Source organism: Pteronotus mesoamericanus, unplaced genomic scaffold (assembly GCF_021234165.1).
Source record: "Pteronotus mesoamericanus isolate MK-2021 breed Mesoamerican mustached bat unplaced genomic scaffold, CSHL_Meso_final scaffold_582, whole genome shotgun sequence".
NCBI lineage: Eukaryota > Metazoa > Chordata > Mammalia > Chiroptera > Mormoopidae > Pteronotus > Pteronotus mesoamericanus.
This window is the reverse complement of record NW_026555323.1, coordinates 666662-886100: the sequence shown is the minus strand read 5'-3', so window position 1 is coordinate 886100 and position 219439 is coordinate 666662. Positions and strand designations below refer to the sequence as shown.

The window sequence follows — 219439 nt, the reverse complement described above, 5'->3', positions numbered from 1 at the left end:
ACTCTTCAAAATCAATAAACTATATCCTCCAGTGAGGATTAAAAAAAAAACAACTGAAATAACAGAGTGTTTTCTATAGCCACAATGAGAATAGTAATAACAGAAAGATGCACACTTGGACATTAAACAGCAATACGAGGGGAACCCAAAAATAGAATTATCCTCTGGAGGGCAGGTCCCTTGTAGGACAGGCTTTCCTTGCAAGGTGAGTGTTCTAGGAATCCATCTGTATCAGTGGACTAGCTGGTGTTGTTGTGAGAGGTTGCGTTTGGCTTTGGTGGATTTTTTTTTTAAGACTCTTTCAACACATTTGTCCATTTCATAATGGGTGATTTACAAGTGCACCTGACCACACGGCACTGAGTGTTCAGCAGTTTTTGACCAAAAACCACACTACTCCTGTGCCCCACCCTCCCTATTCACCGATCTTGCTCTAAGCAACTTTTTTTGTTTCCGCAGATAAAAAAATTTCTCAGTGGGAAACGTTTTGTCGGTGTGGAAGAAGTGAAACAAAAAACAGCAGAAGCACTAAAAGACATCAAAATCAACAACCTCAAAAACTCTTTTAAAGCACTGGAAAAAAAGTTTCAATAGGTGTATTGCATCAAATGGAGAGGAATTTGAAGGTGACTGAAGTTTAAACATGTAAGAATAAATACACAATTTTTATAGATAAGTTCCAGGGTTTTGTTTTTTTCTTTTTTGGGAGGGAGGTTCCCTCTTACACTTCTAAATAATCCAGGAGTCAAAAAAGGAAGTCTCATCATAAATCAAAATTATACGGAACTGATTTAAAATAAAAGCATATCACAATTTGTGGTGCACAGCTGAAGCAGTGATGAGAAGAGAATTTATAGCATTTAAATGTTCATATTAGGAGAAAAGGTCTCAAATCAATAATCTAAGCTCTCATCTAAATAACCTAGAAAAAGACGAGCAACCTAAACCCAAAACAGGCAGAAATAGGAAAATAATAAGCGTAAGGGCAAATCAATGAACCATAAAAACAACAGAGAGAATTAGTGATGCAAAGATCTGTTTCCTTGGAAACATCAGTGGAATTCACCAGCCTCTGGCATGACTGACAAAGAAAAAAGGGAGTACAGACCACCAAAACCTAAAATAAAACAGAATGTCAACCCAGTGTCACCATAGAGCCTGCAGACATGAAAAGGATAATAACCGTACACTATGCACACAAATTTGACAGGTTAGATAAAAAGAACAATTCCTCAAAAAGCAAAAATTAGTCCAACTCACTCGACATAAACCTGATGATTTGAATAGCCCTAAAACTATTAAGTAAATTGTATTTGAATTTTTAAGTTCCCAAAAAGAAATCTCCAGGCCCAGGGGGGGAAATTCTACTAAACCATTAAAGAAGCATTAACACCCAATATCTTCCAGAAAAATTAAAAGTGAGGAACACTTCCCAGTTAATTTTATGAGGCCAATATTACCTGATACCAAAATTAGAAACAATACCAGAAAACCCTACAGACCAATGAATGTGGTGCAAAAATCCTTAGCAAAAAATAGCAAAAGAAATTCAGCAATATATGAAAAGAATTATACACTGTAACCAAGTAGGGTTTATTCCAGGGATGTATGGCTGGTTCTAAATCCACAAGCAGATCAGAGCTAAATGTGGGGCTACCACACGAGGCAGTAATTCCACTCCTAGGTGTACACGCAAGAGACATAAAAACCTATGTTCACACAGAAACTTGTATATTAATATTCATAGAAGCATTCATTATTCACAATACTCAAAGAGGGGAAATAACTCAAATGTCCATCACTGATTAATGGATAAATAAAATGGGGAAGAGAGCCCTGGCTGGTGTGGCTCAGTGGACTGAGCGCTGGCCTGCAAACCAAAGGGTTGCTGGTTCGATTCCCAGTCAGGGCACGTGCCTGGGTTGCGGGCCTGGTCCCCAGCAGGGGGCCCGCGAGATGCAACCACACATTGATGTTTCTTTCCCTCTCTAAAAATAAACAAATAAAATCTTTAAGGAAGAAAAATGTCGAAGAGAATGTTATTCTGTAATAAAAATGAATAGCATACTTATGCATACCAGAACCTGGTTAGTTAAGTCAAGTGAAGGAAGTCAGTCACAAAGGGGAACGTATTGCCTGATTCCACTTCCATATAAAATCTGCTGAAGAGACAAGTATGTATAGACAGAACGTAGATTGGCAGTTGCCTAGGGTCGGGGCAGGAGGGCATGGGTGAGGGTAATGAGCAGCTGTTAATATGTATGGGTGTTCATTTTGGGGTTGGTGAAAGAAAATGTTCTGAAATTGACTGTGCTGATGGTCGCACAATTCAGTGAATATACTAAAAAGCACAATTCAGTGAATATGGTAAAAAGCACTGAATTGTACCGTTTAAATGAGTGAATTGTGTGGTGTGTTACGTACGTCTCAATAAAGGTCATATCACCCTTTATTGATAAACATCAATCTCCCTGGCTGGTGTGGCTCAGTGGATTGAGCACCGGCTTGCAAACCAAATGGTTGTTGGTTCGGTTCCCAGTCGGGACACATGCCTGGGTTGCAAGCCAGGTCCCCAGTAGGGGGAGCATGACAGGCAACCAATGAATGTTTCTCTCCCTCTCTTTCTCCCTCCCTTCTTCTGTCTCTAAAAATAAATAAAATCTTTAATATATTTAAAAAGATCAATCAATATAATCTACCACATTAAGAAGCTAAAGAAGAAAAATCATACGATCATAGTAACTAATATAGAAAAACCATTTGACAAAAATGTAGTACCCGTGACAAAAATTCTAATTCTCAGCCTGATAAAGAATATCTACCAAAAAACCCGTAGCTAACATGACATATAATGGTGAGAAAAATGAAGCTTCTGGCCAAGATCAGGAACAAGACAGGGATGTTCACTCTCATCATTCTTATTCATTATAGCACTAGAAATGCTAGCCAGTGCTATAGGGCAAGAAAAGGAAATAAAGGCATACAGAGCAGGAAGAAAGAAATAAAGGCATCCCAATTTGCAGATGGTATGATTGTCTGCATAAAAAATCCCACAGAAGCCCTGGCTGGTGTGGCTCAGTTGGTTGAAGCATCCTCCCATAAACTAAAAGGTCTCAGTTCGTCTCAGTTTCAATTCTGGGTCAGGGCACATGACTGGGTTGTGGGTTTTGTCTCTGGTCCAGGCACGTTCAGGAAGCAACTGATTGATGTTTCTCTCTGACACTGATGTTTCTGTCCCTTTCTCTCTCCCTCCCTCCTCTACTCTCTAAAATCAATGAGCATGTCCTCAGGTGAGTATTAAAAAATAAAATCCCAAGGAAACTACAGGGAAAAAGAAAACCCCATCATGGAACTAGTAAGTGAATTCAGCAAGGTCATAGGATATAAGACAAATATTTTAAAAGCTACAATATTTCCATATATTGTCATTAAACACTTTGACATCAAAATTAAAAGTCAATATCCTTTACAATTGCTAAAAATAATTAAACATTTAGGTATACATCTAGTAAAATATATACTGTCTCATAGGCTGGACACTACACAACCATGAAAAAAGAAATCAAAGATCTAAATAAATGAAGAGATAAGTCGTATTTGTGTATTGAAAAACTTGATATAATCAAGATGTTAATTCTCCCCAAATTGATATACACTTAATGGAGTGTTTATCAAAAGTCCAGCAAGGATTTTTGTAAATAGAAAGAAGATTATTCTAAAATTTACACGGAAGAGCAAATGGTTTAAAATAACTAAAAACAATCCAGAGGAAGAAGACTAAAGTGGGAGAAACTAGTCTACACCATTTCCAGACCTGCTTTACAGCTACAATACCCAGGAGTGTGTGGTGTGGGTAGAGACACACATGGATCAATGGAACAGACAGAAAACCCAGAGATAGGGCCACACAGATAGGCCTGATCAATTTTTCCAATTTACTGATTTCAGAGAGAGGGGAAAGGAGAGAGACACAGAAACATCAGTTTGTTGTTCCAGTTACTGATGTCTTCATTGGATGATTCTTGTTTGTGCTCTGAGAGGGGATCGAACCCGCAACCTGGGAGTATCTGGAGGACGCTCCAACCGACTGAGCCACTCTGCCAGGGCAGTTTGCCCGTTCCTTTAAAGCTAACTACCGCGGCCCCAGGCACGCAGAGCAGACGTGGAGAGTTATCGCAGGTAGATGAGACTTCCTTTCACACAGCGACCTCCACAGGAGCGCCCGGGTCGCTGGGCCCGCGGCCGGCGGGGCGCTTGAAGGAACCGCGGCGCCGCTGAGCCGCGGAGTCCCGCGCGGCGACGAAGAGGCGCCAACGGTGGATGCTCGCGACCACGTGCCTGAACCTACTGAGTCCAAGCCAAGCGCCGACTGAAACAAAATAAAAAGCTCACCCCAAGGTTATACTGCATGAATCGCGCGCATCGCATTCTTGACAAAAATTCGGAAACGGGGAGGAGTCGGCGGCTGCCCGGGGTTAAGCAAGGGGGTGGGGCAGAGGGCTGGGGGCGAGGCTATGAAAGGGCGGCCGTGGGGTGAGGATGGGGCGCGGGGGGGGGGGCGGCTCTGGCGGAGCTGACGACCTCCCTGCGGCGAACACGCGGACCGTGACGTTGTGATGAAGTTTTACCAGCCGTCACTATGGGGCAACTGGGCGAGGGCGCGCAGGGTCTATCCGTAGCATTTCGCACGCCCGCCTGTGCATCCACAACTACCGTGCAATCAAAACCGTAACCTCCCTACCTCCCCGAGTCCCCTGGTCCGCGGCCCGCCCGGCCACGTCCCGCCCAGGAAGCGCCGCGTGGGTCCTGAGCGGTGACAAGCTGTCTGAGCCCCTTCGTCCAGCCAGGCCTGCATGGCGGCTGCGCCCAGGCCCCTCCTTCTAACCGAGACTCGCACCGAAATGATCAAGGTGCCACCAGCTAGATGATGGTAGCCGACAACTGAATGTTCCAGTCTTCACGTCTGGCCCTCAATGCATCCATCTGGGCGCCGCAGGGCCGGTCCTTGGGCTCTGCTTCCTCCCCACCCGTCGGCAGCAGCGCGCCCCGCCCCCCGCTCCGGGTCCTGCTAGGGCCTCGCCCACCGCCTGCTCGGGTCCCCCGCCCGGCCCGCAGCCGCCGGGTCTGGGAGAGCCCCCGACCCTCCCGACCCCAGCCAGGGGGCGCTGCTCCACCCTGGGGGCTCCTACTCCACAGGTGCCCGGGGTGCGGGCGGGGGGAGGGAGGGCGCAGGCGGCGACAGCGCTGGGTGCAAGGGTGGCCAGGGGACGGCTCACAGAGGCTGCCCCCAGTTTTGAAGGTTTGAGGGGGGCTGTGGTTCTGCCTCTGGGCTCTGTCCACTTGGTCCAGCAGCCTTTGCTCCAGGCCTGAGGAATGACCCAAAAAGGGAGGGGTCAGAATACGGACCGTGGAGCTGCCTGCGCCCCGCTCCCCCCGCAACCCTGGCCGTTCCTGACGGCTCCGAGGGCAGAGCGGATCTGGGCTTCGGAGGGCAAGGCGGGGTTTGTCGGCATTTACGCGGCTGAGCCCAGGTTCGGTGCAAATGAGCAGGAGGGGACGGGAGGGCGACCGAGGCCCCAGGAAGCTGCCCGCGGTGCCGCTCAGCCCAGCCAGGCGGCTCCTGAGATACCACCGGGGACGCGGCGCCTCCTTCCGCACGGCCACCCGCTGAGCCGGCTGGGCCACGGCCGGAAGGCGGCGACCGACCGGCGCACGGTGGCGCGCGAACCGGCGGCGGCGGCGCACAGCAGGCGGGAAGGTTCCTCCGCAGACTTAACCACCCGCTGTCACCTCACCGACCCTCGCTACGCTCTTCTTCAGGCCCTTTAATCGTTCGACGACTTACGGCAACGAAGGACAGGCGAGGCAAACGTAGACGGGCCGCTGGGAAACGTCGTTATTAAAAAGGAATCTCTGCACAGTCAGTCCTCCCCTCCGTGCACAATGTTTCAAGTCCTGAGTAAACAGCCCGCTCATCGAACGTGCCCCACGTGAACCTCCCTTCCCGCGAAAGTCTCGCTCTCAGCGTGCACCTCTCCGGACGGCTGCGTCCCCGGGGGTGGGGCTGCGTCTGCTTCGGGGGCCCGGTCGCTCCTGGGGGCGTGGCTGTGCCCGCGGGGCCCAGGCTGCGTGTGCGGCGCGCGGAGGGCGCGGGGCCGTCTGCGCACGGGCGTGACCGTGTTCCCCGGAGTGTGGTTGTGTCTGTTGCACACAGTTCAGCCGAGGAGGCCCAGGGAGGGGGCAGGCGCGGCCCGGGGGACGGAGGAGGCCAGGGCCCGGGTCCGCTTCCTCCTCAGCCCCCTGCGCAGAGACAGGCGAGAGCGCGCCGAGCGCAGCGCGGCGGGGCGCGCTGTACCCTCAGCCCCTTGCGGACTGTGGAGTCGGATGGGTTCGCAAAGTGTGAATTGGTTAATAACTCCTAGAACATTCGACGAAATAGCACTGTTTGCGATCCCTGGTGCTCTGGTTTTCAAAAGGCGTCTCCCTCTGTGCCTGCGACAGGAGCCGCGACCGTCGGGACTTGCCCTCAGGCCTAAGACCGCGCCCTCCCCGGGCGCCCGGCCAGAGCGCGGCCAGAAGCGGCGGCCCCGCAGCCCTCACGTTAGGCCCTTTCGCTATTTCTTTGTCGCCCTGTTGTTGGTTTTCAACCATCCTTCAAACCAGTTTGGAAACTGTGTCCTTCGCTCCCCAAAAGAAGAGACGTGCGCTGGGACCCGAGTCCTCGCTTCCGCTGCTCCTGGTCCCGCGCGGTGCGCAGTGTGGCCGCACCGCTGAGTCCTGGCCATCGCGCGGCGGCCGGCCCGCCAGAGGAGCGCGCTTCCCCAGGGTGCGTCCGGCGGCCGGCGGCACCGAGGACGAAACCCGGTCAGGTGACTCCCAAGTTCCCCTCTACAGGCCAGGCCCCTGTGTCCCGCTACCTTTTTGTCTCCCTTGATGTCTCAAAGGTGCCCCAAGTCCTGAGGCCGCTCCTGGCCCTGCCTCCCTGGCCACTCCTGGGGAGGGTGGGTCGTCAGGTCCCTGCGAGGGTCCCACCATCCACTCAGATGCGCACATCACAAATGGGGCGCCCCCTGACGACCCACCCTCACCTAGCAGACCCCTCACGTATCAAGTGTCCCCTGCCCTGGCTGTGACCACAGGACTAGAGTGGCCTTCTCCAGCTGGCGAGCTGCTCCCTGCCACCCAGATCCGACCAGGTGGCCTCCAGCTGAAAACCCGTCCCGGGAGTCTCGGGTGTGGGCGCCGCTGGGTCTCCAGGGACAGCCAGGGCCGCCCGCTCCTGCGTGACGCCTGATGTCCTCAGGCACCAGCCAGGCCCCAACGGGTTGTGACCTCCTCAAAGAACGGAATCGGGATTCGTGAACTAAATTTGCAATAACAAGCGGACTGCGTGTGCCCTGAGAGTTTACCTAGAGCTTTCGCCTCTGTCGATTCTAGCGAGATTCACTCCTCGTGAGCAATCATGTGAGAGCTGGTATCCCAGATGCATGCGAACTCCCAGACCGCACGGCCCCACGCAGGCCTGGACCCGCGCGCCCGGACAGCCGCCCCGTGCCCCCCCCGACAGGCACCCCCCAGGGGTGGTCTCTCCGAGGTGGTTCAGATGACAACGGACTGCCTTGTATTCAGGGCAGGGCAGTGCTAACGGCCCCCTGTTTTCTCTCCCAGAAATCACTGCGCTTTTCCCAAGTCAGAGCTCAGACGGCTTCCTGGGGAGCCCCTGGCCCAGGCCTGGGTCTGGACGCCTACGGATGTTAATTAACAGCCATGTCCTTGGGAAAAGCTGGTGACATTAAATCCGCGTAATCCCACTGTGTGTGGCCACATGAGAAGCAGCGTGGTCACTCTGCCGCGTTAAGGGATTTGAAGGGCGCATTCCGTTCCCCAGAAACGCCTGACCGGCGCTCACGTGCGAGGCCGGCGCTGGGAGCGGAGCCGCAGGGCAGGCCGAGCAGAACCCAGGCTGGCGAGCACTTCCCGGCCTCTGCCTCAGCGCCCGCACCCGGCGGACCCTGCCCTGGGAGCCGCGCCCGTCCGTCGGAAGATGGGTGCTGCGCTCACACGCACCGCTCGCTCTCTCTCGTCTTACCACCGACTTTCCCAGCCCCGGAAAGCAACGACCCAGCGCAGGCTTATGAAAGCCCCGCCTGCTCCCCACCTCCCGGCTCCCAACTAACCTGAGACTTGATCTTCTTCCACAAGCGAAGTTTAAGGTCCAAACTGCTCGCTGGGAACCGCGAGGGGAGCGCAGTCTGGGAGGAGAGCGCTGCGCGAGCCAGGGGCGCGCGGGGCGGGGCGCTGGCCTCCCGGGCCGGCTACGCCCACGGGCGGCAGCGCGGCCACGCCCCCCGAGCGGCCGCCGGGCGGGGAGGAGGGGCCCCTCACCCGGGGGCAGCTGGAGAGCCATCGGGAATTGGAGAGGGGCTCCAGACCCCCCTGTGAAAGCCGACGGCAGTGGGGACGCGCCGTGCGCATCTGTGGCACTTCTTATAGAAGGCGGTCAAGTCCTCTGGGACAGGCGCTCCCGAGGAACAGGAATGGGCACCCCGCTGGGGCCACCGCTTTTCCCCTGTCGTGCATTTTAGGAGTCGCTAGCGCTGGCGAAACTGACCAGCGTTCCTCTCATTTTCTCCTTTACTCTCCCCCTCCAGCCAAGGGCTGTTGCCAAGGTTACACTCGCGGAAGGCTCTCTGCTCCCCTACAACACACACACACACACAGCGACACACAGAGACACAGACAGACACAGAGAGTCACACAGACACAGGGACACACACACACATAAACCACACATGGATGGGGCTCATATACGGACACTCATTCATGCACACAAACTACACAACAGCACATAGACAAGTACACGCGTAGAAACGCACCTCACAGACACACACAGAAACAAAATACACACTAATACACTACACAAGGAAATGCAGGCACACCGATACACACGAACTACACGCGTGAACATACACAGAGGCACGAACACACCACGAGCAGACACTGCACACAGACATATCAACTACACTTAGAAATATGGATGCACAGAGACATAGAAACAGGCACATACATAGCTGCACAGATACCAACACATGCGCAGAGATGCACGAGACACACAAGCGAACAGACGCAGGCCCCGGGCCCACGGGGACGGGACAGGTCACTGGGTCCTGCTCTGGGACCGGCGAGAAGCCGGAGGCTGGCGGCCGGTCCATGATGCTGGCCGCCCGGGAGAACCATTTATGCCTGGACCCTGAGCACGCTGCCTATTGGGGAGGCACGGGCTGCAGAGGGGACAGGGACGCGGGGGGCCCCCAGGCCGCGCGGAGCACCGAGAGCGGGCGCAGCGCAGTCTCGAGCTGGCGGCGACCACGCGACCACGGCGCGGCCGAGCGCGGGGCAGGTCCAGGGCCGTGCCAGTCGACGCCCGCGTTCAGACCGCGGTGCGCGTGCAGCGTGCACGCGGCGGGCGTGGGGTGACCGCGTGGGGGCAGGGGCACCGCGGAGGCTATGACCGGCTGAAATGCTGGCGCGGCCACGCTCCTCCCTGGCCTCCAGGGCCTCTGTCACCTGTGGAGCGTGAATGTGCGGGCTCCCTGAGCAGATGGAAGGTTCTGGGCGGCCGTCGCCCCTTTGGAAAGGCATCCACGCCTCGGCGAGCCTGGGTGTGCAGGCCCATAGACCCAAAGGAGGGTCGCGAAGCCCCCGCAGGCCGCCCGTGGCCACACACGTGGCCCCCAAGGCCAGCTTCACTCACGTCCACGTGCAGACCCCATGCGCCCGGCTGGTGGGGCTGTGTCTGTCTTTCCTTCCTCCCTCCTCACACGCTGCCGAGGACCCTTGTGCAGCTGGGAAATGTTTGCAGTGGATCAACCCCACCCACCCCCGCTGCAGGGACGCGCACAGGAAGGGAGCCAGCCCCTGCCAGGGACTGTCATTCCCGGGTCCCACCCGCAGGGCCCCAAAGCCCCCACAAGGCAGGCGGCCAGGGGTCTGAACCTCGGACTCTCCGCCTCTGGGGTCCTCAGTCGTTGACCACCCCCCACCCCTTCGCATGGAGCTCAGGCCCTGCGGGAAGGCAACGCCACCCTGGCCGCACTGCTGTGCGCAGGCAGCGGTCCTGGTTTCCTCAGTCACAGGCGACTGGGGCCTTGCAGGGACCAGGCGCCGATGCCTCCGTTGGGGGAACGAATTTCACCAAGATCTGACCATGGGATCGCGCTTTCCTCCGACAGCTCGGAAAATTCCCAAACAGAGGCGCCCAAATAGGGCAGCATCGTTGGAATGGGACGTAAAGGGGCCTTTACGTCCCATTCCAAGGAGGCTGTTCCGGGCCTGGAAGGCATCCTTTCGGGCCTGTCTACAATGACACCCCTTTGCTCACATTGTAAGCAGTGGTGGGTTTTGTGTGCACGTGCAATTGTGCGTATTTTACATGTTTGTGGGCGATGCGGTGAAGGCGCCCCAGCCTCTCGCCCTCCACGGACAGGTGTGACCCAGCATCACCCGCCCCAGGCCCCCAGCCCCCTGTTCCCAGGGAAACCAGTCTGCCACCCCGGCCCAGGGGCCCCGTGGTCCCCAGCCTTTGCCTGCTTGGACTGCGTAGCCCGTGTGTCCTGTTCGGCACAGCTGCCCACAGGTGGCGCAGCCCTGCACTGTCCCCTAAGAGATGCGGAGGACAGGGGACACTGGGCAGAGCCAGGGCGGCTTCCTTCGGCCTCTTCGCCCAGGTCAGAGAGTGACCTGAGAGAGACTCACGTGGGTGCCCTTTTACCTACTGCGGTGGCAGAAGTGGCGACCGTCTCCCCACGTTCCCGGACGCTGGAGGCCTGGGATTCGGAAGGCACCGGGGAGTGGCTGGTCTGCACCTGAGACCGGGGCTGGAAGCATCTGGCCGCGCACGCATTCACCGCACTCACCCTGGGGCGGGTCCCCCGTGTGGCCTCTGCCCAAAGCAAGCTCTGCACCCAGGACGGGCAGCTGTCACTTCTGCCGCACCCCTGGCCAGGCCGGCACGGAAGCCAGGCTTGAGGGGACGGACGCAGCCCCCGGTTCTCAACGGTGGACCCAGCAGAGCCGCAGTGGGGATGAGGGACAGACGGCTGGGGACCAACCGCATGCAGCCTGTGGCCGGGACGCCCACCTGTGCGCCCTCCAGCCAGTGTCCACGCTGCCCGTTGGGCCAGGCCAGGCGGCTGCAGGTGCGGGGGTCTCAGAGGGACCCCTGGTCGTGGATCCCTGTCCTGACTGGCCAAGACAATTTGCCATCAGATGGACCTAGGGCTAATAAGGGCAGGCAGGTGACCGCTCTGGTGGTCCTGAGCTCCCACCCCCCGGGAGCCCTCTCAGGCCTGGTGCCTGGGGACTCCCGCCTTGCTGTCCCCCTAAGTCCCTCCAGATGGGACTGACTCGTCAGTCTTGTCAGAACAACAGCCGCCAAGCAGAGAATGAGCTAGGAATCACCGACATCCCCATTCCCAGGCGGAAGGGACCCCAAGGGTCCCCACGCTTGGCTGCTTGACTTGCATGAGGGCCCAACCCGGTGCCCAGACCACCTGAGACCAGGGCAGGTGACAGCGGCCGCCAGCTGAATCCAGAGCAACTCAGAGCTGATTTCACAATGAACTCTGACATTTCAAGAGGAGTGTCAACTTCAGACGGCTCCCTTCTCTTCAGCTGCTCCCAAATCCAAGTCCGTGGCCTGGCTTTGCAAGGCAACGTGGCTCGCACGCGCAGGGACTTAGCAGGCTCCCTGGCTTTGCCAGTTAACCCGTTGTGCGCAGTAACCCCACACTGTGCTCCATGCTGGTGGAAATGACACCCCTCGGGGGTGTTCATTGTTGGGACACTGTCAGGCCTCGCCCCTGGTGTTTGCTCAGCGCCACCTGCGGATGACGCGATGCTGCTTCCAGATGTGGGCCTGCCAGCCTGGAGCCCAGGACGGGTGACAACGGAGCCAGAAAAACAAATACGATGCATCACACCATCTAACTGCCTCCAAAGGGAGTATAATTCACAACTCAAAACCCCGTGGGACCTGCCGATAAAATCAAGTGGCCCTTGTCAATGAAACTGGCATTTCTGCCCTCAGTTTACCTCCCGTGGGTCCTGCTGCACAAATCGGCCAAAATGAACATAATTTAGGCTTCATGCATCAGACAAAAGCGAAAAATTCAAGATGGCAAGTAACTGTCCTGAGATTTCGTCTTGAAATGAAGAAACATCATGAATACCAAAGTCCATCTTTTTTTTTTTTTTTCCTGTGAGTGGAGAAGTTGGAGCAAATAGATAATCCTCCAGTGTTTCTGGAGTTGGAAAAAATAAAAAAGATAAAGGACCCTGGCCAAGTAGCTCAGTTGGTTGGAGCGTCGTGCTGCACACCAAAAGGTTGCGGGTTCGATCCCTGGTCAGGTCATGTACAGGAGGCAACCGATCGACGCTCCTCTCTCACATGGACGTTTCTCTCTTTCTGTCTCTGAAATCAATAAATCTATCCTTGCTGAGGATTAAGAAAAATAAAAAAGAGCCCAGGAGTGTGTGTTAGGTGGTTGCTTCCAGCAGTGGAGACTGAGGGGCTGTCGTAGGTGAGCAGCGACCTGGCTGTGCGGACCCCGTGGGAGGCGTCCCCGTGGAGACTCCAGGTCTCACTGTGCAGCAGCACCTTTGGTCTCAAGACCCTTTCCACTCAAAAGCTCTTTGGGATCCTCCATTTTTTTTTAAAGGTCATGGATTTCGGTTCATTTTTATTTTAAAAAATTACTTATTTTTAAACAGAGAGGAGGAGAGAGGGAAACATCAACATGTAATTGCCTCTCGCGCGCCCCCTACTGGGGACCTGGCCTTCAACCCAGGCATGTGCCCTGACTGGGAATTGAACCGGTGACCCTTTGGTTTGCCGGCCAGCACTCAATCCACTGAGCCACACCAGCCAGGGTTGGGAGCCTCAGTTTTTATCTGGGTTACCTCCATCAGTAGTACAATACTGGAGTTAAACCTGTAGTACAATACTGGAGTTAAACCTGAAAAACACTCATTTTAAAATAAAAGCAAACCTACTGTTTATTAACATACTATTTTGAAAAATTACTTTTTAAAACAAGAAAACCCATGAACATGGCATTAATCCTTTTTATCGGTCTCTTTCGGATCTGCCTTATGCGAAGTCTACTTGAGCTGGAGTCTCATTTCTGCTTCTGCAACACACGAATTGCAGTAAGTTGTTGTGGCTGAAAGATGGGAAGAAAAGGTTGACTCATACAGATTTATGTGGTTGGAAAAAGGGAGGACCTCGAGGTTGCTCTAAAGGAGGCCTGGGAACCCCAGGGATCCTCGAAAGGACTCTAAGTAAACTGTCGTCCTAGAAGCAGAGGACCCGTGCCAGCCCCCTGACCCGGGGGTTGGGCTGTGGCGGAAGCCCGTGCGGCCTGAGTGCAGCCAGCCCATCTGCACTGGGTCTCCCGGGTCGTCAGAGCGCACGCTTGGCGACAGCCCCACCCGCAGCCTCCCAGCCAAGACCCGCTGACCCAGGCCCCTGAGGTAAATGCTGCCTCTTGTACGCCACCGACTTGGTTATGCAGCAACAGCCACTGGCAGCAAAATAGCTGGTGATTAAAAACAGCCGTGGCGATGTGGCTCGGTGGGTTGGGCAGCGGCCTGTGAACCGGAAGGCTGCTGGTTGATTCCCGGTCAGGACACGTGCCTGGGTTGCGGGTTCAGTCCCCAGTCAGGGCGCGTGCAGGAGGCAACTGATAGATGTTTCTCTAGCACATCGAGGTCTTTCTCTCTCCCTTCCCCTCTCTCTTAACAATAAATAAAATCTTGAAAAAAACACCCAACCGCTTAAGAAAAGTTCAGACCTACGAGGTCGTGCCCAAGACCCCAGAAAAAACTTCCTCCTCTCTGGATCTTCTGATGTAAACCGTGGGGTCCCTGAATAAATAAAGTCTCCCAACATGAAACACCCACTGTGGTGCTATCTGGTACCACTGGCCTCAGGTCCAGGGATCTAGGCCTGTCCCCAGCCCTCTGCACACAACTGAGAACAAACAACACTGATTGCACCCCTGGCTGAGGGGGTCCCGGGCCGGGGGACGGTCAGCAGAGCTGCGCAGGCAGACAGGGCAGAGGACGGGGCGGGCCCTGAGCACCCAGACCTCGTCATTCCCCTAACAACCGCTTCTTTGTCACTGAGTGAGTTTGTTACTAAGGGAGTGGGTTTTGCTACCAGAACAACATATAGCTGCAGTGGAACAGCTGTAACTAACGTCCCATCAGACACAAACTCGTTGATTGGCAAAGGCCTGCTGCCCGTGCTAGGCTGACCAGGTAAGACACTGGGGCTCGGGGTGCTGTGACGTGTTTTATTTATAGGGAATTAAAATGAAGGCATATACTGGACACCAGCAGGAGGTACAGTGCGCTTTCCGTGACAGGAGCGTGACGGCGCCCGGAGGCCGGATCCGGGCCACCCCGCCGTGCGCGGGGTTGTGGCTGTGGTGGAAACCACCCCTGGACGCATTCACGTAACGCTGATCACTGCATGTTCCGAAAGGGTTTATAAATTCAGGGTGGAATGAATTATTTATAGCGCGACTGAATGGTTACACAGTATTGCCGATGCACCACACTTGAAAGGAAGCACACACACTCTACGGCGCCCACAAGTAAAAAGGCTTTTTATTCATTTCTGGGAGGCTGCAAGTCAGTATGTATATAAACATTTACACTCTTTAGTAAACACGAGAGTCCGCTGTGTAATGCAGCATTGCGGTGAGGAGACCCCTCGAGTCTCCAAGACGCCAGTGTCCACACGGGCCCGCGGGCAAGGCAGACGCCCAGCGGCGCTCCGGCCCCGAGCCACGGGCCCCTGCCCCTCCCTCCGGGAAGGGACCCCACCCCCGCACACGACGCCCCTGCGCCCTCTGCTCCCGCTCAGTGTCCCGTCAGGTAATCCTGTGTCGAGTCCGAGGCGAACGACTCTGCGTCCTCGCTCTCCGAGTCCCCGCTGCTGTCCTCGGCGGCCGGCTCCCCCGTGAGGGCGATGCGGGCGTAATCGTCCGTGTCTATGGATTTGCAGAAGTGGATGGCATACTTCAGCTTCTCCTCCAGCACCTGCTTGCAGGAATACCTGGGCAGCTTCAGCAAGAAGAAGCAGGTGTAGGACTCGGGGAGGAAGTGGTCAGGAGGGTTGTATTTGTCCAGCACCTGTTGATGAGAAACGGGAAGTAGCCAGAGCCGGGTGGACGACAGACTCGACCCACTCGCAAAGCCCAGCACCTTTCTAAGAACAAACATCGGGAGCTACATGATGTAGCTAATTTTAGAGATCAAAAAGGAATGACTCATTACTTCCTAGACTTGTAGTAACAAGCAGCGATTGGTTACTGTGATGGCTACTTTTTCCCCAATGGGTGCTTGAATAGGACACCGGGTGGCGGGCCCAGTTTCCACCCCTACAGGTGACAATGCTACGGAGCCAGCAAGGATTGTGGGCAAAACCCAGAGCTGCCTGCGTTTGAGAGAATAACTCCCGTGCGCTGGGACAGCTCCCCGAGAGATGACGGTCAGGCTGCGCTCAGGGGGGCCTGCCCCTAAGTCCTCGCAAACATGCGGGGCCCTCCACCCCGGCCCCACCCCGTTCAGCCACAGAACTGCTACCAAGAAAGTCTGGGGGTGGAGGAGAGGCGGTCACATCACTCTGGTGACCAGCAGGCAACCACAGCCTGTTTCCCACCACCAGACCGTGCAGTTCGGATGTAAAGCGAAACTGTCCGCTGTGTGATGAGCACGCAGGTTTTCCTTAGGAAGCGGTGTCAGGTGGTGGGTCACCGCATCCCCCCAGGGAGCAGACGGGCGCGCCACACGGCGCGTGCGTGCGCGTGCGCACACCCCGAATGCGCTCACGGGACAGCAGTCAGTTCCGGCAGCGCCCACGCACATTTTTTTAGGTAGAGAACACTACCCAACAGCACCTACAGCCATAAAAGCCTGAGCTCTTACACCAAAGCCGTGGGGATTTTTCTTACCCCCCCCCCCAAAAAAGAGAGGACCACGCGACGCAGGAGACCGGCTCCGATCCGCCGCAGGGCCGAGCAGGCCCCCCCCACCCCGCCCCCCGCCAGCCCCGCGGGAGCCGCACCTGGATGACGAAGTCCCTGCCCCGGAAGTCGGCGATGGTCCTGGGCAGCCGCGTGCGGCCCCACACGAAGCGGAGGAAGAGGGAGCGCTCCGTGTTGGAGAAGGACTCCATCACCTCCCAGAACCACTGGGTCAGCGACGCAGACGGCTCCACCCCTTTGTACGTGGCCACCGACTTGAGCAGGTGCAGGGGGATGTCCGGGCTGCCGCACACCTGTGGGGGGGGACACGGTCAGGGCGCCGGCACGGCCCGTCCTCCGCTTCAGCACGGGGTCCGTCCCACTCGCTTCCTACCCGGCCCTGTGGGGGGCGGGGCGGGGTGGGGACAGGTCCCACGCGGGTCCAAGGGGACATGCGCTTTGCATGCGACCCCGTGGCCCGCCGTGGGCGCACATCTCAGACCTCCAAGTGCACGATGTGACTGAGATAAACACGGTGGCGGGGGGAGCTCTGATTGGGGGGTCACCACGTAGAAGGCGGTCCCCAAGGGCGGCAGTCGCGCAGGCCGACGTACCATTGTCTCCAGCTCGTACCCGGTGAACAGAGAGAGCAGGGGCACAGGCACGACACGGGCCATCCCCTCCCGCACGGCCGCCGCCTGCTCGTCAAACTCGTGCAGCCTGGAAGAGAACACGCGCTGAGTTCCTCCCCGACGTGGCGCAGCCCTGCCCTCCTCGCAGCCGGCGTCGCCCCACAGACGACCCGGGCGCGTGCTTCTGGGCTGGGGCCTCAGTGCGTCCCCATCCCGCGGTCGCCCAGCTACACACCCAGGGTCCCAGGCGGCCCTGCCTCCCCGTCCTCCCTTCCCGACACGCAGCCGGCCCGGCAGCCCCCGCGGGAAGAAGCCTCTGGAACCGTGCTGCCTTCAGGGCCCTCGCGACTGGCGAGTCAGGGCACCAGGCCGAACGGGACGCAGCGGGCAGGACGGGCTGCCTGCCAGGCCCACCCGCCACCCCAGCCCAGCAAGCGAGGCCCACCCGTCCCAGCAGCAGCTCGGTGCTCCGGGGATCAAGGGCTGCACCACGCAGGCCCAGCCGACAGGGGGCAGCAGTGAGCAGGGAGGGCGGGTGCTGTTGCTGACCTGCTGCAGCAGCCGCGCTCCAGCGCCAGGGTGAGGGCCACATGCGGGCAGAGATGGCCCGACTCCGTCCTGCCCCAGCAGGGGTGACAGAGGACGGGGCGGGGGCAGCAGCCTCCAGCGAGCACAGCGAACCCCCGGGCCCTGACCACAGGGCCGGCTCTGAGGGCCACAGGCCAGCAGCACCCGCAGCCGAGTCCGTCAGCGCCTCACGCCTGTGACCTTCCGAAGCCGAGCCAGCGGGCGCCCCCCCGCCCCCACACTGTTTGTACAGGGAATGCGATGCCCACGCACCTGTAGTTTATGGCCAGCCGGACATACTCTGCGCGGTTGTCCAGGGTGATGTGCGTGTACTTGGAGCTCAGCTGGATGTCCTGGCCGCTGGCACTCGGCACGGTGAAGGGCAGGCTCATGGCCTCGAACTCCTCCGACGTGGCTTCGTTGTCACGGATGTACATGAGCCCAGGGATGAAGTCTTTGTCCACCTTTCAAGGGGCAACGGGGGTCTGTGTGTTGGGTGGGGGCTGTTCTCACACCCAGGCCTCGGCTCACAGCCCAGGCCAGGAAGTAAGAGGCAGCAGCAACAAAAGAAGGGGCAGTTCAAGGACGCTGCTAAGCTGAAGCGCCACAGAGAGAGGCCCACGGCAGCTGGCGGCCCCCTACCCGGCTCTCCCACAGCGGAGCCCGGGGGCCCCGCCTGCCAGGCTGGTCTAGTGGGGTCTCGCAGCTGACCGGCCGGTATCCACACACGCCTTGGCTGCTCTGCGGGACGGTGGCCTGTGGCCAGCACCCTGACTGCCATGGCAGGGCCAGGCCTCAGGACAGCCTGCGCCTCGTAAGCGACCCCCGGGACCCCGCTGTCCCCGCCGCCTGCGCTCTGAAGGTTACCTCACTGAGGTCCGCGATGGTGAGGCTCATGCCCGCCAGCTGCTTCCAGACGGGCTCGGCAAGGCTGAGGCTGAGGGGGCTCCCGGTGCGGATGGCGATGCCCAGCAGCACCCCTGCGTGTTCAGGGCACAGAGACGGGGGGTCAGAAACCGAGGGCAGAACACCCAGGCCATTCGGCCCCACAGAGACCGGCTCCCCCAGTGAGGCCTCGGCACCTTCCAACCCGCGCTGCCCCGCTTCACGAAGCCTGTCGTTAAAGCCTCTGCCCTGGTCCAAACTCCTTCAGGCTTTTAGTGCCCAAGGGCCAGTGTCCCACCCTCCCGCTCTCTCCAGCCTCAGCAGGCGCCACGCCGAGGCCCAGCCCCGCCACCCAGACAGCAAAGCGCACAGCGGCAGCTGCAGGGCCCGGCCCTGAGAGGAAGAGGCGGGAGGGACGGACCGGCCGGCCAGACCCCTCAGCTCTGACCCGCAGCTCCGAATGCAGACTTTTCACTCCTCTGAGCGCCAAAGGCACCTCCTGGGCCCCGGCACGTGCCAGCCACTGCACCCCAGAAAGGTAAGGGCGACACACAGCAAGTCCACTGCCCTCCCCGGACACGGCAAACGCTGGGCGGAGGGGGTGCGCACGGCCCGGCCTGGCCCGCCACCCGAGTCGCGCCCACAGGAGAGGCGCACCCAGGAAGCGGAACATGTTGGTGTGCACGGGCGCCCTGGCGGCGGGGCTGAGCAGGTAGCAGTCGCGGTTGGCCCCCGACTCGTCCCTCCCATTGGGCGTCACGATCAGCAGCGGGGTGAGCCCGTTCTGCAGCTCCTCGCAGATCTCGGCGATGGACTCGCTGTAGCCGCCACCACAGTCGTCCACAGACTCCCCTGGGGCAGGGGTGGGGGGAGAGTCAGCCATGCAGGGCCTCCCCGGCCGCGCTCCGGCTGCCCGCCCCGAACCGCACGCCCCGCCCGCACGCAGCCCTCACCCACAAACTTGACTTTCCAGACGCGGTGGGGCAGGAGCAGGCTGTCGGGGCTGAAGGAGCTCATCTTAGCGCACATCTGCCCGAAGACTGACTTGGTGCCGTCAGGGCCAGCCAAACCGCCTTTGCTCCTTGAACGTTTGACCTGCAGGGGAGCGATGAAAGGGGCGGAGGTCACGGAGGGGCACGCGGGGGACAGGCCGGGGGACGCTGCTGGTCAACGCCGAGCCCTGCGGCCACTTGCGGGTCACCACCCTGTGCTCCCCGCCCTGGCCTCCCGCACTTGGCTGCAGTGGAGCCCGCGGACAGCGAGCGTACTCCATGTGGCGCCCCTCCCGCAAGCCACAATGAGGAGCCCCGAACTCCCGGGCAAGGCGAGGGCTCCTAGGCTGGCCGCACGTCACTGAGCCCAGGGCTAGCTCACTCCCGGGCTTCCTCCGGGCCTCACACGCCGGAGGCCCACTGCACGGGCACGGCCCGCCCCCTCGGCACGGTGCTGCCCTGATCAGCCTGTGTGTCCAGTGACCACGACCTGCATGCGTCCTCGTCGTGGCCTTGGCCGGCCACCTCCCTACGAGGCTTCCCTGAGGGAGCGGCCCTGCCAGGCAGAGTCCCGGCTCACGGCTCTGAGACCCAGCTGGGCACACAGGCGCTGCCGCATCTCTTCCCTGTATGTCACTCGGCCCTTGGGGTCACTTGTCAATTTTTTTGAGGCCTCTTTCAATGCATCTGCCCATTGCATGATGGGTGATTTATGAATGCACCCATCAGATCCCTTTTCCCACCTGAACACCTCAGCCTAGTCTAACACCTTCAACCAGGTCGGACGACAGCCCCACGGCCCTCACGTGGCGGCGACGCCGTGGGGACGCAGCCCAGACGCAGCCCAGCTGCAGCCGCGCTCAGAACCACCTGGGTGCTCTGTCAGAGACGAGGGCAAATGACAAGGATGAAACGACTATGAGACCGCGCCTCTATGTTGACTGCTCCGGCTAAACACCCAGCACCCTTAACCCTCCCTGAGCCCTAGGCTGAGGGTGACACAGCTCATGCCCCTCACTGCACAAGTTTTGATGATAGTGACAACAGACACCTGTGGGATGAACTTCCCCAGCACCGGACAGTGGGCTCTGTGGTCCCCGAAGTTACCGCACTGAGCCTCCCAGCAGCTCCATGGCAGGAGAGCCAGACCTGCTTCCTGCAGGCGTCGCATGGCGTCCCCGTCCCAGGGGACAGAGATGACTCTCTCAGCTGCTACAAAGGAGAGGAGCTCCGTGATCTCAGTGACGCCACAAGGACAGCGGCCAATGAGCTGATGGGGAGTGGGGGGCAGGGGGCGGGGGGCGGGGGAAGGCGCCTCTGCGCCTCAGGATCCCAGAGGATTGTCACGGAACTTTATCTTCAGAACCGAGCGTGCATAAATCCTGCACTAACTCTAAATTTTTCAGACCCTGCTACAAGGCTACGTCTAATTTGAACAAAGGAAACCCTGTGGGAGCACGGCCTACGTTCAGTGTCTCAGACACTTTTCACGGTGCATCCCCACGGGGCGGAGACGGGTGCCCTCAGGTCCCGCAGCCGCGCCACCAGGGCAGGAAGGAGCCGACCTGCCTTTGTGGATCGTGCGCTCGGATTCCCCTCCCCTCCCCCCAGCCTCGGCTCTATTTTGGAGATAAAAGCAATCCCACTTCCCTCTCTGGGGAGGACCTCCCAGCTGCGCGAGGCCGGGCAGCCCCTCCGGCCATCTGTGCACATGGCACCAGAGCTGCGAGTTACTTGCCCTGAAAAGATGCCAAATGCAAATCCTGTTGCCCTCTACCCGCCTGCTTTCAACACGCACAGAACACGCCCCTAACCCAGGCCCCTGTAGGAGGATGCGTGGACGAGAGGGGAAGAGGCACCCGGCACACGGATGAAACACCCAAGATGAGACACAGAGACAGCGCCCGGCGAGGCACCCGGTCACCCCACTGCACTAACGCCCGGAGCCCCGCCCAGGAGCCCGTTCGTGGCTGAGGCGGGCACATGATCCAGGAACACCATGATCTGTGGCCACCGGCTCAGACTCCAGTATCCAAGACCTAATAATGCAGAGCCAACCAAACGATCCTCCAAGGTGTGGACATAAAAGCTTTTTCATGAGCCTCACTCAATGGCCTTTTGTTCGCGGCGCGGGCTGCGTGGCCTCCAGCGCAGCATGAAGGACGCTGACGTCCGGGAACGGACCACTTCCATCAGCGCGCCCACACGTGTTCTCCAGGAAACCACGGGAGTTTGTATTTAGTGCAAAATGCCCCAAGTCTGGGAAAGCTTCCAGGCATGAGCCCACATCAGGGTAGAAATCATGTGTCAACGCAAAGGCACAGGAACAAACAAGCTGTTCTTCGTGGCTCTGCTTCCATTCAACAAGCAGGGCCGCTGCCACGTGGACTTGAAACGCCAGGCGCTGCCGCCGGGCTCCCTGCCTGCGACAGTTAGTGACTGACGGCGCCCACCACATGGGCGGCAGCTGGAAGGCAGAGGGGCTCCACGCTGTAGTTCAGTCACGGCCGTGAGGCACGTTAGTGCCTGGCTTGCAAATTGGCAAAGTATGAGGGGAGGACCCAAAAAAACCTGGAATTATCTTCTGGAGGGCGGGCCCCTTGTGGTCCAGGCTCCCCCTGTTGGGTGAGTGTTCTGGGAGCCCATCTGTGTCAGTGCACCAGCTGGCGTTGTGGTGAGAGGCTGCGTTCAGCTGCAGTGAATTTTTTTGAGGCCTCTTTCAATGCATCTGCCCATTGCATGATGGGTGATCTATGAATGCACCTGCTCACCCCACGCTGAGTGTTCAGCAGTTTCTGACCAACAACAGCAGGACCCCCGTGCCCCACTTTCCCTATTCATCTGATCTTGCCCGAACAACATTTTTTATTCCTTTGTTTCCCTGATGAAAAAAGTCCTCTAAGGGAAATATTTTGCTGATTTGGAAGAGAGAGAACAAAAAATGGCAGAAGCACTAAAAGACATCGAAACCTTCAAGTTAAAAAACTGTTCTGAGCAATGGAAAGCCATCACAACGGATGTGTTGCATCAAACGGAGAGGGCTTTGAAGGGGACTGAAGTTTAAACACATGAGAACAGATACACAATTTTTTTATCAAGTCAATTCTGGGGCTTTTGCCCCGCCGCCCTGCCCGTGAGCCCCGAGAGCCAGGGAGCGTGTGAGGCTGGCAGCTCAGGGACGAGACGGTCTCCACGGGCGCGCGATGCCTCTGACAGGCCCTGCTTCTCAGCACCTCACCCCACGGGGCGGGGCCGCGGCGCCCGCCGGGGGCCAGAGCAGGAGCGCGGCCTGCCCGCCCGGCCCAGCACGCGGGCCAAGGAAGCCCGGAGAGCGCGGGCAGCTGTCGGCACAGCCACTGCCCCAGCCGCTGCGGGGCACAGGGGGGCACGGCCAGTGCACGGGGGAACAGCAAGCACAACAGAGTCGCCCAGCGGGGCAGCCGGGAGCCCAGGCCTGCCTGCCCCGCCTGCCAGCAGCCGTGACCGCCACGGGGCGGAAAGGCGGGTCGTGGCTACTTTTCCCTTTTTGCTTCTCTGTCCTTGCGCTTCCGGGTTCCGGCTTCCTTGCTTCTGCCACACAGGGAATGATTCCCCCCCGCACCCGGGGGCCTGGGCACACAGGGCAGCCGCACAGGCCGCGTTCGGTGCCCAGGCTCGCCCACCCCCACGGCAGGGCCTGGCCCGCAGCCACCTCCCCGCTCACCTGGATCCGGTTCAGCTCCACCACAGGGCCGTGCTGGCGGTCTCGCACCATCGTGGCTTGAACCACTTTCCGGAAAGCCACCTCCTAAAGCAGGACAGGCAGAGGTGAGGAGCTGACGCAGAAAGGGCTGCCCGCAGGCAGATAAACAGTGACGTACTTTTACAATCTCCTATTCCGCAAAGTCCTATTTCTCACCAACAGGTAACTACGAACTTTCTGTTCCGGGTCGTGAGGCGGCTCCGGGAGTAGCTGGCCATGATGCCCACGCAGGGTGCTCAGCACCCCCCACCCCCGACTACCCTCCACTGCGAGGACGGAGGCCCGGAGCTGCTGAGGACCCGCTCTGATCCGGGGCTCGGGCGAGGCTCTGAGGACAGACTGGGAAGCCAAGGCTCCCCAGCCAAACCCGAAGTCCCCTAGACTTGACACCAAACCATAACCACACCCCAGTGTCGCTGTGCCGAGTGAGGGACAAGCCACAGAGCAGCAGCAGGACCAGGGGCCCCCGGAGCGGGCAGGCTCAGGGCGGGGACAGGACAGCGATGAGGGAGGGACATGCAGACACCGCACGCTGAGGGGAACCTCGAGTGACCAGGGCTGAGACGGTGAGGAGAGGAAGCGCGGCACAGCGTCAGCTGGGGACGTGCAGGCTGGCTGCGTAGGCGTGAGCCTCAGCGCAGGGATGTGTGGCCGTGCACATGTGAGGGTGGCCGGGCAGGGGGCCCAAGGGACACTCAGAGGAGATCGAATTAGAGGGAGTCCCAGGTCTCTGCCAGGTGGATGGTGCCTTCCTCCAGGGGCGGGGCTGCGGGGGCACAAGGGACCCAGGGCTGGGACCGATCAGAGCCCCAACCCCCGAAGGCAGGAAGGGCAGACACCAGGCAGCCCAGGGTGCAGCCCCGCGGGGTGATCGAGGGCGGCAAGGAGAGGCCCAGCCTACAGGGGCGCCCCCACCCACGTGCCGCTCCCGTCCTCCCCGCCGCTGGCCTCTGCCTTCCGCGCCCCCGGCTGCAGCCAGGCGGCCCCTGCTGCGCTCTGAGGGGCGTCCTGGTCGCAACGCTCCAGGCGCCTCCCAGCGTCCCCGCAGAGGCGGCCACCCTCACGGGACCAGGCCGGGCCACCCGCACAGGCCTGCGGCTGAGGGCGCCTCTGAGCCCCTCCCCCCCAGTCTCCGTGGTCACGCCGTGCCCCTCACTGTCCTCAGCCGACGAGGACAGGCTGCCCCCTCGCTGCCCAGAGCCACCTGCGCTCGGACGGGTGAGCAAGGTTGGAGCACCTCTCCGGTCAGTTTTTCCTGGTCCCTGTCATCGGCCAGGCCCTGCTGTTACCACGTCACACCGCCGTGCACCTGTCTCTAAATCACACGGGACGACGAACTGTGCGCCGTCCCCGTCAGCTGGGTGGGAACAGGGCCAGTCCTACACATAATCTGTGTGGACAGGACTCCAAACGCCTGAATTTTATTTCAGTAAGGAAAGACCGTCACCCCGGGGAACCACACACATCAGAGAAGCCCAGCCTCGTGGGACCAGGGCTCCCAGCCTCTGCCACACTGACCCGTCCAGCCGCCCGCCGGAAACTCGATGACTTCCAGTCACAGGAAACCCCGACTCCCGAGTCGGGAACCCCATTTCTGGAAAACTCAGATGACCACAAGCATCGATGGGCCACATGCTACCTTGTGCCTCTCACAGATGCCCCTTCATGATTCTACCCCCAGGCTGCCAAGTCGGCCCCCGGCCGCAACCTGCACAGCCCGGCGCAGCACTTCCGCGGAACGTGCGGGGACAGCAGCGCTCACAAGGCCTCGGGGCCAGGGAGGCAGAGGGCACTGCAAGAACCAAGGCTCAGTCCCGCAACCCACGCCCGCGCTCAACCCGTCTGGGGAGGCGAGGGGCAGAGGTCAGGAGGGGAAACGTGGCAGAGACACCGGCTCCCCACCAGCAGAGGTGCGGTCTGTCTGCCGCAGACGCGCTCCGACAGCTGGAGCAGAGCCGGGCACAGCAGGCGCCCGTGAGCGCTGGCCGAGCGAGCTGCCCCCGGACCCTCCCAGTGCGAGCTCCTGCTGGGTTACCTTTCCCTGGGATATCAGGATCCCCCGCAGGGTGTCGAAGCCCACGGAAGGCCCGAGCCCAGCCTCGCCGAGGGCGCCCTCCAGGTCGAACATGGGGATGCAGGGGCAGAAGAGCTCGGACAGGTGGTGCAGCAGCAGCAGCCGGTTCCGCAAGGCGACGATGGGGATCTCCTGCAGGTGGTTGTACTCCATGGGCACCTGCAACACAACCGCTGTGAGGTGCGCCCGGCGTCCAGCGCGCAGCCCCGCTCGCTCTCTAGGCGGGTCTGAACCGCTTTCAAAAACAGATGCACCCGACTTCGGAGCTTGGTTTGAGAAATCTCACTGGCATAATATTCTGGCCACTTCGCTTCAGACAAGTAACGTAAACCAAGAACGCTGATAAAATCAGTCTACGGAGACACAGGCACTGAAGAACAGGAGCGGCCTGCACTACCAGGATGGTTTTAGACGGTTCGTTATGTGAATGAAGGTGGCACATTTCATGGACACACAGACTGCTGGATGGCGTGCGCACTGAGTTCTCACAGCACTTCTCTCGACGCGATGCACCTGAAAGGTCTCCAGCGGAGCGCCCGCCCGCCTGCCCCCCGCCGTTCAATACAGAATCGGGAGCTCTGCCACGGTGCGCAGGCCCGAGCCCGCCCGCCCTCCCGCCAGCACCCACCTGTGCGGGGAGCTTCCCAGCGCTGGCGGGCTTGCTGGTCGACCAGGCCAGGGTGTGTGCCGAGCCGCAGGCCACGCGGTTGACCTTCTTTCCCTGAAGGGCCGCGACCAGCCGAGGCCTCTGGATGGCGTTGGTTGTTCCATCCCCCAGCTGCCCCTCGTCGTTGTCACCCCACGTATACACTTCACCTATGACAGCAGGTTCAGAGCGGAACGTGGACACCAGGGCCGATGAGAGAACAGTGTCCCCCGTGTTTCCATCACAGATGGTCGGCACTGCCTCTCATCGCTGGGCAACCTCAAGAGGACCAGGGGGTCTGCTCACAACCCCAGAGGTGCAAGCCTCTGGGGCTTGGTGGGCAGCCGCTCTGAATCAGATCAACACATTAAAACCAACGGTAGGAGCGGTTGACTTCCGGTCAAGATGGCCATGGCATAGGCTGACGTGGCTCGCCTCTTCCCACAACCTCGTCAAAATTACAAGTAACACAGACAACAGCCATCACTGAGAACTGTCAGAAATCAAGTTGGATCGAAGTCTAACAACTACAGAATGAAAGAAACCACATCCATCTAGACTGATAGGAGGGGCGCAGATGCAGAACAGGTTGGTCCCACACCTACATGTGGTGGCTACACATTCAGGAGGGATGTCTTGGGAGTGAGGAGTCTCAGCCCCACACCAGACCCCACAGCCCAGGGTTCCAGTGCAGGAAGGTAAGTTCCCACAACTTCTGGCTGCAAAACCAGCAGCGTTGAGTCGGTGGGAGAAAATGCTGGAGCCCTAAGCAGTTCCTCTTAAAGAACCCGCACTAGGGCTCTCCTACTCGGACTCACTCCCTCTGAGCTCCAGCACCAGGGTAGCAGCTGGAAAGGCACCTGTGGTGCACAGGGAGAGTCTCAAGTGTCCGGCACCAAGGCGAGCAGAGGCCATTGTCCCTTTTCTAAACCGTCCCTGCAAAGAGCCAGCAAGCTGGTGCCATATTTGAGATTCCATCAACCTGGTTAACACTGTGTGACCAGCCTCGGAGATCCCCAGAGACTCCACGGCACCCAACTTACAGGCCCACCCAAGCTGCTTTCCCCTATGAATGGCTGGTCTTGCCTCACACTTCACAACTTCCTAAATCCTCTCACACAAGCAGCAGCTGGCCTCAGGGAGCCCCAGGCCCAGCACTAGCAGCAGCAGCCTAGATTCACAGCCTGGATTCCCCTGGGAATCTCCCGGCCTGGCCCAGCAGCCGCCATCTCAGGTTGCTTTATAGCTCAGGCAGGGTGGCCCTGGGCAAAACACAGGTGGGGGCTGACCAGGGCCTGGGCCACCCGGGAAACCCCAGGGCCAGCACACCCAGTGGACACCTACAGACCACATCGGAGCACCAGCACCCTGCCCCTGCACAGCTGATCCTCCACGAGGGCGGAGGAAGGTGGTCAGGGGTCGGAGCCAATCCGTGCAGCTGACTGGCCTGGGGAAATCCCTGCCGTTGATCTGCCAGCAGCAACCAAGCTCAGCTACAAAGAGGAGGGCGTACTCAGCCCACCCAAAGGGCACACCTTGAGTACCCAGCTTCGGTGATAGGGGAGACTATGCCACTGGACCCTACAGGACACCTACAACATATTAGGCCAAGCTACCAAGACACAGCGTCAAAGCAGTTCTATCTAATACATAGAAACAAACACAGGAGGCTGCCAAAATGAGGAGACTAAAGAAACATGGCCCAAATGAAAGAACAGATCAGAACTTCAGAAAAAGAGCTAAACAGAATGGAGATAAGCAATCTTTCAGATGCGGATTTCAAAACACCAGTTATAAGAATGCTCGAGGAACTTAGTGAGGACCTCAGCACATAAAGATCCAGTCAGAAGCAAAGGATACACGAATTGAAATAAAGAACAATTTATAGGGATACAACAGTAAAATGGATGAAGCTGAGATTCAAATCAATGCTACAGAACATAAGGAAGCAAAAAACAACCTATCAGAACAAGGAAAAGAAAAAAGAATCCAAAAAAAACGAGGATAGTATAAGCAGTCTCTGGGATAACTTAAAGATGTCCAACATTAGCATCATAGGGGTGCCAGAAGGAGAAGACAAAGAGCAAGAAGTTGGAAATCTATAATGAAAGGAAACTTCCTTAGCTTGGTAAAGGGAATAGACGCACGAGTGCAGGAAGCAGAGGGAGTCCCAAATAAGATGGATGCAAAGAGGCCCACTCCAAGACACATCATAATTAAAATGACAAAGGTTAAAGATAAAGAGATAATCTTAAAAGCAGCAAAAGAAGTTAGTTACCTACAGGGAAATTCCTATGAGACGGTCAGCTGATTTCTCAAAAGAAACTTTTCAGGCTAGAAGGGATTGGCAAGAAATATTTAAAATCAATGAAAACCAGGGACCGACATTCAAGAATGCTCCACCCAGCAAAACTATCACTTCCAATCCAAGGGCAGATAAAGAACTTCCCAGACAAGAAAAAACTAAAGGAGTTCATCACCACCAAACCATTATTATACGAAATGTTAAAGGGACTTACCGAAGAAAACTAAGATCAAAACTATGAACAATAAAATGGCAATAAATACATTATCTATCAACAATTGAATGTAAACAACAAACTAAGCAAAGAAGAAGAAGAGAGACAGAATCATGGGTACGGAGAGCGCTTTGATGGCTGCCGGGTGGCGGGGGGAAGGTGGCGGAGAAGGGGTGAAGAGGGAGGGCATGAAGACGTACAAATAGCTAGTTCGTGAATAGCCACGGGGATGTTACGTGCAGCAGAGGAATGGGAGCAGCCAAGGAACCTACACGCATGGCCCAAGGACATGCACAATGGTGTGGGGACTGCCTGAGGGAGTGGGGGTACAGCTGGGTGGAGGGAGGAAAGGGCGGGAAATCAGGACAACTGTAACAGCATAATCAATAAAGTATAATAAAAAAAAAAAAACAGAGGATAATAGCTGAAGCAGCCCAGACTGAATCTGTGTGCTGCACAGAAGACAAAAACTCAATTTTTAACTAAACAAAGCCCATGTTTAGTTAAGACGTATCCCCAGAGCTCCATGTCGCCAAGGCGTCGCCCGGCTGCCCGTGCGGGGGCCGTGGGAGGACCCGTTTCCTTGCTCACTTAGTTCTCTGCGGGACCGTGGTCCTGCCTCCTTGCTGGCTGTCAGCTGAGAGCTGGTCTCAGCTTCCACGGGCCACCGCACCGCCTGCCAGAAATGGCAGCTCAAGCACCCCTCACACTTGGTAAAGCTGCCCTTCCTGGTCTCCCGTCCCATCTGTCACTGGTCTCCTGACCGCTCCTCGCTCTCAAGGGCCCCGGTGACTCCACTAGGCTCACCCGAAAATCCGAGATAACTCCCGTGCCACACGGCCAGCTGGTGAGTGATCTCAACTCCATCTGTGAAGTCCCTGCGCTGGGGGGTCCCCACGACCACCCCCAGGTTCGATGACTGGAGGCCTCACAAGGCCCTGCATGCAGTCAGGCTCAGTGGGAGGACGTGGGGCAAACTCAGCAAAGGGACGGGGCACCATGCGAGGACTGGGAGACACCAGCCCGTCCCAGTGCAGCCCCACGGGACGCATGCGCCGTGATGGCACGTGGGAGGCGCCGGCTGCCTGGGAGGCACCGCAGGGACCCAGCACCCAGGGGTCCACAGGGCTGGTCGCGAGGACCCCTCTGTCCGGACCGACCCAGCTCCGGACCCCAGAGGGAGGCGGGTCTCAGCTGAGACCACACTGTTTGTGCAAACAGTTGAGCACAGCGAGGCCTCCCATCATGTAGGGAGTGGGGGCGGGGGACACCCACCCGAACGCCCGCTCCCAGAGGCCGGCGCAGGGCGCCCGGAGCGCTCAGGCCTTTGAGGCCAGCAGTGTGGGCCCGCTCCGCCAGCTCTTTCCTGCGCGGCTGTTCAATGCAACCTGTTCACGGGGGCTCACACCGGGGCTGGACCCGCTCTCTCGGGATACAGGTGACTGCCCCCTGCCTCCTGCCCCGCCACAGCTGCGCAAGACCCCAGGCAGCCTCAGAGACCTGGGGCCCCCCGCCTACCATCTTCCGTGCAGCACACGCAGTGCAGGGAGCCCGTGGCGATGGCGATGACCTTCTTCCCCTGCAGCCCCTGCACCTGCCGCGGCCTTCTAACGTGGTCGTCGGACCCGTGGCCCAGCCTGTGGTAGTCGCCTTTGCCCCTGCGCGCAAGGGAAGATGGGGCTCAGCAGGGCGAGGCCACCGTGTGACCGCCCCGCCCTGCCCCTGCCACAAGCGCTGAGCTGCAGGCCCCCAGTCGTGGAGCCCACCGTGGAGGCCACCAACCATCCACAAAGGGCCGCGAACGTGACCTCGGGCTCGTGGCCTGGTCCCGGGGGGTCGCGCGGGCGTGCCTACCAGGTGTATACAGTGCCGGACTTGGTCAGGGCGACGGAGAACTGGGATCCGCACTCCACTTTGACCACTCCGAGGCCCGTGAGAGAGTCAATCTAGAGGGAAACGCTCAGTGAGACGCACGTCAGCAAGGCTCCGGCCAACGGTCTCCCCGGAAGCGTGAGAGCCTTGCCGCGTCGCCTGCTGTTTTATTCCTCACCCGAGGGCATGTCTGTTGATTTGGGGGGAGCGGAGAGAGAGGGGAAAAAAAAATCAATGCGAGAGAGAAACAGCGATCAGTCGCCTCTTGTATGCGCCCCAACTGCGGCTCACACCCGTCACCCAGGCGTGTGGCCTGGGCGGGAACCGACCCCGCAGCCTTTTTGGCGCACAGGGCGTCGCTCCCGTCAGCTGAGCCACCCGCCGCAGTCGCGTCAAATGTTCATCGCAACTGAAAACCCGCCTCCCCCGGCAAAGGAAAGGTTCTCGGGAGGAGCAGGTGGCCGGTGACACCAGCGCCCACAGGTGGCCTTGCGCCTGTGCCCCTGCAAATGGACGCATCACGGTGGAAACTCTGGGACCTCTTCCCCCAGACTCCCCTCTCCCAACTCGGTTTCTCTTTGGAAGGCAGCGGCCTCTCCCCCGCCGGCCCGCACTTGTCTGCCCACGGCCAAGGGCGCCAGGGCTCTGCCTGCACACGCGCCCATCACCTTCCCAGGCCAACCCGCCGGAGACGATCGGTCAGGCCAGGGCGGGAGCCCGCCCGGCCCTCACAGCCGGCACCCGAGGGCGCCCTGGGGCCCCCGACCTGGTCATCGTCTCTCCTTACTACCTGGGACCGCTTTCAGACTTCAGTTCTCATATTCGAATCTACATTAATTAAACCCCCTCCTCTTAGTTTTTCCACCAGCTGCACCCTCGCTGCCGGCACACCAGCCCTCACGGCCTCCGCCCGCTCGAGGCCCGGCATCCTGGTCCCGGAGGGTGCGAAGCTTTTCAAAGCCTTCTTACCATGAGGAGCCCGCAACGGTCTTTTCAGACACGTGGAAGCCTGAGTATGTTCCCTCACCTTAGGCTTGCAGGGAGAGCGCGCGGAAGGTGACGTGACAAGGGGCCACCCCTCGTCCCCGGCTCCTCATGCCCTGGGCCGCACGGCTCAGGGAAGAGGCGCCGCGCAGCTCCGGGCCGGGCTCCTGTGGCTCCGAGGGGCTCTCTGGCGGCGAGCAGTCCTCAGGGGGCCAGTCAGGGTGTGGGTTCTGCACTCCTCCCCCCGTGCGGGCCCAGAGCCCCAGGGAGAGGCTGCCACGCAGGCAGCTTCTCGCCCCCTCGCACAGCACCCACGCTCCCCAAGCCGCAGCAAAGCCCGACCCCTCAGCCACGCTGACACACTCAAGCGCGAACGGCCGCTTGGCGCTCAGCACGCCACCTAAGCCCACCAGCGACCCTGACCTCCACCGGCCACCCATTCACGGGGCAAAGGAGCCCCGCAGGCCAGGGTGTCGCCCAGCTCAAGTGGGGAAGGGCCGCCTGAGCCGGCCTGACCCAGGCTCCAGCCTCTTCCGTGGCTTCTCCGGGGGCCGCGTCTCAGCCAAATGCAGCAGCTCTGGCGCCACGACTGGCCACGGCGCAAACTGTCGTCCTTTCCCTCAAAGGCCTACACCCTACAGCCCTGGCCGGTGGCTCGGCTGCTTGCAGCGCCGTTCTGTACACCCGCAGGCTGCGGGGTGATCCACAGTCAGGGCACATACGAGAGGCGACCAATCAGTGCTTCTCGCTCGTTCTCTGTTCTTGCTCTAAAATCAGTGAATACATCCTTGGGAGAGGTGTAAAAAAAAAATATTCTACATACTACATGAAACCACAGGAAACCACAGGCTCGGAGGCACCCGCTACATTGTGTAAACTTCCCACTAGGGCACAAACAGCATTTCAGATATTTTTGTACTGTTGAGCCTTTCACTTGCTCTGTGCCCCAGTAACTCGGTAGACTGTCTGCAAAGAAGGCAAAGGCAGGGCTGGGCCGTGGCTGAGAAGCACGCGGCCTGGGAAGGGGCGGCAAGCCCAGCCCCGGGGGCTGCGCGCTGGAGACGGCGCCTGAGCTCCGGGTAACCTCGCCGAGGGGGACCCGGGAGCACCAGGCAGGGAAGTACCTTCATGGGCACTTTGCAGCCGTCGCTGCCTCCTCTGCCCAGCTTGCCGTAGTCCCCGTCCCCCCAGGACCACACGGTGTCATCATCTGTGAGGCAGAGGGTCTGGGCGTCTCCGCTACCGCAGGCGACGTCGACCACGCGGTGGCCCTGCAGCGCCTCCACCTTCAGAGAAAAGCGACATGGAGGTTCCCCAACTGTAGCAGGCAGGGGCCCACGTAAGGGGGTGCTTTTTGTGTGGGGGCACGTACTTAAGTTTTAACAAAGACTGGGAAATTGTAATAGTCCTGCAGGACAAAACAGCAACCTCCTCCTCCTGGATGAACGCAGGAGGCAAGTGGCCACGCCCCTGGAGCCGGAGGCCACGCCCCCAGAGGCGGCCCCACAGGCCAGGAGGGCCGCTTACCCACCACTCTGGCCACGCGGGCCTTCTGGAACGCAGAGCGTTTCCCGGGATGCTATGTATCATTTGGTAGTATAAATAAAAGGACATTTCCAGTACTATCCTGTTTAAATGACCCATGGAACAAAGCCAAGATGGTTTTCATTTCCACCAAAAATAAAACCCACTCGTAACTACTGAGCTTGTGATCCTCAACTCAAACAACAGAAGCTGCCACCCCCGTCCCCAAACCCAGCGCCGCCTCACCAGCTTTGGCTTTAACTGGTCCTCACTGTCGCTGTGCCCCAGGCGGCCGTACCGCCCTTTGCCCCACGTGTACAGGTCCCCGGCTGAGGTGACGCAGGCGCTGTGGGCTCCGCCGGCAGCAACGTCAACCACCTCGATGCCTCTCAGAGACTCAATGACGCGAGGCCGGTCACACGGGCTGCAAGAGAGGTCACAAATATAACAGAAAGACACTTGAATTCTTACACATTTTTAAGTGGTAGGCTTACTTAAGTGTTCGCTGTTCAATGGAGACTTCTCCGTCTACATCCTTCGACTCAATTTTTTTGCTTTATTTTTATTTTTACTTCTTAAAAGTAATTTATTTTTCAACTTCAGTTGCCATATGATATTATATTAGTGTTCAGTATACACCCTGAAATATTAGACATTGTATAAGTAAATGATCATCCTGGTAAGTCTAGTACCTATCTGGCGCCAAACGTAAGTTATCAGAGTATTACTAACTATACTCCCTAAGGTGTATTTTACATCCCTGTGACTATTCTGTAACAACTAATTTGTCCTTCTTAATCCCTCCCCTTTTTCAACCATCCCCCCAAACTCCCTCCCAGCTGGTAACAGTCAAAATGCTCTCTGTATAAGTGTTTCTGTTCTGCTTGTTCATTTTTTGTTTTTTAGACTCAATTATTAATAACTATGTATTTATTGCCATTTTATTGTTCATATTTATCTTTTTCTTCTTCTTCTTCTTCTTAAAGAAGACCCTTTAACATTTCTTGTAATACTGGTTTGGTGGTGGTGAACTCCTTTATCTTTTTCTTGTCTGGGAAGCACTTTATCTGCCCTTCAATTCCAAATGATAGCTTTGCTGGGTAGAACAATGTTAGTTGTAGGTCCTTGATTTTCATCACTTTGAATATTTCTTGCCAGTCCCCTTTATAGCCTACAAAGTTTATGTTCAGACAGTTTTACGGGAGCTCCCTGTTTTTCTCTTGCTGCTTTTAAGGGTCTCTCTGTGTCTTTAATCTTTTGCATTTTAATGATGATGTGTCTTAAGAGCGGGCCGCTTTGAGTTCATCTTGTTTGGAACTCTGCATTTCCAGGGCTTCTGTGTCTATTTCCCCTCACCAGGTATGGGGAGTTTTCTGTCATTTTTTCACATAGGTTTTCAATTCCTTCCTCTCTCTTTCTCCTGGCACCCATATGGGAATGTTTGTACGTTTGACGTTGTCCGAGAGATTCCTTAAACTATCCTCATTTTGAGAGATCATTTTCTTTTTGCTGTTCTGATTGGGTATTTTCTGCTTCCTTATATTCCAAATTTCTGATTTGATCTTCTGCTTCATCTACTCTACTGTTTATTCCCTGTAATGTGTTCATTTCAGTTCATACATTCTTCACTTCTAATTCTTTGTTTTCTATCTCCGTTTTCACATGTCCCATCTCTTTTGTTGAAGTTCTAAGTTCATCAAGCATCCTTATAACCAGTGTTTTGAGCTCTGCATCCATCTAGTAAATTGCTTGTCTCCATTTTGTTTAGTTCTTTTTCTGGAGTTTCGTTCCATTCTTTCCTTTGGCCCATGTTTATTTGTCTCATTTTGGCAGCCTCCCTGTGTTTGTTTCTATGTGTTAGGTCGTGCTGGTACATCTCCCGGGCTTGGCAGAGTGGCCTGATATAGTTAAGTGTCCTGTGGGGACCAGAGGCACAGCGTCCCTGACCACCTGAGCTGGGCACTCCAGGTTTTCCACCTCCTGCTCCAACCCAGTGTGGGCTGTGTACACCTTCCTGTTGTAAGTGGGCCTTGATTGCTGCTGGCATGTTGGTGGGAGGGATTCACCCCCATGCTGATCAGCTGCGAGGACTGGCTGGGACCACCGTGGAGGGTCAGCTGTGTAGGGGCTCATCCCATGGAGCAGTGGGGCTCTGGTGCCCCTTAGTCTGTCCCTTGCATATGTCACTTGTAGAAGTGGTCGGGTGATGCTTTATTGTGGTCTGAAGCTGCCCACCTGCAGCGCTGGCTCTGGGGCCTCCCGGGAGGTGCAGGCCAAGGTCAACCACTGCCTGGGTTCTATCCAGGGCCACCCGCCACAGGCTATAAAGTTGCCTGCAGGTGGCTGCTCCTTGTACTGGGCTTCAAGGTGTCCAGGAGAGGCGAAGCAGTGAACCGAGGCTGACTGCTTCAAGTGCTGGGCCTGGGGCCACTGCGGGAGAGGTGCACAGCATGTCAAGGCCAGATGCCGCTTGTCTGAGAGATTTCAGGAAGCTGAAGCATGAGCCAAGACATGCTGTTCGTATGGAAGAGCCACTGGGAACAGCTTGGATGGGCCTGCAAGTTGAGTGCGGGCGGGGTCTCAGGGAATCACCAGGGCAGGGCAAGGGTTAGCCAAGGTTGACGGAGACTCAGATACGGAGCCCACCTGTTGGTTCTGTGAGGGCGGGGCTCAGAAAAGGAGCCATAGCTGCTGCCAGCACTTCCGTCTGGGAGGAAGCTGTCCTTCTGGCTCTCGCCCTGATGCCAGGCTTCAGTTCCTCCCTGTATATCCTTGGTGCCTTTAAAGCTGATGCCCATCACTGGTGCCCAGGGGTGAGTCCAGGTAAGTCTGTGTGCGGGCCCTTTTAAAGGAACTGCCTGGGACTCCAGAAGCCTCCATCCCATTCAGCCTCCATCCTCGCTGGTTTTCACAGCCAGAAGTGACGGAGGCTTCTCTTCACTGGACCCCTGGGCTGGGGTCCTGGTGTGGGGCTGGGACCCCTCACTACTCAGGGGGGACTTCCACAGCTGAGAGATCCCTCTTGATTTTTATCCTTCACGTGCGGGTGTGGGACAAGCTCATTTTCTGTCCTCGACCCTCCTATCAGTCTCGATGTGGTTTCCTCTTCACACCCTGAGTTGCAGGACTTCTGTTCAGCTAGATTTCAGGAGGTTCTGAACGATGGTTGCCCTGCAGTTTAGCTGCAATTTTGATGTGGTTGTGGGCAGGACGTGAGAACCACGTTTACCTGCTCTGTCATCTTGACTGGAAGCCAAGACAATTTTTAAATCAGTCAAGCAGAAGCAGTCAGACCTGAACTCAAATTCTCATAATTTACCACCTACTTTTTTTTTATTATTAAAGATTTTATTTATTTTTAGAGGGAGAAGTGAAGGAGAAAGAGAGAGAGAGAAATACCAATGTGTGGTTGCCTCTTGCACGCCCCCTACTGGGGCCCAGGCCTATAACCCAGGCATGTGCCCTGCACTGGGAATTGAACCAGCGCCCCTTTGGTTCACAGGCCGGCGCTCAATCCACTGAGCCACACCAGCCAGGGCTACCACCTACTTTTTATCCAAGCTGCCCTAATGGCAGAGCACGGGGACTTTCAGTCCAAATCAGGAGCAAGGTAAATAACACCCACTTGAGGGCCAAGTCTAGCCGGTGGCCAATTTTTAAAGGCCAGTGAGCTAAAAATGGGTTTTGCATTTTTAAAAAGTTTCAAAAAAAATTTGAAAAGAAGCACTTAGAAAAGAAACTATGTGGCTGGCCTAAAATATTTATTACTATCTGGCCCCTTATAGAAACAGGTTCATTTAACAATCTGTACCATATGAATGCCAACCAGCCCACAATGTGGCGAGCATTGATAATGAACTTGTTTTCTTATTAGTGAGTGTTGAAAACGCTCTCTAATAATTCTAAATACATAAGATCCTAGATAGAGGATCATAAATATGCTTCCCCAGGCTGTGGAATATCTTTTCAATGGCTTAATAGTGTCCTTCAAAGTGCAGAAGTGAGTAACTGTTATAAAGTCCATGTTACCCTATTTTTTTAATTGGATTGTGCTTTTTAAGTTCTACCTAAAAATCTCTGTTTAACCTAAGGTCACAAAGCCTTTCTCTCATACTTCCTTTTAGTTTTACATTTTTTCGCAAATATTTTTCATAAAGATTTTATTTATTTATTTTTAGACAGAGGGGAAGGGAGAGAGAAAGAGAGGGAGAGAAACATCAATGTGTGGTAGCCTCTCGCACGCCCCCCACTGGGGACCTGGCCCGCAACCCAAGCAAGTGCCCTGACAGGGGAATCAAACTGGCGACCTGTTGGTTCGCAGGCCAGCGCTCAATCTACTGAGCCACACCAGCCAGGGCTTAAGTTTTATATTTACGATTATGAGTCATTTGAGTTAATTTTGATCATGGTGCAAGGTAAGCATCTAAGTTCACTGCTTGCCACGAGGTTATCCAACCGTTCAAAACCATGTCATAAGCGGCCTTTGCACTTTAATGAGCTGTGCATTGGAACTGAGAGGGAGAAACCCAGTTTCGTTTTCCCCACAGACGCGGTGTCGATGTTGTGGGTGCACCGTGACCCCCTACTGGGCCCTACTCTGCTCCTGTCAATGTTGTATCTGTGACTGCACCCACGGCGGTAGTCATCTCTTCACACCAGTATCTGCTGTCGTCTTGGTACCTGTAGCTTTTCAACAAGGCTTAAAAGTAGGGAAGCGTCCAACTTTGCTCCTGATTTTCCAAGCTGTTTCGGCTTTTCTACCACTTTCCATTTCCACTTGAGGTTTACAATCAGCTTGTCAGTTTCTACAGAAATTTTGATTGGGAAGGGCTTGAACTGCAGGTTCATTCGGAGGAAACCGACAAGTCAACAAGGCTGAGTCTTCCATCCATCCTCCCTCTCGTCACCATGGAGCACAAAGGAGCCCCAGAACTTACTCATTTTCTACCTGGGAGTTTGTGCCCTCTGACCACCTCCTCTCCAGTTCCCGGCAGCCACCAATCCACTCTCTGACTCTTCAGCTTTTTTAGATTCCACGTATTAGCGAGAGGCATGCCTGGTCGTTTTTGATTAGACGAAGAACATCGTGAAGTCTATCTTGCTGGGTATTTGATACGTCTGTATTCATAAAAATATTCTTGAGCTCTGCCCTGGCCGATGTTGCTTGACTGGAGCATCCTACATAGACTGAGAGGTCATGGGTTCGATTCCCCGTTGGGGCACATACCTGAGTAGGTTGTGGGTTTGATCCCTGGTGAGGGCGCATATGAGAAGGCAGCCAATCAATGTTTTTCTCTCACATTGATGTTTCTCTCTCTCTCCGTCCCCCTCCCCATCTCTTTCTATCTCTCAAAGCAATGGAAAAAAAATGTCCTCAAGTGCATACGTATATGTATACGTATACATATACACATATGTATATGTATATAATTTTGAGCTTTGATTTCTACAATATGGTCAAGTTACTCAGGAACAGTTTAGTCCTTCCAGGTTTTGCTTCCAAGCTCCGCTGTTGGTCCAGAGCAACAGCCAGTCTGTGGCGCATCCTCCCCTCCGCCGCCCCAGCGCCCTGTGAATCACGAGGCCCGGGGAGCAGGCTTTGCCTCTGGGAGCTCTGAGGACTGTCCTGCAAATCCTTGGGGTGGCTCACTCCTCGGCCTCACACTCACGTGACTGTCGGCACCCGCCTCTGCAGACCAGCGCGTGCACTTTATGTTCTGTATGGCCTACTAGCCAATGCCTTAGAGCTGCTGTTTCGTATACTGTGGCCGGTGCTTTTGTTATTTTAGATACAAAGGTCTCTGTTGCTCCAACTTGGCAGGCAGTCCCCAATAATTTTTTATAATAGTGACTTAGGTTGTTTTTTCTTTTAAACTGTCATTTGCGTGTCGCTTCGCCCTCACTACGTCCCCTGCGTCCGCAGTATCGGTGCCATGCACGTTACCAACACGCCACTGTGGTTGAGTGGACGACTCGGGATCGGGGGACGGGGACCTGGAGCGGGGGGAAGGACATAAAGAAGCTCATCCTACTTAGTACCTAGAAATCGAAACACTGAACGGATCCCTGCAGTCGGGGATCCGCCCACTGTCCTACGGACTAACTTCTGCCCTAGTCATTGCCGTGTAAGCAGATCGCCGCCAGTGTCGCTCTGAAAAGCCCAGCGCCGACACCGCACGCAAGCATTACCGCCACAGGGAAAGGAAAACGCAGCGCTGGAGCAGGCTCGCGCGGCGTACCTCCTGTTGCCGTGGCCCAGCTTCCCGTCTTCGGCCTCGCCCCACGAGTACACCTCCCCCTCTGAGGACAGCGCCAGGCAGTGCTTCCCTCCGGAGTTCACGGCCACCTTCTTAATGAGCACGTGCTGGATGGACTCGAGCAGCGTCGGGGTGGACACTGACTCGGTCCCTCCCACTCCCAGGCGGCCGCCGGCACCGTACCCGGTGGCGTACAGCTGAGTAAGACAAGAAAGAGCAACGGGGGCGTCAGACTGTATCCGAAGATAAACCCAATCAATGCTCCAGGCATTTCTACCACCGAGAAATGAAACTGGAGATGAAAAATCACAGGAATGTTAAGGCTTTATCTGGCCTTTCTCAGAGCTCTGACAATGAGAGAAAATGTTATGACTGTTAGAGGTACTGAAGTCACAAAGTGTAATTTCGAAAATAAGGTCTTTTTCCCAGAGGCATTTTCACTTTTGTCTAGAATGCAAACTACAATTAATATGACAAAAACCAAAAAAGATTTAATTATCTACCACATGCAAATCCCTGATAACAGCACCCTAAGAAAACACCCACAGAAAAATTATAAATCCTATTTCAGCAAGGCAGCATATAAATCGCACACTAAAACACACTGTTTTTTCTTTCACTCTAAGTGGGTATAATTGTTTGGAGACACAAAACATCTTTATCATCACTTTAAAAAGAAAACAGACCGCCATTTCCAAATGCAAGTCAAACATCCCTCCTATAAAGGTTTAAATGTGGTCGCACGCTGTCCCCTGCGCGGGGCTGTGTAGGAAGGGAACGAGGATAAAACAGGAAGTGAGGCCAGGAACGCAGGTGGATGAAGGCCAGCTGCCCCCAGAAGACAGGTCTGCAGACCCCAGCATGCGGGCTGCGAGGGGTTAAGTGTTAGGAGATTTTGGAGGGGGCGGGGGGGGGAGGGGTGGAGGGCATGGCTCCCAGGAGCTCAGACTGTGAATGAGAACAAGGCCCAGAACAGAGAGAGCTGCCCTCTCAGCTCCAGCTCTGAGGGAGGGAAGGAGGGAGGGAAATCAGTCTTGAGTCATAGCCACAAACACGGATCCTTACGCTGGTTTTCAGGCTGAATGTACGGTCTAAATCTCTGGTAGAGAATTTAACTTACAGTATCTTAAGGTGGATAATCCCCAAGGATTACAAATGCCCTTTTGATGACTGATTTAAACTAGACCTGAAAGAAGTTCTATGTAACATTTTCCAAGAAAACGGTCAGCTCACAGTTTTAAACGCGTCATGAGGAAGGGGAGGAGGTGCCATGAGTGAGTGTCAGCAGAACAATGCTTTGATCTCACGTCAAAAGAAAGAAAAGCTGGAAAGTATTCCTAAGGAAGGAGACTACAGAACACCCCAAAGCAGAACTTACAGAAACCAAAAAGATATTAATGGAAATCAAAAACCCAGATGTACGGAAGAGCAGATGATAAGCAGGTGAGGCGAGATTACCGACCTGGAAGGTAGAGCGGAAGCAACTACAGCTCAGCGACAACGGGCGGAAACAGGACGGGAGCGTCAGGGAGGTAAAGTGCAGGCCCCTCTTGGGCAGAAACGGGACTTGGAGGCGCAGGCGGAGATCGCAGACAGAACACGGGACAGCAGCGTTTGAAAAACACCTTGTCTAGGAATTTACCACAGCGGTCGAAAGACCTCTTGTCAGAGCCAGGAAGCCCACCCCTCCCCCCAACCCTGGAAAAAAACAAAAAAGGACGGCATAAATTTAAAAAATTGACATATAAATATATCATAATGAAATGGCAGACCACTAAAGAGAGATCTCAAAAGCGGTCACGGAGAAAGATTCACTATCTTCATTTGGGTAAAAATTATTCTGCCCACAACAACGAAGGCCAAAACTCAGAATAAAACTTTTAACAGGCTGCCTGAAAATAATGATCAACAGGAACCTTTCTCCTCCGGAACAGGGGGTGGCGAATTACGGCCCAGGGCCCAAGCCAGGCCCCTCCCACTTTGTAGGAAAGCCCCACTGGGGCTCAGCTGCGCCTGCTCATTGACGGATCGCCCATTGACGCATTGCCCACCGGTCTTTGATACTGGTGACAGGGCCGAGTGAGCCACGCAGCTGAAAATGCCACTGTGCCCAGGATGGAAAGGGTTTGCAGCCCTTACGCTGGAAGAGGACAAGATAAAGATGCTTTCAACTTAAAAACAACCCGAGGATCAACCAACAAAATGCCCCACGTAAGGAAGTGGAACAGTTATGCTTAAAGCAGAAGAAAAACGGTCAGATACAGGAGACGAAGCAGTGAGGGGGAGCAGAGACGTGCGCAGCCCTGGGGCACGCCCGCAAGAACTGCGCTCCTTACAAAACCACCACCATGCCTGTCACCAGGTTAGTGCCAACACACGGCACAACGAGGGGTCAGTGTTCGTATTATTTGGGCGGAGAGTAGAAATACTAATTAACATGAGGTACTAAATACTTGTATGCAGGTTAAAGTACCCATGAAACAACTTAAAAGACAGAATTCTCCAGGAAACAGGGAAAAGAGAGCCGCACCGCAGCCTTTTTGACAAGGCCAGCACCCGACACTCCTGGTGGCAGCCCCAGGCGTGGGTGCCCGGCGTCCCTGCCTGCAGCCCCCCACCCCGCTCCTTAAGCGCGGGTGGCGCCTACCGATGCGAATGGAGGGAAGCGGCGACAGGTCACACGAGGCTGTGACCGCTGTCTCGCTGTCAGTCCCCTGCCCCCCTCCCCACGCACTGTGACAGAGCCAGCTGCGGCGCTGAGACGGCCCCGGACGGCCCAGCCTCCGGAGTCCTGACCCGGGGAAGGGGGCGGCGATCACCCTGACCCCCCACGCTCGTCCACTGAAGGACAGAACATCGGGGAGTGTTTTTAATGTAGAAGGCGTGTTTGGCAAAAGCCAATATCCACTCACAAGCAGAAACAGAAGGGAACTCCCCTGATCAGATGGAGCCACCCACGCAGACCCCCCGGTGCGTGTGGGACGGACTGTCGCTGCGCAGCCGGGACCCCGACAGGAAAGGCTGTGCAGGCGCCCCCCTCAGTGGCACCCTCCAGCCCCCACCCAGCACCCGAGGCCCCCTCCCACGCAGACGGGTGAACCGCAAAGGAAGGAACACGATTCACCGACAGATTACGGCTCTCTATAAAGGGGACACGGAAAACCTTGAAATACATAAGAAGCAGAATAAAGCAGCCAGATGTAGAGGGAACATGTAAACATCAACTATTTCCACACAGCAGCCACAGTTTCTTAAAAGACAGCATAGCGAACGACAGCGAAGAAAAAAAGGAATACACCCCACGATTTATTGACACGCAAACAATTCTAACACTCTTGTATGTACGCTGTATTTCAAAATAAAGAGCTGTGAAGTTTAGAACACGGGAAAGATCATACAGGAATATCTCAGGGTAAATGCTTCCGGCACACTTATCAGCCCTGAGAGGGGGTTTCAGGAGGGATCCCCACACGCACCGCGAACGCCGCCCTGCGCTCCAGCCGCGGTGTCTCGCAGAACACGCGCCCTTACCTTCCCATCGGCCGTGACCGCGAACAGCGTCTGTTCTCCGCCGATCAGCTGCACGGGTCGGAGGGTTGCCAGGGCTTCGCACGGAGTGGGCACTTTAACCTTTGCGCCTTCGATGCCCCCGAGCTGGCCCCTGTGGTTATGTCCCCAGCCATAAATGGTGCCACTGCCGCCGGCCGACAGAGTCCAGTCATCTGGTCGCCTAGAACCCACGGGAAGCGAACAAGAGACATGGGCGAGCCCTGCACGGGAAACGCTGTCTCGCACGTGGCAGCTCCTTGTTTCTCATGTACCAACCTGTTCATCCACTGCACAAGTTGTTCGTCTTGCTCCCTTTTAAAAATGTCGTGGCTCTCGTGGAGAACATCCATGTTTTCGCTGTCTGCCATTAACTCGCGGATTTTCTTAGCCACCTAGACAACGTTATTATGACATTATAAATCACACGCTCCTCTCTCGAGAACAAAACAATACTGAGGTTAGGAGACAGGAGAGGCCTCCCGCAATAACATCCGGGAATGTCAGCCTCGCCGTGATCTCATGGTTAACAAGCAAAACCAATGATTATATCAAGTGTAAGATATTAAAAATACCGGGGTAGCATCAATTTATCTTTAGTTGACTGAAACTTCAATTGAAAGTCATAGGGTCAGTTAATTCCCACCCATGTGCTTTTTTCTTTATGGTCTATCTTGGCCCGAGAAAGATTGCTGTGTCTTGTGGCAGCGACACTGTTTCACACTAGAGGCGTGAGAGAGGGAAACAGGGTGGCGTGTCTGACGTGGTTCCAGAGCGGCGTGCCGTACCTCGTCGAGAAACAGCCGGGGCAGCGGCGCCCTCTTGTCCAGGGCCACGGCCACGCGGGAGGCCATGCAGTACCTGCGGAACCAAGCCCACTTGTGCGTCTCGGCACAGCAGGGAAGGGTGTCCAGTTCCAAGTCACAAGCCAGAGCCACCAGAACCTACAGCCAACAAAGGGACACTGAGAATGGCAGCGAAAGCCCCCGTCACCCACACTGCGTGCCACAGACGTTCACCGTCACAGGGCTCCGCGGGACCTCATTCCGGACCTCCTCCCGCCCCTGTGCTGCGGGCGATGCACCCGACACACAGGACCTCAGATCTGGTGCCACTGCAACACTCCCGCCTCAGAGTGCGCGTGGCGAAGCGCGCTAACCCCTCCGGGAGAAGGGCTTAGATCGCAGTCACTTGTGGAACGTTTTCAGACTACACTTCAGCAACATCTGCCTCTGTCCTCAGGTGGCTGGAGAGGGGACGCGCCACGCAGGGACAGCTTGCTGGCTCTCCTGCCACGCAAACCAAGTTTACCTTAAAGAACGGGCTGTGGAGCAGCTGCTTGCCCCCTCTCACGATGGGATCTTCGTACTCAAACTGCCTCTCCAGAGCTTCCGGAAGGCCCTTCACCAAAGCGGCCAGAGCACTGCCTGTGAAACTCTAAGAAAACCACCCAATTACAGCCTCGCCCGTGGACCCAAAAAGCAGGCAGAGCAGGTGTCTTGTCGCTAGGACGCACGTTTTATTATACTGGAACCATTCACCCTCAAAAACGAGTGCTGATATTTTCAAATAGGAAAGGAAAAGCTGAAAAGGACCTGGCGAACACTAAGCAAAAGGGGGATTAAAAATTCACCTCAGGGTCCCCGACATCAGAAAAGCAGCTCCCGCGGAACCCATTCTTTGCCGGCCCGCACGCCCCCCGCCCAGCATGGTTAGAGTCGGGCGGGTGCTCCTTCCACGGCAACGACCTTATCCAGCAAAACGAAGACTCGCTGTGCAGTCCAACAAACCACCCTATGCTCATGGTCATCGAGGCGCGCCGTTATCTTTAAAATCAAGGTCCCACCCCACTCAGTGTATATGTCCCACATAAGAGGGTCTGCACGTGACAGAGGCCGGCTTCTTCTTAACGCGGGATTTCCCACCTCTTCTCCACGAGTTAGAAATTTAAATGATTAAATGCACCACATTTCCCTCCCAGAGGGTCCAGCGTGGGGACCCGCACGCACTGCCCCGTACCAGAGCTCGCGCTTCCCCGTCACTGTCTCCCAGCAGCCGGCTGATGTTGATCGATTGTCCAAATTCAGTTGTCAGCAGCTTCCGCAGCCTCTGAAGGGCCCACATTCTGTGGCTGGCGGCTGAAAAGGACAGACAGGAAACATCAGAAGCTTGACCACTTTTCCCATCGAGCGCGACAGACGTGACCATCAAGGCGCCATTTACCTAAGGCGCTCAGCTGTGCGCACGCTGCTAGCGACGCGGCCAGGCGCGGGACGATGCTTCTGTTTGAGGCCAGGTTGAGCCGGAAGTCGAGCAGACACGTCACCAAGTCCATGGAGGGACAGGAGAGGACGCAGCGATCGGAGAGGAGGTCTTTGGGGCCTGAGGAATGAACACCCTGAATGTCACGTGTCGGGCAGGCCAAAGGCACAAGGACACTCACGCCATCTGATGGACGAGGAGAGGGCCTTGTCCACCACGGACCTGCCACGGTCCACGTCACACAGCTAATCTGTACTCTGACATTTTATCGGAAAACCAAGTAACCAGAGAACCACGCCCAGCAGCAGCCGCGGGTGCGCAGGCAAGGACGGGGCACTGACTAAGGACGGCTGAGGGCTCCCCGCTGTGCTGGCCTCGGCACCGCGCGCCTGGGCAGCGCCGGCTCCCTGCGTGGCAGAAGGCAAGTCGCAGGCCCCGGATGAAAACAGGGCGCCCACACCGCTCCGGTCAGACGGCCCTGGGCGCCGCAAGCCCCCCTTACCTGCGGCCGGCATGATGGGATAGACCGTGAAGCGCCAGCCCCACCCGTTCACGGACCCGTCGCTGATGAACTTCCACTTGAGCTCGTCTCCGGGGATCCGCAGCTCACTGGACCAGTCAGACCACTCTCGGCCTGGGGGCGGGAGGCACAGCCTGCCGTTAGGGCCGCTCCACCGGCCCATCGGCCTGGGCGGCTTTAGGTACAAAGCAGGACCGTGCACGCGGTGTCTGAGGAACGCTGCATCTTCCAGCCCGGGCTCTCCCCCAGTGCGTCCACACCGCCGTAGGTGAGTCCTGCTTTAGCACACGCATCCTTCCACACACACTGTACCACGTACTAGGGAAACTGAGGCAAGTGGGCGCTGTCCTGACAGAAACGCACACACTCAACTACCGTGTAGGATGAGAGGCCTGCACAGCCCATGCCCAGGTCAGGGGTCACGGGGGGCCCTGGGGAGGTGTGTGGCTGTTACCCAGGCCACGAGAGAAAGAGCCCCAGCTTCCCCACAGAAGGTGCAGGTGTGCCAAGGCCTGAGCACCCAGGTCGGCCTTAGGACCCGGGGCAGCTCCACACAGAAGAGCCACCCTTGAGGGAGAGGCGAACAGCCCCGCTGGAGCCCAGGGCCGGTCCGCAGTGGGCCGCCCCCGGCCAGCCTTCTGCTTGGCAGGGCCCCCTGGCAGCGCTGTGGGGGTGGCCTGGTAAGGATTCCCGCTGACAGCAGAGGAAACAGGCCCAGCCCGCAACGCTACTCATACGGCGGCGGCATTTGTCAAGCTGCCAGAAAAACATCGTGCTCACCCCTGGCTTTACCCAGAGGCGCAGACCAGGGTTTAACTAAGGAACCTCGTGTAAGACAGTCCTGCCCGGACTCGGCCAGGCCCTTCACGCACTCAGGCCGTGGCTGCTTTCACCAGAAAGGCAGAGGGGAGAGGTTACGTCCGGAAAAGGCTGCCGCTCCTCGCTGGAGATGAAGCGCTCTCAAAAGAGACGTGCACCGACACTCCCCTGCCCCGGTGATTCTAAAAGCCCCAGTGAAAGGGCAGGGAACGAGCCGCCCAGAAAGAGATGGGCGCATGTCTGCATGGCCGACAGGCCCAGGGGCGATGTCCTGTGTCGGCTCAGCGCCCTGACCACTTGTACCGAGCACCCCCTCCATGCGCGGCCCCCAGCTGCACTCAGTTAAAAAACGAGTCCCTTTAAGCAGCTTTGTGGCTGGTCAGCCATCACCTGGCATGAGCCTGGCACACCCACAGGTCTTACAACACCATCTCCCACTGTCTGGGTGAGGCTGGGCCTCCCAGACAGCCTGTGTCCCCAAGTAGGGCCGTTCTCTTGCTCGTCACCCAGTAATCCCGCCCGTCCGTGGGGACACACACAGCAGCTCAGATAATGGAAAGCACTGGGAAAAGGCAGATAAAACTGACCGCACTTTGCAGCTAAACGGCTTACTGTCCCTTCCTAAGCCTCGCATGGGAAAGCAGCAGCGCTTTTCTGTTTAGCCACGTTGTGGTCATGGAGAAGGTGGGTGGGCGCGCCTGGCCCCGCCCCGCCCCAGGCCGGGCCCCGCCCCCGGCTCCCACACCTGAGCGCACGGAGACGATCCTGTTGACGCCGTCCATGACGGTGAGCGGGTCATGGCGCCTCTCTGTGGAGCACTGCCGGTCAAACTCCACCCGGAGTCCTTCTGCGCCTGGAGGGCAAGAGAGCACAGAGCAGAGTGACCGCTCCCACCTGACGCACGGCAGACGAGTCCACATGCCACCGCGCACCGCGTGGCAACAGTGAGGCCAAAGGGACATCTCACGGCCGACAAGAAGCAGGATGTCAGGACCGACGGGCCTCAAAGACAGAAGCGCAGGACTGACCGTCCTCCGCCCGCAGGAGGCCTCGCCGGCGGTGCGACCACCAGGGGACACCTGCGCTCGGCCAGTTCGTCCTGAGCGCTCATCTCGGGGCAAGTTTTCACTCTACGACCCCATCACCGGACCAGGCTGTAGGGTCCTGCCCCCGCATTTACAATGACATCCATCAAGCACGCAGCATCAGACCTAGAGTCGCCCGTGGGGCAAGTACGCTTGCGGGAGAATTAACGCAGTGCAGGACCTGGGTATGGTGGAGAGAGGAGGGTGGCAAATCTCCTCCCAAAACAACTGCAAAACCACACAAAAGTGTAAAAAATGAGGCTTCCAGGTCTCTGCAAATCAAGTAAAGGCAAACTACAAACTGAAGTGTTTACTTGTGAAGCAACGGCTGGGCCCGGGACAGCGGGGGCCGTGGCGCCCCGAGCTGGAGCCGCGCTCCCCGGGGGTGGGATGCGCCAAGGCCGGGACAGCCGGCACGTGCCGGGGATGCTGCCAGTAAAGGACCGGCGGGAAGGCCTGCTTCGCTGCGGGCCCAAGGACGTGGAGTGTCTGGGTGCGGACAGACCCGAGAATGCCCCCAGAAATGTAACAGGAGACCCTGGAAGCCAGAGAGCACCGAAGCGCTACACGAGGGCGCTGTGGAGGCCTGGGTGAGTCGGGAAGCTTGGAACAGGGAAGGTCAGCGCACACGCCCATGGGGGAGCCACGGAAACAGGGAACTCCACGCCCTCCCTGCGCCCACCCACAGTAGATTGTCACAGAAGGGGAGACCCGTGGCAGAGCCACGCCGGGCAGACACGGAGCAAGCCCCGGAAGTCAGGCCAGGACACAGGAAGGAAGGTGCCACCGGGACGTGAGTGGCTGCGGCTGCGCGCGAGAAAGAGGTCGGAGAGCAGGGCCGGGCTTGTGGCAAAACTACCTACAAATCACAGCAAAAGTTACCTTAACTCATCAAAACTCAGATGATGCGATATGTTCTCTAAAATGTCCAGTGTTCATTAAAAATTATGACAGACAAACAGTGAAACTGTGACCCGTACTCAGGACGCAAACCAGTCAACAAACAGCAACTGAGTTTGGATTCGGCAGACAGTAACTTCAAAGCGGCTGGAGTAAAAATGTTCAAAAAGGTAAGGAGAAAACATGGTAACAAAAAAAAAAATATGATAAGGCACCTGGTATATATAGAGAATCTCAATAAAAAGATAGATACTCTGAAAAAGTACTAAAATTAAATTTTTGAGATAGAAAGTACAACGACCAAAATGCAAAATTCACCAGCTGGGCTAACGAAACGATCTGAAGTGGCAGGAAAAGAGCCCATCAACATGATGACTAATTGCTGACACTGTCTGCAGAACAAGAGAGAAAAGACTGAAAAAGAATAAAGTCCCGAACACCCAGGAGACAGGCTCAAGCTCATAAGCATATGCAAATTGGGGGATTTCTCCAAAAAGAGGGAAGAGAGAAAAAGTACTTGAACGAATATGATCAAATACCCATAATTTGATTTTTAAAAACCACTGATCTGTAGTCACAAAAATTAAAAAACCCCAAGTTGGACAAACACATAAGCAATCCATACTCAGACACATTACACTGAAATTGCTGAAAACCAAAAATGAAGAGAAAGCCATAAAAGTAGCGAGAGAAAAAGGCACATTAACTAACACACAAGAGCACAAAATACGACTGATTTGACCTCCCCGGGAAACGAGAGAGGCCAGAAACGACCAAAAAGACACGTTTCAAGTGAGAAGAGGGAAAAAATCCTATCAACTAAGAATTCGATGTCCAACGACACTATCCTTCCTTCAAAATTGAGGGGGGCAAAAAACCACCCCAAATATGCACATACTAACAGAATTCACTGGTAGCAGACGCGCTTTAGAAAAATCCCCTGAAGTATTTATAAGATGATACCAGATAGTATCTGGAATCCACAAGAAAAAAAAGGGGGAAATGGCAAATACGTGGGCTGAGAGAGAGTAAGTACTTATTCCTGCAGTGGGGCGGCCTTGGGAGGCTGAGCCCTGCACCGGGGGGACCTGGCGTGACCTCCAGGAGTCAGGATCCCGTCACGCTGCAGGGTCCCCGAGGGGAGCCTCAGACGGCGCGTGGGAAACCCCCACGTGTGGTGCGGAAGTGAGCGCGTGCGGCAGGGGAGGACGAGGAAACCGCACGCAGGAGAGCGGCTTCCCATTGGAACCGACCAACCAGGCGGAAGCATAAAGGGTTTGCAGGGACACTATGAACAACCACTTTGTACCAATAAACCAGGCACCTAGGGTGAAATGAGCAAATTCCACAAGGACTCTGTAGCTTCTGCCCCGGCCTTTGTTTTCTTCCTCGTAACTGCAGTGCCTGACTTAAGCTTCGATGAGGAAGGCAAACGCTCCCACGGCGTCTCTCTCAGTAAAGGCACGGCCGCCACACACTAGACGGAGAGCCAGGCCACCGCCCACAACGCTGCCCCTTCTTTCAGATCTTGGTTGATTTCAGTAACTGACCATTTGGGCTCCTCTCCTGTGTTCTCTTCCTCCACTTGAAGTCACCGCTCTTACGTTTTACTGTCAGTAACGAAGAACAAGGCCAGAAGCCCTAGGCCCCCACCCTCGACTCCAATAAAAGCAGAACCTCGGGCATGTGTTTTCCGCTCCCCCTGCCCCCCCTCCATGACTTTGCAGAGTGCCCTAGTGCGCTGTACAATCCCCAGGTCTTGTAAGTAAAAAACCTGCACATTTTCCAAGTTTCATCCTGGTTATCGCTGATGTGTTAAGAATGAGGGTGGGTGCCCTTGGCTTAGAAAAGGACAGTGTCTGAGGGAAGTCCGCCCACGGGCTGGGGCAGGCCCCCAGGCGTTTCCAGGGGAGAGCGTGACTCTCCACAGGCTGAACCCAGCACACAACAGACCCACCTACCGGCTGACTCAAAAGGAACAGAACATCTGACAAGCTCTACCATCCCACAGAGAACCGCGCAGGCCGAGGTGGCTTCCCCGGTGAACTCCACCAACCACCCAGACAGCAGCGCCAACCCCGCCCAGGCCCCTCCAGAGGAGGGAGCAGGAGGGAGCCCTTTGTGATTCAGTCTCTAAGGCCAGTGTCAGCCCAGCACCAAAGCCAGATGAAGACAGCACAGGGAAGGAAAGCGGCATAAGCCAACACACTGCTCACAAGAAAAAAGGCAAGAAAGCTACAAACCAGAATGTCAGCACTGTTTCTGAAGCGCTGAGGGTCCTGGCACCGACTGCCCACGGATGCGCTCGCTAACCCACCACAGGGCGACGGGCAGTGCCTCCCCAGGACGTACTCAGGCGAGAGAGCAGGGAAGCGCTCTGGGGGACGCGGTGCGGCAGCCCCACGGGCCGGTGGCTGGGCTGCCCACGTCACAGGAGGCGAGGCCCACAGGGCCGGGGGCTTCCAGATGCCGGACCGCAACCAGCGGTCTCGCCAAAGGGCCGCTGAACCCGAGCAAGCGCACAGCAAGGTCGGCCTGCGGGGCAGGCCCGGGGTGCCCAACGGGTCAGAGGCCCGGATTCCTCACCAGGCGAATTGGTGAGAAAAGGCAAAAAGTAAATAAACTTAAAAGATGGAAGTTACTGAAAGGAACTTGAGAGAACACACATCTGGGGCACAGAAGCTGCCCAGAAATGCTGGTCAGCGCGGCTCCAAGTGGGGGCTCTGTCCCTGCAGGATGGGGGACCCTGGGACAGGCACAAGGCTAGTCCTAGAGCTGAGTTTTGGGGACAAAGGTGTCCAGCTGGTAATCAATAAAAACATTTATGGTGCATGGTTTTGTGTCATGTTTGATTTTGAAAAGAGAGAAGTGTTTTTTTTAGAAAAGTGGGGGAAGCGAGTCTAAAGCAACTCTGCGAATCCCGCTCTGTCCGACGGCGAGGGCCGCCTGCACCGACGTCGCCACGGAGGCCAGGCCGTGGCCCCAGCCCTCCCGCCGCCGCCCCGCACCTGGGATCTTCACCGTGCCGCTGGAGGAGGTGTCATCTGTGTAGGGGTGGCTGCTCTCCACCACCACGGGCTGAGAGGACAGGCGGCCGCTCTGCGAGTCTGTGGCAACGTCTTCCAACTCGGTGACGCAGAGCTCCAGCAACATGTCTGCCACCTGCAGGAGGAAGCGGGGTGCAGGTCGGGAGGTCGTCGGACGCCGCCTGTGCGTGCCCTGCTTCCAGACCCTTCTGCAGGGACAGGGTGGCAGAGCAGGGGACTCAGGAGCCTGACAAACCTAGTTCAAATCAGGGCTCAGTGTCCTCGCCTATAAAACCCAGATGGTCGCAGAGGGGCTGGGGCACTCGGAGGTGGCCCAGATACCAGGAGCCGGACGCACGCCAGCCAACATGCGCCGACTAAAGAAATGAACCCCCCGTGAGAGCATCAGCTTCTGTTCACACCAGCCAAGAGGCCTTCCCAATGCGGAAAGTCAGCCTTGGGAACGGAAGTATCGAGGGAAGGAGCAGAAAACCGATCAAATGACCAGGATCCTAAAGGCATCGGGGGTTAAGCTAGAAAGCAGGGGCTAGCGGAGCCCTCCAGCCACCCAGCCACACGGTGCCAGGCCTGCGAACCCAACCCAGCGGGGGCTCCCGGCCCGGGACGGGAAGGGCCAGCCCCCCGCTGCAGCCTCTCAACAATCCACAAAGCCCCTATTTCGCCCGAACCTTTTAGTGACTTGGGTCATTTAAATGGTCAATACTGGTGATTTATAAGCTCCCTGATGGCTGTTTTTAAAAACAAACAAGAATATGTCATTACAGCAATGCTACATCTACCTACACACATTTTTTAACTTAGAAAGAAGACTGTTCTCTATTCTATACATTTCAAAAATGAGTAATTATAGTTCCTTATATTTAGGTAACAAATATATTAGCTCAATGAACGGCAAACACGGCTGCCATCTAGGCATTGTCATTATGAATTGCAACCTCTCTCTCTCTCTCGTTTTTAAGTGTTCCCAATATTAGGGCTAAGAAGGACGTAGGCGTAGCACCTGCCACGGGCCAAGGCGGTCTGAAGACAAGCCTACCGTTGTCCCCGTCTCCCCTTGACCCTGGTGTGCATCACGGAGACGTGGACACTGGTGTCACCCAACTCCCACTGCACAGCCCATGAGCCCCCGGAGAGGCCAACAGGCCCCGCAGGAGGGTGAGTGCGGGGTCACGGCGTTGCCCTCAGGGCACTCCGGGCAAATTTCTCCCACCCGCCGCCTGAGTGGCCTTTACAAACCCTCTGGGGGCACCCGCTTCCCCTCTGTACCGGCCGGAACACCTGCCCTCCGTTCTGAGAGACCGCGCCGAGGCGGGGGCCCAGCAGGCGCGCGGGCGACACTGCTGCGCCCGCTGCCTCCCCTGCCTGTTCTCATCCACACCCTTTCCTCTCACAATAAATGGGAGCGAAACTAGCATTTTGTGTGGGGCACTTCCCCTTCATTGACCTCTCAGAGTGATGCCAAGTGAGTCGCCGTCAGAAACTAGAAAGCGGGGAACCTGGGGCCTTTTAGTTCTTCCTGAATGTAATAAAGAAACGACAAGCCCCTGAAGTATCAACGGAACCACTATGTCCTCCAGCCCACGCAACCGCCCCCGCGTCCTTGATGGGTGGGGTGGTCACGTGGGCCCAGAGACACAGGGATGGCGCGGCATCCGGCCTCCTGACAAGGCCGAGCAAGCCCGCTGACAAGTAAGGGACCCCGGGACCTCGGGAGGGGCCAATCCTGCTCCTAAGAGATACTCACGTAACGCTGACTTTACGCCCTAGACCAGCTGCATGTGGCTTTTCAAATTCCAGTTAAAGCTAAAAAGGAGGTGCCTCCAGCTCCTCAGGTGCCTTAGTTATGTTTCCAGGGCCCAGTGGCCACGTGTGGCTGGTGGCCGCCACGCCAGAGGCGCGGGTGCAGGACGTTCCCACGGCGGGAAGTCCTCCTGGACTCAGGGCCACCAGATATTCTAACGGTCAAAACACTGAAGTGTTAGAGCATAAAAAGCTAGACTATTAGAAGAGAAGAGCCTGTGAATGAACCCAAATACACTCAGGAATGAAGACTGGGATAAAGAGCAATTTTCAGATTACTGGGAAAAGATGAATTATTCAATAAATGCTATTGGGGCAACATGTTTGCCATCTAGGAAAAAATAAAATTGGATCCCAACGTATCCCTTACGTCAAGATAAATCTCAAAAAGGCAAAGATAAATCTCAAAAAGGCAAACTGACAAAAATTATCAGTGCCAAATGGATTTCTTTAAACAATGTCACGATGGCAAGCATATTTTCAGCATAAATCCAGAAACCATAAATAAAAACCTGGCAGACCTGACGTCATAAACAATGAGAAATTTCTACATGGCTAAGCACATCAGAGTGATGTCAAAGGCCAACTGGGGGCAATCCGGCGGCACATTTGACAGAGAAGGGACTTGTTTTACCCAGAGTCCCTCTAAACTGCCGTCTACTAGGATGGAATGAAGCATCAGAGAAGGCACGATGTCAACGGCAGCTCTGCCCGTGGAAAGAAGGGCCACACCTCCCTCCCCGGCTCACCTGGGGGTAGGCGGTGCCCATGCCCGACAGCACGGCCGAAAGCACCTCCCTGCCCTTGTCCCCGGCCCGGCCGCACACAGACAGCTTGAGCAGGTCCACCAGCACCCGGGTGTCGTCCGAGACCAGCAGGCTGGTGAACTCATCCAGGGACTGTGGCTCTGGGCCCGATGCTTTATTCTGGCTTTCGACATCCTAAAGGGTCAGACAGTGAAACGACACAGGTATGTTAACAGGGAGTCACCAGCTTACCCAGATAAATGAGGGACTTACAGGAGACATTTAAGACCATGAGATGCCAGATTACGAAATGAAAGGCTCCAAAAATCTCTACCGCCACGTACCATTTTTAAGACCAATTAACTGTTACAAATTCATAACAACATTTGTCAAAAGGAATGCTTAAACTCTAAAGAAAGGACAATTTATACTGTGGCCAAGCCTGTCGTATTGGAGCTCACCGCAGGGGCAGGCCAGGCATGACGTCATGCACGTAAAATCCATCCCGCGCCCCTAAGACAGGCCTGGGGGTTTCCTACCCACTAAACTTGTACTCTGTGCTTTTGCAGGTTCTAGCCAGATCCTCCCACAATTCCTTCCTACAATCTTATTTGCAGTGACTCATTAGCATGCAACACATTATCCATAATCCCGTTCCTTGAAAAAAGTAAGAACAAAGTGAGAGTCTTCATTTATCTCTGTGGGTCTTGAGAAGAAGTGTATCTGCCAGAAAGGACTCCTTGTGGTCAGCTGGGCCCAAATTCACAAGCAGAGCCCAGCAGTTGTTGCTGACAGGACACACACACACGCACGCACACACGCACATGCGTGCTGTGCTTCAGGGAAAAGCCACAGACGAGGCCGCCAGCCCCCTGCACTGTGTTCCTGGGACTGGGCTGACCTTACAAAGGAGCGCCTGCTGTTGTGTCTTGACCAATGGGCTGAGACCTGCCCCATTCAATTGGTACTGCACTGCTATATCCTCATTTGCATCTTCACCAGCCAATCAGAGCTGCTCCATAGTGACCAATCAGAATGCACGATTCGTAGCAATCAGGGAAGTGCTACGGGAGCCAATGAAGCTATGTAAATTTGGATTCCTTATTTGCATAAAAATGGACCAATCAGGGACGAGGGTGGGCACCTTCTCTGTATAAACAGGTCTCCTCTGTGTCTCATGTTTGGCAACAGCATTTCCAGTTTGCAAAGTGTTTACCGGAATAAAGCTTCTCCTTTTACTGTGCCCTAGACTGGGGGTTTCTGGGGCATTAGGAGGACAGCCGTGACCTCGGTTGATCGCTCCCTCCCCTCGTTAGCAGAGGAAGGGAGGCACTTGTTTGCTGGGGCAGCATCACGGCCAGGCCGCCTGGGGCAGCTGCCGCGCATCCTGCTGTCCCGCACGCGAGCGCCTCCCGGAGGCTGGCCGTGGGGTTCGGCTCCCAGAAATATTAAATGAGAAGCTGCCCGAGCTGGGAAATCCCACACTTCTGAGCTTAGAGGGCGGAAGATCACTGACTGAACGCGGGAGGACCCAGGCCCCTCCAGAGGTCCCCCCAGAGCCTGGCTTGTCAGAGGGAGAAGAGATGCCCAAGCGCCTCTGCTCCTCTCTCTGGATTTCTGGGTCTCAGCGAGAGCAGTGCCAACTCTTTCCAGAATCAGAAGCGGGGAGGAGAACTGAAATGGATCCTGTGCTGTCCCTAGAATGGACGGTACTGCTGTGAACATATACTGGACGGTTTCCAATACATGCACATACACGATGAAATAGATACTAACGTACTGATACGTAACTATTATGTGGACACACACACTTATTTTCCAGCTCTATCCACTAAGAGAGACTGTGAAGAGCAACACGCCAACAACAACAAACTCACGAAGGCCCAAAGCTTAGCTTCCAAATGCCATTCGCCACTAAAAAGAACCAAGCCTTTGTGGAGAAACATCGGATTTCTGTGCTGGAGCAGGAAACGGCTGGCTGAGCCTAAAACTGTGTTGGGGCAGAAAGCCAGGAAACTCTCAAAGAAGGCTGAGCACAAGGTAGGATGACAGGTAAAATTCTACCAGCTATTTAAAGAAGTGCTAACACCAATCCTTCTGAGACTCTTAAAAAAAAAAAAAAAAAAAGAGAGAGAGAGAGAGAAGGAAGGAACACTGTCCAACCCATTCTGTGAGGCCAGCAATACTCTGATACCCAAATCACAAAAAAACAAACAAAGAAGCCTACAGATCAGCATTCCCATGAAGGCAAGTGCAAAAACAAAACAGCAGATGCACCCAGCGATAAATAAAAGGGTCATTCGCCCCGCATACAGGAAAGGAAAGAGCCAGGGTAAACCCACGGGCGCTGAAATGGCATTGAAAGTACTGGTTTGACGTAGCCCTGGTTTTTACTCTCTAGAGAAGACGCAGGGCAGACCTCAACGCTCGTGCGCAGACAGGGCCGCACCGAGGACCCGCAGCAGCAGCCAGCTTCCCACAGCCCCCGGTGTGTCTCTGGGCCTTATGACCCACCGCAAGGAACCGGGGCTCCCCGGAGAAATGGCTGATTCCAGGGCGGGCACAGGGCAGTGAAGGATGAGTCTGGAACACACTATGGTGCCTCAAGTAAGGAGGGGATCAAAAAATTATGGGGACACGTCAGGACAGAGGAACCAGCCGGGAAGGGCTCCCAGTGGCTAAGTCTGGGACAATTTGGGTGTCAAGTGATAAAAGTAATGTATTACATAGGATCCTATGACTCTATACCAAGACAGACAAAATAAGAAGGGAAAGTTCTCCCTTACAGGAGGATAATGATCATATTCTAAAAGGCATGACGAAATCTGAAAAAGCAGCATGTGACGACCGCAGTACCAGCGCACTCAGCTGCACTCATTGGTAGACACTCAAAGCCCGTGGGCAAAACCTCACAGCCTCACAGCCTCTTCTCGCGAAAGTTTACAGAGGGCTCGCTTCTGTTCACCTCCAGCGGGGGCCTGGCAGACGCTCCTCAGCAAGTGGAGGGAATGAACACCACCAGGAAGGAGGCAAGTCACCAACGCGCAAGCCCGGAGGGGTACACGGAGAAACCGCTCCAGAGCGAAGACTAGAGCAATGATGCGCTCTGGGGGGGGGGCCCTGGACCTAGGACGGGTCCAACAGGGACCAGGAGCAAAACCTGAGCGGGTGGGAGGGTCCAATGTCTGAACCGCCGGGACACACGCGCATGAAGGGCAGGGCCGTGCCCACAGCTCTGCCACCCAGGGCACGGACACATGGGCACCTGGAGACCCCAGGGAAGGATGGCTACAGTGGGCACCACGCTCCATCCTACGCACTGCTACCGCGGCCTGTGTGCACGTGCAAGGTTATTTCAATGTGCAGTTGCCTCTCGTGCACCCCCTGCTGGGGACCTGGCCCACAACCTAGGCATGTGCCCTGACTGGGAATCGAACCGGCGACCCTTCGGTTCGCAGGCCAGCACTCAATCCACTGAGCCGTGCCAGCCAGGGCTCATTTCAAAAGAAAATATCCGAGAAGCCCTTGACCTCCTTGGTTTTCGTCATGGTCTCTGCAATAATGCTGGCAGCTCCTGGGTCGTCGGTCACCGGGATGAAGGGCCGAGAAGAAGCTGAGGACGCAGATGGAGTCACTGCGGTGGGGGCCGCAGCGTCCTCGGAGATCATCTAGTTTAAGAGATTCACAGGAAGAGGAGACAGTCAGCAGTGTGGCACGCTCCCCACACAACACCCCACAGCCTTCCCTGACCCTCCGCCCCCACCATCGGGAATGTGCCTGGTGTTACTACCACGATGAGGTGCTTACACCGCCGCCGCCCCCTCCAGCGTGGCCTGGGGTGGTCGGGCAGAGGCGGCACCTTCCCATTCCCGGGGGAACCCACTGCAGTTCTCGACAGGCCACACGAGGAAGACTAACATGAACTCACATCTCTTCAAGCTAGATTTTCCCCAAAAGGAGCTACAAAACCTTCTGGCTTTAAGAGCTGAAGGGTTTCAGAATTGCAAAGGCCTGTGGACTTGCATGCAATGACGTTTTAAAAGAATAAATCTAGTTCCATGCATGTGCTATGAAGTCTCCTTTCTAAATAAGGTATTTTCCTTTCTCCTCCCCCAAAAACATACCTATTGATTTTAGAGAGAGGGGGAGATTGGGAGAAAGGGAGAGAAACACCGGTGTGAGAGGCAGACGTCGATCCGCCGGCTGCCTCCTGTGCGCACCTTGACAGGGGACCAAGCCCACACCCCAAATATGTGCCCTGATGGGGAATCAAACCTGCGACCTTTCAGTTTCCAGGATGAGGCTCTAATCAAGTGAGCCACACCAGCTGGGGTGTACAGAATATTTTCTAATTCAAGTCAGAAATCACAGCGGTAGGCAGAAAAGCATTCTGAATTAAGTGAGAGAAGGGCCAGACTGTCCCGGCCCGGCTGCTTCCTGATCTAACAGCGCCTCTCTTTTTACCTCCCCTCTCTTTTCTTGCCACGGACTCGGACTCAGCCTGTCTTCAGCGTCAGCAGCCAGCACGCACTCGTCTCCGTTCATGGGACTGGCCATGGCAGACGCGTCGGAAGCGGGTGCCGAGGAGGAGAAGGAGGGACACTCCACCGGCGCGATCATGCCGGCCGGCATCAGGGCCCCGACCACGGCGTCCCTGTCAGGGCAGAAAGCGGGGCCTGGGGGTGAGCTGCCCTCCCCACAGCGGCAGGCGACAGGCCAGGCTCTGGCCGAGGGACCCCTCATTTGTACAGGATACACACGGAGAGTTTTGGAAAAACAAGGAACCCCTGAATGCCCGCGGCAGTAACAGGAGAAAAAACGGCCAAACTCAGAAGCCAGAGAGGAGCGAGTCTCCGATTCCCCCGAGAAGTCTTCCTGGGCTGCGGCGAGAGCCGAAGCGTAATCTGGTGTTTAGCCGCATCCCGGGGGCGCCTCGCAGGAGGCGGGGAGGACCCACGTCCTCTCGCGTGGCCTCTGGTCTGTAACTGATGTTCCTGGGAGCACTCACGTCTACCCATCAGGCCCACAAACACGGCCCCCTGAGGGACAGTTACTTCCTGAGGCCGGAAAACATCAGCCGCCAAACCTCCGCCATCCTGAGTGCTTGAATGACGGGGACGGTGAGCGGTCTGAAACGTTCCTGAATATGCCATCAACCGATTCTTCCTCACCCCCAAATATTCATGCTTAGCGTTCACCAGCCAGAAAGAACGACAAAGTGTACTTTAACTTGGTTTTCTGATTCAAATGCCAAGAATCAAAGCGCATGTGACCTAAAACTCACATTATTTAAAGACAGTACCACCACACCGTCTGAGACATCGGATCCATCAAAAAAAAAAAAAAAATGACAAAAACCCGAAGCTCATGTAACTGCAGCGTTTCAAACGCCAGCCCACAGCCTACCTGGCGTACATGATCTGCAAGGCTGTGAGAATGTGAGATAAAGCCTGCTGCTTGGCCAGGTTTCCGTCCAGGGACAGGAGGATCTTGGCGAGGGAAGGGCGGCTGGGTTTCGAAGTGCTCGCACCGCTGATTTTATTGCCGGCAGTGGACGAGTCGGCATCGGAAGGCACACCTGGGGGAAGAACGCGGCTGTGGGCCCGCTCCTAGCGGTCGCCGGGGCTCAGCTTCCGCAGTTTAAACCTTTCAGCTTAGTCACAAAGCACAACGCAACCTGCATTGTGCCATTTCACAACTGAGGTGTGAGGTTCATTAACGATCTTTCCGAGTAAAAAAAACCCACTTATTTATTGCATTTATAAATCTATAAAGTTCTTTTCGGTACAGGTTCACTGTAACTGCAAAACGATGTAGGTATTTTTGCAAAGTGCATTTACAATAATCTGTGTTATACATATAAGCTGTACAAATGTTACAATTACTACCTATACTTATTTATCATTGAGATGGAAGACTATGAACCTAAAACAACGGAGAGAAGATGCTTCCAGTAAACAGCCTCCCTGGACGCACGTCCCAGCTCACTGCCCAGGGCCTGGGTCTCCGCAGAGAGAGGAGAACAGGGGGGCCAGCGGTCTCGTGAACGCAGGCCGCACTCCCGAGTGAGCACAGGACAGGACCAGAGAGGAGAGGGCCACCCAGGGCCACCCTGGGGATGTGAAATGCCCCGCACACCCCAGGCAAAGGTGCAGCAGAAGTGATGGGTGCCTGCCTATCGGGGGGAGCTGCCCACAGTCACTGAAAGACCTGCACAAAAGAAAGGACAGAGGCCCAGCACATAGGCTGGGGAGACAGCGAGGGGCCGGCCCAGCACTCGCTCCAGCAGTCACGTGACGAGATCTCAAAACTCACGGGACACCAGGTGGAGGACCTGGAAGGGTCTCACTTCATTAGTGGGAAGTCAAAACCCGCTTAACAAACCCAAACCCCAGGCCCAAATGGATCAGGATATTTCAGAGTGACTTAACTGTATCTAAACTTAAGAATATTTACAGCATACAAAAATCTCCAGAACACCCGGAGGAACTAAAATGTACCCCATCCGACCCAAAGTTACCAGGTAAGCAGAAAGGCAGGAAAATATCACCCAATTCAGAAATCGTAAGAAAAATCAATGCAAACAACCCATAACTGACACCGATATCAGCAGACAAGGAAATTAAAACACTCCTATCTATATTCCACATGTCCGAAAAGAGAACTAGAGATGCAACAGATATAAAAATACTCACATCACATTTCTAAAGAGAAAACAATGCCTGAGATTAAAACACTCCGGTGACATTAAGAGCACATAAGAAAATTCAGAAACGACTAGTGAATGTGAACACATAGCAAGAGGAACTGTCCACAGTGAAACACAGAAGAGAATATAACACATGAAGAGGAGCGTCAGTTACCCTAAAAGGAAGTCGAGTTCCCAGAAGAGAGGAAAGACACAAAGGTGCATTAAAAAAAAATTTTTTTTTTGAAGAAACAGTGACTGGAAAAAAATCCCAAAATTTGATAAAAATTATAAATCCAAACACCCAAGAAACACAATGAACCGCAAGCACGAAAACCATAAAGATGCTACAGCAAGGCACGCTATAATCCAACTGCTCAAACCCTGAGGCATACAGAAAAATCTTAAAGGGAAGCAAAATAATGACCACTTCCGCTGTTAAAGGAGTATAATACATACATCTATATATTTTATATTATGTAACTATATAACACATATATTATATAATACCCCAAAGCAATCACTGAAATATTGTAAGTTAGAGTTCACAGAAAACAAAGGGGAGAGAATAAAATCATAAAAATAATTCATTCAAAGGCAGGCAGAAAAAGGGAAGACAACAATGAATAGCTAGAACTAACAGAAAATGAATGGCAAAATGACATTTAAAACGAATATATCAATAACCATACTGAATGTAAGCGGACTAAACACCCAATTAAAGACTGCCACAGCAAAGTTAAAAAGCAAACTCTACGCTGGCGAGTACGGCTCAGTGGACTGAGCGTTGGCTGGGAAACCAAAGGGCCGCCACTTCGATTCCCAGTCGGGGCACAGGCCTGGGCTGCGGGCCAGGCCTCCAGTAGGGGGCGCTTGTGAGGCAACCGCACATTGATGTTTCTCTCCCTCTCTTTCTCCCTCCCTTCCTCTCTGTCTAAAAATAAGTAAATAAAATCTTTTTTAAAAAATTAAAAACAATAAAAAGCAAAATCTAACTACATGGTGCCTGTGCAAGGAAGCTTCTTTTAATATAAAGACGCAAATAAATTAAGAGTAGAGGGGTGAAAAAGACACATAAACACTGATCAAAAGACACCTGGAGTGGGTTTTTTAATATCAAGACAAATTAGATTTTAGAAAGCAAAAAGATAAAGAGGGCAATTGTTTTAATGATAACAGAGATAATCAATAAAGGAGAGAAAGTAAATGTCTATGTTAGAAAAGTCAGAAGATTCTAAATCAGTGACCTAAGCTTATACTATAAGGAACCAGAAAAGAACAAATTAAACCAAGTGAAGAATTAAAAAAAGATTAGAGCAGAGACTAGTGAAATAGAAAATAGGAAAAAAATCAGAAAACCATAAACTTCTTATTTTTAAAAATTAATAAACCTGACCCACCTCTAGACAACAGAAGGGAAAGACACTTTCCATCACAAGGAATGAGAGCAGTGACACCACTCTGGTTCTCTGACTATTAAAAGGAGTATCAGCAAATATCGAGACCAACTTTATGTCAATAAATTCAACAAAGATGAACTAGACAACCTCCATCGAAGTCGTAACTCTTACTAGAAAAGAAACAGATAACCCTCTATTTAGTAAAGGAATTAAATTTGGGTTAAAAAACAAAGAAACCCCAGAAAGAAATCTCGAGGCCCAGATGGCTTCGTTGGTGAGCTCTGCTGCAATAATACCAATTCTGCACAAAGTCAAAAGGCAAACAAGAAGGACGGGAACACTCACGCCTCATTCTTTGGGGTCAGCATCATGCTGGTACGAAAATCAGACAGACACGCTACTGCAGAAGCACAAACCAGCATCCACCGTGGACAGAGACTGTACGCATTCTTAAGCGGTTTTTTTTTCTAGCAAACTGAATCCAAAAAGGCACAAAAACAATAACTCATAAGTTGAAAGCAAAGTCTGAAAGAAAATTTTAAATATACATAGAAACGAATTAAAAAGAAAAGACAATATACCAAACTTTGTGAGATGCAGCTAAAGCAGCGCCAAGAGGAAAATTTATAGTACTAAAAAAATTCACTTTAGAAAAGAGAAAAGGTCTCAAATCAATGATCTAAACTCACACGTCAAGAAACTAGGAAAAAAAAAGCAAAATAAATCTAATGCAAGCATAAAGCCAGAACTAATGAAGATGAGAGCAGAAACAAATAACTGAAAACAGATAAGCAACAGAGAAAAATCAAAGAACAAAAAGGAACAAAACCAAGTGGGATGTATTCAAGGTATACAGGACTGAATCAAAAACCTGTAGGTGAATATTCATAGCAGGTTTTATTCGTAACAGCCAGTAACTTGAAATGATCCAAATGTCCTTCAGCGTGTAAATGGTTAAACATGGGATTGTACTGAGAATTACGCCGGATGGGAAACAGCAACCGCGCCCTGTGATACACATAATGTAGTATGAAGAATGAAGTATGAAGAATGAAGGCTACACAGCCCCTGAGGGACATACACTGGCCAGAACGAGACTGCAGCCAGGCCTCAGCATCCTCTGCCTCAGGAGAGGACACAGCGCAGGGAGGCCAAGGGACGTGCCCCAGTCACACAGCCATAGCGGAAGGCAGACCGCACTTTGGTTATTTTTTTAAATGGACTGAAGATTAAATGTCTTCTCATCAAAGGTAGAAGAAAAGGTGGTATTTATATGAAAATAAAAAAGATAAAGTTCCCCTAAAAAAACAACTGTGTTTCCATACACTAGCAAGGAGTGACCTGAGTATTTCTAGATAAGAGCAAGAGACAAAAGACAATTTTAAAGTACCATTTATAACAGCATGAACAATGTGCAATGCTTGGGAATCAATAAGACAACAGATATCAAGACCTGTCCATCGAAACAACGAAATAGCATTTAGAAAAATCAAAGAATAGACAGATGGAGATGAATACTGCGTTCATGGGTCGTAAGAGTTACTACAGTAAAGACATCCCAACCTGATCCACAGTCATCAGAGCCAAAATCCCGAGCAGGTTATTTTATAGAAGTTGATTAGCTAAGTCCAAAAGTTACTAGGAAATGCGAAGGGCCTAGAATGCCCAAAACATATTTGACTAAGAACAAAGCTAAAGAACTACCACAGCTTGAATTCTGTCTTTTATAAAGTGACAGCAGGGTCACTTTAATTGGCATCAAAATACAGAAACACATCAACGACACAGAACTGAAGGTCCAGGGGCAGGTCCACAATTACATGGACAACTGACTTTTGACAAAGGTGCAAAACAATTCACTAGAGAAAGGGCAGCTTTTCCATATGTGCAACTGAAATAACGGGACATTTATATGAATTTTGAATTTATATACAAAAATAAGTAAATTCTATCCATACCCACATACTGTTTATAAGATTTAACTTCCAGATCAAGCATAGCCCTAATTATGTAAAACTACAGAACTTGAACCAAAACAAAAAACAAAGAACCAAACAGAGAAAAGAGTCTTTATGATCTTAAGTTAGGCAGAGATTTTTTCTAAGATACAATAACAAAGGTATAATTCACAAAGGAAAAAATGGATAAACTAAATTTTTTAAGTTCAAATATTTAAAATTTCTGCTCTTTATAAAATTTACCTGTGAAGAGGATGAAAAGACAAGCCAATCTGACAAAAGGTGTATACCCAGAATAAAAAATGCTCAAAACTCACTAACAAGAAAACAAATAAAGTTGTTTTAAATATAGGTCAAAGACATAAATAGACACTTCAACAGCAACAAAAATATGTGGACAGTATATAAGCAAGATACACAACATCCTTAGTCACTGGGAAGACGCAAAGTAAAACCACAACGAGACACACGTCCACTGGAACAGCTAAAATTAAAGATGGACAATACCAAGTGCAGACAAAAACATGGAGAATGGAGAAGCTAGAGCTTTGTGAAGACCACTTTACACAACAGCTTGAAGGCATCTAAAGAAGCGAAATGTACACCTACCATATGCTCTAGCCATTACTCCCTTACGAATTCACCCTTGAGACATGCAAGTGTATGTCCAAGTGAAGACTTGTGCACAAATGTTCACAGCAAATCTCTTTGTGCAGCCAAAAATAAAAAACAAACCCAAAGGCCATCAACAAGTAAACGGGTGCCAACAATTTTCAGTATGTTTGTAAATGCTGTTCAATAATTAAAAGAGAGTAATTATTGACAGATATAACATGGATGAATCTCAAAATAATTACGCTAAGTGAGAAAGTGAGGTACCAAAGTACCTACAGTGTAATTATACACACACACACACAACTCGAAAATGAAAACTGAGCTACCGTGACAGGAAAGCAAGTCAGTGGACGCAGGGGACAGGGGAGGCCTGTGAAGCGGGCGAGGAAACTCGGGGCGGGGCGTACGTTCACTACCTTAACTGCAGGACGTTTTCGCAGGTACGCACACGTCAAAGCTGATGGAGACTGCATGTGAACCGTATACAGTGCGTTGTATGTCAAGTTTACCTGACTAGAGCTATTGGAAATACCAAGCAGCTCAGCACAATGCCTATTTCTTTCAGGCAGTTATTATGAAGTCTGCTGTTTGCATACAAGGATCAGCACCACGCCTCCTTCTAAAGTTCCGTCCCAGCTTGCGGTGCTCACAGGAGAGCACGCTGCGGTTATTCCGTGGCTTTGGTTCAGAAGGTGTTCCCACCGCGACCTCCCATCTGGGGATGCTCTAAAACTGCTGCAGCGTACGGAAGGACTCAGAAAACACAAATCTGCGTTACCTAAGTAGGAAGCACCTAATGGGTCTCTCGCAGTCTGGAACAGGACGGGCTCGTGGACAGAAGGCGTCGCCACGTCGACAGTCGTCCACGCCACGCTGTGCGATGACCCGCAGGCCACTCGAGTGATCTTCTGGCCTTCCAAGCCTTGCACAAGTGTGGGCTTTCTATTCACTGTGGTCGTGCCATTGCCCTGCTGGCCGTGGTCATTGTCACCCCAGGCATATACCTGGTCAGCGGGGAGAAAACAGAATTTTTCGACATTTCAGAACAGTTTGTTTCCACTCCAAAATCCCTGCCAATGACTGTAAACGATCATATAACTTAAAATCAATCCAATGAGTTCATCTACTGTTTTGTTAGAGGAAGCAGGGAGAGTCTCCCCTTCAACTAAGTACAGTAACTTATTTTTTCCTATTTTATTTATTTTTAATCCTCGCCCAATTAGATCAATATTTAATCATTGGAGAAAGAAAGGGAGGGGGAGGGGGAGAGAGAGAGAGAGAGAGAGAAACATCAATGTCAGAAACATCGATTGGCTGCTTCCCATAGGTTTTCCCATGCAGACATGGGTTTCCACACAGGCGGTGGCCCCAGCCAGAAATCGATCCCTCCTCAGTGTTACATCAAGACGACACTGAACGCAACATTATTCAAGGACCTGCTACACATACAAGGCTCAGTACGACCTGTGGTTTCAGGGACCCAGTAGGGGTCTCAGAATGCAAAGCACAGATAAGCTGCAACTTGGGTAATTCATTCCCTTTTTGGTTTTACAGCATCAGAAGTTGTAACTCACTTCGAATTCATTCTGATTAAGAAACAGTGTGCTAATGTGTCATAAACGAATTTTAACAATGTAACTTCCGGGGCCGGTCCTGGCAGAAGAGCCGCTCAAAGCAGAGGAACAACTAACACCTGACGAGGATCATCATTCCTGAGATGAAGAGCAACTGCCTCCCCACCAGCTGTCACCTCCTCAAGTAAAATACTGCCGCCCCCGGGGCAGCAGGAGCGCCTTCAGCGATAACCTCTTCGCGTGTCCACGGCAGCTTCAGAGTCAGAAAGCCCACTCCGCTCTAACAGGCGTCGGCCGGGGACCCTTTCCCTCGGATGCACCCGCCATGGACAACTGGGACCGAAGGGACACAGCCCGCCTCCTGGCCCGCCAAGTGCCAGCCACCCCTCACCGCGTCGCGAGTTACCCCTCTGGCGCAGGGGCTGGTGCGGACCTCGGCTTACCTGCCCCGCGTCCGTGACCGCCAGGCAGTGCAGGGCCCCGACGGCCACGTGCACGATCTTCTTCCCTCGGAGCCCTTCCACCACCTGCGGCTTCCGCACGTGCACGTCGGAGCCGTGGCCCAGCCGGAAGTAGTCCCCCTTGCCCCTGCGGAGAGGTCAACAGGGTGCTTTAGGAGGCGGCACCAGCCTGGCAACGCGCCGCAGGCGGGCACTCGCTGTGGGGGCACAGAGCGGCTCAGGGCTAAGACCCTGAGTGTGTTTCCCAATATTTAAGTTCCTGGTGCAAGTTTTCATACGAAGAGATCGAAAACATGACAACCTCAAGTGCCTCTTAAAGGTCCCGTCTGGTGTCGTCCCTTCTCAAGCCGCCCCGGGTCCTGACACTCAGGCTAAGGCCCGTCACGCTGCCCCCCTCGGCTGGGTGCCCCGCCCCCTGCTTGATCCCGAACTCTCTCAGGGTCAAGTACATCAGGGCTCCGCCTTCCACCCACGTGATCGCCAGGCTTCTGGCAAAGCCGGTGCAACCTCCACATCCGCCTCGCCACACCAGGTAGGAGAGGCCGGGCTAAAACTTCCCTAATGTTTGTTTCCAAACAACTCAGTTATAGTGGGAAATGCCTCCCTTTAACACTGAGAGCGATCTCAACTTGAAATTAATAAATGCAGGATAAAGACGCTCGGCTGAGTAAGAACACCAAGGCGTCGGCATCCCTCCAGGGTGGGCGCGGGACAGGACCAGCGCCCGCACGGCACGCGCACTGGGCGACGGGCAGTGTACGTACCACGTCCACACCACTCCGGACTTGGTGAGTGCCAGGGAGAACTGGGCGCCGCACTCGATCTGGCACACGCCCTGCCCGTTCAGTCTCTCGATGTTCTGGGGAACGTTACAGCCTTCGCTTCCGCCCCGGCCCAGTTTTCCAAAGTCACCGTCACCCCAGGAAAACACCAGGCCTACGTTTGAGGAAGAGACACCTCAGCCCAGTGCCTCCCGATGGCCCTCCGCAGCCAGGAACGGCGAGTCGGGGCACAGGCTCACCTTCGTCGGTCAGAGCCAGCGTCTGCGCATCTCTGCTGCCACAGGCCACCTGGATCACCCTGTGCCCCAGGAGCACTTTCACCTACACGACCACAAATTTGAAAAGAATCGAGCTTAGGCACTGAAGAAAGCAAGGGAAATGCGTCCACTCTGAAAGCCAATAAGGCACGTGTCTTTACGGGCTTTCTTAGACTTGAAGCTTATTTTCTCTTGCAATCGGCAGGCGATAAGCTTTCTGTAAGCAACAAAAATGGGCATACGCACCATTTTGGGCTTCAGCTGGGTCGTGTTATCCCCGTGGCCCAGGCGGCCGTACTCGCCGAGGCCCCAGGTGTAGAGCTCCCCGCTGGACGTGAGCGCGGCGCTGTGTGAGCTCCCGCAGGCGATGTCCCGGATGCGCTTCGTTTTCAGGGCCTCGATCAGCCGCGGCTTGTCGCAGTTCCTAGAGTGAGTGTGGACAATATTCCCTATGACCAACCAGCCTTTTTTTTTTTTAAAGGAAGGGGAAAAAATGACATCTACTTAAAGATGAGCAGACCTTAATACAGAACGTGTGAGGCAAAGTCACGTTCGGAGAGAATTTTATAAATGCATTTTAAGTTCTCTTTTCGTAACTGACCTATCCTATTTACTTTTCTGAGAAAGGATGATCAGAAGGCATTTGCGATTGTTATCAGTAACAGGTTCTGATTAGCAAGTAATGAAGGAGGTGCCCTTACATCCTGCTGAAGTGTCCCAGTTTGCCATCGTCACCTTCGCCCCAGGAAAACACCTTCCCGTCGACAGTGAGAGCCGTGGCGTGCCGGCCACCTGCAAGGTCACACAGACGGGGCCGTCAAAGGCGGTTTACGCAGAGGTCCCAGCGTAAGCACCTGTTCTGCCTGGCATGCAGGATGTGCTCAAAGAACGCGTTAAACAAATGAGTGAAAAACAGGATCAACATTTCGTGGGGACAAATACGTTAAATAAGTGCGCTTTTATTAAACTACAAGGGTAAAATCCTAGAAAGAATTTTACTCGCAAAGCAGCGGCAAAGTCGTGTCCTTTATTAACAGGGCTCCTGCCACATTAAATCTGTCAAGATCGAACTTCAGAGGGACAAGCAGAAGGAAGGACGCCTGTGGTCAGGCCATCGAGGCTTTGAGAACTGCTCCCTAACAGGGACTCTGTTAAGCAAAATGCCATCGCTTGCAGGTGGGGCACCTCGCCCTTCCCAGACACGCCAGCCCAGGCTGTCTCCCCAGCGAGAACCTTTCTCCCGCCCACCCACCCCCTCAGGACAGTCAGTCACCAGCATCACTGCCAGCTCCTGGGCTCCTGGCCTCCTGGCCCCCGCACACGCGCGCGCCCCGTTCCGGACCGCAGGGCTCGTGTAAGAGAGCAACAATGTGCTCAGCTAAAGACTAGACTTCCCACCCTTCCTGGCTGCGGGAAGGATGGAGGCAGAGGCGAGACGAAAGTGAGGCTGGTGGAAAAGAACTTTAGGTGGCGGTCTGTCAGTGGGGGGCGGGTGCAGGGGTGGGGAGGGGGCAGGGCGGGCTCCCCCTTTGCGGTGCGGGGTGGGGGGCGCAGCTGCCTTACTGGCCCTGGACCCGCCCCCCCGGCTGTTACAGGGAGAAGCACCGCCTAGATGCCGCGACGGGGCGCCGCAGCTCACGCTCTCAGCAGAAGCACGCACACGGGGCTTTGCGTCGGATTCGGTTCCCGTCCCCGGGGGCCTAGCAGGGCGCTCAGAACGGTTTGCTAAATTGAAGGTGTGAGTCTTTGAAAGGGTCTTTCTCATCGCTGGGGCTCACAAGCAGTTGGGAATCTAAAGGAAGTTTCAGGCTCCTTCCCAGAGAAAGAGCATTTCCGACCACAACACGGGGTGATTTCAAAGGCACCATGAAGCCGAGCCCGCCGCCCCCCCCCCCCCCCCCCCCAGACTGAAAGCCGCTCCCTGGCAGGGAATGTGAGCGCACGCCTTGGACGAGCCTAGGAGAGAGCCCTAGTCGTTGGCAGGGCACCAGCAACAGACTAGTCCCCGTACAAGCACCAGCCCCGGCCGGGTACCTGAGTGCACAGCCACCTTCTTGACCACGTAGCTGCTGAGCGCCGTGATCTGCCGCGGGATGGGCACGGTCCCGCTGGACATGCCCAGCCCCAGACGGCCATTGGTGGCCTCTCCGCAGGCGTACACCTTCCCTTCCACGGTCACTGCAGGAACCAGAGTCAGGACAGGGCTCACTTCTCATGACATGACAACTCTTTTTTAGTGTTAAACACAATTCTTAAAAATTGTAATGTCAGAATAATCATACCTGCAAACAAACTTTTAGAACCACCAGCCACCTGAACCACGTTCAAAGCAGACAGCGTCTCAGAGAACGAAGGCACCTTTATCTAGAACAGGACATTTTATTAAAGCAAAAGGAAAAAAAAAAAGATAGATTTACTTACACTTTTAAAATTACAATAACCTTATTACATGACACAAGGAATTACTGTTACCTTGCGTGATGATATTAACCAAAGAGGTTATTTTCTCTTAGAGATACACACTAAAGTGTTTGAAGGTTGAGATGAGATTCTGAGATTTACTTTAAAATAAACAGGGGTGGCGTGTGTGGGATATAAAAACGAAGCCGTGACCATTTGCTGGCACTGGCGAATGCCGGGAAGGGACAGAGGGCACAGTCCCTCATCTCTCTACGTGGTACGTTTTAACACCTCCATAATTAAACGTGGGAAATAAATACGTATAATGTAAAGGTTTGACCAAACATCTGATAAACTATGTTCTATTCCAGATCACGTCCTGCTTACTCTCACTGATTCTGACGTCTCTGGAAAAATCATATGCTTCGATTTCCCATCCAGATGCATGTGAGTTAACTTAAAATTCTTAACGCCTTTAGGAACACTTTCCCACTCCCGTGTCAGGAACTGTCTAACAACCTCCACCAGGGTGGCAAAGAAGGTTCCATCCCAACCACAGGCGCCACATCTGTCTTTCTCGGGCAACTCCGACAGGGACGCGTCCCCAGGACCCCCAGCCACCCCCCAATCACGACCATCGCTCGGGGCTCACTGTCCCCACCCACCACCAAGCGGAGCCGGTGCTGTTCAGTAAGGATAAAAAGGCATTGTGCTTGAAAACACAGGCTAGAACAAGTATGTTCTAACTTTCCTGCTCAGCCTCTCCGCAAAGCAGGTACTAAGAAATGCTGCAATGGCCAAGTCGCGGAGAAACTGCCTTGGCAACAGGAAGGGCAGGACCTGGTTTTACGGCTCCCCAGTGGAGGGACACTCGGGGACAGAAGGGACACTGGACTCAGCATGAGCTCCAATGCATCCTCTGTGGTAGTGAATTGTTAAATTGCGTCTTGCTCGTCTCTGCACCTCTACAGCACTCATACTCACTATTTTGTCCACGGGAGGCAAAATGTTTACACGTCAGAGGCAAGATGAACACAATTATAGCCTATGATTGTTATCTACATATTCATCAAATCTTTTCAAAACTGCATGTTCTAGTTTACAAAATAGCACTACCATAACTAGACCTGAAGCGCACTGTTTCCCCAAAACAGAGGTTTTCAGAAACGAAATCTGACAGTGTCCACGAGTCCACGTCAGAATCCCTTTAGAAAGTCAATTTCAAAAGCAACGCAGAGAAGGCAGACCCACGGCTGGGGCTCTGGGGCAAGGGCACCCGCAAAGGCCCTGCGGGGCCGCGCGGCCGTGGGGGAGGTACCTTAGAGCCCTTCAGGCCTCCCAGCTGGTCCTTGTCGTTCAGCCCCCACACGAACACCTTGGTCCTGATGGTGGCCGCCGACTCCAGCCCCGCCGCCTTCTTCCTGACGAGGCTGACCGAGGGGAAGCAGACACAGAGCCAGTCAGCGTGGGGGCACGCCGAAGCCCAAAGGAAAGCCACCGCGAGCACGCCGAGTCTGCCGATGGCGGCAAGAACCCTTCCACGTTGTGTTTCAACACAACACACCCCACAGGAAGTGCAGGAATTAGCGTGCCACAGGTTCGAAGTGTCTGACTACCAGCCTGCTGCCTTTTAACACCAAAATGTAATCTCCGCCTGTTGTTTCAGGGGCGGCCTTCCTGTGACCCGCCACGTTCACGCTAACGGCTGTGTGCAGGCTCGGAGCAGCCCTGCCTGTCACCTGGGCACGTGGCCCCGACTGGCATAAGCAGAGGAAGCACTGGGTAAGTGGCCCAGGAGTCGCCACTGGGGCTGGCACTGGGGCTGGTCATTTTTCCCCTGAAGAAATAACATAGCAGGTGTCACCATATGACCTCTGAGACACTCGAACACAGACACAAGTCCCAGAGCAAAACGCCACTTTCTTCCTTTTCCCAGTCTGCCGGGCACACGGACCAGCTGGGCTGAGGCCCCGCCTCCCTGCCCCACGGACCTCGACAGGAGGTCGCTCCCACCTCCGCTCCATCCCTCTCCCCGCCTGCCTGCCCGCAGTGGGCTGCAAGTCTAATCGCCAACGCACGCCCATTGCGGAACTTGCCGGGACCACAAAGTGCAGGAGATAGTGTTGCATTTTCCAGGTGGACATGTCTGGGATGTCGGGTGCTAACCAAGTGCTTGTTCCGTGCGTGAGGCTCTTGGCTTCTGTTTGTTTGGCTTTTGTTTGCCTTGTTCTACTTTTATAGGCCAGGATGGAAACCCAGGGTTCCAAAGACCAGGCTCCACATAGGTAAGGTTTTTGTAATATTGATGTTAAAGGACCAAACTTTTATGGTTTGGGAATAAAAAACGGAGGAAAACTCTTTCATTAGACACCAAGCACGAAAGAGGAAGTCCAAGTGCCCTGGAATTACCTGAAATATCTTAGGACACATTTTTAGCCTGAAATACGCACAGGATGCTGGGAGTGCTACTCCAGATACACAACGAGCAGCGCCACCGGAGTGTCAGCCCGCTGGACCGGGGCCAGCGGGTGGTGGCGGCGGGCACAGCCCAGGCGGGAGCTGCCCCGCGGGAGACGGCCCGGACCACCCATTCGCCCACAGGGTATCAGCTAATTAGTGATACTCCACAGAAACAAACACATTCAAATATCTAAAAGTTCTTTCGTTACTGTATTCAATTGTGTAAAAATTTCATCAATGTGTAAAGCTCAAACTTTTTTGGTTACTTCACATACTCAGTTCATGCATTAATCATATTTGCCCGATGCATTTTAGTAGCTGTTGAAAAGGAAAATGCTAATCTGTAATTCTTTCTCTTACAAAACCCCTATGGTTTATTTAACTAAACTGGCATTTTCCTTAACTCATGTATGTAGCTATGATCAGTTTGAACTGTATCATATAGTGTAACGTGTATATTCTAGGTAAGGTGGTGTTACACATACTATTTTCTCTTTTACCTCTTTTTAAATTTTATTTATTTTTAGAGAGAGGGGAAGGGAGGGAGAAAAGGAAAAAGAGAAGCATCAATGTGCAGCTGCCTCTCGCGCGCCCCCTGCTGGGGACCTGCCCCACAACCCAGGCATGTGCCGTGACTGGGAATCGAACCAGTGACCCTTTGGTTCACAGGCCGGCGCTCAATCCACTGAGCCCCACCAGCCAGGGCTATCTTCTCTTCTACTTCTATGCAAAGGTCGCCACACCGGCACTGTGGCAGTAATGCCCATTGCTGGACTGGGCTTACCTTCCGACTTGGCAATTTCACCTTTGGCACTTTAACTGAGAAAATACAACTTATGTGAGGACAGTGAAGGTCCACGTTGTTTGCTGCTGGGAGGTCAGCAGGGCTCAGTGCAGCCCCCCGCCCCGAGGCCTTCATCCACACCTTGGCATGAAAAGCAGATGTGTGCAAACCTGGCAGACAGCTGTCCTTGTCCTCAGGACATGCCACCCCTCTGCCAGAGACACCCGCTCCGCCCACTCTGCTGGGACAACCGCCTTCTCCTGGGAGTCTGCCTTTGCAGGGACTTCTCCTCGTTCTGGCAGATCAAGGCTCCTTGGCAGCCTCGGAGTGCCGTGAGCGCCCCTGTGGGCGTGCCTGGGGCCGCGAGGCCACTCGTGTGTGGGAGTCGGTCTGATCTGACTTTGTGGGTCCCCAACCCCCACGCGCTGAGAGCAGGCTGGCCCACGGTAGGCGCTCCACGTCATGGTGAACGAGCACTTGCCCCAGTCACCAACTCGGAGAGCGGGAACGAGGACCCACCCGGAGAGGGGACACTGCGCCCAGGGAAGTTACACAGCGGACGCTAGGGCGGGGAAGGCCACGGTGGCAGCAACGCCAAGTGCGCGTAACGCCACTGAGCTCTACGCTTATAAACAGTCCACATGGGAAATTCGGTTACATATATTTTATCACAGTAAATTTTTTAAATTTAAAAGTAAACAGTAAAGTACTTAGCAAAGAAGGCTATAAAACGTAAGCCCTACCATGCCATTTCCAAAGGAAAGCACAATTAGGGACAGATTAAAAAAAAAAAAACTAGAAGGATATACACCACAGTATTAGGCGCGGTATTTCAATTTCAGGTAGAATAATTAAACATTTCTAGTTCCCTCTTTTACTGGGATTTTTCTAAATATGTGTTTCTACATTAACCATGTCCCTGAAGTTAAACCGAATGCTAAGTTTTGAGAACGCAACTAAATTTGCCTGACATTCCTGTGGGTGTCCAACCACGCTCAGGAGGAGATGCCCAATTACATACTCACCCTTGACAGTGGGGACTCTGGAATGGGCCCCGGCAACCCCAGCGGCTCTCACCTCCCGCTGCTGCCTTTCTCGTCTTCCTCCTCCTCGTTATCCGAGGCCAAGAAAGGGACGGCCGCCAGGTCCTGCTCCTCCGCCCGGATGCGGCCCAGCAGGGTGAGCCCGTGGACCTTGCAGTCGATCCCGGAGCTCCTGCACTGCTTGATGGCGATCTCGATGTACCTGTGGTGCTGGACACAGAGACGGGGAGCTGCAGGCGTCTCAGGGCGACGCGACCGGCGCCTGCGGTGGAGGGTGGGGCGCTTCAGACGAGGAGCCTGTGCAAAGACGTGGAGCATGCGCAAAGACGTGCGTCTGGAGCTGTCAAGCCAGGGACGCAGTCTGAGCAGGGTTCCTTCGCCTTCAAAAAAAGTCAACGCACCAGGGTCCGGGGCTCATGCGGATCTTCGTACAACAGTGAAATACTGTGAGGGCCCCCTTCGGTGACTGCAAACCTTTCTGGCTTAAAGCTTCCCTGGACCAAGGTGTGTTAAGAAAGAAGGGGACGTATTTTGCTATGTATAATGAGCTCCCGTGTATTATGCGCACCCACGTTTTGGCCCAAGCTTTCAGGAAAAAACACTTTCGTCTTAACTTTTAAATTCAATTTTTTATTTGTTTCTATTTAGAAACAAAACCAATTATTGCATTCCAGGATATTACCTTGCATATCGATATTGTTATTGCTTTCTAGAGGTACACTTCTAACGCATGGGCATAAATGAAAGAATTAAAAACATTTACGTAGATATGGAATTAGTACTACCCATGTATAAGGCGCATCCTTACTTTCCCCTCAAAAACTGGGGCAAAAGCGTGCACATTCTACGTGGCAAAATACGGTACGTGTCAGGTAGCTGACAGCGCCTTCGTAATTTCTGAAACATAATGAAAATATGTGAACATCTACAAATTAGAGGGACTAGCACAAAGAGCCCTGTGACTCCGTCACCCAGCAGAGCCACCACCAACGCGTGACAGTTTTGCTCAGGTGAGGTTGTCTTCAAACAATACATCCACGCTACGATCATCGCAGCTGAAACGGTAGCTCCTCGTACCACCCAAAAGGCTACCAGTGATCAGATGGTCTCGTGAGCATCTTTCCGCCGCCAGTTCGTTTAAAATGCAATGCAAACGAAATGCAACCTCTCACAGGCTCTCTACAATGTCACAGGAAGCGCAGCTTGAACACCACCATCGGGATGCACCATACAAACTGAGAAATGGAAAATGCTACAGGAGAAAAAGATCAGTTTCCTTTGCTAGGCGAGGCAGAGCCGAGAGAATTAAGAGTTAAATGAAGTGCAAAGGGCAGGGATCGTGTGAATCATGACTCACACAAACCAGCCACAGACAGACATTAATGGGACAACTGGGAAACCGGAAACACTGACGGGGTGAGGGTTAGGTGCGCCTACGGCGACGCGGTTACACCGCTAAGTCCTTATGAGAGAGGACGATTGAAGCGCACGCTACTGAAATAAGGTCAGGTTGACGACTTGCTTCTCAACAGCCCAGAAGGGAAAAAAAAAAATAGGGGGAGTGGGCAGACGGAGGGAGACAGTGAAACAGGATTCGCAAAAATGTTGATAACTTGAAGCTGGTGATAGGTTTGTGGGAATTCAGTACGCTTCTGTTTCTGGGTATGCTAGAACATTCCCGTAACAAACCATTCTTGTAGCAAAGGCAATGCTACAAGGCCCAGCAGCTTCACAGGATGGTAATGTTCTGTTTTTCGTTTTTCTAATCCCCACCTGAGGATAAGATTTTGTTGATTTCAGGGCAAGGGGTTGGGGGGGGAGGAGGAGGTAGGGGAAAAAAGAGAAAGACAGAAGAGGGAGAGAAGGGAACACTGATGTGAGAGAGAAACATCGGTTGGTTGTCTCCTGTATGTGCCCCGACCAGGGATCGAACCCACAATCTTACGGTGCATGGGAGGACGTGCCAACCAACTGAGCCACCGGCCAGGGTTATCCTGGTTCTCAAGTTGATTGGAGGGATTAAGAGTGGATGATGAGTTTTCTGATTATTCAACACGTTACATATGTCTCACATATGTGACATACACTATTCTGCACTCAGCAAATATTATATAAAATATTGCTGTTTAAAAATTGATTGGATCAGCACTAATGCATCTCTTATGAATAATCATCTCAATAATTGATTTAATTAACTCTGTAGCTGTTGATTTGCTTAAAATAAGAAAATCTTCAGGGCTATAATACATACATTAGCCAAGTGGTGTTTAGTTACCTAGCATTAAGAAAACAATAAAGTGAACTAAAATTCAGTATCTTTTTCCAGAAAAACTCGGTATTATCTTTCATTTTAATAATTTGGCGGTGTACTCATTGATTATCATCACTGGTATTAATTAACCAAACTGTATCACAACATGGTTCAGTGATATTAAGGAATGAATTGTGCCCACAATTCTATTTATTGAAAACTAAAAGAAAATAAACAAAACAGTAAACTTCCAGATAAGTAAGGCTGGATCATCAAATCCGGGGCCTTGGGAAGGAAGCTGGTATAACCCCACAGACTCTAGATACAAGTTCCCAACCTTTCACCGTTGAACAAATTAACCTACGGCTGTGGGTCAGCGGCTTTTACGTACCACACCTCGCCTGCCCCTATGTGCACAGACCAAAAATGGAAATAAAAAGCATGAACGGTAAACTTCATTTGCTAGTTTAAAAGAAAACGCATAATAAACATTAGGTAAATGAAAAGTCAATTATTCAACATCTTTTTCCACTATCATTTTCCTAAGTTGTGTCCTCAAGACACAGTATCTATCAGCAGTACAAAAAAACTGTTTTGTCTGTATTACTTTAAATATATTTATTACAATAACGCTGACATCTATGTGGAAAGATCTTAGAGCCAGTCTCACTGCTCTATACTTTATAGGGTGCTGTTTAAAGATTTCATTTGTTTATTTTCAGAAAGAGGAGAAGAGAGGGAGAGAAACATCCATGTGAGTTGCCTCTTGTTCACGCCCAAGTGGGGACCCGGCCTGCAACCCAGGCACGTGCTCTGACAGGGAAGTGAACCGGTGACCCTTCAGTTCCCAAGCCGGTGCTCAATCCACTGAGCCACACCAGCCAGGGCTAGAGCACTGTTTAAAAGGACCTTTATCGAGTCTTTGAGGCATAATTTTCAAGAGATACAGTTTTGAAAATTACCTTCTTACCCATCTAAACAAATGGACAGCTCAGCATTCAAGGCCAAGAGGTGTGCCACAAAAAAGCAGCTGCAGTGTGGCGCGCGGTCCCGGAAAACCATTGCGCGCGGGCAGTTAAGGACGATGCTGTGCCGGGCGCGCAGAGCGGCCTGCCCGCCTCCTCGCGCCTCGGCCAGGCGCCCTGCGGCCGCTTCTTGCCAGAGTGAAGGCGTAAGTCATTTGCTTCCCTTTCTGAGAAGCAGTGGGGTATGTACCAAATTTTAAAATAAATACAATTTAAGGGGGTGAATGATAGGTTCAAGATTTGTACAGAAATGGTCAAAAAGGTCACCTCGTTGTCACCTGCAAGCCATCACTACCGCATCTACTCACCTCCGTGCAGTCACTCAGAAGGGACACTGCGGTGTCAGTGGGGTTGATGTTGATTGTCTTTAGTTCAATTAGGTTATTCAGGGAATTTCCACCTAGAAAAAATGGGGGCAATAAGGGAATCAGTCGACGGAGTTTTTTTGTCGCTGTGTTTTACTGTTGTTCAATCACAGCTGTCCCCACTCAGGCGAGTTTTTACTTTACGACAGAAGACAGTTCTGAATAAACAAAGGCGATCACCTGACACCACGACCAGGGACGGCATGTAGCTGCTGTCCGCGGGGTCGACGGTCATTTTCAGTCGGTGAACAAGAACATCTGGGAAAATCTCCAAACGAATCCAATGCTTCAAAAAACAAATTCTCAGTCAGTAAAACTCAGCTATATTTCAGCTGCTGAAACAGGATCACTGGAGCCTGAGTGCACGTGAGAGCTGTCAGCGCATCCCCTGGCCTGGCAGAGCGAACCCGCTGTCGCGCGGACAGACGCAGCGGGACTCTGCTCCCTCCCCTGCTGATCTGGAGGGTAGGGTGGGCCCCTGTAGAGCCATCAGACAGCGGGACACGGAAAACATGGGAGAGGGTGCCCCTCGCTCCGCGTCTGACCTGCGTGCCCCCAGGATGCGACCCACATGTAAGTGCAAATATGGTAACACCGCAAAGCTCAGCGCGTGCGCTAGGACGTATGAGCGCCGCTTCTAACCAGAGTGGAACCTGCGCGGACAGCTCGTGAGGGGGAGTGCAAACAGCACCCTATCCGTCCTCCATCAGTGGGTCAGCGAGGTATAACCTGTCACCTGTGCTACTTAAAATCTCTGACAATAAAAACCGGGCACCACAGTTAAAGTGATTCTGAACTAAAGCATAAATGAGTACTGACGGGTGCCATCACAGTGCAACACAGGCGGCCTCCAACGTTCGCTTACAGCTCTGAGGGGTGGAGCCGTGCGGGCGTGTGAGGGGAGGGCGGGGGCGGGGCTCCGGGGGCGGGGCTCCGGAGGGCGGGGGCGGGGCGGCGGGCGAGGGAGGACCCAGGGCCAGGCACACACGCTACCTTCCCCTGCGAGCCAGACGACTGCCAGCAGGGCTCGCTGCCGTCGATGAGCCGGGAGGCCTGGTTCACGGAGGACGACACGGTGAGGGTCTTCACCATGCGGGACCAGCTGTCCAGCAGCGTCCCGGGCGGACTGCTGTGACACCGCTTGAGCTGTCTCCCGGACCGGCCACAGAATATGGCAGACTGTCCTGTTAATGGTGACCAAACAGTGTTAGTTAGCGCTGTGGGGCGGAACCTTCACAACCAAGAAATAAAGAGCTTTACACAGGGATGAGCTTCTTCCGTCACGACAATACGTAAGTTTTCAAATTGAAAGGAGCTAAGGAACACCTAGAATGCCTTCCAGAGGACGTAGGCAAGACCCTTCACAGCTGTTCAGGACGTGAAGTTCATACAGTAATGCTAAGGTTTGTTTCACCTGACTCTCCCAGGTGGCATCTGGCGATAGACGTCCAGAGGGAAAGCCACACTGAACTGGGGAGAAGTTCAGTAGCAGCACTTACAGGAAACATTCTTACTAAAAAATGCTTTTACAAATGCAAAGCAAAAACAAATTTGCAAAGGCTTTCTTCTTCCCACTAACGGCAAATCTGAAGATTCCCCCCACTGAGGATGGGTACGAGAGGCAGACAAAACACTGAAAGATGGATAAATCGTGAAAGTGTCAGTCACTGAGATGGCAAAGGATAGCGCGACCGGAGCCTGAGGGTCTGAGGGAGGCTGAGGCGGGAGGAGGGATCCAGACGGGCTACGCTGGGGACTGGAGGCTGCTTTTCCCGGGTGGCGCGCGTTCCTTTCTAAGGAGCACCCCCAGGCAATTCTGATACACTTGTTGGGGGGTCTAGGAGGAGGCCAGGAACCAGAGTCCAGAGCCGACCACCAGAGGAGGAGTAACCACAGGAAGACCCACAGTGGGTGGAGATTCCAACAGGAAGAAGCCCAAGAGGAAGGGCAAACTATGCGGGCTCTTCGCTTGTTTCTACAAACGACCACTCGGCATGAAATCCCGGTCACTGGCAGCGATGGGACAGGTGACCCCAGAGGGTTCCCGATCCCACTAAAGACCAACTGCCCCCCGAGTCTCAGGAAGGATACCTCAGGCCTCAAATTGATTCAAGAAATAATTTTTAAATATAACATCCAGGACATACTGGCATGTGAGAAGACCAAAGACCATGACTGAAAACTACCAGAAATAAGACAGAAACGGACCCACGGAGGCGCCAGATATTGGAGCTATAAGACAACAGATTTTAAAATAACTCCACGTTCTATGTTCAAGAAAGGAAAATAGAACTATTTCAGCAGAGCATGAGAAACTATTAAAAAACAAACAAACAGGAAGACCAGAAGTGTTACAGTAACCAAATTAAGAACTCAGTGAATAGGTTTACGCGCAGACTAGAATCATGTGAAAAGACACTTAGTAAAAAAAATCTAGAATAAAGAATTGAGGAGCAATAGTTCAGAAAACATAAATGAGAAGGGGAAAGGCCATGGCGGAGAGAGAGAGCCTAACGCAGGCGCAGTAAGATTGGTGTTAACCCACTCATCCGACCGTGGGAGCACATGCGCGATGCACACACATACCACGCCATCATACTGAACCCCCTTAACCTTACACAACGTTGTGTGTTAATTATAGTGCAATAAAGCTGGAAGAAAAGAAACAAAAAATAAAGAAGTAAATAAATAGCCCCCCCTGAGCTGAAGAGACAATGTCAAGGAGCACGTCCTCACGCACATATAAAATCGGCGTGAGAGAGAAATGAGAGGCCACCCCCGAAACAGAGCGGGGCGCAGCGCCAGGACTGACCGGCGTTAATGGGGCAGCAGCCACCCCCTCGGGGGCTTCCGCTGAAATAGCACGGCCTGAGTCACAATGGACAGTGTCCCCAAAGTGCTGACAGACAACTTACTGTGAAAATACTTTTCAAAAATGAAGGGGAAATAAAGAAATTTTCAGAAACATAAAAACAGAATTCATAACTACAGGAAAGAAAATTATTAAGGGCTATCCTTCTGGTGGCTGGAAAATGATGACAGATGGGAAGTGAAAGATTCAGGAAGAAAGACCAAGTACAGTGTTAAGTGTGTGAAAAAATCTAAACAAATACAGTCCAATAAACACTAGTATGTCCTGCATGGTTAAAACTGTATATGTGCGCCCTGGCCAGTGTGGCCCAGTGGGTTGTGCGTCATCCGCACAGTGAAAGGTCGCAGGTTTGATCCCCAGTCAGGGCACAGGCCTGGGTTGCAGGTTCAGTCCCCGCTCAGGGCACATACGAGAGGCAACCAATTGATGTTTCTCTTCCTCTGTTTCTCCCTTTCCCTCTCTATAACAAACTAAAATCTTTAAAAAAAAAAATTATATGTATAAAATTTAAATCAGAATGACTGGGAATAAAGTTAAACGGATCAAAGATCCTTGCATTGCTTAGGAGAAGGGTAAAATACTAAACAATAGCAGATTTTTATAAGACAAAGAAAAGTGTTATAATTTCTTGAGTAATGACTAATGCTGAAAATGTGTACACATACCCACTGCTCCCACAATATAAAATTGTACACTAAAAAATGTCTGTAACTTATAAGCCAATAAGTGAAGAGCAGGCTGTTAAATAATGAAAAATGTATTAGTCCAAAGGAAAAGGAAATGGAGAAAAGGGAATAGGAAACAGAAGGACAAACAAAAACCTGAGAAGCTGGTCAATTTAAATAAAAACCACCAGCAAGTGCCTTAAATGTACGTACCTAAATGATCCAAATAATAAGACAAAAAATCATCACGTAGGAATTTTACAGAACTATTTACAACGTATAACAAATATATCTAAAGTACAAAAAAACAAGAAGGTTGATGGTAGCAAACTAGCAAATACTAGCTTCAGCACCAAACTGCAAGGGAGGGTCCTGTAGGCACCTGCGAACAGTTTACAAAATCTCATCATTTGCTGAGTCACATGATCACAAGAAAGTTTTAAAAAATGTCAAAGCTCACTCGGGGGGTACATACTCTGAATATAATGCAGAAACCGGTAAAAGGATACATAGGAAATGACCTTATGCCTGAAATTTTAAAAATCAATGAATACAAGAAAATAAGTCCAATACAATTTTTAAAATACTTTGAAATAAATTTTAATAAAATATTACTATACTATCAGTATTGAAGAATACAGCCTAGGCCTTGCTTAAAAATAAATGTAAAATTTTAGGTTCATCTATTAGAAAAGATGAAAGTGAGATATTAATAAGCTAAGCAATTTACCTCAAGACAGGAAAAAAAAAATCAACCTAAACCCAGACTCTATAGGAAAAAGAAATGATTAAAGATACAAGAGACAGAAAATCAAAGCCAAACATGGTTCCTTGAAAAGACTGATGAATTCATACACCCATGGTAGGCTGATCTAGGAAAAACCAGAAAGGTGTTCCAAGTCAGCCTTGAAAGTGAGGTAGCAGTCCAGTCCCCAGATCTCGGGCATAAAAATAAGAGGATGTTACAAACGGGGACTGGAAAAGAACTCCCTCAACATGCCAAAGGTTACTTTGAAAAACCCACAGCTAACTTCATGCTCGATGGTCAAAGGCCGGAAGCTTTGCCTGAAGTTCAGGAGCAAGACAAGGAAGCCCACCTTGGCTGCTTCTATTCAACTCAGTACTGGAACGTCAGCTGACGCAGCAAGACAGGCTAAAGAAATATAAGGCCCCCAATTGGAAAGGAAGAAGTAAAACGATCTCTGTTCACGGATAACATGATCTTGCATGGAAAAAACCCTGAAGAATCCCCACAGAGAAACTGTCAGAGCTAATAAACAAATTCAGCAAAATTGCTAGAATTTATCAATTAATTTGTTTACAAATCCAACCCCAAAAAAAGTACTGAAAATGTACTGTGTCTATATATGCAGTGTATATTTCTATACACTAGCAAAAAAAAAAAATTACAAAAAGGAAATTAAGAAAACAATTTTGTTAGCATGAAAAATACATACTTAGGAATAAATTTACCAAGAAGGTACAAGACTCACACACTAAAAATCACAAAACGCTGCTGAAAAGAAATTTTCAAAAATGTAAGTAGATGGAAAGACATCCCTTCCTAATGGATTGGAAGACTTACAAAAATGGCAACTCCACTCAAAAGTGATACAGATTCAATGCAATTCCTATTAAAATAATGTTTTTTAACAGAAGTAGAAAAACCCATCCCCAAATTCATACGGAACTGCAAGCACACCAAGTAACCAAAACAATCTTGAAAAAGAAGAACAAATTTGGAAGATTCACACCTCCCTGTTCCAAAATTTACCCACAAAGCTATTGTAATCACAGTGTATGGTGTGAACCTGGTATAAGGACAGAATTGAAAGCTCAAAGATAAACTCTCACATCTATGATCAAATGACTTCCAAAAAGGGTGCCAAGACCATTCAATGATAAAAGGACAGTCTTTTCAACAAATACTGTTGGGAAAACTCAATACACATGTGTAAAAGAATGAAATTAAACCCTTACACTACATCATGTACAAAATTAACTCAAAATGAATCAAAGGCCGAAAATTAAGAGCGAAAACTATAAACCTCTTAGAAAGAAACATAGGGGCCAACCTTCATGACTGTGGACTTGGCAACAGTTTCTTAAATTGATACAAAACACAAATATGACCCCAAATGTACAGGTACAAAAAATAATTTGGACTTCATTAAAACTGAAAACTTTTGCGCATCACAGAATTCTATCAAGAGAGTGAAAAGATCATCCATAAGACTGGGATGAAATATTTGCAAATTACACATCTGAGAAGGCTTTCAAGAACACACAAAGAACTCCTCCAACTAAACATGAGAAGTTTCAAAATGCGCAAAGGACTTGAATAGACATGCCTTCAAAAAAGATACACAAATGACCTCAAAGCACATGAAAAAAGGCTCCACGTCATTTGTCATTAAAAAAACACCAAAATCACCAATGAGGGTGGCTGTAATTGAAATTAAAAAAAAAAAAGGAAAATAAATGCTGTTGAGGCTGTGGGAGAACCAGAAGCCCCCATCACGCTGGTGGGAATAGAAAATAGTGCAGCCAGAGCGGAGAACGTTTGGCAGTTTCTCAGAAAGTTGGAGAACCACATACGGCCCTGCCATTTCACTTCTGGTCCTGGAAACAGGGACTCCAACAGACTGTACAGCCACGTGCACATCATTTCCAGTCGTGACAGGGTAGAGACAACCCAGAGAGCCCCTAAATCATACATGATAAACAAAATGCGGTACACGCACGCAATGGAATGTTAAATCAATTATTTTTAAAAAATGTTCTGACACATGCTACAAGGTAGGTGAACCCTGGAAACATAGGGCAAAGTGCAATAAGCCAGTCACAAAACAACAAATTTTGGGTGTCTCCCACTTAGGAGATACTGGGTGTCATCAAATTCAGAGATGGAAGGCAGATCAGAAGTTGCCAGAGGCTGGGGGAGGGGAGGAGGGGCATTTCTGCCTAATGGCCACAGAGTTTCTGTCTGAAATGATGAAAAAATTTTGGGAATAGTGGCGATGGTGGTGTACCAGTCCCTGAGTTGTACACTTAAAAATGATTAAAACGGCAAAGTCTATGTTGTATAAATTCTGCCACAATAAGAAAAACACATACTAAAAGACATACAAATGAACACTCACTTTCCATCTACCCAATTCCACACCCAGGCAATAAACCATGTTATTAGTTACTTGAGGTCTTTTAAATGTTCTTTAAAAAAAAAAAAAAAGATTTTATTTATTTACTTTTAGAGAGTGGAAGAAAGGGAGAAAGAGGGAGAGAAACATCCATGTGTGGTTGCCTCTCGTGTGCCCCCCACTGGGGACCTGGCCTGCAACTCAGGGATGTGCCCTGACTGGGAATTGAACCGGTGACCCTTTGGTTTACAGGCTGGTGCTCAGTCCACTGAGCCACAGCAGCCAGGGCTTTTTAAATGTTCTTTCTGGAGATACAAGCAAGCAATTTCCATGACCCCTCGCTGTTGGAAACAACAAAAAGGAAGTCATCAAGCAGGTAGGACCATCTTCCCTGCTTCACAGCACACACTGTGCAGTGCTCGCTGTATAAGCATGAACTTCACAGGGCAAAATCAAGTGTGACAATAAATGACCTCATTAAGAACGTAACCATTCCCCCGTACCTGGCTCATTTATTCTGCCAAATGTGTGCCTGGTGTTGTGTTTTCTGGTCTTGAAACACGTTTCACAAAAATCGAAGTCGTCGCAGTTCCTGCACTTGAACCTAGACCCGTTGACAGGAAACATCTGACAGCCGTCGCACCTGTTTCAAGAAACAGCCAGGAGTCGATGAGAAAGAGACGAGCCACTTACTGAACGGCCGTCATTCCGGAGCAAGCCGCTCCTCCCACACCGACCCAGCAACAGCCGAGGCAAAACTCACGTGACCCCGGGGTGCACGCTGGGCACCAGCTCCATCTCCGACAATAGCCCGGTCCAGTGGGACTGCTGAGGGAAGTCGACGATGACGTCCTTCCCGTTGGCACTGAAAGCTGCGACAGAACAGAGCTGCCTGAAACACCTCTGGCACCAGTAACAGCCTAAAATACAATGTAAACTCTACCGCGCTGTGTGACCTGCGTATCACAAGTACGTCTCTCCTGGAGAGAGAGATGCAGACACTGAGACGCCAGCCCCTGCCCTCAGGGACTAGCTTCAAACTAAGGAGGGAGAGGTCACAGGCGGGACGACTCTGGCCCGCAGTGACAACTGTGGAGGCCCGGCCACCGGGACTTGGAGGGTCCTGATACCCTATTCCCCGCTTTCGGATGTTTGAAATTTTCCACGATGAGGCTGGTTTGTGCGTAATCACACCACGTCAGTTACTCCATTCAGTACCTCCCGGAATGAAAATCACATTCATGACGTTAAAACATCTCTTGCCCTCGGAGGAGGGCATTTACGTCTAAGCCAAGTTCTTACTTGTAAAATTTATCTTTGGTTTGATTTGTAAAGCTCTTCATAATCTTTTAATAAAAATGGTAAGCCCAAGTGAAAGGTTACATAAGCCACTTGCTCTTGTGAAGCTGAGAAACGCCCCTACCTCCCCCACACCCGCCCCGGGCAGCAGGTGCGATGCTGGCATTTCTAACCGCAGCTACGTGATAGTAGGGAGTTTTCCACAAGCTCAAACAAGACAAAACAAGGCGGGACCTCTTTATGACACGGCGTGAGTTTACAGATAAAATTAAAGCGCATGCACGTTTAATTACTTCCCATGCAGCTGTTAAAATGGACACACCATACCTTTTAAAGTTTGCCACTTGTTTGACCTAAAATCTCAACATCATGTTAAATACGAAGTGAGGAGAATTGTGTTTCTAGTCCTAATTCCCACCATTTGCACATTTCCCTTCTTAAATTAAGGGAATTTAAATTTTCATAAAGCATTAAGGGAAAGAGACAAATAGTCCCTGGCAGAGGGAGCGCGCTCACACGCAGACCGCTGGGCAGAGAGCGCGGCAGGGCAAGTGTGCAGAGCCGTCAGACAGGCCGCGCCGCCCGGGATGACGGATGGAGGAGAACAAACCTCCCCCAGACCCCTCTGATCAAGTTCCAGTTGCTTCAAACCCCAAACAACCACACGCCCCGTCCCGGCTGACATGAACAACGGCCTCCTTGCCAATCCTAACTTCCTCCTGGCGCCATTCTTTCCGCCTTCCAGGAAGTATTTAGTAAGACGCCCACTCTTGGACCTTCCCCAAAATATCCAACACGTGCCCCTTTAGCCCTTCGTGACACCTGCTCACGGAGCCACCCCGGTTCCCGGGGCTTGCATCCTCCCAGGATGCAATGGGTTACTACACCTGACCTTCCGCTACAGGTGTGCTCCCCCTGGAGAGCACCGACAAGCAAACTAGTTATTTATTATAAGGCTGTCTTCACACTTACTCTTGACCTTGAGTTAAAAAAAAAAAGAAAAAAAAAAAAGGAGTTTACATCAGTTGAGAATCTGAATTTGGCATTTCGTTGCCCAAATAAGAGCATTACCTTTCACAACCCCCACACTCTGATGCGTCACGGATCCCCACTTGTACTTCGGGGTGGTCACCGAGGCTTTGACGTGCACCTTGTCGCCAATCTTGATGTGCGAAGGAAAGCTTGGCGGAGGGTAGCCTGCGGAGGCCGACAGCAAAGGCGCCGCGGTCAGCCCTCGCCTCTGGGCAGCCCGTGTGGACGCGGACGCGGACGCCGACGCCAAGGGCGGGGGGCGGGGCGCACCTACGAGCTCCACGTGAATGTACCGCACCCAGTACGTGCCCCCTTTGTGCTGCCAGTCGCACTGCACGTTGAGGTCGTGTAGCCCGTCCCGGTCCAGCTTGATGACCTTGCCCACGTCGCCTTCACACACCTCTTCGTACGTCCGGCAGCATCGCACCATCATCCCCACCTTGAAGTGAAATCAAATTAAAAACGCGGCCCAGGCCGTAAGGCAGATGCCGTGAGCCACTGCGAGCCGCGTCGTTATGCCTGAGGAAGGGCTTCCTTCACGCCCCTTATACACCAGGGCTCTTTGGAAGGCCGCGTGTCTGAGGCAGGAAACGCGCCCGATGAGCCGGACCACCTGGTGCCATAAAGCCGGGGGCGACCCCAGCTCCCTGTGTGAACGGCCTGATCCAGGGGAATGATGACCGAAATACAACAAACCCGGAAGAGCCAATAAAGGCATCGTAACGATAAAAAAACAAGGTCCTGGGTCACCTTTCTAAGTGCCAGGGCACCAATTTTCCACTCGGAGAATGGATAAAGCAAAAAACAAGCATTTATTCTGCCTTTTCTACATAAACTATACTATAAAAAGTAACCAGAGCTGATAGGAAAGTTTCCTCTGAAGAGCAGCGACCTCCGGCTCAGGAACTTGGAAGGGATGACAATTAGAAGGTCGCTGCCCTGCGACACGTGGTGGTGGCCCAGGAGATGATGCCGATGGCTGTTGCGGCGCCAAGAGGGACAACAAAGAGAGACGCTGAGAACAGACAGAGTGGGCCGACAAGACCCGACCCAGCGACACTGCAAGCTGCTCCACGTGACGCCTTCTCGCCTAAGTCACCGCCTGAGTCCGGACACGACTGTTGTTACTCTGCCTGCCGGACATGCAGAGGGAGGAGGGGGTGGGCCGGCGTAGTTCCAGCCACAGATAAATGGCATGGCGGGGGGGAAGGCAGGGAAACTGGTCTGGGCTGCGAGACACTTCAGAGACACACACCCACATGGGAGGCGTGTGAGCCCGATTGTATCTGAATTTTTTTTAATTCCCATAAAAAGATATGTTTGAGAACACTGGGAATATCTGAGCAAGCACTGGATATGAGAGGCTATGAAGGTGCTACTGTATATTTTGCTAGATAATGTCAGGTAACGCTAATGTCATGTTATAAATAAAATCCCTTATCTGTCAGGGATGCATAATGACACACTGGCTGGTGAAATGAGATGATTTGGGGGTTTTTCTCTGGGGTAGCCTCGCAGAAGGAGCACAAGAAAGGGCTTAAGGTGAATAAAGGGCTACACGAGAAGCGTAACTCAACTGTAAGTTAGACGGCAACGAGGACGGTACAAGCCGGCAAATACGGACCTTAAAAAGCATCCCTAGTGGGGACAATCGAGAAGCACACGTCTCTGTGCCCTGTCGCTGTGGCCCGGCCACCGCTTGCTCTCTGGCTCTGTCCCCACCCCCACCCTCGGCTCCCCTGTCCCCAGCCCCAGTCACAGGGGCCTCCCTGCCGGGCGCTGATGTTCCCAGACGCCACAGCCCCCGGCGAGGCTCCCACCTCCGGCCACCACTCACCTGGATGTTCTCCCTCACGTACACAGCATAGTCGTCGTTGCTCAGGAAGTCCGCGCGTTTCTTGTAAGTCTGGCTCTCTGTTACAACAGCTCCGGTAGACTATAAAAGAAGAAATACTCTGGTAGAACTGTGAATCAGAGAAACCTACTTAAAAAGAAAGAAGCACGTGAAATCTACAATATTAAGGTATAAAGTAAAGCATGAAATATTTACCACGTTTGTCCCTATAAAATTCTTCTTTTTTTTGAGCAAGGAAAGGTTTATTGATGGAGAAGACCTCCCTTGAGAAGATAAAAGAATAATTCTAAATCCATTTCAGGAGCTAAAATTCTTCATTTAAATGGCAATAGCACAGGAAGCAAAAAGAGCCTCAGAAGCTGAAAGTACGGAACATTCCTCAGGCGTTTCCCAATTACTCCCATGAAACTGTTCACTCGGATCAGAAGTTAAGGTGCCATATAAAGCATGATTTTTTAATAAAGTATCTTCTAACGGCTACCCAGTATCATCAGGTGTTGGAAAACGGGATGTGTTTTAAAACTGGAGTGCCCCCGCGCCCAGCAGGACCGCGGACAGCCCCCCGGAGCGGCCCACAGGCGCACAGAACAGGTGGGCGCGCAGGACGGGTGGGCGCAGGCGCGGGGAGAGCCACATGGGCAGCACTGACCATAGCGTAGGCCATGTCGTCGAAGTCCTCCATCACCTCCTCATCCGAACAGTCCTCAGACCCCGTGTCTGCGTCCGACAGATCCGTGACCTGCGCGTCTGCGTGGTCCAGCAGCCAGCCCACCAGGGCCTCCACGCCTGCGAGCGAGCACACACAGCACCCCCACAGTGGCCCCACGGCGCCCGCCTGCCCGCGGGCCTCAGCCGTCAGTGTCGCGCGCTGCACCTACAAACGTGCGGCGCCCACGAGGAGGACGCGTACCTGGCAAGCCGGCAGCGTTCCCAGAGGCGCCCGAGAGCGACTTCAGCGCGAACTCGATGTTCCGACGGGGGAACCCCATCTCCATGAGCTGAAGCACGATGGGCGGGGCGGGGGCGGGCGACTGCTTGCGCTTCTTGGCCCGGACGGGGCGGAGGTGCTGTGCGGGCACAGGCGTGGTGGCCTCGCTGGAGCTGCCGTCCTCAAACACCGGGCTGGACGGGTGAGCGCACTCCACGGCCAGACACTGACACACGGCCAGAGCGGCAGCCTGCACAGAGGGGACACAACTGGTCAACGCCAGGCGGCCTCCGCCGGTCCAAGAACGCGGCGGTTACGGCCTTCTACTATGACGCGAGGGAAGCCCAGACCTGCGTGAGCATTTTTACATGGACGGGAAAACACGGCCAAGACGGCTTTCGTAGCTTAATGCAGCGGGAAGATAGGAGGGTCTAATCACCCCCGCGTGGCACACGCAGAGCCTGGTCAATTAGCCAGCTCTCGGTGCCCCGTAAGGAAAACGTCACAGCAGCCCTGAGCGCTGGTGGGAGGCGAGCGGAGGGTGTGAAGGCGGAGTGAGGGGCCCAGCGCAGGGAGAGTGCGGCCCCGCCCCCAGGGCAAAGCAGCGCCCACCGCCTCCTGCTCTCTCCCTCCTGACCACGAGCCAGAGGCGACACGGGGCTCGTGTGCCACCAAACTGCTCTCGGTTGCGCAGAGGGCAAGGCAGCACTCTGAGGGCTGGGGAGGTATGACACCGTGAGGGAGCCAGGAACACTGGGAAACAGACCGCGGTGACACGGGGAACGTGCATCGCTGCGCCTGTGGGGGACGTCCGTTCCCCTCCTCCGGCGCTCACAGGCCTCCCCCCGCCCCAACCCGCAACGTGGCCTCAGCTGCAGGCAGGTGTCATTAAACTGAACATGTGAGGGAAAGGCTGCGGGGAAACTGAGGGCTGCCAAGTGCTAAGCTGTCCGCGAGAATAAACTCCCACGTCCTCCACTGGCGCTGACGGAACCCAGAGCCACTATGACACAACATCCGACACACCCAGGACACTACACAAACCATCAGATGTGTGAGGGGGCGGAGCCAGGGACTGACTGCCACCGAGAGAGAAACTGCAAGGCAGAGCTATAGGCAGCCTGGACGTCAGAGTCAGCGAATGAGAAATTCAACACAACTGCTGGAAACCTGCTTTAAAGAGCACAGGGAAGACCGACACAACGGAGAAGCGCGGGCAACTCTCGGGGCAGCTGTCAAACTGTGAGGTGGGAACCACATGGAAATGTGAGATCTGAGATACAAAATAAAGAGGTTCTCGGGGGGCTTACAGCTAGGTAGACCCGAAAAAGCCAAACACTCTGACCTCGAAAGCAGAGCAATGTGATCGGCCCAGAGGAAAAGACTTAACAGAGAAACTCACTAATGATCTAACAGCTGCGCAGTGACCGTCTTAGACGAGGACAAAGGAGTGTGAGAGAGGAAAACATGGAAGTAACACGTTCGCGAACTGAGCCCTGGCTGGTGTGGCTCAGTGGATTGAGCACCGGCCTGCGAACCAAAGGGTCGCCGGTTCAATTCCCAGTGAGGGCACAGGCCCGGGTTGTGGGCCAGGTCCTCACTAGGGGGCGTGCGAGAGGCAACCACACCTGATGTTTCTCTTTCCTCCTCTCTTCCCCGCTCTCTAAAAATAAATAAATAAAGTTTTTTTTTTTAAAGTGTCTGAACTGAGAGGGGGCGCGGGATGGAGATCAAGCCAGAGAGGCAGGCCACTTAAGCACAGCCCAGGAGGACGGGGGAGAACACACACACAGAGGCACATCTTAGTGCAAACCGCAGAAAAACAGCACTCAGTCAATGCAGCCCAGGGGGGAAAGACCCTTCACAAAGCACAGGAAGATCGCTGGCTGAATCCCCACAGAATCAGCGGAGACTACACACAACGTGCACTGTCTGATACAACAGCCCTTCCTGGCCACCAAAGGACAACCCCACGCCTCCTGGTTTCCTCTCCGCCTTTCTTCTTACCACTGGGGACCCCCCAGCGTGATGGAGCCACACTGCCCAGCGCCCTCCTCAACGCCCAGTGTCCTCTTTTAATCTCTACAGGTGACTGGAAACACGGCCACATTGAGGCCACAGCTCTCATTTCGAGGTTTTCAGACCGAACAAGCGGCTGGTGCTCAGGCCGGGTCCCTGAAGCCCCCCATGCCTACCACTTCCTGCCTTTGCCCTTTAAGCCCCACCACTCACTGGGCACAGCTGCCAGCCTTCCCCACCGGTGGCCAGAGGCGGTGGCCCTTCCCTCTGGACCCCGGCTCCCCGCAGGGTCCTAGCCTCTGAGGATTTCCTGCCTCCCAAACTGAGCATCCAAGTCTTGTTTTGTCTTTGATATTTTATCCAGGATTATATATGTATTATGTAACAAGAAGAATTATTTAAAACATCTAGTCCTCCATGTCTCAGGACATGACAGCTGCCATCCTTAGACCCGGTCACATGTCACCTCCCCTGTAGACATGTGCCTAGGGCCCGGCCCCCGAGCTGCTGGGAGTGCAGGGCAGGCGCGGAGGGTGGGGCGGGGGCCGGGGGTGGAGGCCCAGAACCGGGCGGTAACAGAGCGGGTCCAAGAAAGGCGCTGGGTTGAGTGGAACAAACGAGCCAGTGCAACACTCTCGGGTCAAATGAGCTCCTTCCAGAGCGGAACTTCCTGGAAAAAGATCCCTGCGTGAAGGTTGGAGCATTTAGCCCATGCTGAATCTAGCAATTTTTTTTTTCCAGTCATTGACACAAATTCAGAACAAGGCTAAACTTCAGGCCCTCTGTCCTTTAACTAGTATGATGACGCTCTAAACAAACACGGTTAAGCCCAACGTGGTCGAGAGAACCACTGTGAACACATCATTTAAAATTCAGAACACATCCCGGAGTCCCCTCGAGCTCTGCCCGCCAGGACACAGGGACACAGCCCGCCCGGGGGCCGCACGAGGCACAGACACCAAAGAGAAAAGAGAGGAGAAAAAAGAGAACAGTGAGAAAATACACATTTAGGGAAAAAGCCGTTCGCCACCCGGGATGCGCGGGACTGGCAACTGCCAGGGACACTGGCGGTACCTCGAGCTCCTGCTTGTCAAATATGGCCTTCACCGGGGACGGCTGGGTGGCCGCGGCCAGCAGCTGCTGCAGCAGGATCATCGGGGGCTGCGGCCCTTCGGGAGACATGTCCCCCAGGTCGGGGGACGCCGCGGCGCCATCGTCTGGATTGAAAACAAAGCACGCGTGGCATCAAAGATAACGCACTGAGCACGTTGAGTGGAGAGGATTCCTGTCCCATCCCGGGCCAGACACCCAGACCGGCCTCGGAGGCGTGCCCCGCTCCCCGCCTTCCCAGCCCAGCCCTGCTCAGTGCGCCTGTCTCTTCAGAGCCGGCCGAGCCAGGGCCCAGCTTCCCACCCTCGCCCGTTCCGCTGCCTCTTTCCTGGCGTGCCCTCCCTGCCCGGCCACCGGTCCGGGGACACTCCGCACGTGCGCTTCTGACACTGCCTCGCTAAGCCCCATTCCCGCCACGGGGACGTCTGTCTGTCTGTCTGTCTGTCTCGTACCAAGCAGCCCCAGGAGGTGGCTAGCGCTCCCTGTCTGTCCCCGCGCCGGCGCCCCTGCCCCGAGCTGCTCCGTTCCTCGGAGCCCTTCAGCTGGCATTTTGGTCTGCTGACAACTTCCGCTAAGCCTCTAATTTTCAGGAGCTGGACGTCTTTCTCTTGAAGGACCAGAGTAAACCGTTACCAGCCACATGGCCTGCCACTGAGGAGGGACAGTGGCCAGAGACAACACATACCTGTTCCCATGAAATGTGATCAAACCCGGTGGCCAGGGCACTTGGCGGGCCCTGCCCCAGACAGCGCCGTGGGGCCCGTGCTGCCCCGGCGTGGGACGGTGGCCCGACTCAGCGCCACCACGGCGGGGCCACAGGGCAGCCAACCGGACTGCAGGGCCCCCGTGTCCTGACCCCCCGCCGTGGCGGGCGGGCGGCGGGCGACCTCCCAGGTCCCTGCTATCTCACTGGGGCCGAGTCTGCGCCCCGGGCAGCCTTGCTCCCGCTCAGCACGTTGAAATGAACTCACAGTCCCCACGTCCCCCGGAACTTTCCCATTTGGTTAAAGGCGCTCCTCGCTGGCCTCCCTGTGACAACCCCGAAACGTGAGCCTCCTCTGACGTCTCCCTGCTCTCCCATAAAAGACCGCACCGACTGTGTCTCCTGGAACCTCTTCCCACTCTCCACACTTCCCCGGGAAGACCCCTTCTCAGCAGGTACAGCAGCGCTCCTCCCCCGCCCCTTCCCCCTGCGACAAACAGTCCTACATCTCACCACCCGGTCCCCTGGTCCCTGTCGGTGTCAGCCCTCCCCCGAGGGGCCCCGCCCGGCCTTCCACGTCAGTCTGGGGTGTCGCCCTGGTAGTCAAGGCACCCTGTCATGTGACATCGCGGGCCCCCCCAGCTTTACCCAGAGTCACCCACAACCCGAGCTCCTCCTGGCCCCTCCCGCAAGCAGCGATCCCTGGTCCCCCCGACCCGAGGGCCTGCCACGCCCTTCAAAGCCCTCCCGAGCCCTGCGGGGGTCCCCAGGAGCTGTGCGCACACGTCTGCGAGCGCTGGCCTTGGACAGAGCCGGCTGGGTCCATGTCCTCTCCCACCCTGACCCCAGAGAGTGAGGAGCACAAACAATGTCCACACAATACTCAGCACAATGTCTTTCAATAGATGATCCAAAAACACTTCCGAGCTTCGGTTTTTTCCTACTCAAAAAGTTCACGGTAGAAAACGGAAGTCATTTTGAACGTCTAAAGAAAATCAGCTGAAGTTCCCTTGTCAGTCTCTTACTAAGCAGAGAAATCTACGGCCCAACTGCAGGCAGGGATACCCAGCAACGGGCTTCTCCAGTCGTCATTCTCCACGCGTGTTTTGTCACTGTGAACAGCAGCGCCACGTATGCCACGGCACAGGTGCACCACCCAGGGACGGGCACTTAGTTGTCTCCAGGTTCAAGTCAGGGCACCGCCAACCACGCAGCCACAATGTGCACGTGTAAACCCGTACTGTCGTGCCCAAACGTGTGGCATATCCCCTCGGGCCACTTGTGGTCAGTGGACACAGATGTGAGCACGCCCTTCCTCAAACGCCCCACAGACGGTGGCACCAATGTCAGCCCCCGGCAGCGAGGAGTCAGAGCCGCGCTCCGTGTGTCGAGCCAGCGCGGGTCCTGCTACGGAGCGGGTTCTCTTCTGCAGCCGGGCTGTGGTCTGGGAGTCTGCGTCTCGGGCACGCTCCCCTGCACTGTCATCGGTGCTGCTGGCCTTGGGCCACCCCGAGGCAGCGGCAGGAGCCCTGTTTCCCTCCTCCCCACCCGATCCCTCCGTCTCTGTCCTCTAAGGCAGTGGCCACATCATTCACGGCTCAGGGGGCCCCCCTCGCACAGATACCTGTCGGCGCGGCCGCGGCCTCCTGCACGGCGGGCTGGGACAGGATCTGCCGGAGCTGGTCCTGGTGGGACAGCAGCGCGCGGCCCGCCTTCAGGATGTACAGCTTGAGCTGCTGGCTCCTCAGCAGGTCCAGGTCCACTTGTCCTGTGGGAGGAAAGGGCTCAGTGGGAATGCGCGCCCTGCAGCGGCTCTCGCGGGAACCAGGCCCGCCCTGCGGGAACTGGCTGATGGGCCACAAGCTGCCAGCGACGGGGGACTAGCCTTCCCAGCGCTGAGGCTGGAGCTTCGAGGAAGCTCCCCCGCCTCCCTGTCTTCCCCTTCCCTGCTCCCCTCGCAACTACTGTGACAGGTGGGGCTGAGAGGTAAATAAACACTTTCACAAGTTAGAGCTCCGTCAGCTATCATCAGTAGAGTCAAATGTTTCCCAAACAGCTAAAATTGTAACCGGGTATCTATGTCGCAAACAGAAGACTTTCCCCTTTTCCAGCCAAGGCGCCACCTGGACAACCGGCCAGACACGCGCTGCCTGCAGCGCTTGCCTCGTCAGGACCAGGCCCCTCCTGGACCCGCATTAACCAGAGGAGGGCAGCAGCGTGCGCAGGCCGCGGGGAGCAGGCGACGCAAGGGGCTGAGCGTGGCTGTCACGGTGGTGTTCCCAAGCAGGACAGGCCAGGCCAGGGTCCCCGGGAGGCAGCATGGGGACGGGGGAGGGAGGGGAAGGAACACGCAGAGGTGCCCCTCGGGCACTGAGCTTGACTACATAGAGGACAGGTTGGTTCACTGTGACCGGCTAAGGGGGAAGGAGAGTTGCGTTCTGGACGGGCTGCGGTTTGCACGCCTGCGCCCCCAGCCACAGGTGCAGAGTAAAAGGTGGGCGCCTGCAAACGCTGCAGCGGCAACCCGAGCACTGGGGGAAATGGGTGCAAAGCTCAAGGGGAGACGCCGCCGGGAGGATTAGCAGGCAGGAAGAGAACAGTCAGGGAGAAGAAGGGTCAAAGGGCACACAGGGGCAAGGTAAGAAAAAATGAAAAGAACAAGATCCAGACACGGGAAGGAGAAAGTTAAGCACAGTGGCCCTAACCCACCATCCACTGGTGTGAAGCACGGCAGGACCTAGAGCAAAGCCCCCGGGGGGAAACTGGGACACAGGGCGGTGACTGGAGGGGTATCGGGAGCGAGATGGCACGGCTCCTCCCCAAACGCTCGCTCAGCATACGCCTGGCTGGCCACCCCCAGCGCCCAGCCGCCGCCTGCACCCATGTCGCACTCCCCTCAGCGCACCCACGTTCCGCGCCCACCCTCTCTCGGCGGCGTCAGTCCGTCCACGCCCACACAGCGGCCGCGTACTAACCTAAGAACCCCTGTTTGGGTGACTTCTTTATCTTGTGCTTTTCCAGTTTGCTTCCTGCGAGGTTCACCAGCTGAGCCCAGACGGAGAGCATGGGCTCCGTGAAGGGCAGGTTGGTGATGCTGAACGCCGCGGCGGGGAGCTGGCGAGAGAGCGAGAGCGCGTCACCGCGCGGCCCGTGCCAGCGGCGAGTGAGGCGTTCTGGAAGTTGCCATAACCGCGAGGGTAAGTCTGCGAGACCCCACCCGGCCAGAGCCTCCTGACATCTGAGAACCACCACTTTCAAAGATGACGTTAAAGGAAAGACAGCTACACGTATAATAAGTGTAACCCAAATTAATGTTTTTCTTCATCAACTTATCAACAATAATTATATCAGGGCGGTAAATGTTATCTACCTAGGCGTTTTCTGTACATTTCAAATATACTACAACGTGCGTATATTTCTAAGACAGTCAAGAAGTGTCTTAGAGAAACTCACGGTCAGAATGCGGCTTAGGTTACATCAGAAGAGCATAAACCCCTGCCTTTCCCGCGCATCCCTAACTCAGGTTGGAGATGACCACAGCTGCTACAGAAGCTACAGAAGCCACGTCGTCTAGCGCAATTCAAGGGCATTTTCTACATTGTTTTAAAGGAGCCATTTTTAGGCTTTTTAAAAAGTTGGACTATTCGACAAAAAAATCACCCCCATCAATTCGCATTTTAAAGTAACTTACAGGCTCACGGGACCTGCTGAGGGGCTGCTGCCATCTTTTTTAGCCGTCTTTTTTTTTTTTTAGCCGTCTTTTGAGGCTAAAACGAGGCACAAACTACTAACGTTCACAACCCTGCTCATCCCGGGCGCACACAGCACACAAGGGAGAGAGGCAGGCGGCCCCCGAGGCCGAAGGCCTCTGGAAGGCGGAGGTGAACTACCAGGAGCCCAGCGCTGCCGCGAGAACCCCGTCCTCCTATAAAGCCCCTCTGCCTGACTGCCCAGTAACCGAGCACGGGCCACCTACCGGTTTCAGCTGATTCAACGGGCAGACGCGACAGGCCCGCATGTCCGAGAACTGCACGGTGATCTTGCCCTTTGGGGTGATGCGCGTCACGGCGCCTTCCCCGAACTCCTCGTGCATGACCTGGCCCCCCAGGCGCAGGCGGCCGTCGATGCCCCCGATGACAGCCAGGACGGCCATGAGGCCTCCCACCTCGGGGCTCTCGGAGTCCGGGGGACAGTCCTCCAGCAGAGCCTGGCGCAGACAGAGGGCGGCGTGAGGGTGGGAGCCAGGGGTGGCCTGGTCCCACCACTTACAGCTGGGCCGCGGTCATTTTTATATTCGCGGTTCCAATAGTTATTTCCAGTAACAAATATTTTAAAATATGTCTCTGAACAAAATACACAGCATTTAGACGCTGGCTGGTGGGGCTCAGTGGATTGAGGGCCGCCCTGAGAACTAAAGGGTCATCTGTTCAACTCCCAGTCAGGGCATGTGCCTGGGTTGCAGGCCAGGTCCCCGGTAGGGGGCGCGCGAGAAGCAACCACACACTGATGTTTCTCTCCCTTTCTCCCTCCCTTCCCCTCTCTCTAAAACATAAATTTAAAAAATGATAAAAAGATAAGCCGCAAGGTAAAGCAATGCCCTGAGGAGCTCCGCGAGCAGACAGGAACGCGCGGCACTCACCCCGTCAGCTGGTTTGGCCCCGCAGCTGCGGGTGATAGACTGCAGCTGCGAGTTGATGTACTTGTTGATGAGGCCGTTCCACTGGCCCAGCGAGTGCAGCGTGCGCAGCAGGGCCACCGCCTCCTCCGCCAGGGTGCTGCTGTGGGTGGCGGTCAGCGAGGCCTGGGGCCGGGCCCTCCGCCTCCGCAGGGTGGATTCTGGGGGAAACACACAAGCCAGGGGCTAGGCGGCGCCCGCCCGCCTACCTGCCCAGCCCACCAGGACACGAGGAGAGGCGCCCACCTCGGAGGAACGGGACGTCAGAGGAGCAAGTGGTGAGCAGGCTGCCCAGGAAGCCGAAGAGCTTTTCCACAAGGCACTTCATGTCCTTTGCCCGTTCGGTCTTGTCCCACGACGGGAGCACCGCTTGCAGTAAATGCAGAGCTAAGATCTGTACAGGGCGAGTCAAGACAGCCGGCATTAGGGAAAGCCACTATCTGACACACGAAGAGATAAGAATTTTATTTTCCCTTTATTTTCTGTTCCTATAATGGAAATAATCATGTGAAAATGCTGACATTCACTATTAACAGCCAATTACGCCCAAGTCAATTAACAATGTGAACGATCAGGGGTTAAAAAGAAATAAGCTACTTTACAGATGCAGGTACTTATTTGATTAAAAAATAATTCCTTTCAGTTTGATTCTTCTCAAAACCATCACTGTACAAGCCCTGCAAAGCCGATGCGATTTCACCCCTCACAGAAAAGCCAAGCACCTCAGTCCCTTGTGTCTACAAAACCGACTTTGGAGAGCGCCCTTCTAGTTGCTTGATGGGACATGCTGGCCGTTTCTGCACCACCTAGTCAACCCAAGTACATCTTCAAGTTCTTAAAAATCTGCTTTGTGTTGGTTCGCGTTCTTTCCTGCACGCCTTACTGATCGCAGGCACCTAATTCCGAGAACCAGCGGTGCTGGTATCTTGACGCCGGTCTTCGGAGCCGGTCCCTACAGTCCCCAAGCCGCGCCGAGCAGGACGAGCCGGGCAGCACGTTACCTGGCGCTGCAGCGAGGCGGCCGTGAAGGGCGCGTGTCCCTCGACGACCCTCATGAGCAGGGCGATCCACGGCGGGGAGCTGAGCGCGGCGCACATGTGCGGCGTGAGCGCGATGCTGCGCACGAAGCCCAACGAGCACCAGCCGCGGTGCTGCTCCCGGCTCACCAGGCGGCTCGGGGACGCTGCGGGCGACAAGGGCTGCTGGCACGGGCTCCGGGGGGCCACCCTGCCCAAGCTCGACTTCTACTTCACCTGCTGCTACTTTCAGCAATAAGCTGTTTGGCAAGTATATTGCAAGTTCACGCATTCAAAGTGAGACAGAAAAGCGAGGGAAGCCTTTCAGGTTGTTTCAAGAAACACCTTATGACATTTTTAAAACCTTTAAAGGACGTGTAGTAACTCATAGGGATTGTATTATCTACCGTTTCCGGGTCGTAGGAGAATGATTACAATTCAATAGCATGTTTTGTGGGAGTGCACCTGTTATATTTTTTAAAAATGTTTGGTGTTTTAAACAACGTAATACCCCCCTAATGGTGTTTCTATGGGATCTGCACTGTGAATGGCCACCCCAAACAGAAGAAGTCTGTTAACATAAGGAGAGCAAGGGTTTCAGGACCTTGATCCAACCGAACTCTGCAGAGACCCTACCCGTCTGCCCCGCCCTCCTAATGCGCCTGGGCCTGGGGCTCCCCTGCGGGGCGCACCGCGCCCTGCTCAGCCCCGCGCCCTGCTCGGCCGGCCCCCAGCTCCCCTTCCCCGGCCCCAGGGCCCGGCCCTCCTGCTCTGCCAGCCGACAGGGCCACAGGCTCACTCCTGCGCTGTCACTCCCCCGCCCCACGCGCTCACGGACACAGCAACCTTCCCACGTCCACACTCACACCCCACAACCACACACTCACTCGGTCTCTCGCGCACACACCCCCAGCTGCATATACATCTCATTCCACACTCACGCCCGTACCCACACGCTGCCTCACTCACACGCTGTCGCTCGCTCACTCCAGACTCACACATACTCACAAGTGCCCTCACACGTACGTGCTCACGCATGCAGACACACACACAGACACACGCACATACGCACACTCACTCCCCTACCTCCTGATTCTCCCCAAGCCTCCACACACCCGCGGCCACGTGCACTCAAACTGCGGGGGGCTGAACCATGGCCCCCCAAATTCACATTCATTCAGAACCTCAGCACGTGACCTTATTTGGAAATAAACTCACTGTGGATGTAATTAAGGTACTGGATGAGGTTGAGCCCCAAATGCAATGAAAGTCCTTCTAAAAGACAGAGAAGGACTCACAAAGACACAAGGGAGGCAGCCACGTACCTCGGACCGTGACCGTACTTGGAAACAGTCACAGACACTGTGACCCATGAAGTTAAGACGGGGTCACACGGAGGAGAACGGCCCTCACCCAAGGGAACTGGGGGTCCTTACAAAACGGGCAGTTTGGGGACAGGCGCTCCCCCAGGGAGGACGCCCCGTGGAGACGAGGGCAGAGCGGTGCACGGCAGGGGCGCCAAAGGCGGTCAGCAAACGACCTCAGCAGGGAGCAAGGCCTGGGACAGAGGCCCTCGCAGCCCCGGGTTGGGGGACCCAGCCCTGCTCACGCTGGGTCAGGACTTCCGGCCCCAGGACAGGAGACGGGGCCCCCCGGTTTTCGGTGCTCTAACGTGGCAGTCCGAGCAGACTCACAGAGCCACCAAGTTTGTGGCGATTTGGAACAGCTGCCCTAGGATGTTAACGTGCACACACACACTGGCGCAGCCAACCCACAGCCCTGGTCCTGACGCAGTGGGCCCGCCAGCCCCCGCTGCGTACACGTCTTGTCCGTCGTCCCGCTCTCCACCAACGTGCGCAGCAGCCCGCACAGGGTCTTGGTGGCTTCACTCTGCATGACGTCGGCGTGGACCCCCGCAGAGAGACACAGAGTCTGCAGCAAGTTCACGGTGCTGGTCAGCAGCATGGCAGTGGGGTGCATGTTCCTGTCCATTTGCTCAGCTTCTGGGAAAAAAAAAAGTCGAAAACTCTACTTCCAAGTTGAACTGGAAGACGTCCCTGAGTACAACTTCAGGGACTTAATATCTCATTCTTCTTTTTTTTTACTGTGGAAAGGAAAGCGGCTCTTTACAAGAAAAGGGGGCAACGCCGGCTGCGCTAAATGCTCCCTTTAACCACCTCTGTGCTCACCATCCTCATAGAAAACGAGCTTCTTAAATTAAGTTTTTAAAAACCTCAGCCAACAGCTCAGAAGCACAAAAACGATTTCAAGGATGCACTCCCTGAGGGAGACAACGTAAGGACCGTCAAAGGCTGACCGCTGACGCGCTAGCTACGCCCCGGATGATGACAAAGAGGGGCCTCCGTGGGCAGGGTATCACAGGCCCATCCGTCCAGGCCCCTGACTTCCGGACAATGTAGCAACGTGGCAGCCAGGCCACCATTCTGTCACTTAGCCAATCCCACTCAGGCTCCAACTTCCCTGAGTGAAGCCCCCGGCAGAGAGCTGGGGGGAGGAGGGGCCCCAGGCCTGAGCACTGTGTGACCAGATGCGGTGACAGCAAACCTGTGCTGGCCACCAAGCCGGGCCCACCCAGCCTCAGAGGCGCCCCCCAAGGCAGGCAGCGTCTGTTTACACCCACGGCCTCGCCGCCCACAGGTACACGCGCAGAGCACAGCCTTTCCCACGTGCATACCGCCTCTTTCCTGCCATGTTCAGCCTCTTAGGGTCCCTCTCCTCACCAGGGAGATCACTCCAGAAGCCTGCCCGCGCCGCTCACACGGCCGGCAGCACGCCCTGCAAATCGAGGCCGGCCTCCCGGACCGACTCACACAGACCAGCCATGGGACGCTTCCCTCACGCATCCCAAGGTCGCTTGGGCCCATCTAGGGAAACGTCAGGAAGGCGTCCTCTGAAAACCCTGGGTTTCCTTACACAGGACTTAGTTTTCTGGGTTAGTCCAAAATTTTCACCTCTGCACAGTGTAAGGCAATTACCGTATTTTGCTGTGTATAATGCGCACCCACGTTTTTAGACCTAAATTCCAGGGGAAAAAAACTCTTTCCTTTTAATTTTTAATTCAACTAATTATTTACTTACTTACAGTTAGACACAAAAGCGATTAGTGTATTCCAGGGTATTATTTTGCATACGGATATCGTTATTGCTTTCTAGAGGTCCGCTTTGAACGCATAAGTAAAATTAAAAACGTTTATATAGATATGGAATTAGTACTACCCATGGGTCATGTGCACCCTTATTTTTCCCTCAGAAATTTGGGCAACCAAGTGCGCATTATACACAGCAGAATGTGGTACTACTGACAAGCAGCACTCTGAGGGAGGGACCCTGGAGGACAGGTGGGAGAAGAGGCAGACAGGACCCATGTCCTCCCTGGGCTCCAAGCACAGCCAGGCCCCGCCTCCCCAGGCCCCGCCTCCCCAGGCCCCGCCTCCTGCGCTGCGCTGTCTCTGAGGGAGCAGGAGAGGCCCATCCAGGGCAGTCACCAGTGCCCAGAGCCAGCTGTGCTCCTGCATCACGGCCACGTGGGGCTTCTTTAACCTGGGCTCTGGGGGCAAGCCCACAGCCCCAGAGCACCATCTGCAGCTGAGTCCCGACAGCGTGCCCGCGCCCCGACGAGAAGGCTGGCCAGCCGACACGCAGACACGGCTGGCCGGGCCGGGCTGCGGGGGACCCGACCGCCGCCAGGCACCCACCTGAGTCATCCTCGGTGTCCGAGTCCTCTGCCGAGGGCTGCGTGGAGGCCGGCAGCTCCGCCAGCTTGAGGTCGTACTTGCCCTCCTTCCCCATCCTGTAGGAGTTGGTGCTGCCCGTGTCCCACTGGACCCTGATCCACCCGTCCTCGCCCAGTTCTCCAATCACACGGCCGAGGCCAGGAGGGGGTCCGTCCTGTGGAAGCCGAAACACAGGTCAGCTACGCGGGCGCGTGCCATCCCGCCCCACAGACACGGCCGGCGAGTGCAGCTGCGTCGCTGAGCACAGACCCCACGTCCGCAGGCTGCTCCAAACCCACCAGCAACACGCACCGGAAACCAACACCATGAAACGACTGCCTCACGCTCCTTTCCCTAAGAGGTGCATGGGAAGCGTGTCACCTCAGTTCACACCCTCGCTGGGCCCTGCGGGGCAAGGCTGCCCAGTCCGGCCCTGCCGCCCTGCTCGTTGGCCCCTCGGTCCCTTACAGGGCTCCGCAGGCCGGAAATCTGGAACGAGCGCCTGCGTCTCCTCTCACTCTCTGGCTCCCCCTCTGTCTCTCATTTCCGAGTCAGAGCTGTTTCCAGGAGGCGCCACCCCAGGACATATCCGATGCGACTCAGACAGGCCCCGGCTTCCCGGGGGGGCTGAGAAAGCCCAGCTCTGACGCGGATGCACCACAGCGTCGGGAGGTGAGCACTGTCCTTGGCTGCGACGACGGTTATCACGCAGCCCCGGGGCCCGTGACGTCTACCTGGGGAGCCCTCACCGACACGGGGCGCCATGTGCTATGGTGACCGCCGCCTGAGACCGCCGGGCTGGGGCACTGACTGGGTGCTCGGTCCCGCTGGCAGAGGCAGAGACAGGGGCCTTCCAAGAGCGCTCAGGATGTGACAACTCAGCAGTCCCGCTCCCCTGCTCCCTCTCGCCCTATTCTGGCTGCACCTCAATTTGGGCCCCTGCCCGGCAGTTCTCCAAAAACAGCCACCACTCCTCGCAGCCCTGACCTGCGCAGGGCGCCCTGACGCTGGACACCATTACTGTCTACTTGTTTTGACTCCAGGCCCCCAACACTGGGAATCAACCACCGTGGCATCTGTCAGCTGCACACGTCCTGGGTTAAGGGAGTTATCTGCTCCAAGTTCCACCCATGAGAGAGAGCACGTCAGGGCGTGCAACGGCTGACGGCGGCGGCTGCTGCGTCGGAATCAAACCCGAGTACCTGGTCGCCCCACTTCCAGTCCACGCCCCTCATGACACGGGTTCCAATCTTCATCATGGCGGCCAGCTCGGGCCCCGAGACCGGGAGCTGCGCTGGAGCCGTTTCCTTCCTCGTCTCTTCCAGGACGGTGGCCGAAGCACCTCGGGTAGACGCGCTCATGTCTTCTTCAGCGTTGTCGCAGCTAGGGCCTAGAGCACCAGAGACAGCAGCCGAGAAGTGCTCACAATTTCCGCATCTCCACGCATTTTTTTAAGTTAATAAGCACCGAAGGAAATAATAATTTTAAAAAATGTACAGCGTACAGTCTTTTGTTTAATCAACATGCTAAGTACCGTGAAAACTTTACAGATGAGAATTAAGAGTTTTAAAAAGGAAAGAGGAAGACAGTATGTCTAGACACGTTATCATAACACATAAAAGATATGAAGACAAAGTAATTAAGGTATAAAAATGCTCATCACATTTTTATTAGAAGAGACAAACAAAAGATAACCACCTAAGTGTCTAACAATGAGAAATTCAGCGTTACCTATGGTGCGGCGTAGGAAAGAGCTCACAGACCAGGCCCGGGACTGCCGGTCTCAAAGTGCTACCGGCAAGGCGGGCCCTGCACTGGCCGCTGGGAGCCTGGGTTTGGGGAGGGTGTCCCCGCCCCCCTAAGTGACAAGAGGCCTCGCTGTGCTCAACTGTTTACACAAACAACGTGGCCTCGGCCAAGACCTGCCTCCCACTGGGGTCCAGAAGTGGGTCCGACCGGGCAGAAGGGCCCAGGCGAACAGTCCTGTGGACCCCCTGGGCAGCCGGCACCTCCCACATGCCGTCACGGCACATGCATCCCGTGGGGCTGCACTGGGACAGGCTGGTGTCTGGTGTCCCCCAGACCTTGCACGGCACCCTGTCCCGTTGCTGAGTTTGCCCTGTGCCATCACGGTTCTGAGCGGGACTGTCTGCAGGGTCCTGTGAGGCCTCGCGTCACTGAACCTGGGGGGTGGTCTCAGGGACCGCGACACAGGGATGGCAGTGGTGGAACTCTGTAGAACCACCCTGTTTGTTAAAAGGAAGAATAAAGGGGAGGGGCATGAAGGGTATCCTGGTCCCTGGTGGCTGCGGAACCCTCCTCGGTGTAAAACTGTCCGTGAGAAACAACACTTATCGGGGTCTGAAAATAGTAAGCCCAACCCCAGGAGTCGCTTGCTGGGCGCCCGGGCTGCTCGTGGCCCCGTTGGCTGCAGTGAGGGGGACACACAGGCCCGGACCACCTTTAACCTTTACTCTCTCCTCTGGCTGGGAGACAAAAGTGCCCAAATATCATTCCCAGAGGTGGGCTTGGGGAGGTCAAAAACGGAAACGTTTTGTCCCTCTCTCCTCAGAAAGGGAGAAAACAGGTCACTCAGTTCGCAGGGCTGGAGAAAAGCTTCAGGTCGACCGGGCGGCCAGCAGACAGGCCCGGAGCTGCGACAGGGGCTACAGTCCTGCCTGGGTGCCCCCTCGGCAGCTGTCCCGTTAACCGGGTCACTGCGAAGGCTGGGGATACTTTTGTAGTTAGAAAAAAGGGGATCTCTTCTCAAGTGGCTTACTATTTTGTGGCTATTGTACCTGGATGTATACACATAAAATGAATATAAAGTATATGAAAGAGAAACTGCTCAGTCAGGGGAAGTGGCAGATACAGGCGTGAACATGTGGGACACGACCTCCTGGCTTTTTGCAGCCAGCAGGCAGGCTGGGCTTTAAGAGAGAGCTGGGAAAAAGGGAGAGGACGTAAAAAGAGAGGCGATTTCTACAGGGAAATGCCGTTCTGATACTTTTAAAAGCAGGCTTTAGTTGCTATGGGATCCAAGACCCCAGCCACGTGGCTCACAGAGGCCGACTGTTCCCCAGTCTGGTGCGTGCTCCTGAGCGGGTCACACGGCGGCAAGACCAGCAAGACCAAAGGGCGTAGGAAAGCCCAAGCTTCCGCTTGGACTGGGAGCAGCGGCCCTGCAGCGCCTCTTGGAATTTAGGCGACAAACACGGCAAGCCAATCAGATCTTACGCACAGAACACCCCCCTCCAAAAGAGCAGCACACATTCTTCTCGGGGTGCCTGGGTCCTTCTCCCGGACAGGCCCCCGTTCGGCCACAAAACAAGTCTCAAACTGAAAGAGACTAAAATCATACAAATTATCTTCTCTAACCATAATGAAACCAAACTAGAAATTCGTAACAGAAGGAAAACTGGAAAATTCACAAGTATGTGGAAATTAAACAACACACACTTAACCAACCAGAGGGGAAAAAATCACAAAGAGAAATAAAATTAGATTTTGAGAGAGATGAAAACTAAAACACAGCATAACAAAACTTGTGGGATGCAGCAAAAGCAGTGCTCAGGGGGTAATTTATGAAAACATATATTAGAAATGACAAACGATCTTGCCCTGGGTGGTGTGGTTCAGTGGACTGAGCGCCAGCCTGCAAACCAAGAGATCGCTTGTTCGATTCCCAGTCAAAGCACATGCTTGGGTTGCAGGCCAGGTCCCCAGTAGGGGGCGTGCAAGAGGCAACCACACATGGATGTTTCTCTTTTTCCTCCCCTTCCCCGCTCTATAAAATTAAATAAATAAAACTTTTTTTTAAACGAAGAAAGATCTCAAATCAGTAGTTTAACTCTACACCTGGATGAACTAGAAAAGTAAGAACAAAGTAAACTGGATGTTAGAAGAAAAAAAATTATAAAGATTACAGCAGAGATAAATAGACGATAGAGAAAATAAGAATGGGCAAAATCAAAAGTTGGGGTTTTTGAACAGTATCAACAAAACTGACAATCTTTTAGGTTGTTAAGAAGAGAGGATGCAAAATAACTAAAATCAGAAGTAAAAGTAGAGACAGTACTGATTCCACGGAAATACAAAGGACTGTAAGACAGTACTGTGAACAACTGTATGCCAACAAATTAGCAAACCTACATAAAACGGACAAATTCCTAATAACACAAAGTACATAAACTGACTCAAGAAGAAACAGAAAGCGTACACAGAGGTACATGACGAGCACAGGGATTGCGTCAGTAATCCAAAATCCTCCCAATGAAGAAAAATCCAGGACCAGATGTCTTCCCTGCTGAATTCTACCCAGCATTTAAAGAGCTAATGCCAGTTCTCTAACTCTTCCAAAAACAGAACACTTCCCAGCTCATCTATGAGACCAGCATCACCCCAATAACAACAACACTATAAAAGGCTGCTCAAAGAAATGGAAGCGGACCTACATAAATACAAAGCCATTCCAGGTCCACGGAATGAAAGGCTGAATCTTGTTAAGAGGGCGACACCCCCCAGCGCAGCCAACAGACTCAGCAGAATCCCTAGAAAACACCAACGGCCTTTTTTGCAGATGTGGAAACGCCCTGAAACTCATGGGGAAATGCGAGGGACCCAAATACCCAAAATGATCTTGAGAAAAAAAACACAGTTGGAGGACTCACTGGTCCATTTCAAAACTCACCACAAAGCTGGTGATCAAAACAATGTGGTATTAGCATAATGACATACAGACCAGCAGAACAGAACTGAAGTCTAGAAAGAAACTTAAACATCCATGGTCAAATGATTTTTGAGAAGTGTGCCAAGACCTCAGAAAAAGAATAATTTTCTACAATTGGAACTGGGGAAACTGGATACCCCAAAGAAACAGTGAACTCTTGCCTCACTCCGTGTTTTAAAAAATTACCTAAAAATGGACCAAAGGCTTAAATATAACAAGTAAAAATATTAGGCTTAAAAAAGAGAAGAGTGGACAATCCTCAGGACTATGCATTTGGCAATGGTTTCTTGGACATGACGTCAAAAGCAGGAACAACCAAAAAAAGAGATAAATTTTTGGATTCCATCAAAATTTAGAACTTCAACGCCCCAAGTAAAACACAACCCACCAAGGGAGAGAAAATACTTTCAAATCATGTGACTGACAGCAGCGTAATACCTGGAACAGGTGAAGGACTCCTACGACTCAACAACACAGAGACAATCACCCCATCCAAACATGCGGAAAGGATTTGAACATTTACTTCTCCATCAAAGATAATAAATGGCTGACAAGCACAGGTGAAGAGGCTCAACATCACTTGCCACTAGTGAAATGGAACTCAAACCACAATGAGATGCCACTTTGCACCCACTGCAGCAGCCTCGGGCCTGAAAAACCGAGGGTAACCAGAGTCGGGGAGGACGTGGAAGGACCGGAACCCTGCCCGGGGCTCGTGGGAACACAAACCGGCGCAGCACCGTGGGAGTCTGGTGGGACCTCAGCCGATACCTGCAGGATTTCCCCACTCCTTGTGGCCCTACTCTGAGGCATCTATCAAAAGACTCGAAACAAATGTTCCCGGTTACACTGCTCCCAGTGGCCACAAGACAGAAACCAGCCGAACGCCCCTGGGTGGATGAGTGGATAAATAAAACGCAGTGTCGTGATACAGTGACATTCTTTTTAGCCTGGAGTACTGATACAGGCTAAATGAAATAAGCCCTGAATAGAAGGCTGAAACCGTATGCTTTCATTTACATGAAATACCCAAAGCAGGCAAAGCAGCTTTGCTGTTGCGCACAGCGCAAAGGCTGGGAAACCAGGAGCCACCGCTACCTGCGTGTGGGTTTGCACGTGGGGCGATGAAAAGTTACGGAACCAGATGGTGGGAACACATGGACCACTTTGTGGGTGTGCTTGATGCCCCTTGAATTATATAAACTTAAAGCGGTTCACGTGGTCAGTTTTACGTTATTTGTATCTTGCCACAATGAAATAAATGACAGGGAGAGGGAGAGAGATCCAGGCAAAATCGTGACAGTGTCGCCCGGAGGCGGAGCGGCGCCACCCACCGATGAGCCGCAGCGCCGTCTGCGCCAGGGCGAGCGTGCCGGAGTTGAGCAGGAGGCTGAGGCTGTGCGCGCCGTGCTGCAGCGTCAGCATGCTGAGCATCACCAGGAGGAAGCGGGCTTGCGGGGTCGTGCCCAGGCTCGGTCCCGCGGGGTTCTCGTTGGTAATGGTTTGCAGGGGCACGGGCTGGACACCTAAAAGGCACGACACCACCTGAATTTCTTGTGTGTGGATACAAGAGTGTACCCCGATGGAGACAGCAGTGGCGCTTTTTAGAAATTCCGTCTGTTTCGCAGTGGATTCCATAGACAGCGGACATTGGGGGTCCCCTCGCTGCTCTGCAATAACCCTACCGCCGTCACGCCGCACGCGGCCGTCTCGTCTGCCTACAAACTCCCCGCTGCTCCCCGATACCGCTGCGGGCTGACGCATTCCCCGGCACGTATAACAGAGCTCCTTCCTCCTCCGCAGAAGCAGTCCTAGCATTTCTCTGTAGATGCTCGACTTACCATCCGAGCAGCTGAGCATTAATACCGGGCACACATTTTTGGGTGTGCAGTGGTCAGTGGCAGGTTAAGATGTCAAAGCTTTATGTTAGGGTGTTACAAGATGGCGTCGTCTGCCAAATTTTGAAAGCTTTGTTTAAAGCAGCTTAGATTATCATTGCAATGTACAAAATTATTCAAGTCTTCCCAAGAGCAAACATCGGCATTTCCGAGCCTCCACAACACGTACTGAAGAGCCAAACTGTAAAATAACGCTACTGTGATCGCTTGGCATCACTGTAACAGCAGTTTTAACACAGCCTGTCAGCCATGAGATTTTTTTGTTGTTGTTGTTGAAACTTACCAAGCTCTTTAAATTTGGCATTGGCATCCATCAGAATGTTTCGAATGTTCTGAACAGCCCAAGCATAGAGCTTGCCAAACGTTACTTCCAGCAGCATTCGGTTAAAAGGTGGGATCAAATCAACGTCCTTCAAACAGTCCGTCAGGGGTTCCCTTTCAAACAGAGACATGGAATTTTACTTAGGTTATTGCCAAACTTTTAACCTCAGGAGGACAATGCATTGCTGGCACCGGTTTCCTTAATTAGGAAACCTCACAAATGGAATAAACTAACAAAACAGAAACAGACTCACAGATACAGAGAACCGAGTGAGGGAGGCGGAGGCGGAGGCGAGGGAGAGAGTCAGGGGGCGGGGGGTGGGGGCTGGGTAAGGAGGGTGAAGGGATTAAGCAAAGGAAAAAAACCTCACAGACACAGAAAGCAGCACGGTCATGACCGGGGAAAAACGGGGGCTGCGGAGAGGTAGGAAAAAGTAAACGGGGGATAAATGGCAGGAGACGTGACGTGCGGTGGTGAACACACAATGCAACGTACAGCTGATGTGTTACAGGATTGTACATCTGAAATCTATGTAATTTTTTAAAAATTTTATTTATTTATTCTTAGAGAGAGGTGAAAGGAGGGAAAAAGAGAAGGAGCCCTGGCTGGTGTGGCTCCGTGGATTGAGCACCGGCCTGCGAATCAAAGGGTCGCCGTTTCGATTCCCAGTCAGGGCACAGGCCTGGGTTGCAGGCCAGGTCCCCAGTCGGGGGCGCGCGAGAGGCAACCACACACTGATGTTTCTCTCGCTCTCTGTGTCCCTCCCTCCCTTTCCCTCTCTAAAAATAAAGTCTTTAAAAAAAAATTTTAAAAACAGAAAAAGAAAAATGGAGAGGAAAAAGGAAAACATCAATGTGTGAGAGAAACATCGACTGGTTGCCTATCACACACACCCCGACCGGGGACCAAGCCAGCAACCCAGGCACGTGCCCAGACCGGGGACCAAATCAGTGACCTTTCACTTTGCAATACGACGCCCAACCAACTGGTCAGGGCGAAACCTATGTGATGTCATTAACCGATGTCACCCCAGTCATTTCAATAAGTAAAACAGGAAACAAAAACAGTAAAATAAAACGTAAAACGTTACAAAGGTTTACCCTATATCGATCCCCTCCGGAATAAGCCGCTGCCACCCACAGAACATGGCGTACTGCACGGACGGGAGCAAGAAGTTTTTGGCTGCCAGCTTCAGGATCGTGTCTATCCCTTCCAGGCGAACCTCCGCTCTCTCCAGCTGCAAAAACACCAGCGCCCGCAGGTTAGGAGTCGTGCGTGCTGGGCAGCACCGGAGGGGAGGTTCTCGGCAAGAGCTGCTTTTACCTGTTTCAGGAGACACTTTCTCATTTTTTCCACATCCACCGGCTCTTCTTTAAGGGCAAACTCAGCAATCGTACTGAGCAGCGCGGACTGCGGATACAGGCCCTGGACGCTCTGCTTCAACCACTTGTACCTGTGAACGCCTGTGACCGTGCTCAGCAGCGGCTGCCACTTATCCTGAGAAGGGAAAACCACGCCCCGTGAGTTTGCCGTAGTGATGTTATAGGCTCCCAAACAGTAACTCCAAAAGCAAAATAAAGTAAAATATAAATGCCAAAGGGTTTACATTGGTATTGAAACTTAAGAGCAAAAATAACTAGGTCATATATATGCTTGTAGGTGAATTTTAATTATGGGCATGGGAAGGAGTAACTCAGCATACAAAGCTCAGTGGTCGTGCCTGTGAACAGTCCCGGGGACCAGGGCAGTTCCTGAAGCAGAGGAGACCGCCGTGACACTTGAATGAAGCAACAGTGAGCAAGTAAGGACACAATGCTCTCCCAACAGCGTAAGGAAACCCTCTTCCAGGAGTGGGTGGGGCCGGCACCAGGGGCAGCCCCGCTGGGGGCGGTTACCTGCACTGGGCGGGGCCTCTGCAGGCTCCACCCCACCGGGGACCTAGGACAGAGTGAGGGTCCCGGTGGATCCCTCTGCTGTGTGCTAGGTTTCTGCACAGCCAGACTCAGGACCACAGACAGCGCCTCACCTTGGGCGACTTGATTGCCATGGGTCTTTTGTCCACGTTTATAGGGCTGTGAGGCAGAATGCAAGCTTCTTCTAAATCGCTCTCTTCGTTTCCAATTTTTTCTTCATCATCAGTAGATTCTGGCTTCTTAGGAACTATGTTTAAAAACATCGTTCATTATAAACACCATCTGCTTATAGTTTTAAGTTAAATACTTAAATTTGCATAAACGTAAAGGACACAAGTATTTTGATCTCAACGAAAGTGTTGTAATTACTCTTGCACGGCATCCAGAAATAACCCTCCGCCACCCGTGTCCGGGACGGAAGGACAGGCGAGGGCCACCAGGAGAAGCCCCAAAGCGACAGCCCAGAGGTCAGCCAACATGCTCGTACAGGGCCAGAGAGTGACATTTTGGTCTTCGCGGGTCATTTGCTCTACTGCACATATACAACTCTGCCATTGTAGCACTAAAAGTAGCTAACTGTACTTACGAATACTGTAATTTAAACTTTATGCTATTTTCATGTGTCAAACATATTCTTCTTCAGACTTAAAAAAATTTTTTTTAAACTGCCAACTCCAGTCTCAGTGCAGGGGCAGTGCCCAGCAAGCAGCAGGCTGCGCCTGTCCCAGACCTCGGCGTGACCAGCGCCATCAGGGTCTGTCACCGGGGCGCGCTGAATTCACCGGGGGCCCTTCACTACGTGAATCTCTGTAACTAGCGCAACTGCTCCTGGACGTGCATGTGAGGAGTGCTGTGGCTTCTGTATTTGGTCCCTTTCAAGGCTTTCGGTCGTATTTTCTCAGCACAGACTATAAATAACACGCAAAGTAACGAAGCACCTGGGCAGCGTAGCGCTAACCCGGCAGGTGCGGTTTGCGCGAACCCTGCACGTTCCCAAGAGAGGCCTGTCCCTCCAGCACTGGCCCCGGCCAGCTCCTGCGAATGGGCCTGTGAGCCCCCAGCTCGCTCTGTCTGAGGACAGCGTTTCCGTGTGTCCGAGGCCCGCGACCATGTCCGCCAGTGAGACCAGCGAGTGTGTGCTACCAGCACGACGGAGGGGGCCGTCTGCTTCTGCTCTGGGGGCCGCAGCCTGAGTAACTGAGGGCAGCGCCCCAGGCCCCCCCGACAACTACCCTGGCACCAAGGCTCCGGGGAGTGCCCCCGCCGACAACCCCTCACACCCGTCGCCACGCGTCACCGCTGAGAGCTGAGCCCAGGCTGCGCGACCGCCCTGGAGGGGACCCTTCACGCCTCGTCCTGGGTTCCTGCAGGGTCCCTCCACGCGCTTTTCCTCTTGCTCACTGTGACCTGAGTCCTTTCTCAGTGATCAATGGCAGCCGAGAGTGCGACCGCTCTCCTGAGTCCTACGGAGTCCTACCAGCGAATCATTATGTTACCTGATTTTCTTTTTTTTTCTTTTTAAGAGAGCTTCAAACATCAAACAATTAAATATAGAAACCCGTAAAACACTCTAAGAGGGGACAGTGTGGGCTCGGAATCAGGGTAGGTGATAAGTAGGTGGCGAGGGAGCGCTGTCCCCGAAGCTGAGATGCGGCTCCTGCCCCTTTCCGTGTCTCTGTCCCCTGCCTGAGGGGACCTCGGGCGTGTCCTGGCCCTGACCCGCGGACCCAGAGCACCTCCAGGGCTGCGGCACGCCGCTGTGGTTTAAGGCTTTGCTCGGGGACAACCCACTCAGGATGGCTTCTAAAACAAGTGAGTCTTTCATGACATCATTGTTCATAATTCCATCAAAAACTCAGTCATTAATATTGTTTAATAAGCTGATCTGTGAGTAAATCAGTATGGTTCAAAAGAGTCTAATCATAAACTTCTGTAGACTTGTTTATAATTACAAGTGACTGAACTCGATGGTATTTTTACTCTAATATTGGTTATTTAATGCAAAAAGTTTTCTAGATCCCTACACAGTTCCTTCCTGAAAATACTAATTCCTTTTAAAACAGTTCTCCATGTATTGTAATATTCAGTATTTCCAAAGAAAAACATTTGTCTCCAAGAATGACAAGATTAATTGAAAGATCAAACCTTCCCATACATCTCGTTAGCAGGACAAGTGAGGAAAAGCATCTCATTTTCCCCATCAGCATGATCAAGTTTATAGTATTTACCTCTTTCAGCCTCAAAATGCTAGCGACGGAATCGTAACACACTCGACTCCAAAGTGGCACCGGTACCTGGTGTCCTGGGCAAGTCAGCATGGCTTGCAGGTATGACCCTAAGCGCACACAGCGCGCGCTCAGGTGGGATGGGAGGCCACGTGTGACGCACAGCACGGCAGCAAATGGCATCGATCCAACCCCAGACGCCACTACGCCCGGGAGGGGACTTTCCGACCACTCCGTCCTTACCTCTCTTCTTCCTTCGTTCTCGAATTATCTTCTGCGCGATCCTCCTCCAGCGGGGCAGAGAGCTTAGCAGCTTGAACTTGGACATTATGGAGAGGTCGTTGCAGACTGCAGGTCTCAGTTCATTAAAGAGGAACCGCAGACGTTCGATGACGGGCGCGCAGACCTCCTTATAGGAACGCCCCTGTTCCTGGTGTGTCTACCCGGTCAGAGATGAAAGGACAACTTAACGACGGACAGCCCACCGACTGTGTGCACAGCACAGGAGAGAGAGAATCAGGCCCTACCCACCTTAATGAGGGAGCACTTGGCTTGGTAGACAACCCTGCAAACATCCACCACCGACTTGGGCAACGCTCTGTGCTTCACCTGCTCAATACCAAGCGTGCCGGCGTGAACCAAAGACAAGGCCACGTGTCCTGGAAAAGACATTCAGAAGGGGTCACGGAGGAATGACTGGGGACCTCATGAAAGTCGGAAATCTTGGGACAGTTAAAATATGGAGCTTCATACCTAAATCTTCGTGTTTCAAGAGGCAACACAGCAGCAAGCGGCCCACCTCTTCCACCGGGTGCTCGGGAGGGAACGTGATTGGCGTGGTCAAGTGGCATTGCCTACAGTACCTTTCTATTTGACACAGGAAGTCCTGCAACAGAAACAGCGGGAGGTGACTTCCGAGCCATCCCAGCACCGCGTGCGTCCGAAACTGCGCGTCACAGCCTCCAATGCACCTGCAAACAGCAATGCTCCCACGACGTCGCCGGCACAGTGACCGAATCAACCCCTCACCTTCAACCCATCCCTCTGAGCAACATGCAAACCAAGTCTGCCGGGCTACCAGGAGAGCGTGGGCGCTCGCACATCAGAGTCCCGAGGGGAACAGGGACGGCGAGGGTGGGCAGGCCTCACGTACCTTCACGTTGTGATCCTGGATGTTGTTGTCGGCCAGGGCTTGCAGGAAGGCCTGGGAGTGGTCGCCCAGGGCGCGTTTGTGGGTGCAGAGGTGGGACTTGCTGGCAGGCGTGCCCCCGGGGGAGCTACAGTGGTCCTCGTCTTTCTCCTCGTTGTAGCTGTAGTGGATCTGGCTGGTCTGCAGGCCTCCCGAGAAGATGGACGACTGCAACCACTCTGGAAAATATACATGCAAACATTCAAAAATAAAATACCAAAAACCCCTGAGTGCACGCTTCAGAAATGCTGGGGAAAAAAACAGGAAGAGCTGAGTGCCCGACTTAGCAGGTGAGATTCAGCATCATTCACATGGAAGAGCCGCGTCCAACATAGTTACATGGATGGGCTTCCAATTCCTACACAGGCATCTTGTTCCTTTACACTCGTCTTTACTGCGCTTTGCGGATACTGCGTTTCCATCAACATTAGATCAAGACTCTCTACCAGCAAAAAGGGGGCAACTCACTAAAGGCTCAAATGACAGTTAGTGTTTCTTAGCAAGAAAAGTATTTCATAATAAAGGTATGTACACTGTTTTAGACATAATGCTACTGCACAGGTAAAAGACTGCAGTATACCGTAAAAAAAAAAAAATTGCTTGGTCTCCAGTTTCTTAACTGGTTTGCCGCTATGAACCTTTCTTTCCCCCAGAACCACGTATAACTGTCTCCATTGACCCGCTACCCCCGTGTGGGTGTGCTTACTATGTCTGGCTCATCAGCACACAAGCACCTAAAGGCAACGGTGCGTCTGATTCCACACGTATGACACCCTGAGTGTCTAGCATGGTGACACACCCAAGGACAGATGATCCTTGAACAACACAAGTTTCAATTGCACGCATCCACTTATATAGATTTTTTTCCCTGCTGGCCTGCAAACTGGCGTTTAGGAAGCCGCATACGCAGAGCGCCGGCTTAAGTTATACACAGGCTTCTAACTTGCTGGGTGATCAGGACCCCCGACGCCTCCTTGTTCAAGGATCCACGTCACTCAGTAATGCTTCTTGTATGGTCAGTGGACAGACAGATGGAGAAACGTACAAACCCATGAAGAAAAACTTCAACCCATCTTAAAAGATACGGAGAAATATCATTACTTTGGGTGTTGCAAAGGCTGCCATCCCGAGCGGTATTTGATTTGAGTCTGACGAAAACACAGTCCTCGAGCAGAGCGCGATTCCCGCCGGCAGCAGCCGATGCCCAGCCCGTGAAGTCCGGGGCACGTGGGCCGACGACCGCCGGGCAGAGCCGCCCGTCAGAGGGCGTGGCGGGAGACCGCACACAGGACCCCTATCTCCACCGGTCAGCCTCCGCTGCTGTCACCGGCTGCGACGGCCAGTGAGTGCCACAGCTCTTCCTAATTACCTGGCTGGTAATTTCCTTACTACCCTTACTTTTCCTCACCGCCAGCTTTGTCAAGTCTTCCTCTCCTACTCCAATGGCCCGCAAGGCGCAGCTGAAATGACCTGCTAATCTATTAGCGGAAAATGAAATGCTTCTTACTGGAGCACTCGACCTCCACGGGCGACAGCGGCGTGCTCATGGCGAGATAGGAGGCGTGCAACCCGAGGAGCAGGCCCAGGTTCCGCTCTGTGTCTATCAGGGGCGACGACAGGCTTCCCAGGTCTGGAATGGTGACGACCTCTTGGTCGGGCTGGGGAAGGGAAATAGCATCATGAGCCTGCGGAGACGGGGTCAACGCCACACATAAAACCAAGAGGAGCACCAGCTTCTGTCCTTAACCAGACGTGCGGCTGCGAGGAGGAAATGGGCGCTCTGGGCCCCTGTTCAGCGTCCGGTCACAGTGAGCTCACACTCCCACCGAAGAAACGGGAGCCACGAACCACACGCATCCTACAAAGCAGACAGCAGCCGCCCAGGTCTGCGGGTGGAAAAACCGAGGCAAGTAAACAGTTTCACTAGAACAGGCCTTAGGGAATCAAACAGAAGTTTCCAGAGTGATTGCATTACAATGCTTCAGAAAATACACTGAATTGTTACATAAAAACCCTAAAAAGAAACCAAAATATGACAAAACAAGAATTGCTGAGTCAGTCAAATGTGACCATACATGTGGAGGAAATAAATTTATTCAAACGGAAAAGACAGAGTGTACATGACAATAATCTTAAACTGTGCCCATCAGCTTACAAATAAAATGCTTCGGGCCCTACTTTTGTGGCATTTAATAAGCTTTATCACCTCTAGCTCCGTACCTGGAAAGCCAGTCCCAGTATATAAACTGCAACGCTCAGGAACGTGTAAAAAGGACATCTTTCTATTACATTGAATTATGCTACTATAGAGTTCCTCCCCAAAAATATGGTTAAGTCATTAACCTCAAGATGGTAAGTCATTCCAAACTTCTACATAAGCTTAGGATTACGTTATAAATATCATACGTTAACCTTTTTATTATGTGTCGCAGTATCTATATTTCTTACAAATTAACAATTTTAAGAGCAATGTTTTAAGAGTAGGACATCATTAAGTCTTAACATGCATAAATGTACATTTACTTATAAAAAGGCCTGTAGAGCCCCGGTTGGTGTGGCTCAATGGAATGAGCGCTGGCCTGCAAACCAAACAGTCGCTGTTCGATTCCCAGTCAGGGCGCAGGTCTGGGTTGAGAGCCAGGACCGCAGTGAGGGGCGCTTGAGAGGCAAGCACACATTGATATTTCTTTCCTTCTCTTCCTACCTCCCTTCCCCTGTCTAAAAATAAATAAATAAAATCTAAAAAAAAAGGCCTCTAGCGTATTTGCAATGTTTATCACATAATGACACCCTTGCCGCCAAACCACAGAAGACCCAGCCTCAAGAGCTCACAGCGAAAGCCACCCAGCGTCAACACACTGAGCGGGCCCCAGGGCCGGCCCCAGGGCGTTCATCACACACAGCCTCACCTCCAGATACTGGCCAACGCAGAAGGCGTGCATCGACTCCCGTGTGTCTTCGAACTGGAGGGCAGCTTCCAGAGCTACCACTGGGTCTTCCCCGGCAAACTGAGCTGAAACCAAACAACAAGATGACGTGACTCCATACAATTTGTACACACCCCGACAGAGAAATGGTGACAGGAAATAGATTCGGAAGGTTAATGACCTCTTGCCCTCTCCCAGGGCTGCCTGGGCCAATTGAGAACCTGGAGTGCATTCCAATGAGTGTTGGAACAAAAAATGTATAATGATGAGAAATTCTTCAAATGTACCTGAATTCCCTGACAGGACAGACACCAAAGTCACAGTTTAAAATGTGAAGGCCCAGGAGAAGTACCAAATCAATCACTGAAAAGCCTAATGTTTTTATACCATGTTCATGGATAAGAAGAATGAACATCATTAAAATGTCCATGCTACCCAAAGCAATCTACAGATTCAATGCACTTCCTATTAAAATACCAATAGAATATCTCACAGAACAGGAACAAATATTCCAAAAATGTATGTGGAACCACAAAAGACCCCAAATAACTTCAGTGATCTTGAGAAAAAAGAACAAAGTTAAAGGTATCATACTACTTGATATCAAACTATGCTACAAGACCACCGTAATCAAAACAGCATGGAACTGGCATTAAAAACAGACCCAGAGATCAATGGAATAGAATAGAGAGCCCAGAAATAAATCCATGTCTTTCTGGTCCATTAAAATTTGACAAAGGAGGTAAAACATACAATAGGGTAAAGACACTCTCTTCAATAAATGGTGTTGGGAAAACTGGACAGATACATGCAAAAAAAATGAAACTAGACCACCTCCTTACACCGTACAGAAGAATAAACTCAAAATGGATTAAAGACTTAAATGTAAGACTCGAATCCATAAGATTCCCAGAAGAAAACATAGGCCGTAAAATCTCTTGACATTTCTCTTAGCAACATTTTTTTCTGATACATCTTCTCAAGCGAGGGATATGAGAGAAAAAAATAAACAAGCAGAACTATATCAAACACAAATGTTCTTGCACAGCCAAGGAAATCATCAAATTAAAGGACAGTCCACTGGACAGGAGAACATATTTGCCAATGATACATCTGATAAGGGTTAATCTAAAAAATTAGTAAAGGACTTACATGACTCAAGACCAAAAAAACCAAACAAAAAAAAAATCCCCAAAAAACAAACCCAATCTAACTAAAAAACAAGCTAAAAAGGACTTGAATAGACACTTCTCCAGAGAAGACTTACAGATGGCCAAGAGGCATATGAAAAGATGCTCAACGTCTCTAATCATCAGATAAATGCAAATTCAAACCACAGTGAGATATCACCTCACACCTGTCAGAATGGCCATCATCAATAAATCAACAAACAAGCGCTGGCGAGGCTGTGGAGAAAGGGAACCCTCGTGCACTGTTGGCGGGAATGCAGACCGGTGCAGCTGCTGTAGAAAGCAGTATGGAGACACCTCAAAATATTAAAAATGGAACTGCCTTATGACTGACCTAATGATTACACTTTTGGGAATTTATCCAAAGAAACCCCAAGCATTAATTCAAGAGACTATTCGCACCCCTATGTTCACTGCAGCGTTATTTACAGTAACCAAGCTTTGGAAGCAGCCAAACTGCCCATCAGCAGCTGAATGAACAAAAAAGCTGGGATATATTTACATAATATACTACTTGTCCGTAAAAAAGAAAGGACAGAAATCTGACCTTTTGCAATAGCATGGGTGGACCTAGAGAGTATTATGCTAAGTGAAATCAGCCAGTCAGAGAAGGCAAACACCATACGAGTTCACTTACGTGTGGAAGCTAATGAACAAAACAGAAACAGACTCACAGATACAGAGAACAGACCGACAGCTGTTAGAGGGGAGGAGGGGCGGCGGCTGGGTGAAGAAGGGGAAGGGATGGAGCAAAAAATAAAAAACCTCATAGACACAGGTAACAGTATGGTGATTACTAGAGCGAAAGGGAGGTAGGGGAGCAGTTAAAAGAGTGTACAGAGGGCATATATAGTGACGGAAGTGGGGAGACTAGACTTTGGGTGATTAATACACAACACGATGTCCAGATGATGTAATACAGAACTGTACACTTGAAATTTACGTAATTTTATAAGCCAGTGTAACCCAAATTAATACAATTAAAATATATGTACACACACGTGCGCGCGGGTGCACACACACACACACAAAAGAGGAAAAGCCTCATGTGCTGCCTACAGCGACACACGCCGCGACATCGGCCAGGAGGGAACAGCGAGGCCTTACCGAGAATGCCGCTCCCTGCCAGGGACTGGGCCTGGAAGTCCTTGATGTCGTACACCCTCCCGTCGATCACAGTCCAGGAGCCGCCGTCTTTATTGTGGTTCTCCAGGTCGGCTTTGCGAATAAGGGTCACCTCTTCGTTACTTCTGCAGTTCTGACCTGTAAAAAATGACTCTGTATATACAGAAACCAGAATCAATAAATTGATAGATCAGTAAGTCAAACAACAAGAACAAACTGTGTGAAGGAAATACGAGGGGAAACAGACGAACCCACGGCCACAGTGGGGGGTTAACACACCTCCTGACACACAGAAATTCAGCAAGGACACGGAGTGATATGAAAAAACAAAAACGCCACCGTGGGAGCAGCACGATTAGTAAATCTGGCCCCATACGAGGCGACAGGGTAAATCTCAATAATTTCAAAGAAATGAAGCTGCAGAGTACGTTGCGCTGACCATAATGCAATTAAATTAGAAGCAACAAAAATAAAATAAAAATTCTCTATATATTTGGAAATTATGAAATATATTTATAAGTCACCCAAAATTCCCAGAAAAAAAAAGACTATGGAAATTAGAAAATGCATGGAAATGAACGATACTGCCAATATTACAGATCAACAATCCTGATATCCGGTTGAATGTATGTTTGAGGGCGTTTATACCATTAAATGTATTAGGAAAAAAGAAAAGCTAAAAAGTAATAAACATCAAGTCAGTAAAATTCTATGAATTCATAATAATACTCCGAAAAAAGCCACTGGTCACCTTTGGACACCAACTCAGCATCATGAAAAACCATCAAAGGGAGGTTGGGGAATGAGGTCAGAAGCACATATCAACTGACTGTGGCCTGGAGAACTTTAGATCCTTATTCAAAATAGTCCCAACAAAAGGGCATTTTTAGATTCCAAGAAAATTAAACACAGATTGTGTGTATATTAGATGATATTGTGGTTTTATTACTTAAAAAAAAAAGAAAGAATGAAAGTTCTTGCCCTGGCTGCTGTATCTCAGTGGATTGAGTACCAGCCTATAAACCAAAAGGTCGCTGGTTCGATTCCCAGTCAGAGCATATGCTTCGGTTGCAGGCCAGGTCCCCAGTAGGGGGCGCGCAACAGACAACCACACATTGATGTTTCCCTCTGTTTCTCCCTCCCTTCCTCTCTGTCTCCTAAAAATAAGTAAAATCTTTAAAAAAAAAAAGTTTTTACCACTAATTACCATTTACAGATAAAATGTGTTAAAATGTTTTAAAGACAGAGATATGCTTTAAAGTAAGTCAACCAACAAGATAGAAAAGAATAGCAGGGGCTGGGCAATATGAGTACTTGCTTTTCAAAAAAATAAATAAATAAATAATAATAATAATATTAATAGCCATCCTAATGGGATGAAGTGGTCACTCACTGTAGTTTTGATTTGGTCTCCCTAATGATTAGCAGGGAGGCAAAACAGTTTTTAAAAAAAAGGCAAACCAAGACCAGCAATATAAGTTAACAGGACCAATCAATATAACCAAAAAAAAGGTAGCTTTATTCCAGAAATGGATGGCTGATTTAGCACTTAAAACATTAATAGAAAAAAGAAGAAAACTGGTCAGTCGTGAGGAGATGCAAAGAAAGTATTAATGAAATTGATATTTAATATTTAAAGGTATCTGCAGAGAAAGCCCTATGAGAAACACTTCACGTGTGGCACGCGGAAGACTCTTCCTCGGCTGCTGGGAGCGAGACAAGGACGCTGTTAGTGCCGCATCAGGCTAGCACGCGCCGGGCACAATAAGCCAGGAAGGGCAGCTGCAAGGTCGGACACCGACTCAGGCAGACAGTCCCTTGCTTTAGACCCAGGGGGCGCTCCAGAAGAGCGGTCATGGACAATTCTGTCCCCCAAAGGTGCAGGCACAAAGACCCTCTGGATAAAAGGCCTGGGACAGAAAGTAACGTGACCTCTCAGCACACGGGCGGAGGGACAGGGAGAGGTCTCACACACCCAGGGACGAAAACCGGCACCGTGTCTAAGGAAACCCGGTATATATTGCACTGAAGCGCACCCTCCGAACCGCCGAGAGAGAGACGTAGTTAAATGCCACCAAGAAAGAGGAGGAAAAATGTCTACACGAAAAAGTTCCTAAAGGGCACGTGCCCATTTGACAACAGAGTCACGAGCAGGGAGGACGCCCTGCAGGGACAGAGGCGCGCTGGGGCGGGTCCTTCCCGCCCCAGGCCCGAGCCTGGGTGGCTGGCTGTCTTCCCTGGGAGCAATCCCACGGTGCTTTCTGTATCTTCGTGTCTCTGTTTTAATGCACAATAAAAATGGGTTTTAAAAATGAGAAAGTTGGAACTGCTGATCAAATTAAATGCCCTCGACCATATTTAGGACAGAGACAAAACAACAAATGACCATTTAGTTCACAAAAATAGATGAACGGTGCTGAAAATATCAGCTCTATTACAAAGCGTTAACAACTCGGCCCAAGAGCCTAAGGCCACCTTCCTGAGGACAACTGCCACTTCCACACAATGAGAGAAGAAACAGCCCACCTGGCTTGAGCTTTCCTATACAAGGGTTTTTTTTTAATTTTTAGAGATGAGATATTCATTGAAAAGTGGTGTAAAATTATAATGTAAAGCTTGTTTTGATCATTTTTCTCCCATTAAAAAAAAAAAGGTATAATTGATCAAAATGTATACTTATAGTAATTTCAGATAAGATGGCCTAAATTTTCACTCTTTGTGGTTTTATTATTGCGCAGATGTGGCCTCCTTATAATAAAATGAAAGTTGAACGACGACTTCAATTAATTCAACAAGACCAGGAAGTCAAAACCATAGAGAGTGCGGTTACTTAGATTCAAAACATCAAAGCTCAAGACTTGGAGAGGCCAAGCCTCGTCCCCTTGGTGGGCATTGCAGGCAGTAGGGACAGGGACCGCCCGCCCGGCCACGGGACTGCACGCGCACCGCCGCCAGATGACGCCGACGGTTCAGAAAGTCATCCGCTACCCGCTGCCGCCTGCAAACCCGCACATATCGAACCACCTCAAAGCACCCTCTGGAGACGCCCAAGAAAGGGCTCCCCAGTACTTTCTAAAACAATCCCTTTGAGGATGTAACTGCTATATCTGACAGAAAGATCTTCCTTAAATATAACCCAAATCTCCCCTGGCTGAAATAATCTCCACTTTCCTCTTACGCCACCATCGGTAAAAATGGCACGTAAGTGGTCTTCCTGGTCACTGAGTCTATGTGACAGATGGGCCAGACCCGGTTAGACTAAGACAGAGCTGCTCAGGAAAGCCCCGTAAGTGAAGACGCCGTACCCATGATGCCGGGCCAGGCTAGCTCCTCCTGGTCATCTCGCTCCTTCCCCGGCGCCAGGTGGTTGAAGCGATCCAGGTGTTCTAACAGGCCGCCCAGCAGGGGCACAGCGCCGGCCTCCTGCATGAGGCTGGCGTTTTTACTGAGCAGGAGGACGATGGATACTACCAGTTCCGGAAGGAGGACGCCTACAGGTGAAAGGGGGCAAAAATAATAAGATTTAGATTTAAGCATTAAGATTTAAGTGAAAGCACTTACGCTGTGGAAAACCAGTTTCCCTGCCTGCTCTATGTTCAAATTCTGATAAATCGCAAAGCACGGAATGCTTGTCCTTAGCGTATCTCTACGGGATTATTTTATCTTTCATTTTCCAAGAGGCAGAGGTAGGTATCTAAGGGAACCCTCTGGCTTAAAAGAACATGTTTCAAAACCACTGCTTCAACACAAAAGCATTAACAAAAATCTTTTATTCCGGAAAAGAAGTGTTTACAACTAACTTACTATCAGAAAAAAAGCGCTCAATAATAATCACCTAATGCCTCAGAATTAAGTTGAAAAAATATTAATATTGGAATTAAGGTCTTAAAAGGGGCAACTAATTTTTATGCTGCTGAAATAAAATGAGACGGTTACCATGGAACCCATTACTAGAGTGTCCATAACGGGGTACAGTTCTAAGTCACTGATTACATTCAGAGCGATCTGACTCCTGTACCAGGTCGCTTAAGCACAGAATTGTCAGTCACTACGAAAACAAAGGGCAAAGGGCAAAGGGCAGCGGGGCTAGCAAATGGCGGGGACAATGCAAACTATTATTAGGCAGTGACAAACGGTAGCTCTCATCACGCTCTGAAAATAAACACCAATAAACGCAGGTGGGGAACAAGGAAGGTACCAGTGAAGTCCCCTTCCACGATGCTGGCCACCTCGGCAAAGTGCCGCCAGCTGGCGGACGCGATGCTGGCGGCCACGGGCAGGATGTCGCCGATGTGCGTGCACAGAAGCGCCGTGTACTTCTTCAGCAAGGAGCCCACGCCCATCAGCTCAGGACCTGCAGGGAGAGTTAGAAAATGCCATTTCACTATCCAGTTCACTCTGTAAGTAAAGTGACTTGCGCCACTCCTTCTCTATCACCTATATATCTTTACCCACAATAACTCTGGCTCTTTTTAAGTCACCTATTTTGCAAAACAGTGCATTGGGTTATGTCGATGTTCAGACACTGCCCTACACGGTACCTAGAAACCCTGGGTATGTGAATACTAAAGTCGTAACTTACGGAGTTGTAAAGCCTTATATTCAATAACACACGTTTCTCAGTCCAAGTCTTAATGCTTGTAATCTATTCGCAGTGAACTAAGGCATCCTTCGATCTCGTAAAACTTCAGCTTTTCTCCCTCCGTGGCTCCTGCTGGCTTTTCAGTCCCTGTGACTGTACGTCTTCAAGATGGTCACCTCTTTCAGACTTGAAGTTCCCTTATTTCCATCTGAAATTCTCCATCACCTATAAGGGCCTCATTCCTTGCAGGAGGTAACTAAGTTACTTTAGAACATGCGAGCTATGAAGAGGCTAACAGCAGCGAAGCTCTCCATCCTTGGCAGGGAGCTGCCTTAGCAAGAGCCACAAGGGGCCTCCCTGTGTCCTGCACAGAGCTGAGCGCTCACAACAGCGTCCTGTTCTGATCCTCAAAGGTCCCCTCGGGTATCACCCCCATTCCGGAGGGTAGCAGTTGATTGACAGCCCCCAAGAGACCTAGCCTCCGGGCCACCAGCCAATAAACCTGTCTGGCTCCAGCGGTGACTCCCCCCGCCCCCCACTCTACCCCGCTGGCTGCCCGGTGTGACACACACGTGCGATGGCACAGTTTTGTTCCCATGCTATGACAGTTCTCCAACAGTTCACCACGGATACGTGCATTAAGTCTGATAAACTGTCTGTCAGGCTAATCGGAATAGAAAGGATGCTATTCTGGATGTCTGAAAAATGTAAATGTTAAGACAATGAGATGAAAAATACTGATGAGTCCAAGACAGAAACAGTCACCAAAAAAAGTGGATTTAAACAGTATAAGGAACGCCCATCTGTGCGTGCAAAACAGGCATTTCAGAAAGCCCCCCGCCCCACGACATCCCACTTGAAGCAACTTACTAGGAATATCTGCGGTCTGACCGATACTCTCTCCTGGGTAAAGCTTGCTGATAAGCAAGCGCTGAAACCGCAGCAGCAAATCCAGGGACGCAGATCTGTCCCGACTGTGTTGCTCGAAGTCCATACAGGACGAAATGCGACGGGCAACGTCTTTCAACCTGGCTACTGTCTGAGAAGCAATGTTTCTACGCAGGGGAGAGAGAAGTGCAAAATTAAGCAAGTTATGGATGTTTTAAAAAGTCAAGGTGTTTTTTAAAATCACGACACACTAAAGTCAGAAATACGGGCTGGGCCCTGCAGCCGCTCCATTCCCCCAATGCGTCAGGCATGTCTGTGACAGCACAGCCCCCTTACGATCGTGCTCCTATGGGCTGTGTGGAGGGCTCCAGAAGGACAGAAAACTCCCATACAATCCTTGGGAAAGAAAAACTGTGCTGTTGCTTTTTGCCCAAAGCCGCATTCCTGAAGACAAGGATCGCCTGCATTTCTGTGTCTGCCTCTCAAGTCGGACTTCAGACTTTCAAGTAGCGCCCAGGGCCGCCACGTGGGGATTCCCAGGCTCAGAGAGTACAGAGAAAGACAGAAGTGGGTAAGCGGACCAGGTCGGGGTCACGGGTGCTCGGGGAACATGGCAGCAAGGGAAGACGCGGAGGCTCCAATGCCAACATGAGCCAAGAACCGTGAGTGGGCGGGGAGAAAGGAGAAGCAGCGTGCGTCCGGGAAGGTCCCCATGGGAGAGCCATCAGCGTTGTGGCTCCCTGGGCAGAATGCAAAGAACAGGGGCAGGGCGGTGCAGACGGGAGGGGAGCGGACCCGGCAGGGCCAGAGAGCCAGGCTGCGGGCACTACTTCTGCAACGCCAAGCCCCCGAGGTCCCGAGAGGGGCGTGGCTTCCGGTCTGAGTTGGGGGAAGGCAGCTGTTGTTGCTGCGAAGGCAGATTAGAGGGGACGAGATCCCCCGATGAGACCCGCTCCCCAGGGACGGTCCCAGTGCCAGGTGGACAAGCCTGATCCCCGGTATGAGAACAAAGGGCGGAGTGGAGCCCCGTCACCAGCCCCGTCCCAGCCAGGAGGGCGAGGGCCAGCCGGCTGGCACGTGGGGCCCATCCCGGGCGTGACAGCAGGTGTGAGGACAACCTGTCCATCGTGCCTGGAACTAACAGCAGTGCAGTGGGGACAGAAGCAGGGGACATGAGGGCTACCCCCCGCAGCTCCTCGGCTCCTACCCAGAGCCACTGAGAGCCTGGGGCTCCGCTCCCCAGCCACACGAACTGAAGGTGGGCGCTCCCAGGCCGCCAGGCCGCTCGGCTCTCGGCCCCACTGCTCGGTCACCACCCTGGAAACCTCCTCACGACCAAAGAAACCAGGCGAGAGGGAGTCTGGGGCCGAGTGCAGAAGGGGAAGGGATCAAAAAATATAAACTGGCCGTTACAGAACGGTCACGGGATGCCAAGTCCCGCACGGGGACACAGGGACACAGTCCGTGGCATTGCAGTAACTGTGCACGGGGCCAGGCGGGCGCTGGAAATACGGAGGGAACCCTCTGTAAAGTACGTGACCGATTAACCACCACGCCGTGCGCCTGATGCTAATGCAAAATAACAACGCACGACAACTGTAATTGAAAAAATTTTGTGAAAAAAAGAAGAAACCGGTCTAGAACCTCGGTTTTATGCTGTACCAAAAAGGAGCAAAAGAGCGTAATGTGAGAATAATTTTAACTTATTTACGCAAAAGAGCGTAATGTGAGAATAATTTTAACTTATTCTGAATATTAAATTCTGAACCATAATCCAAATGCATAATTCTGACAGCGCTCACTCACTAAAACCCCTCGGCGGTCCCCGTTTCTTATCTGTGGCAGCAGGAATTTCTTCACCCTGTTTTTCCAAGCAGTCCACTGCATGAAATGCCCCAAGTGCCTACACCTTTATAGACTACCTTTCAACCGCTGCGTCAGCGAAGACAATCTGTGTGTCCTTCGCTCACGAATGCTAAGGTAAGAAAGCCCGACGGCTGCAGCCGAGGGGGGCTCGCTGGCAACCCTGTGAGCAGCCTGGACGCTGGGGTCCGTGAGTGAGGAAGCTGCAGGCGCAGTTTCCTCTTCCTGTTCTCTGAAGTGGTTGGGAGGTGCTGACTGCTTCCGCGCTTCAGTTTTGGTCTTGTTTATAAAGAGGTGCAACTTTATGATGAACCTGCGGTGGCGATGACACCCCCCACCCTGCCCCGCTCCCGGGTGCCGCCCCACAGAGAGGGCCCGCGGCGAGCCACACCCGCCACTTACGTGTTCTGCCTGTCACATTCAGGAAGGGAAGTTAACCCCACGTTCCAACACTGTCATTTCAACATAAAACCAGTAAGGAAGTGCACTGAGGCATTTTATATTGGCTTCCTCCCACTGAGTCTTCAAAAGCCACTGTGTATTTTGTTGCATACGGCACACCTCAATGACATAACTATGTTTTCACTGGAAATACCTGAGCTGCACTTTGAGTCAAAAAATGCAGTTACAAAAGCAAATTGATATGGCCAAGTTATTCCAAGTATACTTAATAGTTTTCTGAGCGCTAAATCAGGTCTAAGTTTTACATTTGAATTTAGTAAAAAAAAAAAAAAAAAAACTCAGTTAAACTAACTGAACTTTAACTGGTACAACAATAAAATGTCTCAGCTACACTGGACACATTTCAAGTGCTCATCACGCCAAGGTGGGCGTAACTCCCAGACTGAACGGCACAGGCGCAGGCAGGTGAGGCACACAGGTGTCCCCTCACCAAGGGACAAACAGGCTGAGCGAAAAGGAGAGCAGGAGCTGGCCCCTCATGGGAACAGTGACCGGCCACCACCAGAGGACAGGAACCAGAGTGACCAGAGGCCCCCACCCAGCGTCCCCTGCAAAGGGAGGGCCATTCAAGACACAGAAAAGCACTTCTAGAGACACGTGCTGTACGCTTTCGAATTTCTGCAGAGAACTTGACCATCTCATTACAAAGCATTCGATGCCCACTCGCCTCACTGGATCCTTAGTTAATGACGTCACCGTGAACACCGCCCTGCGACTGCTCCCACCGGTGGCAAGCTGCCAGCTGCCAACGTCACACAAGGGGTCACGAGTGGAACCTCTTAGCAACAAATCCCAACCTCTTCCCACCACCACCAACGGCGCTGAGTTCATCACTGGACTTCCATTTGTTATACCGAAGATCAGAATGTGTGAAACGCGGATCAAAGGAATCATCGGTAGATTAGAAAAACTAAAAAAATAGAAAAACGGTTAGTATTAGCACTTACTAAAATCTACGTAAGGAACTTACTCTAAACCCCCCCCCTTTTTTTTTAACTTTTTAACATTATTTATTTTAGTGAGGGGGGAGCAGAGGGAGAAACAGAGGGAAACACATCGATCAGTTTCCTCTCATACGCCCCCTACCAGGGACAGGGACTGAACCCACAACCCAGGCGTGAGCCCAGGCTGAGAACTGACCCGGTGACCTCTGAATCTGGGGGGCGACACACAACCCACTGAGCCACACTGGCCGGAGCTAAAAACTCCCTCTTTAAAAGTTTACTGTGTGCCCAGGCGCGCCAGCCGCAGCCGCTGAGGACACACGTGCACAGGCTCCCGCTCGCGGGACTTGGCTGCCTGAGCCCGCCCTCCAGGCCTCGGCCTCCTGCGTGTGTGGCTGGAAAACCAGGAGCCGAGCTCCCGCAGAGCAGACTCTGTCGCAGGGAGGGGCGGTGGCCAAAGCCTGTCAGCAGCCGCAGCCGGTCAGCAGCCGCCTTCCTCACCCTCTTTTTGCACTGAAAGGCCAGCGGACACCCATCAGCCACCGTGTGGGACCACTTCCGCCCTTCTCAGCGTCAGCTTCTGTGTGTGCGCTGGCTCTGACCGCGTCTTACCTCCTCCGGATCAAGCCTTCAGAAATCATGCTCCCCATTCTTTTACTTACTTTGACTTTGACATTCAGATTTGTCTTACAAAGTAACACACGCGCAGAATATGACATGCAGACTGAGACAATGACACAACCAGCTTTTCAAAAGTGGCCTTACCGCCCCGATTTTCAGTTGCACCTGGCTGCTCGGGAATAAGAGCAAGGATCTTCTCCTAGAAGCTAAGAGAGTCCCAAAGAAGCTGGACCCCAGGAAGCACACATCAAGGAACATTGTAATTACATTACCGAGGATTAAAGATCGAGAATCTTAAAAGCAGCAAGAGAAAAGGAGAGAGTCACCTACAAAGGAGTTCCCATAAGACTCTCAGCTGATTTCTCGAAAGAAACTTTGCAGGAAAGAAGGGGCAGGAAAGGAGTAATCAAAGTCATGAAAGGCAAGGACCTACATCCAAGATGACTCTACCCAGCAAAGATACCATTTAGAACGGAAGGGCAGGTAAAGTGCTTCCCAGATAAGGTCAAGTTAAAGGAGTCCATCATCACACCAAGCCCTTATTATATGAAATGTTGAAGGGACTTATCTAAGAAAAAGAAGGAGATCAAAACTATGAACAGTGAAATGACAACAAACTCACAACTATCAACAACTGAACCTAAAAACGAAAACAAAAACTGAGTAAACAAGTAGAACAGGAACAGCATCACAGAAGGGGCGATCACATGGAGGGCTGTCAGGGGTGGCGCGCAGAAACCGGGGGCAAAGGTGCAGGGAATAAGAAGCTTAAATGGTAGGTACAGAATAGGCAGGGGGAGGTTCAGAACAGGATAGGAAATGGAGACGCCAAAGGACTTACATGTACGACCCATGGACATGTGCTGGCGGGGAGGGGAGTGCTGGGCAGAGGGGAAAAAAGGGGAGAAAAAACCAGGACAACTGTAATAGTATAATCAATAAAATATTCTTCTAAAAAAAAAATCTTTTCCTAGGTTTATCGCACAATCCAATTTTCTCCGAGTGAAAATCTTAAGCGTCTCCAGCTCTGCCTCATCGAGCACTCCAACCTGCCTTCTCATCTGCGTTCAAAACTCTGCTCCTCACCCCAAAAGCCACCCGAGGTAATTTGCAGGGTATTTCTCCAAGAGCCAAACACGGTTTTGAGACCCTAGTTCCGAACTTACTATCTTACCATGAACCCAATAATCCTGTTAAAAAATATCTCATACTATTTACCTAAGAAGCTGTTGTATGAGCTGAACCAGAGGCAAACACTGTTTTCCAGAAGATTCATAGATCCCTGTATTAATAAGATCTTTATCCAATGGAGTCCTACTTCTATGAAATGTTGAGGCATTTGCTTCCTGTTCATCAATTTCTTTTTCCTTCTGTGCTTCTTTTTTGGCTTCAATATCCTGTAATTCACAAAACAGAAACCGGTTACCAGCGATCTTAGAAACAGGCGTGAAGGCAGCCTGGGCGGAGCCCTGATCCCACGGCCCAGCTGTCCCTTCGCCAACTCACACTCCAGGTGACACTGGCCCACACCCACCTGCTGAAATCCTGTTGCTCAGCTGCTCACTTTCTAAACAGACTCCTCGACCCACAAACCCGATATCCGGGCTGCCAATGCTGATAGTCTCCAGCCCCGCCCTGTGAAGTCCCCAAAATCTCGACCCCTGCTGCCAGCGCTCACAAACCCCCCATGTGACCTGCCTATGCCCACAGTCTCCCTGCTTGGCAGACATCAAGCCAACAACCCGCAGAATGAAAGGGTATGTTCCCAAGTCACATACCAGAAAAGAGACATGTGTGCAGAATCCAGAACAAATGCTTCCAGCTCAACAAGTCTAGGTAAAGGTAACCCAATTTCAAAACAGGCAAAGGACTGGAAGATGTATCTTCAAATAAGATAAGCAAATGGCTGACAAGCACGCGACAAGACGCTTGCCATCTGTCACCATTCACACCGCCAGGGTGACCGCACCAAAAGCGACGGAGCGCAGCCGCCCCTGGCGCCGGGGCAGAGAAACTGGAGCCCCCCCACCCGCCACGCCCAGTGACGGGGATGGAAAACGGTGCGGCCGCGGAGGGAAACCGCGTAGCTGTTCCTCGAAACACGACCTTAAACTCAACAACCCTACTCTGGGGCACATGCGTACACCTGCAAAAATAAAAACATACGTCCACGCAAAACCCACAAATGAACGCTCCTGAGAGCATCCCTCATAATTTAGAAGCGGAAACAACCCAAATGTCCATCAGCTGATGGATGGGTAACGTGCTATGTCCACACGAAGGAGTACTGTTTAGCAAGTTTAAGAAATGAGGTATAACAGGGATGCTACACCCTGGATGGCCTTGGAAAACACTGTGCCGGGTGAAAGAAGCCAGGCACCAAAGGCCACGAACGGCAGGAATCCGCTTATATGAACTGTCCAAAACAGGAAGTACGTGGAGACAGGAAGTGGATCGGTGGTGGTCAGCGGCGGGGAGGAGTGGGGGCAGGGGAGTGTCTGGTAAGGGACCCGGAGCCGCCCTGTGGGCTGGCTGATGGGGACGTTCTGAAATCAGAGAGTGGCAGTGGTATAGTCACATGACTATACCAAACACACACTGAGTTATACACTAAAAAGTGTGGATCCTACAGTATGTGAATTATATCTCAGTAAAGCTATTACTAAAAAGGAGGGGTTTCTTTGGCCAGTGCAATGAAAACCATATGCCTGAGGACCTACTATGTACCAAGCATTGTTCTAGTAACCAGATTTACTGTGAAAAAGCAAAGTTCTTTCTTTCTGGGCTTTATTTTCTCATGTTAAAGCCAGAACCTTCGAGACACAAGTCCTCCCCAGTCCTGAGGGGTCTGGGACAAAGACCCCGACTCCGCAGCAGGGACGTGCGTGCTTCTGGCCCAGCACCTTCATCTCTAGAACTTTTTCCTAACCATCCTTCTCATACTCAGTAGCTGATAATCCACAAGAACTAAAAAGTGTTTACAGTAGCAAAGTCTAAAACCTAAACGGTCAACGATGGGAAGTCGTTATTTTTTTTTAAAAAGCAGCGATCCCCTTTCCAGATGACAGACTTCGCCAAAGCAACCAAACAAAGGGACGTAGGAGGAGGACGGATGTTGAACACAGAAGATGAGTGAGAAAGATGCGAAGTCATACAGCTGCGAGTCCAATTCCGGCACCGCTGTCGGTATCAATAGTAACCATGTGCATTCCTGAAATTCTGAAAGACTAGACACCAAAAATATTAACAATGGTTATTCCTAAATGATGGGGGGGGGGGCGCATTTTGTTTGTTTCTACCTTTCTGTAGCTTCGGGATGTTTTTGTTTTAAAATAAATGCCCTTAATTATTATGGCAGACGTCACAATCCGCATGTTTCTGTAGCTGTCCCCTCCCAAGGTCTGTTGGTCTGTCTGTCTGTCTGTCTCTCTCTCTCCAGCAAGAAGCACAGAATAAACATCTATGAACGAAATGAAGAGGCTCCAAAAATACGGCTGAGGTCATGGCGCACTGACTGGCCGGCCCACGCGTGGCCACCTGTCGTCTGTTCGCTCAGCGCCCCGTCCGGCCAGCTGTCAGGCGGGGCCGTGCGGGGCGCAGAAGAGACGGCAGGGGCTTAGAGGCAGCACACCTGCCACTCGCTAGTCGTGACACCTCAGCAAATCACGACACGTCTGTGGCAGTTATGTCCACATCTAAAGAATGGAACTTTAAAGCAACTTTTTCCACTGGACATGGCTGACAAGGTTAAAAGAGAAAACAGAAGTAAAGCCCACAGCGCAGCGCCTGGAAAAGAACAGGGACAAAAAGAATGGCAATGTCTGCAACGTGATCACATTTACGATTTCTTCTCATTTTCCGCAATTTAACCAAAAATTTGAGTATGCTTCCAAAGACAGTTTTAAACACACTTACTTCATCTAATTTTATCAATGTAAGTACTACAACAATGAAAGCAACAAAAGGGGCTAGGAATGGCCAATAAGCGCATGAGGACACAGTTCAAACCACACCCCCCGGAAGAGGTGAAGTTACAAAGGCTGACAATTTCCGGTCCAGGGACATCAAGACAGTGCGCGAGCTCTCATCCCGGCTGGGTCAAGAGTAAAGGCCACAGCCACCCTGGGCAACTGTGGGCACACAACCCACCCCAGGACCCAGCAGATTCTAACTGAGAGTATTCACTACAGAGGAAAAGCATCATCCGCTGCTGGCCTCGCGCGCAGCATGACGAGCGCCGCTTCACAAAGTCAGAAGCGATCCAACGTCTGCGAACAGGAGAGCTGACAAAGAGGGGCAAAGAGGGCCAGAGGCACGCAACGGAGCACTGACAGAAGAGGCAAAGCAGCGACACACGCAACGAGATGGGTCTGACGTCATCACCAAGGGCCAATAAAGACGGACACACAGAGAGTGTGCTCTGTGAGTCCACCAAACCGGCAGAAGGAACCTCACCCAGGGGTGGGGTGGGGGGAGGCGTGTCCTCCCTGCGAGCACCAAGAGGCACACGGGTACTGTCTGGGGACAGCAGTGACTTCTAACGTGATCAAGGTATCTCCATCCAAACCATTTCAATAGACGCGCAGAGTGGGTGCACTTTAGCATACTTCGTATCACAATAAAAATTTTTATACACTAGTAAGATAAAAGACTTTTAATTACCAAAAATATTTCGATGCTAAAAGTCCTATTTTAGTTTTTCAATAATTATGGCAAAAGGCTTGTGGCTTTTCCTTCACAAGCAGCAGTAGGGGGTTCCGGCCTCGTCTCCCTGCCAGTAAGGCCGCCTCTGCGGCTCGTGCGCCCACCCCTGGGGAGGGCCGTACCTGGATTTCCGCGGTGATGGCCGCGTTCAGGGCTGACTCCAAGCCTCCATCAGCCATCAAGCTGCCCACCAGAAGATCAATCATGAATCGGCGGCCTGGACTTACGTTAACTTCGTTGCCTGAAATTGGAAAAGAGAGTTTTCAGCCATGTGAACTAACGCCAGCCCCTCCCCGCACCCTCTCCTGCTCCCCGAGACCCCCCCCACCCACCTGCACAGGGCAAGAGAGCAGAGAGCGCCCGGGCCCGCTCCTCGGCCGTGGGCAGCAGCACGGACCACCCGCTCTGCAGCACGGCCTGCGCGGCCGCCTGCACGGTGCCCAGCACGCCCGCGCTGCTGGCCAGGGCCACCACGGTCTGCTTCAGGCTGTTGAGCAGGACGCTGCCCAGACCTAAACCAAGCAACTCTGGGTCAACCTGGTGACTAATGGCAGCATGCAACTGAAATGACAAAAACAGTTCTCACTTAGACACCCTAAAGACGAGTGGATTTCCAATCTTATTAAATACGTAACACCTTTAAGTGAGTTTCATTGAAATAATAAAGGAAAAACTTCCAGTATGTATGTATTTTTAAAAGTAGACTAGAAACTTTTACCCATAGTGGCTGAGGATCCATAGTGAGGTATTTTGGAAGAGAAATTTTTCAAACCCAGCTACAAACACTTATGTGCAAATGCCTGTACACCCAACATGAACAGAGGTTAAAGCAAGTGGAAAGCACCTCTACCCCAATGCAACCGTCTGCACCAGACACAGAGAAACAGTGAATATAATATAACCAAAAAAAGTATTAAAAGATGTATAGCCGAAGTCTAAACCAGAACTCAGACAGACACACACCGCAGGACCCAAGAGGTTCTGGGTCTGAGAGTAGATCAGAGCCGCGGGCTCGAGACCCAGGCTGCCCGCGACAGCCCCCAGGGACGCAGCTTCCTGCAGAAGGCGGGAGCCACCCCGATGCCCCACCTGCCGGCCCGCCGGGGCCCAAGGGCGACCCACTGCCCGCGTAAGCCTTTGAGTGAGAGAGCCCACAGCAGAATCAGGGAACTGGCTGCCCTACGAGTGTACGTGAAACCAAATGCCCCCCCAACCATCGCGGTGCAGGTATCCTGAGACAAGAACCGAACACCAACACCCCCTAGAGCCTGGAAAACTCACAGGAGCCTGGAGGCGCCAACAGTAACCGCCCTCTGGGGACGTCTCCACAGCCAAGGGCAAAGGGATCCACCCAGCACCGCCCCCACCCCGAAGTCGGCCTCACACAAGTGGGTCACCATGAGGGAAAGCACACACAGAGTAAAAGCAAAACATGCGCCTGGAGAGGTGGCAGCAATAAAAAATTGGAATGAATCCATAAAATAAGTAAATGTTCTCAGGAATCAAGGAAGAGAAAGAGCCCAGGAGATGAGGATCTCATAGGCAAAATGAACGCCTTGGAAAAGCCCCAAATAGAAGTTATAAAAATGAGGAACCCAGCCGCTGGAATACAAGCTTCAAGGCAGAGGTGTGAAGAGCCAGGCCCCACGACCGGGGCAGCGGCCCGGGACGTCCCCGTCTGGCTGCTTGGAGGACTGGCACAGGGACTTCGTGAGTTACTGTGTGCAAAGCAGAGATCACACAAGTGTCTGTTAAATAAATGGGCAATTCGAATCTATGCAACATTCAGCTAAAGGAAGGATCGGTGAAGAGAAAGAGAATGCTGAGTAAACCACCCAGAAAGCAGAACAGAAAGACGAAAAAGTGACTATTTAAAAAGAAAAAGAGATGTTAAAAGTATCAAAGAAGTTGTGATCCTTGGGAACATAAAATGGGAAAGTTCAGCATACACTTCATAGACTTCCCCAAAGGGAAAAGTAGATAAAAAGCAGAAAGCAATCACAACAGTGAATAGTGAAGGAAGTTTTCCAAAACTTAACAAAAAAGACAAAGAGAATCTTAAAGGCAGCGAGAGAAAAGCAGTTAGTTACCTACGGGGGGGGGTTCCCATAAGACTGTCAGCTGATTTCTCAACAGAAACTTTGCAGGCCAGAAGGGACTGGCAAGAAATATTCAAAGCCATGAAAACTAAGGACTTAAACCAAGATTACTCTACCCAGCAAAGCTATCACTTAGAACCAAAGGTCAGATAAAGAGCTTCCCAGACAAGAAAAAGCTAAAGGAGTTTATCACCATCAAACCAGTATTCCATGAAATGTTAATGGGTCTTCTTTAAGAAAACCATTAAAAAATATGAACAATACAATGGCAATAAATACATATCTATCAAAACAATCTAAAAAACATAATAAATGAACAAGCAAAACAGAAATAGACTCATTAAAGAAACAATTTATGGCTAAAAAATGCTAACCATCAACTGAGCCTTCAGTGGGTTATAACCCTTTTGCTGGTAGAGGGTCTCATCTGCAATTTGTAAAAAACTCAACACCTATGAAGCACAATAAAGTGAAGTGCAATAAAAATAAAGAGAAATCAATCTTACAAAAAAATAAATAAAAATATGATGTCTAACCTGCCGTTAAATGTATAATGTAATTATCTTCTGAGAGGGGAAGTTACAGTACATTCTGTCCTGGGACTACTATTAAAAGACCTTAAACTAGCAACAAGAATAAGGGAGAGAAAATGCAAATGCAGAGCTTTGGCAATGAAAAGACATTTAGGGGGCCCCATTTTCATTTAACTTGTGTGTATCATCTGAAGGAGAGATACAGTGCCTTGCAAATAACTTTCTATCTGATGCACAGTTTTAGAGGGTTGTTTTTGTTTATTTTTTAATAAACAGCACTGGATTAAAAAAACTTCACAAGGATATGTAATCTCAGAGTGAATGAAAATTATAACTTCAAATTATATATACAAAAATAAGACCTCACCTAAACATAATGTATTAAAATTGTAAAACAAGACAGAAAAATCTGAAAGGCTCCCAGAGAAAGACGAATCAGCTACAAAGAGCTGCGCTAGGTAAGATTTCTCACTGGCAACAATAAAGGTCAGAAGAGACCTGATAAAGTAATGGGAAACCTAAAAAAATAAGCCTAATTAAGTGGACTAAAGAGGGACTGAAGTGAATGGGTTTTTTTCAGACTTTGTAACTCACAAGCCTTGATGAAGAAACTCACTGAAAGAGGTTTCCAGGAGGGAGGGAGTGTACCAAAAGGAAGGACAAATTGTTTTTTACAAAAAGATGGTATTATCTGAATACAGACTCAAAAAATTATGATTGTAATAATTGAGGGAAAGTTAAAAAAATAATTGCTATTTCACCATCCTGAAGACGCATTTTTTTCATGTCTTCACATCTCTAAAATTGGAATATATCTTACACATTGTAATTGGGACCATTCTTCTTCACACACACACACACACACACACACACCCGCCCCCCAGCAAACCTTCATCCAATGTAGTAATAGGTTACTTGATAATTAAAACACTGGACGCAGAAAGGTGAGTTTAGACCTAATGCATCCTATAACCCCTTATTTTTAGGGAAGGAAGTATCGATTAACTTACGGCTTTATGAATTCAACAAATATTTAATTTTTTTGTAACACGATTAACGTCCAGAAATCAAATTTTAAAACTTAGGAACAATGAAAGGGAATTGAAAAGAAAAAAAAAAATTTAGAAACTCCATCAACAGAGCATCAATAAAATGAAGAACAAACTTACACAAAAACTAATCAGAAGGCCTAAATTCAAATGCATGAGTAATCATGATTGTAAAAGAATTAAATTCTTCTATTAAATAAAGGCTCAAGTGGGACCCTTTTAAAGAATCAAGCTTTATAAGCTCATTTAAAAAGACAACTCAAGCCCAGGGACCCACCAGAAAGAGGGCAAGCAATGGAAGACCATACGGCACACGGCAAACACGGAACAAAAGGGACGGCGCCGAAGACACGCACGCGGCTTCCCCGCCATGCGGACCCCAACAGCAGCGTCGCTGTCACCACGGAGGGTGACACACAGCTGGGCAGAGCCAGGGAAGGGACGCGACACCACAGGGGCCCCAGTCAACAAGGCCCTGTAGAAGGCTTCTGAGAACAGCGGTACTCGCCAAACGTCTGCTGATTTCATTAATGCAACTACACATTCAGCTGCTTCCTCCTTAGGAGCCAATGCAAAAACGGGGGAACGTGATGGGTCAGTTACACAGAGATCCTTGTGTTAGAAAGGGGGAAAATCACTTTGTCAGGAAAAACTGTTCTTGCCATTAAGCCAGAGGATTTTATTACCAAGAAAAATAAGATCACCAAAAACCGTAAGCATTTTTCATCAGCAGTTCCGCAGGCTAAACACCCACACCCCTCAGTGTCCTGAACATTGTAACAAACACCTGAGACGCGCAGAGAAGGGCGGGAGGAGAGGAAACGGCCTTACCTGCAGCCGCAGGAGGTTCAGCGTGGCCACGGCCATGCACTCCTTCTCCTGGGGCGGCGGCCAGTCGGCCGAGCCGTCCATCCCCTCGCTCACCTGCCGCAGCAGGAGGTCCAGCTGCTCGAAAGTCGCTGAGCAGATGTCCACCACAAACGGGACGCGGAGGCCGATGGACCACTCAGAACAAGACGACCAAGCAAAGCTCTGTGGAAGGAACACAAGAACTGGAAGTGAATCGACACATTCGGCTGCTGGGCAGGTCCAGCTCTGCGACGCGACTCACCGTTCTGAACGGTGAGAATGTCGTAAAGATTGACTGGCTCCTCCCTCTAATTGTCACAAACGCAGGCGTAATTTCACGGTTACCTAGCTCACGCACCAGCTTCTGATTTTCTCTCAAGTCACTACCCTACCTCGTTGTGCCACGAATAAAAAGGTAAAACACGTCTTTTAAAAATCGCTCTCAAACTTATTAATGCACATTAACAAATGGGAGCAAGCCAAAAACTAGAGACATACAACTCATTAGGTTTAAATGGAATGCTGATAATTATTCAAATAACCCAAAAGAGCCTGGAAAAAAGGAAAAAAGAGAGCAAACAAAACAAATAACGGTAAATATAAACTGAAGTTATAAATAACTACAATGAAACAGTCAACATCAAACAAAAAGAGAATGTCAATATGTATGAAAAACAAAAACTAATTATATGATATCTATAAGAAATCTACCTTAAATGTAAAGATAAAAAGTGGCTAAAGGGAAAGAAAACAGCTCTATTAATAGCAGACAAAGCAGACTTCAGAGAAAGGAACATACCAGGACTAAAGATGAACATTATATGATGATAAAAGGGTCACTACTCCAACAAGACAAAACAATGTTGAATGTATATGCACCTAATGAAAAGAACTATAAAACAAACAGAAGTAAAAACCGATAAAAATAAAAGGAGATACAAGTCAGTCCACAAATATAGTTGAAGATATCAAAACGACCCTCCTAATAACAGATGGACTGAATAAGCAGAAAATCAGTAAAGGTTTTTTAAAAATGAACAAAATTGTTGCCCTGGGCAGGTAGCTTAGTTGGTTAGAGTATCGTCCCAATAGGCCAATGCTGTGGGTTCGATCCCCGGTCAGGGCACATACAAGAAGCAACCAATGAACGCACAGATAAGTGAAGCAACAAGTCGATGTTTCTCTCTCTCTCTCTCTCTCTCAAATTCTCTCGCCCCCTTCCTCTCTCTAAAATAAATAAATGAACAAAAAAATTTTAATGAACAAAATTATCAATAAAAGAGATCAAATTAATATTTACAGAACACTTCAACCAAGAACAGTTGAATGTACATTATTTTCAAGGACGCAAGGAACCTTCACTACAATGAGTATATTCTGTCATAAAATATTTAAAAGAACTAAAATCATGCAGAGTATGTTCTCTGAACATAACAAAATTAAACTAGAAATCAACACAGAAACTAGAAATAATGATAAACTAAATGTAAGTTACTGTAGAAATTTTCAAGCACTTGGAAATAAAGCATTAAGTTTCTACATTCCAATTAAAGTGGTAAAATATTCATTCTTCGTAGACTGCAAAAAGTATATACATACAAGGTAACCCTTTAGTAACCGCAAAAATAAAGTCAAATTCAAAATAAAGTTAAACAGAACACTAAAATATGTTCATATAGTCCAAAAGCAGGTAAGATAGAGAAATAATAGAAAACAGGAATAAGCCAAACAATAAAACAGAAGATCTAAATTCGTACATATCAATAACCACAAGAAACGTAATGCTCTAAATATACCAATTAAAAGACACTCACACAAGGATTTTTTTAACATAGGCAACTATAAAACAGTATTCCAGACGCTCATAAAGCGGCGCTCCCCATCCTAGCACGCTTTCTGCAGCTTCGGCCCCTTGCAGTCAACCACAGTCCGAAAGCATTGAAGACAATTCCAGGAACGAGTCGTAACTTTTAAATCGCACGCTGTCCTGGGCAGCAGGATACAATCCCGTCCCACCCAGGACGTGGACGCTCCTGTCTGGCCCATCCACACTCTATGCAGAGTACAATGAAACATTTTGAGAAAAAGGGACCACACTCATGTAACTATTATTGCCATACGTTGATATACTTGCTCTATTTCAGTATTAGTTACCGTTCATAGCTTACTGAGCCTAAGTGAGAAATTACACTTTAACACAGGTGTGTAAGTAGAGGAGAAAACGCAGCATATGTAGTTTTCAGCAGTGTTCGCGGCTTCAGGCGTCCACTGGGAAGGCTTGTCCCGTGTCCCCCGCAGGGGAGGGGGACAACTACACACGCGATGAGACAGGCAGCTTAAAAGGAAGGGTGTACATCTAACAAAACAGGTGCAGAACTTCCTGACTGAAAATGCTGATGGATGAAACCAAAGAATAACTAACTAAACGTTCAGGCACACCATTTCCATAGATTAGAAGACGGGACATAGCAAAAATGTCAATTCTCCACAATCTAAACACAAGTCCATTCAAAGTCCCAGAAAGATGTTTTTAGAGACAGAAACAAGATTATTCTAAATTTTATATGGAAAGGCAAAGGAACTAGAATATAGACTTCTGATATAGCTACGAAAGCAAACCGTATTGGCAACCTCCTGTGAATGTATATTATTTCAAAGCTTGTTATTTTTTCAAGTAAAAGGATAGGAAAGTTATAGTGTGGAAACAGTAATCAAACGAAAACTAAGAGCACCTACATGAAAATCAGAGGAAAGAGAATTCAGAGCAAGGAAAAACAAAGATAAAGGGAGAACACCGCAGAATAACAGAAGAGTCAATTCACAAAGACAACAAAACAATCCTAAATATGCACCCACCTAAAAATAAAAAAAAGCTTCAAAATATCTAAAATAAACCCTGACAGGCCCATCCGAACATTCATAAGGAACCTCAAGCCACCCCAAATAGCCAAAGCAATCTGGAAAAAGGAGAACAAAGTCAGAAGACTCACGATTCTTATTTCAAAACTTACTACAAAGCTACAGCAATCAAAACAGTGTAGTAGAGACATAAAGACAGACACACAGACCAATGAAACCAAATAGAGAGTTCAGAAACAAACTCTTGCCTACACGGTCTATTGACTTTTGACAAGTGCCAAGACCATTCAATGGGGAAACGACCATCTTTTCTTTATACAAATGGTGCTGGGAAAACTGCTAAAGAATCAAGCTGGATCCTTACCTTATACCACCGAAATTAACTCAAAAGGATCAAAGACCTAAACGTAAGAGCCAAAACAAAAACTATTAGAAGACAAGACTGGGGAAAATCTACATGGCAATGGATTTCTGGGATATGAACTTCGGATATATGTGGCACCAAAAGCACAGGCAAGAGCGGAAAAAATGCAGTGGACTTACTCAAAATTAAAATCTTTTCTGTATCAAAGAATACTAGCAAGAGAATAAAAAGAGAACCACAGAATGGGGGAAAATAGTTGTAAATCGTACACCTGATAATCCTGATAATGTATTATGAACTCCTACAACAGAAGAGAGAGAAAGAGACAAGGAAGGAAGGGAGGGAGGGAGGGAGGGAGGGCGAATTCGAAAATGGGCAAAGACTCGAGTAGACATTTCTCTAAAGATACATACAGTCCGTAGTCACATGAAAAGAGGTTCAACATCTTTTCCATTAGGGATGTGCAAATCAAAACCACAACGTGCTACCACTTCAGTCCCAGTAAGAAGGCTTTTAAAAATGAGACACCATGTTGGGAAGCATGTGGAGAAGTTAGAACCCTTGCGCCCACCTGGGAGAAATGGAAAAACCATGTAGCTGCCATGGAAAACAGTATGGCAGAGCCTCACGGGGTTAACCATATGACCCAACAATGCCAGTCCTAGATACATGCTCAAAAAAAGTAGGTTCTCAGAGATTTGTACACTGACATTCAGTGGTGCATTATTCATGGGAGCCAAAAGGTTCAAACCAGTGTGTCCACCGAAACAAAACATAGGATACACATACAGTGGACTATTTCTCAGCCTTTAAAAAAATAAAATCCTACATGCACTACAACATGGATCAACCTTGAAAACATCATGCTAAGTGAAATAAGCTAGACACAAAATGTTAAGTATTATAACATTTATAACAATATAAATGTTATATTGGAGGCACTTATATGAGGTGCCTCCCATAGGCAAATTCATAGAGACAGAAGGAAGGCTAGAGGTTACCAGGAGCTGGAGGGAGGGAAAATGGGGTTACTGGTTAATGGGCACAGAGATGCTGTTTCGGATGACAAAAAAGTTCTAATTACATAACAATGTATTTAATACCATTGTATCATGTTACCGTAATTTTTTCATGACCAAAAACAATTACTTTAAAAAACCTGACAGAACCCCAAGGAGAAATAGATAAATCCACATTGATACTTGAACACTATCCTCCCAGGAAAAGACAGAACATGTAGAAAATCAGCCAAGATCTAGAACTGAGAAGCACCATCATGAACCGGATCTAGCTGACAGGATAGAATACTTCATCCAACAGCAGCAAAATACGAGGCCTGTCCAGAAGGTGTCCAGCCATGTAATACGAAAAAGAGAGATATGTATTGAAGATACAAGATACAAGAAACATTGTACATAGCACGATGACGCCTCGGTCCCCTTCAAAGGAGTCACCTTGGGACGTCACACAGTTCTCCCAGTCGCCACCCGCTGCCCCATCGTATTGTCCTGAATCTAAGTGATGGATTGAAATCTCTTTCCTTTTCAAAGGTGACTTTAGTTTCGGGAAAAGCCCGAAGTCGCAGGGCACCACATCTGGGCTAAAGCGGGGCTGAGTCACCTGGGTGATTTCAGGTTTCACCAAAAAACTCTGCACAAGACGTGACGCATGAGCGGGCGCGCTGTCATGACGAAGCTGCCAATCACCAGTTGCCCGTAGCTGCAGCCTCGGAATCATCCAAACTGTTTCCATGGTGGAGTGTTCAAGCTTAACACAAAATCTGATGGCAGATTCGTTGCTCTACTCACTCAGTCATTTTGAATGTGACCACCACACAGTGCACATGCTCACTCAAAGGCGTCTACCGCCCCCACTGACTAGTACAGTGAAGTCGTCATTGGTCACGCATGCGCATTCCAGTCCACTCGCCTTGGCTGCCAGGTTACATGGATGTCACGCAAACCATTCTCATTACATTTACAGCAGCTGGACTTTTTCTGGACAGACCTCGTATACACTCTTTTTAAGCCTATACACAGATCATAAACTAAATTGAGAACACATCCTGAGACATAAAACAAATCTTGAAGAACTGAAATCGTATAGTTTATTATCAAACTACAATGCAATTAAAGGAGAAATCAGCAACTGAAAGATAACAGAATGATCTCCGAGCACTTCAAAGTTAACACACTTAATAATCCATAGGACAAAGAGCAATTCTCAAGAGAAATTAAAAGTATTTTCAATTGAACAAAAATGAAAAGACATCAGAATGTGTGGGTGCAATTAAAGCACTGCTCAGGGGGAAATTTATAGCATCAAGTGCTTATATATTACAAAAGAAGAAAGGTCTGGAATCAACAACCTAAGCACCCCACCGAATAAACTAAAAAAAAAAAAAAAAAAAAAATGAAGTGAACCCAACTAAGGTAAAGGGAAAAGTATAACAAAAATAAGAGCATATGCAACAAAACTGAAAGCAAATAAAACAAGAACTTAATAAAACTCAGAAGCTAGTTCTTTCAAAAGATCAACAAAAGGGATAAACATCTAGCAAAAATGACGAAGAGAAAAGACGCATGTTACCGATGTCAGGAACGAAAGATTATCAATGCAGACCCCAACGACTGCAAAAGATTAGTGAGAGGACACTAAGGAAAACGTTAGATTCAAAAATCGGACAAGTTAGATGAAAGAATTCCTTGAGTGTCAAAAACCAGGAAAACCCACCTAAGAAGAAATAGCCTCAATAGTTCTATATCTATGAAAGCAATGGAATTTATTGTTAAAAATCTTTTGAGAAAGAAATCTTCAGGCTCAGACAGATTCACAGGAAAATACTGAAAAAATTAACGCGAATTCTACACAGTCCCTCCTAGAAAACAGAAAAGAAAGGAATGCATGCAATGCTTTTTAGGCCAGTTTTACCCTGGGAAAAAGTCAGAGACGACAGCATGAGAAAGCCACAAGCATCGAAAAAAGAAATCCTCAACAATGTACTAGCAAATCCAAACCCACAATATGTAAAAAGAATGACACACCATGACCAAGTGGGGTTCATGTCAGTAATGCATGGTCTGGGGACTATCTGAAAATCAGTCCATGTGCTCTACCACATAAACAGACTAAACAGGGAAGCTACAGAAGCAAGAGCATTTGACCGAAGTCAACAACTATTCAGGGGAAAAACAGTAGGAGGGAAAGGAAACTTTCCTTAATCTGATAAGAAAGCATCCACCAAAATCCCTACCGCGAACAGCACAACGCGAATGATGTTAAAAGACTCGCTGCCCCCCCCCACAGTCCGGAACCAGGCAAGGGTGTGCCTCCTCCCCGCTCCTATTCAGCGTCATATTGGAAGGCCTGGCAACAAGGCAAGGGAAAGAAATAAAAGGCATAATTCTGTGAAAGAAGAAATAAAGCTGTCTGCATCCTGAGGACTCAGCAGTGAAGATCCTAGAACAAATTAGCGAGCTTAGTACGACTCCGGGATATAAGGGCGACACACAGAAGTCCAGGGTGTTTCCACATACCAGCAATGAATGATGCAAAATCAAAATGCTACAGAATTCCCAAGGACGCTGTATACAGTCAGTACCTGGGCAGGTCCACAGGCAATCCCAACTATGTGTTTGGTATCCAGCCCGGGCAGTGCCGAAGGTTCTGGCTTGGTCTTATGCAAGGTGTCAAAGTGCTGGCACTGGTCGTTGTTCCCCCAGCTGTGGACCTCGCTGTCCTCAGTCAGCGCCAGGCAGTGGGTGGAGCCTGCAGCCACGTCAATCACCTTCTTCCCTAGGAGGAAAGGGCCATGCAGTTACAGCCTCACGCTTGTGACTTCCGCTGCAAGAGAGATATTTATCCAGGCCACCCAACGAAGATAGCATTATGTCAACTTCTAAAGGGTACTTCACTGCTTTAATATTATGCACGAGCCATCTGCTTTGGGTACGTTATGAAAACCTGTTACGTTTTACTAGCTATAATTTATTAAGACCTATAGCCTGCAAATCAAATAATGGCAGAGCATAAAAAGAATGCTGTTTTTCTCTTCCTCATTCAGATTTTCATCTTCAGAAAGAGACAAGTATATTTTAAATTAACTATTAGAGCATATTCTCCTGTCTCAAGGTATAAAGTCTCCTGCAAAGTATTCTTTAAAAAAAATATAAATAAGTAAGATTTGCCCTGGCTGGGTGGCTCAGTGGGTTAGAGCATCATCCCAATACGCCAAGGTTGCAGGTTTGATGCCCAGAAAAGTCCCAAGTTTCCCATTTACCACCTACCCCAACACATGCATCGCTTCCTCCATTCTCAATTATTATTTTTTTTTTTTGCATGAGGATGTCCATTTGTTCCAACACCATTTGTTGTAAAAACTATCTTTGCTCCATTGTAGTGCCTTCACTCCTTTGTCAAAGATCACTTGACTACATTTATGTGGTTCTCCCTGAGCTCGCTATTCTGTCCCAATGATCCATCTGTCTGTACTTTGGCCAACACCACACTGTTTTCACTACTGTAGCTTTAAAGTAAGTGTTAATGCCAGGTAGTGTATACCCTCCAACTTGTTTTCCTTGAATACTGTTATTCTTTAAAATCAGTTTGTCTACATCCATAAAATAACTGGCTGGCTCCTGGTTGGGACGGTATTAAATCTACAAATCAAGTTGGAAAGAACTGACTTCTTGACTATATTCGGTCTTCCTGTCCATGAACATAGAACTCCTCTCCATTTACTGTGTTCTTCTTTTAGTTCATCAGTTTTATCGTTTTCCTCATACATATCCTCTACATATTTAGTTAGATTTATACCTATATATTTTATTTTTGTAAATCATGTCAATTATATCGTGTTTTTAACTTTAAATTCCACTTTGTTTGTTGCTGGTATATAGTAAAACAGCTGACTTTTATTAACCTTGTATCCTGCAACCTTGCAGTAGTCACTTAATAGTTCCTCAAGATTTTTTGTCAACTCTTTCAGATTTTCTACATAGACAATTGTGTCATTTATGGACAAAAACATTCTCATTTCTTCCTTTGTCTTATTAGCTAGCACTTCCCAGTATAATTTTGAAAAGAAATGGTGAGATGGGACATCTTTCCTTGTCCCTGATGTTACTGAGAAGGCTTCAGGTTTCTGCCCATTAAGTACGTTATTTGTAGGTTTTTGATATATATTCTTTACCAAGTGGAAGAAGTTCCTTCTATTCCTAGCTTACTGAGACTTTTACCATAAATGGGTGTTAGGTTTTGTCAAATGCCTTTCCTGCATTTATTGAAATGATGGTGTGATTTTTTTCTTTGTCTATTCATTTGATGGATTTTATTAATTGATATTTGAACATTGAACCAGCCTTGCATATGTGGGATAAATTCAACTTGGTTGTGATGTGTAATTATTTCTATATACTGTTGGACTTGATTTGCTAATATTTTGCATCTACATTCAAGAGAGGTATTGGTTTCGGGTTCTTGTAATGTCTTTGTCTGGCTTTGTTATTATGGTAACCTTGGCCTCATTGAATGAGTCAGGAAATAGTCCCTTTGCCTCTATCCTCTAAAAGAAATTGTACAAAATTGGCATAATTTCTACTGTAAATATCTGGTAGAATTCACCAGTGAATCCATCTGAGCCTCATGCTTTCTGTTTTGGAAGGTTATTAATTATTGACTCAATTTCTTTAATAGACACAGGCCTATTCAGGTTGTCTATTTCTTGTGTGAGCTTCATAAACTGTGTCTTTCAAAGAATTAACTCATTTCAGCTGGATTATCAAATCTGGAGGCATAGTTGCTCATAATATCCCTTTATTACCATTTTAATGTTTGTGGGATCTGTAGTGATATCCCCTTTTTCATTTCTGATATTTTCAGTTTGCGTCTCCTCTTCTTTTTACTTTTTTATTGATTTTTATTGTTCTTTTTTGAAGAGCCAGTTTTTTATTTTATTGCCCTTCTCTACTAATTTCTGGTTTTCAATTTCACTGACTCCTGCTCTGATTCTTACTATTTCTTCCCTTCTTCTTCCTTTGAAATCTTTTGCTCTCTACTTTTCGAAGGTGGAAATGTAGCAATTAATGTTATCTTTTTCATATCCGTCACCACACATAATTACAGATTTCTTCCTGTAATGAGAACTTTGAAGACCTATTCCCTCAGTGACTTCCAAATACACAATATAGTAGTACTAACGATTTATCACCATGCTGTACACTGCATCCCCGGAGCTGCTTTATTTTATAACTGGACATCTGTACCTTCTGACCACCCTCCAACCCCTACCACTAACAATCACCAATCTGTTCTCTGTACCTAGAAATTCAATTTGGGGGGGGGGGTGTATCAGAGTCCAGATGTGCGGTCATTCAGTGCTTGTCTTTCTGTTTCATAGACATACCCCGCAGAGGGACTGCTGGATCATGTGGTAAATTCTATTTTTAATTTTTTGAGGACCCTCAAGACTGTTATCCATGGTGGCTGCACCAATTCACCTTCCCACCAACCGTGCCCCGGGGTGTCTTGTCTTCACATCTTCGTGACCATTTGCCGATTTACTGATCACAGCAATTCTGACGGGTGTGAGGTGATATCTTACGGTGGTTTTGACAGCCATTTTCCTGATGATTAGTGATGGTGAGCACTTTTTCATGCACCTGATGGCCATGTATAATCTTCTTTGAAAAAATATCTGGTCAGATCCTCTGCCCAATTTTTATTGGGTTGTTTGGTTTTCTGCTGCTGAGTTGTATGAGTTCTTTATATGTTTAGATATTACCGTCTCAGGAGATACATGATTTAGTATTTTCTCCTATTCAGTAGGCTGCCTTTTCGTTTTGTTGACTGTTTCTTTTTCATTTGTAATATATTAAAGAAATTAAAACCGTTCACAGTATAAACAGGAAATGGCTCTAATTTTCTTTTCTAATCACTGCTTTTCACTGTGTTTCAGCAACTACCCACTTCCCCACTGGTCTTGAAACACTAAGACTAAATTCTAGATTCCACAATTTCATCATTAAAATGGAGTCACCAAAAATAAAAGTCTCACGCTTGGTGTTCGAGACCATGGTTGGTGGTTTCCTTTGCTGTACAGAATGATTATTGATTTTAGCTCTTTCTTCTTTTCTAACACATGCATTCAATGTCATAAACTTCCTTCTAAGCACTTTTTTTCACTGCATCCCACAAATTATAAGTTGTGTTTTCATTTAGTTCAAAGTATTTTAAAATTTCCCTCGGCATTAGTGTTATTTGGAGGTTTGCTATTTACTCTCCATATATTTGAAGACTTTCTGGGTATCTTTTTGTTACTGATTTCTAGTTTAAATTCCATTGTAGTCTAAGAGCAAACATTGTTTGGTTTTCTTTTAAATCCAAGGTGTGTTTTATGGCCCAAACTGTGGCCTGTATTGGTGAACGTGACACAGTCTTTATTAATGAAGTTTTCTAAAACAAATTCTACTTCTCTCCAAAGCCAAATGATGTAAGCATAAAATGCATTTCCCCCTACTTAAACAGTGCTAGCAACGTACTGTACTTTTGCTTTTTAGCAAGTCTAACATGACCAAAAGTAAATCAATCAATCAATCTAAAATGACCAACCCAAGGGGTGTTTTCAGAAATGTCAACATATAAAAAAATTATTCAGCTCAAAAACTCCACTACAGGCAGGGGAACGGTTCTGTCCTAAGAGCCTATCATAAGTTAACAACCCAAGCGCCTGTACCAACAATCACTTAAAACTCTCCCAGTAAGTTATCTGCATGTCTAATAAAGGTAGCTGAGGAAGTTGATTTTTTCTTTTTTCCCCAAATGAAGGGAATATAAAGGAAAAGGCAAATGGCATTGAAATACAGCTCCATGGCGTCCTACCAACTGTACCACCTCACAGCTTACCTAGGACTCTCAGGAAATAAGAAACACCACGTGGGCACACAAGACTTCTAGTCAGCAAGGTATTTACATGTTGTAAAATACAAACGGTGGGGAAAAGAACTGGCAAGTCCCACTTGAAAGTCTCACTTCTAAACTCCCAGGACGAAAAAGCAAAACATAAACAAAAGCGCAGCTCAGGGAGCCAACCAACTCCGCCCCTCGGGCCAAGCGCAGCCCAAGGCCTGTTGCCGTGAATCAAGTGGTTCCGAAACACAACCCAGCCTGCTGGTCTGCGTCCTGTCTTTGGGTTCTTTGGTGCTGTAACAGCAAACCTGAGGGCTTGGGACAGACAGCGAACCTAAAATACCCGCAGTCTGGTCCTTAGAATAAAAGTCCTGCCCACTCCTGAATCGGCCCGCCTCTCCCCGGCTCCGGGAGGCACCTGCGAGGCGCCTACGTGCCTTGCCTCCCGTTTGTTCCCCTCGACGTAGAACGCGTGCTGGACGCTCTGCAAACCAAACACGCACAACCCACCCATCAAGGAGGAGTTCAAATGAGACCGTTCGAGGCCGACCCAACCCCATCGCCCACCGTGCTCCCACGACAGCACGTGTATCCAGTCTCAGCAACGTCCTCAGTGGGACCACAGGCGACCTCGCCAAGCAGGAGCTAACCCTCTGTCACCAGCTTCCTAAGCAATAACTGGGTACTTGCTACAAGGAGTCCCCTCCAATCCTGGTAAACTGAATGAGTTTCAAATTAAATTTGGTGATAATAATTCTAGGCCATTTTTTTTTTTACCATAACAAACCACTTCCCATGTATTCCGTACACCCACCAAAATGTGGGTAAAAGCTTCTAATGATCAACCATCCATGGGATTTCAGGTGAAGAAAAAAATAACCTTAAAACATTACTAAAGAAACTGTCTCAAGATCGTTAGAAGTTCACAGTTCACACTCACCTTGCAAGCCCTCCAAGAGTTTGGGGTACCGGACGTGTTCTTCTGTCCCGTGCCCAAGTCTCTGGCTGTCGCCTTTGCCCCATGAATACACTTGCCCGTCTTTTGTCAAAGCAATGGAAAACTGGCTTCCACATCGGACTTTAACGACATCCAAGTCCTGAAGCTTTTCGATCAGCTTGGGCGTTTTGCAGCCGTCGCTGCCACCTCGGCCCAGTTTCCCATAGTCGCCGTCTCCCCAAGACCACACTTGACCTAAAAATGCAAACCCAGTTAAGTAACAGTAACTGCACATCTTAACAGAGCCTTTAAATGACTGAAGACAGTCCACATAAGCAATAACACGTGAGTCTCGACCGTTACTGTATATAGTTAACATTATACAGGTGGTTCTCACCAAATGAAATCTAGTTTACAGGGAAGCAGTTAATGAAAGGAAAGCTTGGATTTTCTTTCCAGTTAACTAGGTGAATAGTAAAGCCTTCCCACTTGGAGCTTGATGGCACTGCTTCCGCCACGAAGCTCCGCTGCCGCCACAAGACACCGTCCCAGGCCCACGGCTCCCGGCACAACACGCCAACTACGCTTGGGTCTCGTGCTGACCACCAGTCACCCGTACGACTATACTGATAGTAACATCTGTTAAGAGGGTTTTTGTGTTGTTTGTTTCTTTAATCCTCACCCCAGGATACATTTCTTCATTTGAAAGAGACAGGAAAAGGGGGGGAAGACATCGATGTGAGACACATCAGTCGGTTGCCTCCCATACACACCCTGACCGGGGATCGAATTCGCATCCTTTTTCTGTGCAGGAAGACGCTCCAACCAAAGGAGTCGTCATTTCGGGGCTGTTTAGAGTTTTATAAAGTATTTCAATTCTTTTCTAATGGAGAGTTAACAATAATAAGAAGTCAAATTACAAGCTTCATGCCAGAAGAAGAGAACTTTGAGACGACAGAAGAGACCATCTTTCCTCTGAGACTCACAGAGGCAGAAGCGAGAGGGCTCTGACTACGTCTGTTCCCCTCGGTGGCGGCAGAACCTCCTGGCGTGAAGGTGCTGAAATGGCCTTTGATCTCTCACCAGAGAAACTCCCAGAAGTCAGTCAATTCTAATCTGCCACCCAATCTCCATGGGTGGGAGGCTCCAGCTCATTGTGACAGACAGAACCAGGAGTCTAAAGACAGAGCTCAGACACTGACACAGTAGAAACAACCGACATGATTCTAACCTCCAAACCGGATAAATCTACCCGCAAAAAAAGTAAATTGAGTACAATTCTGGCTAACGAACACAGACACCAAACGGAAAGCAAAAACAAGCAAACCATGCAGTATCCCACTGTAGAATACACAGTCTAAACAGGATTTACCACAGGAATTCAAGGGCAGCTGAACATTAGAAAATGTAATCGTGACCAAAAACACTTCAGAACATCAATGATTCCATCTTAACTCTCATTTTTTTTGTTGTTAAAAAATAAAATGCCCTAGTTGGAAGGGTCATAGCTGCGTACTGGCCCCCTGGCTCTGGGAAACAGAAGTGACAAGTTCTGGGGGATTGAGGGGCTGGGTGAAAAAGGCAGAGGGATTAGTAAGTACTAACTAGTAGTTACAGACTAGTCACTGGGACGTAAAGTACAGCATAGGGAACGTGGTCAATAACACGTATTGTGATAACTGTGTACAATGCTAGGCGGATACTAGAAATACCAGGGGGACAACTTTGTAAAGTATACAATGGCCAAACAGCCATGCTGCACACCGGAAACTAACACAAAATACTGAACATTAAAAAAAAAAAAAAGTAAATAAATAAAAAGAAGTCCTAAGTCCTATAACTTCGGGACCTCTGCTGAGGACACCTGGGTGCACACCCTCTTAGAAGGTGGTCAAGAGGGCAGTCTCGCGGGGTTCACTCCCCTCCGAGCTCCTGTCCCCAGGGGAGTGGCCAGCGCGCCCGCCCGGGGCAGCCGGGGCTCCACGTACCGTTCTCCGTCACAGCCAGCGTTTGTGCGTCCCCGCTCCCACACGCCACGTCGATGACTTTCAGTCCTTTGAGCCCAGCTACCAGCATGGGAATGGCCTCATCTTCACTGGAGCCTTCAAACGCACAGGACTGTTGTTACTGCAAGTCCCTCAAAAGGGGCCACCGCCCAGCGCACACTTGAGCCGGCCCCGAGCCCGCGTACCATGGCCCAGGCGGCCGTAGTTCCCGCGGCCCCAGGTGTACAGCTCCCCCTCGGCGGTGATGGCCGCGCTGTACGTGCTCCCGCACGCGATGTGCACCACGTGCTTCCCCCCCTGCTTGCCGGAGAAAGCGGAGATCATCTTGGGCTCGTCCAGGGGTCTGTGGCGAGAAAGGGGAGAAATGTGAAGAAACGTGTTCCTTTACTCCGAGAGGGAACTTTCTTCACTGGGAGAGTCGCAAGACATTGCTGCCCTTTGGCTGCCTCACGCGAACTCGACTTTCACTTGGTCAGAACTGCCTGTGTCATGTTAACTCTTACATTATGCCCTACATCTGTGTTGTGGGTTGTATGATTGTTTTCAGTCATTCAAAGTTCCATGAAGATGAACAGGTAGTGATGCTTAAATATGTCTGTAGTTTTTGGTGTTGAGCGAGGGCCCAATGCCAGGCACGGCATCCAGCAGGAATAGCGTCTATTAAAGTTCCGTGTGGACAAGTCCGCGGCAACTTTGTCCACAGACGTCCAGGTGGCCCACCCACAAGACAGACCACTCGGCCACCAGAGGACCTGCTGAAAGCTCAGGACCTCTGCCTCATAGAAGGGCCAGAAACAAACCACCACAGCACGACAGGAGAGCCGGCAGCGGGGAGCAGGGACTGACTAGAAAGCATCCAAAGAAAGTCGTGGAGGCAACAGAAATGCTCTACCTCGGGTCCCCAACCGCATACACGTGCTAAAACGCATCACCTTGTACACTTGAACCTGAGGCATCTGCACGCCTCGCACAGACGGTGGAAACGCACGCCTACTGCTGAATGAATGAGGAAGGCACGGAGGAGCCCGGTGTGCTAGCCACGCTGCCATCTAGATTTTACACATGCAAAGCAGGAGGCAGGAAGGACTGTGATACGAGTGTCTTATTAGCTGATTCGTCCACTTTCAAAATTGGCAAAATGCTGGCACTCCGGGACGCATTTCCTATGCCCGGTGACCCCCCCTGTAGGTTCTCCTAAGACATGGCTTTACTCACGTCGTGACCCCGATTCCACAAAACACATAAAGGCACGGGGTCAGGGGCGTGCGCGGGGAAGGCCCAAGGACGGGCTCTGGTACCACATCTCCTCCTCTGTCCTGCTCAAGTCTCGCCCTCCCGCTAAGTCTCTCCCCAAACCGCCCCCAGGACCGCTCTCCCTTCCCTCGGCTCCCCTAGCAACCGACATGTCCACCTAACTCTTAATCTCAATGGAGGATTATTTCATGGCGGAGTATTTCTGCACGCTGAATGACAAAAGCAGCAAAGTCGAAGCCTCCACCCTGTCCCTCGACCCCTCCAGTCCTGGGCGCCCCGTGCCAATCGGCCCCGTCTGGTCAGATAGGAGCAACCATCCTCCGTCCCGTAGTTACCGTCCCTTGCCCTCCCTCCTGTTCCGCTACCACGTGACGGCAGTTGTCGGGACCCCTCACAATGCTGTCGAGTTTGGAGCATTTCTGCTGAGTGCCAGCGTACACTGCCTGGGGCTCTTCCCTGCGGACGCCCCCCCACCCCCTGCAACAGGGACAACAGCAGGGTCTCCCCGCGAGTCTGAAGCTGTCCAGACCCCGTTCATGGCTCTGATCCCCTTGAAGGGCGGCTGCGACTGCAGTCACAACCTAAGGCCCGCGCCCAGCAACACCGCACAGAGCGTCCTGTCCTCGGGGGGGCGCCCTGTTCACGGACTTACATCCAGAACCACCGCGGAATCGACAGCTTCCACACCATGGGGTGGGAAGGGATGAAGGATCGTTCTGCCTAAGAAAATCATACTAGGGTTCAATTTAGGAGACGGGGCCGTATCACGCCTCAGAACGCTCCTCGGGGTGCGGGGTGTGCAGCTAACGCAGGGGCGGGAGGGAAGGGCCACAGCCGGGGGGGACGTCCCCCTGTACGCTGTGTATCACCCAGGAGCCGTCCCCCTCCGCAGCTGTCCCCGTCCCAGCCCGGCCACACGCTTCCACCGCGGTTCCGACACAGCAACACGAAAGGAGAGCACGTCAGTAGCAGAAGCGGGCCGTACGTACACGGTGTCCCCGTGGCCCAGCCGCCCGCCGTCCCCACAGCCCCAGGAGTACACCTCTCCAGTGGCGGCCAAGGCCAGGTAGTGGTGACCGTCGGAGTGGGCGGCGATTTTTACAATGTTTCTGGAGGCAAGACCCTGGACCAGCTGCGGGGCCTGCAAGGGCAAACGGAAAGAAGAGCGTTAGTGAGCGGGCCAGGGCAACGGGCACAGCGCGCCTCCCTCCCACTGCGTGTCTCCGCTACCGAGCCCCCACCACACTGAAAGAACAGGAGCCTCTGGGGGGTTGGGAGGGGGATGGGCGCCGGCCGCTGTCCCGTGCCCCTCCCAGCGCCAGAGGAAGCACCTCCAAGCGCTCCGTGCGTGACCAGGCTGCCCCTGAACGATGGATGTTCCCCGTCCCAAGCGCAGAGCAGCTGCCTTTGATGGGAGCCACCCCTGCGTGGCCCTGTGCCCTCGTTTGTCCCTGCCTGGCCCCCACAGGCACGTGAGCACCTGCGAAGTTGGTTTACGCGTGGAGCCACAGCCGGCAGTGAGCGTCACCACAAGGAATCCTTGATCTTGGCAACTAAGAGACTCTGTGTCAGAGTCTCAATGAATTGATTACGATTAAGATTTTAAACTACGAATGAGCAAGGAACAGATGCGTACACATGTTCAGAAGTCAAACAACTTAAAGATCAGGCCTCTGTAGCTTCAGGAGGAGAGCGCCTGCCCGCCCTGGAAGCGAGGGGCCCGCACCCAGGACACCCACCAGTGTGTCGCTGTTGTAGGCCTGCGAGTACACGCGGCCGTTCCGTGACAAGATCAGGAAGCGCTTCTCGGCGCAGGCGATCTGCGTGACCCCCAGCGTGGCCAGGCCTTCACTCTGAATGGGGCCGATGACGTTGGCGTAGCACTTCCATCCTATCAGCCCCCATCCTATGACTTCCTGCAAGGAGCCCTGCGAGATAACAAAGGACAGGTTTACTTTACAGCAGCAAGAAAAGCGATTTCTCAGCCAAAAGGAAGAACACAGCAGGCCGCTGTAACCCCGAGATCCTGCAAAAGGTAAACTGAGATACTGTGAGATAAAAACACATCATGTAAAGAAAGCAGCTGATTCAAAACATCTGAACAACTGATCACCTCTGTTAACAGATGACATAAAGAGGGACTAAGTAATTTCCCACAGCATGACATTTTCACAGAGCCCACCGAAAAGCAGTGCAAGTAAACCTTTAAAAGTATTTTAAAATGCGCAAACCACATCAGGGCACGATTTTGCAGCAGAAACCCCAAAGCCAGGCACGAGGCAGGGAGACGAGGGGCCCTGCTGTTGCTGGGATGAGAGAGGTCATGCCACATGCGAGCGTAAGCTAGCGGGTCCCCCGTGTCAGACACATCCTGCCAGCCCGTGCGTGTGCACAAGGTGAGCCATCGCAGACAATGTGACTTCCGGCAACTCAAGTCCGTCAACAGGAGGCTGTTAAAAAGGATCGGATACACTCACACATGGAACCCTGAGCGGATTTTTAAAAAATGAAGACTGAGCTCTGTTTATGGATACAGAAAGTGCTTTGGTATATACTGTTTAGTGGGGGGGGGGGGGGGGGGAAGCTATAGGAGTAATGCGACAAGGGATGCTAACACTGCATTCCAGAGACCAGGGAAAGGGCAGGTGTGAGACGGGAACCCAGAGGCAGCAGGAAGGGCACCGGCGGGGTGAGGGCGCAGAGGGGAGACGTAATAATGCATCGCTACGCTTAATTTTGATTTCTGAATCATGCTCAAATGACTTTTTTGGAAAAAAGTGAATGCAAAGGAAAATCAAGTCTTCAGGTTTCAAGTAAAGCCAGAGCCCTGACCAGTGTGGCTCCGTGGGTTGGGCATCCTCCCACAAAGCAAAATGTCGCTGGTTCGATTCCCAGTCAGAGCACATGTCTGGGTTGTGGGTTCGATCCACGGTTGGGGTGTGTATGAGAGGCAACCAATCGATGTTTCTCTCTCACATTGATGTTTCTCCCCCTCTCTTTCTCCCTCCCTTCCCCTCTTTCTAAAATACAAAACACAAAGTAAAACGAAAAAAAGGAAAACCTGGCATCAAAATGAGGCTTAACCCGTATGACCCTGGCCAGGTTCCCCGCCACCCCACGTGGCGGTTCGCTCCCGGGGCCAGGAGCCACGTTGAGAGGACCAGGTGCGACTGCGTGTGCGAGGTCCCGGGTGGGCCCTCGCAGCTCGGAGCGGCACCTTCACATAAAGGCCACATTCAGTGCTCCCTGTGTGTAAAAGGCTCCAGAACCTCCCCGAGGAAGGCGGGACGGTGATTGGCTACGGAAGAAACGGGGAGGCCTCTGGGGCGGGGGCCTCCTGAACCTGGGCCCTGGGCGGGGCCTGAGCCCCCGTCGGCCTCCACGCTCTGACCAGGGACAACGCGCCTTAAACCGTGAGCGTGTTTAAAAGCTCTGAGCCAGCTCTACCCCCAACTGCACGGGCACAAGGAGACGTGGGAGGGTCCCCTCCGCGGGCACCCGAGAAGCACGGCGCCACCGCACACACCTTGTGAGCCGTGGGAGAGCTGCAGAGCGGGGGCGTGCACGGCGCGGCCAGGCGGTCTAAGTGAGCCAGGACAACCACAGCCGTTTGCCGCAGGTCGATGGCGAGCTCGCTGTCTTGTGGGAGAACAAGGTACCGCAGGAAACTCTCGTTGGGGCTCAGCGGGCCAGAGAGAAGCTAGAAGGAAAGTACACGGGCATCGTCACCCACAGAGGGACAAGCACCACACTCAGCCCCCCACGACTCTGGATCTGGGTATTCACGGCGATCCGTGGTCTCCGGCCAGCGGATGAGAGGTGCCCCCGATGCACGGACACTACCGGGCGCCCTTCACCCACGCGCTCAGGTTGGTGCCACAGGCCAGCACCCGGGGGCACCACCCACGCACCCGTGGGAGGACACAGAGCGAGCTGCGTGGGAACACAGCCCTGCACCTCCACCTGGCTTTCAAAATTGGACACACACACACACACACACACACACAGCTTCTTTTAATCTAAATACTATGCCTGCTGAAAAAAACCTAGTTTTACTTGCGCGTTAGTAAGTCGAAGAATGTAAAGGCAGAACAGCCTTATTATCACTCAAGACTGCCTCGCGACAGAAAATTTAGGCTGAAGCTTCATCATGGAATGGCTAAGTGTTTCCAGAAAAGACCTGCCAGATCAAACCTGTGCCTCTAAAGAGCAGCAGGGTCGAAGCAGGGTCGAAGCAGGGTCGGGGGCCAGACCCAAGGTGCGGGCTGGGACTGCTGAGGGCACGCGCTTCCATGGCGCCCGCACACAGGAGGGCCGGCAGAGTGGGCGGGCCGCTACTCTCGCGGCCCTTCTAAGGCTTATTTAGAAGCACGCTTCTCAGACTCAGAGTGGTGCTCGCTCACCCGAGGCCTTCAGGTAAATGGCGGGGGGCGGGGCAGGGGAGGGAGGTTTCCCGGCTCCTCTGCGCAGGGTCAGACGCGTGCTCTCCGGGCACCGAGTGCGACCTCACCGTGGCGCACCTCCCCTGCACCGAGCACGCGCTCCCGCAGCGCCTCCCCATGCCCCCTGCGAGTCCCAGTCTTTGTGCCCCCGCGTGCGCGTGAGTACGCCTTCAGGTCCTCCACCGCATCGGAACCTCGCTCCCCTGCCACAGCTCAGCGCAGCGTGAGTGGCTGCTGGGACCGCGCAAGCTCTCACCGCACACGCGCAGAGGGCCCCGTGGCTGCCGCTCCCAGAAAGAGCACAGCCCGGTCACCAAGGCGGCCGGTGCCCGTCTCTGAAAGTGCGGGCTGACCTACGTGCACGCACGACCACAGGGGGCTCCGGCCACTCCTCAGCTGCTTCGAAGAATCCCAATGTGCTCATGGGATGTTACACCACGTCCCCTGTAGCCCAGCCCATGACCTGCCATGCCGGTCCCACGCCTGACTCGCTCCTGGTCTCACCACATCCGCGCCCCCCACTACTGACAACCGCCCCCACGGACACAGGCGCTGGACTAGTTTGCAGAATCTTGACTCTTAGGATAACCGAAAGGGGCAGGGCTACGTAAGTGCAAAGCCCCGCCCGCACACTCACGTGGGTGTCGCCCTCTGCGTGAGGGGCGTCTTTGCTGCAGATCATGCTCTGGAATCGCTGCAGCAGAGGCAGGAGCGGGGCACTGGTGCCCTGGGCGGACCGCTCGTTGTCCGTCTCCTGGGTCCCACTGTCCCACAGCTGCAGCAACAGCAAGACAGCAGACAGCATTTGGCTGAAAGAGAAAAGGGCTTTATTCCCTGGGGAAAAAAACAAAGTAAAAAAGAAAAATTTTTTTTGCCATGGTCTGTCAGCAACAAAAGCAGACAAGAAAATAAAGTTGAAGAAGTACTTTCGATTTAACAGTAAACTAAAAATAATGTCATAAAAACAATTCTCGGCAGAAAATGGCTAAATCTGTAGCCCAACTTCAGCACAAAACATCCACCTTGGGTAAATAATGTAAGACAAGCTCTGCCCTGGCTGGTGTGGCTCAGTGGATTGGGCGCCAGCCTGCGAAGCAAAGGGTCGTGGGTTCAATTCCTAGTCAGGGCACATGCCTGGGCTGTGGGTCAGGTCCCCAGCAGGGGGCGTGCGAGAGGCAACCACACATTGATGTTTCCCTCCTTTCTGCCTCCCTCCCCCTTTCTAAAAAATAAAATCTTTTTTAAAAAAGGACAAGCTCAAAAGCTCAAACAGCACTTTCTTGACCTTAAATTACTGATATAAAAATAATTACACTGTTCTGAGACTACTGGAGAGCGGAACACAAGAAAGAAGGGGACCGTCGGCCAAGGCGGCGTCAGTAACGGCACTGCCTGCTTCCTCCACAGCCACGCCAAAATCACACCTGAACTACAGGACAAATGTCACTCAGAACTGCCTCGTGTCTGGCAGAATGAAGTCCTACAACTAGGGAACTAAAGCAGCAGCAACATCGAGACTGAGGGGGGCACAGAGGCGGAACGAGCTGGTCCCACACGCGCAGCTGGTGGTTAAAAACAGAGGGGTTTCTTGGCTGCCAGGGTCCCCCTGAGGAGCGAGGGTTCCCAACGCCCCAGCCCAGGGTTCCAGCGTCAGGAAGAGAGGTCCCCATAACTTCCGGCTGTGGAAACCAGCAGGGATGGTGGCTGAGTGACAGGAGGCTCCTGGAGCCTCAGGCAGTTCCTCTTCAAGGGCCAGTGCACGACTTCTGTGACTCACTCCCCCTGGGCTACGGCGCTGGGGCAGCAGAGACACACTGGACTATCCAGCGACAGGGCCAGAGCGGAGGGGCAGCTTCACCCAGAGGAAGTGCCGGCAGAGGCGCTGCCCCTCTGATGAGCCCTTCCCTCCCCGGCCACAGCCAGGCGTCCTATCTGAGCCTCCGTCAACCTGGCTCGCTCTGCGTGCCCCACTCTGGGGGCCTGCGCCTCCCGGGCGGCCCCACAGCCAAGGCATACACTGGAATGCTTCACAGGGAAGCACCACCGCCCAAGCACCTCCGCACGCGACACACTCAGGGGCGGACTCAGTGGGCGCCAGAGCCCAGGTCGGGTAAGCGCTGCTCTGCGGAGTGGGCCCTGCACAGCTGATCCGCCACAGTGGTCAGAGGTCAGGGGTCACAGCCAGTCCTTGCAGCTGACTGGTTGGGAGGTAAAGCCCTCCCTCTGACACGCCAACAGCAACCAAGGCTCATTTACAAGAGGGTGTCCACAGCGACATGGGGGCACACCTCAAGTGCCCAGCCTGGGTGAACGGGGAGGCTGTGCCACTGGGTCCTACGGGACACCTAGCACATTAGGCCACTCTGCCAAGCCCGGGAGATACAGCAGCTCTACCCAATACATAGAAACAAACACAGGGAGCCTGCAAAAATGAGAGGACAAAGAAATGTGGCCCAAATGAAAGAACAGAAGAAACACCAGAAAAAGAATTAAACAAAACGGAGACAGACAATCTACCAGATGCAGAGCTCAAAACACTGGTTATTAGGATGTTCAATGAACTTAGGGAAAAAGTAGATGAACTTAGTGGGAATTTCAACAGCATAAAAAAGGACCAGTCAGAAATGATGATGTACTAACTAAAATAAAGAATAATTTACAAGGAATCAGCAATAGAGTAGATGAAGCCAAGAACAAAGCAATGATTTGGAATATAAGGAAGCAGAAAACACCCAATCAGAACAGAGGGAAAAAAATCCAAAAACCTGAGGATTGTGTAAAAAGCCTTTCAAACAACTTCAAGCATTAGCATTATGGGGGTGCTGGAAGAAGAAAGGGGCAAGAAGTTGAAAGCCTAGTTTTAAAAATAATGACTGAAAATTTCCCTGAAGGAAGGAAACAGACATACAAGTCCAGGAAGCTCAAGAGTCCCAAACACAATAACCCAAAGAGGCCCACACAAAGACTATTCATAAATAAAATGCCGACGGTTAAAGACAAAGAGAGGAATCTTAAATGCAGCAAGAGCAAGACAGTTAGTTACCTACAAGGGGGTTCCCATAAGACTGTCAGCTGATTTCTCAACAGAAACTTTGCAGGCCAGAGGGAACTGGCAAGAAATATTCAAAGTGATGAAAAGCAAGGCCCTTCATTCAAGATTATTCTACCCAACAAAGCTGTCATTTAGAAAAGAAAGACAGATAAAGAGCTTCACAGACAAGAAAAAGCTAAAGAGGTTCATCACCACCAAACCAGTATTACATGTAATGTTAAAGTCTTGTTTAAGAAGTAAACAAAGATCAAAAATATGAACAATAAAATGGCAATATACCATATTTCGCCATGTATAATGCGCTCCCGTGTACAATGAGCACCCATGTTTTTGTGCGCATTATACACAGGATTATTATGCCCGTGATATGTAATCATTATACCCATATATAATGCTCCCTCAAAAATGTGGGCAAAAAAGTGCACATTATAAAGTGCAAAATACGATATACACATCTATCAACAACTGAATCTAAAAAAAAACAAAATAAATGAGCAAGCAAAACAGAAACAGACTCTCATATACAGAGAACATTTTGACAGTTGCCAGATGGAAGGGGGTTGGGAGGATGGGTGGGAAAGATGAAGGGATTAAGTACAAATTGGTTGTTACAGAATGGTCCCAAGGATGTACGGTACAGCGTAGAGAATAGAGTCAATAATAACCTAACAACTATGTACAGTGTCGGATGTGAGACTTCCTGGGATGATCAATTAGTAAGTTATGGAATGTCTAATCACTGGGCTGTTCACCTGCAACTAATACAAATAATGTTCGTCGACTGTAATCAAAAAATAAATGGGGAAATGACGAGGGGGAGAAAAGAAAGTGCAGAAAAGCTAACTGCACCCCGGTGTGAAAGAACGGTGTCCCAGGGAACGGTCCCGTGATTACGGAACGTCACACGTTTGCTACGACCACAAGCGCTTCAGTGAGGTGCTGGAAAACACAACAGGCGCTCAGGTGCAGAGGCGCTCTCGCGATGCGCTCGGGGCCTGCGGCGCTCACCTCAGCGTGCCCCGCTGCACCGCCAGCTCGAGCAGGATGGCCAGGGCCAGGTGCTGGTCCTGCAGGGGGACGCTGCCCGGCCCTTTGGTGCCTGGAGTCCCATGAACGTCCCTGAAATGAGAGCAGCGGATCAGGCACAAAGGAAAGTCAGAGCTTAGAGATCGCCTGCTAAAAGTAACGCCAAGATGCTAAGTATGTCCTCCTTCGTGGAGAAATATATTTTTAATATCTAGAATCGAGTTTCTGAGACTTGCTACTAAAATTTTATCAGGGATTTGGAAGTGTACAATAAACTTGTAGACATGGTTTAAACTATTAATTCAGATCCTAAAAGATGACTGCATTAGAATATTCCAAGTTTCCGGCACATAAAATTCCTTACCTCATTATTCAAATCTTGAGTAGAAAAATGTTCAGATCAGCTTCTAGTTTCACTGACATGTAAGACTATTAGAGTATCAACATTCCCCTATGGAGCTGGAGAAGGAACAATTTCTAAAACCACCTGAAAATCTACAGGCAATATGTCTATGCTTATTTTCATCTGTGATCAAAGAAATAATTTTAACTTTTCCTTGTTGCCCAATAATAAATAACAAGTCGTCTTCACCCAAGATGGGGAAGACAGGACCTCCCAATATCACCAGCACAGTGGCATTTTTTAACTTAATCCGAAGCCAGTTTTCAGGGACCCCAGCCTGCAGCCGTGTGGGCAGCCCATGCACAGCCTGCGGGCGCTGAGACCACAGGTGGCCCTGCCTGCTGGAAGGGACACAGCGGCGACCTCGGGGAAGGGGATGAGAAGAGACAGACCAAGTGCGTCTTTGCTGAATTCTGTATTGAGTGTATGCGTGTTCTTCCAACTTAAACACCGTTAACAAAAATACACAGCGCCCAAGATCGGCATTCACGTTCAAGGATTCCCATTGAAATTTTTGACAGTAAAAAAGGCTAGATGTAAACATTTTCCTCTGGAGTAGTTGTTGACTCGCACATTGCCTGTTAAGATGATACGCGTCAGTCCCACGGTGGCACGCACACTCTCCCTGAGCGGCCTCCGACGGGCACTCACACGCTTGGGGACTAGGCAGTGCAGCCTGGCAGTTACAGAACAGTCCCAGGATGCAGAGCACAGCACGGCGGGCAGTCAGTATTCCTGCAATAACCACGTATGGCACCAGGCGGGCGCTATACGTATCGCGGTGATGGCTGCCTAAGCTATAGAAACCTCTCACCACAGGGCTGTACCTGAAACTACTATAATATTGTGTGTCAGCTGTAATAGAAAAATAAAAAAAATTAAAAGTACGAACAAGGGGCCTGGAACGCTCGGGCGAGCGCGCAGGAAGGTGTGCGGAGAGGACACTCACCCCGTCACGACGGCCCGGAGGAAGCGGGTGGCTCTCTCCACCACCTCCAGCCACACGGATGACACGGCGCTCTCGTCGAAGAGGGAGGCCTCGGGCAGGGCCCTCAGGGCGTCCAGCGACTCCTGCAACAGCTCACTGCAGAGGTCCGCGTCCTCGCCTGGACACACGCGCACGTCAGCGGAGGCCGCCCATGCCTCAGCCCAGCGGGCCGGCCAGGCTGTCCCCGCCGGCCTGGGCGAGCCCCCAGCCCGGAGCCCGGGAGGACAGCCCTGTCCCCTTTTCCAGCCTCACCTTCCTCTCTCTGAGCCCCTGCCAGAGCTCAAGAGACTAAAACGGAAGAGAGCTGTCCCCCAGGTCAATTCTGCATTGTGACTCTGGTGTCCAAGGCTAACTTCTCATCCTTCTAGAAAAATCAATCCGCCCTGAGGCCCTGAGGCTGTTTTATACTTTTCCTCCTTTTTACTGAATGGATTGGGGTGACGCCAGTGAACAAAATTATACAGGGACACAGGGTCCCTGTGCCCGATTCCACAACACTTCATCCGTACGCCGCGTTACGTGTTCCCCGCCCCAAGTCTCCTCTCACTTTTTTCTGAGGTCACAGACCTGAAAACTCAGGCTCTGAAGCCTGTCGCATACAATCAAGGTAAAGAAGGCACCCGGGGCACGGGCCAGCGCCCAAGGGCCCACGGCGGCGGCAGCGAGGAGAGAGGCTGAGGCCCCGGGTGGCTGGAAACGGGGTCCGCGCCGGGCACACCTACCTGACCGCCAGGCCCTCCGCAGGAACGCAAAGGCAAAGGACAAGGCTGCGCGGGATCCGACTCTGGCCAGGCCTTCCACCCCCTTGCCTGGGGGCCGGGAACTGAGGAGACACACAAGGACGGTGACAGCACATCAGTGAGAGGGAGGCGCACACACCAAATCAAAGCCATCAATGCGGGCATTCATGCCAGGACGGGGTCAGTGGACGTCTTTAGGCGGCAGGGTCACAGGTGACGGTTAGCTTTGTCTTTTTTAAAACTTCTACCAAATGTCCTTTGTAAAGGAAAATTATTCTCTTTAAGGGAAAAGTAATTTTAAAAGGATTTTAACCGACTTGCAAAACTGCTCACGAAAAAAAATCTCAGAGAGCCGAGGTTATTAGTCGGGGGCAGGGAGAATGATAAACAGGAAATAAACAGATACAGACAGAAATGGGGATGTTAAACCCGCTGCACAAACAAAAGGCAGCTGGGGTGCGGGGCACAGACGACGGCGGGACAAGCAGCTGGACCCGGGGCGCGGTCGGCGACACCTGCACATCTGCCTGCAGGGTTTGCTCTGGGCCCGTCCCGTGCTGGCCATGCACCTGCAGGTTCAGAGGCCCAGGTCCTGGTGCTGTTCTCTGTCACCCTCACCCTGAGGGGGCGACCTGCTCCGCAACTCAGTGCTTATCATTCACATGTGTGTTTGCAGTTTTTTTCCTACTCATACATGTGAATTGAGCCGGACTGGTTTCATCTCGCATGTTTTAATTAGACAAATGGCTTACTATAAAAATCATCCTAAAAAAACCCCACAAAATTGAATGTACCATATAAACTCCATCATGCATAGCAAGTAATTTTATTTTCATCTTTAAAATTACTGAATATTTCTACTCTGTTCTCCAAATAGACTATGGTTTGTTTTCATAATCTGGGGGAAATGCTATTAAAACGGAGTAATGATACAGAATGGTTCTCCCCAAGATGCAATGGCAAGTAAAATGAGCAGCAAAGCACCGTGAGGGCAGCCCAGGGCCGCTGGGGCGCATGCGTCTGTGACCCAGAACGGAGCACAGGGCCCCAGGAGCAGACGTAAGGATCATAACTAGCCCCAGCGGGTGTGGCTCAGTGGATTGCCCGCCGGCCTGCCAACCAAAGAGTCGCGGGTTCAATTCCCAGTCAAGGCCTGGGTTGCAGGCCAGGCCCCCCACGGACGGGCCACGCGAGAAGCAACCACACAGTGATGCTTCTCTCCCTCTTTCTCCCGCCCTTCCCCTCTCTAAAAATAAATAAAATCTTTTTTAAAGAAAGAAAAAAACTGGGGAGATCGGAGCAAGACAGGGGAGCCGCAGCAGAGTCGACACCCTAACTGACGGGGTCTGCAGTTTTGGAGGCGGCTTCCGCTGAGGAAGGCGGGCGAGGGGCAGAAGGCATCTCTGAACTGTTTCTTACAACTGCCTACGAAGCCACAGTGATCTCAGATAAACTCTTATTCATTTTAGGAATTTCCTCTGTTCAAGGAAAAATAGATCCCAGTTAATCCATCACCCCTCGCGCGACGGAGGAAAGAGCCCAGAAAGGTCAGTCAGGGACCTGGGTTTGACTCAGCGAACACAGGGCTGGGAGGCCCTCAGGCCGCGCCACGCGCATGCGCCCAGTCCTCTCGGGCCCACGGCCACGCCTGATGGCCACGCCCCTGCAGTCGGGCAGGAGCCGAGAAAAGAGCCTGCCCTCATCACGTGGGCAGGAATCCTCCCTGTCACGTGGTTTAATTTATCCCAAAACTGCTACTCAAGTAGATGCCGTGGAATGTGATTTCAACTAAAATACAAGGAAATATGCTACATTTAGCACGTCTTGTCTCCCTGGGAGGCAAGATAATGAGGCTTTTTCCCTGCGTCTTTCTGCCTCCTGCACTTCCCACGTGCTCTTTAGGGAATAAAAGCCACTATTACAATCAAGTAAAACCAACTCTCCTAACTATATAAAATGTGACTTCTACCGGGAATCTTTTGGTCTAGCTTCCTGGGAACAGCTTCACTTTGGATAAATACACTTTTACACTAGCCTTAAGATTCTGGTGGCTGTTAGCGCCTCAGAGAAAATCTGCTGATGTGTATACCAATACAACAAAAATCAGACGCCTGAAGGCATCTCCTGAAATAAAAGTGTTAGATGCGGAAGAAAAAAATGAAGCATCTAAATGAGTTAGACGCTAAGTATTACAGTCTGATTATTCCCTATCTAGTAGCAAAATAAAAATACATATATAATGTTCAGATCCCATTTTCAAATCCACATATGCTGATGGGCACCTGTGTGGCTGAAACAGCCACTGACAGAAAATGGTCTTTAATAAAACAATGGCACAGCTCGCACAATGCAGCCCGTTACAACAGCAGCGAATCAGCAAAGCCACTGTCCAAAATGATATAAAACATTCAAAAAGGGAAAGCAAACTTAAAACTTCATGAAGGTGAAAAAAGGAGCCCTTCTGAAAGCCTCAGCTCATTTGCCTGGACAAAAACAGCCGGGATTTTCTGGGCGGCGGGAATCGGAATTCCTCCCTCGCCCTCTCGTTCCTTACCTTTTCTTGTCCGGAGGGGGCAAAGAGGCGCTGCTGCTCTTCCACTTCACCCTGACATTCTCCTGGAAAACGGTCCTGCTCAAGGCAATGAAGTACCGCTCCAGGATGGCCAGCCGCTGCTTGAGCCTCAGGGCCGAGAGGCTGCTGGCGGCCGACCGGACGGCCAGCGCGTGCTGCTCGTGGACCAGCACAGACAGGCATCCCTTCAGTTCATTCACGTCTAGGAAACGAGACAGGACAACATCCCGCCTCTCGTTAGCGCGGGCAGAGTTTGTTGTGTTGCTAATAAAATGGGCAACAACAAGAGACGACACCTGAGTGCATCTCATGTGGCAAAAGCAGTTTGCAGCATTTACTGACACATACTAGGTAATCTTTGCAGCTGCCATCAAGGGGTAGAAGTGTGTGCATTTTATTGGGGAGGAAACTGAGGCACAGAGAACTCGCCAAGGTCACCCAGATGAGCAGGCCACATGCGAGAGGCCACGCTTAGCCACCATGGTATGCTGGCTCTCTGTAAACATTGTATGCAAGCTTTCAACACAGAATTATAAAGTTAATACTTACCAGAAGCACATTCCCTAGACAGACAGAAAAACTCCATCCATTAGTCTCAGGTTATGAAACCAAATTCAAAATTACCCTCGTGGAGGGTAATACATTGGAATATTTCAGAGGAAGATAAAGTAACTAGTTAGAATATGTGACGCATAAGTTCTCTCTATTGTGCATGTTTGAAAATTTCCGCAAGGAAGGAATTTTTCAAAACCCAGAAGACAATTACATAAATGGAAATACTTCAAGGACTCTGATCTTCCAACAAGCACTGCGCTGCCTTAAGTTCAACAGTAAATTAAGTTGCCATCCAGCAACGCCACGCCAGCTGCCCGTGGTGGCCGGGGGAGGGGCCGTCCGGCTCCTGCGTTCTGTCTCTTAGGTTTATCAGCCTTGAGGCCAATATAGTCAACAGCGTGGCAGCCTCAGCTCCCTAGAGACCACAGCCACACTCACAATGTCTTCCCTTGTAAGAAAGACACTGGTTTCTCGACACCCGCCACCTGAACAAGCTTCACCTGTGGGGGAGGAGGGCTCCCAGAGGCATTAGGGACACACAGCCCATCCCCGCCCAGGGGTGCAAGGGGCGGAGAGGCGCGGCCGGGGCCAGGGGCTGGATGCTAGGCGGGAAAGCCCTACGGGCTAAGAGGGCTGACAGTTACAGAAAACTAGAGGAACACTGGGCTCGAGATAAAGAAGAAAGGTTCACACGCAAAGCACCAGCCGCGCCCTTCACAGGCGTCCTCCGTGAGTCATACTCGGGCCAGCACTGAGAGGTGTCCGAGCCTCGGACACACGGGGCCCTTCGCTGAGAGAGTCAAGGCTGGGTCATCGCAGGTAAGGTTTCTCCCAGAAACCAGGTGTAGGAAAAGCTCTGCCTTTCTGAAGAGTCGCTTCTTCTCCTCTTAAGTACTAATGACATGTCTCTCCCCTGCGTGGCGGAAGGGCCCAGAGGCAGCCTGAGGCTCAGGACAGCCCAGGTCCTCAAGGACCTGGACGCTCTTCTTCCTGAGAGTGTCCTACCTCTGCTCCCCTGCTCCAACCCTGGCGGCCTAGTCCGCCAGGACTTGAGGATTCTTTGAAACACCTACGTGGGTGAGTAAATAAACAAAGGAAGCATTCCTGAAGACCACCCGGGGAGGGGGCAGAACGCCCACCCTCGCCGGCAGTTCCAAGGTGCGGCACATTCGTGTCATGGAAATGTCCGTATTTCAAGAGACAATCTCTCATCATACCAAGAACCAGGAAGCTCGCAAGGCGAATTTTAAAAAGATAATCAACAGATGAAAACAGCAAAATAAAGAACACGCTATAACAATCTGACAAAGATTTTAAAGCAGCCCCAATAAAAATGCTCCAATAAGCAACTACGAAAACACATGAAACATATGAAAACAGAAAACCTAAAATAAGAGTTATTTGAAAAATCAAAAGGAGCCCTGGCTGGTGTGTCTCAGGGGGTTGAGCACCGCCCTGAGAACCAAAGGGTCACCGGTTCGATTCCCAGTCAGGGCACAGGCCTGGGTTGCGGGCCAGGTGCCCAGGTGGGGGTGCGCGAGAGGCAGCCACCCATTGATGTTTCTCTCCCTCTCTTTCTCCCTCTCTAAAAATAAAATGCATAAAGTCTTTAAAAATAAATAAAAAAATAAAAAGCAAAAGCAAATTTTAAAACTGAAAAATATAATAACCAAAATTAAAACTTCAGTGAATGGGCACACCAGCAGCATTAACAAGAGGAGGAGAAGAACAAAGGATCAGGGAACTAGAAGACAGAAGTTGCCCGGCCTAAACAACAGAGAGGAAATACACCAGGGAAGCGGGGAGGGAACTGAACTGAAAAACATGCCACAAGGGGTCAGCAGCAGACTAGACGAAGCAGAAGAACGGCCCCGTTAACTTGAACACAGGGCAGAACTTGTGCGATCAGAACAACAAAATGAAAAAAAGTGGAGCCAGATTAGGAGACTTAGGAGACACCAAGCAGACTAACATCACGCTATCAGGGGTCCCAAGAGAGAAAAGGGCAGAAAATTGATGGGAAGTAAAAAGGGCCGACCTTCATAACCTAAGGAAGAAACGTACATCAAGATCCATGAAGCCCAGATATTACCTTCCAGGTAAGAGGAGCTCAAAGAGACCCACACCAAAACCCATTATAATTAAAATGTCCAAAACTAAAAATAAGAAGAGAATCTTAGAGGCAGCATGAGAAAAACAACTTCTTCCATACACAAGAATGCCTCTAAGACGATCAACAGATTTTTCAGCAGGAACTTTGGAGGCCAAAAGGGAGCAGTACAATGCATTCTAAGCTGAAGGAAAAACCCAACCAGGAATACCCTACCCAACAAAGTTACCATGCAGAACTGAAGGAGAGAGAGCTTTCCAGACAAACAAAAGCAAAAGGAGTTCATCACAATTTAAAAGAACTTACAAGAAATGTAAAAAGACTTCATTAAGCTGGAAAGAAAGGAAACCAACTAGTCACAAGAAAATATACCAGATCCAGCAGAAGTAAGTCCTGCTTGAGGTTGGTAGGGTAATATTTTGAGTGTCTCTAATTTATAGTTTTAATTTGAACATTTCACCTAAAATGCCCTATGGTGTACTTGAGAGTGATATTGTTATGTTACAAAATGACACGCTTATGATTTTGTAATAAAAGATTTTGTAATTTAAAAAAAGGCATTATTTGTGCCGGACTCGGTACAAAAGTAAAAAAGAAAATCTCACTAATAAGGTAAACATATAGTAAAGGGAGTGGGTTGATTATATGTAACACTAATATAAAGTTTAAAGACAAAGGTAATAAAAATAAATAATTAATAGATATACGAGATATAAAAATATGAGTTATGACAGCAAACATGGACAACATGTGGGGAGAATAAAAACGTACAGCTTCCAAGTGCACTCACACTTATATGGTTATCAACTTCAAACAGACTCTTATCAATGTAAGCCTCATGGCAACCACAAAATAAAAACATCCAGTAGTTACAAAGGATAATGAAAAAGAAATCTAAACATCTGAGTAGAGAAAGTCATCAAACCACAAAGGAAGAGAGAGCAAGAGGATAAAGGGACAGAACGACAAAATAGCCACAAAATAACAAAACGGCAGTAAGTGCACCCCTATACATAATTACTTTAAATGTAAATGAACTGAATTCTCCAATCAAAACACATACGGCTGAATGGATAAAAAAAAAAATAAGACCCACTTATAGGCTATGTAAAGGAGATTAAGGAACACACGGATGGAAAATAAAAAGATGGTAAAAGATACTCCATGCAAATGGGTACCCAAAGAAAGTGGGTAGCGATTCTTACATGAGGTAAGATAGATCTTAAAACAGACTGAAATGAAAGCCAGGGAAGGGCATTGCATGATGGGTAAAGAGGTCAACCCAGCGAGAGACGTAACATTTATAAACATTTATGCACCCAACACAGGAGCAACTCAATGGATAAAGCAAATATTAACAGCCATAAAGAAAGAAATGCGCAACAGTATAATAATTGTAGGGGATGTTAATACCGCACCCACATCATCCAGATATAAAAGGAGACATCAACCTTAAATGACTTCATAATAGGCAATGTGCTCTTAAGCTACACTAAATTTTTTGAAAAATATTTTCCTTTCTTCAATAATCAACTAATCTTAGCTTACTACATTTTTACCTCATAAACCTTTAATTTTTTTAAACTATTTCTAAGAGATTTTATTTATTTATTTTTAGAGAGAGGGGAAGAGAGGGAGAGAAACATCAATGTGTGGCTGCCTCTCACACGTCTTCTGGGGACCTCGCCCACAGCCCAGGAGTGTACCCTGACTGGGAATCGAACCGGTGACCCTTTGGTTTGCAAGCCGGCGCTCACCAGCCAGGGCAGTGTACGATGGTAAATACATTAAACCAGTAACAAAACCAATTATCATCATCAAGTATCAGGTACACACAATGTACGTGCTACACTCTTATCAAACTGGCAACACAGTAGGTGTGTCGCACAGCAGCACCACAAACACATGAGTCACGGGCTGACAGGTGACCTACATCATCAGGCAACGGGAAGCTTTCAGCTCCGTTATAATCATACGGATCCCTGTTATCTATGCGGTCCATCACTGGCCAAAACATTGTCATGCAATGCATGACTGTGTAAGATAAAGGACTAGTATCCAAAAATATGTAAAGAATTCACCAAACTCGCGCTGACCAGTTGTGGCTCAGGTGGTTGAGGTCATCCCACAAAGGGAGAGGTCGCCGGTTCAATTCCCAGTCAGGGCACATGGCTGGGGTGCCGATTTGGTCCCTGACTGGGGCCCGTACCAGCGGGAACCAATCATTGTTTCTCTTCTTTCTCCCTACCTTTCCCTCTCTCTAAAAACAAATAATTAAAATCTTTAAAAAAAGAGAGAACTTGCTGAAAAGAGGCACAACATCAGGAGCCACTGGGAACTGCAAATTAAAACCACAAGGAGAGGTCACCACACAGCTGTGAGAGGAGCTGAAATAAAAAATAGTGACACCACCAAATGCTGTTGAGGACGCAGATGAGCTGGGCCACTCGGCCACTTGCCGGTGGGGATTAAAACGGCACAGCCACTGAGGGAAAGTCTGCCGGGTCCTCAAAAAGGCAGGTGCAGAATCGCCACACGATCCCGCAATTCCACCCCTGTGTGCACACACAGAACTGAAGGCAGAGGCCGGACCTGGCGCGCCCGCGCCCACAGCAGCATTACTCAGAGCGGCCGGCAGGGGGCAGCACCGCGACAGCCCGCGGGGGACTGGGGCGGTAAAACGCCGTGGGTACAGGGGGCGGAGTCCTGCCTCCCCAAGGAAGGTAAATTCGAACATGGGTGAGCCTTGAAGACGTGATGCTAAAAACAGAACGAGCCAATCGCAAAAGTCCCAATATTATACGATTGCACCACTTACATAGGTAACCAGACTCGTCGAGACCCTAAGGACAGAGAGCAGAATCGCGGCTTCCAGGGGCTGGGGCAGAGAAGAGAGGGGCGCTACGGTTCAGGGAGGACCGAGCTTCCGTTCTGCAAGATGAAAAGATTCTAGAGAGCAGTGGCGGCGATGGTTGCATAACAATGTGAACTGACCTAATGCCACTGACCTAAACACTTAAAAATGGCCGGAACTGTGCCCTGACTGGTGTGGCTCGGTGGGCTGGGCATCGTCCTGCAAATTGGAAGGTCGTGAGAACGACTCCCGGTCAGGGGCGCGCGAGAGGCAACCGATCAATGTTTCTCTCACCCTTTCCTTCTCCCTCTCTTCCCCTCTTTCTAAAAATAAATTTTAAAAATCTTTTTAAAAAGTAAAGATTAAAAAATTTTTTAAATGGCTGAAATTGTGAATGGTATGTTATGCATAGTTTACCACAACATAAAAAAAAATTAACTTAAATTTTTTAAAACTCCATGACCAAAAACAACAACAACACAAAAGAAACAGTCATCTCTGGTCCATGAACCGGCTTCCCAAAGCAGCAGACTCTCAGATCACGGTACCTGGCTGCTTGCCCCAAACCCAGCTCTCGAGGATGGATTTGGACCTATAAGCAGGGGCGGGAGCTTCCTCTTCATCCTTTTTTTCTTTGTCATTCAGATCTTCTTTCTTTGTTCCACTCTGAGCATCAACACCATCATCTGAAAAATTAAAAATATTTTCTTCAATCTGTAAACTTGCTTTTCAAGATGGACCATCGCTTGTCAGTCTCTTTGTAAATGCCCCTCCCAGAAATGGAAATGTTAAGTAAGTTCCAATGCGGACCATTTGTTGACCGTTTGATGACTTTTTTTAAAACTTGCATGAATTACCACCAAAACAGGTACAGCGCAATGAACAAAGAAATGAATTGCCCGGTAACATTTTTAATAAAGAAATCAATGTAGCACTCAAATTCTTCTTTGAAGCATGTCTTCCAAAATTTCCATCCATTGCCTACTACACGTCACCGTAAAGAAACTTAGTCTTTGGTGACTACGTACTTGATTTTCACATTAACTGCTTTTATCCCGTGATTCCCAAATGCTAACGCGTCCCAGGGAAATCACTTTTACCCCCGGGTTACCCCAGAGTTATCCCCGGGGGTAACTCTGCATCCCGCCCTACTCCACCGCCAACCGCACACCGCTGTGGACAGGGTCCACCGTGGACAGCACGTTCCCGAGTGCTGGGCACAAAGGACAAGCGGAGAACCCCGACTCCCACTCAAAGTTTCAGTCAAGAACAAATGCCATGAAGCTGCTTATAGGACAACTGAAGAAAGAACTAACCTTAACCTTGAAGTGTAAACCTGTCCTATCCTCGAAGGCTCTTAACTATAGAAATTATTTTCTAAATGACACAATTAGAAATATACATCCAAATTTGTGGAAGAAATTGTATCATACTGCAAACAGTAAGGAGTACCTAAAAATATCTGAAACCAACAAGGGACAAATATCCAAGAAACTCCTGACAACATAGGAGAACACATGCTATCAAGCACGAGGCAAAAAAGCACCACGAGACCAAAAGCACAATCCATGAAAGAAAACATTGTAAAAGATATTATTGAGAGAATGAAAAACCAAAGTATAAATCACATATTTGATGAAAGACCTATAACGAGAATACCAAGTATAAGTAATTCTCAAAGCTGTACAAAAAGAAAACTAACAACCTAATTAACCGATGAATTAAAAGATCTAAACAAACTTCATCAAAGAGGCTACGAGGGTGGCAAATCGCCACATGAAAAGGTGCTCAGTATCATTAGCCATTAAGGGAATGCCAATTAAAACCATGATGCGATCCCGCTATATGCTTGTAAGATTGGCTAAAATAAAAAGTAGTGGTAACACCAAGTGCTGAATAGGACGCCCACCCACCGGCCCTGGGACACGCTGCTGGGGGGAACGCATCACAAAGCCACCTCGGAAAACAGTGTGGCAGTTCTGTACAAAGAGAAACACACACCATGTGGCCCAGCCGTCACACTACTATGGATTTTTCCTAGAGAAATGGAAATTATATTCATGCAAAATGTGTAAAGGAATGTTCATAGAGACTTTTTTATAATTACCAAAAAAAAAGAAAAAGAAAAAGAAAAAAGGGCAGCCAGAATGTACTTCAGCAGGTGAATGGATAAACACGCGGTGGTACCTTCCTGTGACGAATGCTGCTCAGCAATAAGAATAACTGTTAACACACACGACCTCAAAGATGTAACTACTGAGTAAATAAAGTCTGTTTCGAAACCTTACATGCCGTACAATTCCACTTCTATGACATTCTCAAAACAGAGAACGGCAGTGACAGAGATGAGTGGCGGCCGGGGGCCGGGGTATGTGTGACACAAAGGAGGCGCCTCGCCACCAACGTCAAGGCCTCACACCCAAATGCCGTCCAGGCCGACCTGGGGACAGGTGAGACTGTGGAACTCCGGAAGATCGCAAATAATTCAGACCCGTTCACGAGCAGACCCCACGCTGCCAGCAGACCCTTGATGTCAAACACAGCTCTAAGGGCGCTCACTGCGCATGTGCATTGTCTCACCTCTGCAAGCAAGTATTAAATCAACTACGAATCCGATTAAACCTGGCGGTACTCCTAGTCGGACTGGTTTAAAAAGAATATTAAAGGCTTACATAATCTTGTAAAAGGGAAATCAAAAATCCCCAGAAAAGACACTTCTAGTACTTTAAACAGGGACCAGCATTGGGCGGGGGGAGGCGGCATCTCTCACAAAGGGGACCCTTGCGCGCTGCTGATGCGCGTACAGGGGCACAGCCACTGTGGAAAACGCTATGGCGGCTCCTCAAGCAATTAAACGCAGAACGACCAGGTGACCCGGCGCTCCCACTGCGGGGTCTGTGTCCCAACGAAATGCAACGCTAACTCAAAAAGACGTCTGTACCCCAACTGCAGCATTAGTTACCCTAGCCAAGGCGAGAAAACAAGGGAGGTGTCCGTGACAGATGAGGAAATGAAGTACGAGCTATATATATTTATAAAATATCCCATTGTACGTGTGAGACACGCACATGCACTGGAGTATTGAGTCACAAAAAAAGGAGGAAGTCCTGCTACTGACAACCCCAGGGCTGATTAAGACATTATAAAATGGACTAAGTCAGGCAGAGGAAGGCAAACACCATGTGACCCACTTCCATGTGGAACCGAAAAAAGCTGGGGAAGCCAGGGGCTGAGTCGGGGGAATGGGAGGCGGTGGCCCCGGCGGCACAGACTTCCGGTCCTAAGAGGGCAAGTACCGGGCACCTAACGCACAGCATTAGGTGGCTGGAGGTAACAAAACTGCATCGTATACTTCAAAGCTGCTAAGAGAGTCAATCTTAAATGTTCTCGCCCCCCCTCCCCCACACACAAAATAACTACGTGAGGTGATGGATGTTAACGAAGCTGATCGTTTCACAATTAGTGCACGTATCGAATCGTGCCGTAGCCCTTACACCTACACAAGGCGGTATGTCGGCTGCGTCTCAATTAAGTTGCAGGAAAGAAAAAAAAAATCTCTCAGAAACTGCTGTCTTTGAAGCACTTTTACACGTAGAATCCAAATACACATAATCCCGGTGAACCCTCAGAGAACGCCGGAAAGGCAGGCTGGTGGGGTAACTCTGGTTAGAAGCGGCTCTATGTCCAGCCCCCGATATACACAGGTCGCCGAAGCCTCGGGTTCGTTTTTTCAAGGGGCGTCTAGGTAACCTGAACTTCCTAAACTTTCTCCTTGTCAGGCAGCCCGGCTTTCACAATGTTTAAGACTGTGAAAATGTAAGAGTATAGAGTCACTCTCATTGAATTATACAATTCTGACAAACTTTTTTTTTTTTTCCAGGAAGTTGCTCTAAAGTGCAGGTTCAAAACAACGCACAAATCTTCGGTTAATGCGTAGACACCGGCCGATATTAACTGGTGCAACCAACAGCTAATCTGTGAGCCCCTGAACACATATTACATGCGAACACCGGGTCGGACTTCAAGTACAGGTTCTGTTGGTGCAAAAACACCTTTCTACCTCTTACTGCGCACATTCTTGCTCATCAAACACAGAAAATGGGGCTCTAATAGTGAACGTGGGCTCCAGATGTCTGCTAAAATGCTCCAACACCTACTTACCTTTTCTTTTTTTAAATCCTTACCCGAGAATATGTTTTTTACTGCTTTTAGGAGAGAGAATAACAGCGACATGAGAGAGAAACACCGACAGGTTGCCTTCTGTGCGTGCCCCGACCGCGGATCAGACCCGTAACTTTCTGGCGCATGGGATGACACTCTAACCAACTGAGCCTCCCGGCCAGGGCTGCTTCCCCCCTTTTATTCCTGTGGTGCAATAAAAAGCTATATTTGGCCCTGGCCCCAGGTTCCAGGCAGAGCCTCTAAAACCCTCAGATTTGCTGAGATTGGGAGGGGCCTTGGTTGCGCAGAAGCAGCCCCTTCCCACCACACCCCCGTTTGTGCTGAGGGGGCCCCCCGCTGGCTTCGGGGCGTGGGCCACTCAACAGGAAGACCACGCGGTGATGAGAGAGATGAGCCGGTGAGAACTATGAGCCCCAGCCCCTGACCTCCAGTGAGGAGAGAGGCAGGGTGTTAAGCTACAAAAACTCTTGAACAAGGAGACAGACGATCTTCCAGGTAAACAAGCCCGTGGAGGTGCCAGGAGGCTGGTGCGCCCAGAAAGGCGCAGTGGCTCCCGCCCCTGTCCCCATACCCCACCCCTGCGTCTTTCATGTGCTTGATCCAGGGCTGTATCCTTGATAATAAACAGATCAACGTAAGCCAAGTGGCGTTCCGCATTCTTTGAGTCACTGCAGTGAGTTACTGAGCCTGAGGGAACCTCATGGGAACCCCTGCATTTGTAGTCCGGGGAACCCCATTTGTGGTCAGCACCTGAGGACGACGCAGCCCTGCGAGACCGAGCCAACTCCAGCAAGGAACCGTCAAAAGTGGACTGAGCTGCTAGACACCCGGCTGGTGTCGGAATTATAGAACTGGGCTGAGAAATGACATGTACATACAAATTGCATGTCAGAAAAACACACACCATCTGAATTAAAAGTTGCCTAATTTGGATGAAAGTTGTAATTAATAGGAGTGGTTGTGATGGTACCAGAAAGAATGGCCACAGAGAAATAGAAGTATGTATGCAAAATGATACGTTTTATTGCAGAGAAAGTCATTTTTGTCTTAAAAATGTCATTATGTCAAGAGGAAAAGAGATGGTAAGAGACAAGTGAGCATTATAGTAAATTGTAGAAAACTGGAGGGAAAGTGAACTTTATCTGACTTGGTTTACAAAACGTAAAAAATGTGTCAGCATTGGCAAAGTTCATCAGTCAACAAAAGTGTGAGTCCTTCCCACCAGACCGAGTTTTCCTGTCTGTGACACGGATCCCCAGCCAGGACAGGGCTGGAGACAGCCACCCTCTTCAGCCCCGGCCGGCCTCCTCCGGAAGCTGTCTGAAGCCAGCTTCCCAGGACTGGACCCAAAATTCCAAACTATAAAACCAGCAAGTTTTTAATCCTTACCCAAGGATATATATCGATTGATTTTAGAGAGAGAGGAAGGGAAAGAGAGGGAGAAAGGAAAAAAATATCAATGTGAGAGAGAAACATCAATCGCCTCCCATACGCGCCCTGACCAGGGATTGAACCCACAGCCTTGTGGTGTACGGAAAGACGCTCCAACCAAGCCACCAGGGCAGGGCAAAAGCTGTCAAGGTGTTTTTATGCCCAACTGGTCTCTGGCCCTCCCTGGATGACCACAGCAGCAGACACTGGCTCCCACGTCACGGGACTCCCAACGTAACACCTGCACGCAGGAGGAAGGCGGAAATAAAACGGGGGTCAAGGTACGCTGTCCTTTGTTTCTTCATTAGCTCACCGCTACCGTTAGAGTTTCCCTGTGCTTTAGGCTCACAACACGGGAGGAGCCAGCAAACCGAGACAAAATAAATGTTCCCCAGATTCACTCCGTGCAAGCAGGATGTTATTTAAACAAACAGGCTGCAGGTCCCAGGACCACGACAGCCCCCAGAGACGCTGTCCAGGCCTCGCTGCCTGGGCTACGTTTTAACCCCCGCTGTGGACCAGGACCAAATCCTCACAGGGCACCCATGGAGCCCCCACCCGCGAAGGAGCGGACTCCTTTCCAGCCTGATCCTGTGGCTAAGTTAGGCACTTAGCCAGAGCCTTGAGTCTTATCATCTGCTTCCTCCCGAAGCCGAAGGCCAGAAATCCGGCTTCAACAGACACACACAATGGCGGGGACCCACTGGCACTTCCGCCCTGCAGGGAAGGGGCTCCCGCAGGAGCTGACGTCACCCTTGGACGGACGGCCGACTCCCAGGGGGCATTAAGCTTTCCATAAAGGACTCAAGATCCAGTGCAGTAAGAGCTACAGAGGACAGAAGAAACGTATGAGCGAACTCTAACTGAGGCTGCTTGCCCTGGAATACATTGGTGCTTTGAATGCTGTTTTCTGGGGAGCATAGGAGGCAGCTCTCCCTCCCTCTGGGTCTCTAACTCTCCTACATGCGGACGCAACGCGCTCTCTGAAAAGCAAGCATCAGCCGCGGGACCTGGAACCAGGTCAGAACTGCGAATTCCCAGGCCCCGTCCCCAGCTAACAGACTCAGGGCAGGGCTGGCCCCAGGGGTCCGCCCACGTGCCCGGGGGACGCTGGTGAGCAGCAGAGCGTGAGGGCGCGTGGGCTACGGGATCAGGTTCTGGCTCTCTGAGTTCCCACTGCTGGGAGAATAGATGGCCCGACTACCTGTCCCTAACATCTAGGGCCCTCTGTGCGGTGCTTTTCGACTCTAGTGTAGAAAGGCGTCACACGGGGAGCGTCCACGGCTTCAGCGGGCACGGCCTGCAGGATCTGGAAGCAGCGGGGGGCGCTCCCTCCAGGCCGGCCCAAGCCCCTCCTGCTGCTGCCCGCTCACCGCCCGCTGCTCCCCGTCACCCGCGCCCGGCGGCCCTTCCCAGTCATCTCCCTGGATGCCAGCGCCCACCTCTCCCCTGTGACCCGCACGCCACCTTCCCTAGAGAAGGACTCCCTGATTCCCGCACAACGACGGAAACGCTCCGCCCCTGACTTCCTCCAGCCCTGGGCGTGGGTGACAGCCGCAGCCTCTGTCACCCAGTTCTCTGCCCTGGTATGGGGATGCCTGTTATGCCCACGTAATCACAAGCTAATTGGGGGACAGACCATATTTAATGCTTTTTTACATCCTCCAAAGAAAAACTGAAACACCAGCAGGAGACTGCCAATGAATGACCCAGGATGTAATGGAAACATCCATATTCCAAAGAGGAATCAAAAATTCATCTCTGAGCTATTAAAATTCACACACATAACTGAAGAGTGCTGATTAACAGCCCCCCCAAAAAAAAAACTTTAATCACCACGCTTATATGAAGTCAGATAAAGCCAAAAATGAGCTCCATGGAACGATGTAAAGTCAGTCCTATGTCAACAAACCACATTTGTAGTGCAATGGAACTAGCAATGAAACTTACTCAGGAGGCCTGATTTCAAGTTCCAGCTCTGCCCCCCTGTTCTTTTGCAAACTGTGGCCTCTATTTCTTGGTAGAGTTGAAGAGTCAAGGAAATAATGAGAAAATACTTGCAAGAAAAGATCTACAGCAGCTAATCAAAGTATTGGCTAATACTGGTGCTACTACCTGCCCAGACAGAAAAGGTTTACAAGGAACGAAGCAGCTCACGATCGTTACATTCTTCACACAAGGCCAGCCCGGGACAAAAAATAGCCGTCAGCTCAGCCTGTCTGCCGCAGCCCCCTCTACTTCGCCTCCCAACAGTAAACACAAACAGCCCTACAGAGGGTGTGAAGAGAACCTTGCCCCCTGCCCCACAGAAGTGTGAGGCTCCGTTCCAGCCTATCTTTGGCGCAAGGGGCCTGAACGGAAACAAAAGCTTTCTGCTGGGGAGGGAGCTTTCATTCCTCCTGAGCAGGAACGTAAAGTTCGACCAAAAGAAAGGAAAGTTTATCCCACAACAATGGCAAACGATGAGAAGCCACTCTCCCAGAAATAAGCCATGGTGGGCTCGGGCGTGACAACAGTAAGAACCCACGCCAGGGTGGCTGAGTGTGGAAGGAAGGACAGGCACACCTCCAGGTACTACAGGGTGGGTTCCAAAGCACCAGAACAGAGCGATACCGCACTGATGCGAGTCACAAGGTTTTTGGGGGATTTTTATTTTTTGGTTTCCCTCTGCATTATAAATGTATGTTTACATTACACTGTGGACTGTCAAGTGTGCAACAGCATAGTCTTTTTAAAATGTCCATATCTTGCCCTGGCTGGTGTGGCTCAGTGGATTAAGTGCCAGACTGTGAACAGAAATGCTGCCTGTTTGATTCCCAGTCAGGGCACATACCTGGGTTGCCGGCCAGGTCCCCAGTAGGGGGCGCGCTAGAGGCAACCACACATGGATGTTTCTCTCCCTCTCTCTCCCTCCCGCTCTCCCCTCTCTCTAAAAATGAGTATTTTTTGAAATGTTTTAAAAAATAAATAAAATGTGCACATCTTAATTAAAAAATACTGTATTTCTAAAAACTGCTAACCATCATCTGAACAATTCAGTGAGTTGTAATCATTTTGCTATTGGAGGGTCTTGCTTAGTAATATCAAAGATCGCTGATCACAGCCCTGGCCAGTGTGGCTCAGGTGGTTGGAGTGTCGTCCCATAACCAAAAGGTTGTGGGTTCGATTCTTGGTCAGGACACATACCTAGGTTCCGGGTTCGATCCCTAGACTGGGGCATAGGGGAGGCAACCAATTGATGTTTCCCTCCCACATTTATGTTTCTCTCTCCCTTCCCCTCCCTCTAAAAGCAATGAAAAAAATGTCCTCAAGTGAGAATTTAAAAAATAATCACTGACCACAGATCACCATGACAAATACAATACTAATGAAAATGTTTGAAGTATTACCAGAATCACCGAAATGGGAGACAACATGAACAAATTCTGTTGGAAAAATGGCACCTATAGGCTTGCTCGACACAGGGCTGCCACAAACCTTCAATTTGTAAAAAAAAAACACAGTATCTGCAGAACACAGTATCTGCAAAGCACAATAAAACAAGGTGCCTGGCCCTGGCTGGTGTGGCTCAGAGGCTTGAGCGCCAGGCCTGCGAACCAAAGGGTCTCTGGTTTGATTCCCAGTCAGGGCACACGCCTGGGCTGTGCGGCCAAGTCTCCAGTAGGGGGCGCGTGAGAGGCAACCACACACGTGTTTCTCTCCCTCTCTTCCTCTCCTTCCCCCTCCCTCTGTAAAAATAAATGAATAAAATCTTAAAAAAAAAAAAAAAGGTGCCTATAATCAATCCTGGGGAAATAAAGCAAAGAAATGCATTTAAGGAACTTCTACCCTGATCTATATTTTCCTCACAATCAGCTACAACACAACCGACACATAATGTACATAAAATGGAACTCGATATGTATAAACACATCTGTGAAAAAAGTATTTTCTAATAATAAAAATCATCCCACACTAAAAATAGACACTTTTACTGAACAGCAAAAAAATGACCCCCCAAAAACTATTCATTTAGGACCTACATGAAGAACAATTATGCTTTGCTTTCTAACATGGTTTTTGAAGGAACAAAAACGATTCATCAAAATAATGAATAAGAAATACACTTTGAATTTTTCCATGTAATTACCAGTTCGTCTCAAGAGCACCTTTTAGAACTGGTGTCTCATGCCACACATTTGGGGAACCACTGTTTTAATGCATTAATAAATACTAGGGGGCTGAAAGAAGTGGCATAAAACATTAAAGATACACCAAATGAACTACTGAAACTTCTAGAACACAACAGTGAAAAAAGCCAGACGCAAAAGAGCACACATCACAGGCAGGACCACACCCACAGGAATTTCTAGAAAGGCATCTTCACTCAGTGGGGGGAGAAAGGCCAGGCCAGACAGGCTGCTGCCTCAGGCCGGGGGGCGGGGCTCCTGAGGGTGAGGGGCACCGGCAGGGTTAAGTTCCACGGATTCCTGTATTTGCCGTGTAGCGTGTGCTCCCGTGTATGACGCACACCCACGTTTCTGGCCCAAGCTTCCAGGAAAAAAAATCTTCCACTTCAGGTTTTTAACTCAATTTTTTATTGATTTTTATTTAGATACTTGTTCCTGTTATGAAGGGATTTCCAGGCCTGCTGCAACTGCTTTTGCACTTTGTGTTAACATATGCCTTGACGTGATGATCACAAACAAGAAAAGCTGGCTTTTTAAGTGCCTAGTGCTACCCGTGTAAAATGCACATCCTTATTTTTTTCCCCTCAAAAATGTGGGCGAAAAGCTGCACATTATACATGGCAAACTATAGTACGTTTGTTAAAACTTGTGGAATAGTAAACTTACAATGTGTGTATTCCGTTATGCATACATTTAACCTTAAAGACAAAAAAACTCGACTGAGCTGGACTGAGTGAATTACACACATGCCGTGTCTGGGGGAGCCAGGTGAGCGGCACAGACGGACAGATGGGTGCACAGACGGACGGCCAGCCAGGGAGCCAAGCTGCCGGGGGGTCCAGGGCAGGGTGTGTGGCTCCTCACTGTGTGTGTCTCCTGGTTGTTCTGGGCGTGTGGAAATTTTCACAGTAAAGTAACAGGAAAAAGAAGGCTAACTCTGGTAGACATGATAAATGAGAAGACGTGCGAATGTTTTTCCAATGTATTTTCAAGTGGACACCATCCCAAATCACCCTACCAGGAGAAAAAGAACTATTTCCTGAAGTAGTATTTTTATCCATCTTGATAACTTTCAAAAAGCAGGACTTAGAAACTTCAGCAGCGGGTCTCACGTGAGGCTCCTTAGAATCATCAGGTTGCGGGGGTAGAAGCACCCACTTATTTTTAAGCCTCAACAGTGATTCTAATTCACAACCAAAGTCTAGATCAACTGAACAACGGCCTCGTTGAGTTTTCCTAACTACGAGCCTAAGCAAGAGTGTTCACTGGTATTTCCCTTCAGAGAAAACAAGACACAATAAAATAAGGGACCAAGTCCCATCCGTTGGCCAAAGGCTTCCAAAAAGGAGAGTCATAGAGCAAAATTTAAGAAATAATTATTTCTACTCAATCTTATAATAATCACAATTTATGAAACAAAATAAATGAACAAACAAAATGGAAACAGACTGAGATACAGAGAACAACCTGATGGTCCCCAGGTAGACGGGGTTTGCGGGGCATGGGTGAAAAGGGGGAAGGGTTGGGATGTGCAATTTGCCAGTTATGAACAGTCCCAGGGCCCTGGCTGGTGTGGCTCAGAGGATTAAGCGCCAACCTGTGCACCTAAGGGTCGCCGGTTCGATTCCCAGTGAGGGCACGTGCCTGGGTTGCAGGCCAGGTCCCTAGCAGGGGGGTGCGTGAGAGGCAACCACACAGTGATGTTTCTCTCCCTCTCTTTGTCCCTCCCTTCCCCTCTCTAAAGGTAAATAAAATTAAAAAAAAAAAAAAACCCGTCCCAGGGATATAAACTACAATACAGGGAATACAGTCAATAATACTGTAATAACCACGTATGGTGTCAGATGGGTTCTAGACTTATCAAGGGTGTTCACTTTGTGAGTTATATAAATGTCTAACCATTGCTTTGTACACTGGAAACTAATATATTATTATGTCAAGTATAATTGAAAAGATTTTAATTTTTTAAATAATAAAAATAATTTTCAAAAATGACTATTTGCTTTGGCCGAGTTGCTCAGTTGGTTGAAGTGCCAGCCCATACACCCAAAGTGTGTGGGTTCGAGTCCCAGTCAGGGGACATACCCAGGGTACTGGTGTGATCCCTAGTTAAGGCGCATATGGGAGGCAACCGATTCACGTTTCTGTTTTTCTCCTTCTCTGTCTCTTGCTCTCTCCCCCTCTCTCTCCCCACCCCCATCCCCTTTCCCTCTCCTTTCCTCTCCACACATATCCTCAGGTGAGGATTTTTTTTTTTTAAAAGTCAACTATTTATGGCTAGCCAAGGCAAGACATCCTTCAAAACTTAAAGGAAGAGCCCTTACCAGTGTGGCTCAGTGGGCTGGGCGTCATCCCACAAACTGAAAGGTCACTGCTTACATTCCCCGACATGTTGGGTTGCAGGCCAGGTCCCCAGGGCAGACTTGCAAGAGGCAACCAATCAATGTTTCTCTCTCACAACAATGTTTCTCTCCCTCTCTTTCTCCCTCCTTTCTCCTCTGTCTAAAAATAAGTAAAATCTTTAAAAAAAAAAAATTTAACAGAATAAATATTAACTGATGTGCCCGCAAACTGCAGATGAGGTAGCAGCGGGACACCACCACAGCGAGGCTTGGCAATGAAAAGGCCTTCCATTCGGAGAACAATGAAATCCAGGCAGCCTGGGATATTAGCTATGTTTCAATAACCACCACCAAAGTAAAACCAAACTTCAGAGAGTTATGCTCAGACACTCTTGTTTCTACAGCACATTCCAAAAGGTCTATAAAACATAACTTATAAATGTCTTCAGAAAAGGCCAAGTTAAAGGCCCTTACCTTTTCTAGGAGGCAGGTCTCCGTTCTGGGTTGGTTCTGCCCCTGTGTAGACAATCTCTCCGTCTTTGACCATCTCGTTCCACAGTCCACAGAGTCCATCTCTTGTGAACGCAAGCTGACAACCACAAAGAAGATAACTTAGAGAGCGACCATACTCACAAGGGTATTCGCAAATAATGATACGGAAGACATCTCATTTCCTCTTCAACATTTAAGAAAAAGTTATCCCAAGAAGAGCAGTTAAGTGAAAAAGCCAGAGGACATAATCATGTATATAGTACGCTAATTTTTGTGTAAGGTACAAGAAAAAAACGGCAGGCAAAGCCTGTGCTTTGGGAAGATAAACCAGAAACAAACAACAATTACCTATGGGCACGCAAGAAGGGGTACGAGAGTGGGAGGCCACAGAGAAGACTGAAAACAAGATTTTGGGTATTCTTTACGTGTTTTTATTTCGAACACAATAAATTATTACCATTTTCAAAAGTCAAATCGTAAAAAAGCAAAACCTAAAACTGGTAGCAAGCAAATAAACCTGCGTTTATCAAAAAGAAAAGGATTTTGCCCTGACCAGTGTGGCTCAGCTGATTGAACATCATCCTGCAAAGCAAAAGGCCACAGGTTCGATTCCCAGTCAGGGCACATGCCTGGGTTGTGGGTTTGGTCTCCAGTAGGGGCATGTGCAAGAGGCAACTGGTCAATGTTTGTCTCTGACATCAATGTTTCTCTCCCTCTCTTTCTGCCTCCCTTCCCCCTCTCTACAAATAAGTAACTAAAATCTTTTTTTAAAAAAAGTATTTCAAGGGCCTTTTGAACTATACACCTTCAGTTAGATAAAGTCCAAGGGAAAAAAACTTAAACTTTACGTATTGGTTGTATTGATAATCACAGTATTGACATTAAAATGTTTATATATTTCACGTACACTGTTAGAGAAAGCAATGTTAACCTAACAAAACCTATGTTTATGATAAAGTATTTTGGTGTTACAAGAAACTGAGGTTTTAAGTGAAAAAGATAAAATCAAGGAGCTTTTTAAGAACAACTCGACCTGAAAATCTCAGCTGAATTTGTATTTGACTATATCTGCTTGCCCTGCCTCAACAGTAGTGAGTACACCCAGCACCCAGATCCTGGTTCCTAAGTACCTTTTTCCTGTAACTAAAACCTGGACTCTTGGAAAACAGGCTGATCCAGGACCAGACCAGACAAAATGAGCCTGTAATATCTTATTTTTGCGTCAAAGAAGTTGGTTAAAGCCTGCTGGGGACTCTACTGGCCAAATTTAAAACAATTTTGAGCATCAAAATACATAACAACTGTAGTAGGCAGCAAATGTAAATAAAAAAGCATTTAATCCATACTGATATTTAAAGAAAAAAAGCAAAAAAGCAGCCCTGGCTGGTGCAGCTCAGTTGGTGGGGCATCATCCTGCAAATCGAAAGGCCACTGTTTCATTCCCAACCCAGGCACGTGCCTGGGTTGCAGGCTGCGTCCCCAGCCAGGGCATGTGCAAGAGGCAACCAATCGATGTTATCTCTCTCACACTGATGCTTCTCTCCCTCTTTCTTCCCTTCCACTCTCTCTAAAATCGATAAAAGAAAAAAACGATTTTTAAGAAACACAAAGAACAACAAAGCTCTTGCCTGTCAGTATTGGGAAGTCAGAAGAGGATTCTGAGAGCGAGCAACCGGCGAGGGGTAGAGGCGCGGCAGACACCCAGAGAAGGCGCCCATTCCAGAAACTGCCGGTGCTACTCTTACCGGACATACGAGACACTTCACGCTAAAAGAGATGCACCTATTTGCCCATCTTTTAGTGAAATGCTGGGCCTTTTATTGGCTCAGGAGACCCACTGACTAGTTCCTTGTCACCACTCCGGCATATACCACCTTCAAGACCCACCCACTGCTTCCTGGACGAGTGGCTCAGCTGGTTGGAGCGCCATCCCATACACCAAAAAGTTGCAGGTTCGGTTCCTGGTCAGGGCACGTACAGGAGGCAAGCAATCAATATTTCTCTCTCACATCCTCTCTTCCTCCCTCCCTCTCTCTCTAAAATCAGTAAACATGCCTCACCTGCGAGATCTCAGGTGAAGATTAAGAAAATAATAATAAAATAAAATAAATGGCCCTGGCTGGTGTGGCTCAGTGGATTGAGCACTGATTGGCCTGTGAACCGAAAGGTCATAGGTTCCACTCCCTGTCAGGGCACATCCCTGGGTTGCGGGCCAGGTCTCCAGCTGAGGGTGTGCGAGAGGCAACCAACTGATGTATCCCTCTCATATATCAATGTTTCCCTCCCTCTCCTTCTCCCTCCCTTCCCCTGCCCTGTAAAAATAAAATAAAATCTTTAAAAAAAAGTTTAAAGAAAAAGAATTGAAGGGCACTCTATGAGCGATCTCAGCACAAAATTTTTCTTGACTTTTCAAGACTCTGCCCCCAATCCTTTACCTCACCTGTCCAAGTAATTTTTGTAGCATCTCGTTTTCCCCCAAAGAATGTAGAGTGGGCAAAACTCTAAGAAGACCCTCAAGACCCTAGCACCCTGGTGCACACAAACGCTGTGGAATCCCCTGAGTGTGGGTGGGACAGGTGGGCAGAATGGGACGTCGCTCTGTGACTCCGTTGTTTCCTTCCATGGCAAAGGTAAAGAATTCCTCCCATGTAATTAAGGTCTCATATCAGTTCATCGGAAGTTGCTCAGAATAAAGATGGTCCTGTGGGCCGTAGCGGACAAGGTCACCCAGAAGAGCCACTCTCCGCAGCTGTGACCTGCCACGCACTGCCTATGGGGACGGGCCGCCTCTAGGAGCTCACAACAGTCCCACAACCGCAACAAACTGCATTCTGCCGGCGAGGACCCCAGGGAGACGCCAAGGCACAGCGCAGCGCAGCCTGCTCCCTGCAAGGCCAGAAGCAGAGGGCCCAGCTAAGTCACGGCCAGGCTCCCGACCCCCACAAACCAGGAGAGAGAGGATTCGTGAGCTGTTGTTTTAAGCTGTGATCAGCGACAAGGTGAAACCAACCTGGCATCTGACTCAGCTTTCACAGGAGCCTCAGATCTGTGCACAACAAGGTAACTGCAGGGTACATACTCGGGACCAAAATATATGACTCTTGGCACAAGTATCAACTGGCAGGGAGAGAGGCCAGCTCCTTCCCAAAGAGCGAGCTACGCCCTGGCCGGGTGGCTCAGGTGGCTAGAGCGTCACCCCATACGCCAAGGTTGCTGATCCGATCTCGGGTCAGAGCACAGACAGGAAGCCACCAGCAAATGCACACGTGGCGACGCAGCAAATCAATGTTTCTCTTTCTCCCTTCCCCTCTCCCTCTTTAAAAAATAAAAATAAAAAAAAAATCAATCAATAAAAAAACCTTTCAATTTTTTAAAAAATGAGCTATGAATGTTCCGGGCCCCGGAGGTTTCAACGAGGAGATGGAAAGGTTTGGCTCCTCTGCCCGTTCAGGTAGGAGGCAGCAGCTGAGGCCTCATGCTGGGGTTCAGCCCAGTCCCCACGCGGCTGCACAAGGCTGGGGGCAAATGGCAGGCAGACCACACAGCCTGTGGGCACCGTGCTCTAAGGGTTCGTGCCATCGGGAGGTGCTCCAGGGAATAAATGATCACGTCCTAAGCCAAGACGCTACCACTGGTAGTTAGCTAATTATTAAAAGGAAAAGGGGGCAATGGAAACTAGCCACTGAGTAGAACACACTGGGGAGCAGGAGCCCGTTGGCTCCACCAGGACACTGCAGCTTCGCACCCTAGGGGGTCAACGTGTTCCTCCAAGAGGATCAACACTCCCCCCGTTCCCCGCCCCCGGCCTCCCCCCCCATTACCAGGCTGTTGAAGGAGGGGTCCTGGGCCTGTCCACCTAACTAGGGGGTGAGCCTATCAAAAGCTCACAAAACCTTGGGAAGTTGTTTGTTCTTTTGAAAAAAGCACCCGATCCATCCCAAACCCAAGCGAATATGGTCCCAGGGAAACAGAGAAGCGCCCACTCGCACGCACGCTCTTGCTCTTTCCCTCCCCCCTCCCCCCGACGTGGTAACATACCTGCCCTTTGTGTCGCGTGTTCTCTCTTGCCCAGGAACACGCAACCATGTGGGTCTAGCAGCTACCGGGGCCCGCAGCAGACAGTGCGGGCTCCGAAGGACTAAGCTTTACTCTGAAGCAGAAACTCTGGACACTGGCCTTTGCCTTGGCCTTGCTGAGGACAGGCTGGACATTTCCATGGCGGGACAGGGGGAGATGGGACACTGGAACCCAGGGGCAGATTTCCACCTGCACAAACCATGTGCCACACCACCATCTCCCATGCGTGGGTCCTTGGAATGCTCTCCTCACAAGCCCATGGAAGAGCCTAATTTCTACCCACAACAAAAACTCAGTGCTCATGCGAGGGATGGAGACAGAGCAAGAAAATAGAAAGAGAGAAAATAACTTAGGAGGCCGTTGCCAAGAGCACCCTCTCCCCACCCACAATAAAAGATAAGAACCTAAACCAAGACAAGGGAAGCGGAGTACTCAAAGCATTTTAGACCAAATGGGAGAGACATGAAAGGTGAAAAAGAGGTTGGAAACTATTGAAATGAGAGAAAATCGGCTCATTTTTTAACCACTGAGATTTGCACTAACTACTGAATATAAATAAAGTGCTCCTCTCTACACCCACATAATAAATGCAAATCCAGACTGCAGTAGAGAGCGCAGGGCTAGAGGTTCAAACCCGTGCCTCCAGGGGACGCCTCCAGCAGCCGAGAGGCTGTGGGCCAGCGTCCTGAGCCCCGTCTGGATGGCCCCAGGGTGGCTGGGCTCCGGGCACCAATGTTTTGAGGAGCAGGCCAGGCTGAAAAACATTGCCATTTAGAGCTATCGAGAAGGAAGAAAAAGCCAAAAGATGAAATGCTTAAAGAATAAGCCGCCCTGGCTGGTGTGGCTCAGTGGATTGAGCACCAGCCTGCGAACCAAAGGGTTGCCGGTTCGATTCCCAATCAGGGCACAGGCCTGGGCTGCGAGCCAGGTCCCCAGTAGGGGGCGCGCGAGAAGCAACCGCACACTGATGTTTCTCTCCCTCTCTTTCTCCTTTCTTTCCCCTCTCTAAAAATAAATAAATAAAATCTTTTTAAAAATAAAAAGAAGCAGCAGCCAAGGAAGAGGTTCACTTAATGTGGAAATAAGAACTATTACCGCTGCCCAATATTTATCACTTGGGCAGTGTCAGGAGCGGGAGGTGGAGACGGGGCATCTGCAAGGACATGTGCTGGAGCAGCCTCCTAGAAACTGAGGACCAAAGGAGGGTAATGAGTCACAGGCTCTGGTAACCATGGTTCAAAGTACAAGGTTTGGGCACTGGAGAGCAGTCGAGGAAGGAGGAATGTTACTAAGGCAACGAAGCAAGCGTCCTGGGGGAGGGCTTGAAAGAGCCAGACTGTCAAAGGCAGCAATGAAGGCGTTGGGAGAGCACCCCAGGACACTGGGAGGGAAGCTAGAATGCCCAGGAAAAGGAAGCTGGGGAAACTGGAAAATAACCACGGCATTGTAGGAACAGCCTGCACAGGGGGAAAAAAAAAATCACTTCAACTTGTCAATTTAAGACTGTAGCCCATCCCACAAAGCGAAGGGTTGCGTGTTCAATTCAAGTCAGGGCATGTGCCTAGGCTGTGGGTTTGGTCCCTGGTCGGGGGCATATAAGAGGCAATCGATCAATGTTTCTCTCTCACACTGATGTTTCCCTCCGCCTCCTTCTCCCTCCCTTCCCCACTCTAAAAATAAATAAATAATTTTTAAAAACCTGTACAACTGTCTAAGTTGTCGTTAGTACTTAATTTACACCAAACTTCCCAATGGGTGATGGATGATGGAGGTTTTAAACTTTACCTTTTTGCGTACAGAATGCAGATACTTATGATTAGCACTATTCCACCCTAACACCCTTTCCCATTTTGCTCACGTTCTTACCTCACATCTCTAAAGTGACAAAGCAGGTAAAGGCAAAGTCCTGAAGAGAAGCCGGCGGGGTGGCGGGGGCGCCCCAATAGGCCCAGTTCTGAGGGAGAGCGCGTAGGTAGATGTTCGAGGACGTGACCGAGCTCACATGACACCGAGGCAGTCAGAGCAGGACTGGGGAAGCGGCCTAACTCCCAAACTTGTCCTTTCTCACCGGCGCCGCCACGTGCACCCACGGGTGCAGTGAGGAGGCCTGGGGGAGCCGTCGCGTCCCCCACGTGGGGGCTGCCGACCCCTGAACACCAAAAAGGATGAGGCAAGGCGACCCTTAAAGTCTCAATGGAAATGACTATTAAAAAAACCAATAGATAAAATGACCGCTTCCCAACTGCGTAATTACACAATGTCATCTAAAATAGATCGGGCCAAATCAATAAATGGAGTCTGATTAACTTACAAGCTAGAAAGTGTTTCTTTTTCTTATCTTTAAAATATGCCTGAAATGCTGTCCGTTCAAATATTGGCAGATAACTAAAACAAAGGTATCTACCTTTTTTTTTTAGCCTTGCAGAAAAATACTAAGGACCCACTGAACATGGGGCAAGAGATGAATTCCAAAAAATCTGAAGGATGAATTTCGAGAGCAACTGGAAAGGTCAGGCAGAAACATCAAAGTGCATCTGTCGGCAGACAGATAAGCGGCAAGAAGAGCAAGCCTGAGGCTCAAGGCCGGAGAGCCAGGCCGGAGCGCCTAAGGCTGGGAGCAGGGCTGAGACAGGCTGGAGCCCGCGTTCCCACAGCGAAGCGAAGCCAGGCCAGGCCAGGCGGGGGGTGGGGGGAGGGACTGGTAATCACACAAGGCTTTGAGGGGCACCTCAAAAGGCCACAAGCGCAGGTGAGGGGGGAGCGGGCCGGCTGCCACGGGTGGAGCCCGGTTCTGGATCACCGCCGCCCCCCACGGCTCCGGCTCCGCAGCGCCCTGGCATTGCTCGTGCTGCTAATTTGGTAATCCTCTCGGCGGAGCATGCTGTTATCTAGGGCCTCAAAGGTTGCCAAGTATTTACGTACAATACCTGGAATTCAAAAATAACTGCACGTAAGACAAGACCGTGTGATTAAAAAAAAGAAGAAGACGACAATAGAAACAGGTCAAGAGTGACTCCAGAAAACAGAAATGTAGACACAGACTTGGTCCTGGAAAGGAGAGCCCGAGCAATGGATTCAAGTGCTGACTCTGCTGGGCAGACACCTGCCCAGAGCACAGAGGGGAAGAGGAAAGGGGAACTCGGGACGCTCAGCCGGATGGAGCGTCGTCCCAATATACCAAGGTTGCAGGTTCGATCCCCGGTCAGGGTACATACAAGAATCAAGCAGTGAATGCATCAAAAAGTGGAACGACAAATTGCTATCTATCTGTCTCAAATCAATCAAAGAAATGAAAATAAAATATTATTCTAAAAATAAAAATAAAAATAAAATAAAACAAGACAGGAAGCCCACGAAGCCCATGACACAGCTTGTTACTACAGGAGTCAGCAAACTACGGCCCAGCCCACAAGCCGAATCTGGCCCATCACCTGATTTTATACAGCCCTCTGCATTTTTCAGTGGTTGAAAAGTAATCAAGAAAAGGAAAATATTGCATGGCACCTGAAAATTAGGAAGTTCAGAATCCATAAAGTTGTGTTGTTTATGGATCATCCGTGGCTGCTCTCGCATGCCAACCGCAGAGGTGGGCGGTTGTTACAAAGAACACGTGGCCCACAGGAACATTTACTACATGGCCCTTCCCAGAAAGTCTGCCGACGCGGTGTCGCTCCGCTGGCCCGCACTCCGCAGCGGGCCGCAGATAACGCCACGCGGTCAGCAGCCCGGGTCACTAGCTCGTGGGGCTCTTCTACAGGGTTTGCAAGAAGAAACCACAGGATGGTCCGGGGAAGAAGAGAAAAGGCGGGAACTGAAATAGCCGGTTCCCTTATCTGTCCCTGCCAAATGGTGACTGTTCGCCCCATGGGGAGCTAGCTCCTGCTGTCCCCTCATCTTCTAGGCTGCGTCATCCGCTCTGTGGTGGGCCACTGGGAAGCCATAACCCATGCCTATGTTATGTGACGTGACATCCGAGACAGAAGACAGAAGGGCAACACACTGGCACGCTGGCGCGTCACGCCAGAGGGAGGAGGAGACGCAGTCAAGGACCCTACAGGCTGTGCACGATTTGTTATGTGCACGCGACTGAAAGATCAGATTGAAATTTCAACAGAGAACTGGACACTATAAAAAAAGCACACAATGTGGCAGTTAAACTGCCAAAACACTTTAAACTACACATTAAAAGAGACGCATTTTACTAAATGTATCTCAGTAAAATTCATCGAAACAAAAACATGGAAAATCTAGACCCCCAAAATACCTAAAACTTGAGAATCCAATGAATGAGGTTCAATGCAGATTAGCAAAGCCTGTGCTTCCCCCTGTGAGAGATTCACTTCTTGAGGAGAAAAGCAGACAGAATTGTTCAACGCTGGACCACAGGCAGCCCAGATCTGCCACCCTGGGCTGGGCCACGGGTGAAGTACGGCCCACGGCTGGGCGAGCTCACTGCCTAAAGTAGCTTCCGGGCGGCAGCGCGGGGAACGGAACCAAGCAGACCCCAGAGGTCTGGCTGAGCCGAGGGGGCAGATCAGCTAAAAGTAGGCCAAAATAACAAGAACATAGGACAGGAGGGAGCTGCAAAGAGAAGGCGATCCTTGGGGATGGGTTGAGGGGGCCCGAGTCTCTGGCTGATCGAGGCAGGGGATGAGAAAATCTCCAAGGCTGGCCTGGCTCCAGAAGCATTAGAAAGGAGGCAGTGGAATCCCCATGATCCACAGTCTGGGAAAACCTGGTGTTTCCACCAACCAGAATGGAAAGGCCTCCCAACACAACAGCCTAAGGATATGGCCTTCAGAGGGTAGGTACATTAACCCAAGACTCACGCAGGCTGTGCTAGATCAGCCCAAACAAACGTGATGATCAAGCTTGGAAAAGGCCAAATTGATCAAGTAACTTAACACACATGCCAGACAACACTAAGGCTCTTTAAAGAAATAAAACAAAATCCAGCCCTGGCTGGTGTGGCTCAGTGGATTGAGCACAGCCTGTGAACTGAAGGGTTGCCGGGTCGATTCCCAGTCAGGGCACATGCCTGGGTTGTGGGCCAGGTCCCCCGTTGGGGGCATGCGAGGCAACTACACATTGATGTTTCCCTCCCTCTCTTTCTCCCTCTCTATAAATAAATAAATAAAATCTTAAAAAAGAAATAAAACAAAATCCAGCACAGAAGAACATAATATTTATAATGTCCACCATTCAATTGCCAGGCATGCGAAGGTGCCCCAAACCAGAGCAATCAATCAATAGAAATGATAAGAGTCAATCAATAGAAATAAATCCAGCAATGACCGAGATGACAGGACTGGCAGCTAAGAACATTAAAAGCTCTATTACAGATGTGACCCACATGCTCACAAATACAAGAGAAAATGAAAAGAATGACAAGTGAAATGAAATACATAGAAGTTGCCTTTCTAGAGATGAAAAATACACCTCAAGGGAAAACTTCGACACACGGAATTAACAGAGCGGACACGGCAGAAAAGTACGGCTGTTATACGCTACGCTCTCTGCCTTTTACTTTTATTTCTTAAATATTTTATTTGCTTATTTTTAGACAGAGGGGAAGGGAGGGAGAAAAAGAGGGAGAGAAACACCGACGTGAGGTTGCCTCTCGTGCGCCCCTCACCGGGGACCCGGCATGTGCCCTGACTGGGAATCGAACCGCGACTCTGGTTCGCAGGCCGGCACTCAACTCACGGAGCCCCACCAGCCAGGACTCTCTGCCTTTTAAAACTCATTTAGTCTACACATGACTATAGGCGTCAAGCCCACCACCGACCGCATGTTCATCTACAGTCAGTCAGACATTGCCAGACCTTTGTGGACTCAGTGCCTCAGGAAGGACCCAGGGAAACTCCCCGCTCCGGGTTCTCACTCATTGATAAGTTTGTATCCTTTTTACCTGGAAAGTCAGTTTTGCTAGAATATTAAATCGTGGGCTCACATTTTTTCTTGGGTGCCTGAAATGCATTACTCAATTTTCTTCTGCAGACAGCCTAGTTGTTGAAATCTAATAGTAAACTCATTTTCTTTCCATTAACACTAGTAGTCTCTTCCAAGAACCAAAGCCAAAAGCTAGTTTATAAAAAAAAAAAAAAAGCTGACAAAATGTACAAGCCCCTGACAAAGCTGCTCCAAAATACAAAGATCTAACCAAAACATGAATAAAAAACACATGAAAGTAATCATAAATCATTATGAACACAAATTAAGTTACTTGTATTTACAGATTCTTTTATTTCTACATTTCATCTATGAACTATAAAACCTGAAAAGAGAACTTACCAAGATGTTCATATTTACGTTTTTTAATCTACTGATATTTCTAAACATAAAGTGCCTATATATACATTTAATAATTCTAAGTTTCATCTGAAAAGCTAATGTTTACGCTTAATCATTCTGAATGGACGATTAGCAGAAGCAGCAAATGAACGGTCCGAGTTTCATTATTGACATACTCGACAATTTTGACGGACCTCAAGGGCATTTTGCTGAGTAACCAAAGCCAATCTCAAAAGGTCACCAGCCCTATAACATTCTCCAAATGACAAGATTATAGAGATAGGAAACAGATTAGTGGCTCCCAGGGGTGAGGAATGGTGGGGGAAGGAGAGTATAGCAGGAGGGAGCCCTCTCTGTGGGGAAGGACAGCCTGGCTCTTCATCGTGGTGGTGGTTACGGTGACAAAATGGCACAGACCGAGCCCAGCTGTACCCACATCAATTTCCTGGTTTTCAGTTGCGCGCAGCGTGACCTAAGATGCATCCGCTGGGGGAGTCTGGCTCAAGAGCAGGCAGTGACCTGTGCTTTCTATGCAACTTCCTGTTATTATTTCAAAATAAAAAGTTTTTAAAAACTGCTTCATGCATATCTAATTTCATGCTCCACTTCAAAGGAGCCCAAAATAGAAACTGTAGGAAATTCATCTGAGTACAGCTTATGCAAGAAAGAACAGGATAATGCCATTCTTGGACCCTTAGCCTTACATCAACACTAGTAAATAAATACGCGTGTACGTTTCAAGAATAAAACACTTTTAAGGTTTCATGTCTTGTTTTTTATAATAGTTCCTTTGCTTAATTGACTTTTTGGGTCACTGAAAAACCTACCAACCAAAGGACAGGACTTCTACAGTAAACATACAGACAGTAACGGTAGTGAGTGTAGCTAACACCTCGTCACTGTAAACTGTATTGCCTCTTGAAAAATTGTAAAGGAAAACATGACAATTCAAGGGCCTCCACGTAACAATCAGAAACCAGAGTTGAAAGAATAAAGGCTGTACATGTAAAACCAGAAATACCCTGCCAGCGAACGCACACTCCCCTAGAGACAGCTAGTGGCAAGGTGCTACGTCTGACAAACCTGAACACCTGAGATCAAGAAAGTCTAGAATCGCTATCTCTGTTCTTAATAACACACACATATTAAAAGTTCTCAGTCTCCGTAAACTTTTACTTTCTAAAGTTACGATAAACTTCCAGGGTGTTTCAAGCAGAAATAGCCACAGAAAATAGATATGCTAAATCCTACGTCTCAGAAACATGTTTCTACCCCACATGCTAGTCACTAACTGGGTGTCAATTCTGTTTCCGATACAAACCCCTAGTTAGGGAATGGCAGGCGTCCCACTGCAGGTGAGAGAGATGTGAGGGTAAAACCTGTTAGTACAGAGCTTACATCCTCAGTATGCGTCTGTACGCGGGACTCCAAAGAGAGAAACTATGTCTAAGTGATTCCTTAGGGTAAAACGACGACATTCATTCCTCACATTTAATGAGCAAAGCTGAAGGAATTGTATAAAACCAACAATCACCTTTTTTCACGATCTCAAATAGCTTCAACATCCACAATACAGTTTTCCTCAGGTGCGCAATCCAAAACTTGGGTCTCTTCACTTACCCCTAGAAGGAGTTTGGAAGACTTCTGAACTATATTTTTTATAATGTTATATTTCTTTTTTTTTTTTTAAGATTTTATTTATTTATATTTAGAGAGGGGAAGGGAAGGAGAAACAGAGGGAAACATCAATGTGTGGTTGCATTTCACGCGCCCCCTGCTGGGGACCTGGCCTGAAACCCAGGGCTGTGCCCTATGCCGGGAATCGAACCAGTGACCCTTTGGTTTGTGGGCTGGTGCTCAATCCACTGAGCCACACCAGCCAGGGCTGAAGGCTTCTGAATGAGAGTCAAAACATCTAAGAAGGGCCAAGCACTGTGTACCACACCAAATGAATCAAAAGGAAAATGGTAGCACTCTGACGGTCTAAGTGATACTTCTTTTTACGCCGGATTCATCACAGGCGCTCAACTCTGCTTTACACTGGTTTTAGATCAAGATGCGCAAACTCATATTTAGCAATTATTTGATTATGATTACCAAGAAAAAGATCTTCATTAGATACAGTTCTCTACTTCAACAATTTTCCCACAATACCTAACCACTAATATGAAAACAATTCTTCAAATCAGTTTGCCTGACTCTCAAGATTTCAGAAATGTGATATTATCTCACCTCCCTCGTCCTCCTTAAAAAGAACATGACAAAGAAACAGACAGGAATGGCTAAACAAAAGACAATAACCCAAAAAGTCACTGCTATGGCAATTCTTGATCCAATTCTTCGTGCTTTTTAATCTACAATTACACCACTAATAACAATCCTGCTCCCCACAACATAATTCTAACATGGGCTCTCGTATCTGCCAGGACTCGACACTTTGAAAGAATAAATTAGAGGGGCAATTTTCCTGCACTACGCACACCTGTGGCTCTTGATAAACCATCATGCAGTACATGAGATTGTATCCGAAAAGGCAGATTACTTAAGAAAGACTCAAAATGTTTAACCTCAGGGAAAAGAAAAAAACACATATACTACAAAGTATTTCGGACATTTCTTTTTGCTGCTAACGTGGAGTTCCAAAAGTCGTTTCTCCGAACCATTTGCAAAACAAAAACAACTTTGGGTGAAGACCAGTCCATAGAAATATTACTGCTAATTATTTATTCCATGATTTCTAGACAAGCTGGCAATTACCTTATTAAATCAAAGTATTAGAGAGTCTAAGGCCAACGGTCGTTTCCGCATGGTCTTTTTTAATTAAATTTATTAGGGTGACAGAGGTTAATAGGATTGTATGGGTTTCAAGTGCACAGTTCTATGACATGTCATCTGCCTACTGCATTGTGTGTTGTTTCCACGTTGTAGACGCTAAAACCCGAGCACTGCTCTAAAGACTAGTCACAACGGCAAAGCAAAGACCAAAACTCAACTGCTGTCCCTCCAGAAGCACAGGCACAGGACACCACAAAACGAGTAAGTCTCTTCAGAACATAATAAATTACCGCATGTCAGTTCTCTGCCACACGCTTAACGGACCATCTTAAACAGTCACCAAAATATAGCTAAGAATGATACAGACCTCTTAAAAACAGTAACAAAAAATTTTGTAGAACTAAACCTCAAGCTTCTGGCCCTTCCAAATAACTATAATCAAAATGTGGCCACACACTCTGTTAAAAAAAAAAAAGCAGTAAAAACCGACACAATAAACGGTAGGTTTTAAGTCAAGGGAAATAAACGCGCTTCTCTAACTTGGCAATACCCGATCTGCATCACCTTTCATACCCTAAAGGAAACCTTCGCCAGAAATCTAAATATGGAGGCGAAAAAGGCTGGTGAAAGCCCCACCTGTATGTCCGTTTTCAACCATTTGGAGTCCAGTCGAGCCTGGGCCGCCAAACAGAAAGACTCCGAGGGCATCTTTCCTCTGGCTTCCTCCCAGCTGTCAGACCTGCAAGTAAAACAAAACCGCTGGAGACTAAGGCTTGTCAGAATTTTACAAAGACCCTCGCGCCAGGTGTAATGCGGCAAAGAGAAGGAGCAGACAGGAGGCAGAAGAGTTGCGGGAGGCAAGTGAGAGGAGGCGAGAAGGCAAGAAAGATGGAGAGACGGGAGGAAGAGGGAGAGAGCCCACTTCCAACCAGGTGAGAGCCACACACCGGGTTCGCCCGGCTCCGGGACTACGTCCGCGAGACCTTGAGAAGAATGGTCGGTCACCGGAGACCGGACCACAATGTCATCCCCTTCCCTTAAACCCGAGAGGAAAACACACAAATAAACAGGAAACCCAGATTTCAACGACAAATGACAGCACCGTGCATCTGCCGCTTTACCCCAGACCAGCCGATGGAGCGTGAAGCATATTAATTAAAATACACACATGCAGAAAAATCCAAAACAATAATCACTTAGACCTGGAAAGACAGACCCTAGACGCGCGCCGCGGACCGTCCGCGCAGGCCCAGGTCCGGCGGCCGCGCCCACGCCCTCCGCACCCCGGCTCGGCCTGGCCCCAAGCCCCAATCCTAGCCCGCGCTGCCCCGGCCCAGGCCGCCCTCACCAATCCCCGGAGACTACGACCTGAAGCGCTGAGGCCCGGCCGCCTCGCTCCGGCGGCGTGCGGACACTGCTTCAGAGCCGCCGCTGGCTCCGCCCGCGCCCGCGATCCCGGCTCCTCTCGCGGCCGGAGGGGTGTGCCCACGCGGGACTACCGCCCCCACTCTGAAGCCAATCACAGTGAGGCTCCTACTCGGGCCCAGCCAATGGAGAAAAGGATTCCCTTCGCCCCACCTCCCGATCCTTCTGCTTCCTTCAATCCTGCTTATTTTCCTCCTTGGAACGCAAATTATGGTCAGGACCAATCGCAGGCGCAGAGAGGAGGGATTTCCGCCGCACGCACGCACGTAGGCACGCACTTTCTCCAATTCCGGACTTCGCCCAGCCCTGCGAAAAAGGCTTTCCAGACAGTGGGATTCGACTCCAGAAGATTGAGGTACTCGAAGGCCACGGGACTTGGGTGGACACCCGGGACCCGTAGAAATGAGGACCCTGCACGTGAAGCCGGTTCTGGTCTTGAAGAGCTTCGTCCAGTCTGTCCCGGTGAATGCAACCAAAATCGTGGGCAGAAAACTTGGAGCATCTGGTAACAGGGTAGTCGGAGAAGGGAATCAGCACTTTCAGTACCACCGAACTTGGGACCATAAAACAAACCTTAAGAAATATTTCATATCAAAGTGGATGTTCACTAAATGGTAGCCATACAAAAAGTATATATAACATGAGTATGTTCTCTGATTATAATATAATTAAATTACAAATCAGTAAAGAGTAACAGAACAACATCCAAACACTGAAAATTAATGAACATGCTTCCACGTGGGTCAAAGAAGAAATCTCAAGGGGAAAATTGAACTATTTTGAATTGAACAGAAATTAAAATATAAAATCAAAATCTGTGGGATTCAACTAAGACAGGGTTTAAAATTCAGTTTATGCATTAACTACTTACTTTACGAGAGAATAATCTAAAATCAAGCAAAGCTTGCACTTTAAGAAATTGGAAAATAATAAGAGGAAACACCAATTCTACACAAACTCTTCCAGGAAATTGAAGAGGAATGAACATTTGCTTTCATAAGCCCAGCAATACCCAGAAAAGGACATTAAAAGAAAATTAAGATCAATATTCCTCATGAACAGTGAAGGAGAAATTCTTCAAGTGTTTGCAAATAGATTCCAACAACATACAGAAAGTTTAATATGTCATAACTAAATGGTATTTATCCCAAATATTCAAGATCGGTTTAACATTCAAAACTAAGTGTAATTCACCATGAAGTCATCTCAATGGATTCAGGGAGTGCTTTTGACAAAATATTACTACAAAAACTCTCAGCTAACTAGGACATCTATGAGAACCTATACACAAGCCAAAACAATCTTGGGGAAAAAAAAAACCAGGATTCACACTTCCTACTATCAAAACTTACTACAAAGCTACAGTAAACAAAACAGTATGGTACTTTCATAAGGAGCATAGCCCTGGCCGGGTGGTTCAGTTGGTTGGAACACCATCCAGTATACCAAAAGGTTGCAGGTTTGATTCCTGGTCAGGGCACATACATAGGTTGTTTATTCCATATCGCTCTTCCTCTCTCTTCTCCATCTCCCCCCTCTCTCCCTTTCTGTCTAAAAATTCAATTAACATTCTCAGGTAAAGATTTCTTTTAAAGGATGAACATATAAATCAATAGAATACATATCTAGTCAACTGATTTTTGAAAAGGGTGCCAAGACCATTCAATGGTGAAAGGACAAATTTTTCAATAGATGGTGCTGGGAAATGATGTTCACTTACAAAAGAATGAACTAGATCCTTAGTTTACACAATTTATAAAAATTCACTCAAACCCTGGCCTAGTAGCTCACTTGGTTAGGGCACAGTCATACACCAAGTTCATGGATTCGGTCAGCACACATAGAAGAATCAACCAATGAATGCAACAATAAGTGGAACAACAAATCAATGTCTCTTCCACTCTCCCTAAAATCAGTAAATGAAAATTTTTTTTACATAATTTCGAATGGATCAAACCTAAACTTAAGATCCAAATGTATAAAACTCTTAGGAAAACATATCAGGGGTCCCCAATCTCTGCGCCAAGGACCATGACCAGTCCAGGAGTGTCAGGAACAGAGCCACGTGGCAGGAGGTGAGCTTGGACGTAACGTGCCCCAATCATCCCAAAACCATCCCTCCCACCCTGGTCTGTGGAAAAATTGTCTTCCACTAAACCAGCTCCTGATGCCAAAAAGGCTGGGGACTGCGGCTTTAAAACATTGAATTTAGCTATGATTTCTTAGATACGACATCAAAGCCACAAGCAACCACCCAAAAAATAGGTAAACTGAATACAGTAAATTCAAAACTTTGAATGTCCCTAATCTTACTTAGGTCCCTATTTTTTCATCTATTTCCCCCGCCTCCACCCCAAAACCTATGGAACTTAGAGACTGTCACCAGCAACATCTTCAATTTATTTTGTGATGTTCTCACGTTATTCTAATGAAAAATCTGTTGTCCCCTGTGGAAAACAGTGGCTTTTTACTCTCCGACATCCATCCATTTTAGAGCATGAAATGGGTCCCTCCCACTTTTAGACCACTATTCCTTCTGTTTTACTTTAAAAGAACAACTTATTTGTAACACTTGCTATCAGATTATACCACCATCTGCTCCTGATTGCAATAATCTCCAATCCTTCCCATTGCTTCCCAAGCTCCCTGAAGACTGAAGTTCTTGGCTAGGACCTTTTCCCAGCCGCTACCAAGGGCCCCATTCCCAGGGCCATTCCTAGAATGAGAGTCACTCACTCAGTGCCCCGCCTCCCAGTTCCTCCTGGTCTTGCTTTTAACCATCCTGCTTCCTGCTCCACCGAGCCACTTACCCCCACCACCCCCACTCCGGTCCGTCCACCAAATCTCCTTGGAGGTAACAGTTGTGAGCCTCTGACTCCTTGATCATTGTACCCTATTTTTCTAGTTCACTTCCTGCAGTAACTATGCCAACGATCTTCAACCCCTTTAGGTGCCTTAACTTAAATTCTCACTTCCCTTATTTGTCAAGTTAGGTCCTATCACCTACACAATTGTGTGATGTAAAACACCTTCCTTTCTCAGCGGGACCTATGCAAGAGCCTCCTAACTGCTTCCTGGGCTTCCATTTTTCTGCCCCTAGGAACCAATAGGATACTTTTCAAATATGCTTCACATTAGCTCTCTCCCTGAACAAAACCTTCTAATAGCTTCTCATCATACTTTGGATAAAATACAAGGTCATTACCATGCCTATAGGCCCTACCTGATCTACTTTTGTCTGCTTCTCTCTCCTCACTTCCTTCTACTTTCCTTTTCACCCACTTCGTTCCTAGCACATCTTGCTACTTTTCCAACATGCCAAACACATTTCTGCCTCAGGGTCTTTGCACTTGCTATACTCTCTGCTTGGAATGATCTTCCCTCAGAAATTTGTCCGGCTTTCATCTGTTTGTGACTCAAAGATCCAGCGTCATCTGTGTGACTTCATACTGCAACTCCAAATTCCCAAGAGAATAAATCTCTTTTGGCTACTCCCAGGCTATGGAATGTTCCCCTTTCTTGAGGCACGTCTCCACCATTAGGTCAATCAACAGATCCAGCAGGAGAGTCATGTGGTTCAAAACACATACTTTGACCCAGTCCTTCAGAGCAAACCGTGGGTTCAATGCATTTCCAAATATGATACATGAGTCAGGTAGGTACTTGTAACATGTCTATTATAACTTCTTTGCCAAAGCCTAATATGCGTATGTGCATATCTATAGAAAAAGATTCTGGAAATGTATATTTCTAATGGATGTCAGTAGGAAATTATATTATTTTCTTAGATATGCTTATCTGTATTTTCTAATTTTCTAAACACAAAGATTAAATTGTGTTCTAAAAAATAAATAAGACTTTAGAACAAAAAAAATGGAGCATAATATTTATCTTAGTTAACGAGCAAAATTTCACTTCTGAAAATATGATGGAATAAATTCTCTGAGAAAAAAAATCCCTCCACTTAAAAACATATAGACATATTGGAAACAGTGTTACAGTCTAAATATAGGCAAATTTTAAAACCTCTAGAATATCTCTGGGGTCAAAGGCAAATAGAAATTGAGAGTTAAAATGATGATAGAGTCAGAAAGCTTTTCTTGTTTTTTAAGGGTTTTTTTAGAGAGAGAACAGAAGGGAGAGAAGGAAAGAGAGAGAGAAATATCAATTTGTTGTTCCACTTATTTATGCATTCATCGGTTGATTCTTGTATGTGCCCTGACTGGGGATCAAACTCACAACCCTGGCATGCCAGACAATGCTCTAACCAACTGAGCTACCTTACCAGGGCCAAGTCAAAAGCCTTTCTGACACAAAAGTAGTTGCCCACACTCAGAACCTAGATGCCCAGGGTCTATCAAGGACGTGCAATGTGGCCTTGTTGCCCAGGGAGTAGAGACTCATCCCCACAACATGGAGACCTGGGATGCAACAAGCCGAGAAGGCAAGGCCTTGACCCTACTTGGAACCTAGGAAAGCGAAACCATAATAATCTGAACCTGGCGAACTGGATTCAGACAAGCAGCAGAACAGGCACCTGAGATCCAACCAAGGGAGAAATGTGGATTTTGTGCCTGTAGGTAGTAGACCACGTTGAAGAACAAGACTTAGGTTCTAAGACTCGTTATCCAACAAGCAGAGGAGACAGGGCCTTAGAGCCCTGAGCATAAAGATTTTGGATTCAACAAGCAGAGGATACAGGTCTTAATGCCCCTAAGTGAGGTTCCCCTACTTGGAACCTTGGCTCATGAGTTTAAATAAGCAGCGGAGGCAAGACTTTGCTGCCTTGAGAGCAGTGGTCAACACCCAGAATTTATTCTAGAAATCCAAAATGCAAAGGGGCCTATTCCTCAGTGCCAAGATACAGTCCCAAAATTAGAAACTGAGATCCAACAAGCAGAGGAGAATCCTTAATGGTGTTGCCGCTTCCTCCCAGATTCTAGAGACCTAGGAACCATAAAGCAGAATATATGAAACTTTCTTGCCTGGGGGCTCTATTGGAATCATGCAAACCTGGACTCCAAAGGACAGAGGACACCAGGTTTTGGTACCCTGAGGCTAGTTATCCATATTTAGACCAGAGATCTGAGATGTGATAAGCAAAGGAGACAGCTTGGCACCCTTGAAATTGTTGTCCTACTCATAGAAACGGGTTCCAGTGAGGAGAAGAAACAGGCTTTGATGCCCTGGGAATAGTTGCTCATAATCTGAGGTCTGGATTCCGTCGTCAAGCACTGAAGGCTACCCTGCATGCCTGGGGGCACAATGCAAGGTCACAGGCGGAGAGAGAGAGGGAGAGAGGGGAGGAGAGAGAGAGAAAGAGAGCACACATGTGTAGACCTGGAGCTCTGTCTTTATTGGGGTTTAGGGTGGGGTGCCTAGGGTTTCATGGGTTCACTCTTTAACGGGGAATTTAAAACATAAGAACAGCCCTGGCTGGTGTGGCTGAGTGGATTGAGCGCTGGCCTGCGAACCAAAAGGTCACCAGTTCAATCCCCAGTCAAGGCACATGCCTGGGTTGCGGGCATGTTCCCCAGCTGCGTGCATGCAAGAGGCAATCACACATTGATGTTTCTCTCCCTCTCTTTCTCCCTCCCTCCCTGTCTCTCTAAAGAGTGCTTTCTGCAAGGGGAACTTCATGGTTGGTATAGCCTAGCTCTTTAACCAACTGTGTAATTGTCAATATGTTTATTCAAAACAATGCCTTTCAAATTAATGTCTCAGCAATTGAAATGGATGCCTGGGCAATCAAAAGCTTAATGTCAGGCACTAATATCAAAATCCAAGAGCTAACTGTCCAGCACTTACACTACATCTCTGGGATCTAATGAGCAGTGGAAACAGCTTGGAAGCCCTGGAAGTAGGTGTTCTTACTGGGAACCTAGAGGTGTTAATTGCAACCAGCCTTGGTGACCTGGGAGTACTTTCTCAAACTCAGGACAAAGACCTGGGATCCAAGAAGCAGGAGACAAAGAGAAGTTGGTCACACTTGGAACAGAGAGAAGTGTTATTCAACCAGTAGAGGACACTTGGTGATGTGATGATTAATAAACAGTAACCTTATTTAAATTGGATTTGGGAGGGTCTACAGGAGGAGCACTCATCCTCCACCACTCAGAACAGAAAGAGAAGTGCTTTCCTCATTGCAAAGAAAGAGGTTTTCTACTCTCCAACTCCAGCAGAAAGAGGGTGCCACTTCTCCTTGCCTGGCAACCACTCAGCCAATGAAAGACTGTTACAACTCAGCTGGGCAACCACTCAGCCAATGAAAGACTGTTACAACTCAGCCAATGAAAATCCAGTACACTCTGAACACCCAGTTTCCTCTACTGCACTGTTTACAACAGCACCTCTGAATTTACCCTTTCCTCTATAAAAGAACCATATTCTTCCTTATTCGCTGAACTTGTTCATGGTTTGCCATTAGACTGCATGTCCAGAATTGCAATTTTTTTGTTGTTGCCCAATAAAGCTATTTTGCCGGAGACATATCTGGCTGTCTATTTGTTTTAGGTCAACATTATCCTAAAGTAAATAGCCTCGATTGAATCTAACAGTCATAGGAAATGAAGTCTCAGTCAATAGAAACTGTCTTCGAGGCAGCCCAGACATTGGAGTTATTTAGACAAAGAATTTTAAAAAGCAATTTTAATGTATTCAAGGAACTAAAGGAAACCATGTCTAAAGGAAACTTTCTTTCTTATCAGGCATGCATCTTCAAAACTCTAAGGGTCCCCACAAGACTTGCAACCAGGGGAGCAGTGGACAATGACAGCTCGTCCTGGGCTAAACCTCTCAACCTGTCTCCAAAGCCCGCCTTTTCTCTGACTTTTCACTGAACCAAAGCAGCCCAGCCTGGGTTTTCTCCTATTGTTTCCTCTATCCTAAGCTCTTACTTGTTTCACTGTCCCCAGCTTCAATAAACAAACTCTCAAAATAAAAAAAAAAAAGAAATTCTTCTGCTGAAAAGTAAATGAAAAATTCACTGAAGGAGTTAAACAGTATATTTAAATTAAAAAAAAAAGAAAGTCAGCAACTTGATAGGTCAATAGAGATTATCTTGTCTGAGAAAGAGAATAAAAAATAAAGAAAATAGATATTCTCAGAGATGTATAGAACACCATCAAGTGTACAGCTATAACATAATGGGATTCAGGAAAGGAGAGGGAAAAGGGGGTAGAGAAATACTTGAGGAAATAAAGGCCAAAAACTTTCCAAAACTGAAGAAAATCATAAAGACATACAATATAGAAGCTCAACAAACTCCAAGCAGGAGAAACTTAAAAGTTTCTCCTTCCAAGATATCTTCCATATCTTCCAAGATATGGAAGCAGCCCAAGTGTCTAACAATAAAACAACTATGGGATATTTACACAGTGGAATACTACTCAGCCATAAAAAAAAGAAAACTTTACCCTTTGCAACAGTACGGATGGACCTGGAGAACATTGTACTAAGTGAAATAAGCCAGTGAAAGAAATACAAATACCATATGATTTCACTCATGTATGGAATCTAACGAATGAACTGAATTAACAAGGAAAATGGGGACAGACTCATAGGCAAAGAGCATGTGACAGCAAGCGGGGGGATGGGGGAGGGACTAAGCAAAAAGAAAAAAGAGTCATGGACATGGACAACACTGGTGATTGCTGTGGGGAGGGAGGGTATAAGGGGACTAAAAGGTAATATAAAAAGTATACAATAAAGATTAAAATTTTTAAAAGAAATCTCCATCCACCAGGATATATTATAGTCAAATTGTTGAAACAAAAACACAAAAAAGAGTTTTGAAAGCAGTAAGAGAGAAATAATGTATCATATACAACACATTCCCAATAAGATTAACAGCTGATTTCTCATTAAAAATTATAGAGGCAAGAAGGCAGTGGGCTAATATATTTAAAGTTCTAAGAGAAAAAATTGTCAGTAAAGAATTCTATATCCACCAAAACTATCCTTCAGAAATTAAGATATTCCTAGATAAACAAAAACTGAGAGAATGTGTGGCCAACAGAACTTCCCCCTAAGAGATACCCATGGGAGTTCTTCAGGCTGAAATAAGAACACACCAGACAGTGACTTGAGTCAACCTGAAGAAATAAAGAGCACTCATAAAAGTAAGTACAAAAGTAAATATAAAAGAAGGTATAAATGTATTTTTTGTTTGTAACTTGTTCCCCCACCTGATCCAAAACATATTTGCATAAAGCCATAGTTATCCATCTATGTTGATGAGCACATAACATATAGGGGTGTAATTAAATGACAGCAATAGTGCACAAGAGTGGGGATAAATGGAACTATGTAAAAGCAAAGTTTTTGTCTACTGTTGAAATTATGTTGCCATTCACTCATACTGAGTGTTATAAATTAAGATGTTAACTGTGATCCCCCAGGGTCTCCACTAAGAAAATAAGTGGAATACAGGTGTGGGCAAAAGTAGGTTAAATTATCAGTCATCATTACCTAAAAGGGAAATCATAAGTAAGGATGCAAAACAGTAACAATAAAAAGAAGAGAAATACATAATCATTACTAAATAAATAATAGAAGAATAAACTGTGTCTTGTGTACTCACGACTGTAAATCTACTTTTGCCCACCCTTATAAAAATAACGAAGGATGTAAGACATATCAAAATATAGCAAAATTGCCCTGGCCAGTGTGGTGTAGTTGGTTGAAGGGCTGTCCCATACACCAAAATGTTGCAGGTTAGAGTCCCAGTCAGAGCACATACCTAGAATGTAGGTTCAATCCCAAATCAGGGCGCATATGGGAGGCAACTGATTGATGTTTCTTTCTCGCATCAATGTGTGTGTGTCTCTCTCTGTCTCTCTCTTTCTCTCTCTCCTTCTCTCAAATGAATGGAAAATATCCTCATGTGAGGATTTGAAGAGAGCAAAATCAAAGACACAAGTCATACCTTATCAGGAGCTACATTAAATATAACAGATTAAATTCACCAACCTAAAGGAAGAGACTGGCTTACTGAATTTAAAAATTAAAAAAAAAAAACATGATCCATCAATATGCTATCTGTAAGAGACACATTTTAGATTCAAAGACAAAAATAGATCAAAAGTAAAGGAATGCAAAAAAGATATAACATAGAAACAGTGACCAGAAGGAGCCAAAGGGGCTATATTAATACCAGACAAAATAACACTCTAAATCACAAATTTTTGAACATGTAAAGAAAAACATTATATATGAATAAAAGTTTCAGTACGGTCAGGAAACAGAGCAATTATAAATATGTATGTACCTAATAGTAAATAATCAAAATACATAAAGCAAAATTGACAGAATTGAAGGGTGGAATAGACAACTCAAAATAATAGTTAGAGACTTCAATATCCAACTTTCAGTGGGTAGAAGTAGGCAGAAGATCAACAATGACATAGAAGACTTAAACAACACTATAGTCAAATAGGCTTAACAGACATTTATAGAATATTCAACCCAACAACAGCAGAACACATATCTTCCAAAATGCACATGGGACATTCTCCAGGATAGACCATATAGTATGTCATAAAACAAAAATTAATAAATTAAAAAGGATTAAAATTAAACAGTGCAAATTCAATCCTATTGAAATTATAAATCAATAACAGAAGGAAATTTGGTAAATTCACAAGTATGTGGAAATTTAAAAACACATTCTTAATAGGCAAATGGGTTAAAGAAATTTGCAAGGCTTTTGCTAGAATGATCAACAGAAAAGTAGAGAAGGGCCCAATTTAGTAAAATCAGGAATGAAAAAGGAGACAGTACTGTCAACCTTACAGAATTAAGAGAGATTATAAGGAAATACTATGAAAAAATGTATATCAACAAATTAGATAACCTATATGAAATGGAGAAATTCCTAGAAAGGCACAAAAAAACTGAAACTGACTGAAGAAGAAATAGAAAAACTTAATAGACCTATAAAAAATAAGGGGATCGAATGAGTATTCCAAAAAACCATCCCACAGAGAAAAACTCAGAACTGTGTGGCTTCATTGGTGACTTCTAACAAAAACTTTAAGAATTAACACCAACACTTTCAAATTCTGAAAAAATCAAAGCGGAGGAAACACTTCCCAACTCACTGTATGAGTCCAGTACTACCCCGATACTGAAACCAGACCAAAAAATCACACAAAAATTAGAAACCAATATCCCTTATGACTATAGATGCAAAAATTATCAACAAAATACCAGCAAAACGAATCCAGCTGCATGTAAAAAGCATTGCACACCATGACCAACTGGGATTTATTCCAAGTATGCAAGGTTGTTTCAACATGTGAAAAATCAGAGGCTTCCAGCCAAGATGGAGACGTAGGTAGATATGCTTTGCTTCCTCACACAACCAAGAGAAGGATAACAACCAATTTAAAAAGAAAAAACAACCAGAACTGCCAAAAAATCAAACTGTAAGGAAGTCCAACAATCAAGGGGTTAAAGAAGAAACATTCATCCAGACTGGTAGGAGGGGCAGAGACTGGCAACTGGGGCGGAGGTGATGCTCAGGCAGGCAGCAGCTGGGAGACCAGGCAGTCCCCCATTGGCGTGCAGATAAGCCAGGAGGAACAACTGGGGAACGAGACTGATCACGCAACCCAGGGTTACCGTGTGGGAAACTAAAGCCTCAAAACTTCTGGCTGTAAAAACTTGTGGGGGATGCAGCAGGGGGATAACTCCCAGTCTCACAGGAGAGTCTGTTGGAAGGACCCATGGGTTCCTAGAACATACACAAGCCCACCCACCTGGGAATCAGCACCGGAAAGGGTATAGTCCACTTCTGGGAAGTGAGGGAAGTGACAGTAAGCGGGGCAAGAGCCAAGCAAGCGGCATGGTTCCCTCTCTGACCCCTCCCCCACATATAGCACCACAACCCAGCAAAGTGGGTTGCCCCTCCCTGGCGAATACCTAAGGCTCCGCCCCTTACCATGTAACAGGTGCGTCAAGACAAAGAAATACGGCCCACGTGAAAGAACAGATCAAAACTGCAGAAAAAGAACTAAGCCACAAGGAGATAGCCAACCTATCAGACGCAGAGTTCAAAACACTGGCCATCTGGATGCTCACAGAAATTATTGAGTATGGTCACAAAATAAAGAAAGAAGTGAAGGCTATGCAAAGTGAAATAAAGGAAAATCTACAGGGAACCAACAGTGAAGGGAAGGAAACTGGAACTCAAATCAACGATTTGGAGCAGAAGGAAGAGGTAAACATTCAACTGGAACAGAATAAAGAAACAAGAGTTCAAAAAAAAATGAAAACAGTCTTAGGAACCTCTAAGACAACATTAATTGTTCCAACATCTAAATCATAGGGGTGCCAGAAGGAGATGAGGAGGAAGAGTAAGGAATTGAAAACTTATTTGAAAAAATAATGAAGGAAAACTTCCCCAATCTGGAGAAGGAACTAGTCATGCAAGTCCAGGAAGCTCAGAAAGTCCCAAAGCACTTGGATCCAAGGAGAAATACACCAAGACACATCATAATTAAATCACTCAAGGTTAAAGATAAGGAGAAAATCTTAAAAGCAGCAAGAGAAAAGGACGCAATTACCCGCAAAGGAGTTCCCATAAGACTGTCAGCTGATTTCTCTAAAGAAACCTTGCAGGCAAGAAGGGGATGGAAAGAAATATTCAAAGACATGAAAGGCAAGGACCTACATCCAAGATTACTCTACCCCACAAAGCCATCATTTATAATGAAAGGGCAGATAAAGTGCTTCCCAGATAAGGTCAGGTTAAAGGAGTTCATCATCACCAAGCCCTTATTATATGAAATTTTGAAGGGACTTAATCTAAGAAAAGGAAGAAGATCAAAACTATGAACAGTGAAATGACAACAAACTCACAACTATCAGCAACTGAACCTGAAAAAAAAAGCTAAGTAAACAACTAGAACGGGAACAGAATCACGGAAATGGAGATCACATGGAGGGTTATCAGTGAGGAAGGGGAAGGGAGAGGGGAGAATGGGGGAAAAGGTACAGGGAATAAGAAGCATAAATGGTAGGTATAGAATAGACAGGGGGAGGTTAAGAACAGTATAGGAAATGGAGAAGCCAAAGAACTTATATGTACGACCCATGGACATGAACTAAGAGGTGGGAATGCTGAAGGGAGGGGGGTGCAGAGTGGAGGAGGATAAAGGGGAGAAAAAATGGGACAACTGTAATGGCATAATCAATAAAATATACTTTAAAAAAGAAAAAAGAAAAATCAATCAAGGTAAAACACCATATTAATAGGCAAAAAAGGAAACACACAATCACCTCGATAGAATCAGAAAAAGCATTTGACAAAGTATAACATCCATTTGTGATTATTAAAAAAAAAAATTATCAGCCCTGGCCAGGTGGTTCAGTTGCCTGGAACGTTGTCCCATACTCCAAAAATGTTGCAGGTCCTATCCCTGGTCAGGGCACATACCTAGGTTGTGGGTTCCATCCCCAGTCTTGGTACCCCTGGTCCAAGAGCATACGGAACACAACCGATCCATCTCTCTCTCTCTCTCTCTCCCCCTCTCCCTCTCCCCTCTCCCCTCTCCCCTCTCCCCTCTCCCCCTCCCCTCCCCCTCCCCCTCCCTCTCCCTCTCCCTCTCCCAAGCATATCCTAGGGCAAGGAATGAGGATTTTTTTCAATCTCTCGACTAGAAGTAGAAGGGAACTTTGTCAACTGGACAAAGAGCATTTACAAAACACTCAAAACCAACATCATACTTCGTGTTGGAAGACTGAAAACTTTCCCCCTGAGATCAAGAATAAGAAAAGGATTTCTGCTCTTGCTGCCCCTATTCAACAAACTCAACAGGAGGTTCTAGCTAGAGCAATTAGGCATGAAAAGGAGCCTGACCAGAAAAGAAGTGAAACTCTGTATTTGCGGATGACATGAGCTTTATATGGAAAATCTCAAGAAGCTATTACAAATTTATTAAACCCTGGCTCCGTTGGTTGGCGTGTCGTCACGTAACCAAGAAGTTGTGGGTTCGATTCCCGGTCAGGGCACATGCCTGGGTTGCAGGTTTGACCCCCAATCCAGGCATGCACGACCCCTGGTCCAGGTGTTTACTGTAGGCAACCAATCAATGTTTCTCTCACGCATGGATGTTTCTCTCCCTTCATCTCTTTCTAAAAGCAATGGAAAAAAAAAATGTCCTCAGGTGAGAATAAAATATAAAATTCAAAAAATTTATTAGAGCCAATCAACAAGTTCAAGATACAAGATCAATATTTTAAAATAAATTGTATTTCTCCCTGGCCAGTGTAGCTCAGTTGGTTGGAGTGCGATCCTGTAACCGAAGGGTTGAGGGTTCGATTCCCACTCAGGGCACACACCTGGGTTGCAGGTTTGGTCTCTGACTGGTAAGCAAATGATTGATGTTGCTTTCTCGCATCGATACTCCTCTCCCTTCCTCTCTAAAAAGCAATGAAAAAGAAAGTAAAATACATTGTATCTCTATGCATTAGCTGTCAATGATTCAAAGGGGAAAACAAGAGATATTTCGGTTTATAATAGCATCAACGGACTGCGCGTTGCCCCATGGGACCCTTACTGCTGCAGAGGATCGGTCAGGGCGAGCCCACAGCACCCAATCCTGCCGGCAGCTGCGGGAGCTTGGAGAGCATTCAGCAGAGGACAGCAAACTACGAGCTTGGTAGATCATACACCGGGTGCGGGGAACAGCAAGTTTTTTTCTGGCAAAAGCCAGATGGGAAATATTTTAGGCTTTTGCCGGCCACCCGATGTCTGCAGCGACCATTCGATTCCGCTCTCAAAGCGTGAAAGCAGCCATCAAAGCATATGGGTGCACTTTTAGTCCGTTAACAGTCTATCTAAAAACAGTCTTGGTGTCAGATTTGGGCCACAGGCCGTAGATTTCCTACCCTTACGGTATAGAACCAAGAGAAGCAGGCGAGTGGTTTCCTCCAGTGCGGGAGGAGGTGGCTGAGCCCTGGGAAGAACGGGCAGGTGCCTGGGGCGACTGCCAAAAACAGGTTTTGCCTGGGAAGTGGTCACCTGGGAATTAATTTTATAATACTACTTTGTTCTGTTGTGTATTTTTTTGGTTTGCAGGCAAGGACTCAATCCACTGGGCCACATCAGCCAGGGCTGTTGTGTATTTTTTTAATTTAAATATTTTATTCCTTATGCTATTACTGTGGTCCCAATTTTCCCCCTTTGCCCCCCTCCACCGAGACCACCCCTCACTCCCTCAGCGAATCCCCCCGACACCGTGGCCCGTGTCCATGGGTCATTCCCTTGTGCATTTGTTTGATGTAATATTTTTCTGTATTTCACAATAAACAAAGTATTAAAAACAACAAAAAAGAAATAATAGGCCCTGGCTGGTGTGGCTCAGTGGATTTGAGTGCCAGCCTGTGAACTATAGGGTCGCTAGTTCGATTCCCAGTCTGGGCACACGCCTGGGTTGCAGGCCAGGTCCCCAGCTGGTGGCAAGCAAGAAATAACCGATTGATGTTTCAGCCAATGGATGTTTCTTGCACACTGATGTTTCTCTCCCTCTCTTTCTCCCTCCTTTCCCCCCTCTAAAAATAAATATAATTTTATTTAAAAAGAAAAGAAATAATAGCTATGCACTGCCAAAGCCATTTAAATTCTGCTCCCCACAAAGAATTCGTTCTTCTTCTTACTTAGGTAGTTAACCTCTGCAGGATGGCTGGGAGAGTTTTAGGAGTGGGAATTTTAAAATAATAAATTTTTTTTTAAATGAGTCAAATGAGTGCCTCCATGAAATAAGCCAGTCACAGAAGGATAAACATTGTACAATTTCATCTCCAGTCACAGAAGGATAAACATTGTACAATTTCATCTATGAAACATTTAGACTAGGCAAGTTCAAAGACAGAAAGTAGATTAGAGGTTACCAAGGATTAGAGGGAAGGAAACCTGGGGCATGAACGCTTAATGGCTACGCATTTCTGTTTGGGATGATGGGAAAATTTTGGAAATAGTGATGCAGATGCAGAGCTTTGCCAATGGAATCCATGCCTCTGAATTATACATTTAAAAATGGTTAAAATGGCAAGTTTTATGTTATATGCATGTATGTTATCACAACAAAAAAGAATAAGCAATGATCTAGATTTATGCAGCATAGAAGTTTTCATACAGAAATAATACCCATATGTTGTATTGCTTCACAAACTAATAATGCTGCATATAGGTAGGTATAAGTATATATTGTGTAACCTGTATTTTAATAGAGGGTAAGTTTAATATTTTAAATTTATGAACATGTTCTTAATGGCATCATCTAGGGTAGAAAAAAACAGGTAGCAGCCTCACAACCAACAATAGTTAAATAGACAAATTATGGTAATTAACTTTATGGGAAGTTATATTATCATTAATATGACCACAGTTATGTAAAAAACATGCAAGCTGATTATAATACATTAAATAACATAGATATTTTGTATATTGTAATTGGAAACAAGTACAATTATGTTTATTTTAAATGGAAAAACACCTAAAAGAAAAATTAGGCTAGGGTTGTGGGATTCAGTAATTTTTAAATTGCTATTTCCTGTTTTTCATGCTTTCTGTAATTTAGGCGTATTTCAATAAAAATAAATTAGGTAATTAGCCAAGATACAGAAGCAACCTAAGTGTCCATCAATAGACAGTTGGACAAAAAAGAGTGGGTACATATACACAGTAGAATACTACGTGGCCATAAAGAAGAATGAAATTTTGCCGTTTTTGACGACGTGCATGGACCTTACAGGATATTATGTTAGATGAAGTAAGCCAGGCAGAGGAAGACACATACCATACGATTTCACTTACATGTGCAATCTAAAAAATACAATAAATGAATGAATAAATAAAACAGAAATAAACTCAGATACAGAGAACATTTTGATGGCTGGCAGAGGAGAAGGGACTGGGGTACCGGAGGGAAAAGGGGAAATAATTAAGATATCCAATTTGCCAGTTATAAAAACAGTCACAAGGATGTAAAGTATAGCATAGGGAATAGAGTGAATGGTATTGTATTAACTATATATGGTGCCAAGTGGGTACTAGACTTAAGGGGGAGGGGCAAAATCACATGGCAAGTTATATACCATATTTTGCTGTGTATAATGCGCACTCAATTTTTCACTCAGTTTTTGAGTGAAAAGCAAGGATGTGCATTATACATGGGTAGTACTAATTCCATAGCTATATAAGGGTTTTTAATTCTTTTATTTATGCTTGTGCATTAAAAGTGCAACTCTAGAAAGCAAGTGTGATATGTGTATGCAAAATAATACCTTATAATATGATAATCGATTTTGTTTCTAAATATAGATAAATAATTGAATTAAAAAGTTAAAACAAAAGATTTTTTTCCTGAAAGTTTGGGCCACAAGCGTGGGAGCACTTTATGCACTGCAAAATACAGTAAATGTCTAAAACTATGTTGTATACCTGAAACTAATATAATATTGTACGTTAACTGTAATTGAAAACTTTAAGAAATTATTTTAAATACAATAAAAATACCAAAATTTGCACATTTTTTTAAAGCTGATTCTTCAAAGGACATTTTGCTTTCTTCTTATCAGTTATAATGGAATTGAATTATTGTCATAAATGAAGATTAGTGAAGGAAAAAATAATACATGCTATGTCAAAAAAGAATGAAGTAGATATTATCCAAATTTTCACTATGCAGATTATCCATGTTAATGCTAATACTACAAGAAATCTGTTTGTTTATGAATGCAAATGATTATTAATAAATGGGACCCTACTATTAAAAACATTGTAGTAACTATGTATGGCGTCATGTGGGTACTAGACTTATCCGGTGAACACTTTGTATGTTGTATAAATGTCTGATCACTGTGCTGTACTTCTAAATGTAATATAATCTCAGTTCTCGAAGAATAAAAAGTAAAAATTAAAAAAAATTAGGAAATGAGATGTTAAGATACCAACTCCAGTGCTCGCTCAGCTGCCTCCACACCCCATTCCATGGCGCCAGCTGAGTTTCTACAGCTGATGGCCCTGGTTTTTGGCGTAGGGGTGGCTGGCTCCCTGTCAGCCTCCCAGTGACGGTTACTCAGGGACCGCGATCCTGGAAGGGCTGTGCCCCGCTGGTGCTCTTCAGCCCCAAAGAGTGCATGGGACACATGCAATTATTCTTTTTAAAGAATTCTAGCTCTGGATGGCGTGGCTCCGTGGACTGTGTGCAGGCCTGGGAAACACAGGGTCAGCGGGTCGATTCCCAGTCAGGGCACATCGCGGGTTGTGGGCTGGGTCTCCAGTGAGGGGCGTGCCAGAGGCAACCGACCTGTTTCTCTCCCCTCCTTCCCCTCCCTCTAAAAAGAAATACATAAAATCTTAAATTAAAAAATAATTTTATTTTTATGGTGTCACAACTTATATTTAAGTCTTTAATCAATTTTGAGTTTATTTTGGTGTATGGTGTAAGTTGGTGGTCTAGTTTCATTTTTTTTTTTCTCATGTAGCTGCCCTGCTCTCCCAACACCATTTACTGAAGAGGCTATTTTTACTCCATTTATGCTCCCGTCCCCTTTGTCAAATATTAATTGACAACAGAGACATGCATTTCTTTCTGGGCTCTCTATTCTGTTCCATTGATCCATGTGTCTGTTCTTATGCCAGTACCAGGCTGTTTTGATTACCGTGGCCTTGTTGAGGCTATTTGGGGTCATTTACGGTTCCACATAAATTTTTGAAATATTTGTTCTAAACTACTGTGAAATTTGCCATGGGCATTTTGATAGGGATTGTGTTGAATCTATACATTGCTTTGGGTAGTATGGACATTTTAGTGATGTTAATTCTTCCATCCATGAACATGATATAGGCTTCCATTTATTTGTATCTTCCTTAATTTCTTTCTTCTATGTTGTGTAGTTTTCTGAGTACAGGTCATTTACCTCCTTGGTTAAGTTTATTTCTAGGTACTTTATTTCTCTTGTTGCTACAGTAAATGGGATTTTTTTCCCGAGTTTCTGTTTCTGGTATTTCATTCTTGGTGTACAAAAGTGCCTTTGATTTCTGAATATTGACTTTGTATCCCACAGTTTTTCCAACTTCACTTATGAGGTCGAGTAGTTTTTTGGTGGAGTCTATGGGGTTTTCCATGTCATCTGCAAACAATGACAGTTTTACTTCCTCCTTTCCAATTTGGATGACTTTTTTTTCCCTGGAAAATATAAGGAGTAAAATGTCAGATATACCATGCAGCAATATCTTTACTGATATTTCTCCTAGAGCAAGGGATATAAAGGAAAGAGTAAAGAAATCGGACTACATCGACTTAAAAAGCTTCTGCACAGCTAAAGAAAACATCAGCAAAATGCAAAGGGAACCAGTTGTATGAGAAAATATATTTGCCAATGATACCTCAGACAACGGTTTGATCTCCAAAATATACAAAGAACTCATAGGACTCAACACCAGGAAGACAAATGATACAATTAAGAAAAAATGGGCAAAGGACCTGAACAGACACTTCTCCACTGAGGACATACAGAGGGCTCATAGACATGAGAAAGGATGCTCAGCATCACTAGCCATTAGAGAAATGCAAATTAAAGCCACAATGAGATACCACTTCACATCGGTCAGAATGACCATCTCTAATAAATCAACAAAAGACAAGTGCTGGGAGGAATATGGGGAAAAGGGAACCCTAGTGCACTGTTGGTGGGAATGCAGACTGGTGCGGCCACTGTGCAAAATAGTTTGGAATTTCCTCAAAAAACTAAAGATGGAACTGCTTTTTGATCCAGTGATCCCATTGCTGGGATTATGCCCTAAGAATCCTGAAGCACCAGTTCAAAAGAACCTAGGCACCCCAGTATTCATAGCAGCGTTAGTTACAGTAGCCAAGTGCTGGAATCAGCCTAAGTGCCCATCAGTAAATGAGTGGATCAAAAAAACTGTGGTGCCTTTACCCAGTGGAATATTACGCAGCAGAAAGGAGCTACTACCCTTCGCTACAGCATGGATGGAACTGGAGGGTATTATGCTAAGTGACGTAAGCCAGGTGGTGAAAGACAAACACCATGTGATCTCAGCTATAAGTGGAACCTAATGAACAAAACAAACGAATAAGAAAACAGAACTGGAGACATGGGAATAAAAAAACTGACATTGACAAAGGGGAGGAGGGAGGGGGTAACGGGGGAAAAGGAAGGGTCTAGTCGAGGAACATGTATAAAGGACCCATGAACGTGGACAGCAGGGTGGGGATTGCCGGGGGGGGGGGGGGCGGGGCAGGGGAGAGCAACGTGGGGAAAATTGGGACAGCTGTAATTGAACAACAATAAAAAAGAATTTTATTTGTATTGATTGATTATTAAGGACAGAGAGATTGACAGAAACATCGTTTGTTGTTCTACTTATTGGTGTACCTGAATATTGATTCTTCCATGTGCCCTGGGATCAAACCTCCAACCTGGGCGTTTTGGGACGATGTTCTAGACAACTAAGCTACCCAGCCAGGGCCACAC

The 219439-nt window shown here is 50.0% G+C and overlaps 1 protein-coding gene across 1 annotated transcript; it reads right to left on the bottom strand.

Annotated features, from left to right (window-relative positions):
• Positions 1-14905: 14905 nt before the first annotated feature.
• HERC2 (HECT and RLD domain containing E3 ubiquitin protein ligase 2) lies at positions 14906-199979 on the bottom strand. The gene is made up of 93 exons (XM_054561907.1): positions 199874-199979; positions 199142-199244; positions 185342-185456; positions 173292-173429; positions 167207-167426; positions 164635-164735; positions 163874-164030; positions 162504-162614; positions 159081-159252; positions 157528-157701; positions 155741-155929; positions 154991-155142; positions 152933-153090; positions 152730-152843; positions 150745-150996; positions 145501-145694; positions 138659-138859; positions 134479-134707; positions 134269-134387; positions 130661-130839; positions 125535-125719; positions 124281-124436; positions 123388-123573; positions 120065-120235; positions 117750-117853; positions 116348-116498; positions 114805-115019; positions 114405-114537; positions 114183-114310; positions 113895-114090; positions 111540-111673; positions 110837-111010; positions 110614-110750; positions 109475-109626; positions 108628-108819; positions 103767-103954; positions 102547-102739; positions 100651-100833; positions 98816-98997; positions 98061-98208; positions 97779-97975; positions 97116-97346; positions 96115-96253; positions 94764-94907; positions 92401-92543; positions 89290-89557; positions 89029-89165; positions 88362-88460; positions 86795-86963; positions 86564-86689; positions 84957-85065; positions 84697-84836; positions 78510-78700; positions 77697-77802; positions 77460-77551; positions 73910-74085; positions 70907-71018; positions 69471-69552; positions 69223-69366; positions 67890-67980; positions 67435-67612; positions 67171-67252; positions 66914-67085; positions 66132-66276; positions 64893-65118; positions 58860-59031; positions 57918-58107; positions 56984-57121; positions 53457-53648; positions 50869-51022; positions 46621-46728; positions 45039-45170; positions 44498-44656; positions 44294-44412; positions 43586-43711; positions 43063-43218; positions 42554-42669; positions 42260-42458; positions 38711-38925; positions 32718-32895; positions 32072-32233; positions 29946-30037; positions 29610-29749; positions 25555-25742; positions 24888-25085; positions 22814-22897; positions 19072-19213; positions 18776-18970; positions 18101-18213; positions 17507-17697; positions 16649-16754; positions 16136-16348; positions 14906-15201 (listed from the first exon to the last, which is right to left on the bottom strand). Exons 2-93 carry the CDS (start codon positions 199211-199213, stop codon positions 14929-14931), a joined length of 14505 nt encoding a protein of 4834 aa, XP_054417882.1. The 5' UTR covers positions 199214-199244; positions 199874-199979; the 3' UTR covers positions 14906-14928.
• Positions 199980-219439: the final 19460 nt, after the last annotated feature.

What these genes read in the sequence shown, in the direction of transcription:
- HERC2 (XM_054561907.1), bottom strand. Translation starts at nt 199,213, where the DNA reads ATGCCCTCGGAGTCTTTCTGTTTGGCGGCCCAGGCTCGACTGGACTCC. An exon ending in AGCCTGGCCCGGCATCATGG is followed by an intron (nt 120,236 to 123,387) that starts GTACGGCGTCTT and finishes CTGTATATACAG; the next exon opens with AGTCATTTTTTACAGGTCAG. An exon ending in GACGGCGCTGCGGCTCATCG is followed by an intron (nt 103,955 to 108,627) that starts GTGGGTGGCGCC and finishes CTGGTGCTCTAG; the next exon opens with GCCCTAGCTGCGACAACGCT.